The sequence below is a fragment of the Phyllobates terribilis genome, unplaced genomic scaffold (genome assembly GCF_046119375.1).
Source record: "Phyllobates terribilis strain yellow unplaced genomic scaffold, ASM4611937v1 Scaffold_11__3_contigs__length_659146591, whole genome shotgun sequence".
Taxonomy (NCBI): domain Eukaryota; kingdom Metazoa; phylum Chordata; class Amphibia; order Anura; family Dendrobatidae; genus Phyllobates; species Phyllobates terribilis.
In genome coordinates this window covers 559,164,836-559,453,193 of record NW_027362771.1, presented here as the reverse complement: position 1 = coordinate 559,453,193, position 288,358 = coordinate 559,164,836, and the positions used below count along the sequence as shown (strand labels likewise).

The window sequence follows — 288,358 nt, the reverse complement described above, 5'->3', positions numbered from 1 at the left end:
AATAGCTCATCATAAGACACGAGTACAGTTGAATTCAGGGGGCGTTACCAGTGTGAGACATGTATTGACTGACAGAGAAAAACCAAAGACTAGAAAAATACCCAAATAACTGGAAGTAAATGGGTAGATCGCACAGTGCAAAAATAATAATAAATAATAAAGGGTATTTAGTTAACATAATTTTGATCAAAATAATGTAAAAGCCATACCGCCACGTCACGGCAACCCTTATGGGACAGTCCTAACTCTAACATTAAAAACCTTACCATTTGTCAAGTGACATACATATGGATAAGGGCATAGAGACTGGATCCCTAGTATAAGCATAGACCCGAGACAGAATAAGCGTCTCAGCTCAGACAAAGGGAGGCCACACCCTTTTATATGCACTAATGCATACTGACTGCAAAGAAACCTGAAGGTCTGAACTGAAACGTAAATTGATGTGCATGCAAAATATAAATGCATGTTCACACAAGGCCATTAGACAGAGAAAAACCAAAGACAAGAAAAATACCCAAATAACTGGAAGTAAATGGGTAGATGTATTGACTGACAGTCTGCTCTCCTGATCTACATGCATCACACTGGTAATGCCCCCTTTCATTTACAATAAGCTCTGGGGTCAGATTGTCAGGGAGATCTATGCCCGGCAGATAGATCTTAACACCTAATTTACATATTAATAACAATGTAGATTTCTCTGGAACATCGAAGCGCAGAAATCAAGGTATCACATTATTCAGCTACCTGAATGACCATGTAGACGGCTTAGGAGGGTTGCACCTACTGACAGATTCCCTTTAAGACACTTTCATAAAATAGTAGCTCTCCGTTTGCTTACCTATAGACAGGAAAAATATGAGACACAGATATGTACACATGACAGTAGCATCTGACTACACAGGGATTGTTTGTAGTCTGCTACTATGGAGACACATAAATCTACATAGCAGCTGTATGCAGAAAATGATAGATTTTTCAAAATCTGTTTACAGCAACTAAAGATCCGCACACATAGGACCGTGCTCATCCCGTTTTATAATTTAATTGCTTTTTTAGCGCAATTTGTGCGTAATAAAAACAATACAGGCTGCTCCATCTGCATATAATAGAGCACAAGTGTCACTCGTGTATTACAATAGCCCTCCTTTGTACTATGTGAAAATCTGTCACTTATTATTTGTAAGTTCCACATGTGCCGTTGTTTATAACCTCTCCCATGAATATTTCAGTAAAGGCGATGAGATCGATGTAGCCTCTCACTCCGTATTGATCCGTCTGCCTAGTCCTCTTTCAGGTGATTTAAAACAGAACCTTCTCCCCAGTCTCCCATATTAGCCTGCTTCCCCGGAATATTAAGGGGAAGCTCGACACCGAGAGGCTTTGCCATTACCTCGTGGGCATTTAGCCAGTCAGGCGTGTCTGTTATACTGATTACCATCATAATGAATATATAAATATAGCAGAGCTGAATGTGCCATTTAACTCAACACTCAACATCGCTTGTGTACAATCATAGTGTAGAATTACCAGCAGTCTAGATGATACATTGAAGAGATTTATCAAAACCAGTCTTCCCTTTAGCAACCACATACCAACATTTCCTTGCTTTAGTTTTGAAAAAAATCATCACGATTGAGATGGGTTGTGCCGAATGACAAACCTAGAAGCATAGAATGTTAGAGTTGGAAGGGGCCTCCAGGGTCATCTGGTCCAACACAAGCTCAACCTAGGTCAGATACACCACAAATGATGTAGCAGAGCTAAACTTATCATAAAGTTTAGATATCTTAGTAATATGGTATAAAGTTAGAACTCATACTCTGTCTTCAAATTATTCTATAAGCTAAAGGGGTTATTACCTTGGCAGAAGAGGAAAGTTTAAGTTTCCACCCCCCGTCCAAAGTAGGAATCGCAGTAAGTTCACCTACTTTTGGGACAGATTTACATAAACTTCACCCGTTTTCAGCCCATGATAGTGACAAATTTGGCAGGATTGAAAACTATGTTATTCCACCAGCAGAGGAGTAACTTGGAGTTTGGGGATCCCATTGTAAGATATTCAACTGTTGTGGGTCTTTAGTAGAATTATTTTGCCCAAAATGGGCCAAAGGGACCTTTGGGGTTCCAGGGCCGAGGTATGACTGCAACTCCTCCATGTGCCATAGTTATGGTACTGCCCACCAGCAACATTTATTACCTACAAATAGGTACATGTGATAATGAAGGGAGTCTGAAAGTTATGAACACCACCAACAATGAGATCACCCCCGATAACAAGAATGGCGAGCGTCCTCCTCTGTATGATTGCAGAGGCCTTACATGAGAGCAGTGGTTCACAGAAGTGGCAATGCAGAACCTGGGACCCCTATTTTTGTGATCGGTGGGTGTCCCAGCAGTTGGACCCCATCCCCTAAACATTCAATAGTTAGGTAATAAATGTTCTTATTAGACCCCATGTTTATAACCTCAACCCATATGGGCTAAAATCCCTAACTATACAGATCAGTTTGAACAAGATTCATATGCCATGAACATAAATTTTTTTTTAATAAAAGATACACATATAAATGGAAAAAACAAACCCCTCATATGGAGAAAGTCTTTGAAATATAATGACCCTGTCAATAAAAAATGGGATAAATGAGGATCTCTAATATGAAGGTGTGAATCAGCCAAATGCAAGAACTAGACTCGTTGGTTCCTCCGTAGGGGTAAATTATGAGAAGAGACATATTCCCGAGGGATTACTGGAAAACTAGCTATTACCTGTCTGCAGAGATCCCCATTGTGATAATTGTACTTAGTGCACAGCAGATTACATTTTCCCAACAGGCCATGATGTGTGTATGTGCACGCCCCGATGTTGCTGATTGTAATGTCTCCTTTCAAGAATTACTCCAAGGGTCATCTAATGATTTCATATAGACGTGACCCACAACCATCACGACTACTACCTTGACGTTCCGCTATTGCTTAAAGGGCCTGTCACCAGGTTAAAAGTGGTTAGTAGGGATGAGCAGACCCATGTAAGTTTCGGGTTCTGGTAACCGACCCGAACTTTAGTCCAAAGTTCGGTTCGGGTACCAGTACTGTACCCGAACTGGAACCTGAAGCCCACTGAAAACAGTGGAGACCCAAACTTTGGATCTCAAAAAAAAAATCTGTCACTTCCCCCAGAACTCCGAACTTTGCAACGGACTTCCGGGAGAAGCCAGTGTTCAGTGTTTAGTGCCGGATACTAACTGTCTGGTATGAACCCCAAACTTTTAAGTTCAGGTTCGCTCATCTTTAGTGGTTAGGTTTTCATCTAATTTATTCACGCTGCTTCCCGGAGTAATTCATTTTTTGTCTTTTTACAGTCAGCCATACGGTTCCATAGATATGGGTCTTTTTATTTTTTGCTAAGTATTATGGTCTTTAGCCAAGGGGGTGTACTCACAGGGTTTAAGGGGGCATGTCTTTAGCCTGCAGGGAAACTGAACATTTGCTTAGGGTTAGGTACAGTGGATATAAAAAGTCTACACACCCCTGTTAAAATGCCACGTTTTGTCACGTCAAAAAAGCATACCGAGAAGAATCATTTAAAACTTTTTCCATCTTTAATGTCACCCATATTCTCTACAATACAAAATCTGGAATCTTTCTGGGTGGAAAAGGAAAAATGAAGAATTAACATAATGTGGTTGTATGAATATGCACGCCCTTAAAATAATACTTTATTAAAGTATCATACGGGGAAAAGAAGTTCACATACCCAGTGAAAGCTGTCTGATAACACCCACTTGGATTTTAAAAAAACTTAACTCATTAGGTGCCAAATACTTTGACTGCTAAGTGGCAAAATTAAAAAAACCAAAAAACATTTTATTCTGCTCTGCTGCCACTATTACATGCCGTATCCAGTTTAACATGAAAAATTTGGTAAAAGGTCCTCTTTAGGCCTCATGTAGATGTCCAATTTTTCCACGTACGAGAAAAACGCACCGATCATTCTGATCAGACTCTGATCAGAGTTTAAGACAAGAGCAAAGACACGACAAGGCGTAAATATATGTGCACTGTATGTTCGGTGTATAGTAATATCAAAAAATATCTTTTTGCACATAAGCCCTGAACCTGGTGTAGAGATGACCCTTGGTAAATATTGCAACGCAAACAGAAAAAAACCGAGAATGTGGTCAATGGTGATAATAAAAGTTTTACTTTTATTTATTACACAAATATTATGGAGTGGTTATGCAACAAAAAATTCTAAAAATGGAGGCGCATATCAAAATTGTCAATTATAGTGTGTGAGAAGGTCACTGGAGGGGAGATATGTGTCACTCAGGATGTTAGCCTCAGTGATATGAACCTGGAAAAATGCTCCAGCATACTAAGTGCTGAGAGGGGTTAATTGGCCATGTTAAGGGCTGGGTTTTTGTGAACAGCTGAAGAGTTGGTGGGAGGCTGTTCACCATATCTCCCCCCAGGGTGTGGTCCAGAAGGTAAATGTGGAGCCTTTGGCCTCGGTGTATCTAGAGATGAGATCTCCAGAGCTGTGCTCGTGTTAAAGAGAGATGAATCTTGTGCTTTTTTTCCCTGAGTGAGCAAACTCCGCAGCCACGCAGAGTGTACTGTATGCTATTTTGTTTTTCCCATTATGCCAGAAGGGCTGTGTATGTTTATTTAATTTTAAACTGGTTTGTGCAGCATGTTTTTTTAGTAAACCAGTGGAAGACTTAAATGGAAAGTGTTCCTGTGTCAACCTCTGTCTGTGAGCAGCCGAGTGGGCCGATCTACCACAAGTGTTACACTGAAAATAAATACAGTGTATATATGATGTTGTAAAAGTTGTTACAAACATGGTCCAGGTAAAGGAGTACATACTGTATAATATAATAAGGTTTGTAATATGCCAAAATTGTATAGATAAATAAATAAATGAATATATAAATTACAAAAGCCCTACAAAACATATATTATGATCCCAGAAATATTGCAAAAAAATCATCACAAAAAGACAAGAGGTTGACTTTGAACAGAATATGGTTTTACTGTGGGTACTGTGATATAGTATACATATGTTGGAGGTATTAAAAATAAATATATATACTGGATGTAATTTGCGCTAATAAAGTGCATGTACAACTAGGTTTATAATCATGGTTGGATAGGTACATGGGGGTAAATCCTATAGATAACACCAGTATTGCACATACATATGTTTTATAGTAAAGTGCATGTGCAAGATTGTGCCTCTGCTGTTCATGTATAAAGATGTAAAGTGTCTGATGATTATTTGATCAGAAAAGTAACACAGCTGTTGTTATAGACATAGATCAAAATCGGACATGTCTCCGCGATTTTCCACAGGCCAATTGGTCCACGAAAAATCATGCACATGTGAATGGCCCCAGGAAAAGCAAAGGAAAGCAAACCTTAGTTCATGAATGGTGCAGCTTGCAGTGATATGCGCCCAACTTTTATTATCACCACTGACCGGATTCTCGGTTTTCTTCCGTTTTCTGTTTCTGATCAGAGTTTGATCAGAGTGTGGCCCGAGGGTCATCCATTTTTCTTGTACGCGGAGAAATTTAGAAAAAAAGTTTCTCCACCTTCTCCTTTCTGACAGTCCATTAAAATCGGACCGCACTCGGATGTCATCCGATTTTTTCACAGACCCATTGACTTGCATTGCTGATTTTGATCCGACCCTCGGATCAAAAAATTAACATGTCTCCGATATTTTCCGGAGACCACTTGGTCTGAGGGAAAAAAAAAAACTGACTTGTGCACAGCCCCATACAATATGATAGGTACGAGTGGTATCTATGAGAAGAACGGATAGCACTTGTACGTGAATATCGGACATCTGAATGAGACCTTAAAGAGTCTGTTCAAACCAAGCGCAGGCGCTTTATGTACCCTTGGTGTGGCCACAGATTTAAGTGCACCTTATAACCTAAAGTTATAAAGTCTGAGCTGTCAATCAAAGAAGAAGGGGTGGGGTAGAGATAGAGGAAAAACAAGTAGGTGTGAAGGTGCACTTAAATGTTTGGCCACACCTAGGGTGCACCTGTGCTTGGTTTGAACAGTCATTCTGTGCTGACATACTCCCTTTAACATTATCCTTGCTTTGCAATGCCAAAAATATTGGTTGAAAACTGGCCATCTCCCTGGTATTTTCACTAGGGCGGGCCAAGCAGCCTCATCTCTTGGCATATGTTGGTCAGTCCTGAGGGGGATGTGTTCATTGAACAGCGTTTGACAATTTTATTAACGCCAGGTCCTGACCGAAAAAATTTCTTAAAATTGCGTAAACTTAATTTCTTTTTATATAAGAGACCTAGATTGACTAGGCTGCCTATAAGGAGGCTTTGGGGGTTCGACATTATAGCCATTCCTTCTGATCCTTAAAATAACTTATAAAAACGCCACATGCCACCTGGAGAAGCCTTTAAATCCACTGGTATTATTTTATGTGTATGTGCCAATATATGTGCCAATATTTGTGCCAGATCTGTGCTTGGGGGCCTGGAACAAAATGCAGGTCACCGCATGCCGTAGTGACATTAGCACTTGGATGGTGACCCCCTAGAAATGTATGGAAATGTATATCCCATGGTGCATTGCATTTTATATCTGTAACTCTCCCATGGCCCTAGAAGTGATTAAGCGCTGATGTATAAAATCTTCACCATTCACACCCGATGCTCGCTGCTCCCGCTTGGCACAGGCACCTGTGAGGAGTGGTGCTAGCCTTTTGGTGTGAGGAATTTACACCATCAAAGTCGTTAATTAAACAGTTGTTAGTAGTTGGCAGAACATTTAATAAGGAAAATTTACAAAAAAAAAGTGTTTTTTTTTCTCCGTGAATTCCAAGAGACGGCTTTGACTTCCATCACGGAGATGCCTAATTCTACTCCGGTATACTCAGACCATATACCGAAACCCCAATCAGCTCACTTTCTAATTGGAGAAAACTAATAATCAAAAGTGTCAAACTATCAGATTAGCTCTGTTGCTCATAGCAGCCAATCAGAGTTTAGCTTTCATTTGTCCACAGCGGTTTAAAAAATAAAAGCTGCACTCTGATTCGTTGCCATGGGTTACAAAGACAGTCTTGATACATGAGGCCTACTCTCCAGTGTATAAGAAGGACATCACTAATTATTTATTTTACTCGCTTAAATAGCAATTTCACAGCACTTTACAGACAATATCCTCACTGTCCCCATTGGGGCTCACAATCTGAATTCCCTGTCAGTATGGCTTTGGCTTTTGGGAGTAAACCGGAGAGCCCTGGAGGAAACCCACATAAGCGCCATGCAGATGTTGTCCTTGGTGGGATTCCAACCTAGGACCCCAGTGCTCTAAAGCAACAATGTTAAACACCGAGCTGAACTAGAGCAGGTGGAGAGGAGGATGAGCTCTTTACACCTCGGCCTGCAACAATAACGAGGGGGCATCCTCTACATTTAGAGCAGTGTTTCCCAAACTCCAGTCCTCCAACCCCCCAACAGGTCATGTTTTCAAGATTTCCATAGTATTGCATAGGTGAGAGGATTTTCTGATGCCTCGATGATACTTCCACCACCTGTGCAATACTAAGGAAATCCTTAAAACATGACCTGTTGGGGGGCCGTGAGGACTGGAGTTTGGGAAACACTGATTTAGAGAAAAGAAGATGCCACCCCAAGAGATCCTTGCCTAAAAACTCGGCTTCTATAATACTATAATTTATCCTAAATTATTATATACAATGGGGTCAAATTTTTCCCACTTAATTTTGACTTTTACTTTTGTTATTAAAAGTTCAATTTAAAAATGTGAAAATTAACTATATCCAGTTCCTTAGAATATATCCAAAAGCTACTGTTGTTTTTCTTTGGTAGCGGTGGTCCGGTGGCCTGGCCTGTAGGATTTATTGAATTTTGTGATTTAATGTTCTTTACCAGTGATGAGCGAGCATGCTCACTACTGCTCGGTGCTCGCACGAGTATCTCACTGCTTGAGATGCTCGGCGCTCGCCGAGTATTTCCGGGGTTGCTCGGCGGGAGCTCGGGTCCCCTCCCTGCATGTTTGGCGGTCTTTAGAGAGCCAATGAGCATGCAGGGATTGCCTGCCATGCACTGTAATTCCGTAGCCATGTTGGTTGTGGGCATTACAGTGATTGGCTGGCCACACAGCGTCATCAGGTCTATATCAGACCTGGCGCCGCCATGCTCTTCACAGTCACTTTGGATCAGACAGTGTAGGGAGAGGTGCTGCTGCGTCAGGGAGATATTTGATCGTGTATTAGGTAGTGTAGGTGTGGCGCCCCTGAGGGTTCAGTTGCCACAGGGGTACTGCACCTCAGGTTGAGGTGTGGTATCTCATCTTCCAGGTAAGGATGGAGCATCACACAGGACCCCACTTCACCACTCAACTCTACACCACTCCTGTCCTGTAGGGGGTCTAAATGCACCAGGGTGCTGCCCCGGTCCGGGATAGAGGAGATGGGGGGAACCAAAGATAGGGGGAACCAAGTAGTGGGTGAGGATGGAGGAAACACTTACAGGAAGCACTTATAGAATCATATATAATATATGGCCATCTTTAGTACAAGGTCTTTGATTGTGGGTCTTCTGTCAGGGTCCAGCAAGAGTCTGTAGCTGGCTGAAGATTCGTGGTCCTCGCTCTCTGGCCTTGAGACGAGGAGCGGGTCAGCGTTAACAAGTGTCTCTGCCCAGTCAGGGTCCTGTTCTAAGAAGGCCTCGGCGGGGAGCAGAGGAGATAGGCTCCACAGGCAAAAGGATCCCAGGGGGATACGGACGGAGCGGAGTCGCCACCTGTATTCTTCACTCTGGCCTAGCCAGAAGGACTCCTGCTGTAAAAGGGGTAACCGGCCCCAGATATCTGACTCTATCACTTCACGTCTCAGTCAGAAAAACCCGGAGGCTTAGTGGATCCCAGGGGGATACGGACGGAGCGGAGTCGCCACCTGTATCTCTCAACCTGCGTTTATCCAGTGGGACCCGGCCTTACACCACGTTCTAACCACACACGGTCAGGAGAAGACTCAGTGGGAGAACTTACTAAGGAGAGGAACACACCAGCGGGGTCTTGACAGGTGCTCCTGGTCTACCTGGGGAGTGCTGAATCCCTTCCTGGTGGCCGCAGTATGCCGTGTGTAGCAGAGAGAAGCTTTGCCGCTGAAAGAGCATCTAAAGTGAGTAAAGACCTGGATGACTTCATGTACCACCTCCACTTGTTTATTCCTGCGCGGCACTGCACCCGTCATACCTCCACACAGTTCTTCAAACACTGCCCTGAGGCCTACTCCGCCTGTGGGGAGTAGCACCAACCTAGCTGCCAGAACATCGGCCTCAGAGGACTGTTGCAGCGCTGGTGGCCTTCACCAGAAACCACAGGTGGATTAGTCGAACAACCCATCATCCAGAAGCCCATTTTTCATGTGACAGCCCTGGGCACGGAACGGATCTAGGCCATGACTGAATCCCCACAACATCCGCAAGGCTCGGCTCCGAGTATCCCCCATCTGCTCAGGGAGGGCGTCACATAGGGAGAAAAACTGTACAATACACATATCCATCTTAACAACAGTCCTTCTGAGGATTAATCCATCTGCAGAGATATCAGTCAGGCAGGGTGTATAGGCAGGCAGGCAGTGTATATAGCAGACTGCAGTGCACATAGGACAAGAGGCTCCATTCCATTTCTGCCTTCTGCTGCTGTTAGATATTTCTAGAAATAGGCCCAGGTCTCGGGGGCAAGGAATACTTTTCTTTGGATCTTAATCCACATTATTTGCTTAAAAAGCAATCCAGAGAACACTGTTTTTCTGCGCCATTTGCTTGTTGGCACTGCAGAATACAGCCAGGTCCTTTCCATATTAGAGCGCTAGAAATCCAGCTATTTAAAACTGTGTTTTCTCCGTCAAATGGATCACATATACGTTGTCTGAAGATACTGCCATTCTGGCCTCCGTTAAAAATTTCCTTTAGTGTGTCATTGAAGCAATTCACCGCAGTTTGCTGTTCAAACTACTTACCTACAGGCCAGGTATTTAAAACTCTGTTTTCTGTATCACACGGATCACATATAAGTTCGCTCCAAACTCAGTCATTTGTAGTGAGCGTGGAAGATACTGTCCTCCATTTAAAATGGGCAAGGCACGTGGCAAGGGACGGGGAACTGGACGTGATGGTAATGGTGCATGCAGAGGCCGAGGACAAGGCCGTGGGCAAGCCGAAATTGGGCCACAACAAACCCACATCTTCTCGCCTGACCTTCCTGTCCCAATTTCTAGGGGACCGCAGCACACCACTATTGAACCCAGAGCAGTGTCAAAAGGTTGTTGGTTGGATAGTGGATAATGCTTCCAGTCACTTAGCCACCACCAGCACCACCCTGTCTTCCACACGGACAAGTCTCAGTAGCCGTGAGTCTGGACTGCATATTCCTCACCCTGATCCTCTTTCCTCCCACCCTGCCGAGTACCCAGAGACAACTGATCCCACACTTGGACACTGAAGAGCTGTTCACTTTTCCATTTATAGATTCAGGCCTCTCGCCCGGTCCACTAGAAGCGGGGCAAGAGGAGATCGCATGTAGCGATGCCCAAATATTTGAGCAGCCACGGTCACATGAAGGCGAAGGTGGGAAAGTGTCGCAAGAGGTTGATGATGATGAGACACAATTGCCAGAAAGTCAGGAGGAGGGCCAGGGTGCGGAAGTGGAAGACGAGGTGGTGGATGATATAGTTGACTCATCCAGGGGGATATGGGGGACTCGGTAGCCGGGCCTTTACCTTCTAGGGAGGTCACGGCAGTCGGCTCCTGGGCCCATACTCTGGGGTCACTCTTTAAAAGGGGCTTGTTACTTGAAGGGATGAATAACAGTTTTGTCTCGTGACGCCACCTGTGGTTTCTGGTAATGGGTACCAGCACTGCTGCCGACCTCTGGGGGTGATGGGATGGCAGCTGGGATGCTTCGGCTCCCCACAGGTGGAGCGGGCCCCCGGGGCAGGGTTGATGGAAGGGATGCAGGTGAGAGGTGGCCCGGTCGGGTCAGGGGGAATGATGGACACGCACACAGGGGATTCCCTTCAGTACCTTTACTGGTGTAACGGCAGTTATGGTCTAGGGTACTCAGTAGGAAGGGTGCACTTCTGGACTCTCCCCAGTGAGTGGGTATAAGGCCTCCTTGTCTGTTTCTTCCTCTCTCTAAAGCTCCTGGCCAGCCTGGAACTAGGCCTAGCTTCCTTACTGTTTCACTCTCTCACCTGTCTGCTTGGTAGTAGGAACTTTTCTCTGGCTACCACTATCCCTGGATGCTGGGGCCTTCGTGGTTCCTAGTTCTTTAGATGATTGTAGCTTCAGGTTGACCAGAGGTCTGGAATCCTCCTGGTATACCGGTTATTCCTACTGGGCGTAGAGGAACCTGTAGGCACGGACCCGGTGTCCGGCTTGTGTTCTGGGGTGAGCTTAAGATGCTCCTCTGCCCCCTTAACTCCTTCCCTCCTCTCCTTGCCTCCGGCCACACTCTAGGCCCTCAGGCTTCAGCACGTGCTTTGGGCCCTGGCTTGCCCTCAGCACAGCAGCACAACAGGTGCTGTCTCTTCACTGATCTCAAGTGCCAGCACACTCTGCCTACCTAACTCCACCCTCCAGTATATATATCCCTAACAGGGCTCCCTCTGGTGGTATGAAGTGGAAGGGTGGAGGTGTCTGTTATGTAATGAGGGCCTCTTGTGGAGAAGTCCGTCCATGCACCCTTTTGGGTCTTGTGGTACATGTAATAGCAGGGTGCCACATGGTAACTGACCCAACCTGGCTGGAGGACATGCAGAGCGAGACAGCAGCACACAGGGGAGGTAGGCACAGCTCCCCAACAGGCAGGAAGAAGCAGTGTGGTGGCCGCAGACAGAAGTCAGGCAACCGTTCCCCGAAGCACCAACACGAAGGAAGTTGCCAGTACAACTGTTAGGTCTTCCTGAGTCTGGTTGTTTTTTAAAGACTCTGCCGATAACCCCAAAAAAGCCATTTGCACCACCTGCCAGGCCAGCATCAGCAGGGGTGGCAAAACGACCAGCCTGACCACCACCAGCATGATCAGGCACATGGCAGCAAAGCACCCGACTTTGTGGGCCGAACCCCACTGTCCAGATACAGTGTCTGCGGGTGGCACCATTGCTTCTTCCGCTGTTGCACACTCTCAAGTAGCAGCATCAGGAAGCACGTCCATGTCCTTTTCCAAGAGCAGCGTTCAGTTGTCCATACCCCAATCCTTGGAACGCAAGCGCAAATATGCAGCCAACACCCCACAGGCCACACTACTAACTTCTCACATTTCACGACTGCTTGGGCTTGAAATGTTGCCTTTTAGGCTTATGGAGACGGAAGCATTCTGCTACCTGATGGCGGCGGCGTCCCTCGGTACTCGGTCCCCAGCCGCCACTATTTCTCCCGGTGTGCCGTCCCCGCATTACACAAGCATGTGTCCCACAACATTAGCCGTGCTCTCAACAACGCAGTTACCGTTAAAGTCCACCTAACCACGGACACGTGGACAAGTGCTTGTGGGCAGGGACAGTACATCTTGCTGACGGCACACTGGGTTAACATAGTGGAAGCTGGGACCCAGTCGGACCTTGGGACAGAACACGTCCTCCCGACACCAAGGATTGCGGGCCCTAGGTCAATCAGGGTTGCTCCCACAGTCTACAGCTCCTACACCTCATCCTCCTTCTCCTCTTTCGCCTCCATCTCTGAAATGACCGCATCAGTCACAAGCTGGAAGCACTGCAGCACTGCCTCGGCCAAGCGGCAACAGGCTGTGCTGAAGCTAATATGCTTAACTGAAAAACCGCACAATGCTGAAGAGTTGTGGACAGCTCTGAAAGAGCAGGCAGATCTGTGGCTCACACCGATGAACCTACAGCCAGGCATGGTCGTGTGTGACAATGGCCAGAACCTGGTGGCGGCTCTGAGGCGAGGCGAGCTCACACACGTACCATGCCTGGCCCATGTGCTTAACCTCGTGGTTCAGCGGTTTCTCAAATCCTACCCGGAGCTGCCAGATCAGCTTGTTAAAGTACGCCGCCTGTGTGCCCATTTTAGAAAGTCAGCTACAGCTTCCGCCACCTTTGCCGTGCTTCAGCAGCGTTTGCAGCTTCCGGCTCACAGACTGGTGTGTGATGTCCCCACGCGTTGGAACTCTAAACTGCAGATGTTGAGAAGGATTTGTGAGCTGAAGAGGGCAGTTGTTGAGTACCACACATAAGACCTCAGGAGTGGACATGGATGTCAGACATATGTACTATCCTCCAAACTTTGAGGACTCCACCAAGATGGTGAGCGGCGATGACGCCATAATTAGCATCACCATCCCACTTCTCTGTCTTCTGAAATGCTCTCTGCTCACAATCAAAGAGGATGCATTGCAGGCAGAGCACGATGAGATGGAGCAAGGAACCATACAGGGTAATTACACACAGCCAAGCCTCATCTCATCCCAACATGGATTGGGTGACAATGAGGAAGAGGAGGAGGTGAAACCAGGGGAGGAGTCCTGAGGAGATAATTTGCATATTCCCACTGCATTTTGGGGTAAGTGAAGAGTCTCCGCGAGCTCAAAGAACACTGGATTTTGGCTGTTGGAGCTGAAAAGAGGACATCGGTAAACCGCGTGCCGGTAGGCGCGCGCATTTTGAAGCTTCTTTTTTTTTTTAAGCTTTTTTCACTGTTTTCAGAACATTAACAATAAGAACATGGAAGAGTCCAGGAGCCATTTGGTGAGCTGCATATCCTGCTACATGTTCACAGACTTGCCAGTGGAAAAGCCAAACTTCACATGCCAGAAATGCAAGCTTGTGTCCCTGTTGGAGGAAAAGTTGCGAAATCTAGAAGAGAGGTTAACTACCTTGAAAATCATTAAGGAAGGTGAAGAGTTCTTAGACAGAGCAGAATTATCTCTTCATGATTCAGTAAGAGAAGAAATTCGAACTGCACCTGACGAAACAGAGGAATGGAAGCATGTGACCCACAGAAGCAGGAGGATCGAGAGGCAGTCAGCACCCATACTGCTCAGGAACCAGTACCAGGCTCTCACGCAGGAGAACCATGAAGAAATACAGCAAAATAAGACTTTGCCAGCAATGAATAACCTTGTAAGCCCTCAGAATCCTCCTGGATGGAGAAAGAAGAATGTTGTGAAGAAAAAACGGAGAGTGGTGGTCATGGGGGATTCCCTGTTAAGAGGAACAGAGGCCGCTATCTGCAGACCAGACATAACCTCAAGAGAAATGTGCTGTCTTCTAGGAGCAAAAATTAAAGATGTGTCTGACAGGATACCAAGACTCTTCAGACCTACAGATCACTACCCATTCCTGCTAATACATGTGGGGACAAATGACACCGCAAGAAAGGACCTGGAAACCATCTGCAGTGACTTTGAAGACTTAGGCAAGAAAGTGAAAGAATTGGGAGCGCAGGTGGTCTTCTCATCCATCCTCCCAGTGGATGGCCATGGAACAATGAGGTGGAATAAGATTCTACAGGTGAACAACTGGCTACGTCGATGGTGCCGTCAACAAGGATTTGGATTTCTGGATCACGGAATGAATTACCTATATGATGGACTACTTGCTAGAGATGGGGTGCACCTTACGAAGACTGGAAAACATGTATTTGGAAGTCGCCTTACTACACTCATCAGAAGAGCTTTAAACTAGAACAATGTGGGAAGGGAAGCAAAAGGCCAGAAAAAGCCATACAGCTGACAAATACTATTGAGATCTCTGCTACTGGAAGTGGAAAAGAAGAACAAAGACAAAACAATTTAAATAATAAAAATATGGGAGGAAGAGAAACCAATCACAAACTAAAATGTTTTTATACAAATGCACAAAGCATGGGAAACAAACAAGGAGAATTGGAACTACTAATGCAGGAAAAGGAATATGATGTCATTGGAATCACTGAAACTTGGTGGGACGATACACATGATTGGAATAAAAGGCTAAAAGGATACAACTTATTTGCAAGAAACAGACTTGATAAACGAGGAGGAGGTGTTGCATTGTATGTTAGAAAAGCGTATATCTGCACAGAGATTGAAGCTTCAGAGACTGGGAGTTCTGTGGAAACTGTTTGGGTAAGAATACAAGGAGAGAACAACGGAAAGGACACCATTGTAGGCATTTACTACAGGCCACCTGGGCAAGCTGAAGATATGGATGAACTCTTTATGTATCAAATGACCAAGTTCTCCAAAAAATATGACGTAGTGGTCATGGGAGATTTCAACTATCCAGACATTTGTTGGGAATCTCTCTCAAGTAAAACTAACAGGTCAAGCAAATTCTTATCCTCTCTTGCTGACAACTTTATCTTCCAAAAGGTAGGGGAGAAAACAAGGGGATCTGCTACTTTGGATCTAATCCTTATAAACAGGGAGGAAATGGTTGAGGAGGTAAAGGTGGCTGGGACCCTAGGAGGCAGCGATCATGCTATTATAGAATTTTGGATAACTAGAGGAGGAAGACATGTGAAGACTCAAACTTCAAGGTTAGATTTTAGAAAGGCAGATTTTAAGAGACTCAGAAAGAGAATAGGAGGGATCCAATGGCTGGATGTCCTTAAGGACAAAAATGTCCAGGAAGGATGGGAAATTTTTAAAAATGAGATTCTCAAAGCACAATCGTTAACAATCCCGAAAAGTAGGAAGAATGGGAAGCATTTAAGGAAACCAGGATGGATGAACACAGAACTTAAACACATGCTAAAAAGAAAGAAAGAAATGTTTATTAAATGGAAAGAGGGAGGCATATCTAAAGAAGATTATAATGCAGTCTGCAGATCCTGCAGGGCACGTATCAGGTTAGCTAAAGCTGACAATGAATTAAGGCTTGCAAGAGATGTCAAAAGCAATAAAAAAGGATTTTGGGGGTATGTCAAAAGTAAAAGAAAAGTCAAAGATGCTATAGGATTTTTACAGGATGAAAATGGAGAAATGGTAAGAGAGGATGTTGAGAAGGCCGAACTTTTTAATTCCTATTTTGCATCTGTTTTCTCTCAGAAAGAAAATGTAACATCAACTGATCTTCACTGTCCTTTTAAAGGAATAGAGGAATCCAAGTTATCTGTAAACAGAAAGATTGTGAGGGAATATTTAGCTAACATAAATGAGTTCAAGTCTCCAGGTCCAGATGAATTACACCCCAGAGTACTGAAGGAGATCGTAGAAGAAATTTTAGAACCACTCTCCATAATCTTTGAAAATTCTTGGAGAACAGGAGAAGTCCCAGAAGACTGGAGAAGAGCAAATGTTGTTCCTATCTTCAAAAAGGGGAAGAAGGTGGACCCAGGGAACTATAGGCCGGTGAGTCTGACTTCTATACCAGGAAAGATCTTTGAACAAATTATTAAACAACATGTATGTAAGTACATGGATAAGAATGAAGTGATTAACCAGAGTCAGCATGGGTTTATAACTAACAAGTCATGTCAGACTAACTTAATTTCCTTCTATGACAGAATCACTGACTGGGTGGATCAGGGAAATGCTGTAGATATAGTATATCTTGACTTCAGCAAAGCATTTGACAAAGTATCTCACACCATCCTTATTGAAAAAATGACCAAGTATGCAATGGACCAGGCAACTGTTAGGTGGATTCATAACTGGCTTAGTGATCGGACTCAAAGGGTGGTTGTAAATGGCTTCACATCCAGCTGGATGAATGTCTCAAGTGGGGTACCACAGGGCTCCGTCCTGGGACCTGTATTGTTCAACATCTTTATCAATGATTTAGATGAAGGAATTGAGGGTAAACTGATTAAATTTGCTGATGACACAAAGCTAGGAGGGATAGCTAATACTAGAGAAGAGAGAGAGAGGATTCAAAAAGACCTAAATAAACTGGAGCAGTGGGCAGCAACCAACAGAATGGTTTTTAACAGGGAAAAATGCAAAGTACTACATCTGGGCAATAAAAATGAAAAAAGCATATACAGAATGGGAGGAATAGAGCTAAGCAACAGTACATGTGAAAAAGACTTAGGTATACTAATAGATCATAGACTGAACATGAGTCAACAGTGTGATGCAGCAGCAAAAAAGGCAAATACAATTCTGGGATGTATTAACAGAAGCATACAGTCTAGATCACGTGAAGTCATTATCGGTCTTTACTCCTCTTTGGTCAGACCTCATCTGGAATACTGTGTACAGTTTTGGGCACCACATTTTAAAAAAGACATAGACAAACTGGAGCAAGTTCAGAGAAGAGCGACCAGAATGGTGACTGGTCTGCAAACCATGTCCTATGAGAAACGGTTGCAGGATTTGGGAATGTTTAGCTTGCAAAAAAGAAGACTGAGAGGAGACTTAATAGCTGTCTACAAATATGTCAAGGGCTGTCACATTGTAGAAGGATCATCTTTATTCTCATTTGCACAAGGAAAGACTAGAAGCAATGGGATGAAACTAAATGGGAGGAGACACAGATTAGATATTAGAAAAAACTTTTTGACAGTTAGGGTGATTAATGAGTGGAACAGGCTGCCACGAGAGGTGGTGAGTTCCCCTTCAATGGACGTCTTCAAACAGAGGCTGGACAGACATCTGTCTGAGATGATCTAGTGAATCCTGCTTTGAGCAGGTGGTTGGACCAGATGACCCAGGAGGTCCCTTCCAACTCTACCATTCTATGATTCTATGATTCTATGAGGTGGAAGGACAGGAGCTAGTTTCATGCACTATAGACGGTACTACCTGCACAGCTGTCATACCGTCTGTTCAGCGTGGATGGCCAGAGGACAGAGAGGAGGAGGAGGAGAGCATGGTCAGTCATCCTCTTGTTGAGGACACGGAAGTCTTGCCTGTTAGTAGTCTGGCACGCATGTCTGAGTTTATGCTACGCTGCCTTTCCCATGACCCTCGCGTTCTCAAAATTTTGGGTGACAGTCATTACTGGTTGGTGACACTTCTAGACCCACGCTACAAGGAGAACTTTCAATCTCTTATTCCTGAGGCGGACAGGTGTACAAAAATGGGGCAGTACCAGAAGGCCCTTGTTGCGGAACTATTAAAAAAATTCCCATCTGAAAACGCTGGCAGCAGAGGGCACACTTTGTTGGACAAAGTACAGGCGAGAGAGACACAACTTCAATCCTGCAGAGGCAGGGGAACACTGTCAAAGTTCTGGGAGAGTTTTCTCAGACCCTCCCATCGCACAGGCCCTGAGTCGTGGGATACTCTCACAAGGAGTGCAAAGTTTGGGAAGATGCTGAGGGAGTACCTTGCCGACCGTACCAACGTCCTCCGTGATTCCGTTGTGCCTTATAATTATTGGGTATCCAAGCTGGATACGTGGAATGAACTGGCTCTCTTTGACTTGGAGGTCCTGGCCTGCCCTGCCACCAGCGTTTTATCAGAGCGGGTTTTTACTGCCGCTGGTGGAATTATAACTGATAAGCACATCCACCTGTCAACTGAAAATGCTGACAGGCTGACTCTTATAAAAATGAACAAGGGCTGGATTGGGCCAGACTTCTCAACACCACCGAATGATAGCAGAGTAATATAAACTCAAATCCAGTGTCTTTTCTTGGGAGGTGTATTCCCATGCACCTTTTCACACCCACACATGGGTATATGCTTCCTGATTTTGGCTATTTGCTCTTGTCTCCTCCTTCTCCTCATCCTCCACCACCATATCACCAGGGTGACCATGGTCCGTGATGCAACACCCAGATAATATTTTAAAGGGTGTTTATGATGCCCGTAAAAAATTTTTTTTATACAGTATGTTCATGTATATCCCCCAGGGGTAAATGTTTGTCAGCCCATACACTTAGTGCATGGGCATTACAAGTATAGGAGGCCCGCTCCTTTCTAATGGGAACATTTTTTTATGAGGCCCTCCTCTACATCTCTTCCAAGGGTCATTGAAGTGCCTCCAAATTTCTGGCAGCCCTTGCATTCACTGCATAGGCCAACGCTATGGGAGACTCTCTCCTTTCTAATGGGAATTTGTCGTTACTGTGGCCCTGCTCTATGTGTCTTTAAATTCTTAGTGGAGTTTTTCCTAAAATTAGTCAGCTGTTGGACTCACTGCATACCCTATAACTGTATAGCAGACCCTCTCCTTTCTAATGGGAACATGTCGTACCTTGTTACTGTGGCTCTGCTCTGTGTGTCTTTAAATTCTTAGTGGGGTTTTTCCTAAAATTGGTCAGCCGTTGGACTCACTGCATACCCTATAACTGTATAGCAGACTCTTTCCTTTCTAATGGGAACATGTCGTACTTGTTACTGTGGCCCTGCTCTGTGTGTCTTTAAATTCTTAGTGGGGTTTTTCCTAAAATTGGTCAGCCGTTGGACTCACTGCATACCCTATAACTGTATAGCAGACTCTCTCCTTTCTAATGGGAATGTGACGCCTCTACTCAGAAAGCCCGTGTTTTACCCTGGGTGATGGGGGACTCGTGTCGGGCCCTGCGTTGAAGAGATGGGATGCAGCCGTGGCCCGTGCCTGACCCGTGCTCAGGGCCGTCACATTAGAAAGAGATGGTGTGGGCTATTCCGGGTTGAGTGGCTGATTAACGACTACGCCACCTGTGGTGTCTGGTGAAGAGCCACCAGCGCCGCTACAGTCTGCTGAGGCCCGGTGTTGTGGCGGCTAAAGTTCTCACTGCTCCCCACAGGCGGAGCAAGGCCTCAGGGCAGGCAAACAGGATGAAGGGGGGTAGCAGTAGCGCGGGGAGTACGGGCACCGCGTTGCATGGTATGGCGCGTAATGAACAGTCCGGAGGCCATAGGGGTGAACTTCCAAGGCTTTACTCACTCAGAGATGTTAGCGGGAAGGCAACTCCCTGCTCCCCGCGGAGTCCTGCGGCCACCAGGGACGGGGGTCCGACTACCTCCAAGGAAGTCCAGTGTTCGGTAGCGACCCTACACCAGAGTGTTCCTGCACTACAGACTTCACCCTTTCCCGTCTGTGTGTGTGTAGATAGGCCGGGTCTCCCTCTGAGCTCCTCTCAGGTGTAGGGCTCGGGTGGCAATTCCTCTCCATCCGACGCCCGGTGGGATCCTCAGGGCTTAACTGGGCTTTCCCGTCCTGGACGTAGAGTACGAGGTCGGGTGTCGTGGGCCGGTACCCCTCTTGCAGCCGGAATCCCTCTGAATAGATCAGGTAGGCGAGGACAGGTGGCGTGCTCCGCTCCGTCTGCATCCTCCCCGGGATCCATTTGCTAGGAAGCCACACTCTAAAGCTCCCGAGCCTTCTTGATCCTGGTCCTCGGCCGGGTTGAGACATTCCTTGTCTGCAACCTACCTCTCATCCCAAGGATCGGGGTACGAGGGCTGTGTCCCTTGTCGGTGCAGGCCCACACATAATCTGCGCTCCCGGAGGGAAGTCACATTACACACAGTATTTTGACAGCACAGTGACAGCCGAAAGACTAGCAAAGGCTAGACCAACACTAGCCGAAAGGACCAGAGAAGGACAAGAACCAAGGACAGAAGGACCGAAGGACCAACGAAGAACCAAGATCAAAGATGGCATTCTATTAAGTACTAGATTTGAAGTGTAACCTACTAGTTGTTCCTCCACCCACACCCACTAACTGGTTCCTACCACTTTGTGTTCCCCAGTCTCCCTGTAACCAGGGGAGCAGCACCTAGTGCATACTAGCTCCCTCTGGTGGAAATGTGGTGTTGGATGCAAAAGGCTAGATCACTACCATCACACCGGCCTTACCTTAGAGGAGGAACACCACACTCCATTGAAGAAGTGCAGCATTCCTGTGGCGGTCGAACCCTCAGGGGTGCCACAGGAACATGTCGTACTTGTTATTGTGGCCCTGCTCTGTGTGTCTTTAAATTTTTAGTGGGGTTTTTCCTAAAATTGTCAGCCGTTAGACTCACTGCATACCCTATAACTGTATAGCAGACCCTCTCTTTTCTAATGGGAACATGTCGTACCTTGTTACTGTGGCCCTGCTCTATGTGTCTTTAAATTCTTAGTGGGGTTTTTTCCAAATTTTGGCAGCCCTTGCAGTCACAGCATGGGCATTACCACTATAGGAGACCCGCTCCTTTATAATGGGAACATTTTTTTTACTGAGACCCTCCTCTATGTCTCTTCAAAGGGGTATTGGGTTGCGTCCAAATTTTTGGCAGCCCTTGCAGTCACTGGATACGCAATAACAGTATAGGAGACCCACTTGTTAATAATGGGAACAACAAAGCATAGCCGGCTGATGGCTCTCTAACAATAGCTAGGGCCGACTGCTGGCCTTTTAAGAATAATAAGGGCCGTCTGGTGTCCCTATAAAAATAGGCTTTATGACTTTCAGAGTCCCTCCATCATAAATAAAACAGGATGTGTCTGATGATGTGTCACACACCACATTGCCAGATAAGGTTCTAAAATGTTAAAATTACATTTACCGGTGAATGCATTTGCCTAAAAAAATAACGTAAAAAAAACCAAACAATAGGATCTTTCTTTAGTATAAAAAACAGCGTCATCAATTTAATCTCAATGTAATCACATTGTTCAGCTCATGCACCTCTTCCTCCATCTCCGAAATGACCACATCAGTCACAAGCTGACAGCACTGCAGCACTGCCTTGGCCAGGCGGCAACAGGCTGTGCTGAAGATAACATGCTAAATGCTTAATTGACAAACCGCCCAGCGCTGCAGAGTTGTTGAAAGCTGTAACACAGCAGCCTGATCTGTCGGTCTCACCGATGAACATACAGCCAGGCATGGTCGTGTGTGACAATGGGCGGAACCTGTTGACAAAGAAATGAGGGTAGATACGGTTTCCCTCTATGCCAGTCCTTTCACCGAGCTAAAGAATATGGCTGTGGTGAAATACAACTCCCACTGAGAAGCTGTTTCAGAATGAAAAACATTGTGCCCACCAGAGGATTTGATTCTGAGGGCTAACCTTTCTCACCCGCTCAAGAGCCCCATAGCAGCTGCAAAGTTAGCGCTATCATGAACTCTCCTGAGGTAGAAGCCAAGGCACACCAGAGGATTCTCTGGTGGGACCGTCCATCCCTGCTGAGAAGCAGTCCTGGCTAAGAAAAGTGTGTGGGAAGGTTCCCGGACACTCTATGGCTGCTTTGAGGAGGAAACACACGCAAACACGGCGAGAACACACAAAGTCCTGCAGATGTTGTCCTTGCTGGGATTTGAACCCAGGATCCCAGTGCTGCAAGGCTTCAGTGCTAACCACTGATCCAATGTGCTGCCGTTCACCCTCTAATATCTAACAGGCTGGAGAAACTTGCACCTACTGGCACTCTATCTTCAGCTCCTTTGTGAGAAAATGTATTTGGGCAGCCACTCAGTCTACCAAATAAAATTCCTGAGAAGGAAATTGGGAATGGCTTCGCTACTGGTACTGGGGGCAGTGCTAATACCATGGCGTCGTACCATAGTTTGCTGGAAATATTCCAGGCTGGTAGGAGGCAAGCAAATTCCCACAGAAAAGTACCAGCAGTAATGTTCAGGCCACATTTCAAGTGCAAGCAGCTTTAGAGGACTTCCTGGGAGAAATGACATGCAGGGTAGATACGGTTTCCCTCTATGCCAGTCCTTTCACCGAGCTAAATACAACTGTCAGCAAAAAAAGTTGTGGACTGGCTCTGTACCGTCCCTGGCCACATTCACCTGTCCACGTGTTTGTGGTTAGGCGGTCCTTCCCAGTAAGTGCACTGGGGAGGGCACGGGTAATGTTGTGGGGCCCGTGCTTGTGGAAGGCGGAGACGATACCGGGAAAAATAATGGCGGCTGGAGACCGAGTATGGATACCCGGTCGCCGCCGCCATAAGATTGTGGACAGCTTCTGCCTCCATGACCCTAAAAGGCCATATTTCAAGTGCAAGTGTAGCGCCCCGAGGGTTCAGCCGCTACAGGGGTATTGCACCTCTGCCAGAGGTGTGGTATTCCACTCCCGGGTAAGGATGGAGTATGGACCAGGGCTCAGTTAGCTGCATACAGCACACTCACCCCATTTCCGAGGGACAGTTCAACGTTGCTCCCATTAGACAGAAATGCAGGCAAGACAGACCATGTCCCTGGCTGGAGTGGGGAGGGGGGAGGAATACCCAGTGATGTAGGAGCAGATAGGGGACGGTTCCTGAGCGTAGGTAGGAGCTCATTGGTTGCTGGTCACCTGAGCTCACACACTAGGGAAGGGTATATAAGGTGGGCACCATCTTAGTTCTGAGAGTAGAAGAAGTCAGTTCAGTCAGAGAAGAAGCTGAGGGTAGATGTGACAGGGAGCAGTGGCTCAGCCTCGGCCCAGCTCCATGAGACAGGCCTAGAGTGAAGGCCGGAGTAGAAGAAAGGAACAGCAAGGAACAGAAACAGAAAGAGAAGTATCCAAAGTGTGGAAAGGCTCAGAAACAAGAAGGTGGAAGGGACCCTAAGAACCCATGAGAATACAGGGTGAAGGGTCAGGCAGATTAAGGGTACCGGATCCCAAGTTGATGGAGGAGAAACTACCCTCAGCCAAAGACCGGACGTCGTGATCATTTATTGGTGCGACACCTCATTAAACCTGCTAGGAAGGCACCATATAGAACAGTGGGGAACGGGATCCACGTTTACCCGCACAAGTTCGCGGCAGCTGGACAAAAGTGGGTCACTGGTGAGGCAGGCCAGGGAAAGGATAAAAGGGGGTCCTGGGCCATGCTCCTGAACTGCCTGGGGGTTGACCGAGCCCCTCACCTGGTGGACACCGCACGGCTTGGGTGGTCACTACCTGTACAGAAGTGACCCGGAGAATCTGAACTGTGAGTAAAAGGCATTGGACTGTAGTACGTTGTCTGTGTACTCTTTCGCTCCTCCAGCACTAACGGTACTGGGACTCCCTGCACCATCACCCCCACCATTCACTGCACTGCCCTGGGGTTACACTCCTCCCGAGGGGAGTTATACAATCTCAGCTGCGCGTACCATCAACCTCAGGGGACTGCCTTGCAGCGGCAGTTCCTAATAACCGCAATCCACGGGTGGTGTAGTCGGACACGCCAACAGCGCATCGCAGACTACCACTGGTCTGACCACCCTGAGTCATGGAACCGGGTAGCCACTACTACCCCCATCGTTGCCCTATTGCCCGGATACGAGTGCCCCACGGCCCAGGGGGCGAGTCACAAGCAGCTGCCCAGAAATCTGGCAGTTTAGTGTTGCGGCCTGTGGGTGGGTGGGTGGCTTGCTGCATACTTGCCCTTGCATTCCAAGTATCAGAAAACTAAGCAGATGGTGGCCTCTATCATCATCATGGCCTCACCTCGGCACTATGAACTCTCCTGAAGGAGAAGCCAGGGCCCGCCGGAGGAGTCTCCGGTTCTCTGGTGGGCCCGTCCAACCCTGCCGAAAAGCAGCCCTGGTTAAGAAAAGTGTGGGGGAAGTTTCCCGGACACTCTATGGCTGCTTTTTTTAATGTGGATCGGCCATGCTTATGCATGTTATTTCTCAAAACGCATTACAGATCAGGCCATTGTCCAACTCTGTATTCAAGAAATTAAATGCGCAAAGAAAGATGTGTGTGTGTCAAAGCACCACCGACAAGTGCGAGTTGATGTTGGACGGGCTGCCATTGCTTCTGCAACAAGCTCAATTACAGAACTTCCTGGGAGAAATGACACGCAGGGTACATACAGTTTCCCTCTATGCCAGTCCTTTCACCGAGCTAAATACAACTCTTAGCAAAAAAAAGTTGCGGACTGGCTCCGTACCGTCCCTGGCCACATTCACCCGTTCCCTTTTTTTTTTTTGTTAGGTGGTCCTTCCCAGTAAGTGCACTGGGGAGGGCACGGGTAATGTTGTGGGGCCCGTGCTTGTGGAAGGCGGAGGCGATACCGGGAAATATAGTGGCGGCTGGGGACCGAGTATGGACACCCGGCCGCCGCCCGCATGAGGTTGTCCAAAGTTTCCGCCTCCACGAGCTTTAAAGGCCATATTTCAAGTGCAAAGAGCTGCTGAGAAATCTGGCAGTTTAGTGTTGCTGCCTGTGGGTGGGTGGGTGGCTGGCTGCATACTTGGACTTGCATTCCAAGTAACAGAAAACTAAGCAGATGGTGGCCTCTATCATCATCATGGCCTCACCTCGGCACTTTGAACTCTCCTGAAGGAGAAGCCAGGGCCCACCGGAGGAGTCTCCGGTTCTCTGGTGGGCCCGTCCAACTCTGCCGAAAAGCAGCCCTGGTTAAGAAAAGTGTGGCGGAAGGTTCCCGGACACTCTATAGCTGCTTTTTTAATGTGGATCGGCCATGCTTATGCATGTTATTTCTCAAAACGCATTACAGATCAGGCCATTGTCCAACTCTGTATTCAAGAAATTAAATGCACAAAGAAAGATGTGTGTGTGTCAAAGCACCACTGACAAGTGCGAGTTGATGTTGGACGGGCTGCCATTGCTTCTGCAACAAGCTCAATTACAGGACTTCCAGGGAGAAATGACATGCAGGGTAGATACGGTTTCCCTCTATGCCAGTCCTTTCACCGAGCTAAATACAACTCTTAGCAAAAAAAAGTTGTGGACTGGCTCCGTACCGTCCCTGGCCACATTCATCTGTCCACGTGTTTGTGGTTAGGCGGTCCTTCCCAGTAAGTGCACTGGGGAGGGCATGGGTAATGTTGTGGGACCCGTGCTTGTGGAAGGCGGAGGCGATACCGGGAAATATAGTGGCGGCTGGGGACCGAGTATGGACACCCGGCCACCGCCGGCAAGAGGTTGTGAAAAGCTTCCGCCTCCATGAGCCTAAAAGGCCACATTTCAAGTGCAAGCAGCTGTCAAAAATTTGGCAGTATAGTATTGCAGCCTGTGGGTGGGTGGCTGCCTGCATACTTGCGCTTGCATTCCAAGGAATGGGATAGGGACAACTGAACGCTGCACTGGGACAAGGACGTGGACGGTGATTGTTGCAAGTCTGCAGCGACAGGTGCATGGCGGGAGGCATCTTCACATGAGCCAAGGATCACTTATGATGGGCACACTTGTAGGCAGTGACCTGGGAGTCAGAGATGCTTTCAGAGGTCTTCCCCATGTTGTTCCCATGACTTTTCAGCACTGTATGCATGTGTCTGATGATGTGTCGCACACCACATGGCCAGATAAGGTTGTAAAATGTTAAAATGACATTTCCTGGTGAAAGCATTTGTCACGGTTGAAAGCAATGCAAAAGTGCAAAAACGCATCAAAAACGCTACGTGTGAACATAGCCCAAGGTGTGGAGGAGTATTTTTGTTTTTGGTTATTTATTTTGACTTATATACAAGTCATTACCCTGGAAAGGATGTTCCTTAACATATTTCCCAGGAAAATCCATTTTGGTTTTGTTTTTGTATGTTTTATTGTGAGTTCGTAAAAGTGGCGTAATACTCTGACAACGTTGTTGACAGCAGTGATCTGGGAGTCAGAAATGCTTCCAGGGGTCTTCCTCATGCTGTCCCCATGTCATTTGAGTACTGTTCCCATCGATTTGGGCAATTTTTAGGCCCTCTGCAGACCGCCGGGGGGAGCTGCCTGAAAAATGCTTGAGTTTCCCATAGACTTACACTGGGCTCGTTGCTCGGGTCGAGCACCCGAGTATTCCAATTTGCTTGACCCGAGCAACGAGTACCCGAGCATTTTAGTGCTCGCTCATCACTATTCTTTACATCAGTTACTAGATTCCTCCGAGGAACTAGTTTCTGACTAGGGTCTTATTATAACCCATTACCCATTTATATGTCATAAAAATAACATGGTCAGGCAGGAGAAGACACAGACAGAAGATCGACCATGTGCAAGAACAGTATATGGGCCCGGATGGAGCAGAACTACAATCATAAAGTAAGTGATTTGCAGCACAATCATCACACGGGAAGATTGGGACTATTGTCTTTATTTGGGAGCTGGGGTGTAGGAGTACAGCATTCCCTCGCCATCACAGTCACCCTAGGTCCCTTACAAAATTGGTGCTGCAAGCAGGGTCGAGTCATGCATCGTGAGACGGATGCGGGGAAGATTTTGATGAAGATTGTGATGAAGATTGTGAAGAGGATTCTAGCGAAAGCCAAGATGGCGTATGATGGCGCGGAGGCTGGCGATAGCTCCGCCCATTGTGGGCATCCTGGGTGCAAAACGGCGAGAAAAACAACGAGGCATGGACGCCAAGCTGGGCTACGGAGGCTGAGTGGGAGGAACTGGCAAAATCAGCTCCACCCAGGGACGGGTGGAGCCTAGAGGGAGGATCCCTCATGTCAAGCAGTGCAGCGCCATTGCTGGAGGTGACGCTGAAGGAGCAGCAACTCAACACAATGTCTTACCATGGTGGCCTCGGGCGGATGGACTGGGAGCAGTGCAGGCAGCGCCAGGAAGAAGAGAGACAACCTGGCGGCCACTGGGGAGTCTTTGACCTGGACGAATACCCTATGGAGTGAAGCCTTTCATTCGTACTTGGGTGGTTCCCATTTGAACACCCGCGGAGGGATATCTTGCCATTGGCGGAGGCAGTAAAGGCTCCTGTGATGACGTTCTGGGAGGCCAGTGAGACGTCGAACCCAGCTGGACTGACTGGGGATCAACTACAGCGGGGACACCCGAAGACAGCAGAGAGCCGGCTCCGGTGACCATGGTGGCGGTGAGTGTTGTCAAGGGTCCTGCCCTCTGGCCCCAGCCCCCTCCTTACCAAGAAATGGTGCGAGCCCCTGGGGAGGAAGAGGCCCGGTGGATCATGGGGGTGATCGCAGAGAAGAAGCGGCAGGGGCGCGGCATACGCAAGGAACTACAGAGCCCAGGGAAGGAGCTATGTCCGGCCGCGTCATGTACGGCCTGGTCAGGCATTACAATTTCTCCCAGGGCTATGGGTTCATCCAGGAGGCTGACACTGGTGAGAAGATTTATGTTAATGCCGGATCTGTTCATGGCCGCGGCCCCTTGCTAAGGGGCAACAGAGTATCATTTATTAAAGAGTATGGGCCCCGAGGCCCATATGCAGTCCTGCCTGAGGTGGAACAGCAGCAGGCCACGAACTGCCCTGTATGGCTGGAAACCACGGCCGTAGTTCAGAAGCTGACCTTGACGCGGGCCGGTCCGGAACCCGTGGGTCTACTTAGCGGAAGCCCTGACGTCCCCCTGGATCTCTACCAGAGCCCCAGTGACATGTACCCGCAGACAACTGAGTCACTATCCCAGCTGCTGCAGTCCCTGTGTACTGTCCTGGCGTGGCTGGAACCTCCTGACGCAGTGTCTGCCGCCCCTAAGTCAAGTGCTGCTATGGGACTGTCTGGCCAAACGCCTAGTCCAGCTGAACGGGAGAGGACCAGGAGAGGAAGTGGAGAGTCCTCTTCATCTACTGGGTAGGTGAGGCGGACTGTCCTGATATTTAAGGACAATGGGGTGGTCAACTGCAGCCACCATGGAGACACCCCTGAGTAAAGGGGTATAAGTTTCCTAAACATTGAAATGTTGTGCTAGTTGCACGGTAGGAACTGTTCCACGTTCCTAGGGGTAGGAACCACTGATCTGATCCGGAAGCGACCGGACTTAGCCAAAAGCTACGGCCATTAAAGAGACTGTTCTGCGTCTCGAAGGGTGAGAGACCCTAATAACGCCGAGACGGAATTGGTGCTGGCCATAAGCGAACTTTTGTCTGAATTATTTTGTTTTTCCCCATCCAAGTTCTTGCTCTTATTGCGAATTCCCCTGCTGGATTACAGGGCTACAATCCTGAAAAGGGTTAAAAGCCTCCTGTGCCTTGACTGTGAGCTATTGCTGGATGGATTGTGCCCTTTTTAGTCAAGGACTGCCTTTGTTTTATCCTGAACTTTCTTTACTGGTACTGATGAGCAGCACACTTGTTCTAAAGGGACCGTACCCAGCAAAAAGGAGGGAGGGGGAAAACTGTCAGGAGAAACCGAGGATCATGCCGGGTCACTGCTCCTGGACTGTCAGAGCTGATATAAGTTGGCCAGTGGGCCATTGTGTCTAAAACAAAAGGACTTCCTGTACTTGGTAAACCCAAAGCAGGAATTGTTGGCCAGCGGGCCTGGCGTGTGTTAAAATTTACGCTTTTGTGGGTCCCAGGAGCAAGGGGACCAGGGTCAGTTGGAACTTGAACATTTGTAGTGAGTCCCTTACAGCGGAGGGACTAGGGTCAGTCGGACCTGTTTTGTTCTTCGGATGACCCGATGTGCGCGCCGTGTTGAAGGACTTTGCCCCTGTGTGTATGGGCAACTAATAAAGTGGGCCAAAATGGCCAGTCTTAATAAAAAGACTTGAACTCTGTGTTCCAGGGTCGGAACCGAGTGGGACCAAGGTCAAGGTTGACCAGCAAGAAACACTGGAAAACGAGAATACTAATCTGTTGTGCATTTTAATATAAACATGTGTATTGAATGTTTTAAATCTGCATTGGTGTTTCACAGGTGTTGTCATGGTTGGGACGACCATGTTTTAGTAGGGAAGAATGTAAGGGGTTGACCGGAGCGGTCATGCACCTCTTCCCTCTTCTTCCCTCTGTGTGCACATGTTAAGGTATTTTGTGTTTATCTGGTAAACATGTACATGACCTACTGACGGACATGTTAGTTATAGGGACAGGGTAGTTATAGGTATAGATAAGATTTGGGCAGTGCAGAAGCGGGCGCTTTAAGATAAGAGAGAGTTAAGTTAGGAAATAGTTAAATAATTAGAAGTTGCTTACTGTGGGAAGAGCAGGACAGAGTGGACTGGGGGAAAATCCTGTCTCAGGGCAGTAGTTGCAGGACCAGGAAAAGAGCAACAGCACGGTCGGTCCAGTAGCAGAGAACCGTCGGCCTGTAAATCGGACAAAGGCTTTCCCATCACATTCTGGACCTACGGTCTAGAAGAGGTGGCAGTGTGGCTTCCTCCAAGACCTTCAAAAAGAGTAGGACTAGACGGACGGGGATTAGTCCACAGAAGGCTGAGCGGGACTCACAAGGCTGCAGTGACTCAGTTATCTCCAGGGTCAAAGCGTCCACTAAAAAGGGATAGCTTGAGACGGACTGACAAACTAAGAACTTGTGCTGTACAAGAAACTGCAACTCTGATAATGCAACTGTCTTCCCCTTAATGTTCTGCTATGCTGAAGATGAAAGTAAAGTTGTATTTTGATATAAAAATTAAGTAGAAGTCCTTTGATGTTCAAGTGGCGGTCCCTGAAGGAGATGGATCGCGGATGGAGCAGAACTACAATCAGAAAGTAAGTGATATGCAGGTGACTCGCCTCCAGGGCCGTGGGGTACTCGGCAGCCGGGCCTTTGGTTGCCGGGGGATATCACGGTGGCTGGCCCGGTCCGTGACTCAGGGCGGTCAGTGAAAAGGGGGAATACTTTTATATGGGGTTTTTGGGATTATTCGTGACGCCACCTGTGGTGTCTGGTGAGGATCACCAGCGCTGCAACAGTCCTCTGAGGCAGATGATAGGGCAGCTTAAGATGGAACGGCTCCCCACAGGTGGAGCAGGCCTCAGGGCAGTGTAGATAAATGGAGGAGGTGCGCTGGGCGTTGTAGTGCAGGGAGGGAAATGGCACCGGCAAAATAAAGGAGCGGAGGCAGCTCAGTGCAGTTATCCAAGATTTACTCACAGTTCTTAGACAGTCCACAGGCGCACTGTACTGGTGCAAGCCTCCCGCGTCACACTACATCCACTGGGCAGGGGTTCAGTCCTTCCTCAGGCAGTTCGGGTGTACCTGGCGGAACCCCGCTTTCTTATGTACCTATCTAGACCGACTTCACGCTGGGTCTTACTCCCTCCTGCCCTGCGCTTCCCACTGTGAATCCTGTTCGGGTGCTGCGAGGTCCCCCCTGTCCGTCGGAGTTGCACATACCTGCTTGACCTTACTTGGATTGAAGTGAGGGTTTGGCTTCTGGCTATAGAAGTCAGAAGCCTCCGGTTTTTCCAGCCGAGGCTTGAAGCTGCACGACTGGGCAAGGGGCCGGTCCCCTTCTTGCGGCCTAGATCCTCCTGACACTTGGCAGGTTCGGGGTGTACGGGTGCCGCCTGCACTCGCCGTACTCCTCTAGGATCCCTTCTGTAGAACGGAGCTTACTCCCTGCTCCCTTCCTGGGCCTCTGTCCTAAACCCTTGTAGTAGAGCAGAGCTCCTACAGAGACTCTGCTCCCAGACTGTTCCTACTCCATCACACGCTACTACAGCTACTACCCACTGTTAAGATGTCTACCTTTTATATATATACTGTATAAGTGCTCCCATAAACTACTTCCTCCACCCACACCCACTACTGGTTCCCCCTATCTTTGGGTTCCCCCCACCCCAGCCAGGGTGAGGGCTCAGCAGAAAACTACATTGCGTCTTGCCCCTCCTGCTGGTCTGGGGTAGTGTAGTGTTGGATGTAGGTGTTGGGGTTCCGTGCAGCACTCCCTCGTTACCTGAGAGAAGGGAGACACCACACCTCTGGGTGAGGTGCAGTACCTCTGTGGCAACCGAACCCTCAGGGGCGCCACACAGGACAATCACCACATGGGATGATTGGGACTCTTGTCTTTGTTTGGGAGCCAGGGAGAAAGGAGTACAGCATTCCCTCGCCATCACAGCCACCCTAGGTCCCTTACAGTTGCTGGAATTTTTTCTCTTTTTGTGGCTCTGCAGCTCAGGAAGCCTGATGCCTCCATGAGCAGCATCCTCATCTCAGGTATTTCTCCCACCGGAGAGCCGATGCAAGCTCCTCTTTTTTCTTTGTTATAAATCTATAACCCTTAACTCTGGACATTAGATCTTAAAGGATTTCCAAAATTGACTATTCTGATTTATAGAAACATCCATGTGAGAGGCCAGTTAGAGTCAAACATCACTGGCCATTGAGTGTCAGGAACGTTACTCGACTGGGGTTTCTTGGGCCCAACAGAGATGGAAGGTCCCATCTTCCAAATAGACTTCAGTGGAAAGTGAATAACTCTACAGTCCTCTGCAAATTTGTTTTTCATCTTGCTAACCTTTTTTGCCCATTAGTGTGTTACAGCCTGGGCTCGTTGGAAGAACCTTCAGTGATCTTGACTAGTTGAAAGTCCTGGTCAGAACAGCAGCAGATCATCCCAATGTTCAATAGCCCTAACTATACAATTTTCTGGTATGTAAAACTTGGGGTCTCAAAATTTTAGACTTATCCAAGGTATGATACGGTCATCATACGGTGGCCATATACTGTATATTCATTAGGTCCGAGCAAAAGTAAGTGGGATTTTTATACTGGGAAAATCCAACCATACCTTTTATGCATAATGCAACTTCTGCCTTCACAAAGGGCCACACAACTGGACTACATAAAAAGGCCTATTTTCTTCATAGGTGACAGAGTGTAATAAAGTTTTATTGCTTAAACCAAAGCTACACTGCAAAACAGTCTATATTCCACCGTGGACCCCATGGTTGTGAGTTGAGGAGGGTCTCATTACTGTGCTAGGCTAGGTGTTAACGGATATGCTGTCAGTGGTAATATGATATGTCTACAAACATAGTATGTGTGCGTATTACGACAACCGCAGGGCCCTTTGTACTCCAAACACCCAGACTTGTATGTTCAACAACAGTCATAACAAATGCTCAGACTTTATCACGGTGTTATACACAAGGAGGCATGTTGTGATACATATAAGTGAGATGGCTATAGCCAATGCGTGAGAACTTTTTCAATGAGGATTAGAGGTGTCTGTAAAAATTATTTACCCCATCTGAGAATTTATGGTTGATATGTAATGACATTGGATGCCATGAATTTCATTAAGCCTTTACGACTCCCTATTTTACTTTTCTCACCCAATTACAGTGGTTCATCCCTACGAGCTTCTCCCAACATCTGTTCCCGGTAGTATTGGCAATGCTTTTCTTCTCCTGCTCTCGTCTTTGTTGCAGTCCTTTTAGTTTGGGCCACGACTCAATGGACATGTACCTACCACACTTTTCCTAATGATCAAAGTTCCTAATTTCCGGCTCCCTGTTTAGGATCTTCTGGGTAGCTTTTGATTGCTCCTGTTCCTGGTCCTGTTTCCTGACTACACTTCTTTCTTGTCGTCTAATACTACTTCTGGTCCTGACTTCTGGCTAATCCTGTCTTGTCCACAAAAAACTTAGCCCGGTACCTGTGGTCAGGGCCGCCATCAGGGCATTACTGAGGCCCGGACTCAGTGTGGACCCCCACCTCTTATGCTACTGCTCACTGGGCCCCAAGATATCATGTGCCAGAGTGCCGCCGTCGGCAGCATACATCTCCTCTGCGCAGGGAGCCTTGGAGCTCTCATGGCCATCAAAAACTGAACGGCAGTGCAGCTCCAAGGGAGTCTCTCCACCTCCTCTGTGACGCGCTAGTGAAGGCGCATACGCGGTGACGTCATCGCGTATGCACCGGCATCAAGCACCAGGATGCCTGTTCAGAAGTGCAGCTGCAGGGGATCGTACAAGAGGTAAGTATATAAAACTTAATTAAATGGTCTTGGGGGACAGCAAATGATGAATTGGGAGTGGGGGGAGAGCAAATAATGAATTGGGAGTGGTGAGATGCCGCAAATGATGAATTGGGAGGGGGGAGAGCAAATGACGAATTGGGAGTGGGGGCAGAGCAAATTATGAATTGGGAGTGGGGGGGAAAGAAAATGATGAATTGCGAGTGGGGTGGAAGCAAATGATGAATTTGAAGTGGGGGTAAAGCAAATGATGAATTCGGAGTGGAAGGAGAGCAAATGATGAATTGGGAGTAATGGGGTGCCGCAAATGATGAATTGGGAGGGGGGAGAGCAAATTATGAATTGAGAGTGGGGGGAGAGCAAATGATGAATTGGGAGTGGGGGGAGAGCAAATGATGAATTGGGAGTGGGGGGAGAGCAAATGATGAATTGGGAGTGGGGGAAAAGCAAATGATGAATTGCGAGTGGGGGGAAAGCAAATGATGAATTTGAAGTGGGGGAAAGGAAATGATAAATTGGGAGTGGAGGGAGAGCAAATGATGAATTAGGAGTAGGGAGAGAAAATGATGAAGTGGGGTTGGGGAGAGCAAATGATGACTTGAAGGTGGAGGACAAAAAATGATGATGAATTGGGGGTGGGGGAGAGTAAAGGATGATGAAGTGGGGGTGGGAGAGAAAGAGGACTTGACAATGAATTGGTGCAGAGGGGGGCATGTAAATATAATGAATCGGGGGAGTGGGAGGTACAGAGTGGGGCGCGTTGAGGATGCAGGAGTGTGATTGATAATGAATTGGGGGAAAGAGTATAGGTGCTGATTAATTTATATATTTATTAGATGGGAAAAGTGGCTTTTTACAGTTAGTGGGGGCACAGTGGTGGATTACAATTCATATTTGGATTGATGGGTTGCATAATAGCTAATTATATATTAATGGTGGGTGCACGTCTGTATTCAGCTGTGTATTGAAGAAGTTGGGAAATGTGCTCTGGAAGCGGTGCTCTAGATAAGTGTGTGTTATTTTATGCAGAGACAAGTCCTGACTGGAAGAAGTGATGGTGGTCTGTGCCAAATGAAGAAAAAAACATCACCGTTAAATCAGTGTGTTGCCTGTACACTGACACTACACACTGCAGACTATGTACAGAGCTCCTGTGTATAATGTCACTGGTGATCACTGTATTACCTGTACACTATACACTATATACAGAGCTCCTGTGTATATTAATAATGATAATCTTTATTTTTATATAGTGCTAACATATTCTGCCCTGATTGCGGCCCTGACCATAGGTACCGGGCTAAGTATTTTGTGGAAATAATAATAATAATAATCTTTATTTTTTTTATATAGATGGAAAAGACAAGATTAGTCAGAACCAGAAGTAGTAATAGACGACAAGAAAGAAGTGTAGTCCGGAAACAGGACCAGGAACAGGAGCAATCAAAAGCAACCCAGAAGCTCCTAAAGAGAGAGCCAGGAAGGAAGAACTTTGATCACTAGGAAAAGTGTGGTAGGTACATGTCCATTTACATAGTCGCTAAATTTGGTAAGAGTTGAGTCTTTACTGTTCAATGCAACCATCTTGAGTGCCAAGTTGTTTTTCTATATTTTCTACATTTCAGTACATGTTCACACCAAAATAATTATCAAAATAAGACCATTTAATATAACAATATATTTTTATTAGAAGTGCTTCCTGATTCTTATATACTAGGATCTTCAGTGAACAGAAGTAATCTGGTGGGAAAACAGTGTCACTTTGTCTGCAGCAGAATCGATTTGTCACAAAACAAAAGTGCTCCAAAGCCTCTGATTGTCCTGAAAAGACGTATGTAACGCTCTGAGGTCTCCTAGAACTGTATCCAACCCCTTTCAAGCTCTGTTGAGACAGTTTTAGTAATATCAAAGTGACTTCAACCTATATGACTATAGTCTATGTGCACACGTTGTGTTTTTGTTGCATTTTTTTCTCTTGGATTTGGTGCGGAAAATATGCACCGCTTTACAGTACCAGCTAAGCAATTCTCATTTACACCTTTCTTATTTTTTCCTTGCAGATTTGCAGGAGATCTAAATCTGCTGCATTTCAATTGTTGCAGCGTTTTTGCAGCATATTTCACACATACTAATGAGTGGGGAAAAATATGCAACAAAAGCATATGACAAAAACGAGACAAAAAAGAGGCAAAAACTTGCATTTTTTCCTGCCAATGTATTAGAATTTTGCAGCAGAATTTTCTGACTGACTGAGCTCTGAGGTCTTCTCTCCTATCCATATTCCCAACAATATGTCATCAGCATCTCCTGCTTGGACTTTTATAATATTCTCAAAGTGACCTCTGATCTATAGTCTCTCATGAGTACTGACAGGTCATGTAATCCTTCTTCTATGTCATACACTATTGGCAACATGGCGGCAGCCAGTTTGGGCAATTCGTCTGAAAAAAGTTCCTTATAATTCATATTTCCAAACTTTGGAAAAATTTGTTTCGAACTTCATTCATGCACAATAATTCATTAACTTTTATAAGGAGCAAAATTAAAATCAATGGGCTAAACCAAAGTAATGAGCCGGAACATAAGATTGTATACATGCAATGTGTAGAAGCATGTTCACACTTTGGCCATTTCACAGACAAAACCCAAGAAAAACACAAAATGAACATATACCCTGTAGTAAGTAAATAAGTAAGTAATAGTACATGTAAATAACATAGTGCAGTTAGTTAACACTATTTATATGAAAAAAAAGCGTAAAAGTCATCCCACCACCACAAAGTGTTCCCAATCGGGATGGTCCTATCATATCTCTAGTATTAAAAACTTACCTTTTGTCAGCCGATATCAATATAGATAAGGGTAGAGCAATACAGAGGCCTGACTGTTCAGACACCGGCCCATGGGAAGCTATATAGATGAAATGCCTAGCTCAAAAAGGGCCACTCCCCTGTTTGTACAGAGTACAAGAAACTACAGAAAAACCAAAGAAATGAGCCGGAGCATAAATTGGTATATGTGCACTGTGTAAGAACACGTTCGCATTGTGGCCATTTCACAGACAAAGCCCAAAAAAACCCAAAATGAGCATATACCCTGTAGTAAGTAAATAGTAACGGCACATGTAAATGACATAGGGTACTTAGTTAATACTATTTTGATCAAAAAAGCATAAAAGCCATGCGGTGCGATGGCTTTTACACTTTATTGATCAAAATAGTGTTAACTAAAATTAATGGGTGAAATAACTATTGAACGCATCACCAATTTTTTAAGTAAATATTTTTCTAAAGGTGCTATTGACTTGAAATTCTCACCAACTGTTGGTAACAATCCCCCAATCCACACAGGATTAAACCACAGATGTCCATAAATTAAGTCACGTGTCATAAGGTGTGCAGGGCGGTAGTCATGGTCAAGGGCCTGCATTCTCATGCCCTGATACTGTGGCACCCTGCTGTTCACAGGTACCACAGGACCAACGGTGCATGGACGGACTCCTCCACAAGAGGCCCTCATTACATACAAACACCTCCACCCTTCCACCTCACACCACCAGAGGGAGCCCGTTAGGGATATATATATGGAGGGTAGAGCCAGGCAAGTCAGTCAGACAGAGTCAGAGAGTCTGAGAGAGTGCTGACGCTTAGAGAAGCGTAGACGCAGCACGTCTGCTGCTGAGTTCTGAGGGCCCCGAGTGTGGCCGAAGGCAAGAGGAGAAAGGAGAGAGGAATTGAGGGGGCAGAGGAGCATCATAGGCTCACCCCAATATACAAACCAGACACCGGGTCCGCGCCTACAGGGTCCCTTTATACCCAGTAGGGATCACCGGCATACCAGGAGGACTACAAGTCCCTGGCCGACCTGAAGCTAGACCCATTACAGGACCAGGAACCACGAAGGCCCCGGCGCCCAGGGATAGTGGTTGCCAGCAGAAGGTCCTACTACCGAGCGACAGGTGAAGGAACAGCACGACACATAAGCTAGGCCCAGTTGCAGGCTGGCCAGGAGCATACAGAGAGGCAGACACGGACCAGGAGGCCTTATACCCGCTCACTGGGGAGAAGTCCTGAAGTGCACCCATCCTACTGAGTACCCTGGACGATACCTGACATCCGCACCAGTAAAGGTATTGAAGCGAATCCCCTGTCTCTGTCAGTTACTCCTGCTGCGCCATCCCACCTGCACAACAAGCCCCAGCATCACCACCCACCATCAAACTCCACACTGCCCCGGGGGCCCGCTCCACCTGTGGGGAGCAGAAACACCTCAGCTGCCATCCCAACACCCCCGGAGGTCTGAAGCAGCGCTGGTAATCATTACCAGGTACCACAGGTGGCGTCACGAACTGTTTATTTATTTTATCCAAGTTCCAATCCCCTTTTTCAAGAGTGACCCCAGGGTACGGGCCCGGGAGCCGACCACCGCGACATCCCCAAAACCAGGGAAAGGCCCGGGTACCGAGTCGTCCCCATCCCCTGGGCGCGTCATACTCTTCCTGGCGTCACAAACAGGATTTCGTGCCCGTTGCCATCGGGTACTGTGCGCCCTAAACAACTGTGTCGCATACCGTGGTGAAGTTTTCCTGCCAATTGCCGCTGTTTCCCGCCATTGTCCGCCATTTTCGAGTCACCGTGCGAGAAGAAGAGGGGCGTAACCGCGGGAATCGGAGAGGCGTGACAGCTGGAAGCGCGCGAAGCTGAAGCCCCGCTTTGCGCTCTGACGCAGCACCAGGAAGCATCAGACCGTCGTCTACGGAGCTGCAGCCTACCCGATTAAAGAAGCAGGAGGTAGGCTACGGATCACTAGGGGGGCGCAACCATGGCCGACGACCAGCAAGCCGCCGGAGCACCGGTTAATGCTCCTGATGCTCAATTTGCGCCCGGCGCTGCACAGGCCGGAGCGGCCGCCCCACCAGCAGGGGTCGTGACTCCGTTGATACCCATGGCCCTGCTGTATATCCCTGGAGCAAAATGGCTTCCCCAGTATGATGGCAAACCAGACACCCTGTCTGGGTTCAAGAGAAAAATATGCGGTGTACTGGACATGTATTCTATGACTGGTAAGCAGAGAGCCGCTGTTGTGCTGGGACAATTGACTGGTGCCGCAGAGCGGGAAGTTGAAACCTGGCCAGCCGCAGAGAAGACAGATCTCCGGATGAGGTTCTACCACTGTGCCCAGAAACCTGAGGACAGTATCCGGGACTATGCCTGGCGCTTATAGGAAGCCCTGCGGGCCCTGAAACAAGTTAGTCCAGCCAGCATACAAGATGAGAATAAAATGCTGACAGAACAGTTCATCCGGGGGTTGAGGTCCCAGGAGGAGAGCAGAACTGTACGGTGGTGGGCTTTAGATCATCCAGACGCCACCTTTAACACCCTGAAGGACATGGCTATTAAGGGTCTACAGCCCCTGGAAACATCAGGGACTGCTATTGTGGCACCCTGCTATTCACAGGTACCACAGGACCCAAAAGGGTGCATGGATGGACTTCTCGACAAGAGGCCCTCGTTACAAACAAACACCTCCACCCTTCCACCTCAAACCACCAGAGGGAGCTCTGTTAGGGATATATATATGGAGGTTGGAGCCAGGCAGTTCAGTTAGTAGTTCAGAGAGTGTGCTGCCACTGAGAGCAGTGAAGACGCAGCACGTCTGCTGCTGTGTTCTGAGGGCCCCGAGTGTGGCCGGAGGCAAGAGGAGGAAGGAAAGAGGAGTTAAGGGGGCAGAGGAGCATCATAGGCTCACCCCCGAGTACACAAACCGGACACCGAGTCCACGCCTACAGGGTCCCTTTATACCCAGTAGGGATCACCGGCATACCAGGAGGACTACAAGTCCCTGGCCGACCTGAAGCTAGACCCATTACAGGACTAGGAACCACGAAGGCCCCGGCGCCCAGGGATAGTGGTTGCCAGCGGAAAGTCCTACTACCAAGCGACAGGTGAAGGAACAGCAGAACACATAAGCTAGGCCCAGTTGCAGGCTGGCCAGGAGCTTAGAGAGAGGGAGACATGGATCAGGAGGCCTTATACCCGATCACTGGGGAGAAGACCTAAAGTGCACCCTTCCTACCGAGTACCCTGGACCGTACCTGACATCCGCACCAGTAAAGGTATTGAAGCGAATCCCCTGTCTCTGTCAGTTACTCCTGCTGCGCCATCCCGACTGCACTACAAGCCCCAGCATCACCACCCACCATCGAACTCTACACTGCCCTGAGGCCCCCTCCACCTGTGGGGAGCTGTTCCATCCTAGCTGCCTATCAACTGCCTCAGAGGTCTGCAGCAGCGCTGGTACAAATTACCAGAAACCACAGGTGGCGTCACGATCAAACTACAAATCCCATATAAACTATCCCCTTTTTGTTGACCGCCTTGGGCCACGGATCGGGCCAGCCACTGTGACATATTCCCCCCCAGCATCCATAGGCCTGGACACCGAGTACCCCACTGCCCTGGGGGCGCGTCACTATCCAGCGTTACCAGGGTGGGGCCACCCCAGTGCCCGAAGCACCCACTGCTCCTTCATTAATGGCTGAAACAAAAACGCAAACAGTGCCCCCTAGCGAGCTGGACAGCCTGCGCTCTGAAGTGCGTCAGCTAAGTAAAACCCTGGCCACTGTCCTGAGCACCCTGCAGCTACAGACGGAGCCCGAGCCGAAAGGAAGGATCCTACTCGCCGACAGCCCTGAGGATGTCCCCTGGATGAGGAGAAGAAGGAGGACAACACCACCCCGTAGGAGGACAACGCCAACCCGGAGGAGGACAACGCTACCCCGTGGGAGGACCAACGACCAACGTCGCCCTCCAGGAGACTTCATCTGCTACCGTTGCCACAAAGCAGACCACACAGCGCGGAACTGTCCTTTAAACGGGCAAACCCTGGGGCCGAGGGCCGACACCCAGGAGTAAATCAACCAGGCCCATCAAGCTGGTACCATCGGTTTGTAGGAGGAAGGCCTTTCCTGTCCATCGTGCTGGACGGTATAGCAACACCTGCATTACTGGACACTTGCTCACAGGTAACCATCATACCTGATGTCCTCTACAAAAGGTACTGGTCCATAGATGAACTCCATCCGCCAGCCCCGAACCTCACTGTGTATGCCTCTAACGGCCTTCCTCTTAACCTAGTAGGGGTTAAGGATGTGACAGTGAAGGTGGGGAGAGCGGAACTAAAGGACCAAGGACTGATTGTAGTGGAATGTAACCCTGGTGATACAGACTTGTATATGATACTTGGTACAAATATTGTTGGTAACTGTTTGGGAGAAGTGTTGATTTTACTCCAACAGATTGCTGACACTGCCAAACCAGGGCAGAGGAAGGTGCTCCAGAGAGAGATTCGAGCCCTCCTGTACCAGCAACAGGTAAAGCTAACAGGTGGTGAGATTGGTAATGTACGGGTGACAGACCTGATACCCATTGTGATTCCCCCAATGAGTGAGATGCTGATTTGGTGTAGGGCAGCAATAGGTCTCAAGGGACAGAACTACCAGGCGGTAGTGGAGCCCATTAGCTCGGAGCACAGACCTACACTCTTAACTGCTAGAGGGGTAGTTGATGTACGCAATGGGAGGGTACCCATACGTCTCCTAAATTGTGGGGAGGAGGAAGTCAAATTGCCAAGGTACGCCACTGTTGCCAGATTGTACACTGTGAATGATGATGCCATACACACAGTGGAATCCTTGACCTCACCAGATACAGTGGAGGACAATGACTCCGAAGCTCAACTGGAGGATTGGTGTCAACAGCTCCATGTTGGAACTGACGCCACTCCTGTCCATCAGAAACACGGTGTTTACAGAGTGGTTCAGGAATATGAAGAAGTGTTTAGTAAACACCCACTTGACTTTAGAAGGGTTAAAGGGGTACAACACCACATACCCACCGGTAACCATCCACCCATCAAGGAGCGTTACCGACCCATACCACCAGCACATTATCAGAAAGCCAAGGAAATGTTACACGACATGAAAAAGGCAGGGGTAGTAAGGGATAGCTGTAGCCCCTGGGCAGCTCCCCTGGTCCTGGTCAGGAAAAAGGACGGTAGCATGACCAGGGATTGACGGTAGCAAAACCAGGGATTGAAGCTTGAAGAGGACAATTTGCATATTCCAGGTGCCTTCTGGGAAAAGCGAAGAGTCTCCTTCAGCTAGAAGATCGTTGGGTACAGCCGGGACCAGCTGCTTGGAAAGCATCACCAAACCAGGGATTGAAGCTTGAAGAGGACAATTTGCATATTCCAGGTGCCTTCTGGGAAAAGCAAAGAGTATCCTTCAGCTAGAAGATCGTTGGGTACAGCTGGGACCAGCTGCTTGGAAAGCATCGCCAAACCAGGGATTGAAGCTTGAAGAGGACAATTTGCATATTCCAGGTGCCTTCTGGGAAAAGCGAAGAGTATCCTTCAGCTAGAAGATCGTTGGGTACAGCCGGGACCAGCTGCTTGGAAAGCAACGCCAAACCAGGTATTGAAGCTTGAAGAGGACAATTTGCATATTCCAGGTGCCTTCTGGGAAAAGCGAAGAATCTCCTTCAGCTAGAAGATCGTTGGGTACAGCCGGGACCAGCTGCTTGGAAAGCATCGCCAAACCGCGTGCCGTCAGGCGCGCGAATTTGTTTAATTTGTTTATCCTAGGGTATCACAAGAAAGAAGACAGACATCAAGTCAGCAGGGACAAGGAGCAGCATGGCAGATGTGACAACCTACATGGTGAGCTGCAACATGTGCTACATGTTCACAGATCGACCAGAAGCTGAAACCAACTTCACCTGCCAGAAGTGTAGACTACTGGCTCTTTTAGAAGAAAAGGTGCGGGGACTGGAAGAAAGAATTGCGACATTAAAACTCATCAAGGAAAATGAAGACTTCTTGGACAGAGCAGAAGCGTCACTACTGGTCACGGAAAGTGAAGGAAGCGTCAGAGAACCTCCAGAAGCAGACAAGTGGAGGCAAGTGACCAAAAGAAGCAAGAAGACCATGGAGACACCACCAACCACACAACTGAGAAACAGATTCCAAGGACTTGTGGAGGACGAAGATGGCACACCTAAGGATGAGGAACTACCAGCAAGCAAAAAAGAAAAGAGTACCCAGAAACACCCAGAAGCGACAAGAAAAAGGACAGCCAAGAAGGGAAGAAGAGTGGTGGTGGTGGGAGACTCACTACTGAGAGGAACAGAAGCAGCTATATGCAGACCGGACATAACCGCAAGAGAAGTATGCTGCCTCCCAGGGGCGAAGATCAAGGATGTTACCGATAGGATACCGAAGCTCATCACTTCCAAGGATGTCCACCCATTTCTTCTGATACATGTTGGCACCAATGACACGGCAAAGAAGGACCTAGCGACAATCTGCAAGGACTTTGAAGCGACTCGCCCCCTGGGCCGTGGGGCACGCGGAACCGGGCAATAGGGAGACGCTGGGAGTAGTAGTGGCGGCCCGATCCCGCGGCTCAGGGTGGTCAGACCAATGATAGTCTGTTACGCACTTCAGATAATGTCCGACTACGCCACCCGTGGATTGCGGTTATTAGGAACCGCCACTGCAAGGCAGTCCGCTGGGGCCGATGATGAATGCAGCTGGGATGGTGTGACTCCCCACGGGAAGAGTGCGGCCCCAGGGCAGTGTAGTGGATGGTGGGAGTGATGGTGGTGAGAGTCCCCGTGCTGATAGTGCTGGAGGAGCGAAAGAGCACACAGACAACGTACTGCAGTCCAATGTCGTTTACTCACAGTTCAGGTACTCCAGGTCACTTCTGTACAGGTAGTGACCGCCCGAGCCGTGCTGCGTCCACCAGGTGCGGGGCTCGGTCAACTCCCAGGCAGTTCAGGAGCATGGCACAGGACCCCCTTTAATCCTTTCTCTGGCCTGCCTCACCAGTAGTGTTGAGCCACCCCCGTAGTGTTCGAGTTCGGTTCGGTTCGTCGAACACCCGTGTGTTCGCCGAACTGTTCGTCGAACTGTTCGTCGAACACCTTCGAACACCGTTAAAACCAATGGCAGGCAAACAAAAACACATAGAAACACATAGAAAACACCTTCAAAGGTGTCCAAAAGCTGACAAACTGCTCAGAAGACACAACTAACACATGGAAAAGTGACAAGTACATATAGTCATGCGAAAAGAAAAGAGGTGGAGGAGTAAAAGGAGGGGGAGACACAGATATAGGCATGTCATGCCCTTCTAAAATCCAAAAAGTGAGAAGCCGAGACGGCCAGTCCGCTCCTGCCCGTGCCACCTCCGTGTCGCCGGGTTTGTGCCAGAGCCGCGGTGAACCCTGACGGCCAGCCCCCCTCTCCCAATACTGGTGCCTGTCCGCTGGTGGGTCGAGAGAGCCCCCCTGTGGTGGAGGCAGCTCTAAGCTTTTTAATTTAAATTGTCCCTCTAATTTGAATGAATACACTTTAAATCCATTTACAAGGATCTATTGGAGGGCAAGTCTCATGCCAGCAGCCGCGTAATTCCAGCTCCAGTAGCGTCCACTAAAGCTGCTGCAGTTAAAAAGCTTTTATAAGGATCAAGCTCGGCTGTCCACCGCAAGGCATCCTAGTGCCAGTCCCAGCCCCTATGCCTTGGGGTGCCTCCTGATGCTCTTCACTAAGTATCCCGTGGTCCCGAAGCATTTCCTTTGAAAAAATTAAGTGTCCAAACTACAGGTGGTGTAGCTTGCTTAACAGCCGGGATAATCCGCTGACTAGCAGACACTGCTACTAGGCACAAAGTATTTCCTGGGCTAGATGCAGTTAAAAATTTGTAAGTAGATACTCTCGTTGGATGCTGAGAAAGCATTCCATAGAGTCTCCTGGCACGCCATATATGATTCTCTTAAAAAGCTTGGGGTAAGGGTCTAGGGGACCCTTTTATAGCCAAAATCACGGCCCTGTATCACAATACGTCACCTAGGCTGAAGATAAATGGAACTGTAGCACCGAGGGCTCGGTTGCTACAGACGTATTGCACCTCACCCAGAGGTGTGATATCTCACTCTCAGATAAGGATGGAGTGTGGATCAGGACCCGACACCTGCATGCATTACACCACATTGCCGTGGGGCAGGGCGACCAATATGCCCCTGAGATGGGCACGACAGTCCCTGTCCCTGGCTGGAGTGGGGGGAGGGAACACTGAGGAAGGGGAACCCTGCAGTGCAGGAGCAGGGAGGAAGCAGTTCCTGGGTGCATTGAGAAGGGAGTATAAAAGGTGGGCACCATCTTAGTTCAGTGCAGAGAAATCTGAGCAGAAGTGGCAGGGAGCAGGGGCTCTGCATGAGCTCTGCTCCGGAGGCGGGCCTAGTAACAGAGGCCCAGGCCTGCAAGAGGGAGAAGGAAGGAAGAGGAGCGGAGAAGGCTCCAGGAACGAGGAATGAAGGGATCCCAGGGGTGCGGACGGGCGAGTCGCCACCGCACGCCCGAATCCACCTGCGTGGAGGGGTCAGGCCAAAGGGGGAGACCGGTCCCTGAACTAGTGGAGGCAGGAAACGACCCTCAGCTAGAAACCGGAGGCTCTGACATTTTATGTGGCGCAGCCCCTTGCTCCACCCGCTAGGAAGGCACCACATAGGGTCAGGGAAACTGGCGCCAAGTTTACCAAGAGGAGGCACGAGGCAGCCGGACAGAAGTGTTGGTAAGAAAGGCCAGACAAAGGACACACAAAGGGGGTCCTGTGAAGCGCTCCAAAGTTATCTGGGAGTTGTCTGAGCCCCTCACCTGGTGAGCACAGTACGACGTGGGCAGCCGTTACCTGCAGACGTAGTCTGGATAATAAGAACTGTGAGTAAAGGCCCTGAACTGCATCACTGACTCCGTGTCGTTACTGCTGCTGCCCTGCACCATCACCCCCATCCTCCGCATACACTGCCCTGAGGCTATACTCCTCCCGTGGGGAGTTATGCTACGCTCTGCTGCACCCACAACACCAGCCTTAGCGGTCTGCCCTGTAGCGGCGGTTCACTCTGACCGCAATCCACGGGTGGCGTAGTCGGACATTTAAACATCAAAACCACATAAATAGTTCCGCCACTGGTTTGACCGTCCTGAGCCACGGAACCGGATCGCCGCCACGAAGACTACAACCACCAGCATCCACCAAAAAGGGTCCGGCTCCGGGTGTCCCAAGGCCCAGGGGGCGCGTCAGAACATTTTCATCACCTTTCACAATCACCAATGGGACAAGGCAGGGATGTTCTCTGTCCCCTCTCTTATACATCCTAGTGACGGAGCACCTGCTCTCATCAATTCGCCATAACCCCAATATTAGGTGGATTGAGGTGGGAGGCACCGAGTACAAGTGCTCTCTATTTGCTGATGATGTCCTAGTATATATCACTCAATCACATATATCCATCCATGCTGTTATGGCTGAAATAGATCACTTTGTTACATGGTCAAATTTTAAAATCAATGCAGCGAAGTCTGAGGCCCTCGATGTCTCCCTCCCCAAATCCATATAGGATTCCATCCAGTCCAACTTTCCCTTTGCCTGGCCCTCACAGGGTATCAAATACTTAGGAATTCCTATTCATAGAGACCTCTCCCATCTATGTTATCTTAATTTTGGGCCCTTTATTGAACAACTCCATACAGACCACGGTTGGCAAGTTAGAACTGTAAGATTCACTACGTGAACCACTGGTGTTTTGTGGAAAAGCACATGTACACTGTGTTCCAAATTATTATGCAAAAAGTGTTTAGGAGTGATAAGGGAAGAATTTGTTTGTTTGTCAGTTAAACTCATTGATGGTGATGTGTGTCAGGGCTGTTTATATCACTGTAAGCAATTGCAGACACCTGTGCTAATTAGTTTGGCAGGTGTGTCCAATGAAAGGCAAGACTACTTAAGAAGGCTGTCTCACATTATTAAGCAGCCTACATTTTCTGCCAAAATGGGAAAGAAAAAGGATGTGTCGGCTGCTGAGAAGCAACAAATTGTGGAGTGTTTAGGTCAAGGCATGACTACAATCAACATTGTGCGATGATCAGGATGAAGTGTCTTGGCAATCAAGAAGTATGTAGCTGATTCACAGTACACACGTGTGCGTGCTGATAAGGGCAAATTGAGGACTCTTTCCTACAGGCAATTACGTCAGGTTGAAAGAGCAGCGGCAAAAAAGCCTTGTCATAGCAGCAGACAAGTTTTTGAAGCTGCTGGTGCCTCCAACGTCCCCCGAACAACAAGATGCAGGGTCCTTCAGAGGTTTGCAGCTGTGCATACGCCATCCTGTCGACCTCCTCTATCCACTTCACACAAGCAGAAACGGCTCCAGTGGGCCAAACATTACATGAAGACTGATTTCAAAACTGTTTTGTTCACGGATGAGTGCCGTGCAGCGCTCGATGGTCCAGATGGATGGAGTGGAGGATGGCTGGTTGATGGACACCCCACGCAAACACGGCTACAGCGCCAACAAGGAGGAGGTGGAGTAATGTTTTGGGCTGGAATCATGGGGAGAGAGATTGTCGGCCCCTTTAGGATCCCTGAAGGCGCTAAAGATGAACTCCATAATGTATGTGGATTTTCTCAAACAGCACTTCCTGCCATGGTTCAAGAAGAAGAACCGTGTATTTCACAGCAAGATCATTTTTCTGCATGATAATGCACCATCTCATGCTGCACATAAAACATCTGCATCTCTGGCTGATATGGGCATAAAAGGGGACAAACTTATGGTGTGACCCCCATGCTCCCCTGACCTCTACCCCATTCAGAACCTTTGGAGCATCATTAAAAGGAGTGTCTATGATGGCGGGAGGCAGTTCACATCTAAGCAACAGCTCTGGGAGGGTATTCTGTCCTCATGCAAAACAATTGAAGCAGAAACCATCCAAAACCTGACAAATTCAATGGACGAGAGAGTTCAGAAGCTCCTTTCGAACAAGGGGTCCTATGTGAAAATGTAACATCACCTAGAATAAAGTTTTGAGTTGAAAACTGTTTGATTTCAGTTTCTAACAACCTGCTAATGCTTATAATTTCAAAAATTACCATTTTTTTGGTCTTTATTAAAATGAAAAGGTTGATCGAAAAGTTTGGGGGATCTAAGAGTGTGGCAACCCAGTAGTCATGATTACTTCGAATTCTGACAATATGAGGGTCATGCTGCAGGTAGTGAAGCAAGAAGGCACTTATGTGTCTTGCGCATCTCGGAGCCCCAAAATTATTTTCCGGGCTAGATGCAGCTAAAAATTATTTTTAATTTTAAATCTGGTGGAGCTTATTATAGATGGCCTAATAGGATCAGTGCTGCACACTGCTACAAAGCCCAAATTATTTTCCAGTCAAGATACAGATAAACATGATTAGTAATTTGAAAGCTTAAAACGGTTGGTAGGGTGATTTTAAACAATCATCAAGCTTTTACTCTCCCCAGGATGACACAGGGGTAGAAAAGTCGTTTCGGATCCATGATTTGTTCATCTTTATGAACGTGAGTCTGTCTACATTATCAGTGGAGAGCCGCGTGCGCTTATCTGTCAGCACACCACCAGCAGCGCTGAACACACGTTCAGACAGAACGCTGGCTGCGGGGCATGACAAGATCTCCAAGGCGTAAGTGGCTAGCTCCGGCCATTTATCCAGATTGGAAGCCCAAAAAGAGCAAGGGTCCAGTGACACAGTCGTGGCTTCAATGTTTACTTGGAGATACTCCTGTACCATCGTCTCTAGGCGTTGACTATGTGTCAGACTTCTTGTCTCCTGTGGCCTTGCAAAGGATGGGCTAAAAAAGTGGTGAAATGATTCCGCAAAATTGATGTTACCACCAGATACTGTGGTTCTGTTACGGTTTGAGTGCTGAACACTTGACGGTCCCACGGTTGGCAAGTTGGAACTGTGAGATTCACTACGTGCACCACTGGTATTTTGTGGAAAAGCACATGTAAGATTCTGCAACAGTCTCTGCTGATACTCCTGCATGCGTGCATCCCTTTCTATGGCAGGAATAATTTCTGCAAATTTACTTTTGTACCGGGGATCTAACAGTGTGGCAACCCAGTAGTCAGGATTATTTCTAATTCTCACAATTCGAGGGTCATGTTGCAGGTAGTGCAGCAAGAAGGCACTCATGTGTGTTGCGCATCCAGGAGCACCAAGTCCCTGTTGTGTTGGTGGCGAGGTAACAATCATGCTTCCTTCCTCTGTCCTCTCCCCCCAACCTCGCACAACAGAAATGTGATCAAGGTCTCCCTCATCTGATGAGTCTTCCATCAGTTCGTCCTCCACTTCTTCCTGGGCTCCTGCACCTTCCTCACTAGTTTGGCTGCTACCATGCGCCCTGGTAAAACCATCTCCCCCACCCTCACATGCCTGCCGCCTTGGTGCTGCCGACCGTCTGGACCTTGCAGATGTTAGCCCTTCCGCATACAACTCCTCCTCCTCTACTTCCTCCACCTCCTCTTGTGCCACCACCTGACTCCGAATTCTGTTTAACATGTGCTCCAGCATGTAAATCACCGGAATAGTCATGCTGATAATGGCATCGTCAGCACTAAACATCTTCGTCGCCATTTCAAAACTGTGCAGAAGGGTGCATAGGTCCCTGATCTGAGACCACTCCTCCAGCGTGATTTGCCCCACCTCTGAATCTCGTTGGCCCAGGCTATACGTCAGAACGTATTGCACCAGGGCTTGTCGGTGCTGCCACAGTCGCTGCAACATGTGCAGAGTTGAATTCCACCGGGTAGGCACATCGCATTTTAGCCGGTGAAGTGGCAGGCCCAACGACTTCTGTAGAGATGTAAGTCGCTGAGCTGCGGGATGCGAACGGCGGAAGTGAGCACACAGCGACCGTGCCCTCTGCAGAAGGCCATCTAGTCTGGGATAGTGGGCTAAAAATTGCTGGACAACCAGGTTCAACACGTGAGCCATACAAGGCACGTGTGTGACATTGCCCCGGCGAAGGGCCGCACCCAGGTTTGCAGCATTGTCGCACACGGCCTTCCCTGGTTTCAGGTCCAGTGGAGACAACCATTCATGAAATTGGTTCTCCAGAGCTGACCACAACTCCTCAGCTGTGTGACTCACATTTCCCAGACATTTCAATGTAAAAACCGCCTGATGACGTTGAGCCCTACTGCCAGCATAGTAAGGAGGTGTGCAGGATCCCTTCTGCGCAGTTAGAAAGCTTGTGGCATGACCAGACAGGCTTTGGGTGCAGGTGGAAGACCGAGAGGAGGTTGAGGAGGCAGAAGCAGTGGAGGAAAAATGACATAAAGAGGATTGACGCACAACTCGTGGGGACGGCAAGACTTGGACAGCAGCCCCTTGTCCTGCTGTCACCATAGTTACCCAGTGCCCAGTCAGCGACATGTAACGCCCCTGTCCATGCCTACTCGTCCAAGTGTCTGTGGTGAAATGCACCCTGTCACACACAGAGTTTCTCAAAGAAGCGGTGATGTTGTGTGCGACATGCTGGTGGAGCGCAGGCACACCTTTCTTTGAGAAGTAGTGCCGACTGGGCATCTGGTACTGGGGCACTGCGACGGACATAAGGTCTCGAAAATCCTCTGTGTCCACCAGTCGGAAAGGCAGCATTTCTGTAGCCAAGAGCTTGCAGATGGTGAAATTCAACCTCTTAGCTTTCTCATGGCTAGGAGGAAATGGTCTTTTACTTGTCCACATCTGAGGGACCGAGGGCTGGCTATTGTGCTTAGACGGGGTTGATAAGGGTGTCCCCGGCAAACTGCCGGTCTGTGAGGAAGATGCAGGCGGACATGTTAGGTTGCCTTGATCCAAAGGTGGTGCTATCGATGTCGGACAGCGCTCAAGACCAGCTGGTGTTACCACCTCCAAAGAAAATGATGACCTGCCAATCACGCTGGCTGTTGTGGGTAAAGAGGTGGCAGGTCTGCGCCCCAAAACAGGTGTGACTGCTGTCCCCCCAGTCACAGAGGATGAAGAGGCCGCGGATGCACAAGATATGGCAGACGGTGGTTGGCCCGGCCGGCTAGACCGCATTGTAGCACACTGAGCTTCCCACTGCAACTTATGCTTCATGTCCATGTGCCGGTTCATGCATGAAGTACTCAAACTATGTATTTTTTGGCCTCTACTTAGCTTTTGCTGACAAATGTTACAGATAACACGAGTTGGGTCATCTTTATCGATCTGAAAAAATGCCCAGGCTATGCAAGGCTTAGCACCCATGCGACCTGAAGAGCCACCACGACTTGTGGTGAGAGGCAGAGTTGTGTTTGAGGATGCAGTTGTTGACGTGCTTCCAGTACTACGTCTCTGTCCAGGAAGGCGCAACCTGACCTCGTCGTCACTAGCATCTTCCTCCACCTCCTCTGCTGACCTCATCTCTTGGCTGACTGTGGGTTGACAGTAAGTGGGATCTCCGACCTCATCATCATCACCCTGTGCGTTATCACACCCGTCGTCCTCAGAGCCAACCTGTTCGTGCCCTGACAAAAAACTAAAGTTGTCGCTCCAATCAGGTATTTGAGTCTTATCATCGTCTTCCTCATTGTCTCCACCAACAGGAGTTACAGTTTGGGAATGAGGGTCTACATTATGGTCAGAACCTTCTGCGTCTGGTCCTGGATCCGACTCATAAAGATTCTGGGCATCAGTGCAGATCATTTCCTCGTCTGGATTCACAGAAGCGCTGGAGTCGACCTCTGATTCCCAGGCTATAGTATGAGTAAACAGCTCTGCAGACTCAACCATCTGTTCTACCTCATACTCAGACGGGCAGCTGGAGATTTGGGAGCTGTGAGGAAGCAAGTGCGATTTGGGTGACACCTTTGAGGACTGGAGTATTTGTGATGTTGAAGTTGATGTGGAGGAGAGCCCACTTAAAGGAGCACTTGATATCCGTTGAAGCACCTGCTGTTTTTGTGCCTCATCTGGAATTTGTAGCGATTGGCGTGGCCGTAAGAAAGGGATCTTATCACATTGTCCGCTAAAAGAAGTAGACATTTTAGTTTGGCTGGAAGATGGTCTTTCTTCTGCACCTACCCCACAGACACAACCTTTTTTCCCCTTCCCAACACGCCTATTCCCCTTTCCACCAGCAGCAGGCCTTTTTCCACTCATTTTGGTGGTTAACTAATTCACAACTCTGGAGTTGTTTGCACAAAAAAACAATGGATGGTAACCGAGCAGAGCTGAGTGGCCAAACTGTGGTATTAGGCCAAAACTATTGGCTGGGTTAGATGCAGAAAAAAATTATTTTTAATTTGCAACCTGATGGAGGTCAGTATAGATGGACTAATAGACCAAGTCCCACACACCGCTAGAAGCCCAAATATTTTTTCAGAGCTAGATGCAGAAATTTTTTTTATTCAATTTGCAACCTGATGGAGGTCAGTATAGATGGACTAATAGACCAAGTCCCACACACTGCTAGAAGCCCAAATATTTTTTCAGAGCTAGATGCAGAAAAAAAATATTTTTAATTTGCAACCTGATGGAGGTCAGTATAGATGGACTAATAGACCAAGTCCCACACACCGCTAGAAGCCCAAATATTTTTTCAGAGCTAGATGCAGAAAAAAATTATTTTTAATTTGCAACCGATGGAGGTCAGTATAGATGGACTAATAGACCAAGTCCCACACACCGCTAGAAGCCCAAATATTTTTTCAGAGCTAGATGCAGAAAAAAATTATTTTTAATTTGCAACCTGATGGAGGTCAGTATAGATGGACTAATAGACCAAGTCCCACACACTGCTAGAAGCCCAAATATTTTTTCAGAGCTAGATGCAGAAAAAAATTATTTTTAATTTGCAACCTGATGGAGGTCAGTATAGATGGACTAATAGACCAAGTCCCACACACCGCTAGAAGCCCAAATATTTTTTCAGAGCTAGATGCAGAAAAAAATTATATTCAATTTACAACCTGCTGGACGTCAGTATAGAAGGACTAATAGAACAAGTCCCACACACTGCTAGAAGCCCAAATATTTTTTCAGAGCTAAATGAAGAAAAAAAATATTTTTAATTTGCAACCTGATGGAGGTCAGTATAGATGGACTAATAGACCAAGTCCCACACACTGCTAGAAGCCCAAATATTTTTTCAGAGCTAGATGCAGAAAAAAATTATTTTTAATTTGCAACCTGATGGAGGTCAGTATAGATGGACTAATAGACCAAGTCCCACACACCGCTAGAAGCCCAAATATTTTTTCAGAGCTAGATGCAGAAAATTTTTTTATTCAATTTGCAACCTGATGGAGGTCAGTATAGAAGGACTAATAGACCAAGTCCCACACACTGCTAGAAGCCCAAATATTTTTTCAGAGCTAAATGAAGAAAAAAAATATTTTTAATTTGCAACCTGATGGAGGTCAGTATAGATGGACTAATAGACCAAGTCCCACACACCGCTAGAAGCCCAAATATTTTTTCAGAGCTAGATGCAGAAAATTTTTTTATTCAATTTGCAACCTGATGGAGGTCAGTATAGATGGACTAATAGACCAAGTCCCACACACTGCTAGAAGCCCAAATATTTTTTCAGAGCTAGATGCAGAAAAAAATTATTTTTAATTTGCAACCTGATGGAGGTCAGTATAGATGGACTAATAGACCAAGTCCCACACACTGCTAGAAGCCCAAATATTTTTTCAGAGCTAGATGCAGAAAAAAATTATTTTTAATTTGCAACCTGATGGAGGTCAGTATAGATGGCCTAATAGACCAAGTCCCACACACTGCTAGAAGCCCAAATATTTTTTCAGAGCTAGATGCAGAAAAAAATTATTTTTAATTTGCAACCTGATGGAGGTCAGTATAGATGGACTAATAGAACAAGTCCCACACGCTGCTAGAAGCCCAAATATTTTTTCAGAGATAAATGAAGAAAAAAATTATTTTTAATTTGCAACCTGATGGAGGTCAGTATAGATGGACTAATAGACCAAGTCCCACACACTGCTAGAAGCCCAAATATTTTTTCAGAGCTAGATGCAGAAAAAAATTATTTTTAATTTGCAACCTGATGGAGGTCAGTATAGATGGACTAATAGACCAAGTCCCACACACTGCTAGAAGCCCAAATATTTTTTCAGAGCTAGATGCAGAAAAAAATTATATTCAGTTTGCAACCTGATGGAGGTCAGTATAGATGGACTAATAGAATGATGCTATGCCCAAAAGATTTTACTTCACTAGGTGCAGTAAAAAAATTGGTATTCTATACACAGGTGGTATATCTTGCAACACAGATAGGCTACTCCACTGACTAACACACTCTGCAATAGGCCAAAAAGGATTAGCTTTGCTAGATTCAGCCAAATGCTGTGAAAAAAACTTGCACAGCACTGGCACAGACCTGCCTGGCAAAAACTGATAGGAACTGATGTAACCTAGTCCTGAAAAGGACTCCAATTACAATTAGTCTTTACTCCCACAATCTATCTATTTAAGAGCACAGACCTGCCTGATAAAAGTCGTAGGAAATGCTGTAACCTAGTCCTTAAAAGGACTGCAATCACAACTATTCCCTACTCCCAAGCTATCTGTAGATTTGTGCGAAAATTGGCTTGAAATTAACAAGGTATAGCGCACACAGCAACAGCGGTGCCGTCTAACACGCAGCTGCAGCAGTGAGAAAATGGTGGCGACGGGGAAAATGGCTTGGTCTTATAGGGCAAGGACATGTGACATACACTGCCAATCACACATGCCCTTGCTTGTGTGAAAAAAAGCACTTCGCTCCGTGTGTGCGCTGCTGATAGGCTGACAGATTGCACCTCCCCACTGCAAATGCGGGAAAGAGAAAAAAAAATGGAGATCTTCATTGTTCCTGCAGAGATCCATCCCCTGCCCCTCCCCCCGCCCCGCTGTACACTCAAACTGCGTATTAACATTAATTTTCATCATTACTGAGAAAAAATCCAGTTATGATTTTGGTGCACGAACAGTTATCGAACATAACCTCGAACAGCCGAATTTTTCTCAAATTGTTCGTGTTCGCCGACCGGCTCGAACACCGCCCAAAACAGCTCGAATTTGAGATTGGCGAACAGTTCGAGTAGAACAACGCTCATCTCTACTCACCAGTGACCCACTTTTGTCCAGCTGCCGCGGACTTGTGCGGTTAAACGTGGGCCCCGTCCTCCGCTGTCCTATATGGTGCCTTCCTAGCAGGTTTGATGAGGTGTCGCACCAATAAATGATCACGACGACCGGTCTTTGGCTGAGGGTAGTTTCTCCTCCACCAACTTGGGATCCGGTACCCTTAATCTGCCTGACCCTTCACCCTGGATTCTCGTGGGTTCTTAGGGTCCCTTCCACCTTCTTGTTCCTGAGCCCTTCTGTTTCTCTGTCTCTCATTCTCCTTCTTTCCTGTTCTGTCTTCTCCTCCTTCCCTTGGCCTCTTCTCCAGGCTCACTTCTCCTTCTCCTCTCAGGCTCCGGCCTCTTCTCTAGGCCTGCCTCTGGAGCAGCACTCAGCCTGAGCTGCTGCTCCCTGTCAGCTCTCCTCTCCTCACAGACTGAACTGAACACTGTTCTAAGATGGCTCCTCCCTTTTATATTTCCCTCTAGCCATGAGCCCAGGTGACCAGCAACCAATGAGCTCCTTCCTACGCTCAGGAACCAACCCCTATCTGCCCCTACAGCACTGGGTGTTCCACCCCCCCCCCACTCCAGACAGGGACATAGTCGGTCGTGCCTGCACTTCTGTCTAGTGGGAGCACCGTTGAGCTGTCCCTCGGAAATGGGGTGTGTGTGCTGTATGCAGCTAACTGAGCCCTCGTCCATACTCCATCCTTACCTGGGAGTGGAATACCACACCTCTGGCAGAGGTGCAATACCCCTGTAGCGGCCGAGCCCTCGGGGCGCTACATTCCCCCCTGGTAAAGCACAGCACGCCCTCGGGCTGGAAAAGAGCAAAAACAGGTAATTACAGGACATGCAAAACTTTTTAAAACTTTTCACATCAGAAAACAGGCAACATGGTTCAATTCCCTTTATGGGAAACGCTTTTCTTTTCTTGTCACACTATTATAAAACGCTTACTAATACTTCTGGAACTCTTTTGACATATAAACACTATTAGAAAACATTCACATTACTATCTAGCAGCTTATAAAAACTTTTCATATAAAACATTTGCAGGAAAACATTTTTACAACACATTCTTGGATCCTGGCGGCGGTGCAACTTGCGACCAGGTGTGCACTCTTCTTGTAAGTGCAGGAACTTTGGCAAACTTGTAAACACGAGGGACTTGCTGTCCCGAGGTAGACGTGGTAGTCTTTTTATAAAACCAGTAGGGGGGCGCTTTAGGAAGCGCAACTATTTACAGGGGGTGGCCGCTCTCAGTCCTCGGCCAGTTTTGGGAAGGGGAATGGCTGCTCACAGTCCTCAGCCTGATTAGGGGATGTAGGGGGTTAACTTGCACACAGGAAACAGTTCTATAACAGCAATCAGTTCTCTGTACCCTGACGGGTAACTATTTACACAGGTACGTAGCTACTTACTAGTAGGGGTGTCCTCCATATGCTCCTTCTTCCTCCTCAGTGAGCCGATGAACATGTAGGGCGTACGGTCCTTTTGTGCCTACGTGGCGGGTGAAGGTGACCACATCACCAGGGTATAGGTCACGGCCACGGTGTCCCTCAGGTAGATGACTCTTAATGTCCCTGCGGGTCACAAAGACGTTGCCTGTGGTTTCTGGGCCCCTGATGAAACCCCAGCCGTTTTCCATGTGGAATTTGACTATGGTCCCGGTGATTCGGAGACCACGGGCTGCTCGGGGGTCTTGGCGAGCCTTACGTTTTTGTTCGGCACTCTGGGCCTGGAGCCGTTCCTCTCTGACGCGCCTCTCTCGTCGCTCCCGCTCAAAGGTCGCCAGTTGTTGATGACAGGCCTCCAGACGACGGACCGCGTCTGCCCGGGTCTCTTGAGAGAACCCCATCAAGTTCTCGCTGGTGGGGTCCCACACAAATTGGACATCCTCCAGTGGGGGTGGGGTGACCTCTACGGGTTCTGGAGCCGGTATCAGAGGCTCGCGCGGGGGCTGGATTTTCCATGGCTGACTGCTGGTCACTTCAGCCGGCCACTCCAGTGGCAGTCCATCCGGACCGGTATGATGGGCAATCAGGTCCACACCGAGCCGTGGTATAGTGGAGGGACCTGATCTGGGAGCAGCGCCCGGGGGCACTCGGCCTTGCGACCAGGCCGGGGGTCTCTCGGCTGCACTAGGTGGCAGTCTCGTCCGGGACAGGGGCGCAGGCTTAGCAATGGCGCCAGGGTCATCCAGGCCTTGCGACCGGGCCGATGACGCTTCTTGCTTTACGGCGCCCGGGGTGAAGGGGCATGGCGCCGGGCGGGGCGTGGCCGCGGCGCTCGCCGCTTGAGGCCTAGCTGGGAGCAGTGGCGGCGCGGCAACAGGTGCGGTGAGTGGGGCTTCTGGTGCTGCGATGGGAGGCTGGGGCAGGCTTGCGGGTGCTGGGCTTGGGGTGGTGACGTCCCCTTCACTTGCCTCCGTCCTCGTGGCTCCCTCCGCGGCGTCGCCTCCGGTCCTCTCTCCTCCTGCGCCGTCCTCAGAGGCAGGCAAACCCCGGGGTGCGGCTGAGGCCTGTCGCTGGTGGGTCTCGGCCTGCCGGGACATGTTCCTCTCTCCACTCGGTGAGTGCACCTCGCTGCACCCGGACCATCCTCCGCTCCAGGTCCTCCAGTGCAGCTTGCGCACGCTCCGGGTCTCTGGGGAGCTGCGCTAGGACTTCTGCTAGGCTGCAGAGCGGTTCGGCCTGCAGCAGGCTTCGGGCCAGGAGGCTGGTGCTGCTGAGGGCGTCCATCCCCGGGTGCGGTCTGTCTGGACTGATCCAGACCACCCCCTGCCCCGCAGTTTTCTTCTCTTTCCGCCCCCATGGGGGGTGGTCCTGGGGCATTCTGCTGACAATCACTCTCAGGGGCAGCCCCCCCACATTGACGGACATTTCCACAGCCGTGCTCATGGCTGTTGGGGGCGGGCTCCTTCTTTGGCGCCATTCTGGGACCTGGCCCACGATGGGAGGCGGCCCCCTGTGGTCTTTTGGCGCGCACATTATGGCGCTCATTCTTCTAGGGCGGGCGCCATCTTTAGTACAGTGAAACAGTCTCTTTTTAGGCGCACAGTACCCGTTGTTAGCAGGCACGAAATCCTGCCGACTACGCCAAAGCTGACTCGCCCCCTGGGCCGTGGGGCACGCGGAACCGGGCAATAGGGAGACGCTGGGAGTAGTAGTGGCGGCCCGATCCCGCGGCTCAGGGTGGTCAGACCAATGGTAGTCTGTTACGCACTTCAGATAATGTCCGACTACGCCACCCGTGGATTGCGGTTATTAGGAACCGCCGCTGCAAGGCAGTCCGCTGGGGCCGATGATGAATGCAGCTGGGATGGTGTGACTCCCCACGGGAAGAGTGCGGCCCCAGGGCAGTGTAGTGGATGGTGGGAGTGATGGTGGTGAGAGTCCCCGTGCTGATAGTGCTGGAGGAGCGAAAGAGCACACAGACAACGTACTGCAGTCCAATGTCGTTTACTCACAGTTCAGGTACTCCAGGTCACTTCTGTACAGGTAGTGACCGCCCGAGCCGTGCTGCGTCCACCAGGTGCGGGGCTCGGTCAACTCCCAGGCAGTTCAGGAGCATGGCACAGGACCCCCTTTAATCCTTTCTCTGGCCTGCCTCACCAGTGACCCACTTTTGTCCAGCTGCCGCGGACTTGTGTGGTTAAACGTGGGCCCCGTCCTCCGCTGTCCTATATGGTGCCTTCCTAGCAGGTTTGATGAGGTGTCGCACCAATAAATGATCACGACGACCGGTCTTTGGCTGAGGGTAGTTTCTCCTCCACCAACTTGGGATCCGGTACCCTTAATCTGCTTGACCCTTCACCCTGGATTCTCGTGGGTTCTTAGGGTCCCTTCCACCTTCTTGTTCCTGAGCCCTTCTGTTTCTCTGTCTCTCCTTCTCCTTCTTTCCTGTTCTGTCTTCTCCTCCTTCCCTTGGCCTCTTCTCCAGGCCCACTTCTCCTTCTCCTCTCAGGCTCCGGCCTCTTCTCTAGGCCTGCCTCTGGAGCAGCACTCAGCCTGAGCTGCTGCTCCCTGTCAGCTCTCCTCTCCTCACAGACTGAACTGAACACTGTTCTAAGATGGCTCCTCCCTTTTATACTTCCCTCTAGCCATGAGCCCAGGTGACCAGCAACCAATGAGCTCCTTCCTACGCTCAGGAACCAACCCCTATCTGCCCCTACAGCACTGGGTGTTCCACCCCCCCCCCACTCCAGACAGGGACATAGTCGGTCGTGCCTGCACTTCTGTCTAGTGGGAGCACCGTTGAGCTGTCCCTCGGAAATGGGGTGTGTGTGCTGTATGCAGCTAACTGAGCCCAGGTCCATACTCCATCCTTACCTGGGAGTGGAATACCACACCTCTGGCAGAGGTGCAATACCCCTGTAGCGGCCGAGCCCGTGCCTGCACTTTTGTCTAGTGGGAGCACCGTTGAGCTGTCCCTCGGAAATGGGGTGTGTGTGCTGTATGCAGCTAACTGAGCCCTGGTCCATACTCCATCCTTACCTGGGAGTGGAATACCACACCTCTGGCAGAGGTGCAATACCCCTGTAGCGGCCGAGCCCTCGGGGCGCTACAGAAGCATTGGGGAAGAAAGTAAAAGAACTGGATGCGCAGGTAGTTTTTTCTTCTATCCTTCCAGTAGACGGGCATGGCGTCTGGAGATGGAACAGGATCCTTGATGTGAACAACTGGCTGAGACGATGGTACAGACAACAAGGATTTGGATTCCTGGACCACGGTGTGAGTTACCTCTATGATGGACTCCTTGCCAGAGACGGACTACACCTCAACAAACCCAGGAAACACACATTCGCCAGGAGACTCGCAACACTCATCAGGAGGGCGTTAAACTAGAAGAAGAGGGGATGGGAAGAAAAACGCCGGACACGAACATGCAACCAGAGAACATACTAATGAAAGATATGAAGTGCGACAAAGAAGGTCCAAGACAAGATACTTGGAAGGGAGGTAAGAAAATTTCTAATACAATCCACAGGGAGAAGATTGGAACAAAACAAAATCGTGTAAACTGCGTGCTAGCAAATGCCAGAAGCCTGACAAACAAGATGGATGAACTGGAAGCAGAAATATCTACAGGTAACTATGACATAGTGGGAATAACCGAGACATGGTTAGATGAAAGCTATGACTGGGCAGTTAACTTACAGGGTTACAGTCTGTTTAGAAGGTATCGAAGAAATCGGAAAGGGGGTGGAGTCTGTCTATATGTAAAGACGTGTCTAAAGCCTACAATACGGGAGGATGTATGGGAGGGAAATGAGGAGGTCGAGTCCTTATGGGTGGAGATACATGGGGCAAAAAACAATAATAAAATTATCATAGGAGTCTGTTATAAACCACCAAATATAGCAGAAGCCACGGAAAGTCTATTAATGAGACAAATAGACGAAGTAGCAAAAAATAACGAGGTGATTATTATGGGGGACTTCAACTACCCCGATATAGACTGGGAAACCGAAAGCTGTAGATCTCAGAAAGGAAACAGGTTTCTGTCAATTATCAAAGACAATTATTTGTCACAACTTGTGCAGGAACCAACTAGAGGGACGGCCCTTTTAGACCTAATATAAACTAACAGGCCAGACAGAATAACTGACGTGCAGGTCGGGGGGCACCTGGGAAATAGTGACCACAACATTATACAATTCCACATGTGCGTCAGTAGGGTGCCCAGCAAGGGAGTCACAAAAACACTGAACTTCGGGAGGGCAAAGTTTGATCAGCTAAGAGATGCCCTTCACCATATAGACTGGGATAGTATCTTTAGTAATAGGAGCACGGATAGAAAATGGGAAATTTTCAAAACAGTCCTACATAGTCACTGTAGAAGGTACATACCTTATGGGAATAAAAGGGCTAGAAATAGGAGGAAGCCAATGTGGCTAAATAAGGAAGTCAAGAGGGCAATGGAAAACAAAAAAAGGGCTTTCGGTAAACTTAAACAAGAAGGCAGCGAGGAAGCGCTAATATCTTATAGGGAAAAAAACAAAATCTGTAAGAAACAAATAAGAATAGCAAAAGAGGAGACAGAGAGACTAATTGCCAAGGAAAGTAAAACGAATCCCAAACTGTTCTTTAACTATATAAACAGTAAAAGGATTAACACTGATGGAGTTGGTCCATTGAAAAATAACCTGGGTAAAATCATAGAGGGCGATGAGGGTAAAGCAAACCTACTCAACAGCTTCTTCTCCACTGTTTTCACAAAAGAAAACAATTTATCGGAGGAAATGCAGAGTGATAAAGTAAACCCTCCGCTAAATATCACCCACCTAACCCAGGAGGAAGTTCAGAAACGCCTAAATAATATCAAAATAGACAAGTCACCAGGCCCGGATGGCATACACCCCCGGGTACTAAAAGAATTAAGTAATGTGATAGACAGACCGCTGTATCTTATATTCAAGCACTCTTTATGGACAGGGACTGTCCCACTAGACTGGCGCCAAGCAAATGTGGTACCAATATTCAAAAAGGGGTCTAAAAGTGACCCTGGGAACTATAGACCAGTCAGCTTAACGTCTGTTGTGGGTAAATTGTTTGAAGGATTTCTTAGAGATGCTATTGTAGAATATCTTAATGATAATAACTGTCTAACTCCATATCAACATGGATTCATGAGGGATCGCTCCTGCCAAACAAACCTGATGGCCTTCTACGAGGAGGTGAGCTCACAGCTGGACCGGGGAGAGTCAGTGGATGTTGTATACCTTGACTTCTCCAAAGCGTTTGATACCGTGCCACACAAAAGGTTGGTATATAAAATGAGAATGCTTGGTCTGGGGGATAATGTGGGCAAGTGGGTAAATAGCTGGCTGAGTGATAGAAAGCAGAGGGTGGTTATCAATGGAGTAAGCTCAGGGTGTGTCAGGGTTACTAGCGGGGTGCCTCAAGGGTCTGTCTTGGGCCCTATATTATTTAATATATTTATTAATGATCTAGTGGAAGGGTTGGATAGTAAAATAGCAATATTTGCAGATGATACTAAACTTTGTAAAGTAGTTAATACAGATGAGGATAGGGCACAGCTACAGGAGGATTTAGATAAATTGGGGAGTTGGGCCAAAAAATGGCAAAAGGGGTTCAATGCCGATAAATGTAAGGTCATGCACATGGGAAAGAAAAACAGCAGTCACCCATACATATTAAATGGGAAACCGTTGGGGAAATCTGACATGGAGAAGGACCTGGGCGTCTTGGTTAATAGCAAATTAAATTGGAGTGCCCTGTGTCAGGCAGCAGCTGCGAAGGCAAATAGAGTCATGGCATACATCAGAAGAGGAATAGGGGCATATGATGAGAACATTGTTCTTCCTCTGTATAAAGCGCTGGTAAGGCGCACTTAGAAAATTGTGCACAGTTCTGGGCTCTGGTGCTCAGGAAAGACATATTGGAGCTAGAGAGGGTACAAAGGAGGGCGACTAAGGTAATAAAGGGAATGGATGGACTAGAATACCCAGAGAGGTTGTCAAAATTAGGCCTATTTACATTGGAAAAGAGAAGGCTTAGGGGAGACCTCATAAACATGTATAAATACATCAGGGGGCAGTACAGAGATCTCTCCCATGACCTGTTTATACCAAGGATGGTGACAAAGACGAGGGGGCACACTATGCGTCTGGAGGAAAGGAGGTTCCTGCACCAGCATAGAAGGGGATTCTTTACGGTCAGAGCCGTGAGACTCTGGAACTCTCTGGGAGAGGAAGTGGTGATGTCCAACTCACTTAATGAGTTCAAGAGAGGCCTGGACGCCTTTCTTGAGAGCAATAAAATTACATCTTATGCTTAGTTAATTAATCCAGGGATTTAATCTGACTGCCAGATTGGTGTCGGGAAGTGAATTTTTCCTCAATGATGTAAATTGGCCTATACTGCATGGTTTTTTGTTGCCTTCCCCTGGATCAACGCTGCGGAATAGCTGCAGTGCACAAGAAATAGGCTGAACTGGATGGACGCTTGTCTTTTTTCGGCCTTATAAACTATGTAACTATGTAACTATGTAACATGAGGATGTGTGTAGATTACCGACAAATTAATCGAATAACACATAAAGATGCATACCCTTTGCCCCGTATAGAGGAATCCCTGGCTGCACTAAAATCTGCCAATTACTTCTCTACACTGGATCTCACTAGCGTGTACTGGCAAGTCTCTGTTGCTGAGGCAGACCGGGAGAAGACGGCCTTCACCACCCCGATGGGACTGTGCGAGTTCAACAGTATGCCGTTTGGACTCTGCAATGCACCCCGAACGTTCCAGAGGCTGATGGAGTGTTGCTTGGGACACCAGAACTTCGAGACAGTGCTGCTGTACCTGGATGACGTTATCGTGTACTCGAGGACATATGAGGACCATCTGAAGCACCTGGCAGAGGTATTTGAAGCATTGTCCCGGTATGGGATGAAACTAAAGCCTTCTAAATGCCACTTGCTCAAGGAGAAGGTTCAGTACCTGGGGCACGTAGTCAGCTGGGAGGGAGTAGCACCAGACCCAGAGAAGGTCACTGCCATCCAGAAGTGGCCTGAACCGAGAAGCATCAAAGAAGTACGGCAATTCCTGGGACTGGTCGGGTACTACAGGAGGTTCATAAAGGACTATACCAAAAAGGTAGCACCTCTACAAGACCTCCTGGTAGGACAGTCCAAAAGAGGAAAGAGTCCCCCATTCCAGTGGGGCAAAGAACAGGCCGAATCCTTTGCAGCAATGAAGGAAATCCTGACTGGTGAAAAAATCCTGGCTTACCCTGACTACAGCCAGCCTTTCCTGCTGTACACCGACGCCAGCAATGAGGGACTGGGAGCTGTGTTGTCCCAGAAGGAGAATGGAAGAAAGAAGGTAATTGCGTATGCCAGCAGTAAGCTACGCCCTACCGAGAGGAACCCGGAGAACTACAGTTCCTTCAAGCTGGAGTTCCTGGCCTTGGTCTGGGCTATCAGTGAAAGGTTCAAGCATTACCTAGCCTCAACTAAGTTTACAGCTTTTACTGACAACAATCCCTTGACACACCTGGAGGCAGCCAGGTTGGGAGCCATGGAACAGCGTTGGGTGGCCAAACTGTCAAATTATCAGTTCATCATCAAGTACCGGGCAGGTCACAAGAACACCAATGCTGATGCCCTGTCAAGGATGCCTCACCAGTCAGACGCCGAGGATGAAGTGGATGATTTAGAGGAAGTTGAATTACCTGCTTTCCACCAAAGCGGAGTGGTCCATGAGCAACACGTCACCAGAAGACGTCAGGGAAGGACGCTGAATCCTCTACCCCATCACAGTTGGAAGCAGACTCAAGACAGTGACCCGGTTGTCAGCCTCATCAAAAGACTGATCACCCAGGAAGGTTCTCACCTGGAGAAGGATGCTCCTCCACAAGCCAAGCAACTGTGGAATGAGAGAAGCCGGCTGTTCATCTATAGAGAGAAGCTGTGCAGAAGATATGTCAACCCCAAGACCCATGAAATGGTGTGGCAGATTGTTGTACCCAGATCGGATATCCAGATGGTGTTGGAGGCCTACCACGATCAAGCAGGTCACTTTGGCTGGAAGAAACTGGAAACCCTGCTGAAGGACCGGTTCTACTGGGTTGGAATGCGGAGTTCCATAGAAAGGTGGTGCCAGAATTGTGGGCCCTGTAGCCTCAGAAGGAAAGACTACGGCAGCCAGAAAGCACCCTTGCAGTCCATCAAAACAACCCAGCCCCTGGTGATCGTCGCTCTGGATCACGTCAAGCTGTCACCCAGCAGGTCAGGCTACTCCTATGCCCAGACCATGGTGGATCACTATTCCCGGTTCCTGGTGGTAGCCCCTGTCAAGGATCTGACAGCAGAAACTGCAGCAAGAACGTTCCAAGCATACTTCTGCAGGCCCCATGGATACCCGGACAAAGTGCTGACGGATCAAGGCCCTGCCTTTGAAGCCGAGCTGTTTAAAGAATTCTGTCATCTGTATGGGTGCAAGAAGATCCGGACTACGCCGTACCACCCTCAGACCAGTGGTTTGTGTGAGAAAATGAACAACATCTTCATAGACCTGCTGAAAACCTTACCCTTGGAAGAAAGAAACCAGTGGCCAGACAAACTACCTGACGTGGTAGATCTGTACAATCACATACCTGTGAGTTCTACAAATTGTATCCCAGCGTACCTCATGAGAGCAAGACCCAGAAAGTTGCCCATGGACCTGGAACTCGGGGTGGTAGAACCGGAAGCAGATATGTCCACTGAAGACTGGGATTCAAATCGGCAAGAGCAGTACAGGAGAGTACAGGCCTGTGTCGAAGACAGTCTAAACAGTGTAAGGGAAAGACAGGAAGAACAGTACAATAAACATGCACCAGCAGAACCCTTGGCACCTGGAGAAATAGTGCTAAAGCGGAAGAGAAGAAGTCACAAGCTCGATGACCAGTGGGAAAGAGAGCCCTACAATGTGCTAAACTCCAGATTTGACAACAGTAAAACCTGCCTGATTAGTAAGGATGGAGGTAAGACGACCGCAACAGTCTCAAGAGACCATTTGAAAGTGTGCCCAGGTCTACTGAAGACAACGGAGGAAGAAGTACCTCCTATAGCACCGGAAGAACCCAAGGAAGATGTGCTTCACACAGTTCTAGGAGATTTCCCTGCGAACTGGCCTCAACTTGATGGAGCAGTGATTATACCCGTAATACACTTCTATCAGCCACAAGAAGAACCTGTGAGCGCTCTAGAAGAACCTGCTCAGGAACAGGAAGAGTCCCCAGTAAGAGAAGGATTACCCGTTGAAACAGAGCCTGCAGGCCCAGTGGACAGTGCACTTGCCAGTACCATAGAGAGATTAAGGCAGTTCTATAGTCTACCAGCACGTACACCGGCTAGATTAACAGAGAGTGCATGCACAGACACTAGTAACACCCCAGTGCTACGAAGGTCCACACGCAGCACACAAGGACAAATCCCTGCCAGGTTTAGGGAATAAGAATGAAGTGCCTACCATTGTAAATAGTTACTCAGTTGGGTATTGCCTATTATTTATTGTGTAAACTGAAATTAAATGTGTGCCTGTAGTTACCTGTCAGGGTATAAAGACTTGTAGGCTGAGGACTGTGAGCAACCAAAAACTGTTCCTGTAAATAGTTGCACTCGTCAAAAGACCACAGAACAAAAACCCGTTTGGTGTGGCCGAAGACGTGTGTAACATACCTGGCGGCGTCCTTGCATGGTGGTCCATCTCCCACTGTGCAAGAGGGCGCACTTGATCTCCTGTCCAGAATGTCTCTCTGGCTTCCCTCCATGCTGTCTGTTTGTGTCTGTTTCTGCTGCTTAAGGGCGGCGCCCGATCACTTCCTGCCTTTTGTACCTGCTGTGGGTCACACCCCTTGTGCGTCCTCAGCCTATTGCTGTCTGTCACTTGGTATATAGCTCAGCAGCTCCCTTCTATCCCTGCCTGAGCATAGTGTTTCCTTCAGTGTGTGCTTGCACTCTGAAGGTGCCAGGTCCCGTCTCTTGTCTCCTGCTTTTTGTATCAGTTCCCGTGTCTGAACTGTGTCCTGTATGTCTCCTGCTTTGCGGTATCAGCTCCCGTGTCTGAACTGAGTCCTGTATGTCTCCTGCTTTGCGGTATCAGCTCCCGTGTCTGAACTGTGTCCTGTATGTCTCCTGCTTTGCGGTATCAGCTCCCGTGTCTGAACTGAGTCCTGTATGTCTCCTGCTTTGCGGTTTCAGCTCCCGTGTCTGAACTGAGTCCTTTATGTCTCCTGCTTTGCGGTATCAGCTCCCGTGTCTGAACTGTGTCCTTTTTGTGTTCTCTGGTCTGTCCTGTCTGAACACGCTCCTTGCCTGTTCGTTCCGCCTTCTAGTGGCCGATTTCCTAGACCCGCTCCTGCGTCTCGTCTGTCCTGTCTGAACACGCTCCTTGCCTGTTCGTTCCGCCTCTCTGGGGGCCGTATTCCCAGACCCGCTCCTGTATCCCTCTGCAGTGTCGGTCTCCTCCGTACACTCAGTTCCAGTCTGAACTCTCTCCTGTCCTTTACCTGTTTTGCCTCTATGTCCGTTCCCTTCCTTTTTCTGCAGAGTCTGAACTCGTACCTAACTCCTGCTTGTTGTCTCTGCCTGTATTGTTCCTGAGTCCCGGTGTGTACTGGGTCCTATCCCGCCTGTGTTCCTACCTGCTAGTGCCTCCCTGTCTGCACTCTAGCTGTGCTTGCCTGTACCCCCCTGCCTGCATACCCGCCTGCCTGCATACCAGTCGTGCCTGCCTATACCCACCAGTCTGTGTGCCAGCCTACCAGCCTGTTCCTGTATTCCCCTGTGTGGGTCAACAGCCGTGTCCGGGGTCTGTCCTGGAGTAGCACCTGGTCCCTCTGCTCGGTTCCTCCTTGGTGCACTGGCGTCGTATGCCGTCGTGCGACCCTGGTCAGATCGGGTGAATACTTAGTCACGCCCCTCCAGGCATTCACTCTCCGGCACGGTCCAGTGGAATCACTACAATCACACGCACACGCCGCTTAGCCCGGGCGTGTGCATAACAGCATGCTCAGGCCATGGTTCCCGTTGAGCCCCACGGCCTTCGCTCTTTGAGAAGTTTTTCCAGCGAATACATGCATTAAAATAAAATAAATAAATTTTTTTTTCCCCCTTTAGCTGAGTTCCAGGCGAGTTACGCACCCGTCCAGATGGATCTATCAGCCCTCGTTCCTGCGGATCCGCCACGTTACTATGGGGATCCAAGACAGTGTCGTGCATTTGTGGAGCAATGCATGCTACACTTTAAGGCCTACCCTCTCTATTTTCCTTCCGATTGGGCTAAAGTGGCCTTTATGATTGACTACCTAGCGGGTGATGCCTTGAAATGGGTCACCCCCCTATGGGAAGCATGGGATCCTGTCATCCTTGACCTGCAGGCCTTCCTGGTGGCCTTTCGTATGGTCTTCGAGGACCCTAACTCTGAAGCCCCTGCTGAAGCTTCACTTCCCAATATCCTGGAGCAGCCCCGACGGGTAATGTGTGTGGGTAGCGCAATAGTCCTCCAGCCCAATGAGACTACTGCCCACCCAGAATCCTCACAGGGTGACTACGCTTTCCGGAATACTTCTCTCAACCTCAAGAGGCAGTCCAGACGTGCTAGACTTAGAGGCAAGCCGTCACGCCAGGGTCTGTCCTCCCTGAGACCTCCTGACCCCAACCTTGAAGTCCCTACTGAAGCTTCATCTCCCTGTATCCCGGAGAAACCCCAATGGGTAATGTGCGTGGGTAGTGCACCAGTTCTCCTGGCCGAAGAGACTTCTGCCCATCCAGACTCCACACAGGAGAACTTCCTGCACCCGGCATCAGATGCTTCTTTCTCTTTAACCGGTGTGCATGTCCAAGGATGCTCCAAAGTGGTAGTTACCTCCGAGTCTCTACACCTCTCCGACCAGGCGGAGGATCCCCTGTTGCCTCCTGAACCCTCCGGGATACCCCTCGATGACAAATGGAGAGAGACTTCTCTACACCCGGTACTCAATACTTTGTCCGCTTCGTCCTGTGAGCCTGACAATGGGTACCCCAAAGTGGTAGTTACCTCCGAGTCTCTACACCCCTCCGACCAGGCGGAGGACCTCCAGTTGTCTCCTGAACCCTTCGGGGTGCTACCTGGTAGCGAAAGGACAGAGACTCTCCTATACTCTGTACCTGATACCTCGCTCGCTTCGTCCAGTGAGTCCAACTTAGTGTACTCTGAAGCAGAGGTTACTCCTGAGTCTCTACACCCCTCCGACCAGGCGGAGGACCTCCAGTTGTGTTCAGAATCCTTCGGGGTGCCACCTGGTGGTGAATGGACAGAGACTTTCCTATATCCTGGATCTGATACCTCGCTTGCTTCGTCCAGTGAGTCCGACCTAGTGTACTCTGAAGCAGAGGTTACCCGTGAGTCTCTACACCCCTCTGACCAGGCGGAGGACCGCCAGCTGTCTCCAGAACCCTTCGGGGTGCCACCTGGTGGTGAATGGACAGAGACTTTCCTATACTCGGTACCCGATACCTCGCCTGCTTCCTCCAGTGAGTCCGACCTAGTGTACTCTGAAGCAGAGGTTACCCGTGAGTCTCTACACCCCTCTGACCAGGCGGAGGTCCGCCAGCTGTCTCCAGAACCCTTCGGGGTGCCACCTGGTGGTGAATGGACAGAGACTTTCCTATACTCGGTACCCGATACCTCGCCTGCTTCCTCCAGTGAGTCCGACCTAGTGTACTCTGAAGCAGTTGTTTTCTCTGAGCCTCTGCACTCTTCTGACCCGGCGGAGGACCTCCAGTTGTTTCCTGAATCCTCCGGGATATCACCAGATAACAAAGAGACAGTGACTTTTCCTCATTATGTACCTGATAACCCGTCTATTTCTTCCTGTGAGCTTGACAAGATGTACCTCGAAGCAGAGATTACCCTTAAGTCTCTGTCCCCCTCCAACCCAGTGAACGACTGGCCCTCGAATTCCCTGCGGAAGATTCTGGCAGGCCTGAAGAAGAGGGGGCGTAAGGGGGGAGGTACTGTAACATACCTGGCGGCGTCCTTGCATGGTGGTCCATCTCCCACTGTGCAAGAGGGCGCACTTGATCTCCTGTCCAGAATGTCTCTCTGGCTTCCCTCCATGCTGTCTGTTTGTGTCTGTTTCTGCTGCTTAAGGGCGGCGCCCGATCACTTCCTGCCTTTTGTACCTGCTGTGGGTCACACCCCTTGTGCGTCCTCAGCCTATTGCTGTCTGTCACTTGGTATATAGCTCAGCAGCTCCCTTCTATCCCTGCCTGAGCATAGTGTTTCCTTCAGTGTGTGCTTGCACTCTGAAGGTGCCAGGTCCCGTCTCTTGTCTCCTGCTTTTTGTATCAGTTCCCGTGTCTGAACTGTGTCCTGTATGTCTCCTGCTTTGCGGTATCAGCTCCCGTGTCTGAACTGAGTCCTGTATGTCTCCTGCTTTGCGGTATCAGCTCCCGTGTCTGAACTGTGTCCTGTATGTCTCCTGCTTTGCGGTATCAGCTCCCGTGTCTGAACTGAGTCCTGTATGTCTCCTGCTTTGCGGTTTCAGCTCCCGTGTCTGAACTGAGTCCTTTATGTCTCCTGCTTTGCGGTATCAGCTCCCGTGTCTGAACTGTGTCCTTTTTGTGTTCTCTGGTCTGTCCTGTCTGAACACGCTCCTTGCCTGTTCGTTCCGCCTTCTAGTGGCCGATTTCCTAGACCCGCTCCTGCGTCTGGTCTGTCCTGTCTGAACACGCTCCTTGCCTGTTCGTTCCGCCTCTCTGGGGGCCGTATTCCCAGACCCGCTTCTGTATCCCTCTGCAGTGTCGGTCTCCTCCGTACACTCAGTTCCAGTCTGAACTCTCTCCTGTCCTTTACCTGTTTTGCCTCTATGTCCGTTCCCTTCCTTTTTCTGCAGAGTCTGAACTCGTACCTAACTCCTGCTTGTTGTCTCTGCCTGTATTGTTCCTGAGTCCCGGTGTGTACTGGGTCCTATCCCGCCTGTGTTCCTACCTGCTAGTGCCTCCCTGTCTGCACTCTAGCTGTGCTTGCCTGTACCCCCCTGCCTGCATACCCGCCTGCCTGCATACCAGTCGTGCCTGCCTATACCCACCAGTCTGTGTGCCAGCCTACCAGCCTGTTCCTGTATTCCCCTGTGTGGGTCAACAGCCGTGTCCGGGGTCTGTCCTGGAGTAGCACCTGGTCCCTCTGCTCGGTTCCTCCTTGGTGCACTGGCGTCGTATGCCGTCGTGCGACCCTGGTCGGATCGGGTGAATACTTAGTCACGCCCCTCCAGGCATTCACTCTCCGGCACGGTCCAGTGGAATCACTACAATCACACGCACACGCCGCTTAGCCCGGGCGTGTGCATAACAACGTGGTCCAACACTTGGATCACTTATGCCCTGTAGCCACGCCCAGGGCCTACGTTGAGGGTTTTCAGGCAGGTCCCTCATGTTCTTTCATCAGTGAAATGGACACCAGGTTACGGGACTTACTGTAACTTAATTATTGTTATTATTATAATTGTTATTATTGTTGTAACCTGTTACAAAATGCTTCAATCCAGGAGTACTGAATTGTACTAGGGGGGAATGTGGCACCCTGCTGTTCACAGGTACCACAGGACCAAGGGTGCATGGACGGACTCCTCCACAAGAGGCCCTCATTACATATCAGGGTCAGTCTGTTAGAGTTTAGTCAGAGGAGCAGAGCAGAGAAGCTCAGCCAGAAGGGCTGAATGGGATGTATGTAGTGTATGCAGCTATCTAGCTCAGTTCCACACTCCATCCTTACCCGGGAGTGGAATACCACACCTCTGGCTTGAGGCGTAATACCCCTGTAGCAGCCGAGTCCTCAGGGTGCTACATTCCCCCCTGGCAAATCACAGCACGTGATCGGGCTGCAAGAGAACAAAAACATCCACAAACATACATTTTTTTTTTTAAAACGTAAACATATAAAACATCATATATTATCAGCATAAACTTTTCATATAAAGCTTGTCATAAATAACACTCTTGTTCCTCCGGCCACGGTGCAACTTGTGACCGGGTAAAGTGCAACAGTCTCTTCAAGAAAAAACAGTTTCCTATAAAACCGGTAGGGGGCACTTTAGGAAGCGCAACTATTTACAAGGGGAGGTATGGCCGCTCTCAGTCCTCGGCCAGTGGGGAAAAGGAATGGCTGTTCACAGTCCTCAGCCTGTGGGGAGATGGGACACACTGGAACAGTTCACACTTGTCCCAACGGGGACCTTATTTTAAGTTAGCAGCATGGCATATACCCTGACGGGTAACTATGTACAGTCTCTTTACCGTACTTTAATGACGGCGTACTCCTGCTCCTCCTTCAGACCCGTCCGGATCCTCTTGCTCCTCTTCACACCGTAGCTCCTCCTCCGTCAGCCGGTGTACATGGAGGGCGTAGGGTCCTTTGGCACACTTGTGCCGGGTGAACGTGACCTCGTCCCCTACATATAGGTCACGACCTCTGTGTCCCTCCGGCAGATGGGTCTCCACGTCTCTGCGGGTGACAAAGACGTCGCCGGGGGTGTGATGATCCCTGATGAAACCCCAACCGTGCTGCAGTTGGAATTTAATTACAGTCCTGGTGGCACGGGGACCGTGGGCTGCACGGGGGTTCCTCCTGGTCCGGCTCTTCTGCTCTGCACTCTGTTCCTGCAGCCGCTGCTCTCGGACCCGCCTCTCTCTTCGCTCCCGGTCGAAGACCTCTAGCTGCTGCCGGCAGCACTCCACACGCTCAGCTGCGGCTGCCCGAGTCTCTTGGGTGAATCCCATGAGGTCTCCTCCGGTGGGGTCCCACGCAAACTGCGCTTCCTCCAACGAGAGTGGGGTGATCTTAACGGGCTTCGGAACCGGAATCAGGGGCTCATCTAGGGGTCTTTCTTTCCGGAGTCGGGGATGGTGGTACTCCGGTGGCCACACAAAGGGCTGCCCATCCGGGCACGTGTGCTGGGCAAACAAATCTTCACCCAGGTGCGGCACTCTAGATGTTGAGGGCGCGGTGGTGGTGGCGGCGCCCGGGTTCGCCAGGCCTTGCGACCAGGCCTGGGGTACCCTGAACGTAAAGGGCACCGTGAAGACGGCGGCGCCCGGGGTTACTTGGCCCAGCGACCAGGCCGGTGGCTCAGTGGAGGTAGAGGGCGCTGTTGGCACTGCGGCGCCCGGGGGCACTCGGCCTTGCGACCAGGCCGGTGGCGTCTCCTGCTTGGCCGTGCTCTGGATCGAGGCGCGTGACGTCACAGGGGTCGCGGCCGCGGCTTCTGCTTGAGGCCTTGTCTGGAGCGGTGACGATGCAGCGACGGGCACGGCAGGGGGAATTTCGGGCTCTGCGACGGGGAGCTGGGGCACGCACGCGGTTTCTCGGCTCGGGGTAGTGACGTCCCCTTTACCTGCCTCCATCTGTTCAGCTCCCTCTTCGGCGCCGTCTCCGGCCTTCACTCCTCCTGCACCATCCTCAGAGGCGGTCTGTCTCCTCGTCTCGGGTGGCGTGCTTCGCTGGCGGGTTCTTGCCTGCAGGGCCATCTCTCTGCTCCATGCGGCCAGTACGTCCCGCTGCACTCGGGCCATCCTCTGAGCCAAGCCCTCCAGTGCGGTCTGTGCACGCTCCCGGTCTCGGGGGAGCTGTGTCAGGATCTCCACTAGGCCTTCTGGGGTTGTCGCTTGCAACAGGCTCCTGACCACTGGGTCGGTGCTGCCTGCCTCTCCCTCCATCTACGGGTACGGCTTCTCCGGAGTCCTCTCCAGACTCCTCCAGGCTGCACCCATCTTCTCTGTTTTGTTCTGTCTCCGCCCACATTGAAGGTGGTCCCGGGGCAACTTTTTGATTGTCAGTTCCAGGGGCAGTTCTCTCACGCTGATGGACATCTCCAGCATCACAGTCTCTGTTGGTGGGGGCGGTTTCCGCTTTTGGCGCCATTCCTTGACCTGGCCCACGATGGGAGGTGACCTCTTGCCACCCTCTGGCACGCCCATAATGGCGTCCGCTCTTCCAAGGCGGGAAATCTTCTGGAAATGGCGGGAATCGTCTCCCAGTGGCGGGAAACTCCGCGGATGGCGGGAAAAAGCTGCAGATGGCGGGCAACCGGCGGGAAACGATCCGTGATGGCGTCCCATGGCGGGGACCCTCTGGAACCGGCGGGAGACTTTTTCTTAAGGTAAATTTGAACTTCACTTCAGGCACGCAGTACCCGGTGGTTGTGGGCACGAAATCCTGCCGACTACGCCAAAGTTGACGCGCCCCCTGGGCCAGTGCTGTTTGGGGATTACCCGGAGCCGGATCAGATGGGGGTTGTAGTCTCCGAGTGGCGGCGACCCGGTCCGTGCCCAGGGTGTCAAACTCAGTGTGTGGCAGTCTTGATAGATGTTATTGGTGTTCTTTAGTGTCGACTACGCCACCCGTTGATTTGCGGTCAAAAGGCCGCCGCTGCAGCAGGGTCCGCTGAGGCTGTTGGTATGTGTGCAGCTTTGGTAGTATAACCCCCAACGGGAGGGGTATAGCCTCAGGGGGTCAGATGTAGAGGAAGGTGGTTGTGCAGGTGCAGGAGAGTTAAGCAAGAAGACTCAGAGTCGGGCTGTGCAGTTCAGGGGTTTTTACTTACGGGTGTTCTTATGGTCACTCTGGCCTGAAGCGACCACCCGAGCCGTGCTGCGTCCACCAGGTCCTGGACTCGGCCAACCCCCAAGCAATTCTGGAGCGTGGTCCTGAGCTCCTGTCTGACTTTCCCTCTCTTCTGGCCGTTCTCACTAGGGATCCACTTTTGTCCGGCTCCCTCGGGTCTCTTGGTGGGTACACCTCTCCTGGGTTCCCTGACCCTATACTTGGTATGCTTTCCTAGTGGATTTAGTGAGGGTCGTGGCAGATCCTGCCCACGACCTCCGGTCTCTGGCTAAGGTGTGCTTTTCTCTCTGCCAGCTTGGGATCCGGTACCCTGGGTGCCAACCCTTCACCCTTCTGTTTGTATTCTGGGGTCTTGGGGTTCCTTCTTCTTCTCTCTGGGTCCTTCTGACTCCTCTCTCTCTCTCTCAGACTTGGCCTTGGAGCTGGGCCCAGCCGGAACCACAACTCCCTGTCAGCCCTTCTGGCTGAGCTTCTCTGCTCTGCTCCTCTGACTAAACTCTAACAGACTGACCCTGATCTAAGATGGTGCCCACCTTATATACTCCCTCTATGTGTGAGCTCAGGTGACCAGCACCCAATGAGCTCCTAGCATTACCCAGACTGCTCCCCCTATCTGCCCCTACACTACTGGGATGTTCCAACCCCCTCCCACTCCAGCCAGGGACAGACACTATCGTACCTGCACATAAACTGGTGGGAGTACCGTTGATCTGTCCCCCGGAAATGGGATGTATGTAGTGTATGCAGGTATCTAGCTCAGTTCCACACTCCATCCTTACCCGGGAGTGGAATACCACACCTCTGGCTTGAGGCGTAATACCCCTGTAGCAGCCGAGTCCTCAGGGTGCTACACATACAAACACCTCCACCCTTCCACCTCACACCACCAGAGGGAGCCAGTTAGGGATATATATATATAGAGGGTGGAGCCAGGCAAGTCAGTCAGACAGAGTCAGAGAGTCTGAGAGCGTGCTGACGCTGAGAGCAGCGAAGACGCAGCACGTCTGCTGCTGAGTTCTGAGGGCCCCGAGTGTGGCCGAAGGCAAGAGGAGAAAGGAGAGAGGAGTTGAGGGGGCAGAGGAGCATCATAGGCTCACCCCGATATACAAACCGGACACCGGGTCCGCGCCTACAGGGTCCCTTTATACCCAGTAGGGATCACCGGCATACCAGGAGGACTACAAGTCCCTGGCCGACCTGAAGCTAGACCCATTACAGGACCAGGAACCACGAAGGCCCCGACGCCCAGGGATAGTGGTTGCCAGCAGAAGGTCCTACTACCGAGCGACAGGTGAAGGAACAGCACGACACATAAGCTAGGCCCAGTTGCAGGCTGGCCAGTAGCATACAGAGAGGCAGACACGGACCAGGAGGCCTTATACCCGCTCACTGGGGAGAAGTCCTGAAGTGCACCCATCCTACTGAGTACCCTGGACCGTACCTGACATCCGCACCAGTAAAGGTATTGAAGCGAATCCCCTGTCTCTGTCAGTTACTCCTGCTGCGCCATTCCGCCTGCACTACAAGCCCCAGCATCACCACCCACCATCAAACTCCACACTGCCCCGGGGGCCCGCTCCGCCTGTGGGGAGCAGAAACATCCCAGCTGCCATCCCATCACCCCTCGGAGGTCTGCAGCAGCGCTGGTAATCCTTACCAGGTACCACAGGTGGCGTCACGAACTATTTACTTTATTTTTATTTCTATCCAAGTTCCAATCCCCTTTTTCAAGAGTGACCCCAGGGTACGGGCCCGGGAGCCGACCACCGCGACATCCCCAAAACCAGGCAAAGGCCCAGGTACCAAGTCGTCCCCATCCCCTGGGCGCGTCAGTACTCCACAAATAAACAGTGTCCTAGTCCCTTAGTGTCACGCTGTGTTCAATGCATTGTACTCACATTCAGGCAGGAGGCCTCCGCTGCATCCACGTTCTTTGGTCTGAGAACAGCCGCACATAAATCAGGGGACACTCGCTTCATATCAAACTGTTCAACTTTACTTACCAGTCCAAGTTCAATCGATGCTACAGTACAGTACGTTTCCATGTTCTACATTTGTTCAGCCTGAGCTATCCCTATGCTTAATGGCTCCCTCGGCCCCCAGGATACTCTGCTCAACTTCGCAGTTTTCAAAAGACCCGTCCCGTCTCCCTCACGTGCTTCCCCGTCTGGGTTCCCCTTGTTGGAAAAGAATAAGGCACGCTTCCCAGTGCCTAGTTTGGGTGTGACGCTCACAGCCCTCCCTGGGAAATGGGGTACTCGGAGCCGGGTCAGATGTTGGAGAGGCAGTCGTGGCCTGGACCCGTTCTGTGCCCACATTAAAAGTAATGGGCTATCAGGATTGAGTGGTATTATCGACTACGCCACCTGTGGTGTCTGGTGATGCGCCACCAGCGCTGCTAGCAGTCCTCTGAGGCTGGATGTTGTGGCAGCAGGCGATGGTATAACTCCCCACAGGCGGAACTGGGCCTCAGGGCAGAGGTGCGGATGGAGGAGGTAGTAGTAGTGAGGAAGTTCTGGTGCTGTGCGGTGCGGTGTAATAATAAGAGTCCGGAGGCCTTAGGAATAGTCTTCCACATCTTTACTCATGGTTTGGTAAGCAGCGGCAAGGCTTCTCCCTGCTCCTCACGGCGCTCTGCGGCCACCAGAGACGAGGGCTCAGCGCACCTTGGATATTCAGGCACTTAAATCAGGACCCTCTGAGTGTTCCTAAACTGTCCCTTTCGACCTCTCCTGTCCGTGTACGTGCAAAGGCTGGGTCTCCCTCTGGACTATGCACAAATATAGGGTAAGGCGGCAATTCCGTTCCGCCCGTCACCCGACAGGATCCACTGTAGCCTACCGGGCTTCTCTGACAGAGACGTGAAGTGGCAAAGTCAGATATTGGGGGCCGCTACCCCTCTTGCAGCAGGAGTCCCTCTGGCTAGGCCAGAATGGAGAGTACAGGTGGCGTACGCCACTCCGTCCGTGCTCCCAGGGATCCTTTTGCTTGTGGAGCTGTTTCACTATAGCTCCCAACCTTCTTAAGCAAGGGAACTTGACCGGGGTAGAGACACTGTTAACTCATACCCGCTCCTCGTGTCAAGGTCAGAGCACGAGGACCGTGTATCTTCAGCACACTGCAGGCTCCTACACAAGGCCGCTGCCAGCTGTAAAGACCACAATCAAAGAACATCGTGCTTAAGATGGCTGGGTAATATATATCAAATTATGTGTGTAAACTAAAACTGTGTTCTACCCTTCACCCACTACATGGTTCCCCTAACTTTTGGTTCCCCCCCACTTGTGATCCTGCTGAGGCAGCACTATGGTGCATACTTGCCTCCCATAGGTCAGGAGTGTGTAGTGTTGAATGTAGATTCAGGGTCCTGACCAGTGCACCTTCCTTACCTGGGTGTGGAGACACTACACCTGCTGACAGGCTGCAGTATCCCCCCTTGTGGCGACCGAACCCTCAGGGGCGCCACATGGGTATAGGCCCCGAGCGTTGCAAGAATGTTCACTGAAGACAGTAGCCGACGTTCTCATTCTGCCCGAACAGTTCGTACTTCTCGTGCCCTCCAGCCCTCTGGCCTTGAATTCCTGCTAGTACTTTATCTATCTGAAATCTAATCGCCAACTCATCTAACCAGTAACTGCTCCCCTTTTTATATGACCCCTCTCTCCTCCCATGCTGGGCTGGTCCCAAGCATATTAACTGTATCTAACCCTGTGCTCCACTTCCAATACATAATATGCCCATCTCTGCATTCTTTCCTTTTCTAAATCTAACCTTATACTACATCTTATGTTCTAATGTACAGTATCTAAAGTCGCAAGCTATCTCTAAACTAAGCCTTAACCTGTATCCTATACTTTCCCTATATCTTATACACAAATAACATTGTACATTAGTCACAATACATTAGGAGTACCGCATACGTTAGTACCTATAAAACTCTATGCAGTTTCACATATCATAACAATCACAAAAATGCAATAAAATCACACACTTTGTACAAACACTGTCTTGAGAGGGAGAGGCATATGACAACCCCTGTCACACGCTTACAGTGTAATAATCAGAAATGACACAGGAAAAAAGTATTGAACACTCTTACGGAAATGTATTTAATATTTCGAACATAAGCCTTTGTTGGGATGACAGCTTCAAGATGCCTCCTGTATGGAGAAACTACTGTAGTTGTATGCATTGTTCAGGTGTGATTTTGGCCTATTCTTTCACTCAAACACTCCTCAAATCCTGAAGGTCTCGTGGGCTCCTTCTATGAACTCTGAGCTTTATTTCCTTCCATAAATTTTCTGTTGGCTTCAGGTCAGGTGATTGGCTGGGCGATTCTAGCAGCCTTACTTTCTGTTTCTGAAACCAATTGAGAGATTCCTTGACTGTGTGTTTGGGATCATTGTCTTGCTGAAATGTCCACCTTCGATTCATCTTCATCATCCTGGTAGATAGCAGCATATTTTTAGCAAGAATGTCTCAGTACATTTGTCCATTCATCCTTCCTTCAATTATATGAAGTTTGTCAGTGCCGCATGCTGAAAAACAACCCGACACCATGATGTTCCTACTTCCAAACTTCACTGTTGGTATGGTGTTCTTGGGGTGATATGCTATGCCCTTTGGCCTCCAAACATTGTGTGTATTATGGCATCCAAAGAGTTCAGTTTTAGTCTCATCTGACCAGACTATAATCTCCCAGTATTTCTCAGGCTTGTCTCAATGTTGTTGAGCAAACTTTAAACGTGTTTGAACATGCTTTTTGTTCAGCAATGGAGTCTTGCGTGGTGAGCGTGCATACAGGCCATGGAGTTTGAGTGCATTGCTTGTAGTTTTCTTTGAAACAATTGTACCTGCTGATTCCAGGCCTTTCTGTAGCTCTCCATAGGTGGTCCGTGGCTCTTGGGCAACTCTTCTGATAATTATTTTCACTCCTCTGTCTGAAATCTTGCGGGGAGTACCTGGTCGTGGCCGGTTTATGGTGAAATGATGTTGTTTCCACTTCTGAATTATGGCACCAACAGTGCTCACTGAAACCTTCACTAGTTTAGAAACTCTTCTATAACCAATGCCATCAGTATGTTTTGAAATAATAAGGTTGTGAAGGTCTTGAGTCAGCTCACAGGTTTTACCCATCATGAGATATTTCTTGTGTGGCACCATCTCAATGAGACACCTTTTTATAGGCCACTAGTTGAACCAGCATATATTATTTTTGACTAAAGGCCCAGTCACACATAGCGACGCTACAACGATTCCGACAACGATACGACTTGTCAGGGATCGTTGCTGCGTCGCTATGTGATCGCTGGTGAGCTGTCAAACAGGCAGGCTCACCAACGATCAGGGGAGCAGCGACATCGTGGAAAGAATCTTTCCACGATGTCCTGCTCCTGGTTACCAGCCTGCTGAAGCAGGAGCAGGCTGGTAACCATGATAAACAGCGCGTTACTAGGGGCACACGCGCACCTAGTAATGCGCTGTTTATCATGGTTACTAAACTGATCGCTGGTCCCGCTGGTCGCACACAGCGATGTGTGCTGACCAGAGGGAGGGCAAAGACCAAAAAATGGTCCAGGACACTTTGCAGCGATCAGCGACCTCACAGCAGGGGCCTGATCGCTGCAAAGTGTCACACATAGCGACATCGCTGGTGAGGTCGCTGTTGCGTCACCAAAACCGTGACACAGCAGCGATCTCGCTAGCGATCTCGCTATGTGAGACGGGGGCTTAAGTGGCAGGATTGCTTTCTAATTACTGATAGATTTCAGCTAGTGTCATGACTTTCAATGGCTTTTTGCACCTCTCTTTCTTCATGTGTTCAATTCTTTTTACCCTATGTAATTTCTCATTATTACATATAACTTAATTTATGGACATCTATGATTTGATTTCTTTGCTTGTGGGGATTGGATGGGCTGTTACCGACATCTGTTAAGAATTTAATGTTAATAGCACCATTAGAAATATATTTACTTGGTGGCTTGTTCAATCCTTATTTCACCCGCTGTATATCTCAGACTACCTGGGATACCTGTTATATACCCATCAGAAGCTGAAAATACATAGTAATGACCACCGTAGAATACACGGCTGTGCACATCCGGGTGCTCAGGTGACCTCTCATCTTCCTTGGGAAATAGATGCAGGAATTTGCATGTATAAACATATATACAGCACTCCGTACACCTAACCACGTCTATAAATATAAAGCGTTTGCTGTAATGCAGATACATGCATATGGATACATATTACTCTGCAGAGACTTCGCTCTCTCTCTGCTCGTGAATTTGCATTTCTTGCATATTAATCTTGTCCAATTTACATAAATATGTAAATTGCTATCTAGACTAGTCAAGCAACTATGGGGTTAACTCTGGAGATGTAGGTTACGGGTCTATGAAAGATAAGCTATTTTAATATGTGTATCAAATAACATATGTTCTTACCCTCCTATGTTCTCACTTATATTCCCTGGAGGGAAAAATGGAACATATTTAGTGTTGTGAAAGTAAACCGAGAGGTAGATGATATTAAAGGGGGGCTTTTATATAATAAACCTCAATTAAGGGGCTTATGCTATTCATAATATTAACATTAACTGGTGTTTTTTAACCTCTTCTCCCTCTTTTCAGATCCCTCGGTCAAAGCACTACCCAATTTTGCTAACAAGGCAGTTTTTGCAAAGTCAAAAAATCAAAAACAATGTTAATATCTCAATAAAACTAATTTAATAAGTGTTTTTTTTCGAAATCTAACACTAAATGAATTTTTACTGACTTATTCAACCCCCTTCATGACAAGCGTCTTTAGTACTTAGTAGAGCCCCTCTGGCTGTTATGACCTGCTGCAATCGTGATGCATAACCAGACACCAGCTTCAGGCAGTGTTCCTAAGAAATCTTAGCCCAATCCCTATGGATCAGAGGTGTATCCGGGGGGTGGGAGGGCAGGCGGGGCATGTGTCCCAGGCACAGTCAGGCCACCTAATGCGGCGGTCCAAAGTGTCTCCCCCAGCGGCAGCATTCTGCCGCCCCCCGGACTGGGGGTCGACAGGTCTCTGAGCCGGCTGTCAAGCTGACAGTCAGATCACAGGACGTGCAGCATGCCGGCTCCCAGTGTTCAATTATACTTGTGTTTTTCAGACGTGAGTTCAATTGAAGCTCTGACCGCCAGGTTAGTGTGACTTCAGCAGGGTGATCATGTCATGTGATCATGATGCAGACGTCACTCGCCGGTGCAGCAGACAGAGGCGCACATTGGTGGTAATTACTCCACATTAGTGGAGCTGAAGACACTGAAGATTAAGAAGGGGGATTGCTGGGGGAAGTTTACAGTGTGGGAGGTATTTACTATGCGCGTGGGAGATTTACTATGCGTGTGGGGGATTTACTATGCGTGGGGGGGTATTTTTTCTGTGTGGGGGTATTTACTGTGTGTCAGGAGATTTAATGTAACGGGGCTGGGGGTGATTTACTCTGTGTTGGGGTATTTATTCTGTGTGGGGGAGATTTACTGTGTGGGGGAGATTTAGTGTAACGGGGGATGATTTGAGAACACAAGTTTGGGGATCAAGGAAGGGACAGGTGCCGACACAATATAGGGAGCAAGGGTTGAGATGGGGGGTATGTATGAGGAACAGTATGGGGGGATGTGTGCAGACACAGTATGGGGAACGAGGGTGATGGGATGTGTGCAGATACAGTATGGAGAGTGGGGGTAAGGGTGCAGACACAATATGAGGAGCAATATGAAAATGTTTGTGGACACAGTATTGGAAGTGAGGGTGATGGAATGTGTGTGGACACAGTATGGGGTGTCGGGGGATGTGTGAGGAGGCAGTATGGAAAGTGAGAGGGTAAATGTATGAGGATGGAGGGGGAAACGTGTGAGGAGACTATTGAGGGGAGTAGTGTGAGGAAACAGTATGGGAGGAGAAAAGCATGAGTGGGCACAGAATAAAGACTGACTAATGTTTGTGTGGGGGGAGAGCATGGGTGGACAGTGTAAGAGCACAGCCATGAGACAGTATGCCAAGGAGGGGGAGTGTGATGAGGGGGCACAGTATAGAGACTGGGTCCTATAGGGGGACACAGTGTGAGAGAATGACGAGGGGACCCAGTGTGGAAAAGAGAGGGCAGTGTGGAGGGCATGTACCATAAGAGGGACAGTTTGGGGGTCATATTTTGTGCAGGGAATATAGCGAGGGGCAATTATTTATTCAGGGGCTCAGCGTAGGGCAGATATTTGTATTCAGGAGCATTATAATGACTCTGCTATCTTTCAGGGCACCATGTTGAGATGTGCTGCAGAAGACCGGAAAAGATGGAAGTCTGCAGAGACGAGCTGTGGATGTGAAAAGTCATCATGGCATCTGGACAAGATAAAGAAAAGAAAGAGAACGACTCCAGAGACAACGTCACCTATCAGGTACCTGGATGTAAATGTTATTTGTGATACTGACTAATTTTCATATTTTTATTTATTTTAGGAGCATTAAAGGGGTTGTCCAAGTACGTGATGATTCTGCGGTCATTCTATGTGACTGCAGACTTCTGAATTCCCCCATTGCACACTGCACGCTGTCAGGATTCTCTCGTGCCAGCAATTTGAATACATGCTGTCACATGCCGACTAGTCATGCGTGATGTCACTTAATGAAAATTAATTGAGCAAGGCCGGACAAGTCTAGTCGTAATGTGGTCAGAAGTATACAAATCACATACTTGTTGCAAGGGAGAATCCTAAAAGCGTGCAGTGCCTGCGCTGTGAGAATTCAGAAGTCACATAGTGTAACTGCAGACTCGTTGAACATTCAGAGAATTAGGGAGAGCAGCTCGTCGGCACGTGACTAAGTGTGCAAATCGCATATGTGCTTAGGGGGGCGCCAAACTGAATTTTTGCCCCGGGTCTCAGAAAGCCTAGATACACCTTTACTATGGACAATGGCCTCCAGTTCACTAATATTTGTTTGGTTTCTTGCTGCAACTGCCTTCTTCATATTTTTTACAGTTTTGTATAATTATTTCTTAGAACTAAATCCCCAAACTTATGTGGCTTAATTATCAAGCAAGTGTGACGGCCACTCCAGAATCTTCAAGGATTTCTTCAGAAACCAAGCATTTGTAGACTGTGAGGTATGCTCAGGATCATTGTCCGGTTGGAAGGCCCAATGACGCCCAAGCTTCAGCTTCCTCACAGAAGATATGACGTTTTCTCCTAGGATTTCCTGATAATTGATTGAATCCATCTTGTCCTCCACACCCTGCACGTTTGCAGTGCCAGAGGAAGCAAAGCAGCCAGAAAGCATCACATAGCCAATGTCATGCTTCACTGTAGGCATCATCGAGCCACCATCATGTTTACTCTAGGCATCACAGAACCACTGTCATGCTTCACATCTAGGCATCACCGATCCACCACTATGCTTCACTGTAGGCATCACTGAGCTACCGCCATGCTTCGCTGTAGACATCACCGAGCCACCACCATGCTTTAGAGTAGACATCATCAAGCTACCACCATGCTTCACTGTAGATATCACTGAGCTACTGCCATGCTTCACTGTAGACATCACGAACCACGGATATGATTCTCTGTAGAACATCACTGAGCCACCGCAATGCTTCACTGGGGGCATCACTGAGCCACTGCCATGCTTCACTATAGGAATCATCGAATCACCATCATGCTTTACTGTAGGCATTATCGAGCCACCGCCATGCTTCATTGAAGGCATCATTGAATCACCACCATGCTTTACTGTAGGCATGATTGAGCCACTACCATCCTTCACTGTATGGTATTCTTTGTAGCAAATGCTTCATTTTCCCCCCTCCAGACAAATTGCTGATCCATAGAAACAAAAAGTTCCAGTTCTGTATAATCACTCTATAGAACAGAACTAAAAAATTATTATTTTTAAATATATTGGAGCTGACTTGAGCTTTTGGGTTATTAGATGTGTATCTCGTGGAGTCTGAGCATGGAGATCTTCAGTGTTTAGTATGTTCTTACTGTGCAAACTGAAACCTCAGCTATAACTCTAGGGCTTTTGACTACCTGCCTTCTCCGGAAACTGTTGGCAGCCGATGACGGCTTCCTACTTCTGATACGTCCAGGTAATGTAGCCAGGGTTACTATAACTTTGCACTTGTATTTTTTTCCTGGTTTGTACATGGTAATGATCTCTTTTCTTAACTACATGGACCACTTTCTTGACAACCAAAGAATATTAGTGAACTGGAGGCTATTGTCCATGAGGAGTAGGCTAAAATCTCTCAGGACACTGCCAGAAGCTGGAATGTGGCTATGCTTCATGTTTGCGGCAGGTTGTACCAACCAGAAGGGCTCTACTAAGTACTAGAGACACTGGTCATGAAGGGTCAAATAATTCTGGGACTGCAGTAATCAGTGAGCGTGGCATTTCGTGATAAATTTGGAGAAGCCAATTATTTTATTAATTGTGTTGAGCTATTTATTGATTTATTGCAAACAGCAGAAAGTTTGTAAATTTTACTAATAAACTGAATTTGCAATTGGGGATGAATAATATTGATTGCTATCCAGTGTGGTATCATAAATCAACAAGAAGAATTAATTTGATTGATCCACAAGGAGTACTTGTTAACTTTTGATTTCATGGTAGATTATCAGGCAGGATCTCAAATTGCTGGATTATATTAAATATCCAGTGATCTCCTGATTGTAGATTATCAGTACAGGATCAAACAGAGCTGGATTATATGTGATAACCAGTGATCTCCCAACTGTAGATGATCAGGACCGGATCACACAGTGTTGGATTATAAGTAATATCTAATGATCTGACTGTAGATTATCAGGACCAGATCACACAGTGCTAGATTATATGTAATATCCAGTGATCACCAGACTGTAGATTATCAGTACTGGATCACACAGTCCTGGAATATATGTAATATCCAGTGATCACCAGACTGTAGATTATCAGGACCGGATCACACAGTCCTGGAATATATATAATTTCCAGTGATCTCCTGACTGTAGATTATCAGGACTGGATCACACAGTCCTGGAATATATGTAATATCCAGTGATCTCCTGACTGTAGATTATCAGGACTGGATCACACAGTCCTGGAATATATATAATTTCCAGTGATCTCCTGACTGTAGATTAGCAGGACTGGATCGCACAGTGCTGGATTATATGTAATATCCAGTGATCTCCTGACTATAGATTATCAGGACTGGATCACACAGTCCTGGAATATATGTAATATCCAGTGATCTCCTGACTGTAGATTATCAGGACTGGATCACACAGTCCTGGAATATATATAATTTCCAGTGATCTCCTGACTGTAGATTAGCAGGACTGGATCACACAGTGCTGGATTATATGTAATATCCAGTGATCTCCTGACTGTAGATTATCAGGACTGGATCACACAGTGCTGGAATAGATATAATTTCCAGTGATCTCCTGACTGTAGATTATCAGGACTGGATCACACAGTGCTGGAATATATATAATTTCCAGTGATCTCCTGACTGTAGATTAGCAGGACTGGATCACACAGTGCTGGATTATATGTAATATCCAGTGATCTCCTGACTGTAGATTATCAGGACTGGATCACACAGTGCTGGAATATATATAATTTCCAGTGATCTCCTGACTGTAGATTATCAGGACTGGATCACACAGTCCTGGAATATATATAATTTCCAGTGATCTCCTGGCTGTAGATTATCAGAACTGGATTACACAGTCCTGGAATATATATAATTTCCAGTGATCTCCTGACTGTAGATTAGCAGGACTGGATCACACAGTGCTGGATTATATGTAATATCCAGTGATCTCCTGACTGTAGATTATCAGGACTGGATCACACAGTCCTGGAATATATATAATTTCCAGTGATCCCCTGACTGTAGATTATCACGTTTTATAAAGTATAATGAAAAGAAGAAGCAGAAACAGCATTTATACAAAATTCCTTAACATGAAATTTAATCTGGATGAACATCTCGAATAAAGCAAAAAAAAAAAAAAATAATAAAAACTGACATTCTCATTAATATTACTATTATTTGTCTTGTCCTTCTAACAAAGCATCATGAAAGCAGCACTGTAAAAACCTAGAGAAATCCTAACTCTTAGAGATTGGTCCACGATCATCACAGGTATCTTCTTCTCGTCTACACATTGAGATAAGTTGCTATCAGTAGGCATGGGAGGTCCAAAAAGTCCAAAAAGAGATATTCTTGGCATTGGCACACACCAACATAATGAAGAATGGAAAGTAAGGACATGTGGTAACGCAATAGTACATAACATTTTCGTATGGCCAACACATACTGCTTGATGGACTTACAAAGTGCTTTTTTTCATATTGGTACAAGCGGATTTTCCTCTGTGTGCAAACAGATTTTGTTGTAGAATTATCTTAGTCCAGTTATGGGACTTGTATCTACTTTTTTAATGCTATGAATGTCTTGTGTGTTTCATCCAGAAATCGCATCCATGTATGGTAATTATTGGTAACCTAAAGGAGTGATGGGGAGCGCTAGAGAGGCAGTGTAAAATATCCAAAATGGACAACCAGAATGTTTAAAGTGACTGCATGTTTCCCGGTCAACTCAACGTCTTGCGTTATGGTTCCACCTACTTTCTTAAACTATTACAAATCTGTCCACAAGTTTTAGACTTGTAGAAGAATAAATTAAACCACCCCTATAGACACATCAATATACCTTTGTGGCACCAGGTGGCTGCTACTTACTAGGGGGATGCTAGGTCAGGTGGCACCTGCTGTAGGATCGAGGAAAGGGTGTTGATAGATAGTCATTTGTGGTCAAGGTGCAACCTTGGGTTTAGATGCATGCAACCCTACGCGACACTCTACACACGTGTCTGGCATTTGTGAGACCACAGATCCCGTCACCCATTTCAATATTTATTATTATGTTTTTTGTTTTCTACGTCTAAATACAATAAGTTACAGGTTTATTCAATTAAATAATGTAAAACATATTAAAAATTAAAAAAAATGTAAGCATGTAAGCAGAAAACATACAGCACAGGAAGCAGATTATCCTCGTAGATAATGGCTGCACAGTCCTCCCTGCCGATACCCTGTTCAGTTCCTTTTTTCTAAAATGCTTTTTTTTTTTTTCTTTTTTTTTTGTGTGTCTTTTTATTTTCTTCTCGACGCTCAAACATAAAATTGGTATCAGAAAAAGTTAGTTGAAAATAGAAATAGTTCTTTTTTTTTCCTACAAAGAAGAAAAAAAAAACCAAGAGTATCCAAAATATTCCTTGTAGTTGTCCGAATTTCCAGCTCTGTACAGGACTTAATGAAAGTTGTTCCACCATGTAGACATAAGATGCATTGTATCCCTATGGGTCACTTCTCCTTGCTATGAAGGATGGTGGATCTCCATAGATAGTACCAAGAGGTCTTCTCGCTTTTGTAGATGCCACCTCAGATGTGGATCACAACACGGAATGTCTTCATGCTGTCCCTCTGCTTCTCATAAATATACAAACAGTCCAATGCTTCCTCACATCGGTGGGACGACCAGGCCAGTCATAGCTGAAAACAAAACCAAAGATGAGTCAAGGTTAATTCTATCCCCAAAATACTTCAAAGACATTTATAGAGACCCACCATCTTCTAAAACACCAATGAGCATGAATGCATGAGGACCTAATACCTATCGGTGCTCTCATATCCAATGTTCCTTGATACAACAAGTCATACCTAGACACATACATACACAATGAGGCAGGTTTATATATCCATTCACATTAGTTTTAGGGCCAATCGCCAAATTTTTGAAGCTCCTGTGATACTTTTTCCAACATTTCCAAAGTAATACATTATCAACTGACCAGATCTGACAGCATAGCAATAAGGGACGAGATATGTGTTATATGGGCACTCATACTAAGGCCATGATTTAATCATTTTCCCTAAATCAGTATCCTGGCATAAAAAAGTAAAAAGAAAGTGGTCCACGCCATTTTTCGCAATAATTTGGGACACATTTCCATTTTCCGACACAAAAACTAATTTCGTATTGCCTCAGATTACCTGGCATCCAAAATTTTGTAACCACTACAGACTTTAATATTCTGTTCATAGCGGTATTATTTGGGTATTGTATAATATTGCGGTCTTGTATTACTTTTATTAATTGTGTTCTTACTTGGTCACTGTACATTTGGTATTATTTGAGGATTGTATGGTATTATTGTGTGACCCTGCTACAAAGGTTCTGTACAATATGTAGCACTGTATGGGATCAATGTTATCAATACCATGGATGGCAAGAAGAAAAACATATCAAGTTTGGAACAAATCAAGCAAGACATGTCTCTTGAAGCCAAGGATCACCAAGCTACGACTTGCCTACTTTGTACACATCATACGAAGAGAGCAATCACTGGAGAAGGACATCATGGTCGGAAGAATAGAAGGAACAAGGCAAAGAGAAAGACCAGTAACCCGAAGCAAGGATCACCAAGATTTGACTAGCCTATTTTGGACACCTCATATGAAGAGAGCAATCACCGGAGAAGGCCATCATGGTTGGAAGAATAGAAGGAACAAGGCGAAGAGGAAGACCAGTAACCCGAAGCAAGGATCACCAAGCTATGACTTGTCTACTTTGTACACATCATACGAAGAGAGCAATCACTGGAGAAGGCAATCATGGTCGGAAGAATAGAAGGAACAAGAGAAGAGGAAGACCAGTAACCTAAAGCAAGGATCACCAAGCTATGACTTGCCTACTTTGGACACATCATACGAAGAGAGCAATCACTGGAGAAGGCCATCATGGTTGGAAGAATAGAAGGAACAAGAGAAGAGGAAGACCAGAAACCCGAAGCAAGGGTCACCAAACTATGACTTGTCTACTTTGTTCACATCAAACAAAGAGAGCAATCACTGGAGAAGGACATCATGGTCAGAAGAATAAAAGGAACAAGGTGAAGAGGTAGACCAGCAACCTGATGGCTTGATACTATCATGATAACGGAGAAGACCCTGGTGGACCTATCTAGGCTTGCACAAGATTGATCTTCCTACAGATCAATCTCCATCAAGTCGCCATGTCTCGAGACCAAGCTGAAGGTCGCTAAATAATAATAATATGATCGGTGTTTAGGTAACTGTATGAAACTGTTATTTAGCCAACTTATGGCACTGTTGTTTAAGCACAATACTGTTTGGCTGTTATAACTAGGCATGGTTCTAAACTCATTATACAATTAGGCCAAAGGAGTTTCAATACATTTCACGTCGGGCTTCTAAAGGGTCGTCTCATGTCCTATCTTCATGAGCTCACTGCTCCCCTGCTAACTTGCTCCCTTCTTGCCGCGGGCTGTATGCTCCCGAAGCTTGACAGTTCGGTCAGCTGCATGGCTGCGCCACTGGCCCAACGGTTACCCTCTACAATGCTCCAAGCAGAGCCAGCTTTGCCTATGCAGCATCGGTGGATCCAGCGCAAGAGCACTGAAGCTCGCCGGGTCCAGCATTCTGGCAAACTTGCTAGCATTGCACTCCTTGCCTAGGAGATCGGCCACCGCTGACAAACCGCAGAGGCGGGAGGTAACCTAGACAATACGCAATACGGTATAGAAATAAAAATCCTTCCATTCTTGAAAACTAAGCAGATTTTTTAATAAGACGTATATTGCAAAGCTGCTTATTTTTACAAGAAGTTTGTAATTTTACCCGTTTAACAAGACGAGACAACCCCAGTTAAGAAATCGCTGTTAAAGAATGAGAATTCACCATATATATTTATATACACTATATATCTATCAATAATATAAAATTGTAGATGTTAAATATTTTATTTTTATTATTTTTTTTAGATCCATCATATTTAACCCTCATTAGAATTTTTCATTATTATTATTATATTTTCATTTTTTTATGTAACTATTTTTTGCATCCATTGATGAACATTTTTTTTTTATCCTCTCCTTATTTTTTTTTAATTTTCATAAATATCCACCAACATAGGAAACAACACAGCTCATTCCAAGGAGCATAACGCTGAGTCTTGCCCCGATCGGAGAGACTGGAGGGGTCGGCGGTGTGTGATGTCCACTGTTCTCTATATGAATTGCTTAGACTGAGTGTCATTGTCCTGAGCGCGCGGCATGACTGACAGGCGAACATATGTACACACAGCCTGCGCTCTATCTGATGTGTAACACAGGCCGGTTTCCTGCTTGGCTCCACATCTTCCCTCTGCCCTGCAGAGTTTTGCTGGCAGTGAAGGGATGAGGGGAGCTCCCTGGGGTGCGACAGAGACCTTTTTGAGCCCAGTGCTGAAAGAGCGGGCCTGGGAGTGAAATAAGATCCGCGGATATTCCCCAACCTCTCTACTGCTCAGGTTACCATCACAACCTATAACCACTTTACTGCCAGAAATCATACATACCACTTAATGTATACAAACTGAGAAAAATATGTGCAATATTATATAGTAATATATCCAAAGCAACATAAGCACGTGTCATAATAATATAATACTATATAACATATGATAGTATAATGTAACGTAATATAAATAGTATAATAATATAATATAAGCTTGCATAATCTAATAATTATAATATTGTGTTTAACACAATATAAAACATAATAATATGATGTAAATAATAATATAATACAATATAACACATAGTAGTATAACATAACATCATGTAAATAATATAATACAAGATCGCATAATATAAATAATATTATAATGCAATATAAAACATGATGATATAACATAATATAAATAATATAATATAGCACATAAATAGTATGGCATAATATAAGATCACATAATATAATATCAATAATGATATAATATAAATAATATAACACATAATAGTATAACATAATGTAATATAAGATCACATCATATAATAATATAGCATAAATAATAGTATAATGCAATATAAAACATGATAATATAACAATAGAAATAATATAACACATAAATAGTATAAGATCACATAATGTAATAATATAATATCAATAATGATATAATATAAATAATAATATAACACATAATAGCATAACATAATATAAATAATATAGTATAAATAATAATATAATACGCTTTAACACATAAAAGTATAACATAATATAATAATATAAGATCACATAAAATAACTAATAATATAATACAATATAAAACATAATATTATAACATAATATAATAATATAATGTAAATAATAATATAATGCAATAAAAACATGATAATATAACAGAATATAAATAATAATACAATAATATAAATAATAATATAATATAATAATATAACCGCATATTATAAATAATATATCCTAACAATGTAAAACAGCATAATATAATATAATTTACAAATGATGTAATATATGTCATTCTATTAGCCTTTTGTGCATTGCATGTGTCGATATGAAATTTTGTGAGTAGCCCTGTCTCTTTCTCCCTTAGTCAAGCAGAACAGCGCAGCCCCATGCTGAGGTCCCTGCAGAGATTTCCCAGCAGCCTCTCTGCTCATGCTTTTGACAGGTCCCAGCGGAAGAGGGACAGTGAAGTTCAAGTAGAACTAGCTGGGGCTGTGAGTCGCTTATGTAAGGTGCCAGACTCATTGGAGATAGCAAACATCACTCCGTGATCATGCGAATGGTATATACATATTACGTTACTGGACAGTGAAGTTAAAAAAAAAATATTCAGGAAAATGTGAACTTCCCCTTTAAATGGAATATGTCACTTTATCTAGAAAGTTCCGCTTTCATACACACTAAGCAGTAATGACAGGGTGAATCAGGGACCTCGTGGCGCATTTTTGCACTGGCAGTTGGAGGGTTAATAGAGAGTACAGAAACAGACACAGTGTCCCCTGTACTGGACTTGTTGTGGGCCACCTCTCTGTCACCACTGCCTACCTATACACACACACATATACATATACACCTTCCAACACATATATTTAAAAAGGGCATGTGTCAATATATTATAGATGTATTAACACATTACACACATATACACTGTGCATACATGCACACAAGCATATATAAGATACACACGTATATATACATACGCACACTGACAGATATATAAGATACACAGGTATATATACATACGCACGCTGACAGATATATAAGATACACACGTATATATACATACGCACACTGACAGATATATAAGATACACAGGTATATATACATACGCACACTGACAGATATATAAGATACACAAGTATACATATATATGCACACTGACAGATATATAAGATACACACGTATATAGTACAGACCAAAAGTTTGGACACACCTTCTCATTTAAAGATTTTTCTGTATTTTCATGACTATGAAAATTGTACATTGACACTGAAGGCATCAAAACTATGAATTAACACATGTGGAATTATATACTTAACAAAAAAGTGTGAAACAACTGAAAATATGTCTTATATTCTAGGCTCTTCAAAGTAGCCACCTTTTGCTTTGATGACTGCTTTGCACACTCTTGGCATTCTCTTGATGAGCTTCAAGAGGTAGTCACCGGAAATGGTCTTCACTTCACAGGTGTGCCCTGTCAGGTTTAATAAGTGGGATTTCTTGCCTTATAAATGGGGTTGGGGCCATCAGTTGTGTTGTGCAGAAGTCAGGTGGATACACAGCTGATAGTCCTACTGAATAGACTGTTAGAATTTGTATTATGGCAAGAAAAAAGCAGCTAAGTAAAGAAAAACGAGTGGCCATCATTACTTTAAGAAATGAAGGTCAGTCAGTGCGAAAAATTGGGCAAACTTTGAAAGTGTCCCCAAGTGCAGGTGCAAAAACCATCAAGCACTACAAAGAAACTGGCTCACATGAGGACCGCCGCAGGAAAGGAAGACCAAGAGTCACCTCTGCTTCTGAGGATAAGTTTATCTGAGTCACCAGCCTCAGAAATCGCAGGTTAACAGCAGCTCAGATTAGAGACCAGGTCAATGTCACACAGAGTTCTAGCAGCAGACACATCTCTACAACAACTGTTAAGAGGAGACTTTGTGCAGCAGACCTTCATGGTAAAATAGCTGCTAGGAAACCACTGCTAAGGACAGGCAACAAGCAGAAGAGACTTGTTTGGGCTAAAGAACACAAGGAATGGACATTAGACCAGTGGAAATCTGTGCTTTGGTCTGATGAGTCCAAATTTGAGATCTTTGGTTCCAACCACTGTGTCTTTGTGCGACGCAGAAAAGGTGAACGGATGGACTCTACATGCCTGGTTCCCACCGTGAAGCATGGAGGAGGAGGTGTGATGGTGCTTTGCTGGTGACACTGTTGGGGATTTATTCAAAATTGAAGGCATACTGAACCAGCATGGCTACCACAACATCTTGCAGCGGCATGCTATTCCATCCGGTTTGCGTTTACTTGGACCATCATTTATTTTTCAACAGGACAATGACCCCAAACACACCTCCAGGCTGTGTAAGGGCTATTTGACCAAGAAGGAGAGTGATGGGGGGCTACGCCAGATGACCTGGCCTCCACAGTCACCAGATCTGAACCCAATCGAGATGGTTTGGGGTGAGCTGGACCGCAGAGTGAAGGCAAAAGGGCCAACAAGTGCTAAGCATCTCTGGGAACTCCTTCAAGATTGTTGGAAGACCATTTCCGGTGACTACCTCTTGAAGCTCATCAAGAGAATGCCAAGAGTGTGCAAAACAGTCATCAAAGCAAAAGGTGGCTACTTTGAAGAACCTAGAATATAAGACATATATTCAGTTGTTTCACACTTTTTTGTTAAGTATATAATTCCACATGTGGTAATTCATAGTTTTGATGCCTTCAGTGTGAATGTACAATTTTCAGAGTCATGAAAATACAGGAAAATCTTAAAATAAGAAGGTGTGTCCAAACTTTTGGTCTGTACTGTATATACATATGCACACTGACAGATATATAAGATACACATGTATATATACATATGCACACTGACAGATATATAAGATACACAAGTATATATACATATGCACACTGACAGATATATAAGATACACAAGTATATATACATATGCACACTGACAGATATATAAGATACACAAGTATGCATACATACTGTCACAGTTCCACCCCTCACTGTGTCTGGGATGCAGTTACTGACAGCTCAGCTGTCCAGTCTTGTACAGGGGAGTGCTGGAGCTGTCAGTACTGTGATTGACAGCTCGACCATCCAATCTGGTACAGGGGTGTGCAATAGCTGTCAGTGTGGTGATTGGCAGCTCGGCTGTCCAACCTGAGACTGGGAGGCATTGGCTATCTGCAGGTGTTCATACATACGCACACAGACAGATATATAAGATACACATGTATACATACATACGCACACTGATAGATATATAAGATACACACGTATACATACATATGTACACTGATAGATATATAAGATACACACGTATACATACATATGTACACTGACAGCTATATAAGATACACATGTATACATACATATGCACACTGATAGATATATAAGATACACACGTATACATACATATGTACACTGACAGCTATATAAGATACACATGTATAATAATAATAATAATAATAATAGTTTATTTTTTATAGCGCCAACATATTCCGCAGCACTTTACAATTTTAAGGGGGACATATACAGACAATACAGAATAAGCATATCTCATATCGAACATACATACGCACACTGATAGATATATAAGATACACACGCATACATACATATGTACACTGACAGATATACAGTATAATATACACATGTATACATACATACGCACACTGATAGATTTTTACACAAGCTTAAGTATATGAGATCTAGTTTTTTGTGTGAGAATATCTGTAGTTTATTTAATTGCATCTTGCCAAACATGTTTGTAAGTGTTACATGTGTTAACTTTTTTCATGAGTTCTATAGAGGAAAAATAAACAATCCCTCTATATTTTTTACAGAATAAATAATCTCTTCTCTGTATTGGACGGGTTTTTACAATTACAGGGATACCAAATAATTTCATGTTATTTTCTGGTTTGTGACATTTTTTTTGAAAAATAGTGTATTAAAATATTTGATTATTCTAATTGATTTTCATTATTTTTTTTAGTAATTGAATTAATCTCTGACTTTTATTTTACCCCTAAGGCCACGTTCACATAGTCAATAGATGGTCAGTATTTTATATCCATATTTCTAAGCCAAAATCTGGAGAGGAACAATCAGATGAAGAGTATAATAGAAACACGTCACCACTTCTGTATTTTTCACCCACTCCTGGTTTTGACTGATGTAAAATAATGACCAAATACTGAACATGTGAACGTGGCTTAATGTACAGGTATATAGAGATGTGCTGGTATATAGAGATGTCTCTATGTACCAGTACAATATGCCTGTAAAGAAGAAGAAGAATACTATTTAGACTTTTAGGCAGAGAAAATTACCTTATACTTAGCAGTACAGCTGATGGCTCACTATTAAAGTTTTTGCTGCCACGTTACAGGCTGTGATCTTGAATGAGTCAGGGAATCACGTAGTACATACTTAAATATTAACCTTACTGGGTGGCATCTAGCCAACAGAACCCCATACAGCTGCATATGTGGTATGTCCGCCCCTGATTCAAGCTACATTCATCCAATATATATGGCCACCTTAGAACTTTCCTGATACAATTCTGTGTTTTCTATATATAAATATACTTTTTATTTTAAGTATTTCAAAACACGATATGCGGGATGCCCTCACCTCTGAAACCATTACCATTTCCACTGGAACAGGCTGGAGATGGGGAACCCTGCGGTCGGATAACTGGGGCGAAGGCACTCTTCTGTTTCATGGAAGGGAAGACGGAGGAGGAAAAAGGCAGGATGGATGAACTTCCAGAAGGTGGGCTGGACGGCATGACTGCAAAAAAAATAGGGCATGAGTAAAGGCACTCCCATTAGGACAAATAAAATTATTCTTTGAAAGGCAATCCACATTCAGTACATTCATTCTAGCAAAACCTTGACAGGCTGCAGTTCACACCCCAGCCACTGGGGGCAAACATATAGACACTACAGAATACATAAACATCTCCTGATAGAATATCACAAAATCATATTTTTATTTATTTTTTTAAATCTGGTCATTCCACATCATTCATCTCAAGAGGAAAGAAGACATCTGTAGAATTGTCTCAGCCTATATATTCCATCCGTAGAGTGAATAAATTATAAATTACTCACTACCATAGGGTGATGTAGTGGGTGAACCACTGATGAAACTTGGAGACCCAGGGACCCCCAGGTTAGACATTGGGACATTGCTGTAGCCGTTCATGCTGTTACTAGGGGTGCTGTAATTAGACTGTTGTGGGGTGGAACTGGTGGAATAGCCGCGAGGGGAGATACTGCTTGTATTTCTTATGTATCCTGTGGAGGAGACACATAAAGGATGATCAGTTATGACGGGAGATCTGCCAAACAGTAGAAATCAAAACAATCAAAACGGTAATGTCGGGAAGTCCAAAGACTGGGCAGGATTATAGATTCCATAAATACAAGTTCTGTGATGCCACTTACCCTGATTATTGGCCTGTGTGTCTGAAATTGTGACTCCTAGCTGCCCTCCATATGAATTAATGCCCATCATGCCACCATGTACAGGAGAGCTTGAGAGAGTAGGGATTTGATTGTGGTTGCGAGGGACACTATATAAAGCCTCAGCAATGTCTGCCGCTCTCTTGAGAATTATATCCTGTTGGAAATAGGAAGAAGTAGGTCATCAAGATGATCAAGATCAAAGATCTAAACATGAGCAATTTGCTACCAAGAAGCATTGCAAGAATGGTTACCTGATTATTATGTGGGGTCCCATACAAAGCTTCTACCAAATCTGCTGCCCTTTTAAGTAGCATTTCCTAAGGAAAATAGAAGAAACTGGTGAATGACGAGAACCAGGAATTTTCGAGGACTTGGTGACACTCAAGACAAAGGGGACACTGAATGGAGCTGTCCCTGGTCCTGGCCCCATCACTGAGTGGCTGACTTTGAAGATATGTATATATATCTTTTTTTTCTACAAAGCGGATGATTTTTTTTGCCCCGTAGTCCGCAATTTCCATTTTTACTATTTTGCTTAAACGTCTTATCTTAAAATTGCAAATTGGCAGAATGCGTTCTTGAAGAACGTCATATGAAACATCTGCTGTGGACATTTTCTTGTAGGAAGCTACTTTTGTCTTACCTTTGCAAGCCTCTCAGGGTCTCCAGGATGTCTAGGGATCACCTTCTGTAACCTCTGGAATCCGTAATCAATTGTAGGCTCATTTAATGCTGTTGGGAGAGAAAATAATCACATTAGTGATTATGTAAATGTATGTAGAATCTAAAGGAGTCACCAATGAATTCATAGATGTGGTCGTACTAGGTAAGCTGATAGAGATGTGTCCATCATCCTTACCCCGAATTTCATTAAGGGCTCCACTTTTTCATAAAATCCAATAAATTCTCATGTAGACACATATAGCATTAGCAATACCCCACCCCAGAGTTATGCTTTCTTTAAAGCTGGTCATCTTTGCCTTTAACTATCTTAAGTCAACAAGAAATGTAAAGAAGGACATATCTGTAGTCGGTAGCCATCTTGACTATCTAAGAAAGGTCCAGTAGACCTCTAATCACATTCTTTCCTTTTCCTGTATTACAAGAGTGGATCAATATCCAAGGAAGCAAGATCTACATTTTTTTGGAAGATCATCTGAGATGTTTATCCCACCAATCTGTATATATTTGGGAAGAGATGATATTCAATGATATCTTTGGGGTAAATGAGTCCCCCTCCAACATGTCTCAGAATTAGGACCAGTATCTCCATTACTCTATTGGACATCAGTGAGCTATATAAGTCTCCAATTCATGGGTTTCCATAATCAGCCCCTCATCTTGTCAACAGGAGATTGAACTGTAATAATATAAGGATGGATAGTAAAATCATATATGACAACGCAACCTACATGGTGGAACGAGAAAGTCACCACCAAAGGCTACCTCCCCAGCCTTTGGGCCAAATAGCAACTGGATTCCATATTTCTTCCATTTCCTGGGTGTGCCTATATATAGTCTGTACAAATTAATGTTGGCTAAAACTCTGATTTTGGCAGGTCTGGCTTATCATCCAACTTCCCGACTCTTGGACGTTAGAATTCAACATGAACGATCCTTGTCTCGTTCCTCTGGGAAAATAAGGATGGGGCTGGTTGAATTATTATGTCAAATCCTTTTGGGCGATATTCCACCGCCAGAGGTGTCTGCCAGCTGCTTATTTTCCTCTCCCCGTTGAAAACATCTAAACTTTTGGCCAACCACTAGTCAACATTTAAAACCACCTCAACTTTAGGTTTAGTTTCCCAAATTTCCGAATGACCTGAGATCTTGCGTCTGAGATCCACGACCCCTTTGTACAATCTGTTAGATTGTAGATTGTAAGCTCTGCAGACTAGGAATGGTACCGATATAAACCGCGTGGGTAAATCACTATGAGAACATAAAGTACAACCTCCGCCTCTTGTTTATCTATGTGAAACATCCTCCGATTAAATGAACAGAGAAGGTCACGTCCCCACAGAAGCGGCATTTCTATTTACTTTTTATTAAGTAATTACAGGGAACATGAATTTTAATATAACAGGAGCCAGACAAGAGGGAATCTAATAGAAAAAAAAAAACTAAAAAAAAAAGTAACGTTGGCTAAACTTAGATTTTCCCCAATCCCAGTGGGTGCGTTTAAGCAGTTTAATAATACCCATTTCATCTGTCATTGAATTGCAAACCCCAATTGAATTAAGCTGGATGAGATTTACTGTATATCCTGGGAACGGCGGAAGATGGAAACGCTTCTATAGCACATTATGTCGCTCTGCTGGCTGACACATATTACACCTTGCAAATTGATGTAAAATAGGTGTTTTTTACCATAAATGTTTTCTTATTGAACGTAGCAGCTCCTTCGAGACGCAAACATTTCCAATAATGATGAATGGCAACGGTGATAATTTGCCGCCAAGGTAAGGTGTGAAGTGTTGACTATTAGCTCCAGTTGAGGCTGCTAAAGTGTAATTTAATATCATCATTATTGTTTTTTTATTTCTTTTTTTTTTTCCTTTTTTATATTTCAGAAAAGGAGATCACATTGAAAGTTGTAGTCATTTCTAGGCTACAGAAGATGGCCATATTTAAGGTTGAGGAAAATTAAAATGGCGCCCCTTTTTGGTACCAGTTAACACCACCATGCCGCTAACCACCAATCCAGGAAAAAAAGTTATAGTCGTTAGTCCCCATCTGCTTTCCCAAACCTTTATTTGTCCCCTGTAATGTCACTGTGCAGATTTTTTAGTACCCATAAAGCCAACTTGGCTTGGCCTCTTCTATCCTGGAACCCATAACTGATAATTGGGGTTACCTCTATGGTAAGTACACCCTTACATATTGATTAGCAGACCAGCTAAGGTAAGGATAAAGAGAGGGGACTCCTTAGTAGGGATGAGCGGACCCATGGAAGTTTGGGTTCTGGTAGCTGACTCAAACTTTATGCCAAAGTTTGGTTCGGATACCAGAACTGTACCCGAGCTTGAACCCAAACAATGGAGACCGGAACTTTTGAGCTGAAAAATTCTCTCTCTCTCTTCCCCCGGAACTCCGAACATTGCAACGGACTTCCAGGAGAAGTCCGTGTACGGCGTTTAGCACCGGACACCAACTGTCCGGTAAGAACCCCAAACTTTTAAGTTGGGGTCCACTCATCCCTAGTCCTTGGCAAAAATAAAAACGGAGTTCTCTACCCCAGGGAGGATGATGCCATCATGTCTAAGGGTGAGTAAAATTAAAATGGTGCCCCTTTCTGGAACCGGTAACTCCATCACACTGCTAAGCACCAGAGCCAGGAAAACGTTATAGTTGTTGGTGCCCATCTGCTCTCCAAGATTTTTGGGTTAATTTCCCAAACCTTTGTCCTATGTAATGTGGATCCCTGTGCAGATTTTTAGTACCCATTATGCCAATTAGGCTTGGCCACTTCTCTCTTGGGACCCATAACTGTTGAACATGGGCAGCACAGTGGCTCAGTGCTTAGCATTGCAGCGCTGGGGTCCTGGGTTCAAATCCCACCAAGGCCAACATCTGCAAGGAGTTTGTTCTCCTCATGTTTGCATGGGTTTCCTCCGGGTTCTCCGGTTTCCTCCCACACTCCAAAGACATACTGAGAGGGAATCTAGATTGTGAGCCCCAATGGGGACAGTGCCATAATAGCGTTGTGGAATAAATGGCGCTATATAAGTGAGTAAAATAAATAAATGGGCTACCTCTATGGTAAGCACACCCTTAATGTTGAATGACACTTCAGCTAAGGTAAGGATAAAGAGAGGGGGTCTCTCTAACAAAAATTAAAATGGAGTTCTCTACCCCTTGGAGTATGATGCCACCACTAGTGATGAGCGAGCATGTTCTGTTAACCCTTTCGGCGAGCATGCTAGAGTGCTCGCCGAGTATCTTCAGTGTGCTCGGGTCTTATGTTTGAGTCATTCCTGTGCATGATTTGCGACTCTTTGACAGCTTTAATACATGTGAGGAATGCCTAACAAACAGACATTCCTCACATGTATTAAAGCTTTCAAACAGTCGCAAATCATGACCATGGAGGAGCATGCTCGTAAATCTCGAGTAACGAGCATGCTCGCTCATCACTAGCCACCACACCTCTAGAAGATATGACCTACAGATCGATCCTTCCTTACCTTTGCTCTTGGCTTGATATATACTGAGATAACAAAACGACCATGTATGAAAAATACAAAAATAAAATAAGATTTGCGTAGCTTGTGTGAGTGTTGGGAGTTTTCCAAACGTGTTTTGTTTTTTAAACTGGTCAACCAGAAGAAAGGCAAGGAAGGATACAGTTCTTCCCCTACAAGAACAATACTACGGTGGAAGGGATTGATTTGGGGTGAGGAATAGACAACAAGTGGCCCATAAATGACTTCTGGTCATAGCTATGTTTTTACCTGTGTATATAAACCTCCCCGGGGCGCCTTTGCAGAACTGTTTGGATTTGTAGGATAATGTCACCTCTACCACACCTGGGATGTGCCGTGGCGGTGTCTGTACTCGGATGGCATGTGGAGTGATGAGCTGTAGAAAAGAAAGCAGTTTGTTAAAATATTAAAGGAAATGTGTTAATAGAAAACAACCTATCGTTTTATCAGGTTTTTTATGTTAAATATCTTTAAAAAATGTTGGTAATGTAATTATTTTTTATTTGTCATATAATAATCTCTTTAAAAATAAAAATTAGAAATCTTTCAAATTTCACCCTGGCCACTAGGATTATTTTGGACTCAAACTTCCTGTTTGTATAGAAAACTTTTCAGAAGTCTCATTATCATCACAGGCAGGATTACAAATGACAGCTGATGACACCATTGATAATAGGTGATAACAGATCATCTCCTTTTAAAATGAAGTTTGCACACGCTCATTAGATGCTTCAGTACAAAAGACAGTGTCTGAGTCAGTCTATTGCTGCTAATGTACATGTGCATCTCCTGAACGAATCGCATAGGGAGAGTGAGAATTAGCCCCAATGGCCAGTGTTAAAATTGGAAGATTTCTATATTTTTTTTAATACAGATAGTGATATGAAAATATACCAAAAATATTTAAAACATACTGATTTAAACAGTAGGTCATTTTCTGATGACACATGCCCTTTAAGTAAAAGGACAGCAAAATTGTCTGATGGGATTTCATATTGATGAGTGTAATATAAGATTTATTAATGATACCTATACCCTAAATGAAGATAAATGAGAACTAACTATTATTATTAATGATTAACTAAATGATAGAGATCAATGCCAGTCTGCTGCACGGAAAGCTAACAAGATATTCTTTCATATTAGAAAGTAATATTCTATCCCTTTCTATATAAAGGCATTTTCCATTTCTATGGCAAATTGGTCAATCAATGCCCGTTTTTTCTTTTTTTTTGACCCAGTAACTATGTTCTTGTTCAACAGATCAATCTTAGATACCATCTTTATGCTACCAGTTTATGAGCATTAGCTAATATCAAGACTGTCATAAAAACAAGATAAAATTTACTAACCTCACTCCAAACCAACATCGTCCCAAACACCACTTGAAGACCATCAAAGAAGTTGTCCCCAATGATGATGACCATAGCTCCTCCGGTTGTCCAACCCTCACTTGGACTGATGGCTTTGATGCATGGTGTGGCTGTAAACATATGAAAAGAAAATGTCCTATTACGTAGAGCTTGAGCTGCTTCATCGGTCATCTCCGTTGGATTTATGCCAGCAATAGACAAAGCTGGTACCAATGTTACGTGGGCATCTCATTAGGTATGTCAACAGTAATACAAATTAGGCCACAAAGATATGTCCGGATATTACATGTATTATATATGATCTGCATGTACATAAAATATATGCTACCTAAATGTTTTTAAAATATTTTTAATTTTTTTTACAACATTTAATTTTCAATATTTTGTAAATCAGCAATTAAAGTTAGAAATGCAAACCTCAAAAAGATCAAAAATTAAATATGCTAAAAAAAAAGGGAACTTTTCATAAAAATAAAATGAAAAAAATAAATGTATCTTTATCAAAGCGAAAATAAAAAATATATTATAACCATCCCCGGATATTTTTAAGGAAAGAGTCAGATGGCCGTATAAATTGGACGGGAATCGGGAAGCAATGCTCGGACTGGCCGGCAGCTATTCCGACCCGAGGGTGAGAGCTGCATAGAAATACATGTTGTCACACTCCTGTCGGGAGAGCCGCCGGCCAGTCCGGGCATTGAGAACGCGGTACTCCATGTAAAAAACATGCAAATTTGGGGCAAATCTTACAAGTTCTGTCCATACAAGGCTTCTACCTTGTAACTCAGTGTTCGACCCTTCAACAAACCTTACAGCATGAATAAAGACGGGTCAGACCCCGACTTACATTGTGGCTACCTCCTTAGCGACACTTGCAAAAAGAAAAATTTTCTACCGGAAAGAGATAATTTGCAGATTTCAATTAAAGGGTATGTGCACACTGAGTTTTAAGAGTAAACTTAATGTTATTGAGGAGTTTTGAGATTTCGAGGAGAATTTGGAGAGTTTCCGTTCAGTTTCCATTCAGTTTCGGCTCCAAAATCTTCTCGAAAAATTGTAGCCTAAAGCTCCGTGCACGCAACGTCTTTTAAATTCAGGTGAGGCCGACAAGCTTTTCAAGCAGAAGACGCTTCAGGAAACTTTGGTGTTTTTTTTTTCTCCTGAAGGGCTTTTTGTGTTGTTTTTTTTCTGATGGTTTTAGCCACCGATGTTTTTTTGGAGGGTTTCCACATGTTTTTTGTGAAGTCTTTTTTACTGTCACTTTCTGGTAATTTTTTTTTTTATTCCATTGAATAATGAAGAAACCACTAAGATTTTTTTTTTAAGCAAACACAATGGCAAAATGTTTCAAACATGTCCACTAGTCTTTTGAGCTTCCCCATTGACTTGTCTTGTGAAATACAGAGCGGAATATACCAAAAGCATGGATATCTTATTTATTTTACTTGCTTGGCGATTTTAGAAACCTGAAGTTGTTCATAAGCCTAAAATTGTGCGCAGCAAGTCATTTTTACATAGAAATGCACATGTTCATTGTTTTGAACTTTTCTTGATAAGTTTTTCAGGCGGATTCTGCAGCAGAATCCACCTGAAAAAGACATGTGCGTAAAGCTACTGAGCAGAAACTCAAGGTTTTTGAGGAGTTTTGATTTTTTAAGGAGGATTTGGGCTATGTGCACACACAGTATTTACAGGAGTTTTTGGAGTAGAAACTGAGCAGAAACTCTTTAAATCCTTCTAAAAATCGCTAAACTCCTCAAAAACTTGGGGGTTCTGTAACCTGGCACGGGACGGTAGCCGAGGGAGAGGTGCCCATCTGTGGCACCCCAGCACGTTACATGAAAGTGGAAGTTCTGGCTGGGTGTGTGGACTTGTGCTATGAGGGCCTTATGCTTGTGCAGGCCGCATGTAGCCTTTGTTGTGGGTTTGTCAGAACCAGATGTTTCACAGTTCAATGAGGGAGACCACCATTCCAAAATAAACTCTTTACTGAATGGTAACTTGGTAAGGGTTTTATACAAGGGATAGCGGTTACAAAGTCTTGTGAAGGTTGCCTTTACAACTTTAAGCATTTTCCACACAGTTTCCTTCCTCAGCAGTATAGTTCAGGAATCTTTATGTCCACTATTTCTCCATACTTCGACCACAACTCAGCTTTAGCACTGCAGTCCCGATCAACAAGCTTCAGCTACTTGTTCTGTGGTTCCTCATCCTCTTTCCACTCTTACCACCCTGGAACTCCCGCTGGAACCATTCACTAATTCAGCATACTCAGCCCTGCTTAGGCCCATTACCTTTCAGTGCTGTAAGCTCACGGTCTCGTGGCTAGGTGTCCTCTCCTAGAATCCGTCTCCAGAAGGCCACTCTGTCTCTCTCTGTCACTTATGCTCAGGATCACGCTATCCCTTCTCTTCGGTCTCCTCTCATTTAGGATCACCCTCAAAGGTGGCATTATTCACCTTTTGGTCCACTCACTCAGCAATCCAAGCCCTATCTGTCTTCCTTGGGCTAATCCCAACTATTAACTCTAATCGTTCTTATGGTCAAATAACACGCATCTAATGCACACCACAATTCACAATACACACCACAGTTCACATTACAGATCATTAACACTTATCACATTTCACAAGATTGAAACTTTTCTCTTCAAGGGGGAAACATAAGCAACATGTCCATAGCCTTACAGTTCTGCTTAGTTTCCGCTCCAAAAACTCAGCAAAATGAATTGGTGTGCACATAGCCTTGGAGAGTTTCTACTTGGTTTCTGTTCCCAAAACTCAGCAAAAAGACTCTGTGTGCACATACCCTTTTAGAATGACACGAGCCATAAAGTGGCACATGGAGTCCTAATGAATCTATACTTGGCACTCGGAGAGGTTCTTCCCTAGAAGTGGATCAGTAAGCTTCCATGAAATTTGAGACCCAGTATGGACTGCATTGGTTTCTGTGGGCACCAAATAACATCCTTATACAGCTCGAAATATGCCGTGTGCATAAGGCCCAATTTACAAAAAAAAGTCCTTAGAATGAAACATTGTCCAGATCCATGACGTGCACATAATAGGATGTATCTCCACAGAGTAAGCACGCTAAGGGGGTGTATTTGGTATCATAAAGTCTAGCTGTCATGACAAGGGAGAACTCGCACCTGCGCTGGGGCCCACTTCATGTTTATTCTGGGGGAATTGCAACCCTATATTTCACACTTAAGTCCCGAGTTTCCTTTCCACATTCTTTATATGGGTGTGTTCTGACTACAATCTCATTTCATTACAGAGTTGTGGATTACAACCAGACATGAGCAAAACTATATATCCTGTGAAATAATGGAAATACCCATCATACTCAAGCCAAAAAAGCACATTTTACATCTTTATAGTGCAAACTGAAAAACCTATCGGACATGAATCCAAACCTGAGAATTTCAATCTAAGGATGGCAGGTGACGGAGCAAGGAACAGAGCAGGTGACGGAGCAGGGGAAAGAGCAAGGAACGGAGCAGGGGACAGGGCAGGGAAGGGAGCAGGGGATGGAGCAGGTGACGGAGCAGGGGACAGAGCAGGGAACAGAGTAGGGGACAGAACAGGGAACAGAGTAGGGGACAGAGCAGGGGACGGAGCAGGGGAAAGAGCAAGGTACGGAGCAGGGGATGGAGCAGGTGATGGAGCAGGGGACAGAGCAGGGGACGGAGCAGGGGACGGAGTAGGGGACGGAGCAGGGGACGGAGCAGGGGACGGAGCAGGGGACAGAGCAGGGGACAGAGCAGGGGACAGAGCAGAGGACAGAGCAGAGGACAGAGCAGGGGACAGAGCAGGGAACAGAGTAAAGGACAGAGCTGTACAGAGCAGGGGACGGAGCAGGGGACAGAGAAGGGGACAGAGAAGGGGACAGAGAAGGGGACAGAGCACCGAAAAGAGTAGGGGACACAGGAGGGGACGGGCAGGGGACGGAGCAGGGGACAGAGATGGGGAAAGAGCAGGGGACAGAGAAGGGGACGGAGCAAGGGACGGAGCAGGGGACTGAGCAAGGGACAGAGAAGGGGACAGAGAAGAGAACGGAGCAGGGGACAGAGAAGGGGACAGTGCAGGGAACGGAGTATGGGACAGAGCAGGGGACAGAGCAGAGGACAGAGCAGGAGACAGAGAAGGGAATGGAGCAGGAGATGGAGCAGGGGACAGAGAAGGGAATGGAGCAGGGGATGGAGCAGGGGACAAAGCAGGGGACAGAGCAGGGGACAGAGCAGAGGACAGAGCAGGAGACAGAGAAGGGAATGGAGCAGGAGATGGAGCAGGGGACAGAGAAGGGAATTGAGCAGGGGATGGAGCAGGGGACAGAGAAGGGAATGGAGCAGGGGATGGAGCAGGGGACAGAGAAGGGAATGGAGCAGGGGATGGAGCAGGGGACAGAGAAGGGAATGGAGCAGGGGATGGAGCAGGGGACAAAGCAGGGGACAGAGCAGGGGACAGAGCAAGGTCAGAGCAGGGGTCACAAATTCAGTTGTGTACCAAGATAACCTGGTAAACAGATAAGAGGGATAGGTTGTTCTTCTGAATCAGATTTTTTAATTTAACGAAAGCTTGGAATTTCTCCAAAATGTGAAATAAGAAAAAAACTATTCAAATACCAACAAAAATATAAAACATAAACTTACTGTATTGAAATTGTCAGATTGCACTAGTTTGTTATAACCATACCTGCCCAGGTTATTACGCGGTACCATATTTGATGGATGTGGGTCAAACTTTGTTACATTTTTACTAAAAATCCAGATACAGGCTATGTGCACATAGAGTCTTTTTGCTGAGTTTTCGGAGCAGAAACTAAGAAGAAAGTCAAAGTTTTGGAGGAGGAAATTCAAGATTTAGAGGAGGATTTGTAGAGTTTTTGCTCAGTCTAGAAATCTAGAAAGTTCTCGTATATGTCAATTAAATTGGAGACACATTGGAGGAAGAGAATATGCCTACATATAATGTATCACACAATCTAAAATTAAAATTGTACTAATTATTACTATTTGTTATTTTATATTATTTATTTAATCTTACTTATATATATTTATATATATTATAATATATTTTTATATCTTATATTTATTGAATTACATATTATTATTATTGCTTCTTATATGTATTTTAAATATATAGGTTATATTTATATATATTTATTTATATAATTATATATAATTAATAACTGTTAATATATACAGTATATACAGTATATATATAATTTATATTAGAAAATAATATAAATTAATAAATAATATAAATTATAAATATATAGTATAGTATAATTACCATATATATTATATGTAAAATGTTATTACATTATTGTTATTGTTGTTATTATTATTATTATTGTTGTTTTTATGGTTATTATACAGATTGTTAACTTTCTATACAGTTTACATTAAAAATATATAAATCTAATCTTTAAAGTAAAAAAAAAAATGACATCAACATATGCCTTTTTCAACATCCAAACCTGAGCTAAAACTATAGGTTAATAAAAAAATAAATATATAAAAAACATGGGAAGTATTACTTTATCTTCTCATGAAAACAAATTAAAAAGACTATAAGACGATGCTAAAAAGAAAACCATCGAGTTGCACTAAGCCATAAAATAGCAACCATAGACCTCTATGGGCCATACTGTGTGGTTTCTATAGTACCGCGTTTATTTTTATTTTATAATTTAGGAATCGATTTAATGATATTTCTTACAAAACGTTCATCTTTTTTTTATGATTTACCGATCCACCCAAAAATATTTAAAAAAAATATTTTTTTCTGAAATGTTTAGAAATTAAACTATCCTATAGAAATCCAAGCCCAAAAAAAATGAATCAGCGAGTCTTAAGGAAAGAGCAAGTTTTGTGTGAATATTTTTTTTTTTTTATGATTTCTTCCCCTTCCATATGGATAGGCCTCACAACTCCATTCTCCATCAGGAGCCATAACCAGCCTCAATCTATCACTCGGCTTCCACCACTGACAGGGTCAAAGGTTCCTCAGATCTCTGGCTAGGTTCCAAAAAAACGAGCAGCCAGTCAATCAAGTCCAATCAGTTTAACCAAAGCTGGACTCCAGTCTAGCCCCGCACCCTGGGATTTATTTCCACCATTTGACCGCCCGCCGGGGGAAAATTAACACCACACTAAATTCCTCACTGATTCAATCATTCTCTTCCAGTTCATTAATTCCTCACATGGTTAATACAAGATGTGTTGAGTAGGAATAACCAGTCTAACAATACAGAAGTGATACTGGGACTTCAAGCCTTAGAATAATATGTAAGATTAGATTATGATGATGGCGAGTTCTAGATCTCTGACACTTAAGGAAATCGTTATCTGTACTAATACGGAGGTAATTATTAAACCGCTTTACACCCAATCTATATTGACTTCAGTGTATGATATAAGGCAGGAACGCTACATGAGTATTTTCTCTGGGCTCGCATCAATGCCTGTCATTCAGATTTTACAGAAAGAAGTTATCAAACAGAATGATATACCAAAGCAAAATGCTTGTTTATCAATGCTTACTCCTTAAAGGGGTTATCCAGGCTTGGGGCTCAAGTCTGCAGTCGTTCTATATGACTGTAGACTTGTGAATCCTCACAACGCGCACAGTGCTTGCTGTCAGGATTCTCCGGTTCCGGCACTGGAAGCAGGCGATCTACATACCTCTGGCCACATTCCGACTAGACGTCCCCAGCCTCACTCAATTCACTTGTATTGAGCAAAGCCGGGCATGTTGCTTGCTGTCAGGATTCTCCAGTACCGGCACTGGAAGCAGGCGATCTGCATACCTCCGGCCACATTCAGACTAGATGTCCCCCGCCTCACTTAATTCACTTGTATTGAGCAAAGCCGTGCATGTTGCTTGCTGTCAGGTTTCTCAAGTACCGGCACTGGAAGCAGGCAATCTGCATACTTCCGGCCGCATTTCAACTAGTTTTCCCCAGCCTCACGCAATTCACTTGTATTGAGCAAAGCCGTGCAAGTCTAGTTGGCACGTGGCAGCATGTATCAGGATTCTAAGGCATCGACACCGGAGAATCCTGACAGCGTGCACATTGTGCATTGTGAGGATTCACAAGTCTCCAGTCACACGGAGTGACTGCAGACTTGAACCCCAGGCCTGGACAACCCCCTTTAAGATATGCTGCCTTTTAATATCTAAGGCGGCCCCATCGGACAATATATGGCAATATTTATTTTTTTTTGATCCCTTATGTGTTCTGTAGTGGAACTTCAAGAAGACCTATCACCATTTTTCTAAATGATAGGTATTAAAACATAATAACATTTTTACAAACAAATCATTAAAAAAAAGAAAAAAAATTAGTTCTAAGGCCAGTTTTACATATCAGGATTTTTTTTTTCTTCTTTGTGAAAAACGGTCTGGGATTTTTCCAGTGTGCTGGATTTTTGCATCTGTCAGCCTATATCCATTAATGAGGACCTGTCACTAGGTCAGAAGTAGCCAGTTTTTGCTATTATTCTGATAGCTCCCCTGAGTGTTCCTTTTTTTTTAAATCCAGAGGTATGCGCCTTTTAGTTTAAATCTAATTTTTATGGTCTTTACAAAGTGGTTGTGGTGCAGAGGATCCTCTGGGGCGTGTCTTTAGACTGCTCTGAGCCACTCCCCCCCGGTAAAGACTATACAAAGTAGCACTAAATAAAAAGGCCTATATCTCTGGAACCTTATGGTGGATTTTAAAAAATCAAAAAACAGAATACTCAGGGGAACAATTGGAATAACATAAGATCAGAAACTCTTCACTTTTGACCTGTGAACAGGATCTATTTAAACTGTAAACTACGGTCAACAAATTGATGACTTCTATGTAGTAGATGTTCCTTTTCAGGGGGCCATTGAGTTGCGTTGGCGAGTTTGATCTGCAACATGGGACAAAGAAGGACATGGGCTCTTTTTTTTTTTGCAAACATTCGGTTCACAAAAAAAAGGACATGTAAAGAGGCACATTAATTGTAATGAGTTGGTGATCAATCTGTAAAACTAATGGACAGCACACGTACCCAAAAAAAGTGATATATGAAACCGGCCTTATTTTGCAACCACCGATGGGTAAGGAGAACATCATGGTAAGGAGAATCTTGTTATGTTCTTGGTACCTTTCGACAATTCCCGATAGCAGAGAGGGACCTCGCTAGTTATCATGAGTTTTCATAGCCCTAACTAAAAAACAGCGCCAGTAACTATCCCTGGAAGTATAAAGCAAGTGTACTATGAGATCACGCCAACATCTCACGGCTCTGACAATGTATGACACTGAGGATGGTTACCAGTGTTGTTTTCAGTCATTAGACCTTATGATAACTAGTAATCTTTCTTTACAATTTGATCTGAATCTCAAAACTGGAAAGCCTCTAATTTCTCAAAAAATACGTATATAACACTTTGAGGTCTCCTAGGACTGTATTGAACCCTTTTGAGCTCTGTAACACAAATATACCCTTAGTAATGTCTAAATGATCTCAACCTATCTGGCTAGGGGGAAAATTAATGCTAACTGGTGGTAACCAGCTGCCTGTTTAACTACACAGTGCAGACTTTTTAGACTACTTAAACTGTAAAAACAGTCCAAAAATGATCCTTTCATGGGGGCAGATGCCTGTCTTGCTGGTGGCATGTATGGGACTAATATTAAATTATTACAAGAAAATGGCTTTAATGGCTTTACAACAAGCAAACTTTGTGAAGTAGACAGTTGCATTTCTGGAATGTGGAGAGTTTTTTTTATTTTTAAATAAACATAAAAATTATGGCTTTCTAGTCTCAGGAAGCAGATTTTCTGTGAAACACAAACCTTGATTTCTAGATTTTCCTTCAGAACCCAAATTAGGACAGAAGGGTTTTAAACTCCCCTTCTTATTTGCAATATGTGAAGAATAAAAAAAATGCTGTTGTTATGGTGCTGTTGCTGCAGTATATTAGAGATCAATAAATTCTCTATCACTTGAATCTTTGAGAATACCCCTCTCATTTTCTATATTCTTCAGCACTACAGTAGTTTCTCCACAATCAGATTTAAGCCTATCACAATTAGGAATGAGCTATATGCTCTGACCTCCTTGCTCTAACCTCTAAAATAGTAAAGTGGCTGCTGCTTGGCTGGTCCTCAACTTTTATAGTGGCTACGCTAGATGATGTAATAGCTGCAATGTATTATGGAGAAACCCATACTGCACCTGACATCATGACCTTGCTCTTTGGCTACAGCAACCTTCAGCAGTGTGTGAAATGGTGCCGGTTATTTTTTTGCATTCCTCAAGAATCAAATCGCAACTTGTTTGAATTTGCAAGGAGCTGATCAAAGACGATTCACAGTGGATTTATCCGCTCATCGCTAGCTGCCATTCATAACATGTGAATGGCAAACATGTAATACCTTAGCTGCCATAGTAAAAGTTGCTCTTTGAAAACAGTTCTTCTATGCCTCATATTGGTAGGTCCCAAGAAGCGTATTGCCTTTATGATCACCATAAGCCTTAATATGGAATTATACAATAGAGTTATCTTCATATTTGGTCTTTAGGACCAGAAATAAATTTGAAACAAGGCTCTGACATGAATAGAGGTTGTCAAGATCAGATAACCCCTTTAGCTATATTGATAGAGAGTCAAATATGGCCAGCTGGGGAAAATGGTTCTGCAGTTGCGAAGTGTCTATGCAACCGGTTGTATATTAGTACATGAATTGGAACAAAGAGTAGTAGAAGTGGAACATCCACTTAAGACGTTGTGTGCAAAAACAAGTCAGTTAGAAAGAAATTAATCAAAAGTACTGTCAGCATTAGCGTTGGTTAAAGTCACGTTGATGTCTCATGTTGCAGATAGTGAAAGAATGAGAAGTCCGTACCGTACTCCAGACAAGGGTCCGTACCTTCGGTAGGGTCTAGTCTTCTTGCCCGCCGCCCATGCTTCGAGTTGTTATGAACAAACATATTATCTGACACGGCCAGGACATGTCCATCTACGTTCACTGTGGTGGAGAGGACAACCTGTAAGAACAAAGATGTCAGATATTGAGACAAAAATTTCCCCCTAGTCTCTTTATTCAATAGTTAAACCCAGAAGTGGACTGAGTTAATTATTTGGGTAAAATAAATGCAACTTTAGCAGAGGTAGAGCTTGACATTCAGAGTCCTTTGCAAAATCTAAATGAGGAACCCCCAACTGTAGAAAGAGAGCCTTTGTGCAATTGTGGGCTACAATCTGGCAGGGAAACTAGCATGTAACTCAAGTAAGACCCCCTGCAATTCCTCTAAAGTGGCCCACAGTTGTAAATTTTTTTACCAATTCTCAGCCTTCATTCACTATAGCTGTGGTGGTTTCACAATCTTTTTCTTTCCTAGGTCAAGGGCATTTACATTCCGGTATAATTGTGGCATTATTTTTACGGTACTTTGTCATAGTTTCATGAGATCTTGTTCCTCAACAGGATATGAATATGCTTAAAATTAACACTAAATGTGCACAACATCTTTATGACCATGTTATTAATTCCTACAATAAGTTGTTCTCTGCACATTTACATCCAGAAGTATAAACACATCACTCAAGTAAAAAGCAGTGGAACACATCCTGGTGATATTTCCATCTTCTCCGATAAACCCTCTTTAGACTCCACCTCGGGTTCAGAGCCTCTAGGGCTGAGGGTCAGACAAAGTCAAGCTCAGAAACACTACACAAGAGACCCACTGACCTTGGGAAATCTTTACATCTTATCTAAACAGATCAAGGTCAGTAGGTCTCTCCGCCACCTTAACTGTTTCCATGTTTAAGAGGGCTTGAGGTGTCAAAGTGTCCCTGAGATGTGACAAGAAATGAGACTGAAGGTTCAGACCAAATCTTAGAAAAAGCTTGTAATTCACAAGCAGCGCTAGTATGAAGGTGTTTATGGAGAAGTTGAATGATATTCATGGTATAAGAATATGAATCCGAGACGATATATGCTCTACCTGAAAATTGTGAGATGTTAAAAACTGGTTCTGGTTTAATTTTGGTTGCTAAACATTTACGTCTCTAAGCATTGCTCCTCTATAATCAAACTCAATTTTGGACAAACATTTTTTCTTAGAAGGGTCATTCACTGATAATCTGATGACAGATTTATTCCACTGCTGAAGTCTTTACCTATCAGTTGTAAACTGTTCAATTTCCATGCAGTGCCTCCACAGGACAAGTAAAGTATTACACAATTCTGTTTAACGTTTATAGGTTGAAGATATAATGTATATAAGTAATGGCTCATCGAGAGAGAGATGCTCTGTACTGCCTCTCTTTCTCTCTAACCTACAGAGCAGAGTGGATTCATGAAGCCCTCCTCCAGAAAGTACAAAATGGAATCGAGGAAGAACTCAGAAGCATTGATGTCTACCGATGGGTGCTTTTACTTTAGCTTAAATCTCTAGACATATTTGAAAGCTTTTTAAAGGGAGTCTGTTGGCACAGAATGAATGTTCAAAACAAGTGCAGGTGTTTGGAGAACCCTTAGTGTGGCCAAACAGTTCAATGCACCTTCCCACTTACTCGTTTTCCCTTTATCCCCACCCATCCTCTTCTTTGATTGACAGCTCTGTCTTTATAGAGCTAAGAAAGGCGTAGTTAGGTGGAAACCAGGCACCTATACTTGGTTTGAACAATCATTCTGACAAATTCTTCTTTAACGAGTCAACTTTCACCTACAGGTTGGTACTAAGAGTCAGTGTTCTTCTCTCTGGAGTGGGCCTAAATAGCATACTTTTCCCAAGTAGCATTGCTTTTTTAATTCCCTAAACAAGTTTAATCTCCACAAATATTCCATAATAAGATAATTTAAAAATTGACTGTCTAAACCATTTTACAATTTTGTACTCTATACAATTGTAATAACAATCTTCATATATTAACCCTTTTGAATGTGTTTTAATGTATGTGCATTTTATACTTGTTTGAATAGACTTTATTAGAAAAATTAAACACAAACCTGGAACCGTCTCATGTCTCGGGGGTTTCCTGCTGTCTTTAGACAGTTCTGGTTACATTTCAAAAAGAACTTGAGGAAGAACCTAATGGGGATAATACAACATATTGGTATATTAGTCCAAGAATCTAACATCCCAGAGCTTGACATAACATCATATTAAAATACATACTTCTATTTGACAACCTACAGAATAAGCGTTATAAGCAATAAACTTAATTGACACAAACTTGGCTCCATCCTTCATGACAGATTTGTATGATGATGAAATACTGTATATGTTTTACTATTGTATCTTTATGTACTGCAACGAGGAACAAATAATCTAGTACCGGGATATGAGGGCTTAAAATGTAAAAAGGATAACTTTTAGTCTACATAAACATAACATACAAATATATCCTAACTTAATTAAACATTCATTAACTGCAGACCTCTTGGGTGAAGTAATGCTAATGCTACAAAGCAGAGACCAGGCTGATGACCTAGATCTGAATGAAGAATAATATGGCTATTTGTGTGAACCGTGTAGTCAGAAAACTTGTGTGGATGTATGTTCAATGTTATTTCTTTTATATGTAATTACTTTGCATATCGTTACTTTAAATACCTATGTACACTATATTTGTGAAGTTAAATATATGTAGATCATGTGGTGTTATTTAAGAGAAATTAAACCCTGTTTGGGAAAGGTTTAGGATTATATTACTGATAAAAGAGTTAAACTGATATTATAATAAAAAAATAATAATAAGGGACCGCAATGGGGTCAAATGTTACCCGTAATTGTGCAATAATTTACATTATAATATACTAATCTAATTTTTTCATACTCTATGCTTATATACATATACACTGGATTGAAGACCAACTCTACAACTTTCAGAGCGACTGTTTTTTAGATTTCTACCATGTGTATCTTCAACATTAAAAATGCAAGATTGACAAAATATACTTTTATGGATTATGCAATTATAAGCAAATTTGTCAAGACTTTTATATATTTTAAAAAAAGCAGCATTTTATATATATTATATTCCTGTTACATACAATTTTGTCATTTCATAATTACATACATATATTTATTGATGTATTGGATATAGCATATATTACAACATGTTGCTTACAATATTGTATCAGGTTATTATAAACATTTCAAGAATAATCTAACATTATGATAAAAAAAAATATATATAATATTAAACATATATGAAAATAAAAATAAATAAAAGTTACAGCATATTTCAGACATGATTTTATTTAATGATGGTGTAATAGAAATAATACACCTAATTATCTCTTTTTATCAACTCCTCCAGGCTGAGAAATATGCTGTTTTCATACTACTTCTCTGGTTACATAATACATTCAATTTCTATGTATACACATGAAGCACATCAGCATAATGTAACTGCTGAAATGAAAAATGAGCTACCCCATCATATAAAGCCACTGACAGCTACATGTCCCATATCCAGTCTATGACTATAGGAACATTAACACTTCTTCTAAGTTGTCATACAAACATGCAATTTTCTGAATGACTTTCATTTACTTCTATTCTCCATCTAGTTACGTATTTGGTTAAACAGCAGCTGACATTCCTGAATATTCAAGTAGCTTTTTTTTCTCAAATTAACACACTTTTTATTGCAATTTTAGCACTTTAGAGTCTACTTATCCATAACAGCAGTTTCCATATTAAAGACGTGGCAAACGATCTGAAGACAGGATGACTTTGATATGAGATTTCCTAATGATTTACAAATGCTTCATCACTGTAAATAATGTTTGGCAACACATTTATCAGATTTAATGATCGGGAATTTTTTTTTTCTATTGCTCCTTTATGGAATTTAATGCAGCTTTATGCATCAGGTTTTTTTTTTTTTTTATGTATTTAGCATCCACACATAAAATAGAAATAAATCTAAAAAATATTGTGTGACAATTAAAAAAAATAGTTTAGCTTGTTTTATCTATTATTTTCTATTTTAAATATTTGTTTTATTATTCATTTATTTATTTTAGTATACATGTTCACTATCTACCGAGCCTTTACTACGTGTTTAGAAAAGGTACATTTGGACATGCAGATTTTAGCAAAGATTGGATATTTGATATGGTTCTGGTTTTGTGTGTGTGTACGGTATATTTAATATATACATGTCTCTCTATATATAAGAGTGTGTATGTGTATATATATATATATATATATATATATAGTGTATACATATATATATAGTGTGTGTATATATATATATATATATATACATATATATATACACACTATATATATATGTATGTATATATATATATATATATACCCATAGCACCTGATATACCCCCCCAAAAAAGGACTACCCCAGCACTGTTACATTACAGCTGTACATGACCTGATATGTGTGTGTGTATATATATATATATATATAATACACATAGAAATACATATATATTCACACACATATATATATAAATATATATATATGTATATGCATCCATAGCACCTAATGTCCCCATAAAATATATATATAAAAAAAAACAAAAATTGAAGCAGCACTAGCAAGCAATTTAAAAAAAACAGGTGCCGAATCCACAGGCAAATACCAAACCTTCTAATATTGCAAAAAAAAATTGAAGATATCACTCCTTTTGTGAAAAAAAAGATGCAAATTTAATGGATCATAAGGGCTAGTGGGCAACGTTTCGGCTCAAGCTTGAAAAAGGCTGACACTGGAGTCGATCGTTCCCACTAGCCCTAATGGGCCATTAAATTTGCCTCTTTTTTTAACAAAAGGAGTGCTGTCTTAAATTTTTCTGCAATAAATATATATATAAAAATAATACACATATAAATATATATATATATATATATATATATATATATATATATATATATATATACATATATATATGTATATGCACCCATAGTACCCAATGTACCCATAAAAAAAAAGAACTGCCCGGGCACTGTTACATTAATGTTCTGGTTTCGTATTTATATATACACATACTGTATGTAAAAACACACACATATATATATATATATATATATATATATATATATATATATACACAGTTTCATGGGTACATATGGTTCTGTTTCGTGTGTGTGTGTGTATATATATATTCTGGTCTCAGGTGTGTATATTTATAAGTTCTACAGCATTGGTTTAATAAATATATACTTATATATATTATACTTATATATATACCTATGTATATATAATACATAAACATATATATATGTATGTACTGTATATATATATATATATATATATATATATATATATACAGTACATACATATATGTTTATGTATTATATATACATAGGTATATATATAAATGCAAATTTATAAATATATATATATACACACATATATATATATATGTGTGAAACCCTTTCCATATATATGAACCAGCCCACTGTGTGTGTATATATATATATATATATATATATATATATATATATGTACATATATATCTCCACATAAAACACAAAAAAAGTTGTATGCAAAATGTCTTGTAGTAAATGTTAAATTGTAGTGTGCTGTGAGAAGCCTTTCGTTATAAATAGTGATATATGTATATATGTATATATACTCTGGAGTCCATACTTCAGGCGTTTGGCCATTATTGTGATGATCTGGATGTACACGCACGGCGTATGTATGTGAGGAGCAGCAGGAGGAGGTGGGAGCAGCGCAGGAGACGTGTGTGGGTCATGGCTGTATGTTCCCGCAGTAAGTTTGGGTCCCAGGTGAGTCGGTCGGTTCCTCTTGTTACTATGACAACCACATTTACTGCAGTCCCAAAATCCCATCACAGCGCACACGTACAGACCAGAATTAAAGGCAGAGGCACACAGTAGTGCGCAACACAAGCCAACATAGACACCGCAAACCAGGCGGAGAGACACTGCTGGGGCCATTAGCCCAAATATTAAATACTGCGCTGCACCAAGAAGCCCAGAGAGCTGCGAGATACATCCTGACATTGCTTTTCCACTATGTTTAGTGCTAAGATTTGGCCCCTGAGAGGTGAATCGAGGGTCCGCAGCTGCATAGGGACTAGTTATTTGTTTACACACATCTGCACCAAAGTGGGGAACGTCCTAAGGGATCAGTGATGGCAAATGTCCATAGGAAAAGGTGCCCAAGGTGTAATAATAGTAATACTGAAAATAACAAGAATAGCAATATAATATAGCATTAAATAATGAACAACATTTCCAAAATTCCATAATAGTTGCACATTTATATATATACATATATATATATATATATATATATATATATAAATATATATTTATATTTTTACATACAGTACAGACCAAAAGTTTGGACACACCTTCTCATTTAAAGATTTTTCTGTATTTTCATTGACTATAAAAATTGTACATTCACACTGAAGGCATCAAAACTATGAACTAACACATGTGGAATTATATACTTAACAAAAAAGTGTGAAACAACTGAATATATGTCTTATATTCTAGGTTCTTCAAAGTAGCCACCTTTTGCTTTGATGACTGCTTTGCACACTCTTGGCATTCTCTTGATGAGCTTCAAGAGGTAGTCACCGGAAATGGTCTTCCAACAATCATGAAGGAGTTCCCAGAGATGCTTAGCACTTGTTGGCCCTTTGGCCTTCACTCTGCGGTCCAGCTCACCCCAAACCATCTCGATTGGGTTCAGGTTTGGTGACTGTGGAGGCCAGGTCACTGAGGCTGGTGACTCGGATAAACTTATCCTCAGAAGCAGAGGTGACTCTTGGTCTTCCTTTCCTGGGGCGGTCCTCATGTGAGCCAGTTTCTTTGTAGCGCTTGATGGTTTTTGCAACTGCACTTGGGGACACTTTCAAAGTTTTCCCAATTTTTCGCACTGACTGACCTTCATTTCTTAAAGTAATGATGGCCACTCGTTTTTCTTTACTTAGCTGCTTTTTTCTTGCCATAATACAAATTCTAACAGTCTATTCAGTAGGACTATCAGCTGTGTATCCACCTGACTTCTGCACAACAGAACTGATGGTCCCAACCCCATTTATAAGGCAAGAAATCCCTCTTATTAAACCTGACAGGGCACACCTGTGAAGTGAAAACCATTTCCGGTGACTACCTCTTGAAGCTCATCAAGAGAATGCCAAGAGTGTGCAAAGCAGTCATCAAAGCAAAAGGTGGCTACTTTGAAGAACCTAGAATATAAGACATATTTTCAGTTGTTTCACACTTTTTTGTTAAGTATATAATTCCACATGTGTTAATTCATAATTTTGATGCCTTCAGTGTGAATGTACAATTTTCAAAGTCATGAAAATACATAAAAATCTTTAAATGAGAAAGTGTGTCCAAACTTTTGGTCTGTACTGTATATATTAAAAAAACAATGGTGATGATAGTACAGAAATTAATAAAAATGAATAATATTAATAATAATTAATATATATAAAGAATAATGATGATGAATAATATTGGCTATTAGTAGGACTATTATTAGGATGACGACACATGAGAACATTCACTACTGACTCTTTCCCAGCCTTGTAAATTTGCCCAAAACGGACTGCACCTTTAAAGGGTTAACTTTATCTTGAACTCTTCGTACCAGCAGTAAGTATGGAGAGATAAATAAGCCATTATTTCCATACTAAATACGTGGCAAATGATCTGAAGACAGGATGAAAACAGAATTTTTCACCCGGCCATTGCAACTCCTGTCTATAGATCGAGTCAAATATAGCAGCTCAAGTAAAGAGGATGAGCTGCAGTACCAGATTCTGCCAATGGACAGAAGAGGCACTGTTTCTGGGAAATAATACTATTTTTAGTAGTGGTATGGTTGCATAGGTGCTTGTCCCCCGATAAAAATTATACCTTTTTTGTAAAGATCGGATGTGCCAGTCATGAGAAATCTAACCTAGAAGCCATATGCAAATCAGTCTCTGGAAGTGCTCTGGGGGCGTGTCAGAGCACTTGGAAGAAGCACTTACAGCCTGATTTGCATATGGTTTCTAAGCTAGATTTCTCATGACTGGCACATCCGATCTTTACAAAAAAAGGTATCATTTTTATTGGTGGATAAGCACCTACACAGCCGTACCACTACTTTTATATGTAAAATCATATTGATAGGTTCCCCTTTAAGTCTCTCATCAAAAGTCACATGCCAGGATTTTATTTCAATGGCTTATATTTTTTAACCCTAACTTATAGAAAGAAAAATTAAAAGTTATCCGTGGCCATTACACCCAACCAGTGTGTCACAACAATATACTCCAATCACTGTCGTTGACCAGAAGCCCTTGTGAAAACTGGTGTTTTCTTTTGCAATTACTCATAAATTACTCGCAATAAGGTTTTTTTGGCTTCATATCGAAAATTGTACTTTATTAATTTAAAAAATATATATATTTTTAGCACTTAGGACTCCATTTTCTAATACAAAGATCCAAATCCCCTGCTTAAATATAATTTTAAATGAGAAAATTATGCCTACCAATAGTCACCACTAGAGGGAGCTTATCTCAATACCATTTACTCATTGAACTTAAAAGGGAATCTGTCAGTATGATCGACCCTTGTAAGCCGTCTATATGGGCACTCAGGTCATTGGAGGATGAATAAAATGATACCTTGATATCTGTGATCCGATGTTTTATTCATGAGAAATCCATATTTTTCTTAATATGTAAATGAGCTGCTAAGATCTCTGGGCCGGACATAGATCTTCCCGAGAATCTGCCTCCTGAGCTTATTTTAAATGAAAAGGGGCATTACCAGTGTGAGACATGTAGATCAGGAGAGCAGACTGTCAGTCATTACATGTCTCACACTGCTAACATCCCATTCATTTATAATAAGATCTGGAGGCAGATTCTCAGGGAGATCTATGTCTGGCCCATAGATCTTAACAGCTCATTTACATATTAAGAAAAAATGTGGATTTTTCTGGAATAAGATATCGGATCACAGATATCAAGGTGTCATTTTATTCAGCTTCCTAAGACCTACGGTGCCCATATAGACAGCTTAGAAGGGTTTATCCGACTAATAGATGCCCTTTAAATAGGTTGTCCACTACTTTTTGATTGATGATAGGTCATCAATATCCGTCCAGTCGGGGTCCGACACCCGGCACCCCCGCCGATCCGCTGTTATATGTGTTAGTGGTGGTGGCTGCTGGCCAGAAGTACTCACTGAGCTGCTCGGTCTTCTGATAGTGGCCGAGGTTTGGTACTACACATCTGCCTCCTATTCAAATCAATAGGAGGCGGATGTGCAGTACCCTGCGGCGGCCACTATCAGAAGATGACCAGCTCCGCAAGACCGTTAACAGCTGATTGGCAGGGGTGCCTGGTGTCGGACCCCGGCCGATCAGATAATGATGACCTAACCTAAGGATAGTCCATCAATGTAAAAGTAGTGGATAACCTCTTTAAAACAGTATGATGCAGTGAGCACCCCCTAGTGGTGGCTATAGGCAGACATTTTTTTTCTAATTTTACTGTATGTATATACATATTAGAAAAATTTTGATATTTCAAGGAATTAAGTGATAAAAATGGAGCAACAATTTCACCTTATTACAACTAGAACCGGATTGCCCATCGCGCGGTAGGATTTGCGCCACACGTCCGTTTTTTTTTCTTCTTTTGATTCAATTTTTCCCAAAATTGCAAAAATTGCAGAACAAATTTTGCATTTCTGGCTGATTTTTGCAGGCCGAATCAACTTTTTTTTAAAAAATTTTTTTTTACCAGAATCGAATGTTCAATTTTTTTTCTCGAAATCAGCGCGCGCGATATCTGAAAGCTTTTTTTCCCCCCTTTTATAATCATCCAATGTTTGTTAGGATCATTAAACTAAAACTGACTTTTCACCTGCTCCCATACCATATGCAGCTGCAAATTTTTAAATTAAACTATGAAACCATGCATACATTTACATATATTACGGCATACCCTCTCCATTTAACATGCAAATGTACTCCAATGTTTCAGAACACCTTCTGTCGCTAATTAATTTGCTGAATTATAATTAGACTAATCCTGCATAATTAATAAGCGCAGACTTTCTTTTTTTTAATGTGTTTGAGGCTCTGTAAGACTCAGCACGGCTTTCTATAAACTGCTAAATAAGTGTTGGAAAAAAAGCAGTAAATAAACACGATGAAGAAGAAGAGGAGGAGGAAGAAAGGTGGGGGGGTGGGCATACAAGTGCTGGGGGGTCCTTGGCACGGGAGGCACTTTGTGTGTGCCTGGTAGGTGCATCGGGGTGTGAATGTACAGAGGACATAGAGCGATGAGCGCGGAAGCCTTTCGAATGGAGCTTGTAGTACAGGGCTCGTAGCAAGCGGGTGGAAAGGATTAGTGAGCCGTATGTTGCATTAGGACGTGTAATTCTATTAAAGTCGGGGTATATCAAAGCTCAGAGTGCGAGCCTGGAGCTTTTGCGAGCTCCGTCGACGCTGACTGGAGTCGTTTTCGTCCCAGGTGCCAGGAGCAGCTGAGTGATCCAGCGAAACGATTAAGCTCCATTAGTGTTGAATCCGCTCGGTGATGGAGAAGGGGGCATTCCAAAATAGCCGGTGTTTAATGCCAAGAAATACTGCGGGGATACGCCTGGCAGTGTGTGTGCAAGTATAAAAGCAGAAATATAAATAAATATGTCGTATTTTAAAAATAAACCAGTGGTGTGGCTCAGTGGTTAAGAGCACCGAATAGGAAAAAAAGATTTTAGTGTTTTTTTTGTGCGTGCGGACCTTGATCCGTAATTCAATTAGAAGCCGAATTGGCATTCTATTCACCAAAGGAAAACGTGTGCACAAAATCTCATAATGGGGGTCCTAACCTGTATGGAGAGACACTGTAGGAATGAAACTGACACTGCTATGTCATTGAGAGCTGTGGGGCCTGCCATGAACTCCTACACAAGTGCATAGTGAAATATTAATTGAAGACATAAGAGAATTGCCAACCGAATCCATTGACTAAATACTCTGGCCAAGGAAGGATTGGTTGAAGCCAACCCCTCTTACCTCCTTGGCATCCAGCACCTGCAAATCCTACCCTCTCGCAGCTGCCCTTTAGCGTTGATGATTGGTTAAATCATATATACACATAAAAAAAAAAATAAGAAATTAGCATAGGTAAAAAGTAGGATGGGTGGTTCAGTGGTTAAGAGCACAGTAGTAAATCAAATAACAGGCATCCTTTATATCTGCTATTGATGGTTGGGGAACTATATGCGCACAAAAATACATATTCTTAAGTAAATAGCAACATATTAGAGTGAGTGGTTCATTGGTTAAGAGCACACCAATGAAGAAAATAACAGGCATACATTATAGTCCTAGCTGCAATTGATGGTTGGTGAACCATATGTGCACAAAAAACACATATACATAAAAAATAGCAAAATATTAGAGTGAGTGGCTCAGTGGTTAAGAGCACACCAGTGAAGAAAATAACAGGCATACATTACAGTCCTAGCTGCAATTGATGGTTGAGGAACCATATGTACAAAAAATACATAAACATGAGAAAAAGCAACATATTAGAGTGAGTGGCTCATTGGTTAAGAGCACACTAGTGACAAAAATAACATGCATACATTTATAGTCCTAGCAGCAATTGATGGTTGAGGAGCCATATGTACAAAAAAGACATATACATAAGAAAAAGCAACATATTAGCGTGAGTGGCTCATTGGTTAAGAGCACACCAGTGACGAAAATAACAGGCATACCTTATACTCCTAGCTGCAATTCATGGTTGGGGAACCATATTCACACAAAAAGACATATTCATAAGAAAATAGCAACATATTAGAGTGAGAGGCTCAGTGGTTAAGAGCACACCACTGAACATAAGAATATTATTTACCAGGCATGCTTTTTATTTATTTATTTATTTTTTAACACATACATTTAATTACTCATTTCAAAGAATTCTGCCCAATATATGACTCTCTAATGCCAAGTTCTCACCTTTTAAGCCATTTTCAGTGATCATTGCTTGAAGCCCGTTCACATTGGAGCAGCTCCAAAATCACTTAACCTAAGGGAACAGCTAACCCAATCAAACAGTCCCTATATGTGCCCGTCTGTTAACCCTTTCGATCCCTAAACGTCTTTCTACGATTGTCAGAATATTTCATCACCAGATTGGTATGGCGGACTATCTTGTTAGGCAGCAGAAAGTTTTTCCAACCTCATTCAGATGACAAAACAAAGTCAGCAACAGTTTGATTTTTTTTTTTTTTTTTTTTTTTTACCTCTCAGTACAAGGACTATTACGAGGCAGAAATGTGCAGATCACTGAGCTTTTAATATCCTCTGCTAGTGATTAATTACCTCCAATACATAACATTGGAACAGTGCCACCCGGTGGTCAAATTACCACTGCACATCTACAACAGTTGGTTGACAGTAATATAAACCATGAAAAAAAATAAAAAAAATAAAATGAAAATGTAAAATGTCAGGCTGGAAAAGTATGTGCTTAATGCTAATTTATATCACCCCCCCCCCCCCACTCCAGATGTATCTATATCTTAAAGAATAAGACCTAAGGCAATACACTTGTAAGCCATGACAGCCCTATAAGTGCACTGCCAATGACCCCCACCTCCCTGACACACTTCCGTCATACAGGGAATGATATCAACCCCGTACAGCTGTTCTATATCCTCCAGTATCACATAGCAGCGTCTTAATTAAGCGGCCGTGTGTGTATACAGCTGTATCGCTATCTCGGTATTATAACATACAGGTGTTTATATGATGGGACTTGTCAGAATAAAATCCTAAAAAGGAGGAGTGGGGTTTATAAAAATGGAATTGTTCCATTTTAGTAAAACTCAGCGTTCTACATCTGCAGACTCATAGAGTCTTATTTAAGGTGTAAGCTCTTGTTCTCTGTTATCTGGAGCCTAGCGATGCTTTATAAGTAACTGATCAGTTAGTCTATAGGAGTAAATATGTTCTTAAAGGGATTTTTGTATGATTACAAAAACATGCTTTCTACCAAAAACAGCGCCACTCCTGTCTAAAGGCTGTGTCTGGTATTGCAGCAGAGCCCCACTCATTTCAAGGTTGGGCTGTAATGCCAGATGTAGTCCGTGGATCAGGGCGGTGATAATCCCTTGCAGAAAGTTTAGGGAGTGGATGACCAGTTCCAAATGTTGAAAGTCTAGAAGGGATCTGTTTCTTCTTTTGGAAATTTCTAAGTTGACTTAGGAAAACTTATAGGTGGATCTATGCTCTCTGGGAAAAAAAAATAGGTATGCACACTAACTAAAAAGAAAACAGTCTCTCTACTGCCACCTATTGGAAGTAGCCACGCTATCAGTCAATGTCTGACCCAACAATGAGCTTTGCCACGTGACTGCAAAACAGAAAAAATATTCTTCCTCTGGGAATTTTGTATGTGAAGTATTTAAAGGGACCTTTCACTGGATTTTTTAATATTTAAAATGAGTACCTCGTCCAATTGCTGCTGTTCCACTGATTCTGGAACAGTTTTTATTTTTCTTCTGTGCCCCTCCATTCCAAAGTTATGACCTCTGGTAAAAAATCTAATTTTCCCTTCAACTAAGTGGGCGTGTACCATAGAACTCTGTGGGCATTTGTTTGTTTTTTTCCTCTATGATGGTGGCCAATCAAAACATAGCCACGCCCACAGGAAAATTCTGTAGTGATTTCCAGCTGGTAGAAGGGAAAATTTGCATCTTTATTACCAGGGGGCATAGCTTTGGAACCGAGGGGCGCAGAAAAAAAAGTAAAACTGTTCCAGAATCAGTGGACCAGCGGCCTTTGGAGGAGCTACTAGGTTTAAATTAAACTGGTCCCCTTTAAAATTTGCAATTGTATCTACAATAAAGATTTATATGATCATTTTTAGATACTTAAAGGGATTTTGTCTCAGTGGCGAGTTTTCTTTAAGAATTAAGAAGAAGGGAACATACAGGCATATAGTGAGTAATACCTGATATTACACGGTTGTGAACAAAACGGAGTGTGTAAACTTTTGCAATCATTTTTTTTTTTGCATGAATCTACCTCAATTAAAAATATAAAACAATTTGCCCTCCAAGTTTATTTTAGCAGGATCAGACTACAAATGGTTTGTCTGTAGTCTGTTACCATGGAGATGCATGAGCCTGCAATGGATCTGTGTACACAAAACGTTAGGGAGATTTATATCTAATGAAACAATTAAAAAAAATGTTAATACCATTTAAAAGACTCATATGGGTGGAAACCATGAAAAAGTTGGGGTACATTGAGCCAATTTTTTTTTTTTTTAATATTACATCTCTTTATATCCTGGCACATTTTGGACCATCCTAAAGTTGTAGATGATGCCCTAGCCTTTAATATATATCTATACATACCCACAGTGGGTGACTGGCGCCTGCCGGTATATTATCACCCCATGTTATATAACAGGGCAGCTAATATAAAGACCTGTGATGTAAGACATCTGTAGAAATCTCGATATTTCCAGGGCAAACATATGATTTTAGGGCAGTAATTGGACGCGCACTTGTATTTCCATGAAATATTGACTCTCCCACCCAACACTCAGTACAGCCAAAAGGCTGGAGATGGCGAAGAATAAATCACTTGCTCGCTGCTTTACGAACAAGGAGAAAAACAAATCAAATTTGTCTGCGGCCTTAACTGCGCAAAGTCGTTGCTTCCAATTTAAAGGAGCTCAATAGAGTCTGACGCCAGCTAGTAGCACTTAATAAGCAGTGATGGATGGTGAAACGAAATGTGTTCTCTCCGCTCGTGTTACCAGCCACGCTGAGCAGCCAGGGGGAATCTCACTTCATGCCTTCCTTACTGACATGTGTGTCTCAAGGGGAGGCTGCCATCTTTAATTCATAGCGCCCTCCCTCCGCCCCCTCTGGGCAACACAAACATACAACTTCCCATCAATTTACAGACACAGATTTGCAGTTGCAAAAATCAATGAACTGATTTTTAATTCAGTTTTATTTTTGTTTGTTCTTTCAGGGTGAAGGTCGTAACAAGGAAGATGAGGAGGAGACCCCCTATTACACAGACCCCGGAGTCCACAAGGAGGGCTTCATTTATCTGGTTGGACCTTGGGTGAACGGACAAGTTCAGATCAACTTAGGCCAATATCTATCTATTATCTATCATCTATCTATTATCTATCATCTATTTATTATCTATTATCTATCTATCATCTATTATCTATCATCTATTATCTATCTATCTATCTATCTATCTATCTATTATCTATCATCTATTTATTATCTATTATCTATCTATCATCTATTATCTATCATCTATTATCTATCTATCATCTATTATCTATCAATCATCTATCTATCTATTATCTATCATCTATTATCTATCAATCATCTATCTATTATCTATCATCTATCTATTATCTATCTATCTATCTATCATCTATCTATCATCTATCTATTATCTATCTATCATCTATCTATTATCTATAATCTATCTATTATCTATCTATCATCTATCTATCATCTATCTATTATCTATCTATCATCTATCTATTATCTATCTATCATCTATCTCTCTATTATCTATTATCTATCATCTATCTACCTATCATATATCTATCTATCATCTATCTATCATCTATCTATTATCTATCTTTTATCTATCTATCATCTATCCATTATCTATCTACTTATTATCTATCTATTATCTATCTATCTATCTATTATCTATCTATCTATCATCTATCTATTATCTATCTATCATCTATCTATTATCTATTTATCATCTATCTTTTATCTATCTATCATCTATCCATTATCTATCTACTTATTATCTATCTATTATCTATCTATCTATTTATTATCTATCTATCATCTATCTATCTATCTATCTATCTATCTATCTATCTATCATCTATCTATTATCTATCTATCATCTATCTATCTATTTATCTATCTATCTATCTATTTATTATCTATCTATCTATCTATTATCTATTTATCATCTATCTATTATCTATCTATTATCTATCATCTATCTATCATCTATCTATTATCTATCTATCATCTATCTATCTATTATCTATCTATCAATAAATCTATCTATCCACCCGAAAAATATATCTTTGTACCATGTTAGCCAATAGATAGATAAATATTTAAATATATATATACTGTATATTTTAAGAAAAATATTTTTCTATCTATCTATCTATCTATCTATCTATCTATCATTATTTTCTATTGATCATTCTGTTTATAATACAACATATCTGTCTTTCTATGTATTAAATTATTAATATAATTTTTATTACACAGTACATGGGATGGGGCCCTACAGCAAAGAGGTAAAAGTCCACAAAAATTGCTGATTCAGCTCCCACCTCCCCACAGTCTGGCAAGAACAAGAGGACCTGATGTTGGGTTGTCACCCACTCCCCTTGCTTGACCCTCGGGCCGTCTCCTCACCCTTCTATGCTAATATTTTATTGCCTTTGTAGAGAGGGTCTTTCCACCCACTGCCAAAAGCCTCACTGGAGCAACCTAAGGTGGGCCTCTGATTCTCCGGGGGTCCTACATAACACATATAGGCTACATCCCCCCTGATTATTATTTTCTGAGTATATTTATCAAGCATATTGATACCTGACTTCACATGCTACTAATAACGCCTGTTAAAATGCAATATAAGAAGAAAGACCTTTGATAAAAAAAAAAAAAATGAATAGTGATGCAAGTTATTTGGAGATTAAAGAAAAAAAACATAATATAGAATAGTAATGATATAAAACCTACATAAAAATAACATAAAAATAATATTAAATAAAAAAGAATTAATAATAAAATAAAATAACTAAAACTAAAATAATGCTAAATAGAATACTAAAGTAAAAAAAAGTTTAAAAATCCGAATGAAATAAAACATTGCAAAAGACGTAAATAAATTAATAATAATAAAATAATGAATAAAATAATTACAAAATAACTTTATTAAAAATGAAATATAAAACTACAACAAAACAATTGCAAAATAAATAATAATAACGTTATTAAATAAATAATGACGTCATTTCCAAATAAACACGACAAAAAGAAAAATAAAATAAATTGAAAAAACGTAATAAAATGATCGCAAAACAAATACGTGTCGAAAAAATAATAATAAAATATATGAAATAAATTATAGCGTCATTTCAACATAAGTGAGTGAAATAAAAAAATAAATGGATCAAAAAAGCAATAAAACGAACGCAAAAAAAAAAATGATAATAAAATAAATGAAGTAAATGATAACCTCATTTCAATATAAATGTGTAAAGAAAAAAATAAATGGAATAAAAATAAAACTATCAAAAAATAATCACAAAACAAATCCGTAAAGAAAAAATATTGATAAAATAAATGTAGCAAATAAAAAAGTCCTTTCAAGACAAATAAAATAAATGAAAACTGTGATAACATAATTATTCTGTAAGTGCATCAAGAAATACAAATAAGCAAAGAAAAATGATCAAAAAGAAATAAATAATCGTCAAAAAATGAATTGCAATAAAAATCTATAAAATAAATAGGTAGATAAATAAATAAATAAATAAAATAAAAAATAAAATATAATAATGATTGAACCATGATAAATAAAAATACTAATAATATATATATATAGAGAGAGAGAGTGGTGAGGTATGGGGCAGCAGAAAGGGAAAGTGATGATGTTCTCCTTGTTAATGATGTGACTGTCATCCCGGCCCAGTGTGATAATATTAGTTGAAATATTTTCTGTAGTCACCTAATGTAAAGATCCTACAGGGGGGGAGGTCACTTCAGCCTCCTCCAGCACCTCCCAGGAGACCCCCCTGTTTACATAGGCGTCCCCCAGGACCTGGAGGAACAAGCTGAGCAGATGTCTAGGGAGGAGAAGACGCCACTGACTGTTGTGGGGGGAGGGAGAGGAGTTGAGATTTGGAAGACTTGGAACAAAAAGGATGAACATAGATCTGCGCGTGGGGCTGTCATACTCTTTGTCCAGGTCTTTGTCCCTCTGTCATAGGGCGGGGGACTGGTGTCAGTAGTTTTGTGCATGGGACAGGGTCTCCTTCCCTTTAGTCCTCCATGGACTATAACAGTCACTCATTGACCTTCTCTCTATTCCTCCCTTCCACCTGCGGGATGCTCCGCTTTTGGGAAGTACATGGAGCTTCCGTCTTTTCTTGGTCATTGGTTGGCGCCATGTTGCCCTCATGTTTATGGTTTAGTGAATGGTTTAGTGAATCCTGCATTGAGCAGGGGGTTGGACCATATGACCATGGAGGTCTCCTCCAACTCTAACATTCTATGATTGTATGATCTTCTAGATGACATGTCTTACATTGCTTCACTTGGACTTCACTCTTGGTTTCCACCACTAGTTGAATCCAGAAATTGCATTAGACTATATTTAGTTATAGCAGAGGGGAAAGAGTCCCTCTAGACTAGATCCGACTATTCCTACTCCCCCCACCCCTCAAACACGTGTAATAAGGGTCTCGGTGCTGCGTCACTGGGGACATCACTGGGAGATTTCTGACAAGTGATGGACAGATAAAGCTTCTCCTGGATGGGCGCAGGCAGATGGAAACACACAGCTTGTCTTAAATATTCATTTCTTTCCCTTAACCGGATTCCCCAGTTTCCACTGAATCGTTTTTCTTGCGATATCAGGGATATATTCCACGGGGGAATACGCGGAGGGAAACGTGGAAGGAGATAGGGGATGGGGTGAAAGATGGCAGAACATTAACTCAATATCGAGCAGCTTCGTCTAGTTGTTTTGACAGGAGCCCATGGTACACATGGAGGGTCGGGGAAGTGTGTTTCTCAAACGTAGCCGAATTGAGTTGGTTTTTTTTCTAAAATTTTGGCAAAACTTAATAATATTGCCATATGTTATCTGCAGTTTTACATAGGACTGCATGTAAACCTCCTGCACAGATGATTTGGTCCCAGAGGTATATGATAATGTCAGCTCACCTTATAAGATCTATGGGGGATTACTCTCAAATTTTCCTGTAGGGTTTCAGGAAGCTGATCTGTAGGTCACCTCAAAGAAGCTGTGACCCATCGAAGCCCGGGACACCACCAGATCAGTGCCCTGTGGTATCTGGCCTAAGACATTAGTGGCAGATCCTTTATGTCCTGTACGTTTCTCGCTGCGGCCTCCATGGATCGGACTTGTTTTCCACCACATTCCACAGATGATCGATCAGACTGAGATCTGGGGGATTTGAAGACAAGTCTTCACCTCAATCTCTTTGTCATGTTCCTCACACCATTCCTGACCATGTCTGCAGTGTGGCAGGGGCATTACCCTGCTGGAAGAGGACACTACAAATAGGGAATATCGCTGCCATGGAGAAGGGTGCAATGTTTTAGGTAGGGGATAGGTGTCACATCTACATTATGCCAGGATCTAAGTTTTCCAAGCAAATAATTGCTCCATCACACGGTCTTATATAATAATAATAATAGTTTAATTTTATAGCGCCAACATATTCCGCAGCACTTTACAAATTTTAGGGGGGACTTATACAGACAATACAGAATAAGCATATCTCATATCGAAAGGAGTGAGGGCCCTGCTCGCGAGCTTACAGTCTATGAGGAAGTGGGGGAGACACAAAAGGTAAAAAGTACATATATTGTATAATGCAGCCTTGATATACTAAATAGGATAAATAATAATACATGGACTGGTCGCCAACCAGTATGTGTGCAGTCCTGGCAGAGGCTTTTATGTGCATGGTTGGTTTGAACCCGAAGTTGAAGAAGATTTTAATATGGGGGAAAGCTGGGATGGACAGAGTGTGTTTAGGTGATACGCCAGTCTAAAGAAATGTGTTTTTAGGGTTCGCTTGAAACTGTGGGTATTGGGAATTAATCGAACTGTCCTGGGTAGTACATTCCAGAGAATTGGCGCAGCACGCGAGAAATCTTGGAGACGGGAGTGGGAAGTTCGGATTATGGAGGATTTTAGTTTCAAGTCATTTGCAGAACGGAGGGCACGTGTAGGGTGGTAGACTGAGACAAGAGAGGAGATGTAGGGGGGTACTGAAGCATGGAGCGCTTTGTGGGTAAGCGTGATAAGTTTAAAACGAACTCTATATTGGATGGGTAACCAATGCAATGACTGGCACAGGGAAGAGGCATCTGAGTAGCGGTTGGCGAGGAATATGATCCTGGCTGCTGTGTTCAGGACAGATTGGAGAGGGGAGAGTTTAGTAAGAGGGAGACCGATTAGTAGAGAGTTACAGTAGTCAAGACGAGAATGAATAAGAGCGACAGTAAGAGTTTTTGCCGAGTCAAAGGTGAGAAAAGTCCTGATTCTTGAGATGTTTTTGAGGTGTAGATGACATGAACGAGCGAGTGATTTGATGCGAGGAGTGAAAGAAAGATCTGAATCAAAAATGACCCCAAGACAGCGGGCTTGTAGCTGGGGAGTAATGGTTGAGCCACAAACGGAGATGGCAATATCGGGCACAGGTAGGTTAGTGGAGGGAGGAAATACGAGTAGTTCAGTTTTTGACAGATTCAGTTTTAGGTAGAGGGAGGACATAATGTTAGACACAGCAGAAAGACAATCACTGGTCTTTTGTAGTAATGCAGGGGTGATGTCCGGAGCAGAGGTGTATAATTGGGTGTCATCAGCATAGAGATGGTACTGAAAACCGAATCTACTGATTGTTTGTCCAATAGGAGCGGTGTATAAGGAGAAAAGAAGGGGGCCTAGGACTGATCCTTGAGGAACCCCGACAGTAAGAGGAAGTAGGGAGGAGGAGGAGCCGGCGAAAGACACAGAGAAGGAGCGGTCAGAGAGATAGGAGAAGAACCAGGAGAGAGCAGTGTCCTTGAGGCCAATAGTGCGGAGCATAGTGAGGAGGAGCTGGTGATCCACAGTGCCGAATGCTGCAGAGAGATCCAGGAGAATCAGCAGGGAGTAGTGACCATTAGATTTAGCTGTTAGTAGATCTTCTTCTCATAGATCATCCTGGGGCCATCTCTTCCCAGGTAAGTGTCACACACGCACCCAGCCGTCCACAGGATGTAAAATGTGATTCATCAGACCAGACACCTTCTTCCACTGCTCCATGGTCCAGTTTTGATGACCATGTGCCCATTGTAGGAAATGTTGATGGTAGACAGGTATCAGCATGGGCTCTTTATTACTACACAGCCCTGTACCCAGCAAACAGAGATGTTCTGTGGGTCCTGACAACTTTCATAAGCAGAAGTACTATAGTCACTCTTCTTTGGGATCAGAAGGGACCTGATAGACTAGTCTTCTCTCCCCACACACATCAGTCAACCTTAGACGCCCATGACCCTGTTGTGGGTTCCCCAGTTCTCCTTCCTTGGACCACATTTGGTAGGTACTAACCACTACATACTGGGAACACCCCACACCATTGTTTCGGAAACGATCATACCAAATTGTATAATCATCGCAGTTTGGTCTTTGCCGAAGTCCCTCCAATCCTTATGCTTGCTCGTTTTTCCTGCTTCCAACAAATCAACATCAAGACCGAATTGTTCACTTGGTCCTAATATATCTACCCCTGAGAGGAGCCATTGTCACCAGATAATCAATGTCATCCATTGATATCAGTGGCTTTAATTTTATGGAAGTAGTCTATCGGCATAGGTGTCACTTCATCATTTCAATTTCTCCACTTTTCTGGAGTAATTTGCTCCTTTTCAGTGACTTTAGCATTTGAGCCTTACTATATACGTTTTGCGTCACTTTTTATGTCTTCTTTCTTTTATTAAGTCTTTATGGGTTTTTTCCTCAACAATTTTGCCTATAAAGATGTTTTAAAGAGATTTTTAAAATGCAACTTTTACCAAATGTCGGGGGTTTTTTTTGGTGTGTCTCACTCCGGTCCTTGCCCGGAGTAAAGTTTCTGGAAGCGTTTTCAGTTTGGAGCATTTTTGTGACCTTTTAAAGTTTTTTTTTACTTTTGGTGCTTAAAAGTCACAAAAAAAACCTGTTAAATATAAAAATAAAGAGCATTTTTTTTCTGACAAATTTATGACCCCTGTGAACCATTTTTAAGAATTTGGCACAAAAACTGTCAGCGAATACCACAAGACAAAAAAAGAAGAGTAAGTTCAATAAATCGTAAATGATGAACTCGGCCTTAAGTCTCTTGTTGCAGCTCAGCTCGGCCTCTATCCAACTGAATGCAGATAAGCTGCCATGCCAGGCACAGCCTGTAGACAAGAGTGGTGCTGTTTCTGAAAAAAAAAGCAAACCCCATTTTCTGAACCTAAGTAATTTATATAAATGTGATTTTATTATCTCAGTTGTGAAGATTTTCACTTAAAGCCCGAATTGAAAAATTGCAATTTTTCCCCCTTCAAAAAGTGGTTTATGAACAATGACTGATAATCTATTCTGTCGTCTTATTTTATACAATTTGTGATTGTGACCACTGAACAAGCCTGTCTGCACCTAAATGAGATACCGTCGTGTCTTTGGCCCTAGAGACGTCGTCCTAACCGTCCCTCAGAGTTTTTGTAGGTCTCCTAATTTCACCATTTAGTGCTTTCCAGCGGCGGATTTGCTTCATTTTGTTCTTACTACGGCTTTCACCCTTGTAATCTGCAACTTATTCCCTTGTCTGCCTCTTGTAATGGGCCGTGCACATTTACGTTGCTGGCGCTGTATAAACCCAATTGCCTGTATGAAGCGATTTTCCCATTGAGAAGCATGCATTCATTCATGATCACATTACTGTACTTTGCCCACAAATGTTCCATTTTTTTACAGCTCCTATTACTTTCCAATTTCGTATTCTCTTCCTATAGGTTTAAAGGCGTATCAAGAAGCAAATAAACTACTAAAAAATATAAAAAAAAATATATTAAAGCCAGATTAATAACTCAGACTTTAGAGCAGCTTACTGGCATTGAGAAGACAGCACTAGCAGAAATTCATTCTTTCAAGTCATAAATGCCATAAAAATCAAGAGGCTTATGCTTAAGACAAAACTCATATCTATATGTTTAGTTCACTTATCTACTTCTTTGTACCCCTTTTTAAAAAAATTGAAAAATGGGTCTCACATGGATGGTTAGAAGGATCTGCTGAATGTAGGACTCAATCCTTGAGGCGACATCCAGTGTAGGTCCAGTTTTGATGTCTGTATCATTGTATACTTTGTATATTAGAGATGATTTGATGCAAATCAAATTTGTGTCAAATGTTTAGGAATTCAGAACCTGGAAAATTTGAAAAATTTGCGAATCGCTTTGGCTAAAAAGTTGTCGCATTGCAGAAGATTGTATAAGCCAGAAAAGGTCCAACTGACTTCAGGCGTGGCTGTCTAAGCTTCCCCATGATGCCTGGCATCTATCACATCGCATAGAATCATAGAACCATAGAATGCTGTAGTTGGAAGGGACCTCCAGGGTCATCTGGTCCAACATCCTGCTCAATGCAGGGTTCAGTAAACCATCTCAGACAGATGTCTGTCCAGCCCCTGTTTGAAGACTTCCATTGAAGGAGAACTCACCACCTCTCGTGGCCGCCTGTTCCACTCATTGATCACCCTCAATGTCAAAAAGTTTTTTCTAATATCTAATCTGTATCTTCTCCCTTTCAGTTTCATTCCATTGCTTGAGTTTCCAAGTGCGAAAAAGAATACGGATGATCCCTCTATACTGTGACATCCCTACAGATATTTGTAGACATGTTATGGTGCAGTCAATCAAGAGGGACTGTCAAAGCCTGTATAAAAGCCGAGGAAGAGAATGCAGCAGCCATAACATGGTGAATCTGGACAGTGAGAGGACATCACAGCTTATCCATAGAGATAGTGAGAAAGTGCCATAAAATACGGAATAAACTATAAAAGATAATGTGTGACAGAACAGAAGTATAGAAGATTAGTGTGTGATGAAAAGTGAATAGTGTCATAAACATCTTTTCAGGGCGATTGGAGGCGTCGGAGTAAATTCATTTTGCAGCGAATCGATTTGCTGTGAAGCAAATTTTGGTAAAATTGGCGAATTTGAATTTCGATCATGGCTATTGTATAGAGTTTTGTATACTTTTATGTGGTTTGGTAGCAATAATGCTGCGATATTTTGGCAGTTCTGTTCCCGGCAGCCGAGATGCTAATCACACACATGGTGTGAGGCTCCCTATGTAGACGTGTAAGGGCACGGAGAGGTCTGTACAGTGAAAACCTCACACAGGATCCCGTCTAACGCTCCCTCCTGTACTTCCTCTCTGCAGGACCATATTTTGTTTCATTTACACCGTCCAGTCCTCGACGCTCGGCTTTCCAACACACCAGCGCACCTCATTAAATAAAATAGTGTAAAACATGCCAATTAATATATTAATGTGCAGGCTGCGGGGCCGGAGGGGGGAGTCGGCCCCAAATGTCCCATGTGAGAGGCAGCCAGCTACAGACCAATCCAGCAGAGACTCGTTTAGAAATTACCCACAATGCCTCACCAAAGTGTGTTTCTGATACCAGAATGCACAGGGGGGCTTTAAATAATGGATTGCACCAGGAATCATTAAAAACAAAATGCAATTTTTTTTCTTTTTTTTTTTTTCTTCCTGTGGATTTTTCTTTTCCTTTGGCGAGGATAAAATGCGAGATGTAGAATTCGTTCGCCTTCCGACACATTCGGTATTGTTACTCGCGCTTAACCCTTTGCTTCCCGCAAGAGAGGAAGGCTTTTATGTATGCGAGTGGAGTACAGGAAGGCTCGCCATACTCTTCTTTTTTCGATCTGAAGTGTTTGGGACTTATCCTTTGGGGAGCAGAAAAATGCAATCTTAGCTAGGGCTGTTGGGTAAATTCTGGCAGACTGAACTCCCACCTAAGAATGAGTTCCCACTAAAGCGTATTCTTACATCCATGATGTGATCAGAATTTTAAAGGGATGATCCAGGATTCAAAACCACATCTGTTTTTTTTTTTTTTTCTCTGAAACAGCGCCACTATTCTTCATAGGCTATGTTTGGTATTGCAGCTTAGTCACATCCACATTAATGCAGTAATAACTTAGACAAACTCATATGCAAAAGTGATGCCGATGCCTGACTAAGGAGCAGAGATGTGATTGCTCAGGCTCGACTTGCTCTTACAGTGCCCCAGACTAACAGAGGGAAGTAGGTGCACTTCCGCTCCATTCAAGATGGAGCTCTGCAGATCTTGGTTATTAAGATCACAGGAGGTCATAGTGGGACAGACCCCCAGTGATCAGCAAGTTATAGCCTATCCTTGGGATAGGGGTACTTGAAATTTTGGAAAAAAAAACATTAAGGTGCACATATAGGTAAGAGCAAAGGACCCAAAACCCAACTAATGTAGATGGAGGCCTCCAGACTTTGCCCCATGGAGATGATGATAAGGGAACAAAGGATCAGGCATGTTGAATTTCAATGCCTAATCATTTTCCTCTGCACGGTAGATAAGCAGCGGCCAGAGGTGGAACTGAAAAATATATTCCAAAATAATCACCTGCTTCCCCAAAAAGACTTTATAATCTGGTCGCCACTTATATACTATAATTCATAGCCATTTAAGGAATTCTATTAGTGACAAACAGCTTCTCTTGCTCTGGACGACTCAGCACATGAGAATTGTGTAATACTTCACTTCCCCTGCGGTGGTGCTGTAGGGATGTCAAACTCTTCTAGATTTCCAAAGCGGACTAACTTGAAGGAGGTCACGTAATCATTAAATTGGATGTCTCTTATCATATGTTTTATTCACATGTAGTTAATCTGGTTATTTGATGGTCTCAACCAACCCCTCCCCCTATATTGTAACGCTTTCCTTATTTAGTTTTTGATAATGCTCCTCATGATAGTTATGAGATATAATCCCTCATTACATTTATAGGATTAGTCAAAATCATGTAATGGAAGATGTCTCCACCTATATCTACCTATAGGACCCAACAACTAACGGGCGGGAGGCAAATTCACCAAAAACTAAAGTTCAGTTCCATTTCTGATATCACTGTGTTTATTATCCCTGTACTGTGACATCACTGTGTGTATTATCCCTGTAATGTGAGATCACTGTGTGTATTATCTCTTGCTGTGACATCACTGTGTTTATTATCTCTGTACTGTGACATCACGGTATTTATTATCTCTGTACTGTGACATCACTGTGTGTATTATCCCTGTACTGTGACATCACTATGTATATTACCCTGTACTGTGACATCACTGTGTGTATTATCCCTGTACTGCGACATCACTGTGTGTATTATCTCTGTGCTGTGACATCACTGTGCATATTATCTCTGTACTGTGACATCACTGTGTGTATTATCCCTGTACTGCGATATCACTGTGTGTATTATCTCTGTGCTGTGACATCACTGTGCATATTATGTCTGTACTGTGACATCACTGTGTTTATTATCCCTGTACTGTGACATCACTATGTATATTATCCCTGTACTGTGACATCACTGTGTGTATTATCCCTGTACTGCGACATCACTGTGTGTATTATCTCTGTGCTGTGACATCACTGTGCATATTATCTCTGTACTGAGACATCACTGTATTTATTATCTCTGTACTGTGACATCACTGTATTTATTATCTCTGTACTGTGACATCACTGTGTTTATTATCCCTGTACTGTGACATTACTATGTATATTATCCCTGTACTGTGACATCACTGTGTTTATTATCTCTGTACTGTGACATCACTGTGTTTATTATCCCTGTACTGTGACATCACTGTGTTTATTATCTCTTGCTGTGACATCACTGTGTTTATTATCTCTGTACTGTGACATCACTGTATTTATTATCTCTGTACTGTGACATCACTGTGTTTATTATCCCTGTACTGTGACATTACTATGTATATTATCCCTGTACTGTGACATCACTGTGTTTATTATCTCTGTACTGTGACATCACTGTGTTTATTATCCCTGTACTGTGACATCACTGTGTTTATTATCCCTGTACTGTGACATCACTGTGCTTATTATCCCTGTACTGTGACATCGCTGTGTTTATTATCTCTGTACTGTACCATCACTGTGTTTATTATCTCTGTACTGTGACATCACTGTGTTTATTATCCCTGTACTGTGACATCACTGTGTTTATTATCTCTGTACTGTGACATCACTGTGTTTATTATCTCTGTACTGTGACATCACTGTGTTTATTAACCCTGTACTGTGACATCACTCTGTGTGTTATCCCTGTACTGTGACATCACTGTGTTTATTATCCCTGTACTGTGACATCACTGTGTTTATTATCCTGTACTTAGACATCACTATGTTTATTATCTCTGTACTGTGACATCACTGTTTTTATTATCCCTGTACTGTGACATCACTGTGTTTATTATCCTGTACTGTGACATCACTGTGTTTATCCCTATACTGTGACATCACTGTTTATTATCCCTGTACTGTGACATCACTGTGTGTATTATCCCTGTACTGTGACATCACAGTGTTTATTATCTCTGTACTGTGACATCACTGTGTTTATTATCCCTGTACTGTGACATCACTGTGTGTGTTGCCCCTGTACTGTGACATCACTGTGTTTATTATCCCTGTACTGTGACATCACTGTGTTTATTATCCTGTACTGTGACATCACTGTGTTTATCCCTGTACTGTGAAGTCACTGTATTATCCCTGTACTGTGACATCACTGTGCGTATTATCCCTGTACTGTGACATCAAAGTGTTTATTATCTCTGTACTGTGACATCACTGTGTTTATTATCCCTGTACTGTGACATCACTGTGAGTATTATCCCTGTACTGTGACATCACAGAGTTTATTATATCTGTACTGTGACATCACTGTGTTTATTTTTCCTGCACTGTGACATCACAGTGTTTATTATCTCTGTACTGTGACATCACTGTGTTTATTATCCTGTACTGTGACATCACTGTGTTTATTATCTATGTACTGCGACATCAGTGTGTTTATTATCTCTATACTGTGACATCACTGTGCGTATTATCCCTGTACTGTGAAAACACTGTGTTTATTATCCCTGTCCTGTGACATCCTTGTGTTTATTATCCCTGTACTGTGACATCACTGTGTTTATTAGCCCTGTACTGTGACATCACTGTGTGTATTATCCCTGTACTGTGACATCACTGTGTTTATTATCCCTGTACTGTGACATCGCTGTGTTTATTATCTCTGTACTGTACCATCACTGTGTTTATTATCTCTGTACTGTGACATCACTGTGTTTATTATCCCTGTACTGTGACATCACTGTGTTTATTATCTCTGTACTGTGACATCACTGTGTTTATTATCTCTGTACTGTGACATCACTGTGTTTATTAACCCTGTACTGTGACATCACTCTGTGTGTTATCCCTGTACTGTGACATCACTGTGTTTATTATCCCTGTACTGTGACATCACTGTGTTTATTATCCTGTACTTAGACATCACTATGTTTATTATCTCTGTACTGTGACATCACTGTGTTTATTATCCCTGTACTGTGACATCACTGTGTTTATTATCCTGTACTGTGACATCACTGTGTTTATCCCTATACTGTGACATCACTGTTTATTACCCCTGTACTGTGACATCACTGTGTGTATTATCCCTGTACGGTGACATCACAGTGTTTATTATCTCTGTACTGTGACATCACTGTGTTTATTATCCCTGTACTGTGACATCACTGTGTGTGTTGCCCCTGTACTGTGACATCACTGTGTTTATTATCCCTGTACTGTGACATCACTGTGTTTATTATCCTGTACTGTGACATCACTGTGTTTATTATCTCTGTACTGTGACAACACTGTGTTTATTATCCCGGTACTGTGACATCACTGTGTTTATTATCCTGTACTGTGACATCACTGTGTTTATCCCTGTACTGTGAAGTCACTGTATTATCCCTGTACTGTGACATCACTGTGCGTATTATCCCTGTACTGTGACATCAAAGTGTTTATTATCTCTGTACTGTGACATCACTGTGTTTATTATCCCTGTACTGTGACATCACTGTGAGTATTATCCCTGTACTGTGACATCACAGAGTTTATTATATCTGTACTGTGACATCACTGTGTTTATTTTTCCTGCACTGTGACATCACAGTGTTTATTATCTCTGTACTGTGACATCACTGTGTTTATTATCCTGTACTGTGACATCACTGTGTTTATTATCTATGTACTGCGACATCAGTGTGTTTATTATCTCTATACTGTGACATCACTGTGCGTATTATCCCTGTACTGTGAAAACACTGTGTTTATTATCCCTGTCCTGTGACATCCTTGTGTTTATTATCCCTGTACTGTGACATCACTGTGTTTATTATCCCTGTACTGTGACATCACTGTGTGTATTATCCCTGTACTGTGACATCACTGTGTTTATTATCCCTGTACTGTGACATCACTGTGTTTATTATCTCTGTACTGTGACATCACAGTGTTTATTATCTCTGTACTGTGACATCACTGTGTTTATTATCCAGTACTGTGACATCACTGTGTTTATTATCTCTGTACTGTGACATCACTGTGTTTATTATCCCTGAACTGTGACATCACTGTGTTTATTATCCCTGTACTGTGACATCACTGTGTGTATTATCCCTGTACTGTGACATCACTATGTTTATTATCCCTGTACTGTGACATCACTGTGCTTATTATCTCTGCACTGTGACATCACTTTTTTATTATCCCTGTACTGTGACATCACTGTGTTTATTATCCTGTACTGTGACATCACTGTGTTTATTTTCTCTGTACTGTGACATCACTGTGTTTATTTTCTCTGTACTGTGACATCACTGTGTTTATTATCCCTGTACTGTGACAGCACTGTGTGTATTATCCCTGTACTGTGACATCACTGTGTTTATTATCCCTGTACTGTGACATCACTGTGTTTATTATCCCTGTACTGTGACATCACTGTGTTTATTATCTCTGTACTGTGACATCACTTTTTTATTATCTCTGTACTGTGACATCACTGTGTGTATTACCCCTGTATTGTGACATCACTGTGTTTATTATCCCTGTACTGTGATATCACTGTGTTTATTATCTCTGTACTGTGACATCACTGCGTTTATTATCTCTGTACTGTGACATCACTTTTTTATTATCCCTGCACTGTGACATCACTGTGTGTATTATCCCTGTACTGTGACATCACTGTGTTTATTATCCCTGTACTGTGACATCACTGTGTTTATTATCCCTGTACTGTGACATCACTTTTTTATTATCCCTGCACTGTGACATCACTGTGTGCATTATCCCTGTACTGTGACATCACTGTGTTTATTATCCCTGTACTGTGACATCACTGTGTTTATTATCTCTTTACTGTGACATCACTGTGTGTATTATCCCTGTACTGTTACATCACTGTGTTTATTATCCCTGTACTGTGACATCACTGTGTTTATTATCCCTGTACTGTGACATCACTGTGTTTATTATCCCTGTACTGTGACATCACTGTGTATATTATCTCTGTACTGTGACATCACTGTGTGTATTATCCCTGCACTGTGACATCACTGTGTTTATTATCCCTGTACTGTGACATCACTGTGTGTATTATCTCCGTACTGTGACCTCACTGTGTTTGTTATCCCTGTACGGTGACATCACTGTGTTTATTATCCTGTACTGTGACATCACTGTTTATTATCCCTGTACTGTGACATCACTGTGTTTATTATACTGTACTGTGAGATCACTGTGTTTATTATCCCTGTACTGTGACATCACTGTGTTTATTATACTGTACTGTGACATCACTGTGTTTATTATCTCTGTACTGGGACATCACTGTGTTTATTATCCCTGTATTGTGACATCACTGTGCGTATTATCCCTGTACTGTGACATCACAGTGTTTATTATCTCTGTACTGTGACAACACTGTGTTTATTATCTCTGTACTGTGACATCACTGTGTTTATTATCTCTGTACTTTGACATCACTGTGTTTATTATCCCTGTACTGTGACATCACTGTGTGTATTATCCCTGTACTGTGACATCACTGTGTTTATTATCCCTGTACTGTGACATCACTGTGTGTATTATCCCTGTACTGTGACATCAGTGTTTATTATCTCTGTACTGTGACATCACTGTGTTTATTATCTATGTACTGTGACATCAGTGTCTTTATTATCTCTATACTGTGACATCACTGTGCGTATTATCCCTGTACTGTGAAAACACTGTGTTTATTATCCCTGTCCTGTGACATCCTTGTGTTTATTATCCCTCTACTGTGACATCACTGTTTATTATCCCTGTACTGTGACATCACTGTGTGTATTATCTCTTTACTGTGACATCACTGTGTGTATTATCCCTGTACTGTGACATCACTGTGTGTATTATCTCTGTACTGTGACATCTCTGTGTTTATTATCTCTTTACTGTCACATCACTGTGTGAATTATCTCTGTACTGTGACATCACTGTGTGTATTATCTCTGTACTGTGACATCACTGTGTTTATTATCCCTGTACTGTGACATCACTGTGTTTACTATCCCTGTACTGTGACATCACTGTGTTTATTATCTCTGTACTGTGACATCACTGTGTGTATTATCTCTGTACTGTGACATCACTGTATTTATTATCCCTGTACTGTGACATCACTGTGTTTATTATCCCTGTACTGTGACATCACTGTGTGTATTATCTCTGTACTGTGACATCACTGTGTTTATTATTCCTGTACTGTGACATCACTGTGTGTGTTATCCCTGTACTGTGACATCACTGTGTTTATTATCCCTGTACTGTGACATCACTGTGTTCATTATCCTGTACTGTGACATCACTGTGATTATTATCTCTGTACTGTGACATCACTGTTTATTATCCCTGTACTGTGACATCACTCTGTTTATTATCCTGTACTGTGACATCTCTGTATTTAACCCTGTACTGTGACATCACTGTGTGTATTATCCCTGTACTGTGACATCACTGTGCATATTATCCCTGTACTGTGACATCAAAGTGTTTAAAATCTCTGTACTGTGACATCACTGTGTTTATTATCCTGTACTGTGACATCACTGTGTTTATTATCCCTGTACTGTGACATCACTGTGTGCATTATCCCTGTACTGTGACATCACTGTGTTTATTATCCCTGTACTGTGACATCACTGTATTTATTATCTCTGTACTGTGACATCACTGTGTTTATTATCTCTGTACTGTGATATCACTGTGTTTATTATCCTGTACTGTGACATCACTGTGTTTATCCCTATACTGTGACATCACTGTTTATTATCCCTGTACTGTGACATCACTGTGTGTATTATCCCTGTACTGTGACTTCACTGTGTGTGTTGCCCCTGTACGGTGACATCACAGTGTTTATTATCTCTGTACTGTGACAACACTGTGTTTATTATCCCGGTACTGTGATATCACTGTGTTTATTATCCTGTACTGTGACAACACTGTGTTTATCCCTGTACTGTGAAGTCACTGTATTATCCCTGTACTGTGACATCACTTTGCGTATTATCCCTGTACTGTGACATCAAAGTGTTTATTATCTCTGTACTGTGACATCACTGTGTTTATTATCCCTGTACTGTGACATCACTGTGAGTATTATCCCTGTACTGTGACATCACAGAGTTTATTATATCTGTACTGTGACATCACTGTGTTTATTTTTCCTGCACTGTGACATCACAGTGTGTATTATCTCTGTACAGTGACATCACTGTGTTTATTATCCCTGTACTGTGACATCACTGTGTTTATTATCCCTGTACTGTGACATCACTGTGTGTATTATCTCTGTACTGTGACATCACTGTGTTTATTATTCCTGTACTGTGACATCTCTGTGTGTGTTATCCCTGTACTGTGACATCACTATGTTTATTATCCCTGTACTGTGACATCACTGTGTTCATTATCCTGTACTGTGACATCACTGTGTTTATTATCTCTGTACTGTGACATCACTGTTTATTATCCCTGTACTGTGACATCACTGTGTGTATTATCCCTGTACTGTGACATCACTGTGCATATTATCCCTCTACTGTGACATCAAAGTGTTTAAAATCTCTGTACTGTGACATCACTGTGTTTATTATCCTGTACTGTGACATCACTGTGTTTATTATCCCTGTACTGTGACATCACTGTGTGCATTATTCCTGTACTGTGACATCACTGTGTTTATTATCCCTGTACTGTGACATCACTGTATTTATTATCTCTGTACTGTGACATCACTGTGTTTATTATCTCTGTACTGTGACATCACTGTGTTTATTATCCTGTACTGTGACATCACGGTGTTTATCCCTATACTGTGACATCGCTGTTTATTATCCCTGTACTGTGATATCACTGTGTGTATTATCCCTGTACGGTGACATCACAGTGTTTATTATCTCTGTACTGTGACATCACTGTGTTTATTATCCCTATACTGTGACATCACTGTGTGTGTTGCCCCTGTACTGTGATATCACTGTGTTTATTATCCCTGTACTGTGGCATCACTGTGTTTATTATCCTGTACTGTGATATCACTGTGTTTATTATCTCTGTACTGTGACAACACTGTGTTTATTATCCGGGTACTGTGACATCACTGTGTTTATTATCCTGTACTGTGACATCACTGTGTTTATCCCTGTACTGTGAAGTCACTGTATTATCCCTGTACTGTGACATCACTGTGCGTATTATCCCTGTACTGTGACATCAAAGTGTTTATTATCTCTGTACTGTGACATCACTGTTTATTATCCCTGTACTGTCACATCACTATGAGTATTATCCCTGTACTGTGACATCACAGAGTTTATTATATCTGTACTGTGACATCACTGTGTTTATTTTTCCTGCACTGTGACATCACAGTGTTTATTATCTCTGTACTGTGACATCACTGTGTTTATCCCTATACTGTGACATCACTGTTTATTATCCCGGTACTGTGACATTACTGTGTTTATTATCCTGTACTGTGACATCACTGTGTTTATCCCAGTACTGTGAAGTCACTGTATTATCCCTGTACTGTGACATCACTGTGCGTATTATCCCTGTACTGTGACATCAAAGTGTTTATTATCTCTGTACTGTGACATCACTGTGTTTATTATCCCTGTACTGTGACATCACTGAGTATTATCCCTGTACTGTGACATCACTGTGTTTATTATCTCTGTACTGTGACATCACTGTGTTTATTATCCCTGTACTGTGACATCACTGTGTGTATAATCCCTGTACTGTGACATCACTGTGTTTATCCCTATACTGTGACATCACTGTTTATTATCCCTGAACTGTGACATCACTGTGTGTATTATCCCTGTATGGTGACATCACAGTGTTTATTATCTCTGTACTGTGACATCACTGTGTTTATTATCCCTGTACTGTGACATCACTGTGTGTGTTGCCCCTGTACTGTGACATCACTGTGTTTATTATCCCTGTACTGTGACATCACTGTGTTTATTATCCTGTACTGTGACATCACTGTGTTTATTATCTCTGTACTGTGACAACACTGTGTTTATTATCCAGGTACTGTGACATCACTGTGTTTATTATCCTGTACTGTGACATCACTGTGTTTATCCCTGTACTGTGAAGTCACTGTATTATCCCTGTACTGTGACATCACTGTGCTTATTATCCCTGTACTGTGACATCAAAGTGTTTATCTCTGTACTGTGACATCACTGTGTTTATTATCCCTGTAATGTGACATCAGTGTGAGTATTATCCCTGTACTGTGACATCACAGAGTTTATTATATCTGTACTGTGACATCACTGTGTTTATTTTTCCTGCACTGTGACATCACAGTGTTTATTATCTCTGTACCTTGACATCACTGTGTTTATTATCCTGTACTGTGACATCACTGTGTTTATTATCTCTGTACTGTGACATCATTGTGTTTATTATCCCTGTACTGTGACATCACTGTGTGTATTATCCCTGTACTGTGACATCACTGTGTTTATTATCCCTGTACTGTGACATCACTGTGTTATTATCTCTGTACTGTGACATCACAGTGTTTATTATCTCTGTACTGTGACATCACTGTGTTTATTATCCAGTACTGTGACATCACTGTGTTTATTATCTCTTTACTGTGACATCACTGTGTTTATTATCCCTGTACTGTGACATCACTGTGTTTATTATCCCTGTACTGTGACATCACTGTGTGTATTATCCCTGTACTGTGACATCACTGTGTTTATTATCCCTGTACTGTGACATCACTGTGTTTATTATCCCTGTACTGTGACATCACTGTGTTTACTATCCCTGTACTGTGACATCACTGTGTTTATTATCTCTGTACTGTGACATCACTGTTTGTATTATCTCTGTACTGTGACATCACTGTGTTTATTATCCCTGTACTGTGACATCACTGTGTTTATTATCCCTGTACTGTGACATCACTGTGTGTATTATCTCTGTACTGTGACATCACTGTGTTTATTATTCCTGTACTGTGACATCACTGTGTGTGTTATCCCTGTACTGTGACATCACTGTGTTTATTATCCCTGTACTGTGACATCACTATGTTCATTATCCTGTACTGTGACATCACTGTGTTTATTATCTCTGTACTGTGACATCACTGTTTATTATCCCTGTACTGTGACATCACTGTGTTTATTATCCTGTACTGTGACATCTCTGTATTTAACCCTGTACTGTGACATCACTGTGTGTATTATCCCTGTACTGTGATATCACTGTGCATATTATCCATCTACTGTGACATCAAAGTGTTTAAAATCTCTGTACTGTGACATCACTGTGTTTATTATTCTGTACTGTGACATCACTGTGTTTATTATCCCTGTACTGTGACATCACTGTGTGCATTATTCCTGTACTGTGACATCACTGTGTTTATTATCCCTGTACTGTGACATCACTGTATTTATTATCTCTGTACTGTGACATCACTGTGTTTATTATCTCTGTACTATGACATCACTGTGTTTATTATCCTGTACTGTGACATCACGGTGTTTATCCCTATACTGTGACATCACTGTTTATTATCCCTGTACTGTGATATCACTGTGTGAATTATCCCTGTACGGTGACATCACAGTGTTTATTATCTCTGTACTGTGACATCACTGTGTTTATTATCCTGTACTGTGACATCACAGTGTTTATTATCCCTGTACTGTGGCATCACTGTGTTTATTATCCTGTACTGTGATATCACTGTGTTTATTATCTCTGTACTGTGACAACACTGTGTTTATTATCCCGGTACTGTGACATCACTGTGTTTATTATCCTGTACTGTGACATCACTGTGTTTATCCCTGTACTGTGAAGTCACTGTATTATCCCTGTACTGTGACATCACTGTGCGTATTATCCCTGTACTGTGACATCAAAGTGTTTATTATCTCTGTACTGTGACATCACTGTTTATTATCCCTATACTGTGACATCACTGTGAGTATTATCCCTGTACTGTGACATCACAGAGTTTATTATATCTGTACTGTGACATCACTGTGTTTATTTTTCCTGCACTGTGACATCAGAGTGTTTATTATCTCTGTACTGTGACATCACTGTGTTTATCCCTATACTGTGACATCACTGTTTATTATCCCGGTACTGTGACATTACTGTGTTTATTATCCTGTACTGTGACATCACTGTGTTTATCCCAGTACTGTGAAGTCACTGTATTATCCCTGTACTGTGACATCAAAGTGTTTATTATCTCTGTACTGTGACATCACTGTGTTTATTATCCCTGTACTGTGACATCACTGTGTGTATAATCCCTGTATTGTGACATCACTGTGTTTATCCCTATACTGTGACATCACTGTTTATTATCCCTGTACTGTGACATCACTGTGTGTATTATCCCTGTATGGTGACATCACAGTGTTTATTATCCCTGTACTGTGACATCACTGTGTGTGTTGCCCCTGTACTGTGACATCACTGTGTTTATTATCCCTGTACTGTGACATCACTGTGTTTATTATCCTGTACTGTGACATCACTGTGTTTATTATCTCTGTACTGTGACAACACTGTGTTTATTATCCCGGTACTGTGACATCACTGTGTTTATTATCCTGTACTGTGACATCACTGTGTTTATCCCTGTACTGTGAAGTCACTGTATTATCCCTGTACTGTGACATCACTGTGCTTATTATCCCTGTACTGTGACATCAAAGTGTTTATCTCTGTACTGTGACATCACTGTGTTTATTATCCCTGTAATGTGACATCACTGTGAGTATTATCCCTGTACTGTGACATCACAGAGTTTATTATATCTGTACTGTGACATCACTGTGTTTATTTTTCCTGCACTGCGACATCACAGTGTTTATTATCTCTGTACCTTGACATCACTGTGTTTATTATCCTGTACTGTTACATCACTGTGTTTATTATCTCTGTACTGTGACATCATTGTGTTTATTATCCCTGTACTGTGACATCACTGTGTGTATTATCCCTGTACTGTGACATCACTGTGTTTATTATCCCTGTACTGTGACATCACTGTGTTTATTATCCCTGTACTGTGACATCACTGTGTGTATTATCCCTGTACTGTGACATCACTGTGTTTATTATCCCTGTACTGTGACATCACTGTGTTTATTATCCCTGTACTGTGACATCACTGTGTTTACTATCCCTGTACTGTGACATCACTGTGTTTATTATCTCTGTAAGGTGACATCACTGTTTGTATTATCTCTGTACTGTGACATCACTGTGTTTATTATCCCTGTACTGTGACATCACTGTGTTTATTATCCCTGTACTGTGACATCACTGTGTGTATTATCTCTGTACTGTGACATCACTGTGTTTATTATTCCTGTACTGTGACATCACTGTGTGTGTTATCCCTGTACTGTGACATCACTGTGTTTATTATCCCTGTACTGTGACATCACTATGTTCATTATCCTGTACTGTGACATCACTGTGTTTATTATCTCTGTACTGTGACATCACTGTTTATTATCCCTGTACTGTGACATCACTGTGTTTATTATCCTGTACTGTGACATCTCTGTATTTAACCCTGTACTGTGACATCACTGTGTGTATTATCCCTGTACTGTGACATCACTGTGCATATTATCCCTCTACTGTGACATCAAAGTGTTTAAAATCTCTGTACTGTGACATCACTGTGTTTATTATCCTGTACTGTGACATCACTGTGTTTATTATCCCTGTACTGTGACATCACTGTGTGTATTATCCCTGTACTGTGACATCACTGTGTTTATTATCCCTGTACTGTGACATCACTGTGTTTATTATCCCTGTACTGTGACATCACTGTGTTTACTATCCCTGTACTGTGACATCACTGTGTTTATTATCTCTGTAAGGTGACATCACTGTTTGTATTATCTCTGTACTGTGACATCACTGTGTTTATTATCCCTGTACTGTGACATCACTGTGTTTATTATCCCTGTACTGTGACATCACTGTGTGTATTATCTCTGTACTGTGACATCACTGTGTTTATTATTCCTGTACTGTGACATCACTGTGTGTGTTATCCCTGTACTGTGACATCACTGTGTTTATTATCCCTGTACTGTGACATCACTATGTTCATTATCCAGTACTGTGACATCACTGTGTTTATTATCTCTGTACTGTGACATCACTGTTTATTATCCCTGTACTGTGACATCACTGTGTTTATCCCTGTACTGTGAAGTCACTGTATTATCCCTGTACTGTGACATCACTGTGCGTATTATCCCTGTACTGTGACATCAAAGTGTTTATTATCTCTGTACTGTGACATCACTGTTTATTATCCCTGTACTGTCACATCACTATGAGTATTATCCCTGTACTGTGACATCACAGAGTTTATTATATCTGTACTGTGACATCACTGTGTTTATTTTTCCTGCACTGTGACATCACAGTGTTTATTATCTCTGTACTGTGACATCACTGTGTTTATCCCTATACTGTGACATCACTGTTTATTATCCCGGTACTGTGACATTACTGTGTTTATTATCCTGTACTGTGACATCACTGTGTTTATCCCAGTACTGTGAAGTCACTGTATTATCCCTGTACTGTGACATCACTGTGCGTATTATCCCTGTACTGTGACATCAAAGTGTTTATTATCTCTGTACTGTGACATCACTGTGTTTATTATCCCTGTACTGTGACATCACTGAGTATTATCCCTGTACTGTGACATCACTGTGTTTATTATCTCTGTACTGTGACATCACTGTGTTTATTATCCCTGTACTGTGACATCACTGTGTGTATAATCCCTGTACTGTGACATCACTGTGTTTATCCCTATACTGTGACATCACTGTTTATTATCCCTGAACTGTGACATCACTGTGTGTATTATCCCTGTATGGTGACATCACAGTGTTTATTATCTCTGTACTGTGACATCACTGTGTTTATTATCCCTGTACTGTGACATCACTGTGTGTGTTGCCCCTGTACTGTGACATCACTGTGTTTATTATCCCTGTACTGTGACATCACTGTGTTTATTATCCTGTACTGTGACATCACTGTGTTTATTATCTCTGTACTGTGACAACACTGTGTTTATTATCCAGGTACTGTGACATCACTGTGTTTATTATCCTGTACTGTGACATCACTGTGTTTATCCCTGTACTGTGAAGTCACTGTATTATCCCTGTACTGTGACATCACTGTGCTTATTATCCCTGTACTGTGACATCAAAGTGTTTATCTCTGTACTGTGACATCACTGTGTTTATTATCCCTGTAATGTGACATCAGTGTGAGTATTATCCCTGTACTGTGACATCACAGAGTTTATTATATCTGTACTGTGACATCACTGTGTTTATTTTTCCTGCACTGTGACATCACAGTGTTTATTATCTCTGTACCTTGACATCACTGTGTTTATTATCCTGTACTGTGACATCACTGTGTTTATTATCTCTGTACTGTGACATCATTGTGTTTATTATCCCTGTACTGTGACATCACTGTGTGTATTATCCCTGTACTGTGACATCACTGTGTTTATTATCCCTGTACTGTGACATCACTGTGTTATTATCTCTGTACTGTGACATCACAGTGTTTATTATCTCTGTACTGTGACATCACTGTGTTTATTATCCAGTACTGTGACATCACTGTGTTTATTATCTCTTTACTGTGACATCACTGTGTTTATTATCCCTGTACTGTGACATCACTGTGTTTATTATCCCTGTACTGTGACATCACTGTGTGTATTATCCCTGTACTGTGACATCACTGTGTTTATTATCCCTGTACTGTGACATCACTGTGTTTATTATCCCTGTACTGTGACATCACTGTGTTTACTATCCCTGTACTGTGACATCACTGTGTTTATTATCTCTGTACTGTGACATCACTGTTTGTATTATCTCTGTACTGTGACATCACTGTGTTTATTATCCCTGTACTGTGACATCACTGTGTTTATTATCCCTGTACTGTGACATCACTGTGTGTATTATCTCTGTACTGTGACATCACTGTGTTTATTATTCCTGTACTGTGACATCACTGTGTGTGTTATCCCTGTACTGTGACATCACTGTGTTTATTATCCCTGTACTGTGACATCACTATGTTCATTATCCTGTACTGTGACATCACTGTGTTTATTATCTCTGTACTGTGACATCACTGTTTATTATCCCTGTACTGTGACATCACTGTGTTTATTATCCTGTACTGTGACATCTCTGTATTTAACCCTGTACTGTGACATCACTGTGTGTATTATCCCTGTACTGTGATATCACTGTGCATATTATCCATCTACTGTGACATCAAAGTGTTTAAAATCTCTGTACTGTGACATCACTGTGTTTATTATTCTGTACTGTGACATCACTGTGTTTATTATCCCTGTACTGTGACATCACTGTGTGCATTATTCCTGTACTGTGACATCACTGTGTTTATTATCCCTGTACTGTGACATCACTGTATTTATTATCTCTGTACTGTGACATCACTGTGTTTATTATCTCTGTACTATGACATCACTGTGTTTATTATCCTGTACTGTGACATCACGGTGTTTATCCCTATACTGTGACATCACTGTTTATTATCCCTGTACTGTGATATCACTGTGTGAATTATCCCTGTACGGTGACATCACAGTGTTTATTATCTCTGTACTGTGACATCACTGTGTTTATTATCCTGTACTGTGACATCACAGTGTTTATTATCCCTGTACTGTGGCATCACTGTGTTTATTATCCTGTACTGTGATATCACTGTGTTTATTATCTCTGTACTGTGACAACACTGTGTTTATTATCCCGGTACTGTGACATCACTGTGTTTATTATCCTGTACTGTGACATCACTGTGTTTATCCCTGTACTGTGAAGTCACTGTATTATCCCTGTACTGTGACATCACTGTGCGTATTATCCCTGTACTGTGACATCAAAGTGTTTATTATCTCTGTACTGTGACATCACTGTTTATTATCCCTATACTGTGACATCACTGTGAGTATTATCCCTGTACTGTGACATCACAGAGTTTATTATATCTGTACTGTGACATCACTGTGTTTATTTTTCCTGCACTGTGACATCAGAGTGTTTATTATCTCTGTACTGTGACATCACTGTGTTTATCCCTATACTGTGACATCACTGTTTATTATCCCGGTACTGTGACATTACTGTGTTTATTATCCTGTACTGTGACATCACTGTGTTTATCCCAGTACTGTGAAGTCACTGTATTATCCCTGTACTGTGACATCAAAGTGTTTATTATCTCTGTACTGTGACATCACTGTGTTTATTATCCCTGTACTGTGACATCACTGTGTGTATAATCCCTGTATTGTGACATCACTGTGTTTATCCCTATACTGTGACATCACTGTTTATTATCCCTGTACTGTGACATCACTGTGTGTATTATCCCTGTATGGTGACATCACAGTGTTTATTATCCCTGTACTGTGACATCACTGTGTGTGTTGCCCCTGTACTGTGACATCACTGTGTTTATTATCCCTGTACTGTGACATCACTGTGTTTATTATCCTGTACTGTGACATCACTGTGTTTATTATCTCTGTACTGTGACAACACTGTGTTTATTATCCCGGTACTGTGACATCACTGTGTTTATTATCCTGTACTGTGACATCACTGTGTTTATCCCTGTACTGTGAAGTCACTGTATTATCCCTGTACTGTGACATCACTGTGCTTATTATCCCTGTACTGTGACATCAAAGTGTTTATCTCTGTACTGTGACATCACTGTGTTTATTATCCCTGTAATGTGACATCACTGTGAGTATTATCCCTGTACTGTGACATCACAGAGTTTATTATATCTGTACTGTGACATCACTGTGTTTATTTTTCCTGCACTGCGACATCACAGTGTTTATTATCTCTGTACCTTGACATCACTGTGTTTATTATCCTGTACTGTTACATCACTGTGTTTATTATCTCTGTACTGTGACATCATTGTGTTTATTATCCCTGTACTGTGACATCACTGTGTGTATTATCCCTGTACTGTGACATCACTGTGTTTATTATCCCTGTACTGTGACATCACTGTGTTTATTATCCCTGTACTGTGACATCACTGTGTGTATTATCCCTGTACTGTGACATCACTGTGTTTATTATCCCTGTACTGTGACATCACTGTGTTTATTATCCCTGTACTGTGACATCACTGTGTTTACTATCCCTGTACTGTGACATCACTGTGTTTATTATCTCTGTAAGGTGACATCACTGTTTGTATTATCTCTGTACTGTGACATCACTGTGTTTATTATCCCTGTACTGTGACATCACTGTGTTTATTATCCCTGTACTGTGACATCACTGTGTGTATTATCTCTGTACTGTGACATCACTGTGTTTATTATTCCTGTACTGTGACATCACTGTGTGTGTTATCCCTGTACTGTGACATCACTGTGTTTATTATCCCTGTACTGTGACATCACTATGTTCATTATCCTGTACTGTGACATCACTGTGTTTATTATCTCTGTACTGTGACATCACTGTTTATTATCCCTGTACTGTGACATCACTGTGTTTATTATCCTGTACTGTGACATCTCTGTATTTAACCCTGTACTGTGACATCACTGTGTGTATTATCCCTGTACTGTGACATCACTGTGCATATTATCCCTCTACTGTGACATCAAAGTGTTTAAAATCTCTGTACTGTGACATCACTGTGTTTATTATCCTGTACTGTGACATCACTGTGTTTATTATCCCTGTACTGTGACATCACTGTGTGTATTATCCCTGTACTGTGACATCACTGTGTTTATTATCCCTGTACTGTGACATCACTGTGTTTATTATCCCTGTACTGTGACATCACTGTGTTTACTATCCCTGTACTGTGACATCACTGTGTTTATTATCTCTGTAAGGTGACATCACTGTTTGTATTATCTCTGTACTGTGACATCACTGTGTTTATTATCCCTGTACTGTGACATCACTGTGTTTATTATCCCTGTACTGTGACATCACTGTGTGTATTATCTCTGTACTGTGACATCACTGTGTTTATTATTCCTGTACTGTGACATCACTGTGTGTGTTATCCCTGTACTGTGACATCACTGTGTTTATTATCCCTGTACTGTGACATCACTATGTTCATTATCCAGTACTGTGACATCACTGTGTTTATTATCTCTGTACTGTGACATCACTGTTTATTATCCCTGTACTGTGACATCACTGTGTTTATTATCCTGTACTGTGACATCTCTGTATTTAACCCTGTACTGTGACATCACTGTGTGTATTATCCCTGTACTGTGACATCACTGTGCATATTATCCCTCTACTGTGACATCAAAGTGTTTAAAATCTCTGTACAGTGACATCACTGTGTTTATTATCCTGTACTATGACATCACTGTGTTTATTATCCCTGTACTGTGACATCACTGTGTGCATTATTCCTGTACTGTGACATCACTGTGTTTATTATCCCTGTACTGTGACATCACTGTATTTATTATCTCTGTACTGTGACATCACTGTGTTTATTATCTCTGTACTGAGACATCACTGTGTTTATTATCCTGTACTGTGACATCACGGTGTTTATCCCTATACTGTGACATCACTGTTTATTATCCCTGTACTGTGATATCACTGTGTGTATTATCCCTGTACGGTGACATCACAGTGTTTATTATCTCTGTACTGTGACATCACTGTGTTTATTATCCTGTACTGTGACATCACAGTGTTTATTATCCCTGTACTGTGGCATCACTGTGTTTATTATCCTGTACTGTGATATCACTGTGTTTATTATCTCTGTACTGTGACAACACTGTGTTTATTATCCCGGTACTGTGACATCACTGTGTTTATTATCCTGTACTGTGACATCACTGTGTTTATCCCTGTACTGTGAAGTCACTGTATTATCCCTGTACTGTGACATCACTGTGCGTATTATCCCTGTACTGTGACATCAAAGTGTTTATTATCTCTGTACTGTGACATCACTGTTTATTATCCCTGTACTGTGACATCACTGTGAGTATTATCCCTGTACTGTGACATCACAGCGTTTATTATATCTGTACTGTGACATCACTGTGTTTATTTTTCCTGCACTGTGACATCAGAGTGTTTATTATCTCTGTACTGTGACATCACTGTGTTTATCCCTATACTGTGACATCACTGTTTATTATCCCGGTACTGTGACATTACTGTGTTTATTATCCTGTACTGTGACATCACTGTGTTTATCCCAGTACTGTGAAGTCACTGTATTATCCCTGTACTGTGACATCACTGTGCGTATTATCCCTGTACTGTGACATCAAAGTGTTTATTATCTCTGTACTGTGACATCACTGTGTTTATTATCCCTGTACTGTCACATCACTGTGAGTATTATCCCTGTACTGTGACATCACTGTGTTTATTATCTCTGTACTGTGACTTCACTGTGTTTATTATCCCTGTACTGTGACATCACTGTGTGTATAATCCCTGTATTGTGACATCACTGTGTTTATCCCTATACTGTGACATCACTGTTTATTATCCCTGTACTGTGACATCACTGTGTGTATTATCCCTGTATGGTGACATCACAGTGTTTATTATCTCTGTACTGTGACATCACTGTGTTTATTATCCCTGTACTGTGACATCACTGTGTTTATTATCCTGTACTGTGACATCACTGTGTTTATTATCTCTGTACTGTGACAACACTGTGTTTATTATCCCGGTACTGTGACATCACTGTGTTTATTATCCTGTACTGTGACATCACTGTGTTTATCCCTGTACTGTGAAGTCATTGTATTATCAGTGTACTGTGACATCACTGTGCTTATTATCCCTGTACTGTGACATCAAAGTGTTTATCTCTGTACTGTGACATCACTGTGTTTATTATCCCTGTAATGTGACATCACTGTGAGTATTATCCCTGTACTGTGACATCACAGAGTTTATTATATCTGTACTGTGACATCACTGTGTTTATTTTTCCTGCACTGCGACATCACAGTGTTTATTATCTCTGTACCTTGACATCACTGTGTTTATTATCCTGTACTGTGACATCACTGTGTTTATTATCTCTGTACTGTGACATCATTGTGTTTATTATCCCTGTACTGTGACATCACTGTGTGTATTATCCCTGTACTGTGACATCACTGTGTTTATTATCCCTGTACTGTGACATCACTGTGTTATTATCTCTGTACTGTGACATCACAGTGTTTATTATCACTGTACTGTGACATCACTGTGTTTATTATCCAGTACTGTGACATCACTGTGTTTATTATCTCTGTACTGTGACATCACTGTGTTTATTATCCCTGTACTGTGATATCACTGTGTTTATTATCCCTGTACTGTGACATCACTGTGTGTATTATCCCTGTACTGAGACATCACTGTGTTTATTATCCCTGTACTGTGACATCACTGTGTTTATTATCTCTGTACTGTGACATCACTTTTTTATTATCCCTGTACTGTGACATCACAGTGTTTATTATCCCTGTACTGTGGCATCACTGTGTTTATTATCCTGTACTGTGATATCACTGTGTTTATTATCTCTGTACTGTGACAACACTGTGTTTATTATCCCGGTACTGTGACATCACTGTGTTTATTATCCTGTACTGTGACATCACTGTGTTTATCCCTGTACTGTGAAGTCACTGTATTATCCCTGTACTGTGACATCACTGTGCGTATTATCCCTGTACTGTGACATCAAAGTGTTTATTATCTCTGTACTGTGACATCACTGTTTATTATCCCTGTACTGTGACATCACTGTGAGTATTATCCCTGTACTGTGACATCACAGAGTTTATTATATCTGTACTGTGACATCACTGTGTTTATTTTTCCTGCACTGTGACATCACAGTGTTTATTATCTCTGTACTGTGACATCACTGTGTTTATCCCTATACTGTGACATCACTGTTTATTATCCCGGTACTGTGACATTACTGTGTTTATTATCCTGTACTGTGACATCACTGTGTTTATCCCAGTACTGTGAAGTCACTGTATTATCCCTGTACTGTGACATCACTGTGCGTATTATCCCTGTACTGTGACATCAAAGTGTTTATTATCTCTGTACTGTGACATCACTGTGTTTATTATCCCTGTACTGTCACATCACTGTGAGTATTATCCCTGTACTGTGACATCACTGTGTTTATTATCTCTGTACTGTGACATCACTGTGTTTATTATCCCTGTACTGTGACATCACTGTGTGTATAATCCCTGTACTGTGACATCACTGTGTTTATCCCTATACTGTGACATCACTGTTTATTATCCCTGTACTGTGACATCACTGTGTGTATTATCCCTGTATGGTGACATCACAGTGTTTATTATCTCTGTACTGTGACATCACTGTGTTTATTATCCCTGTACTGTGACATCACTGTGTGTGTTGCCCCTGTACTGTGACATCACTGTGTTTATTATCCCTGTACTGTGACATCACTGTGTTTATTATCCTGTACTGTGACATCACTGTGTTTATTATCTCTGTACTGTGACAACACTGTGTTTATTATCCCGGTACTGTGACATCACTGTGTTTATTATCCTGTACTGTGACATCACTGTGTTTATCCCTGTACTGTGAAGTCACTGTATTATCCCTGTACTGTGACATCACTGTGCTTATTATCCCTGTACTGTGACATCAAAGTGTTTATCTCTGTGCTGTGACATCACTGTGTTTATTATCCCTGTAATGTGACATCACTGTGTTTATTTTTCCTGCACTGTGACATCACAGTGTTTATTATCTCTGTACCTTGACATCACTGTGTTTATTATCCTGTACTGTGACATCACTGTGTTTATTATCTCTGTACTGTGACATCATTGTGTTTATTATCCCTGTACTGTGACATCACTGTGTGTATTATCCCTGTACTGTGACATCACTGTGTTTATTATCCCTGTACTGTGACATCACTGTGTTATTATCTCTGTACTGTGACATCACAGTGTTTATTATCTCTGTACTGTGACATCACTGTGTTTATTATCCAGTACTGTGACATCACTGTGTTTATTATCTCTGTACTGTGACATCACTGTGTTTTTTATCCCTGTACTTTAACATCACTGTGTTTATTATCCCTGTACTGTGACATCACTGTGTGTATTATCCCTGTACTGAGACATCACTGTGTTTATTATCCCTGTATTGTGACATCACTGTGTTTATTATCTCTGTACTGTGACATCACGTTTTTATTATCCCTGTACTGTGACATCACTGTGTTTATTATCCCTGTACTGTGACATCACTGTGTTTATTATCTCAGTACTGTGACATCACTTTTTTATTATCTCTGTACTGTGACATCACTGTGTTTACTATCCCTGTACTGTGACATCACTGTGTTTATTATCTCTGTACTGTGACATCACTGTGTTTATTATCCCTGTACTGTGACATCACTGTGTTTATTATCCCTGTACTGTGACATCACTGTGTTTACTATCCCTGTACTGTGACATCACTGTGTTTATTATCTCTGTACTGTGACATCACTGTTTGTATTATCTCTGTACTGTGACATCACTGTGTTTATTATCCCTGTACTGTGACATCACTGTGTTTATTATCCCTGTACTGTGACAACACTGTGTGTATTATCTCTGTACTGTGACATCACTGTGTTTATTATTCCTGTACTGTGACATCACTGTGTGTGTTATCCCTGTACTGTGACATCACTGTGTTTATTATCCCTGTACTGTGACATCACTGTGTGTATTATCCCTGTACTGTGACATCAGTGTTTATTATCTCTGTACTGTGACATCACTGTGTTTATTATCTATATACTGTGACATCAGTGTGTTTATTATCTCTATACTGTGACATCACTGTGCGTATTATCCCTGTACTGAGAAAACACTGTGTTTAATATCCCTGTCCTGTGACATCCTTGTGTTTATTATCCCTCTACTGTGACATCACTATGTTTATTATCCCTGTACTGTGACATCGCTGTGTTTATTATCCCTGTACTGTGACATCACTGTGTTTACTATCCCTGTACTGTGACATCACTGTGTTTATTATCTCTGTACTGTGACAACACTGTGTGTATTATCTCTGTACTGTGACATCACTGTGTTTATTATCCCTGTACTGTGACATCACTGTGTTTATTATCCCTGTACTGTGACATCACTGTGTGTATTATCTCTGTACTGTGACATCACTGTGTTTATTATTCCGGTACTGTGACATCACTGTGTGTGTTATCCCTGTACTGTGACATCACTGTGTTTATTATCCCTGTACTGTGACATCACTGTGTTCATTATCCTGTACTGTGACATCACTGTGATTATTATCTCTGTACTGTGACATCACTGTTTATTATCCCTGTACTGTGACATCACTCTGTTTATTATCCTGTACTGTGACATCTCTGTATTTAACCCTGTACTGTGACATCACTGTGTGTATTATCCCTGTACTGTGACATCACTGTGCATATTATCCCTGTACTGTGACATCAAAGTGTTTAAAATCTCTGTACTGTGACATCACTGTGGTTATTATCCTGTACTGTGACATCACTGTGTTTATTATCCCTGTACTGTGACATCACTGTGTGCATTATCCCTGTACTGTGACATCACTGTGTTTATTATCCCTGTACTGTGACATCACTGTATTTATTATCTCTGTACTGTGACATCACTGTGTTTATTATCTCTGTACTGTGACATCACTGTGTTTATTATCCTGTACTGTGACATCACTGTGTTTATCCCTATACTGTGACATCACTGTTTATTATCCCTGTACTGTGACATCACTGTGTGTATTATGCCTGTACGGTGACATCACAGTGTTTATTATCTCTGTACTGTGACATCACTGTGTTTATTATCCCTGTACTGTGACTTCACTGTGTTTATTATCCTGTACTGTGACATCACTGTGTTTATTATCCCTGTACTGTGACATCACTGTGTTTATTATCCTGTACTGTGACATCACTGTGTTTATTATCTCTGTACTGTGACCACACTGTGTTTTTTATCCCGGTACTGTGACATCACTGTGTTTATTATCCTGTACTGTGACATCACTGTGTTTATCCCTGTACTGTGAAGTCACTGTATTATCCCTGTACTGTGACATCACTGTGCGTATTATCCCTGTACTGTGACATCAAAGTGTTTATTATCTCTGTACTGTGACATCACTGTGTTTATTATCCCTGTACTGTGACATCACTGTGAGTATTATCCCTGTACTGTGACATCACAGAGTTTATTATATCTGTACTGTGACATCACTGTGTTTATTTTTCCTGCACTGTGACATCACAGTGTGTATTATTTCTGTACAGTGACATCACTGTGTTTATTATCCCTGTACTGTGACATCACTGTGTTTATTATCCCTGTACTGTGACATCACTGTGTGTATTATCTCTGTACTGTGACATCACTGTGTTTATTATTCCTGTACTGTGACATCACTGTGTGTGTTATCCCTGTACTGTGACATCACTGTGTTTATTATCCCTGTACTGTGACATCACTATGTTCATTAACCTGTACTGTGACATCACTGTGTTTATTATCTCTGTACTGTGACATCACTGTTTATTATCCCTGTACTGTGACATCACTGTGTTTATTATCCTGTACTGTGACATCTCTGTATTTAACCCTGTACTGTGACATCACTGTGTGTATTATCCCTGTACTGTGACATCACTGTGCATATTATCCCTCTACTGTGACATCAAAGTGTTTAAAATCTCTGTACTGTGACATCACTGTGTTTATTATCCCTGTACTGTGACATCACTGTGTGCATTATTCCTGTACTGTGACATCACTGTGTTTATTATCCCTGTACTGTGACATCACTGTATTTATTATCTCTGTACTGTGACATCACTGTGTTTATTATCTCTGTACTGTGACATCACTGTGTTTATTATCCTGTACTGTGACATCACGGTGTTTATCCCTATACTGTGACATCACTGTTTATTATCCCTGTACTGTGATATCACTGTGTGTATTATCCCTGTACGGTGACATCACAGTGTTTATTATCTCTGTACTGTGACATCACTGTGTTTATTATCCCTGTACTGTGACATCACTGTGTGTGTTGCCCCTGTACTGTGATATCACTGTGTTTATTATCCCTGTACTGTGGCATCACTGTGTTTATTATCCTGTACTGTGATATCACTGTGTTTATTATCTCTGTACTGTGACAACACTGTGTTTATTATCCCGGTACTGTGACATCACTGTGTTTATTATCCTGTACTGTGACATCACTGTGTTTATCCCTGTACTGTGAAGTCACTGTATTATCCCTGTACTGTGACATCACTGTGCGTATTATCCCTGTACTGTGACATCAAAGTGTTTATTATCTCTGTACTGTGACATCACTGTTTATTATTCCTGTACTGTGACATCACTGTGAGTATTATCCCTGTACTGTGACATCACAGAGTTTATTATATCTGTACTGTGACATCACTGTGTTTATTTTTCCTGCACTGTGACATCACAGTGTTTATTATCTCTGTACTGTGACATCACTGTGTTTATCCCTATACTGTGACATCACTGTTTATTATCCCGGTACTGTGACATTACTGTGTTTATTATCCTGTACTGTGACATCACTGTGTTTATCCCAGTACTGTGAAGTCACTGTATTATCCCTGTACTGTGACATCACTGTGCGTATTATCCCTGTACTGTGACATCAAAGTGTTTATTATCTCTGTACTGTGACATCACTGTGTTTATTATCCCTGTACTGTGACATCACTGTGAGTATTATCCCTGTACTGTGACATCACTGTGTTTATTATCTCTGTACTGTGACATCACTGTGTTTATTATCTCTGTACTGTGACATCACTGTGTGTATAATCCGTGTACTGTGACATCACTGTGTTTATCCCTATACTGTGACATCACTGTTTATTATCCCTGTACTGTGACATCACTGTCTGTATTATCCCTGTATGGTGACATCACAGTGTTTATTATCTCTGTACTGTGACATCACTGTGTTTATTATCCCTGTACTGTGACATCACTGTGTGTGTTGCCCCTGTACTGTGACATCTCTGTGTTTTTTATCCCTGTACTGTGACATCACTGTGTTTATTATCCTGTACTGTGACATCACTGTGTTTATTATCTCTGTACTGTGACAACACTGTGTTTATTATCCCGGTACTGTGACATCACTGTGTTTATTATCCTGTACTGTGACACCACTGTGTTTATCCCTGTACTGTGAAGTCACTGTATTATCCCTGTACTGTGACATCACTGTGCTTATTATCCCTGTACTGTGACATCAAAGTGTTTATCTCTGTACTGTGACATCACTGTGTTTATTATCCCTGTACTGTGACATCACTGTGAGTATTATCCCTGTACTGTGACATCACAGAGTTTATTATATCTGTACTGTGACATCACTGTGTTTATTTTTCTAGCACTGTGACATCACAGTGTTTATTATCTCTGTACTGTGACATCACTGTGTTTATTATCCTGTACTGTGACATCACTGTGTTTATTATCTCTGTACTGTGACATCATTGTGTTTATTATCCCTGTACTGTGACATCACTGTGTGTATTATCCCTGTACTGTGACATCACTGTGTTTATTATCCCTGTACTGTGATATCACTGTGTTATTATATCTGTACTGTGACATCACAGTGTTTATTATCTCTGTACTGTGACATCACTGTGTTTATTATCCAGTACTGTGACATCACTGTGTTTATTATCTCTGTACTGTGACATCACTGTGTTTATTATCCAGTACTGTGACATCACTGTGTTTATTATCTCTGTACTGAGACATCACTGTGTTTATTATCTCTGTACTGTGACATCACTTTTTTATTATCCCTGTACTGTGACATCACTGTGTTTATTATTCTGTACTGTGACATCACTGTGTTTATTTTCTCTGTACTGTGACATCACTGCGTTTATTATCTCTGTACTGTGACATCACTGTGTTTATTATCCTGTACTGTGACATCACTGTGTTTATTATCTCTGTACTGTGACATCATTGTGTTTATTATCCCTGTACTGTGACATCACTGTGTGTATTATCCCTGTACTGTAACATCACTGTGTTTATTATCCCTGTACTGTGACATCACTGTGTTTATCATCTCTGTACTGTGACATCACGTTTTTATTATCCCTGTACTGTGACATCACTGTGTTTATTATCCCTGTACTGTGACATCACTGTGTTTATTATCCCTGTACTGTGATATCACTGTGTTTATTATCTCTGTACTGTGACATCACTGCGTTTATTATCTCTGTACTGTGACATCACTTTTTTTATTATCCCTGTACTGTGACATCACTGTGTGTATTATCCCTGTACTGTGACATCACTGTGTTTATCATCTCTGTACTGTGACATCACGTTTTTATTATCCCTGTACTGTGACATCACTGTGTGTATTATACCTGTACTGTGACATCACTGTGTTTATCATCTCTGTACTGTGACATCACGTTTTTATTATCCCTGTACTGTGACATCACTGTGTGTATTATCCCTGTACTGTGACATCACTGTGTGTATTATCCCTGTACTGTGACATCACTGTGTTTATTATCCCTGTACTGTGACATCACTGTGTGTATTATCTCTGTACTGTGACCTCACTGTGTTTGTTATCCCTGTACGGTGACATCACTGTGTTTATTATCCTGTACTGTGACATCACTGTGTTTATTATCCCTGTACTGTGACATCACTGTGTTTATTATCCTGTACTGTGACATCACTGTTTATTATCCCTGTACTGTGACATCACTGTGTTTATTATACTGTACTGTGACATCACTGTGTTTATTATTTCTGTACTGGGACATCACTGTGTTTATTATCCCTGTACTGTGACATCACTGTGTGTATTATCCCTCTACTGTGACATCACTGTGTGTATTATCCCTGTACTGTGACATCACTGTGCGAATTATCCCTGTACTGTGACATCACAGTGTTTATTATCTCTGTACTGTGACAACACTGTGTTTATTATCTCTGTACTGTGACATCACTGTGTTTATTATCTCTGTACTTTGACATCACTGTTTATTATCCCTGTACTGTGACATCACTGTGTGTATTATCCCTGTACTGTGACATCACTGTGTTTATTATCCCTGTACTGTGACATCACTGTGTGTATTATCCCTGTACTGTGACATCAGTGTTTATTATCTCTGTACTGTGACATCACTGTGTTTATTATCTCTGTACTGTGACATCACTGTGCGTACTATCCCTGTACTGTGAAAACACTGTGTTTATTATCCCTGTCCTGTGACATCCTTGTGTTTATTATCCCTCTACTGTGACATCACTATGTTTATTATCTCTGTATTGTGACATCACTGTGTGTATTATCTCTTTACTGTGACATCACTGTGTGTATTATCCCTGTACTGTGACATCACTGTGTGTATTATCTCTGTACTGTGACATCACTGTGTTTATTATCTCTTTACTGTCACATCACTGTGTGTATTATCCCTGTACTGTGACAGCACTGTGTGTATTATCTCTGTACTGTGACATCACTGTGTTTATTATCCCTGTTCTGTGACATCACTGTGTTTACTATCCCTGTACTGTGACATCACTGTGTTTATTATCTCTGTACTGTGACATCACTGTGTGTATTATCTCTGTACTGTGACATCACTGTGTTTATTATCCCTGTACGGTGACATCACTGTGTTTATTATCCCTGTACTGTGACATCACTGTGTGTATTATCTCTGTACTGTGACATCACTGTGTTTATTATTCCTGTACTGTGACATCACTGTGTGTGTTATCTCTGTACTGTGACATCACTGTGTTTATTATCCCTGTACTGTGACGTCACTGTGTTCATTATCCTGTACTGTGACATCACTATGTTTATTATCTCTGTACTGTGACATCACTGTTTATTATCCCTGTACTGTGACATCACTGTGTTTATTATCCTGTACTGTGACATCACTGTATTTAACCCTGTACTGTGACATCACTGTGTGTATTATCCCTGTACTGTGACTTCACTGTGCATATTATCCCTGTACTGTGACATCAAAGTGTTTAAAATCTCTGTACTGTGACATCACTGTTTATTATCCTGTACTGTGACATCACTGTGTTTATTATCCCTTTACTGTGACATCACTGTGTGTATTATCCCTGTACTGTGACATCAATGTTTTTATTATCCCTGTACTGTGACATCACTGTATTTATTATCTCTGTACTGTGACATCACTGTGTTTATTATCTCTCTACTGTGACATCACTGTGTTTATTATCCCTATACTGTGACTTCACTGTTTATTATCTCTGTACTGTGACATCACTGTGTTTATTATCTCTGTACTGTGACATCACTTTTTTATTATCCCTGTACTGTGACATCACTGTGTTTATTATCCCTGTACTGTGACATCACAGTGTTTATTATCTCTGTACTGTGACATCACTGTGTTTATTATCCTGTACTGTGACATCACTGTATTTAACCCTGTACTGTGACATCACTGTGTGTATTATCCCTGTACTGTGACTTCACTGTGCATATTATCCCTGTACTGTGACATCAAAGTGTTTAAAATCTCTGTACTGTGACATCACTGTTTATTATCCTGTACTGTGACATCACTGTGTTTATTATCCCTTTACTGTGACATCACTGTGTGTATTATCCCTGTACTGTGACATCAATGTTTTTATTATCCCTGTACTGTGACATCACTGTATTTATTATCTCTGTACTGTGACATCACTGTGTTTATTATCTCTCTACTGTGACATCACTGTGTTTATTATCCCTATACTGTGACTTCACTGTTTATTATCTCTGTACTGTGACATCACTGTGTTTATTATCTCTGTACTGTGACATCACTTTTTTATTATCCCTGTACTGTGACATCACTGTGTTTATTATCCCTGTACTGTGACATCACAGTGTTTATTATCTCTGTACTGTGACATCACTGTGTTTATTATCCTGCACTGTGACATCACTGTGTTTATTATCTCTGTACTGTGACATCACTGTGTTTATTATCCCTGTACTGTGACAACACTGTGTGTATTATCCCTGTACTGTGACATCACTGTGTTTATTATCCCTGTACTGTGACATCACTGTGTTTATTATCTCTGTACTGTGACATCACTGTGTTTATTATCTCTGTACTGTGACATCACTGTGTGTATTATCTCTTTACTGTGACATCACTGTGTTTATTATCCTGTACTTTGACATCACTGTGTTTATTATCTCTGTACTGTGACATCACTGTATCATTACGATGACTAATTAATATCATGTATCATGTATCACTTTGATACTTTACTACGTTATATGTTGGCATATACTTTACGCTGCTGCTCTCTGTTTATTGGATACCTTTTTATTTTATCTCTTTTACATTCTGTACTTTTATTCTATTAATTTAGATTTTAAGATTTTTTGGTAGTTCATGACTCCAGCTGATCTCTGTACCTGATATCTGTGTTCTCCCTATACTGTGACATCACATGCACTGACCTATCCCCTGTACATCAACTCAGGTGATTTAGGAGTGGGGCCCGATTCCAGGATTTTCTATGGGGCCCACTGTTTTTTGTTAGGTTCTGTGTAATTTACTGGGTAATATACATTTTGTACCGTTGTCTCCCGCTGCCATGTCTTTCCTTTGCATTCTTAGTTCTTCTATAATTACATGCTGAATTACAAGCTATTCAAGACTGGAGTTGACCTCTAAAGACCTAATCCAATAAAATAACCAGTAGTCTGAAACATTAAATTTCCATCGTGTCAAGCCTGGAAAATATTTTATTTTATGATCTTAAAGGGAATCTGTCAGCAGGTTTTCACTATGTAATCTGAAGGCAGCATGATGTATGGAGCAGAGACCCTGATTTCAGCAACGTGTTACTTACCAGGCTGTGCTTTGTTGTTTCACTAAAATCAGTGTTTTATCAGCAGGAGAGTTATACACAGAAAGCAGCCAATCAGTGGTGTGGGTGGGGTTATACACAGAAAACAGCCAATCAGTGGTGTGGGAGGGGTTATACACAGAAAGCATCCAATCAGTGGTGTGGGCAGGGTTATGCACAGAAAGAAGCCAATCAGTGGTGTGGGAAAGGTTATACACAGAAAACAGCCAATCAATGGTGTGGGCGGGGATGTACACAGAAAGCAGCCAATCAGTGGCGTGGGTGGGGTTATACACAGAAAGCAGCCAATCAGTGGTGTGGGCAGGGTTATACACAGAAAGCAGCCAATCAGTGGTGTAGGTGGGGTTATGCACAGAAAGCAGCCAATCAGTGGTGTGGGTGGGGTTATACACAGAAAGCAGCCAATCAGTGGTGTGGGTGGGATTATACACAGAAAGCAGCCAATCAGTGGTGTGGGTGGGGTTATACACAGAAAGCAGCCAATCAGTGGTGTGGGCGGGGTTATACACAGAAAGAAGCCAATCAGTGGTATGGGCAGGGTTATACACAGAAAACAGCCAATCAGTGGTGTGGGCGGGGATGTACACAGAAAGCAGCCAATCAGTGGCGTGGGTGGGGTTATACACAGAAAGCAGCCAATCAGTGGTGTGGGCAGGGTTATACACAGAAAGCAGCCAGTCAGTGGTGTGGGCGGGGTTATGCACAGAAAGCAGCCAATCAGTGGTGTGGGTGGGGTTATACACAGAAAGCAGCCAATCAGTGGTGTGGGTGGGGTTATACACAGAAAGCAGCCAATCAGTGGTGTGGGTGGGGTTATACACAGAAAGCAGCCAATCAGTGGTGTGGGCAGGGTTATACAGGGCTCAGCATTCCGAGCTCTGCTAGATCTGCAGAAGAGAAAACTGTGATTGTATCACAACTGCTGGACCCAGTAAACTAAGTGATACATCGCAGGAATCAGGGTCTCTGTCCCTCCATCATCCTGCTGTTGGGTTACATATCAAACACCTGCTGACGGATTCCCATTAGAGGGTTCATCTGCTTTGGACAAAGCCCTTTTTGTTTAAAATTAAGCAACCTATAAGCAAATGAATTTCATTGCAGCGTCACCACAGGAGAAATGAAGCATTACATGGTATCCATATGAGTTGAATGGGTTTTCTGTGCAATGTATGACCATGCAAGGTCCTCCAAAGATAGACACTCCTTATAGCTAATCGATAGAGGTCCTAAATGAGAATCTCCCTTCTATGAGCTGAGAATGTCCTAATAGGGTACATATTGGGAAATATTAGGGAGATCCTTCGTTGTAACACCGATATGGAGCCTTTTAAGGAGGTTTACGCATATATGGGATGGAATAAGTAATTGGATTGGATGGATTTTGCGATATGATATTCATATGATTCTGGATTCATACTAGGGTGCACCAACTCCCCATAGAAGTCTATGGATGTTGTATGATAATTAGTCTTGTGTGCAGGAGACCTAAAACGCCAGATCAATGAAGAAGCTGTATGTATATGACCCCAATTATCCATCAGCGATCAGCAATTAGCTATTACCTTCCTGGGGAAGATTGGACAATGAACATCGTCAGGTTGATTGCTATGGATTATTGCATTTTTTTGGACTAAATGCCCTGACAATAAATGAGTCTTTGATGGCTTTAATAATAAACGCGAGGAGCCGATTGGCTGCGGGGGTTTTAGTGCTGATTTGCACCTTTGAGCATCGTTACATAGTTAAATAACCCTTATTGCCTCTTGTACCGTCCCCGGAGATACTTGTTAATATCTAAAGCAGATCTGACTCCAGGACGGTAATAATTTGTGCCATCGCTTTATAGGACCAGTAAAGAGATTAACAAGCCGAGCGCTGGATACAGACGTAACAGGGCTGAGTCTGACGGGTAGAGGGGGATACATATCAGGGATGTAGCAGGGCTGAGCATGCCATGTAGCACAAAGCATGGCAATCGCACATTGCATTTCCTTGGGTTTTGCATGGGACTGCGCGTCGTGCACATCTGGAAGCAGATTAATTGGGTATATAGTGCTGTGGAATACGGTGGCACATTATAAGGGGAAGGAGGGATGGAAGGAAGAAAGAAAGAGAAAAAGAAAGAAAGAGAAAGTGAGAGAGAAAGAGAGAGAGGAAGAGAGAGAGAATGAAAGAGCGAGAAAGAAAGAGAGATTAAGAGAAAGAAAGAGAAAGAAAGAAAAAATAAAGTGAGAGAGAGAGAAAGAAAGAGAAAAAATAAAGTGAGACAGAGAAAAAGAAAGAGAGAGAAAAAGAAAGCGAGAAAGAGAGAGGCAGAGAAAGGAGAGAAAGAGAGGAAGTGAGAAAGAAAGGAGATAGAGAAAGAAAGAGAGAGAAAGAAAGAGAAAAAGAAAGAGAGAGAGAAAAAGAAAGAGAGAAAGAAAGAGCGAGAAAGAAAGAGAAAGAGAGATTAAGAGAAATAAAGAGAGAAAGAAAGAGAAAAAATAAAGTGAGAGAGAGAAAAAGAAAGAGAGAGAAAAAGAAAGCGAGAAAGAGAGAGGCAGAGAAAGAAGGAGAGAAAGAGAGGAAGTGAGAAAGAAAGGAGATAGAGAAAGAGAGAGAGAGAAAAAGAAAGAGAAAGAAAGAGCGAGAAAGAAAGAGAGATTAAGAGAAAGAAAGAGAGAAAGAAAGAGAAAAAGAAAGTGAGAGAGAGAAAAAGAAAGAGAGAGAGAAAGAAAGAGCGAAAAAGAGAGAGGAAGAGAAAGAAGGAGAGAAAGAGAGGAAGTGAGAAAGAAAGGAGATAGAGAAAGAAGGAAAGAAAGAGAGAGACAGATAGAGAGAAAGAAAGAAAAAAGAAAGAAGGAAAGGTGTCCTCCGACAAGCAGCAGCCCCGGAGGAGTATGTTGACTGCCCAGTAATATGATCTGTTCTTATCACTGACACTGGTCAGATTGAAGCTAAGCCAGTGCCAAGCATCTACTTCCGGCCATTAGACTCAATACTCCACCATTCGTCGCTCTTCTCTGTGCTCCTCAAACAAGAAACCGATATCCTGGAGCCTGCGCTATGACTCCCAGTCGCTCTCTAATCTGTGCTCCCATTGACATGTTAATAGAAGTAGAAGTCAACATTGCGGATTTTACCAATTGTGTAAGTAAAATCCGCAATGTTGACTTCTAATGGATTACAGTGGCTTGTATAGGGAGTATATTTTACGGATCGTATCCACATGCTGCAGAATTTTTTTTTTTCCATTATGTTGGGGATCAGCATAATTTTGTTGCGGATTTTTCCCCACTGACTTCAATGAGGAAGTTAAAAATCTGCAATCAGAACCTCAGATAATAAAGTAGCATTGAGGATATGGAGAAATGGATTTTAAACCAATATTTTATTCCGATTTTTTTGCTTCCCAGCAGCCACAGAAAGTTCTAATTTGCTCCAAAATCCAAAAATTTTTATACATTTTTGCTAACTTCCTGCAATAATAACCGGCCGTAGCAGACACATGTGGAGTTACCCTGAGCCTGCTATGACTGCTTTGACATATCTGATACATTGAATAGCAAATCAGCAACACATACAGCAGGGTGGGTCAATGGCTGATGCTCTGCAGCGCTGGGGTCCAGGGTTCAAATCCCACCAAGGACAACATCTGTAAGGAGTTTGTATGTTCTCCACGTTTTTGTGTGGGTTTCCTCTGGGTTCTCTGGTCTCTTCCCACACTTCAAAGACATACTGATAGGGAATCTAAATTGTGAGCCCCAATGGGGACAGTGCCCATAATGTCTGTAAAGTGCTGTGGAATATGTAGGTGCTATATAAGTATGGGGGATGTATATAGGATGTAGTCTTTTATGGACAAGTTACCGCAGCAGAAGACAACCCCACAAGCTTTCCCCAAATTCAGGTTCAATCAAGAGTTAGAGCTGATTCAGACATCAGTTTTTCTCATATGATTTCTTTCCGTGGTTTTCACCGATAGAACTTGTGCCTATTATAGTCTATGGGGCTGTTGACATGTCTGATCGTCTTTGTAGACCGACTGGTCAGCACAAAGTCACAGAGACTTGCTTGATTTTGATCCAAATTCGCCAATGCATGTCTGTGGGTCCATTAAAAAATCGGACAGCATTTTGATGCCATCGATGTGCTGTCCATTTTTCCTGACTTTTTGTTAGGAGAAGCTGGAAAAACCTTCATCAGTTCGTTTTTTCATCCAAGAAAAATTGATGAAACTCTGACCAAACTCTGATGGTAAAAACTAAGGCTGCCGTGTTTTTCATGAATAGCAGTCATACCTATGATATGCTATGGGGCTGTTCTCCTGTCCGATTTGTTTCCTCCGGAAAATATCAGTGACATGTCCATTTTTGATCCGAGGGTTGGATCAAAATTGGCATTGCAAGTCAATGGGTCTGTGAAAATCCGTGTATCATCCGAGTGCGGTCCGATTTTCATGGACTGTCAGAAAGGAGAAGGTGGAGAAGCTTTTTTTAAATTTCTCCACATACAAGAAAAACGGATGACCCTCAGATCACACTCTGATCAAACTCTAATCAAAGTCAGATCAGAATAATTGGTCCAATATTCTCGTGTGTAAAAAAAACGAACATCTGAATGAGGTCCGACACTGACCAAATTTGGATTACTCTGATAAAAAACATGGATGAAGCTCGACCGTTTTTTGTGCACGAGAAAAATCACTGATGTCTGAATGTGGCCTTCGTTACATTGAATCTACCAACACAAGAGGGAAGTTGAAGAAAAGGGGTCCCACCTAGAAGCTGACCTGATCTCATTTAGAAGTCAGTGATCTTTGTCATACGAGTAAAATGGTTTGACTTTGATCAGTGTTTTTGGATGAGATTGTGAGCACTGTTGGGTCCATGTGTCAGTTTTTACAGTCAGTGACTTTCTGATATGCTGGAAGAAAAGAAAAATTGCAAAGCTTCTCCTCTGAATGAGTCCTAAAGAAGAAAGATAGGAGTGCCATCTCCAAATCAACGTGTGTCAACATACTCCATAGCGCTGTACGGAGGTCATCACTCACATCAGTCCATGAACTATTCAGGCTTGCAATCACATTTTATCACGCAAGGTGTAGGAAAGACTAAGTGCAACACGAAGGGAAGGGGCAAAAGAGGGCCCAGACTCTAGGGAAAGGGGTTAGTGGAAACCTCCTAGGCTGACCTATTTTACCCTGTCTCACCTAACGTCTCTATATTGGTTCCGCACCAATTGCCGCACAGGAACTTCGCCCTCTCTTTCCATGGCGTTTGGCCCTGGCTAGGGAAGGGAGGGGATGAGCACTAGTCGATCACCACTGAGAACTAAAGACAACAAGGGGGAACAAACAAAGGAAGATAGCTTAGCTTTAGTCGACTTCTGAGAGATGAACACACGTCCTCTTAGCACCAGAGAGGAAGAAGTACTGCACTAGCTCCAAGCCTTCACAAGGGGTCATGTGAGTATTGCCAGCACCTCCCTCTAGCAAACAGCAGTATTTACACATCCAGGCCAGGGTGTTAATTAGCAAGAGGCAGGTAGCCACTGGGTCTTAGAAAGACAGCTTCTAAGAAGGTGTCTGTAATGCCAAACAAAGAGATCTCCTGCTACCAACTGCAGGGTGACTGTCTGTCACTTCTGACACACCTGTGACATATTTCTAAACTAACCAATCAGTATTTTTATTTCCTCCCTGTAGACCAGGGGAATAAACCGGTGAAAACACAGGAATAACATGCAAACTCCATGCAGATGTTCCACCTTTGATCGAACTCCAGATCCCTGACACTGGAAGAATATAGTATAAACCTGTGAGATTTGCAGAAAAGCCTCGTCTATGTCAATTCGATGTTTCCTATATACGTGGTGTCCAATGTCCCCAATATTCTTCCACTTTGGGTGGGATCAGGAAGGTTATAAACAGTATGTACAGTATATACTGACCACTCTCTTGCCCTCCTCTAAACAATCACCATTAGTGTCACAACCACCAGGAGTCTCCAATAGTTGGGAGCCTGGAAAGATGCCATAACCTACAAGAACCTGCTCCAGTGAGGTCATGGACCGTGCCGTAGACATATACTGGATACATGTGTGTAGATCGATCCAATTGTGTTTTCAGAACAGAACTACATGTCCTCTCGCTGAGGCCTGCTGCCATGAAATGTGCTGCTCCCCAAAAATATTTGGCAGGAAAAGCAAAATGAAATGAAACTGTTTTTTGTAGAAGCGGAAGGTCAGAGGCGTTCTCTCGCGGCCGGCACATGAGAGGTGAAGTCTTTCCAAGCTGTTCTCGAGTCTTTGCTAGGCGATGATCTTACATCCGAATGTCACAGGCGCTGTGTCACAAAACAGATGTTCTCCCAGCCCTGATTGCTGGAACTTTACTGTTCTTCAGCGCAGCACAGAGGCCAAAAAACAGTGCGATTGTGTGAACTAAGGGGGAAGTTCCTGAGGATTTGAGAAGTAGAGAAGGATGAAGACTTAACCCCTTATTATGTTCTCCTATATGCCTGAGACCCAACACATACCAATTACAGAAGAAGGACCAATAATAGTCCAAAACCGTGACCTCTGCATGGATTATCATTAACATTTGTGGCTTGGGGTCGGACTATGTCCTTATTAAGGCTATTCCAGCAATTTAAACTGAGCCGAAAAGGCATCTTGATGGACACTTCAGGTTCTACAACAACTTTCTGTAGACCATGAAGAGTTGCACATTGATGCACAGTTTATGTTCCGCCTTAAGGCTATGTAGTTTATGTGTAAATACCGTACTATAAATTGTGAACAGATGTGGAATATACGATAACGCGGAGCTTTACTCATCGGGATGCATCAAAACTTGAAGCTTCTAGGCCCCAATTCATAATCTGTAACAAGGGTCCTTCACCTACAATGAGCTATTTATCATTTAGCAGTATAATATAGGGAAAGGGAGCCTGATTCCAGTGATGTATCACTTACTAGGCTGTGTGTTGAAATTTCAATACAATCAGTGTTTTATCAGCAGGTGATTATCACTGCAGGACTAGGTCTCACGTGCACAGAAGTCAGGTTAATCTGTGTAACCCCGTCCCCATCACTGATTGGCAGTTTGAGTGCAATGTACACAGGAAGCTGCCAATCAGTGGTGTGGGTGGGGTTATATACAGCTCAGCATTCTGAGCTCTGTTATATCTGCACCAGAGAAAACTGTGATTCTATCAAAACTATACCAAGCAGCCCAGTAAGTTATACATCGCTGGAATTAGGCTCTCTTGTCCTATATTATTCTGCACACAGATTACATAGCAGAAACTTGCTGACAGATTCCCTTTAAGTCCAAGAATTTCCTATGTGAGAAATATTGGAATGCTATGGCCATCTTGAAGGATATTTTAGGATATTCAAATCTAATAAGTGGTTAAAAATAAAGGATTGATCCCATAAAAAAATACATCCCTTATACGAAGCATAGGTCAAAAATTGATGACTTCTGGAGGTCTGACCAGTAAACCCCTAGCAATCCAGAAATTGGTGGTCTGAAACCCGAAGAACAAGGCTCTCCTCTGGTCTTGAATGGAGCGGAGCTGTTCTTGCCTGATCTCCTCTCTGCTCCATACATTGTGTATTGAACTGCCGGCAGTCAATTTCCTGTGGCCCCACTGGCAGACACAGACTGAAGAGGGCCCCTGTGCAAGAATAGTTTATGGGCCTCTCTTTGTGTCTGTGACAGGACCTGCTTACTTCTTTCGAAGTGAGTGTGGCCCCCTTACCTCTTAGGCCCCTTTGCAGCTGCACACGTTGCCTCAATGATATGCCTGCCCCTGAGCAGCCCAATAGACAATGACTGGAGCGGAGGCGGCACTCCAGGCTGCAGAGCCTCATTCTCAGGGTTCAAGAGCCCCAATCTTAGGATCACTGGGATCAGAGCATTCATAACCCCATCAATCAGCAAGTTAGGGATAACTTGTGTTTTTTGGGAGGGGAATAACCATTTAATCAGAGCAGAGAGGGAGTACAGAGAATTTCTCTCAAGCTGGAGGACCAAGTACATTTATGCACTTCATAGGCAGCCTACTGAGTCATATGAGAACTGTGTAATACCTTATTTCGCCTGCAGTTGTGCTGCAGAGAAACTGAGCAGTTGCTGCTAGGGGTCCTTCGCTGATCATGCGTGATCGTTACGATCAGGAGCAATCTTCTAAGAAAAAAGGGATTTCCAAATTCTACAACCCCTGTAATTGATATCTAACAAGCATTTTCTGGCCACGTAGATTGCTAACAGCTCTCCTCTTAACACATAATACAATAGAAATCGCCCATGAACAAAGATAACTCATAGATTTTATTTCAAAAGGAAATATGTGAAGCAGCATTTGACACCACGAGTGGCCGATCAATAGCCCGCTTCCCCTAATTAGCAGCGAGCGGCGTCCGACTACATGAGGGAAATTTAAATACATATTGATACAAATAGGGATGAAAGAAGCCAAAGATCTTATTTGCCGTTCCTAATTGTGAAGCATAAATGTTACCTCAGCTCCTGAGCGTTTAAGAAAAGACTTTTCCACAGGCTCCATCGAGCCCTCGGCTAATTAAGAAAGAAGCAGGTGCACAGAAATTTCTAATTTAGGCAATTGTTTGTAATTAATAATGTTTACTTCCAGCGTCCTATCCGAGGCGGCCGGCCAAACCTCTGGAGTGATATCAGCCATTAACGGCAGTTCCCACTGTAATAATTAGTGGGAGGAGGGGGGAGGGGGAGAAGAAACTTGTAATTTGAGGTGGTCCTTCTTTATTGCGGGTGGATGTTTCATTTTGGTAATTAATGATACGTTCCAAAAGTTTAATAATGCTGTAATCAAGATGTAAAAGCAGAGGAAGCAGAGTCGAATTTATCTTCAAGGGCTACAAAGGTTGGTTTACACTCAGTCCTTTGTTAATAGGGTATACCCGTCGTGTAAATCTATGATACACCATCACTTTATGATCTGTGGTGGTCCAACCTCTGGAACTTCCGCCGATATTTGGAAAGAAGGGACTGATTCAACTCTGAGGAGCTAAACTAGCACTTTTGCCCTTTGAGTCTGAGGATCCAGGAAGGTCCCAGAAGTCAGACCTGCACTGATCATAAGGTGGTAGCATATCCTATTTATACACTATCACTTTATGAACGGTGGTTGGTCCTACCTCTGGGACTCCTGCTGATACTGGGAAAGAAGGGACTGATTCAACTCTGAGGAGCTAAACTAGCGCTGTGGCCCTTTGAGTCTGAGGATCCATGAAGGTCCCAGAAGTCAGACCTGCACTGATCATAGGGTGGTAGCATATCCTACTTATACACTATCACTTTATGAACGGTGGTTGGTCCTACCTCTGGGACTTCCGCTGATACTGGGAAAGAAGAGACTGATTCAACTCTGTATCTGCTTCTACTTACACTCCAGCTATAAAGAGAAAATAGGAAGCAGAGTTAAACTAGTGACGCACCCCTGGGCCTGTGTCGCGCAGCGTTGCGCACGCGGGAGCTTACCCGGAGCCGGATCTGTTGAGGGTTGTAGTCTCGTGGCGGTGACCCGGTCCGTGCCCAGGGAGTCAGACTAAGTGGCGCTGTACTAGCGGTAGATGTTGGACGACTACGCCACCCGTTGAATGCAGCGAAGGAGCTGCCGCTGCAGGGCAGACCGCTGAGGCCGGTGGTAGGATTGTGCAGCGTGATAGTATCACCCCCAACGGGAGGGGTATGGCCTCAGGGCAGCCGACGTGGATGATGGGGTAGCAGGAATCACTCAGAGACAATGCAGTGTAATTCAGGGTCTTTACTGGTGATAAAGATAGACCCTCCCGGAGTACTGGCTAGCGATCGGGGCCTGGTCAGTCCTTGAGCAGATGGGATCTCCCCTGGCCAGGCGGAGTTGTAGGCCTCCCAAACTGACTGTACTCTTCTGGCTACCTTGCTAGAGGCGGGTATAAGTAGCCCACGTCCCTGAGTGTACCGTGTGGTGCTCACCCGTATGGCCGGTGACTCGGGGCCTTCTAGTGGCGTCCGCTCCACGACGGCGGTGCTGGTCCCACGCGTGTGACCGTGCCTTCGGGTTTCTTGGCCAGAGGACCTGAAATCCCCTGCCGGGCGGTTTCTGCTGCTGGGTAAAGATTAGTCCCCACAGCCTCGGACTCCGGGTCCGGTAAGAAATCTTCTCAGTCAGGGCGAGCTCTGCAGCTGCCAGCCCCTGACTCCTTGTAACACTGCTCCCACAGAGCTCCTGTTGTTTCTTCCCATAGCTGCTTCTCTTCTCTGTCTCTACTTCTGGCATGGCCCAGGAGCTGGGCCCAGCCGGAGCCACAGCTCCCTGTCAGCCCTCCTGGCTGAACTCTCCCTCTGAACTCTCTAACCCTGCCTCAGCCCCAGGTTTATATAGGGGAAGTTCTTCCCCTCCCAGGACTGGGCAGGAGGTGTGGCATGCATAGGATTCCTGACCAAGAGACCTCCCACCTGCTCTCAGACATAACATTGCTGTTACTGTGGAAACCAGACCCCTGGGGTGCCACATTCCCCCCTAGTGAAATTTAGTACTCCGGGACTAAACATATTTTAGAAAAACATAACAAGATATAACAATAACAATACAATAAAGAAACACATAAAGGTGGTCACGGCATGTCCGTAACCGGGTGCAGTCTTTGAAGAAAGCAAGGTGTCCATTTCACCAAAACAGGGAGACGTAACCAGGTAGGGGTCTGTCCTGCCCCGAGTCCTTTACAGTCTTTAGTCCATTCCTGGGTTACGCTCCAACCATGTACAAAGGATTCCCGGTAAATCCACCAAAGACTCCCATAAATTACTAGAAACACATAATTATTTACAGGATATGGCCGCTCTCAGTCCTCGGCCAGTGGGGATAAGGAATGGCTGCTCACAGTCCTCAGCCTGGTTTAAGATAGGGGCACATGGGGAACAATTTACTAATCCCAACGGGGACCATATTTTAATTAGCAGCAGTCCTTGTACCCTTACGGGTAACTATTTACAGCTCTTTATTCACGCTACTTCCCTTCAGTAGCTATGTCCTCTTTGTGCTCCCTCCTGAGGGTAGTCCTCAGACCCGTCCGGGTCCTCTTGGCTTTCCTCGTATTGGTAGTACTGCAGCTCCTCCTTGGTTAGCTGGGTTAGTATTTCTGCGACAGTCCTCCTCCCAGGTGGCCAGGACTTTACCTCCCTTTGGGCTGCCCCGGTTAATTGGGCCACCAGGATGCTCACTTTTTGCTCCTCTGTGAGGGGGTACACCTGGAAGAGGCTATCCAGCTTTTCTCTAAAGTCATGCAGGGTATGTGACTCCCCTGAGTACTGGGGTAGCCAGGCTGCCCCCGGGATATAGGGCATGGTGAAAGGCATGACCGCAACAGCGGTGGCGCTGGCGGGGGTTGAAGCGGTGAAGCTCTCCTCCGTATCCGACATCCTTCTCCCCCCTAGTGGACCGTGGCCTACCTTGCGATGATCCTCTTCCATAGGCCGCGGCTCCGCAGTGGATCGTCAGGGTTGAGGACCTTCCGTCGCGCTCCTGTGACGTCGGCGTCTGCTGGGCTCCTTCCAGGACCTTACGCAACGTCCGGACGTGAGGCGGGACTTCAGTTCTCGCGCGCTTTCGGAGTCCACGCCCCTCTTCTTCCCGCGCGGCGTCCTCAAGATGGCGTCCAATGGCGGGAAAACTCCACGTATGGCGGGAAGAAGGCTGAAGATGGCGCCGGATGGCGGGAAAACTCCACCGATGGCGGGAAGGAAGCGGAAGATGGCGCCGGATGGCGGGAATCTTCACCACAGGTAAGTTTGAACAGTCTTTTTCAGGCACGCAGTACCCGGTGGTTGCGGGCACGAAATCCTGCCGACTACGCCAAAAGTTGACGCACCCCTGGGCCTGTGTCGCGCAGCGTTGCGCACGCGGGAGCTTACCCGGAGCCGGATCTGTTGAGGGTTGTAGTCTCGTGGCGGTGACCCGGTCCGTGCCCAAGGAGTCAGACTAAGTGGCGCTGTATTAGCGGTAGATGTTGGACGACTACGCCACCCGTTGAATGCAGCGAAGGAGCTGCCGCTGCAGGGCAGACCGCTGAGGCCGGTGGTAGGATTGTGCAGCGTGATAGTATCACCCCCAATGGGAGGGGTATGGCCTCAGGGCAGCCGACGTGGATGATGGGGTAGCAGGAATCACTCAGAGACGATGCAGTGTAATTCAGGGTCTTTACTGGTGATAAAGATAGACCCTCCCGGAGTACTGGCTAGCGATCGGGGCCTGGTCAGTCCTTGAGCAGATGGGATCTCCCCTGGCCAGGCGGAGTTGTAGGCCTCCCAAACTGACTGTACTCTTCTGGCTACCTTGCTAGAGGCGGGTATAAGTAGCCCACGTCCCTGAGTGTACCGTGTGGTGCTCACCCGTATGGCCGGTGACTCGGGGCCTTCTAGTGGCGTCCGCTCCACGACGGCGGTGCTGGTCCCATGCGTGTGACCGTGCCTTCGGGTTTCTTGGCCAGAGGACCTGAAATCCCCTGCCGGGCGGTTTCTGCTGCTGGGTAAAGATTAGTCCCCACAGCCTCGGACTCCGAGTCCGGTGAGAAATCTTCTCAGTCAGGGCGAGCTCTGCAGCTGCCAGCCCCTGACTCCTTGTAACACTGCTCCCACAGAGCTCCTGTTGTTTCTTCCCATAGCTGCTTCTCTTCTCTGTCTCTACTTCTGGCATGGCCCAGGAGCTGGGCCCAGCCGGAGCCACAGCTCCCTGTCAGCCCTCCTGGCTGAACTCTCCCTCTGAACTCTCTAACCCTGCCTCAGCCCCAGGTTTATATAGGGGAAGTTCTTCCCCTCCCAGGACTGGGCAGGAGGTGTGGCATGCATAGGATTCCTGACCAAGAGACCTCCCACCTGCTCTCAGACATAACATTGCTGTTACTGTGGAAACCAGACCCCTGGGGTGCCACATTCCCCCCTAGTGAAATTTAGTACTCCGGGACTAAACATATTTTAGAAAAACATAACAAGATATAACAATAACAATACAATAAAGAAACACATAAAGGTGGTCACGGCATGTCCGTAACCGGGTGCAGTCTTTGAAGAAAGCAAGGTGTCCATTTCACCAAAACAGGGAGACGTAACCAGGTAGGGGTCTGTCCTGCCCCGAGTCCTTTACAGTCTTTAGTCCATTCCTGGGTTACGCTCCAACCATGTACAAAGGATTCCCGGTAAATCCACCAAAGACTCCCATAAATTACTAGAAACACATAATTATTTACAGGATATGGCCGCTCTCAGTCCTCGGCCAGTGGGGATAAGGAATGGCTGCTCACAGTCCTCAGCCTGGTTTAAGATAGGGGCACATGGGGAACAATTTACTAATCCCAACGGGGACCATATTTTAATTAGCAGCAGTCCTTGTACCCTTACGGGTAACTATTTACAGCTCTTTATTCACGCTACTTCCCTTCAGTAGCTATGTCCTCTTTGTGCTCCCTCCTGAGGGTAGTCCTCAGACCCGTCCGGGTCCTCTTGGCTTTCCTCGTATTGGTAGTACTGCAGCTCCTCCTTGGTTAGCTGGGTTAGTATTTCTGCGACAGTCCTCCTCCCAGGTGGCCAGGACTTTACCTCCCTTTGGGCTGCCCCGGTTAATTGGGCCACCAGGATGCTCACTTTTTGCTCCTCTGTGAGGGGGTACACCTGGAAGAGGCTATCCAGCTTTTCTCTAAAGTCATGCAGGGTATGTGACTCCCCTGAGTACTGGGGTAGCCAGGCTGCCCCCGGGATATAGGGCATGGTGAAAGGCATGACCGCAACAGCGGTGGCGCTGGCGGGGGTTGAAGCGGTGAAGCTCTCCTCCGTATCCGACATCCTTCTCCCCCCTAGTGGACCGTGGCCTACCTTGCGATGATCCTCTTCCATAGGCCGCGGCTCCGCAGTGGATCGTCAGGGTTGAGGACCTTCCGTCGCGCTCCTGTGACGTCGGCGTCTGCTGGGCTCCTTCCAGGACCTTACGCAACGTCCGGACGTGAGGCGGGACTTCAGTTCTCGCGCGCTTTTGGAGTCCACGCCCCTCTTCTTCCCGCGCGGTGTCCTCAAGATGGCGTCCAATGGCGGGAAAACTCCACGTATGGCGGGAAGAAGGCTGAAGATGGCGCCGGATGGCGGGAAAACTCCACCGATGGCGGGAAGGAAGCGGAAGATGGCGCCGGATGGCGGGAATCTTCACCACAGGTAAGTTTGAACAGTCTTTTTCAGGCACGCAGTACCCGGTGGTTGCGGGCACGAAATCCTGCCGACTACGCCAAAAGTTGACGCACCCCTGGGCCTGTGTCGCGCAGCGTTGCGCACGCGGGAGCTTACCCGGAGCCGGATCTGTTGAGGGTTGTAGTCTCGTGGCGGTGACCCGGTCCGTGCCCAAGGAGTCAGACTAAGTGGCGCTGTATTAGCGGTAGATGTTGGACGACTACGCCACCCGTTGAATGCAGCGAAGGAGCTGCCTCTGCAGGGCAGATCGCTGAGGCCGGTGGTAGGATTGTGCAGCGTGATAGTATCACCCCCAACGGGAGGGGTATGGCCTCAGGGCAGCCGACGTGGATGATGGGGTAGCAGGAATCACTCAGAGACGATGCAGTGTAATTCAGGGTCTTTACTGGTGATAAAGATAGACCCTCCCGGAGTACTGGCTAGCGATCGGGGCCTGGTCAGTCCTTGAGCAGATGGGATCTCCCCTGGCCAGGCGGAGTTGTAGGCCTCCCAAACTGACTGTACTCTTCTGGCTACCTTGCTAGAGGCGGGTATAAGTAGCCCACGTCCCTGAGTGTACCGTGTGGTGCTCACCCGTATGGCCGGTGACTCGGGGCCTTCTAGTGGCGTCCGCTCCACGACGGCGGTGCTGGTCCCATGCGTGTGACCGTGCCTTCGGGTTTCTTGGCCAGAGGACCTGAAATCCCCTGCCGGACGGTTTCTGCTGCTGGGTAAAGATTAGTCCCCACAGCCTCGGACTCCGGGTCCGGTAAGAAATCTTCTCAGTCAGGGCGAGCTCTGCAGCTGCCAGCCCCTGACTCCTTGTAACACTGCTCCCACAGAGCTCCTGTTGTTTCTTCCCATAGCTGCTTCTCTTCTCTGTCTCTACTTCTGGCATGGCCCAGGAGCTGGGCCCAGCCGGAGCCACAGCTCCCTGTCAGGCCTCCTGGCTGAACTCTCCCTCTGAACTCTCTAACCCTGCCTCAGCCCCAGGTTTATATAGGGGAAGTTCTTCCCCTCCCAGGACTGGGCAGGAGGTGTGGCATGCATAGGATTCCTGACCAAGAGACCTCCCACCTGCTCTCAGACATAACATTGCTGTTACTGTGGAAACCAGACCCCTGGGGTGCCACACTAGTGCTTCAGCCACTTCATTCTGAGGATCCGTGAAGGTCCCTGAAGTCAGGCCTGCACCTATCGTACAGTGATGACAGAGCCTACTTACACACTATCACTTTATGATCGGTGGTGGTCCAACCTCTGGGACTCCTACCGATACTGGGAAAGAAGAGACTGATTAAACTTTGTATGTGCTTCTCCTTACACCCCAGCTATAAAGAGAAAATAGGAAGTAGAACTAAACGAGCGATGCAGCCCCTTGATTCTGAGGATCCGTGAAGGTCCAGGATATGAGACCAGCACTGATCATAAGGTGATGGCATATCCTACTTATGCACTATCACTTTATGATCGGTGGTGGTCCAACTTGTGGAACTCCCACCGATACTGGGAAAGAAGATTCAACTTTGTAGCTGCTTCTCCTTACACTCCAGCTATAAAGAGAAAACAGGCAGAAGAGCTAAACTAGCACTGCGGCCCCTTTATTCTGAGGATCCATGAAGGTTCCATGAAATCAGACCTGCACTGATCATAAGGTGATAGCATATCCTACTTATACACTATCACTTTATGATCGATGGTGGTCTGACCTCTGGAACTCTCGCCGATACTAGGAAAGAAGAGACTGATTCAACTTTGTATCTGCTTCTCCATGCATCCCAGCTATAAAGAAAAATAGGAATCAGAGCTAAACTAGCGATGCGGCCCCTTCATTCTGAGGATCTGTGAAGGTCCCAGAAGTCAGACCAGCACTGATCATAAGGTGGTAGCATATCCTACTTATATACCATTTCTCTAAGAGATGTGAATATCCCCTTTAAACTATGGATAAAACATTGTGCTATCATCATGTATTATGTCAAGTGCCAAGTCTGATACATGTGTGCTAGTAAAACAATTAGGTATATGTACTAGAGATGAGCGAGTCTTTTGAAATTTGAATTTGTCAGCTTCGGCAAATTTTTTCCAAAAAATTTGATTTTCAGCGAATGGCAAATACCGCAAATCCTCCACAATTGCCCGGAAAAGATGTGTGTAACACTCTGAGGTCACCTAGGACAGCATCAGAGATTGTTCAAGCTCATTAAAGCAAACACAGCCTTAGACATGTCCAAGTGAACTTAACATATATACCTATGGGTAAATGGATGATTGCTGTTCTTCAACGCTGTACTGTCACTCACACTATTTGTAATGTTTATTTAGTGTTTTAGAGCTTTCTCTTCCTATCTTTATGGCTAAGCTGTGAACTGTGACGTCATCTCCCTATCCAGAGTCACTACAAAGTGGCAACTCTATTCCTTGTCTTTCCTTTTATACAGGCTATGAATCTCTTTCCTGATTGGCAGTGCTATAACATGTGATGTAATAGCTGCAAGGCACTATAATGGAGCCCATGCATTTGTGCCTGGGGTCATGTGAGCCTTCTCTGGCTAATCCAATTTTCTGTTTTGTGTATGGTGGCAACGGTATTTTTTTAACTGATAATTTTTGTTCTTCAATGCTGTACTGTCACACACACTATTTGTAATACTTATTCAGTGTTCTATAACCTTTTCCCCTATCTATATGGCAAAACGGTGAGCTATGATGTCCTCTCCCAATCCATGGTCACTGCAAAGTGGCAGCTGCATTCCCTGCCTTTGCTTTTATACAGGCTATAAAAAAACTTCCTGATTGGCTGTGCTATACCATGTGATGTGATAGCTGTAAGACACTATGGGGGAGCTTGTGCATTCGTGCCTGAAGTTATGTGAGCCTTCTCTGGCTGATGCAATCTTCAGCTTTGTGATAACTTAGCAACGAGAATTTTTTTGGCAATTCACATGTTCAAGCGAATTCCCTAAAATCGAACACAAATTCTTTTTGCATCAAATCGATTTGCTCATCTCTAATATATACCAGCATGCCTGAATATACTGTCACTAGTCACGATCGGCCAACAGTTATTCTTCCCAACTAACTCATGCAACTGTGCTCTCAACTTGTTCGATGTGTTGTCAGTGGGGGGAGGGAAATATGCTGCTGCAAGTGAGAATGAAGTATCAGGCATATCGGGTGTCAATATGCCCGATCCTTTGTTCTCTTTGTAATTAAATAGAAGTGTCTGGTGGCAGCTTATTCCCCTCTCCCCTATGAGAACATGTGCACGATCTGCAAAGTCGAGAGTACATGTGTATGAGGATGTCAGGGGAGGGTCAGGACACCTCAGATGGCGACACTTCCCATGGAAATTGGCAGGTTTGGCCACCTTTAATCTTGACTGAGCGTAAAAGATATACAGAACTGAAGGTAATATATCAGATATAACTGTTCCATTTCGCTCATCATATTCTAAAAAAAATTACATAAAAAATTCAACTCTTTTACATCACTTTTAGGGTCGTAAGAACCGATATAATTTATCATCCTTCTACTTTGCCTTCACGTGGACATATATAATCACAAACTGCAGTCTGGGAGTGCGAGGGTTACTCCGCGTAGCTTTCTGGGAAGTTCTTTGCTTATTTTGAGGTCCATTGGGATTCCCCATTTACCACACTCAGCAGAGCTGAGGTCAGCAGGTCAAAACGGAGAGATCCCCGCAGGACGTGCGGAGACTACTTTCCACAGCTAACAACGTTCCCCCTGCACTTATCGCCCCGCACACTGCTCTAATATACTCCTATCTCTAAGCCAACGCTATACATTACACGCACGCCATCTCCTTGCTATGCATTAACCGTACTGCCGAGAATGAAGACAAAACACATGATGCCGCTCTTGCAGATATATATATATTTTTTTACAAAAATAACAGTGAAAGAAAATAAATTGGCCCAAATTTATCTAAAAAATTCTATGGGTAATAAAAGGACTAAAAGTGGGCTCACAACGTTGGGCTTCCCTGACCATTGACAAAAAAATATTACTAGCCATTAGATGACGGACTTTCCTTCCATCCAACAATCCAAAAATTTTCGAAAATTTTCAACTCAACCGAAGACGTAAACATATATATTTCTATATGACTAATTTGTAGGTTGGGTAAAGATGTCCTGATTTCCAGAACCTTTTTTTTAGGGTGGACTTATACTTTGGATGGGGGCTTTAGGTGATTATGTATAAAGTTGTGGACTTTACGGGGTCAAAAACAGGGATTTGAATCTGCAAATTTGTGTAAAAAAATTTTGGCAAGGGATCAAGTTGAATCTTGTATATATCGGTTCATAAAATATAGCAGATGCTTCTGCCATTTTTGAAATTCGCAAACATCACTTAGAAATATTAAAATTACAAAACTGGGCATTCGGGGGTTGATGCCTATAAGTTTTTGGCTGTAAAAATAATGGAGAAAGAAAATAAATGTATCTAAAAAAAAAAATGTGGGTAATACAAGGGGATTAAGACAGGTTTAAAAGTGGGCTCACAACATTGTGGGTTCCTGACCATTGACAAAAGATTAGTCATTAGATCATGGAATTTCCATCCATCCAACAATCCAAAAAATTATCGAAAAAAAAATTCGGACTCAACCGAAGGGATACAGACATATATATTTCTATTTCTATCTACTAATTTGCAGATTGGGTAAAGATGTCCTGATTTTCCAGAACCTTTTTTATGGGTGGACTTATCCTTTGGACAAGGCTTGCAGATGATTATGTATCAAGTTGTTGACTTTATGGGGTCAAAAACAGATTTGAATGAGCAAATTTTTGTAAAAAAAAAATTGTCCAGGGATCAAGTTGAATCATATATACGCCTGTTCATAAAATATAGCAGATTTTTTTGCCATTTCGGAATTCACAAAAATCACTTAGAAATGTTAAGTTTACAAGACTGGGCATGAGGGGGTTAATGCCTATAAGTTTTTGGACATAAACTTGGTAAAACAAATGTATTTGAGACAAGGGTAATCCAATATCAAGACTTTCTCAGGAGACTGCCCTTTTTTAGGTTTTTACTTTTAATTTTTCTTTTATATTAGGGTTTTATTTTTATCTGTAAGGTCCTCATTAAAGATATTAAAGGGAAAATTTGGCACAAATGAAATGTGAAAGTACACAATTAGGGGAACATTTGGAAACATACATAAAAACTAACCAAGATTTTTAATTTGGATATTGAAATGTAATTTTGCTGAAATTAGGACACATTTTTTCTTAAAATATTCAACAATAAAAAAATAAGTCATCCATTAACTAAATGTTAGTGAGTTAAAAAAGAAAAATTGATTAAAAATTAAAAACAAAGAAAAACTACTGATAATTATTACCGCAATTATTTTTTAATTGTTTTATGAAAATTAATTTTGTGATTTTTGTACGATCTCTCGCATTGGATTTTTTTTCTAAGAACATACTTGGCTTATGAAAAGTTTATTAAATTTATGCCCTCCAAAATTAAATAAAAAAAATACTGAGAATTAAAAAAGAAAAAAAACAAACCCGCGCATAAATTCTCTAAACAAAAATTCAATTTTGTAAAAATATTTTTTGATAAATGTTAATTACATTAAGCCACTTCTAGCCAGTTTTGGTTATCTAAGTGCCTGCGAAAACCTATGCAACCAAATATAAGTGTTATAATAGGATTTCATTTTTAGGTTCTCATTAAATCATTTTCCATCGAAAACAAATTTGCCTACAAAGGTCCGATCTGCACAATATTCCAGCTATTTTATTTATTTCCACAGAGTGACCTCCACTCATTGATTCTCACAGCCCTTGGAAACACGGATCAAAAACATAAAGTTAAACACCTCCCCAAACCTTTACTTCGGCCACCCCTGGGACTGGCCAACAAAGAACCAGGTCAACAAGGTCAGCTTCAAGACCACCACATTTCAATTCTTCATAGCTCTACACCCTTCCATCAACCTCCAACACCTCAATAGCTAGATGACACCTTCAACCCTCCCACCTCCCCAAACAGAAATATACCAAGGTCTTAGAGGTGTTTCCCGAAGGACAACTCAAAAGTTACATGATGTCCATCATACAGGAGCCTGGAATCATCTACAAGAGACCACAAAACTAATCAAGAAAAATCATCATAGTAAAAAAGAAAAAAATATCTGGTAGATGAAGGTCCATTGCTGAGGTACATATCTTTTATGGGAATTGGCCCCTGTCTTGCGCCACCGAGAATGCTCTCATTTATGGGAGTTTGGAACTTTTTGGAACTTCTGGAAATATCGATGTAGGGAGTCACGTATGGTCGGCCACCTGGCCATTCCCAGTTGTGCAAGACGAGGCCTCGTTTTCTAGGAAGATGAGGTCCCAAAGTTGGCACCTGCATCTATCAGAAATTTATGGCTTATAATGTACATGTCTGAGATAGCTATACCTTCCTTAGAACAAATTTTTAGCAAGACCACTCGAAGATCTAACATGCTGCCGATCAGTGTGGGGACATAGCATTAAGAGACCTCCATCAATCACCAAATTATCACCTATCCCTAAGATAGTTGATAACCTGTTTTACTGGATACCCCCTTAAAGGGGAATTCTCAAGTTTGGAAGATATCTTCTGTCCACGAGATAGTGGATAACGTCCTGATTACTGGGAGTCCTACCGCGTTGACCCCCACTGATCCCGAGATTGAGTGCAAGTCGATCATGAGCACTTCCGCTGCCTATCATTCTTATGGGGGGCCAGAGACTAGCCTGGGGCAATGCTCAGCTCTCTCCCAAGGTTTCATTAAGAATGAATAGAGCCGCAGTGCATGTGTTTAACCACCTCTCCATCCATCGGAGCCTGGGTACTAAGGATCGGCGAGGGTCCCAGCGATTGGAAGTTAGCCCCTATCTTATGGATAGGGTTTAACATTGATATCTGAAGAATAACCATTTAAGCAAAAAAAATTAAAATTTAGCAAAAATTGACATTGATTCTTCTTGAAACAGCGCCACTCTTGTGCATTGGCCATGTCTGGTATCACAGCTCAGTTTCATTCAAGTGAATAGAGCTGAGTTGCTGCACCAGAACAACGGCATTGGTGCTTTTTCTGGAAGACACATGAAAAGAGATTGTAAAAACATGGCTGCATTCTTCCAGGAACAGCGCCGCTCTGGTGGCTAAATCTGGTATTGCAACTCAGCCCTGTTCACCTGAATGCACCTGAGGTGTAATACCAGGCATAGCCTATTGACAACAGTGGCGCTATTTTGGGGGGAAAAAAAAGCAGTTATGTTTTTCTAATCTCGTGCACTAGCTGGGTCAGATTCTAGTTGTCTGAAAGTGCTGGGTTCCCTGTACAGCGGACATGCTGGGAGTAGTAGTTTTACAACAGATTGTAGACCACTGTCTTCTTACTTAATGGGATGCCTGTGTGCTCACTGGTGTAATGAGGCGATCCCCATGTGTTCTGCTGTTTTATTGCGGCATCGGGGGGCAAGCGCGCAGCGATGGGTAATACCGGAGATCCTCTGTGCCTCATTAGTAAATGGGCTCCCATCAAATGTGAACCTGATCTATTATTACACTGCAGCCTTCTCGCAGCTCCAATCTCCTGCCTGCCCAATAAAGCTGCAGACTCGCTCGCTGAACCCGCAATTACTCCCCAGCCGTCCGCGCTGAAGCTTTTCTGGCTCGTAACATATGCTGAGGCTTCATAAGCAAACAGAGGTATTAAAGGGAAAAACAGCGGAGATATTAACCTTCTCGGCATCATTTAATTCCTGGAATTTACTTTCAATTTTATATATATAAATATATGAAAAAGATTTGTAATTACACGTGAAGCCATGCAAAAAAATGAAAGACAATCGCATACATAGCAATTACTCAATAAGATATTATTATTAACTTTAGATGTACAGGCGATCCTATTATACACATTCAGGGTCTTGGATAGCGTATGGGATTAGAAAAGAGGTCTGCTTTTTATCTTACCAGAAACATCACCGCTTCTGGATGTGTTTGGTATTGCAGTTCAATCCCAATTCACTACTTAAAGGGCATCTGTCAGTAGGATCAACTCTCCTAAGCCGTCTATATGGGCATGTAGGTCATAGAAAGCTGAGTAAAATGATACCTTGATATCTGTGATCCGATGTCTTATTCCAGAGAAATCCACGTTTTTCTGAATATGTAAATGAGTTGTTCAGATCTATGGGCGGGACACCAATCTTCAAAGCTCATTTACATATTAAGAAAAATGTGGATTTCTCTGGAACAACACATCGGATCGCAGATATCAAGGTATCATTTTATTCAGCTTTCTATGACCTATATGTCCATACAGACGACTTAACAGGGTTCATCCTACTGACAGATTCCCTTTAAGTGAAGAAACCTGTCTTGGTCTTCTAATGCTGTCCAAGCAGGACACAATATAATAGCAAGACCTGGGCATCGATTGAATTAAGACACAAAACTAGCGTCAGATATTTTCTAACATTTTTTTTAATCAAAAACAGCAACCCTATTGTCCATTGGTTGTGTTTGGTATTGCAGCTCATCCCTATTGACTTGAATAGATCCAGTTGCAATACCAAACACAACCATGTGACCTAAGGGTCAAGAAAAGGGTACAGAACGAAAAAAACAATCACCGTGCCGTTCTGACCTGAGTGGCAAACCAGGCGCCATAATGGGGAGGGTTCATTTAAACCTTTGCCGTATGGCCCCCATCTCCCTTCTATATATTTCCCTCCCCATTAGTTTCTATGGGATTGAGTCTTTGCTGCTTCTCCCCCAATGAATGAACTATATTCCATCTGGCAGTTTGCAGGGAACTCGTCGCCTGCGTCCCCCTCTGGAAGGGAAGGAAAGATTTACAGCCTGTTGTCAACACAGATAATGGCTGTTAATTTGTTATTGGCCGTGTAAAGGTTAACACTGAAATAATTCACACTACTAATCCAGCACAATACGTATGGAGCAGATAATTACCAGCTGTACCTGCACCGTGCCGGTGATTGATATCTGCCATTATTACGGCGCAGCTGACGGTGTAAACCTGCCGGGTACAAAGTACACACGTTATTCTACTTATATATACTATAGATCCAGTCATCGAAATAATCTACACTCAGGAGATCACTGGATGTTATACGTAATCTGTGTGATCCTGTCCTGATAATCCACAGTCAGGAGATCACCGAATGCAATATATAATCTGTGTGATCCGGTCCTGATAATCCACAGGCAGTAGTAGATCACTGGATGTTATACATAATCTGTGTGATCCTGTACTGATAATCTACAGTCAGGAGATCACTGAATGCAATATATAATCTGTGTGATCCTGTACTGATAATCTACAGTCAGGAGATCACTGGATGTTATACATAATCTGTGTGATCTTGTCCTGATAATCCACAGGAAGGAGATCACTGAATGCTATACATAATCTGTGTGATCCGGTCCTGATAATCCACAGGCAGGAGATCACTGGATGTTATACATAATGTGTGATCCTGTCCTGATAATCCACAGGCAGGAGATCACTGTGATGTTATACATAATGTGTGATCCTGTCCTGATAATCCACAGGCAGGAGATCACTGGATGTTATACATAATCTGTGTGATCTAGTCCTGATAATCTGCAGTCAGGAGATCACTGGATGTTATACATAATCTGTGTGATTCAGTCCTGATAATCTACAGTCAGGAGATCACTGAATGTTATACATAATCAGTGTGATCCTGTCCTGATAATCCACAGTCAGGAGATCACTGGATGTTATGCATAATCGGTTTGATCTTGTCTTGATAACCTACAGCCAGGAGATGACTGACATATTAGATATAATCCAGCACTGTGTGTGATCCTGTTTTGATAATCTACAGTCAAGCGATCAGTGGATGTTAGATATAATCCAGCATTACGTGATCCAGTCCTGATTATCTACAGTCTGGTGATTACTGGATATTACATATAATCCAGCACTGTGTGATCCTCTCCTGATAATCTACAGCCAGGAGATCACTGGATGTTATGCATAATCTATGTGATCCTGTCCTGATAATCTACAGTCAGGAGATCACTAGATATTACATATAATCCAGCACTGTGTGATCCTGTTTTGATAATTTAAAGTCAGGAGATCACTAGATATCATACATAATCCAGCACTGTGTGATTTGGTCCTGATAATCTACAGTCAGGACACCATTGGATATTACATACAACCCCAGCATTGCACCGATATGTTGCCGGACATCACATTGTGCTCATTGGATTACTGTTTGCTCAGGGTAAATGTGTGTTTGCGGCCACTCAGCACGTGTAGTACATTAGTAAAGGATAGTAAATTAGGATGACTCTCTTAAGAAAACACACATAATGGCCCTTTCTCGGTGTCTCCCTCTGAGCTATTACAGTCTTGTACTAAAGGCTTTCACCTCCAAAATCAGTTACAGATGTGCCAGGAGTGGTGTGAATGGCTCTGGAACATGTTCCTCCTGATTGTCTTACTTCATAGAAAATTGAAGCAAAGTAACTACAGATTCATTGAGCGAAATGTCGAAATTAACTTAAGAAATACATTGTTTCTGTCCATTTATTAAGACTACACAGCATCAAACTGCGGGGGAAAATGTCCTAGTACCGTGGGGGAACACGTCCTAGTACCGTGGGGGAAATGTCCTAGTACCATGGGGGAACACGTCCTAGTACCATGGGGGAAAACGTGCTAGTACCATCGGGGAAAACGTCCTAGCACCATGGGGGAAAACTTCCTAGTACCATAGAGGAAAATGTCCTAGTACCGTGGGGGAAAACGTCCTAGCACCATGGGGGAAAACGTCCTAGCACCAATGGTGGAAAATGTCCTAGTACCATGGGGGAAAACATCCTAGCATCATGGGGGAAAACGTCCTTGTACCATGGGGGAAAACGTCCTAGCACCATGGGGGAAAACTTCCTAGTACCATAGAGGAAAATATCCTAGTACTGTGGGGGAAAACGTCCTAGTACCATGGGGGAAAACATCCTAGCACCATGGGGGAAAATGTCCTAGTACCATGGGGGAAAACTTCCTAGTACCATAGAGGAAAATGTCCTACTACCGTGGGGGAAAACGTCCTAGTACCATGGGGGAACACGTCCTAGCACCATGGGGGAAAACGTCCTAGCACCATGGGGGAAAACTTCCTAGTACCATAGAGGAAAATGTCCTAGTACCGTGGGGGAAATCGTCCTAGCACCATGGGGGAAAACGTCCTAGCACCATGGTGGAATATGTCCTAGTACCATGGGGGAAAACATCCTAGCATCATGGGGGAAAACGTCCTAGCATCATGGAGGAAAATGTCCTAGTACTGTGGGGGAAAATGTCCTAGTACCATGGGGGAAAATGTGCTAGTTCCACAAGGGAAACGTCCTAGTACCATGGGGGAAATCGTCCTAGTACCATGGGGGAAAACATCTTATTACCATGGGGGAAAATGTCCTAGCATCATGGAGGAAAATATCCTAGTACTGTGGGGGAAAATGTCCTAGTACCATGGTGGAAAATGTGCTAGTTCCACAAGGGAAACGTCCTAGTACCATGGGGGAAAACGTCCTAGTACCATGGGGGAAAACATCTTATTACCATGGGGGGAAACTTCCTAGTACCGTGTAGGTCATGCAACATGTCAATCCTTTGCTCTCAAGGAAGATAAGCAGCTGCCAGGAACATCTTAAACTGTGTATGGGGCAATTGGGAGAACCAAAAGTTACCAAAATTGTCAAGGTATTTGGACACCTTCACATACCCCCATTTTGGCACTTGACATAATACCAAACCCTATTGGGACACACAATTCCATGCAGTTGCGTGTATAAAGCCTAATGCTGGTAACATTACCGGGCCAGTGCTACCTTACTGGGGTAATCTCTTGACTTGTGTGGATGGTAGGATCTTTATATTGACCCCTAATTTTGTGGCCCTTGAGCATAGATATCAGTCTTAAAGGTGCCTCAATATGACTACATTTTTCCAAGATGTAAAGCATAAAATACATGGAAACACCACATGACACATATAAAAGGACAAAAGTCACATAATATAAACCAGTATACAATGCACAGCATAAAGACAGTATAAGATGTCATAAAGCCATGCCACAACATACAATTACCATGCGCAGATTAAAGAGGTTAGTTCATCTTCTAAAATGGATAAAATTGCAAAGTTTGATAAAAACAAGCAACTCACTACTAATTAAGAATCTCGAGAATGGAGGGATGCTTCATTTTATTGTTTACTACTTGTGGCCTAGGTTACTGACCACCTCCACAGTCTATCAGAAGTGGACGGTTTCCTAGGCAAAGAACACAGCGTTTGCACTCTAGTGATCTGGCTGCAGAAGCTGCCTCTGCTTGCAACAATGCACAGTGCCCAGTTTGGTAATAATGCCATCCCAAACTGTCAATCATCAGAATCACAAGTAGATCAATTGATCAATTATTCTGCCCTTCATCGGCAACCATGACTAGTTCACCCATCTATCAATAGGCATGAAGAGTGACCATAAGAGCTTACAATCTAAGGGAAATGAAGGAAGACACATAACCATGGAAATACTGGGGTGGGGGTTAAGATAATTTTGGCCAGGTGACAATCAGTGCTATAAATGCTGGCATCCTGTACCAACCGCACTGGGACGCCCTTGGCAGAAGAACACAAATCCCAACCAGAGACGAGGCATCTTCCAAGCACAGACTCACTAGCCGTCTAGGGAATGTACAAGCCCAGTTTACTGCAAGGGAGGGGGGTTTGCTCCATAGTAATAGCCCTGAGCGATAACACGCATGAGACTGGAAGCCTATAGTAAAGCAAAATTCACATCCGATTCTCAGGCTGTAATTACCGGCAAGAAACATGGAGTAACAAGGGAGCATATTATCTATACTCCACGCACACACAGCCTGTGTGAAGAGGCATGATGAAGCTTGCGCCATAGTAATGTATGGTAATGAGCAGAGCCCAGTACGTGGCATGCATGAAGGTATTATTTCTTATGTGGGTCTGAGCACGTACCATGTATCTGGGGTTGTGTATGGTGACTTGTGGGTCTGAGCGTCCGTTGTGTATCCGGGGTTGTGTAAGGCGACTTGTGGGTCTAAACGTGCGTTGTGTATCTGGGGTTGTATATGGTGACTTGTGGGTCTGAGCATGCGTCATGTATCTGGGGTTGTGTACGGCAACTTGTGGGTCTGAGCGTGCGTCATGTATCTGAGGTTGTGTATGGTGACTTGTGGGTCTGAGCGTCTGTTGTGTATCCGGGGTTGTGTAAGGCGACTTGTGGGTCTAAACGTGCGTTGTGTATCTGGGGTTGTATATGGTGACTTGTGGGTCTGAGCATGCGTCATGTATCTGGGGTTGTGTACGGCAACTTGTGGGTCTGAGCATGCGCCATGTATCTGAGGTTGTGTATGGCGACTTGTGGGTCTGAACGTGTGCCGTGTATCTGTAGTTGTGTATGGCGACTTGTGGGTCTGAGCGTGTACCATGTATCTGAGGTTGCGTATGGTGACCTGGGGGTCTGAGCGCGTGCCGTGTATCCGAGGTTGTGTATGGCGACTTGTAGGTCTGAGCATGCGCCATGTATCCATGGTTGTGTATGGCGATTTGTGGGTCTGAATGTGTGCCATGTATCTGGGATTGTGTATGGTGACCGTGTATCTGGGGTTGTGCATGGTGACCGTGTATCTGGGGTTGTGTATGGTGACTTGTGGGTCTGAGCGTGCGTCGTGTATCTGGGGTTGTGTATGGTGACCATGTATCTGGGGTTGTGTATGGTGACTTGTGGGTCTGAGCATGCGCCATGTATCCATGGTTGTGTATGGCGATTTGTGGGTCTGAATGTGTGCCATGTATCTGGGGTTGTGCATGGTGACCGTGTATCTGGGGTTGTGTATGGTGACTTGTGGGTCTGAGCGTGCGTCGTGTATCTGGGGTTGTGTATGGTGACCATGTATCTGGGGTTGTGTATGTTGACCGTGTATCTGGGGTTGTGTATGGTGACATGTGCGTCTGAGCATGCACCATGTATCCATGGTTGTGTATGGAGACTTGTGGATCTAAGTGTGTGCCGTGTGTCTGGGGTTTTGTATGGTGATTGTGTATCTGGGGTTGTGTATGGCGACTTGTGGGTCTGAGTGTGTGCCGTGTATCTGGGGTTTTGTATGGTGATTGTGTATCTGGGGTTGTGTATGATGACCTGTGGGTCTGAGTGTGCGTCGTGTGTTTGGGGTTGTGTACGGTGACTTGTGGGTCCGAGCGGGCATCGTGTGTCTGGGGTTGTGTGTGGTGACTTGTGGGTCTGAGCGTATGTCGTGTATCTGGGGTTGTGTATGGTGACCTGTGGGTCTGAGAGTACGTCGTGTATCTGGGGTTGTGTATGGTGACTTGTGGGTCTGAGCGTACGTCGTGTATCTGGTCTTGTGTATGGTGACCTGTGGGTCTGAGCGTGCATTGTGTATCCGGGGTTGTGTATGGTGACCTGTAGGTCTGAGCGTGCATTGTGTATCCGGGGTTGTGTACGGTGACTTGTGGGTCTGAGCGTGCGCCGTGTATCTGGGGTTGTGTATGGTAACTTGTGGGTATGAGCGTATGTCGTGTATCTGGGGTTGCGTATAGGACCTGTGGGTCTGAGCGTACGTCCTGTATCTGGGGTTGTGTATGGTGACCTGTGGGTCTGAGCGTACGCCGTGTATCTGGGATTGTGTATGTTGACTATTCTGGAACATCATTAGCTGATATCAGGGGCCCCTTAATGCTATGACTGTTCATTTTTACCAAAAACAGTGCCGCTCTTGTTGATAGCCAGTGTTTAGTATTGCAGATCAGCTCCAATTGCCCCTGTGTAATATCAGACATAACCTATGGACAAAGATGGCGCTGTTTCTTAAAAAAAAATGGTGCAAATTTTTTTGGTGAGGTTTTCTCCCCATTTAAGGAATGGGGAGTGGTATGGAGTGCAGGGGCTCCTAAAGGTGAGATTTCCGCCTCACTAAAAGCGTGGGTTTGTCTCTATAATACTAGCCATCTGCACTAGATTAATGAAAAAGTCACCTCCTAGTCACAATTAAGTGAGGTGAACAACACGACCCCATCTGATGAGAGCAGTGAGTCTAAATTTAACATAGCAATAACAAATGAAACACAATTCCAATAGGTCTTCATTAAAAAATGTTCGACTTTTTTTGTGTCTACAGCTGCAATGCCGACCTATGCATCTCCATGGTAACAGACTACAAACACACTCTGTGTAGTCTGACTCTGCAGTCTCAGATGTGTCAGATCTGAGACTGCAGGGTCAGACTACACAGACCCTACAAGGGTGATCTCATCTCATACATTTAAGGCATATCTACCCCCATCTACCTGAAGAACAGGGCCTCATCTTATGCCGCCATGAATGTGGAGGTGGGCGAGCATGTGTGGCCACTTCCGCTCTCACAGGGTTGCAAGACGAGGTCTTATTCAGCCATACTTTTCTAAGAAGGGAATACTTCTTTTAACCAGAAGTAGGGGACAAACAGAGTGGAATATGAGTACAAGATCAGACTACACAGAGTTTGTTTGTAGTCTGTTACCATGGAGACACAGCAGTCTGCATAGGAGCTGTAGACACCAAATGGAAAGTTATAATTTAATTAACAAGTATTGAAAAGTTGCTTCATTTTTTATGTATTTAAAAAAAAAAAAAGATTTATGAAGCTGGGCATAGATATAAGGTCACGGCCTAATTTACTGAGTGCCCTGCCGAGCTCGGCCCCGACGCCTGTCGTGCGTGGCGCGTTACGCCCCCGTGTGTAATGTGCTTACTCCATGCTGGTGTCCATATCCGCTGAAGCAATGGCTTTTGCAGATGAGAGAAGCAGATGGTCCTAGGAATGTAGAGCGAGCTGTGGGCAGCGAGAGGTCTCACAGGACCGCAGAATATTTATCAAGGCGGAGAAGACACCCTGCAAGCAGCACAACGCAGCGCAGCATCCGTACAGTCAGCACCACAGACAATACATGGCCCCAGCGGCTCCGCACAGCAGATTGTGAGGACAGGCCGGCAGGCGGTATATAATGCCCCCATACACCTCACCATTGTTACACACAAGGATACAGATCCCCTGCTCTGATAGGAAGCAGTGATAACCAAGGACATGATCAGTCTGCCATGTCAGCCCAGATGTCCTACCTGTCAATGATGACGGGGTCAGATGGGGTCTCATTGCGGTTACCGCAGCTTTTCTTCTCACAGCAGCGACTGAAACATAGAAAGAAAGATGGATCAGATACAGTCCGGCATACGGGGGCATAAGTACCACTCTGCAGAGGCGGCCGGATGCTCAGGGCAAACGATAGTCACAGCCAGAGATATTTATTATTATTATTATTATGCTTTGCTCATATAATGCCATCATATTTCACAGCGTTTTACAGACATTATCAGCACTCTCCCCATTGGGGTTCACAATCTAGATTCCCTATCAGTATGTCTGTAGTGTGGGGGGGAAACCAGAGACCCAGGAGGAAACCCACACAAACATGGGGAGAACATACAAACCCTGGCAAATGTTGTCCTTGGTGGGAACCCAGGACCCCAGTGCAGTGCATAGTGCTATAGTGCTCTAGATAGATAGATAGATAGATAATAGATAGATGATAGATAGATAGATAGATAGATAATAGATAGATAGATGATAGATAGATAATAGATAGATGATAGATAGATAGATAGATAGATAGATAGATAATTGATAGATAATAGATATATGGATAGATAATACATAGATAATAGATATATGGATAGATAATACATAGATAATAGATATATGGATAGATGATAGATAGATGATAGATAGATGATAGATAATAGATAGATAATAGATAGATAGATGATTGATAGATAGATAGATAGATAATAGATAGATAATAGATTTATGGATAGATAATACATAGATAATAGATATATGGATAGATAATACATAGATAATAGATATATGGATAGATGATAGATAGATGATAGATAGATAGATAGATGATAGATAGATAGATAGATAGATAGATAGATAGATAGATAGATAGATAGATAGATAGTAGAGATGAGCGAAACTTGAGCGGGTTGCCAGTGCTGAACACAAACTGTTCGAAGTTTCGGGGGAAGTCTGGAAGGAGAGAGAGAATTTTCCAGATCCAAAGTTCGGGTCCCCATTTATTTCAATTGGGTTTGGGTTCATGTTCAAATTCGGGTACCAGAACCTGAACTTCCACGGGTCCGCTCATCCCTAAAGGATAGATGATAGATAAGCAGTAGATGGATGGATAGAGAAAGAGATAATTCTTTGGGATTTACTGATCCTCATTCATGATATGATGGAATATAATGACGTGTCAGATTATTGGGGCTTTATCTCTATAGTATTGGGGCTTTTTCTCTGTATTATTGGGGCTTTACATCCCTAATTATTGGGGCTTTATCTCTACATTATTGGAGCTTTATCTCTACATTATTGGGGCTTTATCTCTGTGCTTTTGGGGCTTTATCTCTGTATTATTGAGACTTTATCTTTGTATTATTGGGGCTTTATCTCTGTATTATTGAGGCTTTATCTCTGTATCATTGGGTCTTTATCTCTGTATTATTGGGGCTTTACCTCTATAGTATCGGGGCTTTATCTCTATATTATTGGGGCTTAACCTCTATAGTATTGGGGCTTTATCTCTATATTATTGGGGCTTAACCTCTATAGTATTGGGGCTTTATCTCTATATTATTGGGGCTTTACCTCTATATTATTGGGGCTTTATCTCTATATTATTGGGGCTTTATCTCTATATTATTGGGGCTTTATCTCTATATTATTGGGGTTTTATCTCTATATTATTGGGGCTTTATCTCTATATTATTGGGGCTTTACCTCTATATTATTGGGGCTTTATCTCTATATTATTGGGGCTTTATTTCTATATTATTGGGGTTTTATCTCTATATTATTGGGGCATTACCTGTATATTATTGGGGCTTTATCTCTATATTATTGGGGCTTTACCTCTATAGTATTGGGGCTTTACCTCTATAGTATTGGGGCTTTATCTCTAAAGTATTGGGGCTTTAGCTCTATGGTATTGGGGCTTTACCTCTATATTATTCGGGCTTTGCCTCTATATTATTGGGGCTATATCTCTATATTATTGGGGCTTTATCTTTGTATTTCAGGACATAGTATCACTACAACCCCCATCATATAATAAGGCACGTGTATGATCCTACAATGGCCGCCATGCACGGCCCAAACCAGTGGTAACGTATGAAGAATGTACGGACATAGCAGAGCTGAGCCGCAGACACACACGTCTCCGCACACGCACATTGCTCCGCACACACACTCGCCATCAGCCTTTGTGTTACATTCTGCTCCTGCTGATTGCATAACAAAAGTGTATAAATTCCCACCATCTGTCTGGGTAGGACGTGGTGACCAGCAGCCGTGTGGCCGGGCCCAGCGCTGAGCCCCAGCTGTGAGCATTACAGGTTGTCAATGTCTCTCTTATTAAGCAGCTGTGGGGTTGACGTCGCCCCCATCAGTCTGCTGCACCATTGTAGTGGACGGGGGGCAGCAATGCTCCATAGCGTCTACCAAGACTTCTGCAACTTCACATTCATTTCTAATAATAGGTTTTTGCAATATTAATTTTTTGGGGGGCTCTAAAAGGGCAAATGTTACCTCTGCAAGCTACTTGGACGGAACGCCAATATTTGACTGCATGAAAGGGGTTAATGGCTCCGCTCCTCACCTGTGGTCTCCAGCGTCAGGACCTCCATGTAACTTCTGTATTTTTTTATTTTTTTTTACGATTTTCTGATGAAAACGGCGACAATTCTCGGGTCGGTGATGAGACGCGAGTCACTAATTGGGTGCAGTAACTAATTAGCCTTTTGTTCCCGGACTGAATCAGTAAGGAGCCGGGACCGAACAAGATGGCGGCGCGGCACATAATTAGAGAGCTTATTAAGTTGGTGGCGTCCGTCCTAAGAGGAAACAGGTAAATGATGTCTATCTAGGAGCAGATGGAGAGGTGACCGCTCTCATAAAGACTCCTAATATTAGAGACCCTATAGATATATATGGTCGAGTCTGAGATGCCTCTTATTGAAAAATTCTGAATTCCGAAAGGTAGATCATCCCAATACTGGGAACGAAAGGGTTACTGAATCCCAATTTGCTTGATTGTGGTAATTTAGTTCACTCAGAAGTCTAAATTATAGGAAAAATTAGAATTCAAAGTTAAAGTGTCGGAGTGAGATAAACAGGTAGCGTCCTGGGAAATGCCGAACATATGGCCGTCCTGAGGAGGAGAAGCTTTCATCTGTTCCGTTCTTCCTCCACTTTCGCATTGCAGAATGGTAAATGAGTGTGAGTAGACCGCGCTGATTGCCTACAGGCGCCTACAAATCCGTGCAGGACACCCAAGCAGGGGCCATAAGGGGCTTACACGTGATTTATCTATACATGGAGGGTTTCCTAAACCTTGTAGAGATGATTTTTTTGGAGGCCACGTTAATATTTGATGAGAATGTAACCCGTTTTTTTTTATTAGAATCCGGTGACTTCTTTGTGTCGTTGTCATTCATAATCCATCACTGAGGTTACAAGGGGACGGCGGTGTACCGGGTCAACGCACAAAATGGGAAGACTGGTGAGCATGGCTTAATAGCTTGGCAATTATACTAAGAGATTCAAGCACTTGAAGGGGCTGGCCGATGTAGAAGAAGTTAGAACCTGTCCGCAAGATAGACCGATGGGGGTCCTAGCAGTCAGAAAGGGGCACTTCTACCCTCGTTAGAAAAGAACAGCAGTGTGCATGTTCCACCGCCGCGGCATTCCTTCTCTAAGGGACAGCTAAGGACTGCAATCAACTTTTTCTGGCTGTCCCCCATAAAGAATGAATGAAGTGGGGGTCAAGCATGTGTATTGCACTTTATTATTATTATAACAGAAAAAAAAGTGTCCCTTCTGGCAACGATGGGGGTCCCAGCAGTCAGACCCCCACAAATCTAATTGTTATCACCTATCCTGGGGACAGGCGATAACTTTTTCTTTTTTCCACTGGACAACTCCTTTAACCTTTTGTTAATATGGCGGACTTAGTGCTAAAATGGCATGTAGTGAAGGGGGCTGGCTTGGCTACAGTAAGAGATGGGCAGTCCTTCTCACTAATAGTAGGGTGGGCAATGAGGATGTGCGTCCGAGGTCGTACATTCAGCTGAAATGCATTGCTGCGCAGATACCCGCCAGTTCCCTGCACCGCAATAGATGTCGCGGCCAATCAGAGGACTGCAGCTGACGTCACCGTGCAAGTCACTGGCGGCGCATGGTAGTGACGTCATGCGCTGCCCATCGCTTGCATGCTGACATCAGCTGCCGGCTTCTGCATTGGCTGCAGAAGAGGACACCTTGCAGCGTAGGAATGGGGAAAGGTGAGTAAAATTGTTTAATTTTTGATATGCGTTAAAGAACAGCGGCAGAACAGAGGGTCATATACCAGGATGGGGGACATATATACCAGAACGGGCCCAGGATGGGGAACATATATACCAGGATAGGGGACATATATACCAGGAAGGGGCTATATACCAGGATGGGGGACATATATACCAGGATGGAGGACATATACCAGGATGGGGGGACGCATATACCAGGATGGAGGACATATCTACCAGGATGGGAGCCATATATACCAGGTGCGTCTCACTAAATTAGAATATCATCAAAAAGTAAATTAGTGTCAATGACTGCCTTCTGGACATCTGTCAAGTCAGCAGTCTTCCCCGTGATTATGGAACCTACTGAAATAGACTAAGGGACCTTTTTGAATGCGTAGGAAGCCTTTGCAGGTGTTTTTTGTTAATTATTCAAATTTACTGAGATAATGACTTTTGTGTTTTCATTGGCTGTAAGCCATAATCATCAACATTAACATAAATAAACACTTGAAATAGATCATTCTGTTTGTAATGACTATATAATATAGTTTCACTTTTTGCATTGAAGAACTGAAATAAATTAACTTTTTGATGATATTCTAATTTAGTGAGATGCACCTGTATATACCAGGATGGGGGCCATATATACCAGGATGAGGGCCATATATACCAGGATGGGAGACATATATACCAGGATGGCGGCCATATATACCCAGATGGTCCCAAGAAGGGAACATATATATCAGGATGGGGGACTTATGTACCAGGATGGGGGACAGGACATACATACCAGGATGGGGGACATATATATCAGGATGGGCCCAGGATGGAGGACATATAAACCAGGATGGGGAACTTATGTACCAGGATGGGGGACATATATACCAGGATGGGCCCAGGATGGGGGACATATATACCATAATGGGCCAAGGATGAGGGACATATATTCCAGGATGGGGGACATATATACCCAGATGGGCCCAGGATAGGGAACATATATATCAGGATGGGGAACATACATACCAGGGTGGGGGACATATATACCAGGATGGGGGACATATATACCCAGATGGGCCCAGGATAGGGAATATATATATCAGGATGGGGGACATATATACCAGGATGGAGGATATATGTACCAGAAAGGGGGACATATATACCAGGATGGAGGACATACATACCCAGATGGGCCCAGGATAGGGAACATATATATTAGGATGGGGGACATATATACCAGGGTGGGGGACATATATACCAGGGTGGGGGACATATATACCAGGATGGGGGACATATATACCCAGATGGGCCCAGGATAGGGAATATATATATCAGGATGGGGGACATATATACCAGGATGGAGGATATATGTACCAGAAAGGGCGACATATATACCAGGATGCGGGACATACATACCCAGATGGGCCCAGGATAGGGAACATATATATCAGGATGGGGGACATATATATCAGGATGGAGGATATATATACTAGGATGAGGGCCATATATACCAGGATGTGAGCCATATATATCAGGATGGGAGATATATATACCAGGATGGGGGATATATATACCAAGAAGGGGCCAAGGATGAGCGTCATATATACCTGTAAGGGGCCAAGGATGGGGGACATTAGAAGAGGATGGGTGACGATACTACATAATGAGGGGGCAACACGTACAGTATGTTCTTATAGGATTTAGAATGCTACAAGGGCTCATACATCTGACCAACATGGGGAGAGAGTAAAATCAAAATTTTCTTATGGGATTCTAGTTACGCCACTGAATGATAGCACCATCTGCGCCTACACTAGTAATTTCTAACTTTTCCATAGTAGATCTCATGCAATTTTTTTCCCCAAGAGGGAGATTTTTCAATCTATGATGAGATTGTGGTGACACAAGAAATCCTGTTATCTTTTGCACTCCACTCATAGATAAAGCAGCATCAAAGATGATATTGAATTTAATGAAGGGATGAGCTCTGAGGAATAATGGTGATAAAGGTGCAGGTGTCAATTTATAAAACGTGATAGACCTAATTAAAAAGATGTGTTTTTAGGTCGCACTTAAATTGAGGATGTTAAAAATTCATCTGAAAGGGTAGCACATTCCAGAGATCTGGTGCAGCAAAAGAAAAGTCTTGAAGGCGGAATTGGGAGGTTTAGATTATGGAGGAGGTTAGTCTTGGTAGAGCACGAGTAGCTTGGTAGATGAAGAAGAGAGAGGAGATGTTCTTGATGGATGTGTCTCTTTTCCTACTGTCCTATCTATGTATAGGATGGTGCAGCACTGTAGAGAGGAGAAGTACAGTGGTAGACAGAGATGAGGAGGAGATGAAGGGTGGTGTAGCACTGTGCAGAGGACAGGTAAGGTGGTATAAAGTCATGACAAAGGAGATGTAAGATGGCGCAGCACTGTAGAGAGGACAAGTACAGTGGTAGACAGAGATAAGGAAGAGATGTAGGGAGGTGCAGAACTGTGGAGAGGACAGGTAGGGCGGTAGACAGAGAGGAGGATGGAGATGTAAGGTGATGCAGAACTGTGGAAGGGACAAGTACAGCAGTAGACAGAGAGGAGGGTGGAGATGTAGGGAGGTGCAGGACTGGGAAGACGACAGGTACGGCAGTAGACAGAGAGGAGGGAGAAGATGTAGGGCGGTGCAGGACAGTGGAGAGGACAGGTAGTGTGGTAGACAGAGAGGAGGGAGTAGATGTAGAGTGGTGCAGCACTGTGAAGTGGACAGGTAGGGTGGTAGACAAAGATGAGGGAGAGGATGTCGGGCGGTGCAGCACTGTGGAGAGGACAGGTACGGAGGTAGACAGAGAGGAGGGAGTAGATGTAGAGCGGTGCAGCACTGTGGAGTGGACAGGTAGTGTGGTAGACAGAGAGGAGGGAGGAGATGTAGGGAGGTGCAGCACTGGGAAGAGGACAGGTACGGAGGTAGACAGAGAGGAGGGAGTAGATGTAGAGCGGTGCAGCACTGTGGAGTGGACAGGTAGTGTGGTAGACAGAGAGGAGGGAGGAGATGTAGGGCGGTGCAGCACTGTGGAGAGGACAGGTAGTGTGGTAGACAGAAAGGAGGGAATAGATGTAGAGTGGTGCAGCACTTTGGAGTGGACAGGTAGGGTGGTAGTAGAGGGGAGGGAGATTTAGGGCAGTGCAGTACTGTGGAAAGGACAGGTACGGCAGTAGAGAGAGAGGAGGGAGGAGATGTAGGGAGGTACAGCATTGTTGAGAGGACAGGTATGGCGGTAGACAGAGAGGAGGGAGAAAGGAAAGCTACGGCAGTAAACAGAGAGGAGGGAGTAGATGTAGGAAGGTGCAGCACTGTGGAGAGGACAGGTATGGCGGTAGACAGAGAGGAGGGACAAGATGTAGGGCGGTTCAGAACTGTGGAGAGGACAGGTAGTATGGTAGACAGAGAGGAGGGAGGAGATGTAGGGCGGTGCAGTACTTTGAAGAGGACTGGTATGGCGGTAGACAGAGAGGAGGGAGAAGATGTAGGGTGGTGCTGCACTGTGGAGTGAACAGGGAGGGCGGTAAACACAGAGGAGAGAGGAGATGTAGGGCGGTGCAGCACTGTGGAAAGGACAAGAACAGTGGTAGAAAGAGACGAGGGAGGAGATGTAGGGCAGTGCAGTACTGTGAAGAGTACAGGTATGGCGGTAGACAGAGTGGAGGGAGAAGATGTGGGGCGGTGCATCACTGTGGAGTGGACAGGTAGGGCGGTAGACAGAGAGGAGGGAGAAGATGTAGAGCGGTGCAGCACTGTGGAGTGGACAGGTAGGGCGGTAGACAGAGAGGAGATGTAGGGCAGTGCAGCACTGTGGAGTGGACAGGTAGGGCGGTAGACAGAGAGGAGGGAGGAGATATAGGGTGGTGCAGTACTGTGAAGGGGACTGGTACGACAGTAGACAGAGAGGAGGGAGGAGATGTAGGGTGGTGCTGCACTGTGGAGTGGACAGGTAAGGTGGTAGCCAGCGATCGGGGAGTAAATGTAAGGCAGAAGAACACTGTGGAAAACCTTGTGTGTGAGCGTGATATTTAAATTGTATTTTATAGTAGATCGGCAACCATTGCTTTAAGGAAATGAAATTGAAGGTTAAATGTCCAGCTTCTGGTGAGGAACAACTTGACATGAAAAAATGCCACAGAGAGAATACTTCTTACCTGCACATGACCTCATGAGTGAGCAGGACGCGGCACATCTCTGGATTCTTATTCTGTCCTTCATATGCTATGGGCTGCAGGGAATTGAGAGTTGGTATAGGGTTACACAACATCTACTACCCTAGAGAGTAGTAAAGTCTATAATTCCCAAATCTCTACCCATTCCCCTCCATATATTATCCCATCATATCACAGGATTGTGCCCTTATGATCATATACAAGAGAACGAGGTGCCCATTTAGTTAGTATTAAAGCCTACTGTACAGTAAGATGAAGCTTCTACACAAGATGTGTACCAGAGCCCCAAACCTACTAGGTGCCATTTATAATACTGATGTCTTCTTATGTGGAACACAAGACTTTAGGCCCCCTTAGGCACCAGGGGCCGGTAGTGACTGGTACCCGTGGACCCCAAATTGCTCCATCCCTGCAGCACCCGAGACCAGATGATAATCCAGGCTGACTATGCCCAAAGGAACCAACCTGTTTTGTCACTGAATCGATTAGTCTCACGAAAAGGTCTTGTTCCGTCCGGACACCTTAAAAGACAAAGAAAAGAATGAGGAGCAGAAAGCGTACAAACCAGCAAAATATATAAAGTGACGGTAGATGTATGGCCGACTGAATCTACACTAGCAAGGAAGGAGAGAACTAGGAAAATCAACACAAGAAAAAAAGAAAATAGCAGCTGTCTGCAAAAAATATTAAATGCACTGGTGCCTAAAGAATAATGTTACCTTATTACAGGTGTAGCAGAGCTAAATTTAATGTTTAACCCTTTGGGACTCACCGTTGCTGTAGAGAAGTTGCAGCCGATAATGGGTGCCATTATTGGTTTTCTCAGTGCTCAGCTCCTTCGAAATAAAAGAGATATATGCAAATTATAGTATTCGATATTTGTGTATATATATATATATATATATATATATATATATACAGGTGTGTATATATACAGTTGAAACCAAAAGTTTCCATACACTATATAAAAAGACACAGATGCATGTTTTTCTCAATATCTGACATGAAATCAGAATAAACCTTTCTCGTTTTAGGTCCATTAGGATTACCATCATTTTTAATATTTGCCAAATGCCAGAATAATGAGAGAGAGAGAATGTGTTAAGGCATTTTTATTACTTACTGCAAAGTCAAAACTTTAAATACATTTTATTAGTATTTTGTACCATTGCCCTTAAATTGAATGACTTGGGTCAAACGTTTGGGATTTCCTTCCACAAGCTTCTCACAATAGTTGGTCGGGAATTTGGTCCCATTCCTCCTAACAAAACTGGTGTAACTGATCCAGGTTTGTAGGCTGCCTTGCTCGCTCCGGCCTTTCAGCTTTGCCCATAAATTTTCAATAGGATTGAGATCAGGGCTTGGTGATGTCCACTCCAAAACATGGACTTTGTTATCCTTAAGCCACTGTGTTACCATTTTGGCAGTATGCTTCAGATCATTGTTCATTTGGAAGACCCATTTCCGCCTAAGCTTTAACTTTCTGGCCGATGTCTTGAGATGTTGCTTCAGTATTGTCACATAATCTTCTTTATCTCATGTTGCCATCTATTTTGTAAAGTGCACCAGTCCTTCCTGCAGCAATACAACCCCACAACATGATGCTGCCACCCCCGTGTTTCACAGTTGGGATGGTGTTCTTAGGCTTCCAAGCTTCTCCCATTTTCCTCCAAACGTAATGATGGTCATTGTGCCCAAAAAGTTCAATTTTAGTTTCATCAGACCACATGTCTCCAAAAATTAAGGTCTTTGTTCCTGTGTGCATTTGCAAACATTAATCTGGCTTTTTTTATGTTTCTTTTGGAGTAATGGCTCCTTCCTGGCAGAGTGGCTTTGCAGCCCATGTTAATACAGTACTCATTTCACTGTGGATACTGACACAATCTTACCAGCTTCCGCAATCATCTTCACAAGGTCTTTTGCTTTTGTTCTTGGGTTGATATGCACATGTCAGACCAAAGCACGCTCATCTCTAGGACACAGAACCCATCTCCTTCCTGAGCGGTATGATGGCTGGACATTCCCATCTTGTCTGTACTTGCGTATAATTGTCTCTACAGATGAATGAGGCACCTTCAGGTATATTTAAATTGTACCCAAGGATGAGACAGAGTTGTGCAAGTCCACAATTCTCTTCCTGATATCTTCGCTGATTTCTTTAGACTTTCCAATGATGCTACACAAGAAGCAGTGTGTTTCAGGTGTGCATTAAAATACATTCACAGGTGTATCTCTAATTAACTCAGATGTTGCCAAAAAGCCTATTAGAAGCTTCAAACACATGACATCATCATGTAGGCAGCCCAGAATGGTTTAAAGGCATAGTACTCTTAGTGTATATAAACTTTTGACTTTGCAATAAGTAATAAAAATGCTGTAATACATTCTCTCTCTCTCATTATTCTGGCATTTGGCAAATATTAAAAATTATTGTAATCCTAATTGACCTAAAACGGGAAAGGTTTATTCTGATTTCATGTCAGATATTGAGAAAAACATGCATCTGTGTCTTTTTAAATAGTGGATGGAAACTTTTGGTTTCAACTGTATATAAAGGCAGGTGTGGAAAAAAATGCTGCAAAGGAAAAATGCTTTCAGAAACACAAGTGTTAATAGTTTATATTTATCAATTAACAAAATGCAATGGAAACAAAAAAAAAATTCTAAATCCAATCAATATTTTGTGTGACCGTCCTTTGCCTCCAAAACAACATCAATTCTTTACGTACACTTGTACACGGGTTTTGAAGGAACTCGATAGGGAGGTTGTTCCAAACATCTTGGAGAACTAACCACAGATCTTTGGTGAACAAAGTGCCTTTTGTTACAGTCAAATATTTTCCATTTAGGCTCATCAGTCCAGAGAACCTGCTGCCATAGTTAAGTCACTTGGCATTGTTTCTATGTGGAAAGCAAGGTTTTTGGTTGCAATTCTTCCAGGAACACCAATTCTGATCAGACTTCTCCAAACAGTAGATGGATGTAGCCAAGTCCCACTGGTTGCTGCCAGATTGGAGTTGATGCCACTGCTGAACATCTTCTGATTTAGAAGGGAAGTAAGCTTGATGTGTATTTCATCTGCAGCACTAACATTCCTTAGCCGACCACTGCGAATACAGTCCTCAACGTTGCCCATTTCTTGGTGCTTCTTCAAAAAGGCTTGAACAACACATCATGAAGCCACAGGCTGCTTTGAAACCTTTACCTTGGAGAGGCTTTGCTGATGTAGTATAACTACCTTGTGTCTTGTTGCTATGCTCAGTTTTGCCATGATGTATATGACATGTGACATGAAACTGTCTTCTACAACCTCACCATTATAGCAGAGTTTGTCTGTTCCTCGCCCAGTTTTAAGCCTCCAACACTGTTGTTTCCGTTTCAGTTAATGACTGTATTTCAACCTACCTACATATGAAAATAATGATCATTATCACCTGTTTGATATAATTGGTTACTCATAGACCCAGCAATAATACTACAAAATTCCTGACTTTGTACAAGTGTACCTAGAATAATTGATGCTGTTTTGAAGGAAAAGGGCAGTCATACCAGATTCAGAATTGATTTAGAATTCTCTTTTGTTCATTCACTTGTTAACTGATGAAAATAAACTATATATATATATATATATATATACACTGCATCCACTAATGAAAAGATAACCCAATATCCACCACAAAGAGGAGGATTTCCTCATTAGTCATGTAATCTATGCGGGATCAGTAATCAATAATCAATACTTCATGGTAAATTAGTGCCTATCAATGACCAGAGGATATGATGTCACAGATCAATAAGCAATATATCACATATCACGCCGGGGATATATAATAAATAGCAACTGTCACATAGGACCATCCGGCTATAGTCAGTGCCCATTGATTAACCGGGACTACAGGGAACTGTTGCGGAGCTGTATAAGTCCCCAATAATGGATATATAAGGTTATTGTAAGCGCTTATAATGTAGGAGTCAAGACGTCAATAAAAACCACATGGACAACAGTGAAAGTACTCTTACTGACAACACAATGGCGGCATTCACCGTACCACATACATCACTGTGTGCATGGCACTGTGACGTCTAACCTCCACATATAGGGGATAGCAACCATCTTACACCATCCTACTCTCTATATACCATGTATAGCTCTCTATAAACTCACAGACCATCCTACTCTCTATATACCATGCATAGCTCTCTATAGACTCTTACACCATCCTACTCTCTATATACCATGTATAGCTCTCTATAGACTCTTATACCATCCTACTCTCTATATACCATGTATAGCTCTCTATAGACTCCTACACCATCCTACTCTCTATATACCATGTATAGCTCTCTATAGACTCTTATACCATCCTACTCTCTATATACCATGTATAGCTCTCTATAGACTCCTACACCATCCTACTCTCTATATACCATGTATAGCTCTCTATAGACTCTTATACCATTCTACTCTCTATATACCATGTATAGCTCTCTATAGACTCACAGACCATCCTAATCTCTGTATACCATGTATAGCTCTCTATAGACTCTTACACCATCCTACTCTCTATATACCATGCATAGCTCTCTACAGACTCTTATACCATCCTACTCTCTATATACCATGTATAGCTCTCTATAGACTCACAGACCATCCTACTCTCTATATACTATGTATAGCTCTTTATAGACTCACAGACCATCCTACTCTCTGTATACCATGCATAGCTCTCTATAGACTCACACACCATCCTACTCTTTATATACCATGTATAGCTCTCAATAGACTCAAAAACCATCCTACTCTCTACATGTCATGTATAGCTCTATATAGACTTGTACGCCATCTTATTCTCTATATACCATGTGCAGCTCTCTATTGACTCACAGAGCATCCTACTCTCTATATACCACCTACAGCTCTCTATAGACTCAAAGACCATTCTACGCTTTCTATACCTTGTATATCTCTCTATAGACTCTTACACCATCTTACTCTCTATAAAGCACGTACTGCTCTCTATAGACTTAAAGAACATCTTACTCTCTATATACCCAATACACTCTTCTATATCATATACAGCTCTCTATAAACATGTATACCATTGTTTTCATGTACATCTCTCTACACACTATTAGACCATAATCTCCTTACCACATATGACTCTCTAGAGAGTTTTAGGCTATCAAACTCTTTATACCAGATATAGTTTTCTATATACTCTTAGATCATACATTGAATACCACATACACTTCTATATGGACTCACAGACCGTCCTACTCTCTATATACCATATATAGTTTTCCATAGACTTATAGACTATCTAACGCTCTATATACCACATCTACATTTCTATAGACTCAAAGCCCTTACTACTTTCTATATACAACAAACAGCTCTCTATAAACTCATACTACTCTCTATATACCACATGTTTCTCTTTATAGACTCAAAAACAATCCCAATCTCAATATCAGACTTCCATTTTCTTTATATGATTTACATCTCTCTACACAATATTTGACCATTCTCTTTATATCACATACAGCTCTCTAGAAATTCTCAGACTGTCTGGTACCTTCTATATACTATTAGACCATACTCTATATACCACATATAGCTTTTCATAGACTCACATACCATCCTACTCTCTATATACCACATACAGCTCTCTATAGACTCACATACCATCCTACTCTCTATATACCACATACAGCTCTCTATAGACTCACACACAATCCTACTCTCTATATACCACATACAGCTCTCTATAGACTCACACACTATCCTACTCTCTATATACCACATACAGCTCTCTATAGACTCACATACCATCCTACTCTCTATATACCACATACAGCTCTCTATAGACTCACACACTATCCTACTCTCTATATACCACATACAGCTCTCTATAGACTCACATATCTTCCAACTCTCTATATACCACATACAGCTCTCTATAGACTCACACACTATCCTACTCTCTATATACCACATATAGCTCTCTATAGACTCATACACTATCCTACTCTCTATATACCACATTCAACTCTCTATAGACTCACACACTATCCTACTCTCTATATACCACATTCAGCTCTCTATAGACTCACACACTATCCTACTCTCTATATACCACATACAGCTCTCTATAGACTCACACACTATCCTACTCTCTATATACCACATTCAGCTCTCTATAGACTCACACACTATCCTACTCTCTATATACCACAAACAGCTCTCTATAGACTCACACACTATCCTACTCTCTATATACCACATACAGCTCTCTGTAGACTCACATATCTTCCAACTCTCTATATACCACATACAGCTCTCTATAGACTCACACACTATCCTACTCTCTATATACACATACAGCTCTCTATAGACTCACACACTATCCTACTCTCTATATACCACATTCAGCTCTCTATAGACTCACACACTATCCTACTCTCTATATACCACATACAGCTCTCTATAGACTCACATATCTTCCAACTCTCTATATACCACATACAGCTCTCTATAGACTCACACACTATCCTACTCTCTATATACACATACAGCTCTCTATAGACTCACACACTATCCTACTCTCTATATACCACATACAGCTCTCTATAGACTCACATATCTTCCAATTCTCTATATACCACATACAGCTCTCTATAGACTCACACACTATCCTACTCTCTATATACCACATTCAGCTCTCTATAGACTCACACACTATCCTACTCTCTATATACCACATTCAGCTCTCTATAGACTCACACACTATCCTACTCTCTATATACCACATACAGCTCTCTATAGACTCACATATCTTCCAACTCTCTATATACCACATACAGCTCTCTATAGACTCACATATCTTCCATTCTCTATATGCCACATACAGCTCTCTATAGACTCACACACTATCCTACTCTCTATATACCACATACTGCTCATTATAGACTCACATATCTTCCAACTCTCTATATACCACACACAGCTCTATATAGACTCATGTGGCACCCCAGGGGTCTGGTTTCCCACAGTAATGTAATGTTATGTCTGAGAGCAGGTGGGAGGTCCTTTGGTCAGGGATCCTGTGCATGCCACACCTCCTGCCCAGTCTTGGGAGGGGAAGAACTTCCCCTATATAAACCCGGGGCTGAGGCAGGGTGAGGAGTAGAGAAGAAGTAGAGACGAGAAACAGTCATAGGAAGAAACAGCAGAAGCTCAGTGGGAGCAATACTACTACGAGTCAGGGGCTGGCAGCTGCAGAGCTCGCCCTGACTGAGAAGCTTTCTTACCGGACCCGGCGTCCGAGGCTGTGGGGACTAACTCTTACCCAGCAGCAGAAGCCGACCGGCAGGGGATTTCAGGTCCCCAGGCCCAGAAACCCGAAGGCACGGTCACACGCGTGGGACCAGCAGCGCCATCGTGGAGCGAAAGCCATAGAAGGCCCCGAGTCACCGGCCATACGGGTGAACACCACACGGTACACTCAGGGACGTGGGCTACTTATATCCGCTTCTAGCAAGGTAGCCAGAGGAGTACAGTCAGTTTGGGAGGCCTACAACTCCGCCTGGCCAGGGGAGATCCCATCTGCTCAAGGACTGACCAGGCCCCGTTCGCTAGCAAGTACTCCGGGAGGGTCTATCGTTGTTACCAGTAAAGACCCTGAATTACACCGCACCGTCTCTGAGTGGTTCCTGCTACCCCCATCTTCCACGTCGGCTGCCCTGAGGCCATACCCCTCCCGTTGGGGGTTATACTATCACGCTGCACAATTCTACACCGGCCTCAGCGGTCTGCCCTGCAGCGGCAGCTCCATAGCTGCAAATCAACGGGTGGCGTAGTCGACACTCAAATAACATCTATCAAGACTGCCACACACTGAGTTTGACTTCCTGGGCACGGACCGGGTCCCCGCCACTCGGAGACTACAACCCTCATCTGATCCGGTTCCGGGTAAGCCCCGTGCGCGAGACGCTGCGCGACACAGCAGGCCCAGGGGCGCGTCAATTTTGGCGTAGTCGGCAGGATTTCGTGCCCGCAACCACCGGGAACTGCGTGCCTGAAAAAGAGACTTTTAAAACTTACCATCCGTGAAGTTTTCCCGCCATCGGTGAAGATTCCCGCCATCCGGCGCCATCTTCAGCCTTCTTCCCGCCATCCGTGGAGTTTTCCCGCCGTTGGACGCCATCTTGAGGACGCCGCGCGGGAAGAAGAGGGGCGTGGACTCCGAAAAGCCCGCGAGAACTGAAGCCCCGCCTCACGTCCGGACGTTGCGTAAGGTCCTGGAAGGAGCCCAGCAGACGCCGACGTCACCGGAGCGCGACGGAAGGTCCTCAACCCTGACGATCCACTGCGGAGCCGCGGCCTACGGAAGAGGATCATCGCAAGGTAGGCCACGGTCCACTAGGGGGGAGAAGGATGTCGGATACGGAGGAGAGCTTCACCGCTTCAACCCCCGCCAGCGCCACCGCTGTCGCGGTCATGCCTTTCACCATGCCCTATATCCCGGGGGCAGCCTGGCTACCCCAGTACTCAGGGGAGTCACATACCCTGCAGGACTTTAGAGAAAGGCTGGATAGCCTCTTCCAGGTGTACCCCCTCACAGAGGAGCAAAAAGTGAGCATCCTGGTGGCCCAATTAACCGGAGCAGCCCGAAGGGAGGTAAAGTCCTGGCCACCTGGGGGGAGGACTGTCGCAGGGATACTAACCCGGCTGAGGGACACCTTTGATACCCGCACCTCAGCCGAGATCAAGCTTAGATTCTACGGGTGCAAACAGCGGGCCCATGAGAGTATAAGGGACTATGCCCTGAACCTACAAGAGGCCCTGAGAGCCGTTAAGCAGACCGACCCTGACGGTGTGGGAGACGAGGACAGGCTGTTGACTGAACAATTTATAGAGGGTTTATATTGCAATGCCCACCGAACCCAGTTGCGGGCAATGGCCCTACAGGACCCTCATCTGGGATTTGCACAAGGACAGAGCCATCCGGGTGCTCCGAGAACCGGCACCGGATGGCGTTGTGACCCACAGGCGCCCAGCTATCACTTACCACCAGGAGGCGGCGCCCTTGTCGGCAGGGCCTGTAGGGGCTGATGCGCAGGCTTTGAACAATGACCCGGCTCCAGACCTGCACCATCAGGTCCAAGAGCTAGCTAAAAGCGTTGCTGCGTTAACCCGAACTGTGCAGTCTTTACAGGCTTCCGCTCCAGGGAAGATCCAGCTGGCATCCGGACCGGAGAACATCCCGTGGCGTCGACCAAGGAGGACCCCACCGGCCAGAGGAAGACCCAGTGACCGGTACAACGAGGACGGACGACCCATCTGCCGCCGCTGCAATCAACCCGGACATATGGCAAGGTACTGTCCTTTAAACTGGCACAACCTGGGGGTAGAGGGCCAACCCCCAGGAAAAAGATCACCAGGCCCATCGAACTGGCGCGACAAATATGTCGGAGGACGTCCAGTCTTGCCTGTGGTACTGGATGGCATCCCTATGAGTGCCCTACTGGACACCGGGTCACAGGTCACCACCATCCCGTACGTGCTCTTCAAGCAGTACTGGAATGACTCGGATATAACCCGCTACCCTGACGACGACTTGAGTATCATCGCCAGCAATGGTCAGCCCGTGCCACAGATCGGATTTAAAGAGGCGACCATTAAAATTGGTAGAGTCGAACTAGCAGCACAGGGAGTGATTATTGTAGACATTGACAAACACGAGAGTCACCCAAAGATAACGCTAGGAACTAATGTAATTGAAAATTGTCTTGCAGAGGTGATTTTCCTTTTACAGCAGGTTGCCAAGAACGCCAGCTCCGGCGAGCAGCGGGTGCTCCAGAAAGAGATCCGGGCACTGATGCGACGGCAACAGGTGGAACTCTCCGGCGGTGAGATTGGTAGCGTAAGAATGTGTGACCCTTTTCCTATTGCCATGCCCCCAAAAAGTGAAATGATGATTTGGTGCCGGGCAGCTATTGGTCTGAGAGGTAGAGATTACCAGGCAATGGTAGAACCAGTTTACTCAGACAGTAGGCCCACCATCTTGACAGCACGGGGGGTGGTTAATGTACGCCATGGGAGGGTGCCCGTTCGCATAATCAATATCGGGAAGAGGGAAGTGTACCTGCCCCGGTATGCCACGCTAGCCAAATTATATACCATTAACCAAAATGCTATACAATCTGTGGAACCCTTGCCTCCATCTCACCCGGAGGAAGGTAACGGCTCTAAGAAAACAATGGAGGACTGGTGTCAGCAACTACATTTGGGTACTGACTCCACTCCCTCACATCAGAAACAGGGAGTCTATCGGGTGGTTCAAGAGTACGAGAGAGTGTTTAGTAAACACCCGTTAGACTTCGGGCGAGTCAAGGGGGTAGAACACCACATCCCCACGGGAGACCATCCTCCCATAAAAGAGAGGTATCGACCCGTACCCCCTGCACACTACCAACACGCCAAGGGGATGCTTAGAGACATGAAGGAGGCTGGGGTGATCAGGGATAGCTGTAGCCCCTGGGCAGCTCCACTAGTCTTAGTCAGAAAAAAAGACAACACCATGAGGATGTGTGTAGATTACCGGAAAATCAACCGTATCACACACAAGGATGCGTACCCCTTACCAAGCATAGAGGAGTCATTGGCTGCTTTAAGATCTGCTAACTTCTTCTCTACCTTGGATCTCACTAGCGGGTACTGGCAGGTTCCTGTAGCAGAGGCGGACCGGGAGAAGACCGCATTCACCACCCCGATGGGACTTAGCGAGTTCACCTGCATGCCGTTCGGACTCTGCAACGCACCAGGAACCTTCCAACGACTAATGGAGTGTTGTCTGGGCCACAGAAACTTCGAGACGGTCCTGTTGTACCTGGACGATGTCATCGTATATTCCAAGACGTATGAGGACCACCTGAAACACCTGGCGGAAGTGTTCGAAGCTCTGGCGAGTTACGGCCTAAAGGTGAAACCCTCCAAGTGTCACCTCCTGAAACCAAAGGTGCAGTACCTGGGACACGTGGTGAGCGCTGACGGAGTGGCTCCCGACCCTGATAAGATCACCGCAATTAAGGAATGGCCAAGCCCCTCCAGCGTAAAAGAAGTGCGGCAGTTCCTCGGGTTGGTAGGCTACTACCGAAGGTTTATTCCCGGTTTCACCAAAAAGGCAGCACCTATGCAGGACCTCCTGATAGGCCAGTCCCGGAAGGCCAAGAACCAGAAGCCGCCCTTCAAATGGGAGGAGCTGGAAGAAGAGTCCTTCCGCCAGCTGAAGATGGCCCTCACGGGGGACGAAATCCTGGCGTACCCGGATTATAGCCAGCCCTTTATCCTCTACACCGACGCCAGTAACATCGGGCTAGGAGCCGTGCTGTCCCAGATCCAGCAGGGGAAGGAACGAGTAATCGCCTACGCCAGCCGAAAGCTGCGACCCACCGAAAGGAACCCCGAGAATTACAGCTCATTTAAGCTAGAGTTCCTGGCCGTAGTATGGGCAGTCACCGAGCGCTTTAAGCATTACCTCGCTTCTTCCCGGTTCACCGTGTACACGGATAACAACCCGTTGACACACCTGGACACGGCAAGACTCGGTGCCCTGGAGCAGAGGTGGATGGCCCGTCTGTCCAACTACGAGTTCACAATCAAATACCGGGCCGGACGCTCCAATACCAACGCGGACGCCCTGTCCAGGATGCCCAACCTGCCGGACGAAGGAGAAGATCCGGAGGGACTGGAAGAAGTTGAACTCCCTGCGTTCCACCGTCATGGGACTATCCAGTATTCCCACCGGGTAAGGAGTAAGCAGGCTGCTACGTTGAACCCCTTACCTCACTACAACTGGGCGGAAACGCAAGACAGCGACCCTGCCGTCCGACTGGTGAAGGAGATGCTGACTCGCCCGGAGGCTTGCCTTGAACCAGACGCTCCGGAGGAAGCCAAACAACTATGGGCAGAGAGGAGTCGACTGTTCCTTTACAAGGGGAAGTTGTGCTGCAGAATGGTTAACTCCCGGACGCATGAACTACTCTGGCAAGTAGTGGTGCCACGAAGAGACGCAGCCATGGTGATGGAGGCATACCACGACGGAGCTGGACACTTCGGGTGGAAGAAGCTGGAGTTCCTGCTGCGCGAGCGATTCCACTGGGTAGGCATGAGGGGAACCATTGAGAAGTGGTGCAGAGACTGTGGCCCGTGCAACCTAAGAAGGAAGGACCGTGCCAGCCAGAAGACTCCCCTGCAGTCCATCGTCACCCGGCAGCCGTTGGAACTGGTAGCCTTGGATCATGTAAAACTGACCCCAAGCAGAAGTGGCTACGTCTACGCACTAACCATCGTGGATCACTACTCCCGGTTCTTGGTTGTCGTCCCCGTCAAGGACTTAACAGCTCGAACAGCAGCTAGAGCCTTCCAGCAGCATTTCTGCCGTCCACACGGGTACCCGGACCAAGTGTTGACAGACCAGGGACCTGCCTTTGAAGCGGAGGTCTTCCAAGAATTCTGCACTCTGTATGGCTGCCGGAAGATAAGGACGACACCCTATCATCCGCAAACTAATGGACTTTGTGAGAAAATGAACCAGGTGGTAATGGATCTTCTGAAAACGTTGCCCCTGGAAGAACGCAGTCTGTGGCCTGAGAAGCTGCCCGATCTGGTGGACCTATACAACCACATCCCGGTAGGTTCCACCAACTGTACCCCGGCTTACCTAATGAGGGCAAGACCTGGTAAGTTACCTGTTGACCTGGAAATGGGAGTCCTGACACCCGAGGACACTTCACCAGAAGCAGACTGGGACACAGAGAGGCAGCAGCAGTACCGGAGAGTACAGGAGAGCGTGGAGCGAAGTCTCTGTCAGGCTAGGGAAAGACAAGAGAAAACTTACAACCAGTATGCTCCCGCTGTTCCCCTGGTACCCGGAGAGCAGGTCTTGAAGAGGAAGAGACGGCTCCACAAGTTGGACGACCAGTGGGAGAAGGACCCGTACACCGTACTGCCCTCAAGCCACGAGAACCCGAAGGTTTGTACCATCAGTAAAGACGGAGGGGAAACCACAGCCATTGTATCCCGGGACCACCTGAAAAAGTGTCCCGAACAACTGAGGAACCCTGAAGAGGAACAAGAAGACCATCGACCCGTAGAGGAAAGGGAAGATATGGTTAGTACTGTGCTCGGGGACTTCCCTCGGTCTTGGACTCAAGTCAATGGTGCAGTTGTGGTACCCGTACTCACCTTCCTCCAACCAGCATCCCAAGCACCTACGGAGCAACAGGTAGAGCTGGAAGAACAGCCGGTCCAGGAGGCAGAAGACCCCACACCAGCAGACCAGGAGGATCAACCCTCTGCTTGCAGTGAGCCTGCCATATCCCTAGTGAGCCAAAGAGCCGGTAGACAGCTGCCCAGTTTACCCTTGACAGCTCCTACACCCTGTAGTTCAGGGCTAGACAGTCAGCTCCGTAGGTCCACTAGGGCCACTAGAGGCCAGTTACCCGCACGTTGGAGGATTTGAAGTGTATAAATTGTTTTATTTATGTTTACCTGTGTATTGTTGCTTGTGTATAATTTTGTGTTTCTAGTTATTTGTAGGAGTCCTTGGTGGATTTACCGGGAATCCCTTGTACATAGTTGGAGCGTAACCCAGGATGGACTAGAGACTGTTAAGGACTCGGGGCAGGACAAACCCCTACCTGGTTACGTCTCCCTGTTTTGGTGAAATGGACACCTTGCTTTTCTTCAAAGACTGCACCCGGTTGCGGACATGCCGTGACCACCTTTATGTGTTTCTTCTTATTGTACTGTTATTGTTGTTATATCTTGTTATGTTTTTCTAAAATATGTTTAGTCCCGGAGTACTAAATTTCACTAGGGGGGAATGTGGCACCCCAGGGGTCTGGTTTCCCACAGTAATGTAATGTTATGTCTGAGAGCAGGTGGGAGGTCCTTTGGTCAGGGATCCTGTGCATGCCACACCTCCTGCCCAGTCTTGGGAGGGGAAGAACTTCCCCTATATAAACCCGGGGCTGAGGCAGGGTGAGGAGTAGAGAAGACGTAGAGACGAGAAACAGTCATAGGAAGAAACAGCAGAAGCTCAGTGGGAGCAATACTACTACGAGTCAGGGGCTGGCAGCTGCAGAGCTCGCCCTGACTGAGAAGCTTTCTTACCGGACCCGGCGTCCGAGGCTGTGGGGACTAACTCTTACCCAGCAGCAGAAGCCGACCGGCAGGGGATTTCAGGTCCCCAGGCCCAGAAACCCGAAGGCACGGTCACACGCGTGGGACCAGCAGCGCCATCGTGGAGCGAAAGCCATAGAAGGCCCCGAGTCACCGGCCATACGGGTGAGCACCACACGGTACACTCAGGGACGTGGGCTACTTATATCCGCTTCTAGCAAGGTAGCCAGAGGAGTACAGTCAGTTTGGGAGGCCTACAACTCCGCCTGGCCAGGGGAGATCCCATCTGCTCAAGGACTGACCAGGCCCCGTTCGCTAGCAAGTACTCCGGGAGGGTCTATCGTTGTTACCAGTAAAGACCCTGAATTACACCGCACCGTCTCTGAGTGGTTCCTGCTACCCCCATCTTCCACGTCGGCTGCCCTGAGGCCATACCCCTCCCGTTGGGGGTTATACTATCACGCTGCACAATTCTACACCGGCCTCAGCGGTCTGCCCTGCAGCGGCAGCTCCATAGCTGCAAATCAACGGGTGGCGTAGTCGACACTCAAATAACATCTATCAAGACTGCCACACACTGAGTTTGACTCCCTGGGCACGTACCGGGTCCCCGCCACTCGGAGACTACAACCCTCATCTGATCCGGTTCCAGGTAAGCCCCGTGCGCGAGACGCTGCGCGACACAGCAGGCCCAGGGGCGCGTCACTCACATACCATCTTACTCTCTATATACCACACACAGCTCTATATAGACTCACATACCATCCTACTCTCTATATACCACATACAGCTCTCTATAGACTAACATACCGTCCAACTCTCCATATACCACACACAGCTCTCTATAGACTCACACACTATCCTACTCTCTATATATCACATACAGCTCTCTATAGACTCACATCTCTTCCAATTCTCTATATACCACATACAGCTCTCTATAGACTCACACACTATCCTACTCTCTATATACACATACAGCTCTCTATAGATTCACACACTATCCTACTCTCTATATACCACATCCAGCTCTCTATAGACTCACACACTATCCTACTCTCTATATACCACATTCAGCTCTCTATAGACTCACACACTATCCTACTCTCTATATACCACATACAGCTCTCTATAGACTCACATATCTTCCAACTCTCTATATACCACATACAGCTCTCTATAGACTCACATATCTTCCAACTCTCTATATGCCACATACAGCTCTCTATAGACTCACACACTATCCTACTCTCTATATACCACATACTGCTCATTATAAACTCACATACCATCTTACTCTCTATATACCACACACAGCTCTATATAGACTCACATACCATCCTACTCTCTATATACCACACACAGCTCTCTATAGACTAACATACCGTCCAACTCTCTATATACCACACACAGCTCTCTATAGACTAACATACCGTCCTACTCTCTATATACCACACACAGCTCTATATAGACTCACATACCGTCCTACTCTCTATATACCACATACAGCTCTCTATAGACTCACATACCGTCCTACTCTCTATATAACACATACAGCTCTCTATAGACTCACATATCTTCCAACTCTCTATATACCACATACTGCTCACTATAGACTTACATATCATCCTACTCTCTATATACCACATACAGCTCTCTATAGACTCACATACCATCCTACTCTCTATATACCACATCCTGCTCACTATAGACTCACACACCATGTTACTCTCTATATACCACATACAGTTCTCTATAGACTCACATATCATCCTACTCTATATATACCACATACAGCTCTCTATAGACTCACACACTATCCTACTCTCTATATACCACATACAGCTCTCTATGGACTCACATATCATCCTACTCTCTGTATACCACATACAGCTCTCTATAGACTCACATACCATCCTACTCTCTATATACCACATACAGCTCTCTATAGACTCACATATCTTCCAACTCTCTATATACCACATACAGCTCTCTATAGACTCACACACTATCCTACTCTCTATATACACATACAGCTCTCTATAGACTCACACACTATCCTACTCTCTATATACCACATTCAGCTCTCTATAGACTCACACACTATCCTACTCTCTATATACCACATACAGCTCTCTATAGACTCAGATATCTTCCAACTCTCTATATACCACATACAGCTCTCTATAGACTCACACACTATCCTACTCTCTATATACCACATACAGCTCTCTATAGACTCACATATCTTCCAATTCTCTATATACCACATACAGCTCTCTATAGACTCACACACTATCCTACTCTCTATATACCACATTCAGCTCTCTATAGACTCACACACTATCCTACTCTCTATATACCATATTCAGCTCTCTATAGACTCACACACTATCCTACTCTCTATATACCACATACAGCTCTCTATAGACTCACATATCTTCCAACTCTCTATATACCACATACAGCTCTCTATAGACTCACATATCTTCCAACTCTCTATATGCCACATACAGCTCTCTATAGACTCACACACTATCCTACTCTCTATATACCACATACTGCTCATTATAGACTCACATACCATCTTACTCTCTATATACCACACACAGCTCTATGTAGACTCACATACCATCCTACTCTCTATATACCACACACAGCTCTCTATAGACTAACATACCGTCCAACTCTCTATATACCACACACAGCTCTCTATAGACTAACATACCGTCCAACTCTCTATTAGAGATGAGCGTTGTTCTACTCGAACTGTTCGCCAATCTCAAATTCGAGCTGTTTTGGGCGGTGTTCGAGCCGGTCGGCGAACACGAACAATTTGAGAAAAATTCAGCTGTTCGAGGTTATGTTCGATAACTGTTCGTGCACCAAAATCATAACTGGATTTTTTCTCAGTAATGATGAAAATTAATGTTAATACGCAGTTTGAGTGTACAGCGGGGTGGGGGGAGGGGCAGGGGATGGATCTCTGCAGGAACAATGAAGATCTCCATTTTTTTTTCTCTTTCCCGCATTTGCAGTGGGGAGGTGCAATCTGTCAGCCTATCAGCAGCGCACACACGGAGCGAAGTGCTTTTTTTCACACAAGCAAGGGCATGTGTCATTGGCAGTGTATGTCACATGTCCTTGCCCTATAAGACCAAGCCATTTTCCCCGTCGCCACCATTTTCTCACTGCTGCAGCTGCGTGTTAGACGGCACCGCTGTTGCTGTGTGCGCTATACCTTGTTAATTTCAAGCCAATTTTCGCACAAATCTACAGATAGCTTGGGAGTAGGGAATAGTTGTGATTGCAGTCCTTTTAAGGACTAGGTTACAGCATTTCCTACGACTTTTATCAGGCAGGTCTGTGCTCTTAAATAGATAGATTGTGGGAGTAAAGACTAATTGTAATTGCAGTCCTTTTCAGGACTAGGTTACATCAGTTCCTATCAGTTTTTGCCAGGCAGGTCTGTGCCAGTGCTGTGCAAGTTTTTTTCACAGCATTTGGCTGAATCTAGCAAAGCTAATCCTTTTTGGCCTATTGCAGAGTGTGTTAGTCAGTGGAGTAGCCTATCTGTGTTGCAAGATATACCACCTGTGTATAGAATACCAATTTTTTTACTGCACCTAGTGAAGTAAAATCTTTTGGGCATAGCATCATTCTATTAGTCCATCTATACTGACCTCCATCAGGTTGCAAATTGAATATAATTTTTTTCTGCATCTAGCTCTGAAAAAATATTGGGCTTCTAGCTGTGTGTGGGACTTGTTCTATTAATCCATCTATACTGACCTCCATCAGGTTGCAAACTGAATATATTTTTTTCTGCATCTACCTCTGAAAAAATATTGGGCTTCTAGCTGTTTGTGGGACTTGTTCTATTAGTCCATCTATACTGACCTCCATCAGGTTGGAAACTGAATATATTTTTTTCTGCATCTACCTCTGAAAAAATATTGGGCTTCTAGCTGTGTGTGGGACTTGTTCTATTAATCCATCTATACAGACCTCCATCAGGTTGCAAACTGAATATATTTTTTTCTGCATCTACCTCTGAAAAAATATTGGGCTTCTAGCTGTGTGTGGGACTTGTTCTATTAATCCATCTATACAGACCTCCATCAGGTTGCAAACTGAATATATTTTTTTCTGCATCTACCTCTGAAAAAATATTGGGCTTCTAGCTGTGTGTGGGACTTGTTCTATTAATCCATCTATACTGACCTCCATCAGGTTGCAAACTGAATATATTTTTTTCTGCATCTAACCCAGCCAATAGTTTTGGCCTAATACCACAGTTTGGCCACTCAGCTCTGCTCGGTTCCCATCCATTGTTTTTTTGTGCAAACAACTCCAGAGTTGTGAATTAGTTAACCACCAAAATGAGTGGAAAAAGGCCTGCTGCTGGTGGAAAGGGGAATAGTGGTGTTGGGAAGGGGAAAAAAGGTTGTGTCCGTGGGGTAGGTGTTAAAGCAACAGTAACATCTGCAGAAGAAAGACCATCTTCCAGCCAAACTAAAATGTCTACTTCTTTTAGCGGACAATGTGATAAGATCCCTTTCTTACGGCCACGCCAATCGCTACAAATTCCAGATGAGGCACAAAAACAGCAGGTGCTTCAACGGATATCAAGTGCTCCTTTAAGTGGGCTCTCCTCCACATCAACTTCAACATCACAAATACTCCAGTCCTCAAAGGTGTCACCCCAATCGCACTTGCTTCCTCACAGCTCCCAAATCTCCAGCTGCCCGTCTGAGTATGAGGTAGAACAGATGGTTGAGTCTGCAGAGCTGTTTACTCATACTATAGCCTGGGAATCAGAGGTCGACTCCAGCGCTTCTGTGAATCCAGACGAGGAAATGATCTGCACTGATGCCCAGAATCTTTATGAGTCGGATCCAGGACCAGACGCAGAAGGTTCTGACCATAATGTAGACCCTCATTCCCAAACTGTAACTCCTGTTGGTGGAGACAATGAGGAAGACGATGATAAGACTCAAATACCTGATTGGAGCGACAACTTTAGTTTTTTGTCAGGGCAGGAACAGGTTGGCTCTGAGGACGACGGGTGTGATAACGCACAGGGTGATGATGATGAGGTTGGAGATCCCACTTACTGTCAACCCACAGTCAGCCAAGAGATGAGGTCAGCAGAGGAGGTGGAGGAAGATGCTAGTGACGACGAGGTCAGGTTGCGCCTTCCTGGACAGAGACGTAGTACTGGAAGCACGTCAACAACTGCATCCTCAAACACAACTCTGCCTCTCACCACAAGTCGTGGTGGCTCTTCAGGTCGCATGGGTGCTAAGCCTTGCATAGCCTGGGCATTTTTTCAGATCGATAAAGATGACCCAACTCGTGTTATCTGTAACATTTGTCAGCAAAAGCTAAGTAGAGGCCAAAAAATACATAGTTTGAGTACTTCATGCATGAACCGGCACATGGACATGAAGCATAAGTTGCAGTGGGAAGCTCAGTGTGCTACAATGCGGCCTAGCCGGCCGGGCCAACCACCGTCTGCCATATCTTGTGCATCCGCGGCCTCTTCATCCTCTGTGACTGGGGGGACAGCAGTCACACCTGTTTTGGGGCGCAGACCTGCCACCTCTTTACCCGCAACAGCCAGCGTGATTGGCAGGTCATCATTTTCTTTGGAGGTGGTAACACCAGCTGGTGTTGAGCGCTGTCCGACATCGATAGCACCACCTTTGGATCAAGGCAACCTAACATGTCCGCCTGCATCTTCCTCACAGACCGGCAGTTTGCCGGGGACACCCTTATCAACCCCGTCTAAGCACAATAGCCAGCCCTCGGTCCCTCAGATGTGGACAAGTAAAAGACCATTTCCTCCTAGCCATGAGAAAGCTAAGAGGTTGAATTTCACCATCTGCAAGGTCTTGGCTACAGAAATGCTGCCTTTCCGCCTGGTGGACACAGAGGATTTTCGAGACCTTATGTCCGTCGCAGTGCCCCAGTACCAGATGCCCAGTCGGCACTACTTCTCAAAGAAAGGTGTGCCTGCGCTCCACCAGCATGTCGCACACAACATCACCGCTTCTTTGAGAAACTCTGTGTGTGACAGGGTGCATTTCACCACAGACACTTGGACGAGTAGGCATGGACAGGGGCGTTACATGTCGCTGACTGGGCACTGGGTAACTATGGTGACAGCAGGACAAGGGGCTGCTGTCCAAGTCTTGCCGTCCCCACGAGTTGTGCGTCAATCCTCTTTATGTCAAAGTTCCTCCACAGCTTCTGCCTCCTCAACCTCCTCTCGGTCTTCCACCTGCACCCAAAGCCTGTCTGGTCATGCCACAAGCTTTCTAACTGCGCAGAAGGGATCCTGCACACCTCCTTACTATGCTGGCAGTAGGGCTCAACGTCATCAGGCGGTTTTTACATTGAAATGTCTGGGAAATGTGAGTCACACAGCTGAGGAGTTGTGGTCAGCTCTGGAGAACCAATTTCATGAATGGTTGTCTCCACTGGACCTGAAACCAGGGAAGGCCGTGTGTGACAATGCTGCAAACCTGGGTGCGGCCCTTCGCCGGGGCAATGTCACACACGTGCCTTGTATGGCTCACGTGTTGAACCTGGTTGTCCAGTAATTTTTAGCCCACTATCCCAGACTAGATGGCCTTCTGCAGAGGGCACGGTCGCTGTGTGCTCACTTCCGCCGTTCGCATCCCGCAGCTCAGCGACTTACATCTCTACAGAAGTCGTTGGGCCTGCCACTTCACCGGCTAAAATGCGATGTGCCTACCCGGTGGAATTCAACTCTGCACATGTTGCAGCGACTGTGGCAGCACCGACAAGCCCTGGTGCAATACGTTCTGACGTATAGCCTGGGCCAACGAGATTCAGAGGTGGGGCAAATCACGCTGGAGGAGTGGTCTCAGATCAGGGACCTATGCACCCTTCTGCACAGTTTTGAAATGGCGATGAAGATGTTTAGTGCTGACGATGCCATTATCAGCATGACTATTCCGGTGATTTACATGCTGGAGCACATGTTAAACAGAATTCGGAGTCAGGAGGTGGCACAAGAGGAGGTGGAGGAAGTAGAGGAGGAGGAGTTGTATGCGGAAGGGCTAACATCTGCAAGGTCCAGACGGTCGGCAGCACCAAGGCGGCAGGCATGTGAGGGTGGGGGAGATGGTTTTACCAGGGCGCATGGTAGCAGCCAAACTAGTGAGGAAGGTGCAGGAGCCCAGGAAGAAGTGGAGGACGAACTGATGGAAGACTCATCAGATGAGGGAGACCTTGATCACATTTCTGTTGTGCGAGGTTGGGGGGAGAGGACAGAGGAAGGAAGCATGATTGTTACATCGCCACCAACACAACAGGGACTTGGTGCTCCTGGATGCGCAACACACATGAGTGCCTTCTTGCTGCACTACCTGCAACATGACCCTCGAATTGTGAGAATTAGAAATAATCCTGACTACTGGGTTGCCACACTGTTAGATCCCCGGTACAAAAGTAAATTTGCAGAAATTATTCCTGCCATAGAAAGGGATGCACGCATGCAGGAGTATCAGCAGAGACTGTTGCAGAATCTTACATGTGCTTTTCCACAAAATACCAGTGGTGCACGTAGTGAATCTCACAGTTCCAACTTGCCAACCGTGGGACCGTCAAGGGTTCAGCACTCAATCCGTAACAGAACCACAGTATCTGCTGATAACATCAATTTTGCAGAATCATTTCACCACTTTTTTAGCCCATCCTTTGCAAGGCCACAGGAGACAAGAAGTCTGACACATAGTCAACGCCTAGAGACGATGGTACAGGAGTATCTCCAAGTAAACATTGAAGCCACGACTGTGTCACTGGACCCTTGCTCTTTTTGGGCTTCCAATCTGGATAAATGGCCGGAGCTAGCCACTTACGCCTTGGAGATCTTGTCATGCCCCGCAGCCAGCGTTCTGTCTGAACGTGTGTTCAGCGCTGCTGGTGGTGTGCTGACAGATAAGCGCACGCGGCTCTCCACTGATAATGTAGACAGACTCACGTTCATAAAGATGAACAAATCATGGATCCGAAACGACTTTTCTACCCCTGTGCCATCCTGGGGAGAGTAAAAGCTTGATGATTGGTTAAAATCACCCTACCAACCGTTTTAAGCTTTCAAATTACTAATCATGTTTATCTGTATCTTGGCTGGAAAATAATTTGGGCTTTGTAGCAGTGTGCAGCACTGATCCTATTAGGCCATCTATACTAAAGCTTCACCAGATTTAAAATTAATAATAATTTTTAGCTGCATCTAGCCCGGAAATTAATTTTGGGGCTCCGAGATGCGCAAGACACATAAGTGCCTTCTTGCTGCACTACCTGCAGCATGACCCTCATATTGTCAGAATTCGAAGTAATCATGACTACTGGGTTGCCACACTCTTAGATCCCCCAAACTTTTCGATCAACCTTTTCATTTTAATAAAGACCAAAAAAATGGTAATTTTTGAAATTATAAGCATTAGCAGGTTGTTAGAAACTGAAATCAAACAGTTTTCAACTCAAAACTTTATTCTAGGTGATGTTACATTTTCACATAGGACCCCTTGTTCGAAAGGAGCTTCTGAACTCTCTCGTCCATTGAATTTGTCAGGTTTTGGATGGTTTCTGCTTCAATTGTTTTGCATGAGGACAGAATACCCTCCCAGAGCTGTTGCTTAGATGTGAACTGCCTCCCGCCATCATAGACACTCCTTTTAATGATGCTCCAAAGGTTCTGAATGGGGTACAGGTCAGGGGAGCATGGGGGTCACACCATAAGTTTGTCCCCTTTTATGCCCATATCAGCCAGAGATGCAGATGTTTTATGTGCAGCATGAGATGGTGCATTATCATGCAGAAAAATGATCTTGCTGTGAAATACACGGTTCTTCTTCTTGAACCATGGCAGGAAGTGCTGTTTGAGAAAATCCACATACATTATGGAGTTCATCTTTAGCGCCTTCAGGGATCCTAAAGGGGCCGACAATCTCTCTCCCCATGATTCCAGCCCAAAACATTACTCCACCTCCTCCTTGTTGGCGTTGTAGCCGTGTTTGCGTGGGGTGTCCATCAACCAGCCATCCTCCACTCCATCCATCTGAACCATCGAGCGCTGCACGGCACTCATCCGTGAACAAAACAGTTTTGAAATCAGTCTTCATGTAATGTTTGGCCCACTGGAGCCGTTTCTGCTTGTGTGAAGTGGATAGAGGAGGTCGACAGGATGGCGTATGCACAGCTGCAAACCTCTGAAGGACCCTGCATCTTGTTGTTCGGGGGACGTTGGAGGCACAAGCAGCTTCAAAAACTTGTCTGCTGCTATGACAAGGCTTTTTTGCCGCTGCTCTTTCAACCTGACGTAATTGCCTGTAGGAAAGAGTCCTCAATTTGCCCTTATCAGCACGCACACGTGTGTACTGTGAATCAGCTACATACTTCTTGATTGCCAAGACACTTCATCCTGATCATCGCACAATGTTGATTGTAGTCATGCCTTGACCTAAACACTCCACAATTTGTTGCTTCTCAGCAGCCGACACATCCTTTTTCTTTCCCATTTTGGCAGAAAATGTAGGCTGCTTAATAATGTGAGAGAGCCTTCTTAAGTAGTCTTGCCTTTCATTGGACACACCTGCCAAACTAATTAGCACAGGTGTCTGCAATTGCTTACAGTGATATAAAGAGCCCTGACACACATCACCATCAATGAGTTTAACTGACAAACAAACAAATTCTTCCCTTATCACTCCTAAACACTTTTTGCATAATAATTTGGAACGCAGTGTACATGTGCTTTTCCACAAAACACCAGTGGTTCACGTAGTGAATCTTACAGTTCTAACTTGCCAACCGTGGTCTGTATGGAGTTGTTCAATAAAGGGCCCAAAATTAAGATAACATAGATGGGAGAGGTCTCTATGAATAGGAATTCCTAAGTATTTGATACCCTGTGAGGGCCAGGCAAAGGGAAAGTTGGACTGGATGGAATCCTATATGGATTTGGGGAGGGAGACATCGAGGGCCTCAGACTTCGCTGCATTGATTTTAAAATTTGACCATGTAACAAAGTCATCTATTTCAGCCATAACAGCATGGATGGATATATGTGATTGAGTGATATATACTAGGACATCATCAGCAAATAGAGAGCACTTGTACTCGGTGCCTCCCACCTCAATCCACCTAATATTGGGGTTATGGCGAATTGATGAGAGCAGGTGCTCCGTCACTAGGATGTATAAGAGAGGGGACAGAGGACATCCCTGCCTTGTCCCATTGGTGATTGTGAAAGGTGATGAAAATGTTCTGATGCACCCCCTGGGCCTTGGGACACCCGGAGCCGGACCCTTTTTGGTGGATGCTGGTGGTTGTAGTCTTCGTGGCGGCGACCCGGTTCCGTGGCTCAGGGTGGTCAAACCAGTGGCGGAACTATTTATGTGGTTTTGATGTTTAAATGTCCGACTACGCCACCCGTGGATTGCGGTCAGAGTGAACCGCCGCTGCAGGGCAGACCGCTGAGGCTGGTGTTGTGGGTGCAGCAGAGCGTAGCATAACTCCCCACGGGAGGAGTATAGCCTCAGGGCAGTGTATGCGGAGGATGGGGGTGATGGTGCAGGGCAGCAGCAGTAACGACACGGAGTCAGTGATGCAGTCCAGGGCCTTTACTCACAGTTCTTATTATCCAGACCACGTCTGCAGGTAACGGCTGCCCACGTCGTACTGTGCTCACCAGGTGAGGGGCTCAGACAACTCCCAGATAACTTTGGAGCACTTCACAGGACCCCCTTTGTGTGTCCTTTGTCTGGCCTTTCTTACCAACCCTTCTGTCCGGCTACCTCGGGCCTCCTCTTGGTAAACTTGGCGCCAGTTTCCCTGACCCTATGTGTTGCCTTCCTAGCGGGTGTAGCGAGGGGCTGCGCCACATAAAATGTCACAGCCTCCGGTTTCTAGCTGAGGGTCGTTTCCTGCCTCCACTAGTTTCGGGGACTGGTCTCCCCCTTTGGCCTGACCCCTCCACGCAGGTGGATTCGGGCGTGCGGTGGCGACTCGCCCGTCCGCACCCCTGGGATCCCTTCATTCCTCGTTCCTGGAGCCTTCTCCGCTCCTCTTCCTTCCTTCTCCCTCTTCCAGGCCTGGGCCTCTGTTACTAGGCCCGCCTCCGGAGCAGAGCTCATGCAGAGCCCCTGCTCCCTGCCACTTCTGCTCAGACTTCTCTGCACTGAACTAAGATGGTGCCCACCTTTTATACTCCCTTCTCAATGCACCCAGGAACTGCCTCCTCCCTGCTCCTGCACTACAGGGTTCCCCTTCCTCAGTGTTCCCTCCCCCCACTCCAGCCAGGGACAGGGACTGTCGTGCCCATCTCAGAGGCATATTGGTCGCCCTGCCCCACGGCAATGTGGTGTAATGCATGCAGGTGTCGGGTCCTGATCCACACTCCATCCTTACCTGAGAGTGAGATATCACACCTCTGGGTGAGGTGCAATACCTCTGTAGCAACCGAGCCCTCTGGGTGCTACAGTTCCATTTATCTTCAGCCTAGGTGACGTATTGTGATACAGGGCCGTGATTTTGGCTATAAAAGGGTCCCCTAGACCCCTACCCCAAGCTTTTTAAGAGAATCATATATGGCGTGCCAGGAGACTCTATGGAATGCTTTCTCAGCATCCAACGAGAGTATCTAATTACAAATTTTTAACTGCATCTAGCCCAGGAAATACTTTGTGCCTAGTAGCAGTGTCTGCTAGTCAGCGGATTATCCCGGCTGTTAAGCAAGCTACACCACCTGTAGTTTAGACACTTAATTTTTTCAAAGGAAATGCTTCGGGACCATGGGATACTCAGTGAAAAGCATCAGGAGGCACCCCAAGGCATAGGGGCTGGGACTGGCAGTAGGATGCCTTGCGGTGGACAGCCGAGCTCGATCCTTATAAAAGCTTTTTAACTGCAGCAGCTTTAGTGGACGCTACTGGAGCTGGAATTACGCGGCTGCTGGCATGAGACTTGCCCTCCAATAGATCCTTGTAAATGGATTTAAAGTGTATTCATTCAAATTAGAGAGACAATTTAAATTAAAAAGCTTAGAGCTGCCTCCACCACAGGGGGGCTCGCTCGACCCACCAGCGGACAGGCACCAGTATTGGGAGAGGGGGGCTGGCCATCAGGGTTCACCGTGGCTCTGGCACAAACCCGGCGACACGGAGGTGGCACGGGCAGGAGCGGACTGGCCGTGTCGGCTTCTCACTTTTTGGATTTTAGAAGGGCATGACATGCCTATATCTGTGTCTCCCCCTCCTTTTACTCCTCCACCTCTTTTCTTTTCGCATGACTATGTGTACTTGTCACTTTTCCATGTGTTAGTTGTGTCTTCTGAGCAGTTTGACAGCTTTTGGACACCTTTGAAGGTGTTTTCTATGTGTTTCTATGTGTTTTTGTTTGCCTGCCATTGGTTTTAACGGTGTTCGAAGGTGTTCGACGAACCGAACTCGAACACTACGGGGGTGGCTCAACACTACTCTCTATATACCACACACAGCTCTATATAGACTCACATGCCGTCCTACTCTCTATATACCACATACAGCTCTCTATAGACTCACACACTATCCTACTCTCTATATATCACATACAGCTCTCTATAGACTCACATATCTTCCAATTCTCTATATACCACATACAGCTCTCTATAGACTCACACACTATCCTACTCTCTATATACACATACAGCTCTCTATAGACTCACACACTATCCTACTCTCTATATACCACATCCAGCTCTCTATAGACTCACACACTATCCTACTCTCTATATACCACATTCAGCTCTCTATAGACTCACACACTATCCTACTCTCTATATACCACATACAGCTCTCTATAGACTCACATATCTTCCAACTCTCTATATACCACATACAGCTCTCTATAGACTCACATATCATCCAACTCTCTATATGCCACATACAGCTCTCTATAGACTCACACACTATCCTACTCTCTATATACCACATACTGCTCATTATAGACTCACATACCATCTTACTCTCTATATACCACACACAGCTCTATATAGACTCACATACCATCCTACTCTCTATATACCACACACTGCTCTCTATAGACTAACATACCGTCCAACTCTCTATATACCACACACAGCTCTCTATAGACTAACATACCGTCCTACTCTCTATATACCACACACAGCTCTATATAGACTCACATACCGTCCTACTCTCTATATACCACATACAGCTCTCTATAGACTCACATACCGTCCTACTCTCTATATAACACATACAGCTCTCTATAGACTCACATATCTTCCAACTCTCTATATACCACATACTGCTCACTATAGACTTACATATCATCCTACTCTCTATATACCACATACAGCTCTCTATAGACTCACATACCATCCTACTCTCTATATACCACATACTGCTCACTATAGACTCACATACCATGTTACTCTCTATATACCACATACAGTTCTCTATAGACTCACATATCATCCTACTCTATATATACCACATACAGCTCTCTATAGACTCACACACTATCCTACTCTCTATATACCACATACAGCTCTCTATGGACTCACATATCATCCTACTCTCTGTATACCACATACAGCTCTCTATGGACTCACATATCATCCTACTCTCTATATACCACATACAGCTCTCTATGGACTCACATACCATCCTACTCTCTATATACCACATACAGCTCTCTATAGACTCACATATCATCCTACTCTCTATATACCACATGTAGCTCTATATAGCCTCTCTTACCATCCTACTCTCTATATACCACATGCAGCTCTCTATACTCACATATGATCCTACTCTCTATATACCACATAGCTCTCTATAGACTCACATATCATTCTAATCTCTATATACCACATGCAGCTCTATATAGACTCACTTACCATCCTACTCTCTATATACCACATAGCTATCTATAGACTCACATACTATCCTACTCTCTATATTCCATATGCAGCTCTCTATAGACTCAAAGACTATCCCAATCTCTATATTACATATAGCTCTCTAAAATCACATAGACCATCACTTTCTTTATATTATGTAGATCTCTCTACACACTATTAGACCATACTCTCTTTACTATGTAAAGATCTCTATAGACTCATAGAGCATCGTATTCTCTATATTTCACATATAGCTGTATAAAGACTCTTATACCATCCTGCACATTATACAGCACATACTGCGCTCTCTAGACTAACAGACATGTCTATTCTCTATATACAGTGGTGGCCAAAAGTATTGGCACCGCTGCAATTCTGTCAGATAATACTCAGTTTCTTCCTGAAAATGATTGCAATCACAAATTCTTTGGCATTATTCTCTTCATTTAATTTGTCTTCAATGAAAAAAACACAAAAAGAATTGTCCTAAAGCCAAATTGGATATAATTCCACACCAAACCTAAAAAAGGGGGTGGACAAAAGTATTGGCACTGTTTGAAAAATCATGTGGTGCTTCTCTAATTCGTGTAATTAACAGCACCTGTAACTTACCTGTGGCACCTAACAGGTGTTGGCAATAACTAAATCACACTTGCAGCCAGTTAACATGGATTAAAGTTGACTCAACCTCTGTCCTGTGTCCTTGTGTGACCACATTGAGCATGGAGAAAAGAAAGAAGACCAAAGAACTGTCTGAGGACTTGAGAAACCAAATTGTGAGGAAGCATGAGCAATCTCAAGGTTACAAGTCCATCTCCAAAGACCTGAATGTTCCTGTGTCTTTCGTGCGCAGTGTCATCAAGAAGTGTAAAGCCCATGGCACTGTGGCTAACCTCCCTAGATGTGGACGAAAAGAAAAATTGACGAGAGATTTCAACGCAAGATTGTGCGGATGGTGGATAAAGAACCTCGACTAACATCCAAACAAGTTCAAGCTGCCCTGCAGTCTGAGGGTACAACAGTGTCAACCCGTACTATCCATCGGCGTCTGAATGAAAAGGGACTGTATGGTAGGATACCCAGGAAGACCCCACTTCTTACCCCGAGACATAAAAAAGCCAGGCTGGAGTTTGCCAAAACTTACCTGAGAAAGCCTAAAACATTTTGGAAGAATGTTCTCTGGTCAGATGAGACAAAAGTAGAGCTTTTTGGGAAAAAGCATCAACATAGAGTGTACAGGAAAAAAAAGAGGCATTCAAAGAAAAGAACACGGTCCCTACAGTCAAACATGGCGGAGGTTCCCTGATGTTTTGGGGTTGCTTCGCTGCCTCTGGCACTGGACTGCTTGACCATGTGCATGGCATTATGAAGTCTGAAGACTACCAACAAATTTTGCAGCATAATGTAGGGCCCAGTGTGAGAAAGCTGGGTCTCCCTCAGAGGTCATGGGTCTTCCAGCAGGACAATGACCCAAAACACACTTCCAAAAGCACTATAAAATGGTTTGAGAGAAAGCACTGGAGACTTCTAAGGTGGCCAGCAATGAGTCCAGACCTGAATCCCATAGAACACCTGTGGATAGATCTCAAAATGGCAGTTTGGAGAAGGCACCCTTCAAATATCAGGGACCTGGAGCAGTTTGCCAAAGAAGAATGGTCTATAATTCCAGCAGAGCATTGTAAGAAACTCATTGATGGTTACCGGAAGCGGTTGTTCGCAGTTATTTTGGCTAAAGGTTGTGCAACCAAGTATTAGGCTGAGGGTGCCAATACTTTTGTCTGGCCCATTTTTGGAGTTTTGTGTGAAATGATCAATGATTTGATTTTTGCTTCATTCTCTTGTGTGTTTTTTCCTTGCAAGCAAATTAAATGAAGATGATAAGACCAAAGAATTTGTGATTCCAATCATTTTCAGGAAGAAGCTGAGTATTATCTGACAGAATTGCAGGGGTGCCAATACTTTTGGCCACCACTGTAGCTCATATAGCATCTTACACCATACTAATTTCTATATACATATACAGCTCTCTAAAGACCCAAAGACCATTCCACTCTCTATATACCACATATAGGTCTCTATAGACCCATAGACGATCCTACTCTCTATATGTCACATATAGCTTTTATATTGACCCATATACTATACAGCTCTCTATATATCACTTATTTCTCCATAGACCCATAGATCATCCAACTCTCTCTATGTAACATACAGCTCTCTATAGACTGTGACAAAGTCACTGGTAGAATACTGGAGGGGAGATATGTGTCACTGAGGCTATTAGCTTCAGTGATGTGAAATGTGGAAGTCTTCTCCTGCATGATAGGTGCAGAGAGGGTTAATCAGCCATATTTAAAAGGGGGTGTTTTATGAGAACAAAGATAGAGCGGGCGGGAGGTCATTCACCATATCTCCACCTCAGGGTGTGGTCTGGGCTATAAATAGCCAGCCTTTTGACTCAGGTGTGGGTCAGTATCTGGACAGACTTGCTCCAGGGAGGAGCTTGCATGTGTTGTGCTGAACCGTGTGTGGCTAACCCTGAGTGGCCGGACCCCGGCCAATACATGGACTGTGTATTTTGTTTTGCCGTTATGCCAAATGGGCTGTGTTTACTTTACGAACTCTACGTTGGTTTATGATGTTTTAATAAACCAACCCGAAATTTAAAGAGACAGTGAGACAGTGTTCCGTGTCTACCTTCGTGTACATCTGAGAAAGCTGCTTTACCACAGGTGGTGTTAGAATTGCGGGCAGCGTTCCCAGCGAACATGTGTGACTGTTATAAGAGGTGCTGCATGTCCTGGGTGAAGACTGCAATAAGCCAGCAAGTGACGCCGAACAAAATGGAGGAACTTATTAAGCATCTGGTGCAAGCACAGCAGGCAGAGCACCAGCAGCAGCAGCTACAGCAGCACAGGGAGCAGCAGCAGCAACAGCAGTTGGCGCAAAAGGAGACCACTAAGATGCTTATGCAGCAGCTCCATCTCCAGCAGCAGCAACATGACCAGCGCCGACAACAGCAGCAGCAGATTGATTTGCTCACTGAGGCGATTCGTGGCATGGCAACAACTCAAACTCTAAGGTCAGTAGACGACTTTTCCATCCGGAAGGCGGTAAGGGGAATTCTGCAGAAACTGACCCCGGGTGATGACGTAGAAGGCTTTCTGATGCTATTTGAGAGGGTCGCCGAGAGGGAGAAGCTTCCGCCAGAGCAATGGGCAGAGGTGCTGGCGCCAAGACGCCAAGGAATATGGAAAATTAAAAGCTGAAATTTTGGTTGGCTTGGGGGTTACGATGACTTCAGGGCGCAGCGGGTCCACCACTGGGCATATCACCGTGAGAAACCCCCTCACTCGCAAATGTTTGACTTAGTGCACCTGGTCCAAAAATGGCCAGAGTCCTCTACCCCTGCGCAAATGGTAGAGCGAGTGGTTATGGACCGGTTTGTGAATTCCCTGCCAAGGGCAATACAGACTTGGGTTGCCCAGGGTGATCCCCGGAATGCTGATGAACTGGTTGGTTTGGTCGAGAGGTATCAGGGGGCCGAGAGCTCCTTGGGAAAGCAGCACACCCCATACTGGGGAACTCACCAGGGAGCGGAGGCCCAAAAAGGGGTAGGGCATCCAAGGTCCAATGCGATGGGGGAGGTAATGCCCAAGGTCCCTGCCGGAGATATTATATGTTGGCGATGTCACGGCCCAGGCCATATAGCCGCCTGCTGCCCCCTGACTCCAGAGCAAATGGATTGTTACCTGGGACGCCGGCGTTCTTACTATGCATACCCCGCCTGCAGTGTGGACTATCAGCCCGGTGAGGGGCCACAGTTATGTCCCGTGACCATAACTGGGGTACTGGTTGCAGAACTCTTGGACTTGGGGAGTTTGGTGACTCTGGTAAGGGCCACACTTCCCCACCAGTTGATTCCCGGAAAAACCATGGGTGTATGCTGTATTCACAGGGAAGCCAAGGACTACCCTGTGGCCAGGGTGACCATAAAAAACTAACTGTGGGGATGAGTCCCATGAGGTCAGGGTGGTTAAGGACCTGCTACACCCAGTAATAATAGGGTGAGACTTTAGCCTGTTATGGGACTTATGGCGGAAAGCAGGTGTATCACGCCACCCAGGAAGGAGCCGATTCCACCATGATGAATCCCCAACACAGTAGGAGACTGATGAATTCCCCGTGTGTCCTTGCCGCTGACGAGGACGAGGCGGTGACCCCAGATGCCGAGAGTTCTGAGTTGGGGGTTTCTGGCGGAAATTTTGGTACTGCACAGATGCAGGATCTCACATTGAAAAATGCCTTTGAGCATGTGTCTGTAATAAATGGGGTTGCTCAAGAGCTGGGGTCTGATACCAGGTTTCTATATTTTACAGTAAATGAGGAACTCCTGTGTCGGGTCACTAAGCCGAGAGGGGAAGTGGTCGAGCAGTTGGGTGTGCCGGGTCCCTATAGGCGTAAGGTATTAGACCTGGCCCATTCTCATGTCTTAGGTGGGCATCTGGGAGTAGAAAAAACTGGGGAGCGGGTCCTGCAGAGGTTCTACTGGCCTAGATGTCACAGAGAGAATGTTAATTACTGTTGGTTCTGAACTACCTGTCAGCTAACTGCTCCAGTGTCCCATTTCTGAAGCCCTCTAGTGCCATTGCCTATTATAGAGGTCCCATTTGACCGGATTGCCATGGACCTTGTCGGGCCCTTGGTTAAGTCTGCCAGAGGGCACCAATACATCCTGGTAGTGCTGGAATATGCAAGTCGGTATCCGGAGGCGGTACCACTGAGAAACTCCTCCACCAGGAGTATAGCCAGAGAGCTAGTCAATATCTTCTCCCGGACGTGCCTGCCAAAGGAGATCCTCATGGACCAGGGAACTCCTTTTATGTCCAAGGTAATGAGGGAGTTATGTAAAGCTCACCAGATTACACAGCTCCAGACGTCAGTATACCATCCGCAGACGGAGGGCCTAGTGGAGAGATACAACAAGACCTTGAAGTCTATGCTGAAGAAGGTTGTGGAGAAGGATGGGCAAGATTGGGATTGCCTACTGTATTACCTGCTGTTCTCCATCAGGGAAGTTCCTCAGAGCTCTACGGGATTCTCACCATTTGAGCTGCTATACGGACGGCACCCTCGGGGACTTCTCGATATAGCAAAGGAGACCTGGGAAGCAGAGGTTACACCCCACCGGAGCATCATTGAGCATGTCACCCAGATGCAGGACAGGATCCAGAAGGTGATGTCGATTGTGAAGGAGAGCCTCCTCAAAGCACAAGAAGCCCAGGCAAGGTTTTGTCTACAATCGGGCTGCAAAGCTGAGACAATTCAGCCCTGGAGACCAGGTGTTGGTGTTAGTACCGATGGTCAAAAGTACATTTCTGGCAAAGTGGCAAGGGCCATACAAGGGGGTCGAGAAGTTGAGTGGCGTCAACTATAAAGTCCACCAGCTAGGAATAAGGAAGCCGTACCAGAAACACCACATCAACCTGCTTGGCGAGACAGGGAGCAGGCGGAAGCTACCTGTCTGGGGGCCAATCCTGAATCCAGGCTCGAGGATGTCACAGTGGCAGAGACACTGTCACCGGTCCAAAAGCAACAGTGCCAAGAACTGCTTCAGTGAAACTGAGACCTGTTTTCGGAGTTGCCAGGATGTACGCAGGTTGTGGAACATAAGATCTTGATGGAACCACATGTACGGGTGAACCAGAGGCCATATTGAATCCCCGAAGCCCGCCGCTAGGTGATCCCCAAGGAGGTGCGGAGAATGTTGAACCTGGGCGTCAATGAGGAATAAAAGAGTGGCTGGTCCAGCCCCATTGTTCTTGTGCCGAAGCCTGATGAAGAATGGCGGTTCTGCAATGATTACAGAAAGCTAAATGCAGTGTCTGAATTCGACACGTACCCGATGCGCCGGGTAGATGAACTTATTGAAAAGCTAGGGCCAGCCACTCTGGACCTAACGAAAGGGTACTGGCAAATTCTCCTGTCTCCAAGTGCAAAGGAGAAGACTGCCTTCTCTACACCCGACAGGTGTTTTCAGTACACTAGATGCTGTTCGGTCTACAGGGAGCCCCAGCTACCTTCCAGAGAGCCATGGACAGGATCCTAGTCTCGCACAAGAAGTACGCTGCCGCTTACCTAGATGACATCGTGATATTCAGCCCAGATTGGGAAAGTCACCTACAGATGGTCCAGGCGGTTCTGGATGCGCTGAGGAAGGCCGGCTTTACCATAAACCCGAAGAAGTGCACTATGGGAAAAGAAGAAGCAAAATACTTGGGCTACATTGTCGGAAGGGGCGAAATAAAGCCGCAAGTGAAGAAAGTGGAAGCAATCCAAAGTTGTCCGCAACCGGCCTGCAAAAAACAGGTTCGAGCATTTCTAGGACTTGTGGGATACTATCAGCGGTTTATTGAGAATTTCTCCATGACAGCCGCACCCCTGACCGACTTGCTTAAAGGTACGAAGATGGCAATGGCCAAATGGTCTTCTGAGGCGGAGATGGCGTTCCAAAAATTGAAGCTCGCTCTGTATAAGCAGCCGGTTTTGATTGCACCAGATTTCAATAAGGAGTTTATAGTCCAGAAGGATGCTTCAGAGGTCAGAGTAGGAGCCGTGTTGTCTCAAGAAGTAAACAGGGAGGAACATCCCATTTTATATCTAAGCAGAAAAACTCTCGGCCTGTGAGAAAAAGTATGCTATTGTGGAAAAAGAGTGCTTGGCCATCAAATGGGCAGTTGACACCCTGAGGTATTACCTATTAGGCTGGAAGTTCAGGTTAGTGTCAGACCATGCACCCCTGAGATGGATGAGAGAAAGGATGGAGAAGAATGCCCGGGTGACTAGGTGGTTTCTAGCGCTCCAGGACTTTAGTTTTTGGTGGAGCACAGGCCCGTGAAACTACATGGTAACACAGATGCCCTGTCCAGACTTCCATGTTTAGCAAGTGAAGGTGCCAAAACCCCTGGCTTTGGGCAGAGGGGGGGATATGTGACAAAGTGTTCTTCTGCATGGTAGGTGCAGAGAGGGTTAATCAGCCATATTTAAAAGGGCATGTTTGATGTGAATGGCCATAGTGCGGGCGGGAGGCCATTCACCATATCTCCACACCTGGGTGTGGTCTGGGCTTTAAATAGCCAGCCTTATGACTCAGGTGTGGGTCAGTATCTGGACAGACTTGCTCCAGAGAGGAGCTTGCATGTGTTGTGCTGAACCATGTGTGGCTAACCTTGAATGGCCGGACCCCGGCCGATATATGGACTGTGCTGCATCTTTGTATTTTGTTTTGCCATTATGCCGAATGGGCTGTGTATACTTTATGAACTCTAGGTTGGTTTATGACGTTTTAATAAACCAACCCGAAACTTAAAGAGACAGTGTTCCATGTCTACCTCCGTGTACAGCTGAGCAAGCCGCTTTACCACAAGACCCACAAACAATCCTACTCTCTATTTACCACATATAGCTCCATACAGACTCTTCTTCTCTCTATTATATACACCTCCCTATTGTCTCTTACATTCCCTTTAAACCACATATAGCATTATTAGGCATAATAAAAAAATATAATATATATCAAACACAGCTCTCTACAGACTCTTATAAAGATAACATATGACACATGACTGTCTATAAACAGCACTTTAAATAGAGTAGGGTAGCACCGTATATAAAATAGGGTAGCACTTTATATTCAGTAGGGTAGCACCTTATATAGAGTAGGGTAGCACTTTATATTCAGTAAGGTAGCACCTTATATAAGGTATGTAAGGGTGATAATTAGAACAGAGCACTAGGTTACATATAATAACGTGAGATATTAAATAATAAACGGTACATATATCATCCATATTGTAACCTGCCCATCGGATTATTATAAGGCCTATCGTCAAAAGATACTAACAAGAGGGTGCCAAAGGCAGAAAGAAAACAATCAAAAGGCCCATCATGGTGAGAAAAATCAAAAAAACTTTATTATATATAATATACAGGAATTGTGGTGAGGAAGGGAGCAAAATACACATTTACATAAAAAGTATTTTTAAAAAAGCAGATGCACAACATGTCAAAAGCAAGTATGACACCACTCCAAAATCGTGCACAAGAGAAAGGCACAAGCACCGAAACGCGCGTCGGGGTTAACACATGCGGAGGAAGGTCTTTAAAGATTTCTATTGAGGTAATTATGGCCGGTGGTGGCCAAGTGTGAGGTCAGGGACATTGATATATACATATTTAATAGCATGTTATTTACTATACTAATATGTCTCCCTCTTTCTGTCATTGGCACCGGTCCATTCTATTTATAGCTGAGGCCGAGCATGATTTTGGAGTGGTGTCATACCTGCTTTTGACATGTTGTGCATCTGCTTTTTTAAAAATACTTTTTATGTAAATGTGTATTTTTGCTCCCTTCCTCCCCACAATTCCTGTATATTATATATAATAAAGTTTTTTTGATTTTTCTCACCATGATGGGCCTTTTGATCGTTTTCTTTCTGCCTTTGGCACCCTCTTGTTATATAAGGTGTGGTAGCACTTAACATAGAGTAGGGTAGCACCTTATATAGAGTAGGGTAGCACTTTACAAAGAGTAGGGTAGCACTTTACATAGAGTAGGTTAGCACCTTATATAAGGTATGGTAGCACCTTATATAGAGTAGAGTAGCACTTTACATAGAGTAGGGTAGCACCTTATATAGAGTAGGGTAGCACTTTACATAGAGTAGGGTAGCACTTTACATAGAGTAGGGTAGCATCTTATATAGAGTAGGGTAGCACCTTATATAGAGTAGAGTAGCACTTTACATAGAGTAGGGTAGCACCTTATATAGAGTAGGGTAGCACTTTACATAGAGTAGGGTAGCACCTTATATAGAGTAGGGTAGCACTTTACATAGAGTAGGGTAGCACTTTACATACAGTAGGGTAGCACTTTACATAGAGTAGGGTAGCATCTTATATAGAGTAGGGTAGCATCTTATATAGAGTAGGGTAGCACCTTATATAGAGTAGGATACCACTTTACATATAGTAGGGTAGCATCTTATATAGAGTAGGGTAGCACCTTATATAGAGTAGGATAGCACTTTACATAGAGTATGGTAGCACCTTATATAGAGTAGGGTAGCACTTTACATAGAGTAGGGTAGCACCTTATATAGAGTAGGGTAGCACCTTATATAGAGTAGAATAGCACTTTACATAGAGTAGGATAGCACTTTACATAGAGTAGGGTAGCATCTTATATAGAGTAGGGTAGCACTTTACATAGAGTAGGGTAGCATCTTATATAGAGTAGGGTAGCACTTTACATAGAGTACGGTAGCATCTTATATAGAGTAGGGTAGCACCTTATATAGAGTAGGATAGTACTTTACATAGAGTACGGTAGCACCTTATATAGAGTAGGATAGTACTTTACATAGAGTAGGGTAGCACCTTATATAGAGTAATGTAGCACCTTATATAGAGTAGGGTAGCACCTTACATAGAGTACGGTAGCATCTTATATAGAGTAGGGTAGCACCTTATATAGAGTAGGATAGTACTTTACATAGAGTACCGTAGCACCTTATATAGAGTAATGTAGCACCTTATATAGAGTAGGATAGTACTTTACATAGAGTACCGTAGCACCTTATATAGAGTAATGTAGCACCTTATATAGAGTAGCGTAGCACCTTATTATATAGCCTATTGTTAGGTAATAATGGTTATGCTAGGATCAATCTAGGGCCACTTTACGACTTTTGTATACATGTAATATAATACACTAATATAAAACATTATGTCATGCCATACGAACCCACCTTATCGTTTTCCACAAAGTCCACGAAGGAGGTGCGCTCGATCTCTATGGGCTGTCCCTGCCGGTCATAAAGCGCCAGCACAAAGTGGAAAAAGTTAGATTTCCGTAAGTTGGAAGGCGGTTGCTTCTCAAAATGTGCCCGGGATACTGCGACCCCACTGCAAAGTGCAAGGATATAAGATGTTACGGACGCAGACGCTGCAGAAAGGTCACTGTATATAGTCTTGTGTGTGCAGATAGAAAGACCATTATTACATGCAATAATTAGTTATTATACATCTCCAAAGACATCCTGATAGGGAATGTAGATTGTGAGCCCCAATGGGGAGAGCAATGATATCTGTACAGAGCTGCGGAATTAATGGCACCAAATAAGTGAAATAAATAAATGAAATATACTGCATATTAAAGGACCATTGTACACATATATAATACACGTCCCCTATAACGACAGCAGAGGTCATGTGAGCAATGGCATATAGTATATACACTGCACATACACTACAATATACTGCACACCGCCATCCACTGCACCAGGCATCCATGGGTGATACGGTATATACGCTATCATGGAGGGTATTGGTAGGGAAAGGGTTAAATGTTCTAACAACGGTGTACGATACATTTATCGCACCTTAACATATAGAACTTCTGTCTGGAGATGTTGCTCCACTTTCTGCGCCTCCTCCGCACCGGAATCAGAGTGTGAATTTATTTGAGACTTTTTAAAAACTGCGGCAATTCATAAACCTGGACAAGATCTCATTGGCCCAAGCTGAGCAGGTGACCACCTCCGAAACGCAGCGGAAGCCGCGATAAATCACCAGAAGTCACACATTTTGTGAGGAAAAGCAAATGCCCAAGATTCTGTATTTTATTGGCTACAGAAAATTGAGATATAAGACTTGATACTGTACATTAACCCCAATCCTAAGCGTCACTTCATGGGTATCCATATGTTCTAGGTGTTCTGTAATACTAAATGCTAGATAGATAGATAGATAGATAGATAGATAGATAGATAGATAGATAGATAGATAGATAGATAAATAGATAGATAGATAAATAGATGATAGATAGATAGATAGATAATAGATAGATAGATAGATAATAGATAGATAATAGATAGATGATAGATAGATAGATGATAGATAATAGATAGATAGATAGATGATAGATAGATAGATAATAGATAGATAGATAGATGATAGATAGATAGATAGATAGATAGATAGATGATAGATAGATAGATAGATAGATAATAGATAGATAGATAGATAGATAATAGATATATGGATGATAGATAGATGATAGATAGATGATAGATAGATAGATAATAGATAGATAGATGATAGATAGATGATAGATAGATAATAGATAGATAGATAGATAGATAATAGATAGATAATGGATAGATAATAGATAGATAGATAGATAGATAGATAGATAGATAGATAGATAATAGATATATGGATGATAGATAGATGATAGATAGATAGATAGATAGATAATAGATAGATAGATAGATAGGTAATAGATAGATAAAAGATAGATAGATAGATAGAGAGATAGATAGATAATAGATAGATAGATAATAGATAGATAGATAGATAGATAGATAGGTAATAGATAGATAGATAGATAGATAGATAGAGAGATAGATGATAGATAGATAATAGATAGATAATAGATACATAATAGATAGATAGATAATAGATAGATAGATGATAGAGAGATAGATAATAGATAGATGATTGATATATAATAGATAATAGATAGATAGATAATAGATAGATAATAGATAGATAATAGATAGATGATAGATAATAGATAGATGATAGATAGATAGATAGATAGATAGATAGATAGATAGATAGATAGATAGATAGATAGATCCCATAGCTTTGCACACACTTCTCTGTTGCACTGGAGCACTACATGTACACTTGCAGGACTTTCTTGCCGAGCACCATTAGCCTCCACTCCAGCACACAGCGCCCCCACAGTGTCGGGGTGGTGAGTGCAGAAGAGGACAGTGATGTTATGGAGCAGCCTCTCTGACCTGCAGTTATATACGGGGGGCCACAGCTCGGCTCCTGCAGAACTTTACCCTGGTAAAACCACCAGCGACGTCTCTGCCGGCAACAAAGTACAAGGAGGAGAGTGCGGAGCAGCCGGCATCTGTGCTGAGCCCGACCAGACTGCTGCCCCCGCACTGCTGTGTACTGTATAGTATAGAACATATAGTGTATAATGTATACAACATATAGTGTATAATGTATACAACATATAGTGTATAGTATAGAACATATAGTGTATAATGTATACAACATATAGTGTATACAACATATAGTGTATAATGTATAGAACATGTAGTGTATGATGTATGGGGTATAGTGCAAAATCCCCAGGAGCAGAGTCCAGCACCTGGTGCAGGGGATACACTTGGATTATGGAGAGTATACGATATTATATATATATATATCAGCCATGCTTCCATTAGTTGTATGTATTTATACACATACAGCTGCCTCCAACTGATCGCCATGAAATATCTAATCCTGTCCAACAGGACATTTACTGGTGCGGTTATTTGTAGATGTATCAATGGTGGAAGTATAGAGATAGATAGATAATAGATAGATAGATGATAGATAATAGATAGATAGATAGATAGATAATAGATAGATAGATAGATAATAGATAGATAGATGATAGATAGATAGATAATAGATAGATAGATGATAGATAGATAGATGATAGATAGATAATAGATAGATAGATAGATAGATAACAGATAGATAGATGATAGATAGATGATAGATAGATAGATAGATGATAGATAGATGATAGATAGATAGATAATAGATAGATAGATGATAGATAGATAATAGATAGATGATAGATAGATGATACATAATAGATGGATAGATAAATAGATAATAGAGAGATGATACATAGATGATAGATAATAGATAGATAGATAGATAGATAGATAATAGATAAATAGATAGTTAATAGATAGATAGATAGATAGATAGATGATAAATGATAGATAATAGATAGATAGATGATAGATAATAGATAGATGATAATAGATAGATAATAGATAGATGGATAGATAGATAGATAGATAGATGATAGATAGATAGATAGATAATAGATGATACATAATAGATGGATAGATAAATAGATAGATAATAGATAGATAGATAGATAATAGATAGATGATAGATAATAGATAGATAGATAATAGATAGATAGATAGATAATAGATAGATAGATGATAGATAATAGATAGATAGATAATAGATAGATAGATAATAGATAGATGATAATAGATAGATAGATAATAGATGATACATAATAGATGGATAGATAAATAGATAGATAATAGATAGATAATAGATAGATAGATAATAGATAGATAGATGATAGATAGATAGATAATAGATAGATAATAGATAGATGATAGATAGATAGATAGATAGATGATAGATAATAGATAGATGATAAATGATAGATAATAGATAGATGATAGATGATAGATAATAGATAGATATGAGGTAGGTACATACATAGATTGCGCTAATTCCGGCTCACTTTCTACAAATCTTTTCCAATAATTGCCTGAATTATCCACATTTTGTATCGGAGACTGTGGAATTATCAGGACATTATGAACACTGCGATTCCTTCCGCTAAATCCTACAGGTTCTCAGACTCCTGTGCGGGAACAGTGCGCGCGGCAGAGAACTGTGCGTGGAAAGCCCACGGTGCGGGAGGGAACAGCAGATGTACAAAGCTATATATTACTATGTTTATTACAATCACTAGTCGTGTCATGTTCATTCCTGCACTGTGTGTATATATATATATATATATATACACACACACACACTGTCCTATACTATACTGATAAACATAATATGAATGAGGGTTATAATAATAATATCATCATATTCCTGCTGCAGGGAGGAATATCTGAAGTTCTTTCCACTGATACATGATTATAATATACAGCCCTATGATATCGCTGATAGATATATTGATATAAAGCTTATAAAGCACATTACCACCACAGTATCCACATACTCGTAATAAACTCCTACGTATAAATGCAAAATCCAGATATATAATATAATAATACAAGATTAATAATACTATTGTAGCATCCATATATAATAGTAATACAATAACACATTATATTAATATAATACACTAGTCCACAAATTGATAGCCTATTCTGGTATATAATAGTATTATAATAACTCAAAGTTATTTATATCAAAATTATGATTCTTTATATCATTACATCAGAATTGATATATTATACTAATGATATCCTGCCACATAACATCACTATAAGGTCTTTATATATAAATAAATATATATATATATATATTTTATATATTGCAGTGGCATGGTGGTGAAATTATTAAGAAGATGTCAATTAGTATTGAGATGAGGTATAAAAGATTGCTCATGTGTTCACACATTGCGGTAGGAGGTAGTCCTGTTATAGTCGGTATAATCCCCTATTATATTGATTTACTACAGTAAGGACTTGTATAATAAGTTATAATAAATAGTACAATGGCCGAAATACATAATAATTCTCCATATGAAGATGATGTGTTGGTTGCTGTATATTTTATATAAAGTTTTTGGCAATGATTTACTGTACAATAACCCTAAATCCAGAGGAGCAGACTGCACATAATATGTGATTCATTACTAATTTCTATTGAATTTTCATAAACCGATAGGGTCAAATATTACAGATATTCAATATTACTGCAAATATTATTCATTTTCCTGTAGTCCTATGTAAAATCACAGATAAAAACACTATGATATTCACCATGACTTATGTCCGATCTGCTAAATCTGTGTATATGTAGAACAGTACTGTAAGCTTTCTAGAATAATGTTATATAATTGATATGAGGCAGATACTAGAGATAGATAGATATATAGATGATAGCTAATAGATGATAGAAAGACTATAGATAGATAGATAGATAATAGATAGAGATAGATAGATATAATATAGATAGATAGAATATAGAGAAATGATAGATAATGGATAGATAGATAATAGATAGATGATAGATAGATGATAGATAGATGATAGATAGATAGATAGATGATAGATAATAGATAGATAGATAGATAGATAGATAGATAATAGATAGATAGATAGATAGATAGATAGATAGATGGATAGATGATAGATAATAGATAGATGATAGATAATAGATAGATGATAGATAGATGATAGATAGATAGATAGATGATAGATAATAGATGGATAGATGACGGATAGATGGACAGTGTATAGCTATCAGTTCTAGGAGGAGCTGTCCCCAGTCTCCTCTCAGTGATGGATTCTTGGAGACTTCTTGGGATCCTGTAGTAGTGATGAAGTTCTTACAGAAGTTTCTCGGCTGCTGTGGCTGCGGGTTTCTAGATGTCTATCAGACAGATCTGGGGACATTAGCGCCTGTGATGTGAGGAGTCTCCGGGTGACAAGCCCCTGACTCCGGCCACCATGTCCCCCGATCCATCCCTCCGTGTGACCGGCCTCTGCGACCTTTCGCTCTCCAGCTGCCACGATGATCCTACAAGCTCCATCATTTATTGGCGGTGCGAGGTCTTCACCCCTTTGTTGTCTTCCAACCCTGACCCATCGATTCCCAGCATATATGATAATAACAGTCAGTGACCGAATGGGAGTTGTAGTCCCAAAACTTCTTGTAGGGTATGATGGCCCTTCTACCCGACCTGTAGTGTTATGGCAGTGACTTGCTGGGACTTGTAGTGTTATGGTATGGTGTTGCTGGGATTTGTAGTGTTATAGCAGCGTCTTGCTGGGACGTGTAGTGTTGTAGCAGTGACTTGCTGGGACCTAGTGTTATGACATAGTCTTGCTGGGACTTGTAGTATTATGACAAGGTCTTGCTGGGACTTATAGTATTATGACAAGGTCTTACTGGGACTTGTAGTGTTATAGCAGTGTCTTGCTGAGACTTGTAGTGTTATAGCAGTGTCTTGCTGGGACTTGTAGTGTTGTAGCAGTGACTTGCTGGGACATAGTGTTATGACATAGTCTTGCTGGGACTTGTAGTATTATGACATGGTCTTACTGGGACTTGTAGTGATATAGCAGTGTCTTGCTGGGACTTGTAGTGTTATAGCAGTGTCTTGCTGGGACTTGTAGTATTATGACAAGGTCTTGCTGGAACTTGTAGTGTTATGACATGGTCTTACTGGAACTTGTAGTGTTATAGCAGTGTCTTGCTGGGACTTGTGGTGTTATAGCAGTGTCTTGCTGGGACTTGTAGTGTTATAGCAGTGTCTTGCTGGGACTTGTGGTGTTATAGCAGTGTCTTGCTGGGACTTGTAGTGTTATAGCAGTGTCTTGCTGGGACTTGTAGTATTATGACAAGGTCTTGCTGGAACTTGTAGTGTTATGACATGGTCTTACTGGAACTTGTGTTATAGCAGTGTCTTGCTGGGACTTGTGTTATAGCAGTGTCTTGCTGGGACTTGTGGTGTTATAGCAGTGTCTTGCTGGGACTTGTGGTGTTATAGCAGTGTCTTGCTGGGACTTGTAGTGTTATAGCAGTGTCTTGCTAGACCTTGTAGTGGTATGCCACGGTCTTACTGGGACTCGTAATGTTATAGCAGTGTCTTGCTGGACCTTGTAGTTCTCCATCTTAACTATACAATACATATATATAATGCAATACTACTGTGTCTCCTGCCAGCTCAGATGCCAGTGTATGGAGAGCTGGACCCTGGCAGCTTGTCCACCATTATCCTAAGTGATGGCTATGGATGTCCTACTACAAGCTCCATGATTGTGTATCGCTGCTATCCTGGGACTTGTAGTTCCCCACCTCCTGGAGAGACTTACATCTCAGCCATTAGAGCATGCAGTTGGTAAGAAAGTTTCTGTGCCCAATGCCCCTCCATCTCTTACCTTTGAGCTGCCACCTTGGCATCCACAACTCCAACATTCCTCACCCAGGACCTGACAGGATCCATGCCAATGCCAGCTGTAAGTGCTTTGTCTCTCAGGGTAGATCCTCCTCTTCCTAAAGTGTCCTGGACCCCAAACATTGAGAGCTGGCAGCACACAAGTTTTGGGGAGGTGCCACTGTCCTCCACATGCAGCCTCTTGCCAGCCCCCTTGTCACCTGCTCGCACAGCACAGCAGCAGCACAGGGTGACCCTGGATCCTCTGCCCTGTACACTATGCACTGAGACAGCATCAGCTCAGAGCATGAATGAGCCCCCCAGAGGGGAGGGACCACCCTGCATCCTTCCTCTCATTGGGCAGCTCCTTGTACAGGACCCTACCCACAGGCTGGAGCCATTAACCCTTGCAGCGCTGCAGCAGATGCACTGACACAGTGACTAGCAGAAGAATATTATATCATTGGAATAAGCATCACTGTGATCTGATTTATCACTGCACCGACCCCATTCTCAAAGAATAGGAGGAAAGTGCACAGATTCAATGAAAAAAAAAACAACTAATATCAAACCTAAACTAATAAAAGGAGAGAGTGCTCGTCCTAGGAGCTTACAATCTTGCAAGAAAAAAGAGAAGATACAGCCAGAAAAATCTTGGCATCTCCAAAAATGAAACTTTTATTATACAAATCAAAGAAAATTCAACAACAAGGAAACAAGTCATTAAAACCATTTCAAATAGTAAAAAAGGCAAGATATTTCCATTTTTACCATATGATAAAGATAAAAACTGGAAATGAACCCCCCATTTAATGTCCTAAACCGTTGGCTATTAAGAAAGTGAACCCCATATAACATCTAAAAAAAATCACAGAATATATAAATGCCTATAAGTTGTGTGGAGTACAGGTAAAGATCATATAAAGGGGGAAAACAAAGGTCCAACGCGTTTCGCTGGTAATGACCAGCTTCCTCAAGGGCGAGCTTAGGAGGCGGTTACAATCTAAAGTGGATTGTAGGAAACTACAAAACTGCGAATGTATTTGCTACAAAATGTACAGAGACGCCTGAAGAAAGTGAAACACAAAGGGTTTGTTTCTTCTTCCTACAGGAACAGTGCCTCTCTAAATCTTTGGATGTATTTGGTATTGGTTCCAGGCACAGACATGGACAAGGGTGGTGCTGTTTCTGGGAAATCACAAAAGTTTACCAAAGATTGAACTTAATACATATATTATGGAATTGCTACATTGGGAATTGCCTGTATCCTTACTACATAGCAGCAGATACAGACCGCCATACCCCCATAAGGTATTTAGTCCCTTTTATTGGATATATCAAAATATTGGGGATTTGTTAGATGAGTCACATGTTAAGTGAATATATACTTTTATGTTGGCCCCATATAAATAAGAGTATTATTATTAATGCCAGGGAAGAAAGCGAAGTCATCGCCCTCATGAAGGGTCAACAGCTTTACATTCACCAGAGCAAGTTAGTAACAAGTAACCATGAGACCCCACAGCAAAAAAATTGTGGTCTCTTCCCTCATGCATACAGTGATGTCACTATACAGATATAAAAAAACAGTGATGTCACTGCATATAGACAAAGTACACAGTGATGTCACAGTAAAGAGATAATAAACACAGTGATATCACAGTACAGAGATAATAAATACAGTGATGTCACAGTACAGGGATAATACACAGTGATGTCACAGTACAGGGATAATACACACAGTGATGTCACAGTACAGAGATAATAAACAGTGATGTCAGAGTACATGGATAATAAACACAGTGATGTCACAGTACAGGGATAATAAACAAAGTGATGTCACAGTACAGGTATAATACACACAGTGATGTCACAGTACAGAGATAATAAACACAGTGATGTCACAGTACAGGGATAATAAACACAGTGATGTCACAGTACAGAGATAACACAGTGAAGTCACAGTAAAGAGATAATAAACACAGTGATGTCACAGTACAGAGATAATAAACACAGTGATGTCACAGTACAGAGATAATAAACACAGTGATGTCACAGTACAGGATAATAAACAGTGATGTCACAGTACAGGCATAATGCACACAGTAATGTCAAAGTACAGGAAAATAAATACGGAGATGTCACAGTACAGGGATAATGCACACAGTGATGTCACAGTGCAGGATAATAAACACAGTGATATCACAGTACAGGGATAATACACACAGTGATGTCACAGTACAGAGATATTAAACACAGTGATGTCATAGTACAGAGATAAACACAGTGATGTCAAAGTACAGAGATAATAAACACAGTGATGTCACAGCACAGGGATAATGCACACAGTGATGTCACAGTACAGGGATAATGAACACAGTGATGTCACAGGACAGGGATAATACATACAGTGATGTCACAGTACAGGAATAATAAACACAGTGATGTCACAGTACAGGGATAATAAACACAGTGATATCACAGTACAGAGATAATAAACACAGTGATGTCACTGTACAGGGATAATAAACACAGTAATGTCACAGTACAGAGATAATAAACACAGTGATGTCACATTACAGAGATAATAAACACAGTGATGCCACAGTACAGAGATAATAAACACAGTGATGTCACAGTACAGGGATAATACACACAGTGATGCCACAGTACAGAGATAATAAACACAGTGATGTCACAGTACAGAGATAATAAACACAGTGATGTCACATTACAGAGATAATAAACACAGTGATGCCACAGTGCAGAAATAATAAACAGTGATGTCACAGTACAGGGATAATACACACAGTGATGTCACAGTACAGAGATAATACACACGAAGATGTCACAGTACAGGGATCACAAACACAGTGATGTCACAGTACAGAGATAATAAAAACAGTGATGTCACATTACAGAGATAATAAACACAGTGATGCCACAGTACAAAGATAATAAACACAGTGATGTCACAGAACAGGGATAATGAACACAGTGATGTCACAGTACAGGGATAATAAACACAGCGATGTCAAAGTACAGAGATAATAAACACAGTGATGTCACAGTACAGACATAATACACACGAACATGTCATAGTACAGGGATGACAAACAAAGTGATGTCACAGTACAGTGATAATAAACACAGTGATGTCACAGTACTGGGATAATAAACACAGTGATGTCACAATACAGGGATAATAAACACAGTGATGTCACAATACAGAAAAAATACACACGAAGATGTCACAGTACAGGGATGACAAGCACAGTGATGTCACAGTACAGAGATAATAAACACAGTGATGTCACAGTACAGTGATAATAAACACAGTGATGTCACAGTACAGGGATAATACACACAGTGATGTCACAGTACAGGGATAATAAACACAGTGATGTCACAGTACAGGGATAATACACACAGTGATGTCACAGTACAGGGATAATAAACACTGTGATGTCACAGAACAGGGATAATAAACACAGTGATGTCACAGTACAGGGAAAATGCACACAGTGATGTCACAGTACAGGGATAATACACACGGTGATGTCACAGTACAGGGATAATACACACAGTGATGTCACAGTACATAGATAATACGCACAGTGATGTCACAGTACAGAGATAATACACACAGTGATGTCAGAGTACAGGGATAATACAAACAGTCATGTCACAGTACAGGGATTATAAACACAGTAATGTCACAGTACAGGGATCATACACACAGTGTTGTCACAGTACAGGGATAATAAACACAGTGATATCACAGTACAGGGATAATGCACACAGTCATGTCACAGTGCAGGAAAATAAACATTGATGTCACAGTACAAGGGAAATAAAAACAGTGATGTCACAGTACAGGGATAATAAACACAGTGATGACACAGTACAGAGATAATAAACACCGTGATGTCACAGTACAGGCATAATGCACACAGTGATGTCACAGTACAGGAAAATAAACACAGTGATGTCACAGTAGAGGCATAATGCACACAGTAATGACAAAGTACAGGAAAATAAATACAGTGATGTCACAGTACAGGGATAATGCACACAGTGATGTCACAGTGCAGGATAATAAACACAGTGATGTCACAGTACAGGGATAATACACACACTTATGTCACAGTACAGAGATAATACACACCGTGATGTCACAGTACAGAGTTAATATACACAGTGATGTCACAGTACAGGGATAATACACACGGTGATGTCACAATACAGGGATAATGCACACAGTGATGTCATAGTACGGGGATAATAAACACAGTGATGTCACAGTACAGAGATAATAAACACCGTGATGTCACAGTACAGAGATAATATACACAGTGATGTCACAGTACAGAGAGAATAAACACAGTGATGTCAAAGTACAGAGATAATAAACACAGTGATGTCACAGTACAGGAATAATACACACAGTGATGTCACAGTACAGGGATAATGAACACAGTGATGTCACAGTATAGGGATAATACACACAGCGATGTCACAGTACAAGGATAATACACACAGTGATGTCACAGTACAGCGATAATAAACACAGTAATGTCACAGTAGAAGGATAATACACACGCTGATGTCACAGTACAGGGATAATACACAGGGTGATGTCACAGTACAGGAATAATATACACAGTGATGTCATAGTACAGGGATAATAAACACAGTGATGTCACAGTACAGAGATAATAAACACAGTGATGTCACAGTACAGAGATAATACACACAGTGATGTCACAGGGATAATACACAAAGTGATGTCACAGTACAGGGATAATAAACAAAGTGATGTCACAGTACAGGGATAATGCACAAAGTGATCTCACAGTACAAGATAATAAACACAGTGATGTCACAGTACATAGATAATAAACACAGTGATGTCACAGTACAGAGATAATACACACAGTGATGTCACAGTACAGACAGAATAAACACAGTGATGTCACAGTACAGGGATAATAAACACAGTGATGTCAGAGTACAGGGATAATACACAGTGATGTCACAGTACAAGGATAATACACACAGCGATGTCACAGTACAGAGATAATAAACACAGTGATGATACAGTACAGGGATAATACACACGGTGATGTCAGAGTACAGGGATAATACACACGGTGATGTCACAGTACAGGGATAATAAACACAGTGATGTCACAGTACAGAGATAATACACACAGTGATGTCACAGTACATGGAGAATACACAAAGTGATGTCACAGTACAGGGATAATAAACACAGTGATGTCACAGCACAGGGATAATGCACAAAGTGATGTCACAGTACAAGATAGTAAACACAGTGATGTCACAGTACAGAGATAATAAACACAGTGATGTCACAGTACAGCGATAATACACACAGTGATGTCACAGTACAGAGATAATACACAGAGTGATGTCACAGTACATGGATAATAAACACAGTGATGTCACAGTACAGTGATCATAAACACAGTGATGTCACAGAACAGGGATAATACACACAGTGATGTCACAGTACAGGGATAATAAACACAGTGATGTCACAGTACAGGATAATAAACACAGTGATGTCACAGTACAGGCATAATGCACACAGTAATGTCAAAGTACAGGAAAATAAATCCAGTGATGTCAAAGTACAGGGTAATGCACACAGTGATGTCACAGTACAGGGATAATACACACAGCGATGTCACAGTACAGAGATACTAAACACAGTGATGTCACAGTACAGAGATAATACACACGAAAATGTCATAGTACAGGGATCATAATCACAGTGATGTCACAGTACAGGCATAATAAACACAGTGATGTCACAGTACAGGGATAATGCACAAAGTGATGTCACAGTACAGGGATAATAAACACAGTGATGCCACAGTAAAGAGAATATAAACACAGTGATGTCACAGTACAGAGAAAATACACTCAGTGATGTCACAGTACAGCGATAATACACACAGCGATGTCACAGTACAGATATAATAAACACAGTGATGTCACAGTACAGAGATAAGACACACGAAGATGTCACAGTATAGGGATGATAAACACAGTAATGTCACAGTACAGACATAATACACACAGTGATGTCACAGTACAGGCATAATAAACACAGTGATGTCACAGTACAGAGATAATACACACAGTGATGTCACACTACAGAGATAATAAACACAGTGATGTCACTGTACAGGAATAATAAACAAAGTGATGTCACAGTACAGAGATAATAAACACAGTGATGTCACATTACAGAGATAATAAACACAGAGATGCCACAGTACAGAGATATTAAACACAGTGATGTCACAGTACAGGGATAATACACACAGTGATGTCACAGTACAGAGATAATACACACGAAGATGTCACAGTACAGGGATGACAAACACAGTGATGTCACAGTACAGAGATAATAAACACAGTGATGTCACATTACAGAGATAATAAACACAGTGATGCCACAGTAAAGAGATAATAAACACAGCGATGTCACAGAACAGTGATAATGTAAAACAGTGATGTCACAGTACAGTGATAATACACACAGTGATGTCACAGTACAGAGATTATAAACACAGTGATGTCACAGTACAGAGAAAATACACACAGTGATGTCACAGTACAGGCATAATAAACACAGTGATGTCATAGTACAGAGATAATAAACACAGTGATATCACAGTACAGGGATAATAAACACAGTGATGTCACAGTACAGGGATAATACACACAGTGATGTCACAGTACAGAGATAATAAACACAGTGATGTCACAGTACAGAGATAATACACACGAAGATGTCACAGTACAGGGATGATAAACACAGTGATGTCACAGTACAGAGATAATACACACAGTGAAGTCACAGTACAGGCATTATAAACACAGTGATGTCACAGTGCAGAGATAATAAACACAGTGATATCACAGTACAGAGATAATAAACACAGTGATGTCACAGAACAGGGATAATTAACACAGTGATGTCACAGTACAGGGATAATACACACAGTGATGTCACAGTACAGAGATTATAAACACAGTGATGTCACAGTACAGAGAAAATACACACAGTGATGTAACAGTACAGGCATAATAAAAACAGTGATGTCATAGTACAGAGATAATAAACACAGTGATATCACAGTACAGGGATAATAAACACAGTGATGTCACAGTACAGCGATAATACACACAGCGATGTCACAGTACAGAGGTAATAAACACAGTGATGTCACAGTACAGAGATAATACACACGAAGATGTCACAGTACAGGGATGATAAACACAGTGATGTCACAGTACAGAGATAATACACACAGTGAAGTCACAGTACAGGCATTATAAACACAGTGATGTCACAGTGCAGAGATAATAAACACAGTGATATCACAGTACAGAGATAATAAACACAGTGATGTCACTGTACAGGAATAATAAACAAAGTGATGTCACAGTACAGAGATAATAAACACAGTGATGTCACATTACAGAGATAATAAACACAGTGATGCCACAGTACAGAGATAATAAACACAGTGATGTCACAGTACAGGGATAATACACACAGTGATGCCACAGTACAGAGATAATAAACACAGTGATGTCACAGTACAGAGATAATAAACACAGTGATGTCACATTACAGAGATAATAAACACAGTGATGCCACAGTGCAGAAATAATAAACAGTGATGTCACAGTACAGGGATAATACACACAGTGATGTCACAGTACAGAGATAATACACACGAAGATGTCACAGTACAGGGATGACAAACACAGTGATGTCACAGTACAGAGATAATAAAAACAGTGATGTCACATTACAGAGATAATAAACACAGTGATGCCACAGTACAAAGATAATAAACACAGTGATGTCACAGAACAGGGATAATGAACACAGTGATGTCACAGTACAGGGATAATAAACACAGCGATGTCAAAGTACAGAGATAATAAACACAGTGATGTCACAGTACAGACATAATACACACGAACATGTCATAGTACAGGGATGACAAACAAAGTGATGTCACAGTACAGTGATAATAAACACAGTGATGTCACAGTACTGGGATAATAAACACAGTGATGTCACAATACAGGGATAATAAACACAGTGATGTCACAATACAGAAAAAATACACACGAAGATGTCACAGTACAGGGATGACAAGCACAGTGATGTCACAGTACAGAGATAATAAACACAGTGATGTCACAGTACAGTGATAATAAACACAGTGATGTCACAGTACAGGGATAATACACACAGTGATGTCACAGTACAGGGATAATAAACACAGTGATATCACAGTACAGGGATAATACACACAGTGATGTCACAGTACAGGGATAATAAACACTGTGATGTCACAGAACAGGGATAATAAACACAGTGATGTCACAGTACAGGGAAAATGCACACAGTGATGTCACAGTACAGGGATAATACACACAGTGATGTCACAGTACATAGATAATACGCACAGTGATGTCACAGTACAGAGATAATACACACAGTGATGTCAGAGTACAGGGATAATACAAACAGACATGTCACAGTACAGGGATTATAAACACAGTAATGTCACAGTACAGGGATCATACACACAGTGTTGTCACAGTACAGGGATAATAAACACAGTGATATCACAGTACAGGGATAATGCACACAGTCATGTCACAGTGCAGGAAAATAAACATTGATGTCACAGTACAAGGGAAATAAAAACAGTGATGTCACAGTACAGGGATAATAAACACAGTGATGACACAGTACAGAGATAATAAACACAGTGATGTCACAGTACAGGCATAATGCACACAGTGATGTCACAGTACAGGAAAATAAACACAGTGATGTCACAGTAGAGGCATAATGCACACAGTAATGACAAAGTACAGGAAAATAAATACAGTGATGTCACAGTACAGGGATAATGCACACAGTGATGTCACAGTGCAGGATAATAAACACAGTGATGTCACAGTACAGGGATAATACACACACTTATGTCACAGTGCAGAGATAATACACACCGTGATGTCACAGTACAGAGTTAATATACACAGTGATGTCACAGTACAGGGATAATACACACGGTGATGTCACAATACAGGGATAATGCACACAGTGATGTCATAGTACGGGGATAATAAACACAGTGATGTCACAGTACAGAGATAATAAACACCGTGATGTCACAGTACAGAGATAATATACACAGTGATGTCACAGTACAGAGAGAATAAACACAGTGATGTCAAAGTACAGAGATAATAAACACAGTGATGTCACAGTACAGGGATAATACACACAGTGATGTCACAGTACAGGGATAATGAACACAGTGATGTCACAGTATAGGGATAATACACACAGCGATGTCACAGTACAAGGATAATACACACAGTGATGTCACAGTACAGCGATAATAAACACAGTAATGTCACAGTATAAGGATAATACACACGCTGATGTCACAGTACAGGGATAATACACAGGGTGATGTCACAGTACAGGAATAATATACACAGTGATGTCATAGTACAGGGATAATAAACACAGTGATGTCACAGTACAGAGATAATAAACACAGTGATGTCACAGTACAGAGATAATACACACAGTGATGTCACAGGGATAATACACAAAGTGATGTCACAGTACAGGGATAATAAACAAAGTGATGTCACAGTACAGGGATAATGCACAAAGTGATCTCACAGTACAAGATAATAAACACAGTGATGTCACAGTACATAGATAATAAACACAGTGATGTCACAGTACAGAGATAATACACACAGTGATGTTACAGTACAGACAGAATAAACACAGTGATGTCACAGTACAGGGATAATAAACACAGTGATGTCAGAGTACAGGGATAATACACAGTGATGTCACAGTACAAGGATAATACACACAGCGATGTCACAGTACAGAGATAATAAACACAGTGATGATACAGTACAGGGATAATACACACGGTGATGTCAGAGTACAGGGATAATACACAAGGTGATGTCACAGTACAGGGATAATAAACACAGTGATGTCACAGTACAGAGATAATACACACAGTGATGTCACAGTACATGGAGAATACACAAAGTGATGTCACAGTACAGGGATAATAAACACAGTGATGTCACAGCACAGGGATAATGCACAAAGTGATGTCACAGTACAAGATAGTAAACACAGTGATGTCACAGTACAGAGATAATAAACACAGTGATGTCACAGTACAGCGATAATACACACAGTGATGTCACAGTACAGAGATAATACACAGAGTGATGTCACAGTACATGGATAATAAACACAGTGATGTCACAGTACAGTGATCATAAACACAGTGATGTCACAGAACAGGGATAATACACACAGTGATGTCACAGTACAGGGATAATAAACACAGTGATGTCACAGTACAGGATAATAAACACAGTGATGTCACAGTACAGGCATAATGCACACAGTAATGTCAAAGTACAGGAAAATAAATCCAGTGATGTCAAAGTACAGGGTAATGCACACAGTGATGTCACAGTGCAGGATAATAAACACAGTGATGTCACAGTACAGGAATAATACACACCGTGATGTCACAGTACAGAGATAATACACACAGTGATGTCACAGTACAGAGTTAATATACACAGTGTTGTTACAGTACAGGGATATTACACACCGTGATGTCACAGAACAGGGATAATACACAAGGTGATGTCACATTACAGGGATAATGCACACAGTGATGTCATAGTATAGGGATAATAAACACAGTGATTTCACAGTACAGAGATAATAAACACAGTGGTGTCACAGTACAGAGATAATAAACACAGTGATGTCAAAGTACAGAGATAAACACAGTGATGTCAAAGTACAGAGATAATAAACACAGTGATGTCACAGTACAGGGATAATACACACAGTGATGTCACAGTACAGGGATAATACACACAGTGATGTCACAGTACAGGGATAATGAACACAGTGATGTCACAGTATAGGGATAATGCACACAGTGATGTCACAGTACAGGGATAATACACACGGTGATGTCACAGTACAGGGATAATAAACACAGTGATGTCATAGTACAGGAATAATACACACAGTGATGTCACAGTACAGAGATAATAAACACAGTGATGTCACAGTGCAGAGATAACACATACAGTGATGTCACAGTACAGGGATAATGCACAAATTGATGTCACAGTACAAGATAATAAACATAGTCATGTCACAGTACAGAGATAATAAACACAGTGATGTCACAGTACAGAGATAATACACACGGTGATGTCACAGTACAGAGAGAATAAACACAGTGATGTCAAAGTACAGAGATAAACACAATGATGTCAAAGTACAAACATAATAAACACAGTGATGTCACAGTACAGGGATAATACACACAGTGATGTCACAGTACAGGGATAATAAACACAGTGATGTCACAGTACAGAAATAATACACAGTGATGTCACAGTACAAGGATAATACACACAGTGATGTCACAGTACAGAGATAATAAACACAGTGATGTCACAGTACAGGGATAATACACACGGTGATGTCACAGTACAGGGATAATACACACGGTGATGTCGGAGTACAGGGATAATAAACACAGTGATGTCATAGAACAGGGATAATAAATGCAGTGATGTCACAGTACAGAGATAATAAACACAGTGATGTCACAGTACAGGGTTAATACACAAAGTGATGTCACAGTACAGGGATAATAAACACAGTGATGGCACAGCACAGAGATAATGCACACAGTGATGTCACAGTACAGGGATAATACACAAAGTGATGTCACAGTACAGGGATAATAAACACAGTGATGTCACAGTACAGGGATAATGCACAAAGTGATGTCACAGTACAAAATAATAAACAGTGATGTCACAATACAGAGATAATAAACACAGTGATGTGACAGTACAGAGATAATACAAACAATGATGTCACAGTACAGAGATAATACACACAGTGATGTCACAGTACAGGGATAATACACACGGTGATGTCACAGCACAGGGATAATAAACACAGTGATGTCATAGTACAGGGATAATTCACAAAGTGATGTCACAGTACAGGGATAATAAACACAGAGATGTCACAGTACTGGGATAGTAAACACTGTGATGTCACAGTACAGAGATAATACACACAGCGATGTCACAGTACAGAGATAATAAACAATGATGTCATAGTATAGAGATAATACACACGAAGATGTCACAGTACAGGGATGATAAGCACAGTGATGTCACAGTACAGAGATAGTAAACACAGTTATGTCACAGTACAGTGATAATAAACACAGTGATGTCACAGCACAGGGATAATACACACAGTGATGTCACAGTACAGGGATAATAAACACAGTGATGTCACAGTACAGGGATATTACACACAGTGATGTCACAGTACAGGGATAATGCACACAGTGATGTCACAGTACAGGGATAATACACACAGTGATGTCATAGTACAGGGATAATAAACACAATGATGTCACAGTAAAGAGATAATAAACACAGTGATGTCACAGTACAGGGATAATTCACAAAGTGATGTCACAGTAAAGGGATAATAAACACAGTGATGTCACAGTACATGTATAATACACACAGTGATGTCACAGTACAGGGATAATAAACACTGTGATGTCATAGTACAGAGTTAATATACACAGTGATGTCACAGTACAGGGATAATACACACAGTGATGTCACAGTACAGGGAAAATAAACACTGTGATGTCATAGTACAGCGGTAATACACACAGTGATGGCACAGTACAGGGATAATACACACAGTGATGTCATAGTACAAAGATAATAAGCACAGTGATATCACAGTACAGGGATAATACACACAGTGATGTCACAGTACAGAGATCATACACACACTGATGTCACAGTACAGGGATAATACACACAGTGATGTCACAGTACAGGGATAATAAACACTGTGATGTCATAGTACAGAGATAATAAACACAGTGATGTCATAGTACAGAGAAAATAAACAGTGATGTCACAGTACAGGGATAATAAACACAGTGATGTCACAGTACAAGGATAATACACACAGTGATGTCACAGTACATAGATAATATACACAGTGATGTCACAGTACAGGGATAATAAACACAGTGATGTCACAGTACAGAGATAATAAACACAGTGATGTCAAAGTAGAGAGATAATAAACACAGTGATGTCACATTACAGGGATAATAAACACAGTGATGTCACAGTACAGGGTTAATACACACAGTGATGTCACAGTACAGAGATAATACACACAGTGATGTCACAGTACAGAGATAATACCCACAGTGATGTCACAGTACAGGGATAATAAACACAGTGATGTCACAGTACAGGTATAATAAACACAGTGAAGTTAAAGTACAGAATAATAAACACAGTGATGTCACAGTACAGGGATAATAAACACAGTGATGTCACAGTACAGGGATAACAAACACAGTGATGTCACAGTGCAGGGATAATGCACACAGTAATGTCACAGTACAGGGATAATACACACAGTGATGTCACAGTAGAGAGATATTAAACACAGTGATGTCACAGTACAGGCATAATTCACACAGTGATGTTAAAGTACAGGATAATAAATACAGTGATGTCACAGTACAGGGATAATGCACACAGTGATGTTACAGTGCAGGATAATAAACTCAGTGATGTCACAGTACAGGGATAATACACACAGTGATGTCACAGTACAGGGATATTACACACAGTGATGTCACAGTACAGGGATAATAAACACAGTGATGTCACTGTGCAGAATAATAAACAAAGTGATGTCACAGTACAGGATAATAAACACAGTGATGTTAGAGTACAGATATAATACACACAGTGATGTCACAGTGCAGAGATAATAAATACAGTGATGTCACAGTACATAGATAATACACACAGTGATGTCACAGTACAGGCATAATAAACACAGTGATGTCACAGTACAGAGATAGTAAACACAGTGATGTTACAGTACAGAGATAATAAACACAGTGATGTCACAATACAAGGATAATACACACAGTGATGTCACAGTACAGCGATAATAAACACAGTGATGTCACAGTACAGGGATAATAAACACACATTGATGTTACCGTACAGGGATAATAAACACAGTGATGTCACAGTACAGAGATAATAAACACAGCGATGTCACAGTACAGGGATAATAAACACAGTGATGTTACAGTACATGGATAATAAACACAGTGATGTCACAGTACGGAGATAATAAACACAGTGCTGTCACAGTACAGAGATAATAAACACAGTGATGTCACAGTACAGGGATAATAAACACAGTGATGTCACAGTACAGAGATAATAAACACAGTGATGTTACAGTACATGGATAATAAACACAGTGATGTCACAGTACGGGGATAATACACACAGTGATGTCATAGTACAGAGATAATAAACACAGTGATGTCACAGTACAGGGATAATAAACACAGTTATGTCACAGTACAGAGATAATAAACACAGTGATGTCACAGTACAGGGATAAAACACACAGTGATGTCACAGTGCAGGGATAATAAACACAGTGATGTCACAGTACAGGGATAAATCACACAGTGATGTCACAGTACAGGGATAATAAACACAGCGATATCACAGTACTGGGATAATAAACACTGTGATGTCACAGTACAGAGATAATACACACAGCGATGTCACAGTACAGAGATAATAAACAATGATGTCATAGTACAGAGATAATACACACGAAGATGTCACAGTACAGGGATGATAAGCACAGTGATGTCACAGTACAGAGATAATAAACACAGTTATGTCACAGTACAGTGATAATAAACACAGTGATGTCACAGCACAGGGATAATACACACAGTGATGTCACAGTACAGGGATAATAAACACAGTGATGTCACAGTACAGGGATATTACACACAGTGATGTCACAGTACAGGGATAATGCACACAGTGATGTCACAGTACAGGGATAATACACACAGTGATGTCATAGTACAGGAATAATAAACACAATGATGTCACAGTACAGAGATAATAAACACAGTGATGTCACAGTACAGAGATAATACACAAAGTGATGTCACAGTACAGGGATAATACACAAAGTTATGCCACAGTACAGTGATAATAAACACAGTGATGTCACAGCACAGGGATAATACACACAGTGATGTCACAGTACGGGGATAATAAACACAGTGATGTCACAGTACAGGGATATTACACACAGTGATGTCACAGTACAAGGATAATGCACACAGTGATATCACAGTACAGGGATAATACACACAGTGATGTCATAGTACAGGGATAATAAACACAATGATGTCACAGTACAAGATAATAAACACAGTGATGTCACAGTACAGGGATAATTCACAAAGTGATGTCACAGTAAAGGGATAATAAACACAGTGATGTCACAGTACATGTATAATACACACAGTGATGTCACAGTACAGGGATAATAAACACTGTGATGTCATAGTACAGAGTTAATATACACAGTGATGTCACAGTACAGGGATAATACACACAGTGATTTCACAGTACAGGGATAATAAACACTGTGATGTCATAGTACAGCGGTAATACACACAGTGATGGCACAGTACAGGGATAATACACACAGTGATGTCACAGTACAAATATAATAAGCACAGTGATATCAAAGTACAGGGATAATACACACAGTGATATCACAGTACAGGGATAATAAACACTGTGATGTCATAGTACAGAGATAATAAACACAGTGATGTCATAGTACAGAGAAAATAAACAGTGATGTCACAGTACAGGGATAATACACACAGTGATGTCACAGCACAGAATATACACACAGTGAAGTCACAGTACAGAGATATGAAACACAGTGATGTCACAGTACAGGGATAATACACACAGTGATGTCACAGTACAGGGATAATAAACACAGTGATGTCACAGTACAAGGATAATACACACAGTGATGTCACAGTACAGAGATAATATACACAGTGATGTCACAGTACAGGGATAATAAACACAGTGATGTCACAGTACAAAGATAATAAACACAGTGATGTCAAAGTAGAGAGATAATAAACACAGTGATGTCACATTACAGGGATAATAAACACAGTGATGTCACAGTACAGGGATAATGCACACAGTGATGTCACAGTACAGAGATAATACACACCGTGATGTCACAGTACAGAGATAATATACACAGTGATGTCACAGTACAGAGATAATACCCACAGTGATGTCACAGTACAGGGATAATAAACACAGTGATGTCACAGTACAGGTATAATAAACACAGTGATGTTAAAGTACAGAATAATAAACACAGTGATGTCACAGTACAGGGATAATAAACACAGTGATGTCACAGTACAGGGATAACAAACACAGTGATGTCACAGTACAGGGATAATGCACACAGTAATGTCACAGTACAGGGATAATACACACAGTGATGTCACAGTAGAGAGATATTAAACACAGTGATGTCACAGTACAGGCATAATTCACACAGTGATGTTAAAGTACAGGATAATAAATACAGTGATGTCACAGTACAGGGATAATGCACACAGTGATGTTACAGTGCAGGATAATAAACTCAGTGATGTCACAGTACAGGGATAATACACACAGTGATGTCACAGTACAGGGATATTACACACAGTGATGTCACAGTACTGGGATAATAAACACAGTGATGTCACAGTACAGGATAATAAACACAGTGATGTTAGAGTACAGAGATTATACACACAGAGATGTCACAGTGCAGAGATAATAAATACAGTGATGTCACAGTACATAGATAATACACACAGTGATGTCACAGTACAGGCATAATAAACACAGTGATGTCACAGTACAGAGATAATAAACACAGTGATGTTACAGTACAGAGATAATAAACACAGTGATGTCACAATACAAGGATAATACACACAGTGATGTCACAGTACAGCGATAATAAACACAGTGATGTCACAGTGCAGGCATAATAAACACAGTGATGTCACAGTACAGGGATAATAATCACAGTGATGTCACAGTACAGAGATAATAAACACAGTGATGTCACAGTACAGAGATAATAAACACAGTGATGTCACAGTACAGGGATAATAAACACACATTGATGTCACCGTACAGGGATAATAAACACAGTGATGTCACAGTACAGAGATAATAGACACAGTCATGTCACAGTACAGGGATAATAAACACAGTGATGTCACAGTACAGAGATAATAAACACAGTGATGTTACAGTACATGGATAATAAACACAGTGATGTCACAGTACGGAGATAATAAACACAGTGATGTCACAGTACAGAGATAATAAACACAGTGATGTCACAGTACAGGGATAATAAACACAGTGATGTCACAGTAGAGAGATAATAAACACAGTGATGTTACAGTACATGGATAATAAACACAGTGATGTCACAGTACGGGGATAATACACACAGTGATGTCATAGTACAGAGATAATAAACACAGTGATGTCACAGTACAGGGATAATAAGCACAGTTATGTCACAGTACAGAGATAATAAACACAGTGATGTCACAGTACAGGGATAAAACACACAATGATGTCACAGTGCAGGGATAATAAACACAGTGATGTCACAGTACAGGGATAAATCACACAGTGATGTCACAGTACAGGGATAATACACACAGTGATGTGACAGTACAGGAATAATAAACACAATGATATCACAGTACAGAGATAATACATACAGTGATGTCACAGTACAGGGATAATACACACAGTGATGTCACAGTACAGGGATAGTAAACACAGTGATGTCACAGTACAGAGTTAATAAACAAAGTGATGTCACAGTACAGTAATAATAAACACAGTGATATCATAGTACAGAGATAATACACACTGATGTCACAGTACAGGGATAATAAACACAGTGATGTCACAGTACAGAGATAATACACACAGTGATGTTGCAGTACAGGGATAATAAACACAGTGATGTCACAGTACAGGGATAATAAACACAGTGATGTCACAGTACAGAGATAATACACACAGTGATGTTACAGTATAGGAATAATAAACACAGTGATGTCACAGTACAGTAATAATAAACACAGTGATATCATAGTACAGAGATAATACACACAGTGATGTCACAGTACAGGGATAATAAACACAGTGATGTCACAGTACAGAGATAATACACACAGTGATGTTGCAGTACAGGGATAATAAACACAGTGATGTCACAGTACAGGGATAATAAACACAATGATGTCACAGTACAGAGATAATACACACAGTGATGTTACAGTATAGGAATAATAAACACAGTGATGTCACAGTACAGGGATAATAAACACAGTGATGTCACAGTTTTCTACACTCCCTTCCAGAGTAACAGTGGGCCCTTTGATTGTTGGGCTCCATAGCTAATCTCTAGCAGTGCCTTCATTGATAACCCTGCAGTGTAGACCTCCATCCTCGGTGTCTCAGAGCTCCTGTTCCCATTGCTCCCATCCTGACTGTTTATTCATGGGTCGCATTGTGGGTCGGGGGCCATTGTCTCACAGCTTGCTGAGCACTTTGCAGGAGAGCACTCAACGTGGCGGAAGCAGTGTTTAATCTATCACTTTAGTGAATCTCCACGTGTCATCCGTCATTATAGAGTATCAATAACTAGAGCTACGCTGAGCGGGTGGAGGACGGGCGAAGGGTGGATCGCTCATAATCCTATAGACCTGCCCCGTACACAGCACCTTCCTGTATGTTCTTATCAATAACGTGCAGATGATTTATCTGTGTATTTGCTTCTCTTGTGTAACAATAGAGAAAAACCCTCTGCAACAGGAAAATGCAGAAAGCAAAAATTCAGTCCTGCATTGTGGAACTATTTATGTCACGTACTGGTTGTGTAGTACATTGTCATTCTGTCTGTGTGTCTTATATCCATTATCTGTCTATCTATCCAGTATAGTGAAAAAAAAACAGCAGGCAGGACTCCGAAAAATTATTTGAGAAAAATATGAACTTTATTAGCCCGGTGTGGCGACGTTTTGGTTGTGGACAACCTTCATCAAGCAGTGTACAAAGTGCAAGTGCATAGTATATATCATGATTCCAATTTACAATATTATAATAGTATAAAATTTGTATATTTTCTATACTATTTATACTGTTGGATATCTGTTTGGGGGCCCTGCACCCGATGTTTTGAACATATGGTGCTGTTCCAATCTTGACTTTATCTATCTATCTATCATCTATCTATTATCATCTATTATCTATTTATCTATCTATCATCTATCATCTATCTATCATCTATCTATTATCATCTATTATATATTTATCTATCTATCATCTATCATCTATCTATCTATCTATCTATCTATCTATCTATCTATCTACAGTTATATGAAAACGTTTGGGCACCCCTATTAATCTTAAGCTTATTGTTTTATAAAAATTGGTGTTTTTGCAACAGCTATTTCACTTTGATATATGTAATAACTGTTGGACACAGTAATGTTTCTGCCTTGAAATGAGGTTTATTGTACTAACAGAAAATGTGCAATCTGCATTCAAACAAAATTTGACAGGTGCATAAGTATGGGCACCTCACCAGAAAAGTGACATTAATATTTAGTAGATCCTCCTTTTGCAAAGATAACCGCCTCTAGTCGCTTCCTGTAGCTTTTAATGAGTTCCTGGATGAAGGTATTTTTGACCATTCCTCTTTACAAAACAATTCCAGTTCAGTTAAGTTTGATGGTCGCCGAGCATGGACAGCCCTCTTCAAATGATCCCACAGATGTTCAATGATATTCCGGTCTGGGGACTGGGATGGCCATTCCAGAACATTGTAATTGTTCCTCTGCATGAATGCCTGAGTAGATTTGGAGCGGTGTTTTGGATCATTGTCTTGCTGAAAGATCCATCCCCTGCGTAACTTTAACTTTGTCACAGATTCTTGAACATTATTGGCAAGAATCTGCTGATACTGAGTGGAATCCATGCGTCCCTCAACTTTAACACGATTCCCGGTGCCGGCATTGGCCACACAGCCCCAAAGCATGATGGAACCTCCACCAAATTTTACTGTGTGTAGCAAGTGTTTTTCTTGGAATGCTGTGTTTTTTTGCTGCCATGCATAATGCCTTTTTGTATGACCAAACAACTCAATCTTGGTTTCATCAGTCCACAGGACCTTCTTCCAAAAAGAAATTGGCTTCTCCAAATGTGCTTTTGCATACCTCAGCCGACTCTGTTTGTGGCGTGCTTGCAGAAACGGCTTCTTTCGCATCACTCTCCCATACAGCCTCTCCTTGTGCAAAGTGCGTTGTATAGTTGACCGATGCACAGTGACACCATCTGCAGCAAGTTGATGCTGCAGCTCTCTGGAGGTGGTCTGAGGATTGTCCTTGACTGATCTCACCATTCTTCTTCTCTGCCTTTCTGATGTTTTTCTTGGCCTGCCACTTCTGGCCTTAACAAGAACTGTCCCTGTGTTCTTCCATTTCCTTACTATGTTCCTCACAGTGGAAACTGACAGGTTAAATCTCTGAGACCGCTTTTTGTACCCTTCCCCTGAACAACTATGTTGAATAATCTTTGTTTTCAGATCATTTGACAGTTGTTTTGAGGAGCCCATGATGCCACTCTTCAGAGGAGATTCAAACAGGAGAACAACTTGCAAGTGGCCACTTTAAGTAGCTTTTCTCATGATTGCATACACCTGGCTATGAAGTTCAAAGCTCAATGAGGTTACAAAACCAAAAAAAGTGCTTTAGTAAGTCAGTAAAAAGTAGGTAGGAGTATTTAAAACAAGAAAATGATAAGGGTGCCCATATTTATGCACCTGTCAAATTTTGTTTGAATGCAGATTGCACATTTTCTGTTAGTACAATAAACCTCATTTCAAGGCAGAAACATTACTGTGTCCAACAGTTATTGCATATATCAAACTGAAATAGCTGTTGCAAAAACACCAATTTTTATAAAACATTAAGCTTAAGATTAATAGGGGTGCCCAAACTTTTTCATATAACTGTATCTATCTATCTATTATCTATCTATCTATTATCTATCTATCTAATATCTATCTATTTCTATCTATCATCTATCTATCATCTATCTATCATCTATCTATCTATCTATTATCTATCTATTATCTATCTATTATCTATCTATCTATCATCTATCTATCATCTATCTATCTATCTATCTATTATCTATATATTATCTATCTATTATCTATCTATCTATCATCTATCTATTATCTATCATCTATCTATCATCTATCTATCATCTATCTATCTATTATCTATCTGTCTATCATCTATCTATCTATTATCTATCTATCTATCTATCTATCTTTCTATCCATCTCCCATTTATCTATCCTTCCTTCCGCCTCCTCAGTAGCCTTCTCCCTTTCTCCAGCCTTTGCTTTGTGTAGATCTATAACCTCTGAGCAGATTTGAAGACAATTAATGTAAATCTGCTCCGAAACACCATCTGCCATTAGAGGAATCAGCTGCCCCCCTTAACCCCTTCTTTCCTTGTGTCATCCTTCTCCTTTGTGACACTGGGATTCCGGCTTTGAGTCGTACTTTCCCCTGACACCCCTCCCCTTAAAGGGGTTAATCTGTCAGTAACCTAACCCTGCAGAGCCTCGGGGCTTAAGCACTAAGGGGCAAATTTTAAATTTAGAGGGCAAGAAGGAGGGTTATTAAGGTTTCCTGATTTGCAAAATGAGAGGAAAAAAAAATACAAGGGCACTGAATGTATTAATTGGTGAAATATCCTGTGCAAATCTGCTCTTGCGATCCGCACTATTTACCTACAACAACAAGAGTTAAATACACACCATTGTCTACTGATGGGGCCGGTGTGGGAACACTATCTGCTCCGTATTCATCAAGGACATGACTGGCATGGGTTAATAATGGTTATTTAATAGGAAAAGATAATTCTAGAAAATCTGAAAAATCAACCATATTTATAAATTATACTTTAATATTCCGTAATAGTTTGATAATGATCAGTTGATTATTATCAAAAGGTTCATTAAAGGATGAAGTTCATTTTAATGACCTCGCTACGCCGACATAAGCCTGAGCTCGACCATAAATTTGTAGGTACAACTTAGAAAAATTTTGCTTTTGTGTTTAAAAAATAGACCAGACCCCTCTGTGGGAAAGAAACCGATAGGATCTGTCAAGCAGAAACTCAACCTGTGTGATCCACGCTCCCCTGAGAGCATGTTTGCAGACAGCTTTCAACTGCTTAAAAAGGAAAAAAGACAGCGCCGTTTTGTCCCGTGGCTGTGTCTGGTATTGCAGCTCATTGGCATTAAAAAGGACCTGTTACTTGCCATAAATATGTAATTTTTTACATGGTGTAAATGCCGCTGTTCTCCTGAATCCGGAGATGTTTTTCTTTTGTTCCTGCGCCCCTCCGTTCCTGAGATATGGCCTCCTCTTCCCTTTATATAAATCTAGTCTTATTAGCCAAGTGGGCATTGCCCTCAACTCCCATTTATGGGCATATTCGTGAGGCCTCCACCCAGTTGGCTAAGAAAACATAATTTATGTACAGGGAAAAGGAGGCCATATCTCAGGAACGGAGAGGCGCAGAAACAAAAGAAAAACAGCGCCAGATTCAGGAGAACAGCGGCCATTACACCAGGTAAAACAATTACACATTCATGGCAAGTGAAAGGTCCTCATTAAACTGAAGGGATTGGGCAGTATTAGCAGACCAAATCTAAGTGGTGGCGCTGTTTCAGGAAGAAAGTGGTTTTATCTCACACAACCTCTTTAAAAATAATCAATTTTCCAAGAGAATAGTGATATTTTATGTTGTACCAAAATATACCGTCCTCCATTACAGCGAGGTAACGCCCTTATGGACCGGGTGAATTTTCAATCTTGCACTTCCGTTTTTTCTATCTCTTCTCCCAAGAGCGATAACTTGATTATTTTTCCATTAATATAGACATACGAGGACTTGTTTTCTATGGGATGGATTATAGTTTTGAATGACACCATTCATTTCACTATACAATGTAGTGAAAAGTGTGAAAAACTATTCCAAAAACGGTAAAATGGTGAAAAATAAAACACAATTCTAACATTGCTTTTTGGGTTTTGTTTTTGTGGTGTTCAATATGCAGTACAAAAGATCTGCAATGTGATTTTTCAGGTCAGTACAATTATGGTGATAGCAAACTTGTATGTGTTTTTTTGTTACGTTTTAGTGGTTACAAAAAAAATCAGAACTAAAAAAATAAAATTTGGTATGTGTCGCCATTTTTTGAGACCCGGAGCTGATTTATTTTTCCTTTTATGGACCTAGGTGAGGACTCATATTTTTGCTTGTGAAGTTGATGTTTTTATTGATACCATTTTGGAGTTAATACAACTTTTTATTGCATTTTGGAGGGGAATTGCCAATTCTGGTGTTTCAATTTTTTCACATTTCAAGGTGCTCCAAATGGTATAGACATTTTTATTTTTATTAGTTCTGGTGATTACATAGCAAAAACAAATATGTTAATATTTAAACTTTTTTCAATTGAGGAAACAGTGGACATTTAAAGTTTTATTTATTTTAAACTTTTTTATAGTTTTACACTTTTTATTTATCCCCTTAGGTGACTTGAACCTGTGATTGCTTAATCACCCATATAATACACTGCAATACTGTGGTATTGCAGTGTATTCTGAGAATCGCTGGTCTATGATGTCCAGCCACTGGCTGGGCTTCATAGGAGATTTCACTTGGCAGACATGGAGACCTTCAGAAGGCAGCTGGCTGCCATGGTGTCTGATCCACACCCCGTGATCACATTGATCCTGGTGTTGATGGTCATCAGACATGACGGACACTTTGTTGAAGCCTTTTAAATATCGCTGTCCTGTCACTTGTCCTGTCCAGTTTTCGCTCTTATTTTATTCCCTCTGCTCCCCCTGAGTAATCCACTCTTATCTTGCTATGGTTCCAGAGTTATGGGCCTTTTTATTTAGTGCTTATTTTTATGGTCTTTACCAAGGGGGTGTGGCTCAAAATTTATGTTCTGGAGGTGTGTCTTTAGAAAACTCTGCATTATTACCCTGAGAGCACCACCTTCTTAGTAAAGACCAAAAAGGGCCCATATCTCTGGAACCATATGGCAGATTATAAAAAAAAAAGAATAATACTCAGTGAAACACTGGGGTTAAAACAAGTCGCTGTAAGACTCCATTAACTCAAATTCTACTTAGTTTATGCATAGAAGATATAATTGTAAAAAAAGCATATGCTGTAAGTGTACATACGTTATACGCCCACAACTATCTGTATACCTATCTCTTCCACTTTCTCATCTTCGCTCTCCAAATACTGTGCTGAAAAAATAAAGGGCACTCTGGCACATCAAAAATGGGGAACATTGGACATAATTTCAATTTCAACCAATGCACTGCAGGATGCAGCAAGCCTCCATGATAAAGGTGGGGGCAGCACATGTGCAAAATACTGATGCAGACAGCCACTCACTAACCTACCAATTCATGGAGTGGTGGCTGTGTAGTATTATACATGCACACCGATGCAGTCTGCATAGGGTACCAGTCACACAGATGTGTGATGCACAGTGTCTGTCTTGCAGCCTATTGATGACTTCCACACTATTAGATCAGGCAGGTTACCCAGCACTATATACGTGCACCCCCACAGGACAGACGCCCCAATTCACCCAGCCAACACTAAAGAGGCCTGGCCGCATCCTGCAAAAAAATGTGCAAAAAAGATGAAAAATAGTGTATAAGATAAATACACCGCATGAGGTATTGGTCGATATTTTTGCCAAAATACACAAGCTCGCAACCCAATGTCAAGGGTCCCCATACTTGCGAGTCCTAACACTAAACATTAAAAATGGTGAACATTGGACATAATTTAAAAAAATATCACAGTAAAAGATAATGCCTTACCAACACCAGGTCAGATTACCAATGCACTACAGGATGCGGCAAGCCTCCATGATAAAGGCGGGGCAGCACATGTGCAAAATACTGATGCAGACTGCCACTCACTAACCAACCAATTCATGGAGGGGGTGGCTGTGTAGTAATATACATGCACACCGATGGAGTCTGCATAGCGCGCCAGTCACACAGATATGTGTGATGCACAGTGTCTGGCTTGCAGCCTATTGACGACACCCATACTATTAGATCAGGCTGGTTGCCAAGCAAGCCAGACACTGTGCATCACACATATCTACTGGGATGAAATCCTCAGAGCCATTGTCAGACTACGATGGATTAATGGACCCTGGGTTCCTCCTGGTACAGGACAATGTTGGGCCTCATCTATCCAGAATGTGTAGGCAGCTCCTGGTTGATGAACGCATCGATGCCATTGACTTTACCTCCGGTTCCCCAGACTTGAATACAATTGAGAACCTCTGGGAAAGTACGTATCAGTGAATCCGACTCCGATAAGTAGCGTTAAAGATGGTCCAGGAGCCAGTGATGTCCTGACCAAGGTCTAGGAGGCGAAACCCCAGGACACCATCCACCGTCTCATCAGGAACATGTCCAAACATGGTCAGAACAGTCATGTGGGGCCATACAAACCACTGAATCACATTTTGAGCTGCAGTGATGAAATTCATACAGTTTTATACTTTGATTTTCGGGGTGATTTTTAACCTGGCCCTCAATTGGTTGATGTTTTTGTTCTCACCAAATAACACAATTTATAACTAAAGACTTTCACCTTGAATGTCTTGTTTTCTTTGATCTTAGGCGAGATTTAAGAGTTCCCTTAATTTTTTTTGAGCCATGAATATTCAGAGTAGACAAGTTATTAGTATGGAAGAACCCCAATAGGGGGAGCTGGAGCAGAGGTCATTTGCATTTTAGTAGCCCCACATAATCTCATTAATACATGTAATACTGCTGATGATGACATGGGAATGTACTGTAATTACTGAGGTCGTCTTGATGATGCATGGAAGAGAGTTCTGGGTTCGATTGCTTCTCCCATTGTAATTAATTAGTGACTATCATATGTGCTGTTTTTCTCCTGCCTAGCTGAAGTTAAAAAAATTATCATAGAGGAACATGGTGGGCACCATTGCCATTTCTTGTAGGACAAAGAAAAAAAATAATTAAAAAAAAGAGTTAAAAGGAAACTTCACTTCAAAGACACCCATACATATGAGAGAGAACTTGGTTGAACCAATTTCTACCATCTAATGTGTATGGGGGGCCTCCAACCCTCCATCGAGATGGGGGATAAACATGCTAAATTTCCTGATACATTTCAGGTGTCCGGCATTCACTTTTCCCAATGAAAACACATGCACTCTCAGTCAATCTTGGTATGTATTAAAGGGAAGGGGGTGTCAGGTCACTTGGATAGCCGTCAGCCAAATGAGACAGGTCGGACACAATTTCTTGTACCCATGGAGGCCCCTATGATTACTAATGTCTTTAGATTTGAGTTAATGGCCCTCCATTGGGTCATGTCTGGGGGACTCTATTCTGTAGCTCTACATGCCCTAATAGGGCACATGGTAAGGGCAAATGAACCAAAATCATTACCTGGTGGCAACATGAGGAAAATGGACTATGGTAAAGTCATAGCCAGGCCTGCCTTCAACTTAATGCTGTGTCTAAAAACCCTGGTCAAGGCAAAGTGTCTTGTTGGAAGTCCGACAGGTATCCTGGCACTTGACCCTAAACACTGTCCTCAGATTGCTCTTCCCCCCAGCTATGCCCGATTTCTTCGGTAAGGATTTAACCCATTCCGATTGCCACTTTCTAGCTCCAGTTGCCCAGAAGAAGCATTAATCTGCTTTAAGCTTTATCAATGGAGAAGTGTAAACCTGTAAATTGACTGGATCCACCTCTGTCCCAGGAGTCTCATGAAAGAAGAATTTAGGGTATAGCGTGCCTAAGGGGCAAAGTTTGAGTGCAAGAAGGTGGTATAGACAGTGGGCCTAGTTTCACTCCAGAGTCCACATAAACCAGCTGTGGTCTCAAGAAGAAACAAGTACTTTGTACTTATCCACCAAATTTTTCAGAAAGTATTATGCCCATTTTGACTCTTGGGAGAGATGGATGTATGCAATGTCTCGACTTGGCACTGGGTTGTCCTTTGGGGGCATTGACTGTGCCTTTACTAACGCAATTGCAGGTGCTTTTTGATTTTACTCTGCTGTTTTCAATGACAATGGAGTGGGCGTAGGTTGAGATATGGCTGGCAGACACCCATGTGCACACTTACAGATATGGATACTCTGCTGGCATATAGCTTCTGTCAAAAGTTGGAAAGGTGGACAAGGGAGGAAACTATCCTCAGGCCATTTTCATCTTTATAGATTTCAACACTATGTGGCCTTCTTATCACTCCAAAAAGAAACCCTACATTTCAAATGACTAACCCTGTGCTAAATGTAATCAGTGAAGGGTTATTTCCAAAAGTAGTCCCGCAAATTTTTGCGCCTATGCGAGATCTTAGGTTGGGTAGCCAACCATTAGTATTGGTTGGCTATTGGTATTGTATCTTCTGTATCCTGTGGCTGAGGGTCAAGTTTTTGATGAATCTGCGGTAGTATCCTACCAGCCCCAGGAACGCTCTCAGCTCTCTGAGGTTGGTAGGAGTGGGCTACTTTTGTACTGCAACCACCTTCTCCATGGAGGGATATACTCCAGCGCTGGAAACGGTGTGTCCCATATATTCAATGTCCCTCTTAAACAATTGACACTCCTGGGGTTTAAATTTTAACCCATGTTCTAACTCGATCAGATGATCTTCGAACGTGGTAGAATAGATGATGATCTCATCAAGATATATCAGGGTCACTTCAGAGTTTAGATCTCCCAAACATCTCTCCATCAGGCATTTGAATGTCTCCATTGTATTTGACAGTCTGAAAGGCATCCGGTTAAATTCGAATAGGCCCATAGGGAGGACGAATGCCATCTTAGGTCGATTTTGGCAGCCAACGGGACCTGCCAGTAGCCACTGGCTAGGTCAAGGGAGAAGTACTTAGCCTTTCCCAGAGCGGACAGGGATTCTTCGACTCTGGGTAAAGGGTAGGAATCCCGCATGGTGCAAGCGTTCAGCGTCAGTAGTACACGTAGAATCTAAGCGTACCATCTTTCTTTCGAACTAACACAAAAAGTGGCGCCCATGGGCTCTGGCTTTCGCAGATTACTCCATTTCACAGCATGTGTGACAGCAGTTTTCACCTCCTGGTACATCTGAGGTGGGATTTGCCGATACCTCTCTTGAATGGGAGCAGCGATCCTTGTGGGGATCTTGTGTTGTATAGCCTGGGTACATCCGAAGTCATCTTCGTGCCATGAAAACACTCCTCGGTATCGTTGCAGCACCTGTTCGACCTGCCCTACTTGTTTCGGGGAGAATTCCATGACATTGGTCTCCATTTGTTCTAAGAGATGGTGACCGGCCAGTGGCTCACTTCTGTCCTTTTGATCTCCTCCTAATTCTATAGCATCGGTCCTCGTGAGTTTTTTTGGCATCATGCAAACTTGTGCTACTTCTTACCAGGACATCAACTGCAGGCTTGCTCCACTCAAGTTTATATAACACACACGTATGCGTCCCTGACGAACAGTGGCCAAAGTGCGAGCAGCCAATAGCCCGGATATCGCTTCTTCCTCCTCTATCGGTTCAATTTGGACAACCACCCCTTCCTGGGATACATGAGCTAGTACCGGCATAGTGAGCACAGTCTGCCCCGTCTGTAGCGTCACCGTGGCTTCCGGGGGTATCAGCACTTCACTAAGTAGCTGGGAGGCAGTGGGTAACTTCTTAATTTGGCTGACTCGCACGAGCTGCTGGAACACCTTCTTGCTGGCTTGGTCTTGAGTGGCAGGGGTCCAACTGTTACTGTTTGGACCGTCGGCCAGGAACTGTCCTACCTCGTTTAACATAACTGGCTTAGTGATCGGACTCAAAGGGTGGTTGTAAATGGCTTCACATCCAGCTGGATGAATGTCTCAAGTGGGGTACCACAGGGCTCCGTCCTGGGACCTGTATTGTTCAACATCTTTATCAATGATTTAGATGAAGGAATTGAGGGTAAACTGATTAAATTTGCTGATGACACAAAGCTAGGAGGGATAGCTAATACTAGAGAAGAGAGAGAGAGGATTCAAAAAGACCTAAATAAACTGGAGCAGTGGGCAGCAACCAACAGAATGGTTTTTAACAGGGAAAAATGCAAAGTACTACATCTGGGCAATAAAAATGAAAAAAGCATATACAGAATGGGAGGAATAGAGCTAAGCAACAGTACATGTGAAAAAGACTTAGGTATACTAATAGATCATACACTAAACATGAGTCAACAGTGTGATGCAGCAGCAAAAAAGGCAAATACAATTCTGGGATGTATTAACAGAAGCATACAGTCTAGATCACGTGAAGTCATTATCGGTCTTTACTCCTCTTTGGTCAGACCTCATCTGGAATACTGTGTACAGTTTTGGGCACCACATTTTAAAAAAGACATAGACAAACTGGAGCAAGTTCAGAGAAGAGCGACCAGAATGGTGACTGGTCTGCAAACCATGTCCTATGAGGAACGGTTGCAGGATTTGGGAATGTTTAGCTTGCAAAAAAGAAGACTGAGAGGAGACTTAATAGCTGTCTACAAATATGTCAAGGGCTGTCACATTGTAGAAGGATCATCTTTATTCTCATTTGCACAAGGAAAGACTAGAAGCAATGGGATGAAACTAAATGGGAGGAGACACAGATTAGATATTAGAAAAAACTTTTTGACAGTTAGGGTGATTAATGAGTGGAACAGGCTGCCACGAGAGGTGGTGAGTTCCCCTTCAATGGACGTCTTCAAACAGAGGCTGGACAGACATCTGTCTGAGATGATCTAGTGAATCCTGCTTTGAGCAGGGGGTTGGACCAGATGACCCAGGAGGTCCCTTCCAACTCAACCATTCTATGATTCTATGATTCTATGATTCTATGAACACATTGATCCCCAGAGTCACGGTGTGTCCTCCTCCTCTGGAGCCCTTTACCAACACTATCCCTTTTTGGCCTAGCTCTTTTCCGCACACCCGTACAGACATTCACACTACTCCAGCCACTGGAATGGGCAGTTGATTGGCCGCCACTAGTAGGATGTTGGGTTCTTTCTTGGAGCGGGCGACTTCAAGAAAGTGTATCTGAAAGTATTCTTCAGGCAAAGTGGTCACCTGGGACCCCGTGTTCATCAAGCAGCGAATGCGCTGCCCATTAAACTAAGCCCAGGTAATGGGTCTCTCAGAGACAATATTTTTGGAGTCTTCATCTCTACCTTCTGGGGCTAGGAAACCCACAGTGTGCTCCTCGACCGTGGGACGCGTTAGTTTAACGGACGCCCCCTTCTCCTTCTCTTCCAGTTTGGACAGTCTCATGATATATGTCTCCTTCCATCGCAGGTCCAGCATTCTGGCACGCGTTCCACTGATGAGCTGAGGACGCAGCATGGCAGGGCCTGTGGAAAGCGGCTTTCCAGCTCCAACCCCCCTTCACATCGGGCACTGAGGACAGGCGTGGCAATGCTGGTGGAGGTCCCCTTGATACTAAGCAGCTCGCTTCAAATATCTCATATTTCCTGGTGTAGCTCCCGGGCCCAGTCGGGCTCTGTATGTGCCACTTCATGGCTCCGCACAGCACCTGTAAGGACAGGGGCTTCTCGTTCTAGGACCCAGGCCTCGGCCCTAACTTCTAGAATGCTCAGCTTCAGGAGTAGGCACTCCTTTAAGGCCTGTCTCAGGAAGGGGTCCCTCAGTCCAGCAACCAGTTGATCCCACAGTACTTCATCTAACGGCATCAACCCTCTATACCCATCTTGGGTCTTCTTAGTGATATGGCTTGTCAATTCCTACACCGTGTTTATATACTGGGCTACAGTTACGCTCTCCCCTTGGACCCGCCGAAACAAATGCATTCGGAGGTGCCGTAACACCGTGGTGTCACCGTGCATGTCCTCTAAAATTTTGATCACTTTTTCCACAGTATCATGGCCTCTAGGCTGGCGGAACATGACCATCTGTTGGACGTCTCTGTCGAGGGTCTAAAGGGGCTAACTATGCCTGTACGGCGGGGGTCAGGGGATACATGCGCTGCATGCTCTTCAGCCTCTCTACCCAATCCCACAGGGATACACTGCTTCCCGAGAACTTCGGAAGGGTATTAAGCATAGCCCCCAGGGGTATATTCCACCTAGCAGGCTTGGTCACTGACTGGCCGGCCATCTCTGCACTTGAGTGTTGCATCCTGCCGACTACGCCAAACGTAAAGCAGGTGATCGGATGCAATGCACAGATGGGCACGAGGCTGGAATAGTCAATGAATTATTTATTTCCTCCGATATGGAGGGAACTTACAAAAGTTTTGAAAACAGTTAAACAATATGAAACAGTGTAATCACAAGTAATTTATACAATACGGAACATATAATAGATCTTAGAGTCCAGTGACAGCAGAGCGTCTTAGTTATTACACTTGTGTCCCTCTAACAGGGGTGCTACACCTGTTCCTGTGGGAATTACTATGTTGGCTCTTCCTGAAGTAATGGGCCTAGCGGGGGTTACTGGGTTTTCCCGCTAGGTCGCAAGTCCTCTTAAAAGTATACCAACGCACGTTTAGCTTCCTTTGCTCGAACTGACCACCACCCCACCTGTTGTCCTAACCCAGGCTGGCACCTGTACCATACCTTAGTGCTAGAAGCGACAGCCAGGCTCACTCTTGTCTTGCTTCTATGACCGCAGGCGTCCTCTTCTGGACGGAGTCTCCCCACAGGTCTTTGGTGCTTGACCGACAGCGGATGTGTCCTGGATCTGAGGAGAAGAGGGTTGGGCTCTGTTTCTTGCCTGGCGTCGTCTGGGCTCTGAAATTTGACCGGCACAGGTCTATGATTCTGGCCTTGACTGGGGTAGTCTGGGCTCTGGATGTTGAGGGGCGCAGATCGGGTCCTCAGGTCGTGGCCAGTGTATTCGGGGCTCTGAATCTCACTTGGTGTCATCTGGGTCTGGTCTGCAAGCGGCCAGCACCCTGCTGGCACACGCTTCTTGCTGAGGCCTATCACTATGGCTTCAGCGTCATCTCTCGTCCACATCTGCACCTCCTGCTCTCTGGGTGCCAAAGCCCGCCACAGTTTGGTACGCAGGGCCTTTATATCCAGGAACTTTGTCATCCCAGGCACCAGACTAGGTGCCACACTTGAACTTGTTCCCCCTGCAACTCTTCCGGTGTCGGTTGGTTCCGCATGGTCCCGTCTAGCCGGAAGGTGGCAGCCTTCCCACACTAATGACACATCACTTAGGGGCTCTTCAGGGGTGACATTGCCTCCTCTTACATATGCTGTCCCCCCTCCACACTGTCCCTTTTCCACTATCCCCCATGCTATCCCCTCTTCAATGTTTCTTCTCACACTGTCCTCATCTTCACACAACCCCACACACGCTGGCTCAGTGTTAATACAGTGATAGCAAATTTTCATAGATTTTTTTTTTAGCTTAGTGGTGAAAAAAAAATAATTTTTTTGTCGCCATCTCCTTAGACATGTAACATTTTTATTTTCCATACATTGAGCTGTGTGATATCTTATTTTTCAATTGGTGGGCTGAAGTTTTTATTTATACCAATTTGGGGAACATACGATGCTTTGATTACATTTTATTGAATTTTTTAGGATGAGGTGACCAAAACACAAAAAATCCCACAATTCTGTTGTTTCGTTTTTTTTTCTCTCTTTATGGCATTTCCCGTTCTGAATAATTATGTTTATATTTGAATAATTTTGATAAACCAGACTTTTATGGATGTGGCGATACCAAATATGTTTATTTTTTTTTAATTTCTATATTATTAAGAGAGGATAAGGTGGTGATTTGAATTGTTATTTTTTTATATTTATTCATTTATTTTTTGTTTAGCCCTCCCTAGGGAACTTGAACCAGAGATCGTTTAATTGCATATACTACATACTGCAATAACATAGTTTTGCTTGATATAGAACTAATCATGATCTCCTATGAAGCTCTTTCTTTGAATAAGCTTCACAGGAGAGCCAAAATGGCAATGATAGGATCAATGCCATGGCAACCCATTTGTATCTACAACCTCTCCATTTAAATGCTGCTGTCAAACATTGACAGTGGCATCTAAATGGTTAATAGCAGCCATAAGAGCTCAGCTCCGGCCACTGCTTTAGAGACATGTCAGCTATGCAACGTAGCCGACATCTACCGTGTGTGGAGAGAGCTCAGCTCCTTTGCCCTCTCTACAAAGTCATACCCACTTTGAGGCTGAGTTTTAGGTGGGGATTTCAGGGGGTGGTGTTTTGTTCATCTTGTCTCATGGAGGAGGCGGACCTTACTATGATGCCACATTGTCCCCCCTTATGAAATATAACCACCACACTGTGTACAACCTTACCCCTTATGAACTATAACCGCCACACCCTACCCCGTTATGAACTATGATGTCACTCTGTCCAATATCATGAATTATGGCCTATACACCGTCCTCCCTCCACACTTCCCCACTTCTTGGACCACCCCCGCAATCCACTTTGTCTGGGTGACCAGCGGTGCGCATCTCGGGTTGGGGTTCACCTCCGGGCTAGGTGGGGGAGCCTTTGGGATCAGAGGGGGACCCTCCGACATAAGTGTGGAACCCACCAGCGTCGGGACCCGCAAGTCTTCCAGACGTTTGGTCCTTCCACCGACTGTGAACCAGGGTGCCGTCCATGACTTCGGCTCCTGCTTGGCCTTGTTCTTCTCCAGCAGGTAGCCTGGCCTCACCACCGTGCTCAGAATGTCCATAAGTTGGCGCAACCATCCTCAGCCACCTCTCTTCTTGGACGACTCGCTCTGTGCCAACATAATCTGCTACTCTGCCATCTTTGCTCTATGCTGCTAATGCTCCGATTTACAACCCACAAATGTTGCCGTCTGTTCCACCTCCTGAGGCCCGTCATGGCCCAGCCTTTTTGCTGGTTGGAGTCCTCTCTGACTCACCATCCCGTTTCTCGGTTGCCTCTGCCCGTTTCTGTCACGCTGTCTCAGCGTACAGGGGGTCAGGGGCCTGAGCTGACCCTAGACGGGCAAGAAATGCTTTCACCGACAACTTCCCTATCAGACCAGCAGGTATTTGAAGGAATCCCAATACTGCAGCATTAACTGCAGCTGGGCGAGGCTGAGCCTCGTCAAGCACAGAGAGAGAGAATTAACTCCCTCACAACCAAAAAACACAAAGCACCAAAAACTCAGCTGCGAGAAGTCAGGCTGTGTAGTCGCGACGATCTTCGTGGCGACACACCCATGACAGTTTCCTCGGCCACACCTTACTAGGCAGATCTTTTCCTTCCATTTCACTCTGTGGCAACGGCCACTCCCCGCTGTGGGTTGGCGCTCTCAGTTCCAACCCTCCCTCCTGTAGGCATACCTTTTGAAGGGCTGGACGCAGCTTTGCACTCTTTCGCTCCTTGTATGCTCACGATGGTCAGGTCCTTCATGCCGTTGCGTGACACTCACCACCATTTTGCAGTCCCTGTGTAACAGTGGTGGAATGTACTAACGCGTTCCTACCCCAGAAATTACCGATTGCGTCATGTATATAGTGTTATGCGTCTTTTGTATATCTTGATAATGTATAGTGCATGAGTAATGTAGAGGTAATAAATAAGTGTAACATGTATATTGTGAATAGACTGTGTTATGGTAGTGTACAGCATAGGGTAAGATATAGATTAGGATTTAGGACATAAGATAGGGACAATAGGCTTAGTATATACTGGTTTAAGATACAGTAGTAACTGTAGTTAGCTGGGGACACAGGATAAGGTGCAGTTAATGTTCGGGACTAGCCCACAATGGGATGGGACTAATGCTAGTATAAAGCACACACTTCCTGATAGCTAGTCAGATAGGGAAGTGCAATAACCAAGGTCAAGTTCAAGTGTAGTGGGCTGCTGGCAGCAGTGAGGAACTATCGTTCATTGCAGTGGGAGGTCTTACTGGAATCTCTTGCGGACATTCCTGCAATGTTTGGAGCTCATGGCTCGGTATAGGTACGAGGAGGAGTGGCTTATCTGGCGTAAAGTGGGATGGTGGGCGCAGAACCGCGAGAAGGGAAGGTAACGGATCCCGGATGACCTGTGGGAATGAACAGGAAATCCCTGTGGCAGACAAGAATAGCCAACGTAGGGATAGTCCAGGAGGAACGCATAGTAATGTTGGAAATACACTGTGTTAAGGAAACAAGGATCAAGAAGTCTTGTACCCGCTACTGCGTGTTACAATCTGATGAACTTAAACTGTCCAGTAAACTGTTGTTGGTTAATATGAACTGTGTGTTCCCTGAGTTATGTGTGGCGGCTCAGGAAGATGGAGGCTTGGAAATAGCGGAGGCCTGTGACCTACACATGAGTGTGATGCACCCCACACTGGTCAGCACATTGGAACTGGGACACGATTTTCCTGTAAAGTGCCAGTTCGATGGGAAACAGCAGCGCGGTCATGACGACTACTTGTGGTCACTTTACACCTGTTTGGCGCCATCTTAGACCGCGTAGTCGCCATCTTTCCTGTAACTCGAGTCTTCCTTGCACTGAGTTTTTCCTTCAGTTGCAAGACTCGATCCTGCCAACTACGCCAAGTGTAACATGGTGCAGGGCAGTAGATGTGGCCGAGGCACTCATGTTCAGCGCTATGGCACGTTTCATGAAAGTATGGGTCCTGG

At 43.6% G+C, this 288,358-nt stretch overlaps 1 protein-coding gene across 2 annotated transcripts; it reads right to left on the bottom strand.

Annotated features, from left to right (window-relative positions):
• Positions 1-86,517: 86,517 nt before the first annotated feature.
• Positions 86,518-252,733, bottom strand: EBF2 (EBF transcription factor 2). Of its 2 annotated transcripts, none has more exons than XM_073654072.1 (16): positions 252,424-252,733; positions 245,437-245,593; positions 208,264-208,327; positions 207,957-208,012; positions 207,474-207,547; positions 199,011-199,079; positions 113,765-113,846; positions 111,656-111,797; positions 101,741-101,871; positions 100,638-100,764; positions 96,827-96,915; positions 96,435-96,500; positions 96,163-96,337; positions 95,827-96,012; positions 95,345-95,503; positions 86,518-87,170 (listed from the first exon to the last, which is right to left on the bottom strand). In XM_073654072.1, the coding sequence occupies exons 1-16, from the start codon at positions 252,561-252,563 to the stop codon at positions 87,139-87,141; spliced, it is 1,749 nt and encodes a 582-aa protein (XP_073510173.1). In that variant the 5' UTR covers positions 252,564-252,733; the 3' UTR covers positions 86,518-87,138. The 2 variants fall into 2 exon arrangements, with proteins under 2 accessions (XP_073510173.1, XP_073510174.1); XM_073654073.1 differs by having other exon boundaries at positions 111,680-111,797.
• Positions 252,734-288,358: the final 35,625 nt, after the last annotated feature.

Excerpts from the sequence above, each read along its gene's own strand:
- EBF2 (XM_073654072.1), bottom strand. The coding sequence starts at position 252,563 with ATGTTTGGGGTCCAGGACACTTTAGGAAGAGGAGGATCTACCCTGAGA. Across the intron at positions 199,080-207,473 it reads ACTCATGAGGTCATGTGCAG|TCGCTGCTGTGAGAAGAAAA; the intron begins GTAAGAAGTATT and ends TCTATGTTTCAG. Across the intron at positions 96,916-100,637 it reads GGGGAGGTTTATATACACAG|CATTAAATGAGCCTACAATT; the intron begins GTAAAAACATAG and ends CTCTCCCAACAG.